This window comes from Impatiens glandulifera, chromosome 1, assembly GCF_907164915.1.
Source record: "Impatiens glandulifera chromosome 1, dImpGla2.1, whole genome shotgun sequence".
NCBI classification, from domain to species: Eukaryota; Viridiplantae; Streptophyta; class Magnoliopsida; order Ericales; family Balsaminaceae; genus Impatiens; species Impatiens glandulifera.
In genome coordinates, this window is record NC_061862.1 from 157,442,393 (window position 1) to 157,688,567 (window position 246,175).

At 28.8% G+C, this 246,175-nt stretch overlaps 22 protein-coding genes and 2 non-coding genes across 29 annotated transcripts; 12 read left to right on the forward strand and 12 right to left on the reverse strand.

Moving 5' to 3' along the window:
* Positions 1-2,491: 2,491 nt before the first annotated feature.
* Positions 2,492-4,308, reverse strand: LOC124918164 (probable inactive poly [ADP-ribose] polymerase SRO5). The gene is made up of 4 exons (XM_047458375.1): positions 3,507-4,308; positions 3,032-3,419; positions 2,851-2,946; positions 2,492-2,776 (listed from the first exon to the last, which is right to left on the reverse strand). The coding sequence occupies exons 1-4, from the start codon at positions 4,088-4,090 to the stop codon at positions 2,711-2,713; spliced, it is 1,134 nt and encodes a 377-aa protein (XP_047314331.1). The 5' UTR covers positions 4,091-4,308; the 3' UTR covers positions 2,492-2,710.
* Positions 4,309-10,230: 5,922 nt separating this feature from the next.
* On the reverse strand, positions 10,231-13,269 carry LOC124920394 (serine/threonine-protein kinase ATM-like). Of its 2 annotated transcripts, none has more exons than XM_047460877.1 (2): positions 13,116-13,269; positions 10,231-12,925 (listed from the first exon to the last, which is right to left on the reverse strand). In XM_047460877.1, the coding sequence occupies exon 2, from the start codon at positions 12,886-12,888 to the stop codon at positions 10,417-10,419; it is 2,472 nt and encodes an 823-aa protein (XP_047316833.1). In that variant the 5' UTR covers positions 12,889-12,925; positions 13,116-13,269; the 3' UTR covers positions 10,231-10,416. The 2 variants fall into 2 exon arrangements, with proteins under 2 accessions (XP_047316833.1, XP_047316834.1); XM_047460878.1 differs by having other exon boundaries at positions 10,231-12,516; positions 13,116-13,265.
* Positions 13,270-16,149: 2,880 nt separating this feature from the next.
* On the reverse strand, positions 16,150-21,003 carry LOC124920395 (pantothenate kinase 2). The gene is made up of 22 exons (XM_047460879.1): positions 20,615-21,003; positions 20,320-20,526; positions 20,186-20,244; positions 20,011-20,127; positions 19,805-19,924; positions 19,630-19,724; positions 19,442-19,535; positions 19,220-19,351; positions 19,024-19,136; positions 18,751-18,943; positions 18,458-18,666; positions 18,335-18,379; positions 18,189-18,237; positions 17,840-17,922; positions 17,641-17,757; positions 17,489-17,552; positions 17,264-17,410; positions 17,029-17,187; positions 16,850-16,933; positions 16,585-16,761; positions 16,425-16,496; positions 16,150-16,332 (listed from the first exon to the last, which is right to left on the reverse strand). Exons 1-22 carry the CDS (start codon positions 20,910-20,912, stop codon positions 16,243-16,245), a joined length of 2,724 nt encoding a protein of 907 aa, XP_047316835.1. The 5' UTR covers positions 20,913-21,003; the 3' UTR covers positions 16,150-16,242.
* A 38,050-nt stretch (positions 21,004-59,053) lies between these two features.
* Positions 59,054-63,035, forward strand: LOC124920396 (boron transporter 1-like). The gene is made up of 12 exons (XM_047460880.1): positions 59,054-59,950; positions 60,022-60,104; positions 60,192-60,384; positions 60,454-60,592; positions 60,671-60,836; positions 60,920-61,086; positions 61,162-61,335; positions 61,400-61,495; positions 61,588-61,722; positions 61,805-62,124; positions 62,250-62,759; positions 62,876-63,035. The coding sequence occupies exons 1-12, from the start codon at positions 59,847-59,849 to the stop codon at positions 62,925-62,927; spliced, it is 2,139 nt and encodes a 712-aa protein (XP_047316836.1). The 5' UTR covers positions 59,054-59,846; the 3' UTR covers positions 62,928-63,035.
* Positions 63,036-68,103: 5,068 nt separating this feature from the next.
* Positions 68,104-69,744, forward strand: LOC124912755 (transcription factor MYB98-like). The gene is made up of 3 exons (XM_047453406.1): positions 68,104-68,804; positions 68,990-69,116; positions 69,220-69,744. The coding sequence occupies exons 1-3, from the start codon at positions 68,104-68,106 to the stop codon at positions 69,742-69,744; spliced, it is 1,353 nt and encodes a 450-aa protein (XP_047309362.1).
* Positions 69,745-71,213: 1,469 nt separating this feature from the next.
* On the reverse strand, positions 71,214-74,641 carry LOC124918201 (phosphoenolpyruvate/phosphate translocator 1, chloroplastic-like). Its single transcript, XM_047458408.1, has 9 exons — positions 74,191-74,641; positions 73,469-73,591; positions 73,223-73,375; positions 72,929-73,014; positions 72,725-72,809; positions 71,986-72,105; positions 71,837-71,905; positions 71,601-71,730; positions 71,214-71,519 (listed from the first exon to the last, which is right to left on the reverse strand). The coding sequence occupies exons 1-9, from the start codon at positions 74,551-74,553 to the stop codon at positions 71,449-71,451; spliced, it is 1,200 nt and encodes a 399-aa protein (XP_047314364.1). The 5' UTR covers positions 74,554-74,641; the 3' UTR covers positions 71,214-71,448.
* Positions 74,642-81,752: 7,111 nt separating this feature from the next.
* On the reverse strand, positions 81,753-83,111 carry LOC124912766 (probable BOI-related E3 ubiquitin-protein ligase 3). The gene is made up of 4 exons (XM_047453417.1): positions 82,933-83,111; positions 82,751-82,857; positions 82,338-82,648; positions 81,753-82,247 (listed from the first exon to the last, which is right to left on the reverse strand). Exons 1-4 carry the CDS (start codon positions 83,109-83,111, stop codon positions 81,753-81,755), a joined length of 1,092 nt encoding a protein of 363 aa, XP_047309373.1.
* Positions 83,112-86,466: 3,355 nt separating this feature from the next.
* TRNAD-GUC lies at positions 86,467-86,538 on the reverse strand. Its single transcript has one exon. It is a non-coding gene; the product is annotated as a tRNA-Asp (tRNA).
* Positions 86,539-90,120: 3,582 nt separating this feature from the next.
* Positions 90,121-91,727, forward strand: LOC124918211. Its single transcript, XM_047458420.1, has 6 exons — positions 90,121-90,581; positions 90,668-90,781; positions 90,900-90,980; positions 91,047-91,219; positions 91,314-91,410; positions 91,494-91,727. The coding sequence occupies exons 1-6, from the start codon at positions 90,267-90,269 to the stop codon at positions 91,602-91,604; spliced, it is 891 nt and encodes a 296-aa protein (XP_047314376.1). The 5' UTR covers positions 90,121-90,266; the 3' UTR covers positions 91,605-91,727.
* Positions 91,728-97,501: 5,774 nt separating this feature from the next.
* Positions 97,502-97,574, reverse strand: TRNAF-GAA. The gene has a single exon. It is a non-coding gene; the product is annotated as a tRNA-Phe (tRNA).
* Positions 97,575-102,517: 4,943 nt separating this feature from the next.
* Positions 102,518-106,658, forward strand: LOC124920397. 3 transcript variants are annotated; one of them, XM_047460881.1, is made up of 10 exons: positions 102,518-102,817; positions 102,888-103,253; positions 103,335-103,539; positions 103,612-103,962; positions 104,034-104,175; positions 104,257-104,399; positions 104,444-104,634; positions 104,718-104,969; positions 105,040-105,310; positions 105,377-106,658. In XM_047460881.1, the coding sequence occupies exons 2-10, from the start codon at positions 103,143-103,145 to the stop codon at positions 106,549-106,551; spliced, it is 2,841 nt and encodes a 946-aa protein (XP_047316837.1). In that variant the 5' UTR covers positions 102,518-102,817; positions 102,888-103,142; the 3' UTR covers positions 106,552-106,658. The 3 variants fall into 3 exon arrangements, with proteins under 3 accessions (XP_047316837.1, XP_047316838.1, XP_047316839.1); XM_047460882.1 differs by having other exon boundaries at positions 102,520-102,817; positions 104,465-104,634; XM_047460883.1 differs by lacking the exons at positions 102,518-102,817; positions 102,888-103,253 and having other exon boundaries at positions 103,402-103,544.
* A 227-nt stretch (positions 106,659-106,885) lies between these two features.
* Positions 106,886-109,424, forward strand: LOC124912777 (cysteine-rich receptor-like protein kinase 1). Its single transcript, XM_047453427.1, has 7 exons — positions 106,886-107,280; positions 107,360-107,793; positions 107,872-107,967; positions 108,034-108,381; positions 108,453-108,687; positions 108,763-108,907; positions 108,986-109,424. Exons 1-7 carry the CDS (start codon positions 106,886-106,888, stop codon positions 109,358-109,360), a joined length of 2,028 nt encoding a protein of 675 aa, XP_047309383.1. The 3' UTR covers positions 109,361-109,424.
* Positions 109,425-114,409: 4,985 nt separating this feature from the next.
* Positions 114,410-115,683, forward strand: LOC124918219 (protein SAR DEFICIENT 4). The gene has a single exon (XM_047458425.1). The coding sequence runs from the start codon at positions 114,472-114,474 to the stop codon at positions 115,507-115,509; it is 1,038 nt and encodes a 345-aa protein (XP_047314381.1). The 5' UTR covers positions 114,410-114,471; the 3' UTR covers positions 115,510-115,683.
* A 1,185-nt stretch (positions 115,684-116,868) lies between these two features.
* LOC124920398 lies at positions 116,869-120,779 on the reverse strand. The gene is made up of 5 exons (XM_047460884.1): positions 120,491-120,779; positions 120,286-120,366; positions 119,457-119,590; positions 118,112-118,582; positions 116,869-117,409 (listed from the first exon to the last, which is right to left on the reverse strand). Exons 2-5 carry the CDS (start codon positions 120,307-120,309, stop codon positions 116,995-116,997), a joined length of 1,044 nt encoding a protein of 347 aa, XP_047316840.1. The 5' UTR covers positions 120,310-120,366; positions 120,491-120,779; the 3' UTR covers positions 116,869-116,994.
* Positions 120,780-133,828: 13,049 nt separating this feature from the next.
* Positions 133,829-136,129, reverse strand: LOC124918230 (CRAL-TRIO domain-containing protein C3H8.02). The gene is made up of 6 exons (XM_047458436.1): positions 135,910-136,129; positions 135,386-135,538; positions 135,098-135,244; positions 134,772-134,924; positions 134,086-134,208; positions 133,829-133,979 (listed from the first exon to the last, which is right to left on the reverse strand). The coding sequence occupies exons 1-6, from the start codon at positions 136,027-136,029 to the stop codon at positions 133,902-133,904; spliced, it is 774 nt and encodes a 257-aa protein (XP_047314392.1). The 5' UTR covers positions 136,030-136,129; the 3' UTR covers positions 133,829-133,901.
* Positions 136,130-137,099: 970 nt separating this feature from the next.
* On the reverse strand, positions 137,100-138,509 carry LOC124918239 (protein CWC15 homolog). Its single transcript, XM_047458446.1, has 7 exons — positions 138,330-138,509; positions 138,152-138,258; positions 138,019-138,060; positions 137,844-137,928; positions 137,671-137,773; positions 137,473-137,573; positions 137,100-137,388 (listed from the first exon to the last, which is right to left on the reverse strand). The coding sequence occupies exons 1-7, from the start codon at positions 138,458-138,460 to the stop codon at positions 137,265-137,267; spliced, it is 693 nt and encodes a 230-aa protein (XP_047314402.1). The 5' UTR covers positions 138,461-138,509; the 3' UTR covers positions 137,100-137,264.
* A 10,343-nt stretch (positions 138,510-148,852) lies between these two features.
* On the forward strand, positions 148,853-151,783 carry LOC124920400. The gene is made up of 6 exons (XM_047460885.1): positions 148,853-149,273; positions 149,370-149,681; positions 150,702-150,866; positions 150,956-151,009; positions 151,093-151,239; positions 151,335-151,783. The coding sequence occupies exons 1-6, from the start codon at positions 149,040-149,042 to the stop codon at positions 151,716-151,718; spliced, it is 1,296 nt and encodes a 431-aa protein (XP_047316841.1). The 5' UTR covers positions 148,853-149,039; the 3' UTR covers positions 151,719-151,783.
* Positions 151,784-159,307: 7,524 nt separating this feature from the next.
* On the forward strand, positions 159,308-161,215 carry LOC124918250 (vacuolar protein sorting-associated protein 24 homolog 1). Its single transcript, XM_047458455.1, has 6 exons — positions 159,308-159,560; positions 159,659-159,735; positions 160,073-160,175; positions 160,371-160,492; positions 160,694-160,888; positions 160,973-161,215. Exons 1-6 carry the CDS (start codon positions 159,449-159,451, stop codon positions 161,036-161,038), a joined length of 675 nt encoding a protein of 224 aa, XP_047314411.1. The 5' UTR covers positions 159,308-159,448; the 3' UTR covers positions 161,039-161,215.
* An 865-nt stretch (positions 161,216-162,080) lies between these two features.
* On the forward strand, positions 162,081-165,520 carry LOC124920401 (kinetochore protein SPC25 homolog). Of its 2 annotated transcripts, XR_007097637.1 has the most exons (9): positions 162,081-162,339; positions 163,638-163,703; positions 163,855-164,001; positions 164,103-164,216; positions 164,301-164,390; positions 164,477-164,599; positions 164,782-164,984; positions 165,134-165,236; positions 165,408-165,520. XR_007097637.1 is itself a non-coding variant. In XM_047460886.1 (8 exons), the coding sequence occupies exons 1-8, from the start codon at positions 162,174-162,176 to the stop codon at positions 165,143-165,145; spliced, it is 921 nt and encodes a 306-aa protein (XP_047316842.1). In that variant the 5' UTR covers positions 162,081-162,173; the 3' UTR covers positions 165,146-165,488. The 2 variants fall into 2 exon arrangements, 1 of the variants encoding a protein (XP_047316842.1); XM_047460886.1 differs by having other exon boundaries at positions 165,134-165,488.
* LOC124920402 (short-chain dehydrogenase TIC 32 B, chloroplastic) lies at positions 165,418-167,372 on the reverse strand. The gene is made up of 8 exons (XM_047460887.1): positions 167,176-167,372; positions 166,614-166,845; positions 166,463-166,542; positions 166,227-166,386; positions 166,077-166,161; positions 165,912-165,999; positions 165,800-165,846; positions 165,418-165,714 (listed from the first exon to the last, which is right to left on the reverse strand). The coding sequence occupies exons 1-8, from the start codon at positions 167,357-167,359 to the stop codon at positions 165,532-165,534; spliced, it is 1,059 nt and encodes a 352-aa protein (XP_047316843.1). The 5' UTR covers positions 167,360-167,372; the 3' UTR covers positions 165,418-165,531.
* Positions 167,373-190,713: 23,341 nt separating this feature from the next.
* Positions 190,714-195,167, forward strand: LOC124920403 (tryptophan aminotransferase-related protein 2). The gene is made up of 5 exons (XM_047460889.1): positions 190,714-191,049; positions 192,103-192,406; positions 193,481-193,761; positions 194,280-194,581; positions 194,671-195,167. The coding sequence occupies exons 1-5, from the start codon at positions 190,760-190,762 to the stop codon at positions 194,853-194,855; spliced, it is 1,362 nt and encodes a 453-aa protein (XP_047316845.1). The 5' UTR covers positions 190,714-190,759; the 3' UTR covers positions 194,856-195,167.
* Positions 195,168-201,263: 6,096 nt separating this feature from the next.
* LOC124912787 (protein LATERAL ORGAN BOUNDARIES) lies at positions 201,264-201,794 on the forward strand. Its single transcript, XM_047453437.1, has one exon. It carries the CDS (start codon positions 201,264-201,266, stop codon positions 201,792-201,794), a length of 531 nt encoding a protein of 176 aa, XP_047309393.1.
* A 9,653-nt stretch (positions 201,795-211,447) lies between these two features.
* LOC124912798 (copper methylamine oxidase-like) lies at positions 211,448-217,647 on the reverse strand. The gene is made up of 12 exons (XM_047453447.1): positions 217,566-217,647; positions 216,401-216,501; positions 216,019-216,309; positions 215,817-215,929; positions 215,410-215,740; positions 215,133-215,348; positions 214,828-215,064; positions 214,573-214,758; positions 214,352-214,492; positions 211,854-212,122; positions 211,689-211,770; positions 211,448-211,567 (listed from the first exon to the last, which is right to left on the reverse strand). The coding sequence occupies exons 1-12, from the start codon at positions 217,645-217,647 to the stop codon at positions 211,448-211,450; spliced, it is 2,169 nt and encodes a 722-aa protein (XP_047309403.1).
* Positions 217,648-239,615: 21,968 nt separating this feature from the next.
* Positions 239,616-240,989, forward strand: LOC124918258. Of its 2 annotated transcripts, XR_007097359.1 has the most exons (3): positions 239,616-239,828; positions 239,920-240,616; positions 240,745-240,989. XR_007097359.1 is itself a non-coding variant. In XM_047458463.1 (2 exons), the coding sequence occupies exons 1-2, from the start codon at positions 239,666-239,668 to the stop codon at positions 240,315-240,317; spliced, it is 561 nt and encodes a 186-aa protein (XP_047314419.1). In that variant the 5' UTR covers positions 239,616-239,665; the 3' UTR covers positions 240,318-240,989. The 2 variants fall into 2 exon arrangements, 1 of the variants encoding a protein (XP_047314419.1); XM_047458463.1 differs by having other exon boundaries at positions 239,920-240,989.
* Positions 240,990-246,175: the final 5,186 nt, after the last annotated feature.

Here is a 246,175-nt window from a genome sequence, read left to right on the forward strand (position 1 = left end):
TTAGTTCAAAGGTTGAATAATAGACTATTAAATCAAATGTCACATATTTGATTATTATTTAAAATGTCTTAAATTTTAAGTTATTAAATGTCTTTATATTTAAAGTGAAAGTTAGTTTTCAATTTAAAAAAAAAAAAACAATTTCATGCCTAAAAAAAATGTTAAAGTGATTTTTTTTTGTCTTTGTATAATAAAAATATTATTTAAAATTGTTATTATTTTGTATTTTTTGAATTAATTTTAAAATTGGTTAAAATTAATTTATAAAACTAAAGAATATGTATAGTCATATATTTAAAAAAGGTTTTGATTCAACTTAATGTGCCAAATTAATTATTACAAGAAACCGACCGACCTGATCCAATCCAATCCACAGTCACCTATAGTATTTATACATAATTTTCTTATATAATTATATTTTTTACATAATTAATTATCAAAAGAAACCACGAAAATTCTCGGCTATCCTAATATATAATATAATAAACTTTTTTTGAAAAGTATTTTTATTTATAATTAATTAAATACTATGTTTGTCATATTCCGTTACATATAAAAAAAAAATCATGTATACTTGTACAATTGTTCAGTACTAATAAAGATCATTTATATATATATATATATATATATATATATATATATATATATATATATATATATATATATATATATATATATTATAAAAAATAACTCATTTAGCCTATATTAAAATCATAATTATTTTTTATTTTTTAATTTATATATTTTTTAATTAAATATTAATATATTTTTTTATATTAATTAATCTATTAATTGATTTTGTCTTTTACATAAATTTCTTATTATTTTATATTTTATATATATATATATATATATATATATATATATATATATATATATATATAAAAGCATTTATCATTAAATATTTTAACTTTATATATTTTTTTTATATTAATATTAATTGTTAATTATTTTAAAATTATTTAATTTCAATGGTTGAAAATAATATTAACTTATCACTCCAACCACAAAAATCCTTAAACATAAAAATTAATTAATTAATAATAAAAAGTTGAATAATAATAACAACTAATTCATTAAATAACAAAATAGTAATAATCAAATTAGACAAAATAATATTCATTACTACAGACTATTATAAGTCATGAATTAAAAATTAAATGAAAAATTATTAATTTTAATTTTATTCATATTAAATTAAATAAGAAAGAAATTGTTCACAAAAATATTATTGTATAACAAAATTCATAAATAAGTGGTTAAAATCTTTTTAAAAATGAGAATTTGAGTATTAAAAGAAATAAAAACGGACAAAAAAAAGATAAAGATGAAATGAAAAAAAAAACTAATATAAAATTAATAAAAAAATTTAGGAATAAGATAAATTTAAATGGTTTAATTAATAAAAAAGAAAAAAAGAAAATAAATTAATATTTAATTAATAAATATATAAAGTAAAAAATAAAAATTAACTCTGTTTACTAACCGATACTAAATGATCTTATTTTTTTATAGTACTATCTTTAAACAATCTTTTATTAGTAAATGCGTTTGAATGAGCTAGTTATACAAGTACATACATCTATTTTTTTTTCTTAAAAAAAATTATCCTGAACTTAATAAATACAAACATATTATCAAACTAAAATAAATAACATTAAGTTCATGAATACATTTTATTTTAGTTGTAAAACTATTAAATGTTAAAACCATATCACCAAACTTTTAACCAAATTTTTAGGTACCGATAACAAATGATGTATATTTTAGAAGGTATTAACTGTTAGAATAAATATTGTGTAAAAAAATTGACTCAATTAAAATAGTTAAATATCCTAAGTTAAGTTATATATAACCAAAAAAAAATATGTTATATATATATATATATATATATATATATATATATATATATATATAACTACCAATTTCATAATATTAATTTATAAAAAATATTTAAAAAATTATTTGCAAACTTATTGCTCTCAACCTAAACTAATTTAAGATATCTGGTATTAACTAAAATACTAAAATATTTTATATTTTATTATTATATATTAATACTTTTATTTTTTTTTATTAAAAAATATTAACTTGCTTAATAATCATACTAAATAAACTACATGGAGATTATGTATTAAACCATCTCTTATATGAATATTTTTTTCCTTTCCCCCTCTTTCTTATCTCATTTGAATAATTTATCTGGTTTAAAGATAATAATTAATTTATAGTATTATTTTATTATTATTATTAAATACCAAATTTGACTCATAACCCATAACCGACTTACAACTATTTCGTATCTTCCCAATAAGAATTGTCAAATTTGAAATTCCACTTTTCCCATCAAACAACTTGTTCAAAATTCAATAAAGACTAGACTCATATAAAATCAATTTTACTTATTTATTTACTCAATTTTATTTTATTATAAAATTAATAATCTAATCAGCATTCAATATCACAAATTGGATTCAATCAAAAGAAACAATGATCAAATTTGAAACTTCAATTATCATATCCATCATCAAAAGTAGTAGTAATTTCCTAATTCATCAAACCCTAAAAATTTACTACAATTCCCAGATGAACAAACAAAACATTAGACAGAAAGAAAGCAAATTGCAGAGACTCTCAAGTTTATTTTGGTTCTTGGTTAGTCATCATCATCAATCATCAATCATCATCATGAATCATGATCCACCCTCTTCTAACTCATCCTATCTGTACAATTGGGGGAGTTCTTCAAAGAATCTGTTGCAGACATCTTGTTTTGCTGAACCAAGAAGATGAAGATCAATCACAAAGTTCTTCATTGAAAATGAATTAAAATGCTTCATATATATATACCTTGTCTCTAAAAGATTTGATGACCTCAGTTAATAGCTTATCTCCTGCAATTCTTCTCACTCTCTGTATCAACTCATGCCTAGATATCTTCCTTTCCTGAATTAAACAAAACCCAAATCAAATTTTGCATAATTTCAACACAAATTCCAAGTTTCTATAGAATTAGCAAGTTAGTACTTACCCTGTGTTCTTTGTAATGCTTGGAGATCAATTCAATGGTGTTAGTAGGTAAGAACTTGGAAAGAACCATTATTAGACTTGTAAATGGCATCCATGGTGAAGTTGGCATATGAACCCTCATACTTCTTTGATTCCCATTCGGAGAAGATGAAGGAGAAGGGATTTTGAAACTCAAGATGTATTCTGGGAATATATGAGTGTTCATATTACAACTCCAAACAATGTATTTCCTAGGATTCAAGAGATTATCAACTCCAGAATCAAATTCATCTGAACTCGGATAACACTGTTCAGAACCAGGATGAATCGGTTCTGTCTTCCCCAATATTACACGGCATAAAAGTACATGCCTTACTCCATCTTCTTCATCAGGTCTTGAAGAATTCAAACTGAACAAATCACAAAAACCCATAATTACAAACGAGTTAAAACAGAATTATGACATTATTATTATTAGATCTATGATATGAACTTACCAATCAATTGAAGAACAATCAGGTATAAGATTCACGCCACGGCCGAATCCTTTAAGATCTAATTCAGAGAAGCTGAATCCATTACTAAGGATCTTAGAGAGTTCATGTTTTGAACCGCCAAACCAAGCATACTTCACATTAGGATTTCCGCTACATTTCTTCTCAATTGCTCTTACAAATATTTGAAACGATTGAAGCTTAGCTTGTCCAATCAAGTTAGAACATATATTTCTATGAAGAGAAACAACAGAAGCTTGATTTCCCATAAAACCTAATCCAGATATAAATCTCTTGGAAATGATTTCGTAAAGCCTATCTTCTTCCTCCACTCTCTCCAAACCATTACCAAAAGCTCGCGGCGACGATGATGATTCCTCTTTGTTCGTACCGGAAATCACACTTTCGCAATCGGAAATTGCTTCGTCGAGTTCCCGATCTTGATCTTCACCGCCGTCGTTACCGGATGACGAATCAACAACGAAATTCTTACTGAACGTATTTACATATCCTCCTGGTTCCATGTTTCCCTCCATTTGAACGGAAAACAAGCGGAATTGGTTCTGTGCAGATGAGGCAGGTTTCATGATTGAAGAAAGTTAGCTTGAAAACTAATTGAAGAGAGAGTTAGGTTTAGATTATTATCTGCATCAAAATCGAAAAAGAAAAGATTGGATTCGAATCGATAAAAGGAGAGGCGGAGAGAATTTCTTTCAAATGAACGCGTAACAAGAATTGGATTCGATTCTTTGAATTAAAAGTAACCCACGAAAGAAAGTTGGATGAATCTGTATGAGAGAGAGAGCGGTTATGTTCATATATAGGTTAATGGAGTCGGTTTTCGCAAACTGATTACTTGGAGAAGAAGGAGAAAGAAAGAGGAGGCGGTTTTAACGTGTATAGTTTTCTTAACTGACACACCGCCTTACGTTTCAGTCGGCCTATTTCAATCGGCCAAACTTAATCGGCCTGAGTCAGCATACTGTTTTGAACGCCGACCATCGTTTGGTTTTAGAAAACTTGTGGGAGTGGTATTCGATTGGCGGCGAATTAATTATTGAGTACCGTTTTGGCCTTTCACATTATTGACCTTTGGAAGTGTAATAAAATTGAAATTTAAGGTAAAAAAATGAATGAATTAATTAAATATATAAGAATAAAATATTAAATTAATCAAATATTAAAATTGATTTGATAATATTTATCAGAAAAATAATAAGACTATTATAAGTAAAAATTATAGAGAAAAAGTTAGAGAGAAAAAATAATGTTCGGAATTATTTCGTTATGTACGTGACTATGTTCGGGACTATTAGGGAGAAATGAAAAGAAAAGAAAAGAAAAGAAAAGAAAAGAAAAGAGTGAAGAAATGATTAAGATTAAATAAAAATTACTTAATCTGAAAAAGTCAGTTGTTTAAATAAGACTATTATACTCTAAAATATTAATTATAAAATAAAGTTTAAAAAAATTGTACATGTAAAATATTATAGAGAAAATAATTTTTGGGATCATTCGTTCTATAGGTGACTATGTTTGGATTATTTGGGAGCACGGTGACTTATTTTTTTTAGGTGTGAGTTGACGAGAGTCGTGTCCCAACGTTACTCTTTATATCTTTACTCTTAATTATATTATTAATATTTTTATATATTAAATTATAGAATGACTATTATATAAGAGATAAATATATATATATATAGTTTAGATATAATTGTATTTTTATTTTGTATATAATATTTAAAAGTAAATTCTTAAACTTAAAATTTTGATAAATTATGAACAAAGAAAAGAGGAAGAAATGATTAAGATTAAATAAAAATTACTTAATCTAAAGAAGTCCATTCATTCGTTCTTTTAAAAAGGAAAAGAATAAATAGTGAGATGAATAATAATTAATTTAGAATTTCTTAACGACCAAGTTTAGGCTTTATTTTTTCTTGTGAAAGTGGATACCAACAATGGTTCGGACGTGGACACATTTAATTTATGGGTTTTCTTTCTACTAAAGTTTTATGATTCTTTCTTTGTTAAAGTGAACTATCACCGTTACATTTTGACTAAATATTCACTTAGAATAAGGTTTCATTTACTTTTTAAAAAACATTTTAAGAATTAGGTCGGGTTGGATTTGAATATCCAAAAATAAATAAATTATTTTACTCCCTCTAATGCGACAAACTCAAACCCAGAAACTCTGAAGAAGACTGAAGATATTCATCTTTTGTTACCGTTAGGCGGCGATAAATGAAGATTATCATATATTAATACTTATTAAGATTTTTTTATTAAAAATAAAAAATCTCTGCCTCTCAAAATTATCACAAATAATTATTCGAACAAACCTCACTTGAATTGTAAAAAAAAAAAAAGTTGGTTAAGAATAATGACCCATATTTTAAATTGGAAAGTTTTAATGAAAATTAAACTTTAAATATTTTAATCTTTTAGTATTGATTATTTCATAGTTACATCTTTCTTACTTAACATATAAGGTATTTGACATCATTAATTAACAGATAAATGAAAACTCTCTATATCACGTTATTCTTTTCCTTAATTATGGAGCAGCAGTCATAATGAGAGAGGAGAAAAAAATAATAATAAATAAAATAACAGGTAAAAAAAACAATTTCAGGAACCAAACTATGGGGAGCTACTAGTATTACTTACAGCTTACCCCTTGTCCAACATTTTATATTTACTTCATAAATGGATAATATTAAATATAATCCACTGTATAATATTTATTATTAATTTGTACATATTTTTATTTTGAAAATGATCTATTTAATTATTCTCTTATTCTTTATTAAAATATATCTATACTATTGTTCAAAGTTCAAATTAAAAAAAAAAACCTTGGAAATTGTTCCTGAACATCATGTGATTACCATTTTCTCATAATTTACTCAAAACTGTTTAAAGAAATTTGCATTACATGGTAATTATCTTCATTTTTTATTCATTCAAATTGTCTTTTTTTTACATATTAAAATAAATCTCTCTCTCTAACATACACATTAATTATAATATAAAAATAAATAAATTTAATCCAAATAACATAGAGTCAAACAAGACTAGATATGTGAAAAGTGATAATTTTGGATTATAATCTGATATAGTTTATGATAATTTTTAATTAAGATTTGTTTATATTTGTATTTTTTATTAGAAAAAAAATGTTAATTTATTAGTTTTATTAAATTTAAAATTTTAAATAATTATAATTAGCTAAAACAAAATTTAATTAAATTTATGATTATATTAAGTAATATATGTAGTGACAATAAAATGAATGAAGGTAAGGATTTCTTCAGCCCATGGTTTAATCATGGACCACAGTCACCAGACATATTTATATTAAAATATATCTTCTCAAGTTTTAAGATTTAGGATCATATTTCAAGATATATGATTAACTATTTTTAAATGATAAGATTGAGAATATATAAAAAAAAAATCATAAATATATTTATTATGTCTCTTTTTAACTCATGGTTTGCAATAACAAATTAATCAACATGTGTTAATTCATTACCCGATTTTCAACTTTATTCTAGGATGTTAAATAACCATTGTCATTTATAATTAGTGATTATATGTCCTTAGCAAAAACAATTAAATGTTGTATAGCTCAATTAAAACTCAAGTACCTTTTATTTGATTTTGATATACAATTTTTTCCCTCTAGACTTGATGTGATAGTCCATGATGGTTCAAGTTTTGTCGGTGTCGGACCCGAGAATTGGGCTGCCCCATCTGATATAGGTAAACGTGGAAAAATAAAATTTGAATGCTTAATTTTAGTTAAAATTGTTAAAAAAAAATGTTTTTTTGTGAGATTTGAACTCATAACTAATTAAAAGTAATTTTTTATTTTATCTTAAATCACTGTACTACGTATGTTAAAAAAATTAATAAATTAAACTAAAATTATATTACTTTTTATTAAATGGGGCCTTATCTTCACAAATTTAATTTTTTTTTCTTATAAAAAAATACATAATTAAATCAAGACACATAATCAGATAGGTACGGATTTATGTAGAATATGTATTAGGCTAAAGTTTATCAAAAAAAATATTATATATTAAATATTTATTTATCTAAATATTTTTAAAATTTATAATAACTAAAAATACATAATTTTTAAGATAAACAGTATATATTTTATTTTTTTAATGTTTTTTTAATGTTTTTTTTAAATATTATGCTATGTTTAAATCTAGCTAATTCAAAAGTAATAACCTCTAGTTGTGTGTTTTAAGGATAGACACTGAACAAGCTCCTTAAAGAAATAAATATTAAACAACTTATCTATGTCCTATTTTTTTTTTTTATAGAATTAAGAAGTTTGTGTAAAATATGATACATTTCAGATAATAATTTGATATAGTTTATGATAACAATTAGATTTACATTAAAAAAAAAGTTTTGTTACGATCACTTATCTTGTTTTTTTGGGTTTAGTTTTTGGAATTTAAAAAAATGATTATTTGAGTTTTTAATTAGTTTAATTATTAAAATGTATTTTAATATTTAAAATTTAAATTTAATAAAAATATTTTAATCGATAAAACGAGTGATTTGATAGATAAAATGATAAAAATAAAATTTTTAAAAAAATAATAAAATCTCATAAAACCTCTCCATTAAACTAGTTCTTATAATTAAGATTACTATATATTTGATTAAAAAAATGTTAATTTGTTATTATAAATTATTAGTTTTGTTTAAATTTTTTGAATAAAGGAGAGTTAACCTGACACCTCGCTTAAACTCAAAACACTTTCAGATATAATCGAATATGTGAGGACCTTTTGATCTCTTAAGCCGACTCTTACCACGTGACTATCTTGGTGGATAATTTTATTTTAATGTTTTTAAAAGTTATAAAAACATAAATTCATATGAGAAACTATGAACTTTATTCTTATTTAAAAAGTTTAATTAAATTTATAATTATATAAAGTAGTGTATATAATGACAATAAAATTAATGAAATAGTTTATTAGTACTTCTCGTTTTCCCATGGAGCATGTTGTTTCAAATAATCAAAGGCAGGGATTTCTTCAGCCCATGGTTTAATCAGAGTTGAGATCAGAGCCCGAAATTGGGCCATAATAAACGTAAATAAAAAATTCTAATTTTTTATTTAACTTTCTTATATTAAAATATATAATAATTTGTATTTAAATTAACAAAGGTAATACAGTCTAACTTAAAAAAATTATAAAAAAATTGTAAATATTTAATTATTGATTTATACTTCATGACACAAAATTAATGTTAAAATAAGATTTAAAATTAATTTATCAAAAAATATCTCATCATTTTAAAGAGATAATAATATTTATATGATAAATATAGTTTAATTTTATTTTTATTTTTTTTATAATCTTAATTTTTAAATTTAATCGTTTCAAATTTTTGGGGCGTCCAACGGTTTAACCTAACGAGTCGTTCGTTGTGGTGCGATGATATAGTGATTTGAGAAAATTGGTATATATATATTATAAAAAATTAACACAAAATTTTAAAATTATATAAATGTATTATAACAAGTTTATCAAATTTTATAGTGATTTTAAAATATAAGTCTTATTAATTTATTTGATTAAAATGTTAAACTTATATGATTATTTATATTGTTATGATACAATTCCAAGACTTATATATTTATTTTAATTTTATTTTGTAAATTTAACCGTTTGGTGGGAGTTAACTAGTGAGGTGAGAAAATTGTGTTTATATTTTGTGTTTATATTATATATACACGGTGTTGGCCCGGTGTCACAACCCCGGGTAGAAAAAGTGAAAAAAAATTGACTTCTTAAACTTAACAAATAAAAATAATTTTCGGTGAGATTGAAATCTATAACTAAATAAAAAAAATTATTTTCTTTCTTAAGCCATTGTATTACACACTTTTATATTAAAATAATTAATAAGTTTAACTAACTTAATTCTTTTTTATATGACCTTGACCCTATCTGTGGCCTTACTTTCCTTATCTAGGGCTGACCACATATATTTTTTTAAGTTAACTAACACTTTTATTTATTTTAAATAAGACACTATTTTAATTAATAAAATTATGTTTCTTATTTTTATATATATATAAATAAATAATAGAAACTAATTTAAATTTAGATAACGTCATTCATTTTAGTTATAAAAACAATGTATATTTAATTATAAGGAATTAATTCCCTTATCATAATACTAAAATATATTCTTTCTTGGATTTCTGTCTTCTCTATCATTCTACATTTAATTTCCGCGCTAACATTTAACAATATTATTATTAATAATTTTTTATTTTGAAAGGATAAGATTGAGAATATATCAAAAACAACCTAGATAAACATGTCTTTCTTTACTCATTCTCTTGGAATAATAAATTCATCAATATGTGTCATTTCATTAACCATTTTCAACCTAGATAAACATTGCCTTTGAATGTATTCCACTTAAAATATATATTATAAAGGTTAAACTTATTATAATTAGTGATTATGTTGTCATGACAAAATTTATAAATGTAGTACAGATAATTATAACAAGACACACCACAACAACATGAAAAACGACATTTTCAAAAACCGGTCATAGGGTTTGAACGGATTCAAAGTTCAAACCGGACTATCAATGACTCCTGGCCATCAACATTGTTGTAATGACAGTTGGTTTATTGAAAAAAAACATCTTTGTTTCAAATTCAGTCAAGTGAAATTGCAAAATTGCTTAAACATTTTTCTAAGGTTTTTTCATGCCTTCTTCTTGTCCCTTTGAAGTTGCAATTAAGTACAAAAACATGAACATAAATCAGCTCAAACTCTAACAGGGAAAGATTGAGACATAAAGACATAAAGGGTACATTACTTTACATTCTTCTTCTTCTTCTTCATTAGGCAGTACCATTCATGCTCCTAAGCCTTGTCATGAGACCTTTAATATCATTTTCCAACTTTCCTCTCAACTCCGGCGAAAGATTATTGTCAGTTTTTTCCAGCATTCTTGTCATCATCTCCAAACTGTTTTTCATCCTCTTAAAATTCGCATTATGTTGTCGTTGTTCTTGTTGTTGTTGAGGCCTCTTCATTAAAACCGCAGTTGGTCTTGACTGTAAAAGAAGACCGTTCACACCAGCAACAGCAGGTATCGGAAATGATGTTGACGGGGATGAATCAGTTCGACGGGCATTTTCCATTTCCGACGATTTGGGCGGCGGTTCTGAAAGATGGATGAGTCGGAAAGTGATCAGCGAAGTTCCAAATGGGCCTGTCTTCTCCAAACTACAAAAAGCGTTTCTTGCTTCAGAACCGTTCAAGAATATAACTTGGGCGGTATGAGTTTCGTTGAAGACTTCGGTTTCTGATTCGTTCAGGATTCCAAACCCCGAAAAGGCTGCGAGAAGAGCTTCTTTTGAAGGAAGGGGCGGTTGTTCTTGATCGAATTTGAGGACAAGAGCAGAGCCTATGGACTCTTCTTCTGCTTGTAGCTTTATGTAGGTTAGATTCATGTCGGATAAGTTTATGTTTGACTTCTTCTTTGTTTTCTTCTTCTTGGGCGGTTCTTCTGTCTGTACTATGTTTCCAGCGATCTCGGGCTGGTTCGACTCGAGTGTTTCGTCTTGGTTTATTGATAGAAAGTTTTGCAGAGTAGAAAAATCCATTGTTTGGAAGGTTTTGAAGACTGAACCGGGGCTGCTCTCGATCACTTGATTTTCGTTTATGTTTCCATTCAAATCTGGCAATCCAGTGTTGATATTGGCCTTCACAAACCCCGGTATGATTCTCGGGTTATTCCTCTTTCTTTTCTTTTGCTTGATTTTATCATCTGTTGTCGATATCCCTTCCTCAGTTTGAAAATCGATGCTCATTTCTGAAAAACCTGTAGCAAAACCTGGTATGACTCCGGGTTTTTCTTCCTCTTTTCCTATGTCGATCTCGTTGGCGCTAATATCGGGCAGAGGGCAACTCGTTTCTGGAATGGTGGCCTGCTTTTTCCTCTGTTTATTCATTTTTGAGCTAATATCGGGCAGAGGGCAGCTCGTTTCTGAAGAACCGGGAGCAATATCTCTCCGTTTTTTCTTCTTGGTGCTTCCCTCTTGTATGTCCTTTTCCACTGAGACAGCAAGATTGGAAATGGTGGTTGATATCTCTTCCTTTCTTCCCGGTTTTTTATTGTTAGACCTAATATTTGCCAAAGTGCAACTATAGGTATCTAGTTTTTCTACTTCAGCTCCTTCCGTTTCCATAACATGAAGATCGAAGATTGACTTTTCGCAGAATGCCCATGTTCTGAATCCTAACAAACATCGCTCCCCCGAAACAGAATGTCCTATAACCGCCGCTTTAAGGAGATTCGATAGCATTTCGAGGGGCGGTTCGTTTATAACATCATCTCTGGTGAAAACAGAAGAATTCTCATTCCCATCAATCTTTTTCTTGTTCAACTTCTTCTTTTCTGCACGCTTAGGTTCAGGCTGTAAATCTTTGTTCTTGTCCGTGTAAGGAAATGATAAGTACTTGCTTTTCCTTCTCTCCCTCGATTCATGGCCTTGTCGTGAAGAAACCGTGACAAGATTGTCTTCTGTCCTTTGATAATCTTCTTTCGAACGATAAAACGATCCCAATAGTTTTTGAACAGAAGCAACCTCAAGAATATAGGGCTTAAAACCATCTCGGGCAAGGCATTTGACCAATGAAAGGAAAAGACCCGGTTGAAATTTCGATATCATACCACCACGATCGATATTTCTTTTGCCTTGTTCTGATTTACAAGAGCAACCCAAATCGAGCTCCACACGCTCATTGAGCTCAATCACAGCTTTATCAACTGAACTACGAAACACCTTGGAATTGTTCATCTTTGATATCTCATCGAAGTTTTCAACAAACGGCTTCAATTGAGAAGGATCGCACCAAACCATCCGATTAGTTCCAAAGTATTTTACCAAAAGGGCTTTGCTAAATTCAGAATTTTCAGCAGGATCATCATCAGCCTGTATGTGAGAAGGATCGAAAATCAAACCAGGCCACCAATTATAAGACGTGTTCTTCACCCAAACAAGATCTCCTAAAGAAAACTGTACTTGAACAATACTAAAAGTAGGGTTTTCTTCTTTATTCAAAGTCCCATTTAGCATCATACCAATTAAAGAACTTTCATTCTCTGAAATCTTTGATTTAGGGTTTTCCAAATCACTTCCACTAACCAAATCCTCTTCTTCTACACACAATCGCTTTTGAGATTTTGATGGTCCAAATACATCAACAAACAAAGAAATCCCCTTTTCTACATCTTCATCCTTGCTGGTCAAAACATCAGACTTTTCTATTTCTAGGGTTTGATCTAGAAATCCCTTCTCGTCCATTTCAAGAAACCCACTTTAAACTGATCTTAAACCACCACTGATCAAAATCAAACCCAAATGAAAAAAAACAAAATGTAGATTAGCCATTTTCCTAAATCATCACTCTAATGCATGTAGATTATAGAGTATAGACAGATTTCCGAAAATAACAAATCGATCGATGAATCTTTAGCGCATTCTACAAACAGAAAAAGAAAACTGAAGGTGATTAGATTAGATTAGATTACCTGAAAACCTACAGCCAAAAACAACCCTTCATTTGATTTCCAAATGATGAAGAAAATCCAGTAAATTAAGCAACGGCTACTCTAGAGAGAGAGAGAGGGGGTAGATTAACATTTCTGTAACGTTCGGTAGGTCCGTCGTACTTTTGAAGATGAAAGAAGGAAGCTTTGGGCTTCTAACAGGAAAATACTGAAATAATATTTTTTTGGAAAACATAATAAAAACACAAATGTGGGCAAAAGCCAACACGAAGCATATTTTTAAGGTCTTGTTTGATATACTATATATTCATAAATCAAATAATAATAATAAAATATTCAATCACTCAAAAATATATTTTTGTGCCCACTCACTCTTTGATAACACAATCTTCTAAAAATTTCCTTTATTTATTTCTTAAATAAAATAATATTTTCTCAATAATATTTGATTTTCTCAATAATATTTGATTTTCTTTTAAAGATCAATGTATTTTATATATATTTTTTTATTTTAAAAAACTATAAACTTACATTTATGTTTGGTTGGGATTTGGGTTTTCCTAAAAACTTTATTATTTTATATATAATGATTAGTGATAATTTTTTTATAAAATTTTTTAAATATAAATTATTAGAAAGTTTCTTTTAATATATATATATATATATATATATATATATTTATAAATATATTAAAATAATAAAATTAAATTTAAGATGTATTAAAATTTTATTATAAAAAATATATATTTAGTATCACCCGATTAAACAAAAAAAAATTATAAATAAATAAAAATTTCTGTAATATATTTTATTTTATCTATATAACATTTGAAGATTATTGTGATCTCCCATTATTATTATTCACATATGAGTAAAAAAATAAAATCAATATTATATATATATATATATATTTATATATATATATATTTACAATATACAATATACAGTTTTTTTTTATTTAAATAATAAAAAAGTATCATTTTACACGTAGTCACTCAAATAATTAATCAAAATATATCATTTATTTGTTAAAATTTTAGGCCAATGTCATTAGCCCTCTCAAATTATCTTTCAATCATTTCTCTTATTTTAAATTATTATATTTATTTTATTATTATACATTAATATTCCTTAAATTTATTTACCAACAAAAATCTCAAACTCCTTAAAATTATCGCTAATCATTACAATATTTTTCTCTATCTAAATTTCTTAAAAAAAAAAATAAAATTGAACAACAAGGCCTAAAACCAAGCTTTTTATTTTCTATAATTAAATTTAAAATAAACCTACTTTTTCCTTTATTAAATTAAATTTCATAATAGATTTCAATAATATACTAATTATGTTTTTAAGAGTTATATGCATTTATTAGAAGATGATTACAATATTACAATCAATTATGTCACTCATTCACAATTACCGTGGCAATCCTTATTATAGATTTGCAAAGTAAATTTACAACATTAAAGGAAAAAATAAACATATTATTATTTAGGAAAGCAGATTCATATCTACAAACAAAATCATAAATATTAAATGGTATTAATGTATAATAATAAAATAAAAAATATTTAAAATAAAAATTATGGAAATTAAATATATTATATATATAAATTCGATCAAAATATTTAAAGTAATAAAATTTAATTAAAAATTAAAAATTTAATTTTAAAAAATATATATATAGTATAACCTGATTAAGCAAAAAAAAATTAAATAAATAAAATATTATAAACTAATAAAAGATTCTATAATACATTTGTTTTACTCATAAAAGTTTTTTTTTTCATTCACACTTTTCTTTCTCGTGTCACTAAAATAATTAATCAAAATATAATATTTATTTTAAAATTTTATTTTTATTTTATTATTATATATTAATATCCTTTAAATTTATTTATCAAAAAAATCTAAAACTTTTTAAAATTATCACTAATTATTACCATTTTTTTAATCTAAATTTTTATAAATAAAAAATTAAACAAAGCCTATAACCAAACTTCTACATTTTTAATAATTAAATTTAAAACAAACCCATTTTTTTTCTTTATTAAATTAAATTTCACAATAGATTTCAATAATATACTAATTTTGTTTTTTTAAAAAAAATAAACATATTATTATTTAGGAAGCAAGTTCAAGGAAACACAATTATAAATATTAAACGGTACTAATGTATAATAATAAAATAAAAATTATTTAAAATAGAAATCATGGGAAATAAATATATTATATATAAAAATTCGATCAAAATATTTAAAATAATAAAATTTAATTTAAAAATATTTATTTATTATGACCTGATTAAGAAAAAAAAAATTATAAACAAATAAAAAAATTCTAATACATTTTGTTTTACCCATAACATTTGAAGATTTTTTGATCTCCATTGTTATTGTTGACTTATGAGTCTTGAAAAAAAAATTAATAATTCTGATTTGTTGAAAAATGATTGGTAGAAGTTTTGATATAAGGATTTTAAGAGGGAATAAGCATGACAATCTGATTTATTAAAAAATTAATAAATTTTTTTTCTCTCCTCATTAATTCTTCTTTTCCAACCAGTGACATCATTCTCTCTCCTAAATATTTTTCTCGATCACTCCTCCCTATATATATTATACAAATTTTTTATTTAAATAATAAAAAAAATATAATTTCAGTCAATTAATTAATCAAAATATACCTTCTATTTTTTATTATTATTATATATATTATTATCCTTTAAATTTATTTATAAAAAAAACAAAATCACTAATCATTACCATTTTTATTTTTTATTATTATTATATATATTATTATCCTTTAAATTTATTTATAAAAAAAACAAAATCACTAATCATTACCATTTTTTTCAAATGAACAAAGCCTAAAACCAAACTTTACATTTTCTATAATTAAATTTAAAACAAAACCATTTTTTTTCTTTATTAAATTACACATTAATAATAATAGATTTCAATAATATACTAATTTTGTTTTTAACAGTTATATATGTATTTATTAGAAGATGTTTACAATATTACAATCAATTATGTCACCCTTCTCAATAACCGTGTCAATCCTTGTTATATTATTATAATGAATATTATAGATATGCAAAGTAAAAATTACAACATTAAAACAAAAAAAAACATATTATAATTTATGAAGCAGGTTCATATCTGCAAACACAATCATAAATATTTCCTTCAATTAACTTTTCTGCCAAACGCTGATTCTTCACCATTGCCAGCTGAAAATAATAAACATGTAATTAATCAAAATTTGTTTTAAGACTTAATAATATTGAACTTATAAAATCTTTATTAAAAAATATTGTATTACCTTCAATGCATCACATTTGAATAGTGCATTGAAGTTGGTATGCAAAGATCTACCCATTCCTTCCAATATGATCTATTATGAAACGAAACAAAATCATATTTAATCAGCATAAAAAAATTTGAATTATTTTAGAACAAGTTTATGGATGAAAATTGTATACCAGATCAGCATCTTTAGCAGCCGCAGCTAGTTCTGAGCTAACCTGTCTCAAATCTATACATGGGCTACCACAACCGTTTTCAACAACCATTAGTGGAACCGACGAAGAATTTTCCTTAGAGGTTGCATCCACAAGCAGACCTCCAGCTTCGGCTGCCCTTCGTAGAATATCACAGTGCTGTTTACACGTGAAAACCAGGTTCATCAACAAACAAAAAAATAACATCGAGTTAAGAACTTATGCATCAAATCTAATCCGAAACCACCTTCGCAGCCTCGGCCACTATATCAGGAATCTCCATCGCAGTAACATCGTTTAGTGCAGGAAGTGAGTTAGCCACAAGAACAACCTGCAAAAATAGAAAGGAAAAAAGGATTTTGTCTTAATAATACCTTAAAACAACAAATTAAAATTCTTCCTTATTTATTATTATTATTAACTTACTTCAGTACCCCTCCGAAGAAGTTCCCGAGCCAATGGAAGCATTCCTAAGACAATATCTGCACCCGAGTTATCCACAAACAGCAACGCTCTTTTATGCGGTTGGACAATTTTGTCCCCTTTACCCAACATTCTTTCCTCGAAAATATCAAAATCATCCACCTGAGAATCCAAATTTACATTATTATTATTGAAGATGCATATGTATTTGATGACAAGTCTAAAGAAGAAACCTAACCCGCCAAGGTCTCTGCATTTTGTTGCGGCTCATTCTATATATTTCAATAATTGTACCCTTGTGATAAAGTTCAACACAAGCTCGCGAACCCCAATCGAATATATTAGCAGCCAAAACACCCTCAATTAGCGTCAAAAGCCTAGTTTTCTGCAGTACAACGAGTCAATCACACGATTATCTCAAATGGTTATCTAATATTCAGATGAGAAAGATTAATAGACATACCTCGTTCATACTATCAAGTTCGAGGAGGAGATCGGGTAAAACAGCAAGAGATGCTTCGTTTTCCCTAACATAAATAATAATAATAATAATGATACAATTGCAATAACCGGGGTTATAAAAAGATTGTATATGGTTTGAATTCATATAAATACCTCTGTTTTATAGTTCTATATGCATCAACAAACTGGAACTCTCTTAGACACTCTTCCCTTAGTTCAAGAAGGTTAGCTAGTCCAAGTTTTCCGTAAGCAGCAGGTTCCTCATTCAACCTATAATATATATTCATTGATTATATCGGGAAAGGAAACAATATCAAACTATTAGAGGGGATAAATAAATAAATATATATACCTTCCCAAATGAGCAGAAAACGCTCGAGCAAATGCATCTCCTCTTCTTTTGGCGTCGTCAGTACCACCTTCACTTGCCACTGCCTGCAGTTTTTTAATCAAAGCAAAAATTTATGCAATCAGCTTTCTAAGGCCTTGTTCAATCTGGTTTATTTGAATTAATCCCCTAGTATACTTCTTTACAAAAGAAAAAATCTTCATTATAAATTATACCCTTAATTCTTTTTACCCAAATAAATCCTAGAAAACTCAATTTGAAATAACGGTTATCCAAATAATCCAAGAACAAGACCTAAGAGGACATTGTGAAATGATTTATGAAACTATGTGCAGTGAAATTACAGAATTACCTTGTCAACAAGGTCAGACAAATGTTCTGACAGAACTTTCAACCAATATCTGACAAGGACATAAATGGAATGTAAGAAAAAGAAGAAATGTATATCTATCTATCAACATGGATTTATCAATAGAAATTCAAAGTTTCTTGACTCACTCTAGCTCACCCGGGTCAGATAAATCTATTGTATTCGGCTCATACCTGAGAAAACGAATACAATCTTAGCGAATATAACTTGAACGATCATAAATTTGAAAAAAAAAAGAAAGAGTCACATACGCCTTTGGGGATGCCAACAATGGGAAGACTTCCAAAGTAGGTACAAGATGAAGAACACCGACATTTAGATTACTTGCGTCGGATCGTAAAATGTCACCTTTAGACGATGGAACTTCAAATCCTCCTAAGCCAGTTGTTCTTGGCGAAGCCAATGGAACAGGAGCAGTTATCTCTGTTCCCCTTTGCACAAACTTCTCCATCCATGATATCTGTAATTAATCTTTCAGGGAGACATAAATGAGAAACTTATCTTAAATAATTTGAAACTCAAATTTACAGTTACAAACACTTGCCTTTTCGTTCAAATCCCCTAGAGGAGGTCCGTGAATCTTTCCTCCTGTGTAAGGTGCACCCATTGGAAACCGCTCTACCAACTGATGGACCATGACATCATCCAAACCGTGCTTTTGATAGCTCATAAATGCACCCAATGCACCCAAAAACCCTTCATGCCTCAAAAACATGGCGTTTGCAGCTCCTTTCGACCTAATAATGAAAGATTTCGATCAAATGTAAAAGATAAAGAAAATACATCCCTTTCTTAGACGTCGGGAGTTCATGTTTACCAGAATTGAACCGCAAATGAGATTGTGTCCATTGTATAAGCATGACCCCTTATGAAAAATCCTCCAAAAAATATCCTTTTAAGCCCAAACCTCAATGCATTTAGATAAGATATCTACAAAAATAAATCAATCAAAGAATTCTCAATGAAACGAAAATTATACAAAAGACTGAATGATGAGTATATATGATCATCACCTGACCAATATTGTACGAGATCATTCTCAAGAGGGATAAAGAAATATCTTCAGGCCGATAGTCCTCAAGATCCTTCGTATCCGAAATTGCCTTCCCAAAACTCGACGCAATTGTTGATGCAGACAGCCCAATCTACAATAATTATTTTTCATAAACATTAAATACTCACACCCCAAGAAGAAACCGAAACAAAACTAGTGTCTATCATAGCATAATGCATACCTTTGAGTAATCCATACCACCGTAAATGTCACCTACAAGCATATCTATCGTTCGATTATCTCCTCGTTGACTCAACTCTAACAGTTCATCAAAGCTGAAAAACAACAAAACCATAAATAATTTTCTAATATGAATGGAACAGGGCATATGGAGAAAGAAGACTAAACCCTAAACCAAACCAAACTCACCTCTTACATTTTGTTAAAAGCTTTCCTAATCCCCAATAAGTACCGCCACCAACATTAGTCCCACTAACTCGCTCAAACTTTCCATCACCATCAACCTATAGAAGAAAATTCAAACCAGATTATTTGAAAACATAACAATTGAAGAAGAAGTGTATAATGAAACCAGTCAAAATACCTTGATTATACTAACTCCAGATCCTATGTTAACAAGAAGATAAGGAAACAGTTCATTCTGGTCAATTTGTACAAACTCTTTTCGTCCTTCCATATGCGTGAAGGCCTCATGGCGAATAGTCTGTCATCATCCACTTCCAGACTTAGTTAAATATGAAATCAGCATATCAAACAAGAAACTGAAAGAATACCCATATCTACTTATACCTTTAGCAGAAAATTAGCACCAGCCACAAGACAGTTCATTTCATCATCTTTTTCAATACTGATTCCTAGTCTCTCTTTGAAAAGATCTGCATATTTATATGCACCACCTCCAGTTGCCTATTCATAAATAGATTTTAATACAATGTTAATATAGCATTCTCTTTACACATATTACCTTGATTACAGCTTCATCCCTGTTAGACTGGTTAGAGCTCCAAAGATGGCCATCCAGTCCTGGAAAACTTAAAGATAGCAGTGATCAAATGAACTACTATGAATGAATGATGATTTGAGCAATTGAAGACATACCACCATAGTGAAGCTGCTTAGAAGATATAAAATCAATGCATTCATTGATCTTGTGTGTCTCAAACTTGACAAAATGAAGCCTTCCTCCAAGAATACGATAGCTTCTACGAATCCCATTTAGAACACCTGATTTCTCCTTCTTACTGTCGTTGATAGAAGACTGGTCTTCTTCATGTCTTGAAAAGTAAACCAGTTTTATCAGAGAGCCTAAGAAAGAAAAAACCCATAATTGAAGCATAATCGATCGATCAAGAACAAAAAAGAAGCAAAACCCATGATTGGGGATCTGATTTACCTCCAATATCTAAAGCCAAATGAGAGATATCATCAGATTGATTGGGCAAAAGAATAGTTGGGTCTTTCTCTTCAAAATTTCCCTGTATTGCGGCTTTGCTTAGGTCAAGCTGCGGTCTTGAACCAGATCGGTGAATCGAACTCGAACTTGAACTCGAGGTGGAAAGAGACATGTCTTTGATCTCTTCACCAATTTCTCTTTCTAACAAATCTTGATTAGAGTCTTGATTCTGGTTGGGTTGTCGTTTCTTATCGCTGGTTTCTTGAGTGAGCTTGACATCTGTTGGAACACCAGTCATTATTAACACTCAAATTTTGCTTCCCAACAACCTTAGTCCTCTAATCCCACAAAGTCTGTCTATTTGGGTGGCCAGAATTCATCAAATTTAGACCAATTTGGTTCATTCGCATCTCTGTGTCACAATTTGTACTGTTCAAAATCACTTTGAATCCATTGATGGATCCTTGAATATTCATAGTTAAATTAATTATCCTTTTAGTTTTTAGGTTGAGATGCTTTATACTTTATAATAATTATCTTAATATAAAATATTTTTATAAAAAAATGTTACTTTAAGCAATTTCAAAATTATATTTATTGCTCATTTGTTGAATTAAGTGAGTTATTGAAATATTTTTTCAAATCTTATAATTTTTAACTGTTTATTATTAAAGTTATACAAGACACACGTGTATTTGTGTGTTGAAGTTTAAAATTCTGTTAACTTATTATTTGTCTCACGTTTATAAATAAATAAATAAATAAATCAGGTTATTAATTTAAATATCAATTTTCAACAAAGTTGAGAGTTTTGACGATCGATTCTTTCACATTCAGTGAAAACTCTCGACTCAAAATTCAGTATTTAAATTAGTAATATTAATCTTTTATTTATTTATATATGTCACATATATACTAAATTAACTATTTTAAAACCGACAAAACTCGTTTTGGATAGCTTTAACAATAAAGTGACAGAAATTGTGAGGTCCGATTTTTTTTTAAATGATCCATTTAATAAACAATCGTTTAAGCACAACGATAAAAGCATGAATGAAAAATAAATTATGTACAAATTGATTACATTAGAATAACTAATTGACTCGAAGATCTTCAAGAAGGGCAATAAAATCTCCACACGAATCCACAGGTTTTCCGGATCTAATCTCCGACACTGATATGATAATAGCATTTAATAATTCTTAACGGTCTATTTTCGTTGTTAAAAGTTCTCTGATTTAATTCCAACGAGATAATTCACCAGAAAATTATAGGGATAGTGACTCATTTTTAAGTCTCGCATTTTTAGTCGACCCAATTCATGTCTCCCAATAGCTACTAACAGTTTCCGGCATAACGCATTGTATTCCAGCCAAATTCCACAAAAGACTCCATATACATGCAACAACGTGACAATATAAAAGTAGATGAAAAGTTGTCTCAACTTCTTTATAACACATACTACAACGACTCACAATAATCATACATTTTTCATACATCTATCGTCAGTGAAAATTCCACCATAAATATTACTCAAACCAAAAAAGAGATCTTGGTAGGTATCTTAGACTTCCATAAATTTCTCAACAAAGATCAGTTAGGCTAATTTTATTGAACAAAGTGTAACAATGCCCCACATGAAAATTATTTAGATTACCGATTTAACCCTTTATGTCTAACCATAAAAAAAATATATATATCATTAGAATGCTTTTCTCACTATTCAATCTTCTTCTAAATAAAGAGTCCACAATAAGGAAAATTCTAATTGTTCCACAATAAATGACAGCAATATGACAATTTAGTCTTTATAATTATGAAAAAATGTGCTTTTTTCAAACATGAATATATCATTTTTTAAAAATATTTTAATAATGTGATTTAAGAATATAAATCACATTAATATATAATTGTAGCTTTATGTTGAGAATGAAAAGTTGTTGTGGTCCATTGGATAAAAGGCCTATAAACATGTAGCACATGTTTTTCTTTCGATGGGCCTAACATTACAAATTTACATAAGATACACATGCATTATATGCATGATGCAAGTGAGTTGTTTCTTTAGTAATCAAATAATAAATACATACAGACGAATTTTAAAAAGGAAAACATATAAATTTACAATGATTCATACAGGTATTGCGACTAGAGGATAACGATACACTTAAGTTTTTATTCATACTCTACTAAAAATTTCAGAATAGAAAAACTATATTCTTATTGCACCATAATTATATAATATTATATATAAGAAAATTTAATAATTATATATATATAAATATAAAAAATAATTATTAAATATAATATATAAAAATAATATTTTAAACTTAAACCGTTATATTTAACTAAAAAGTTAACGAAAGGTAAATGGATCTTTTTAAAAGTTGAAAGGACGGTTTGTTTTAAAAATTAATTTGAGAACTAAAAATAAACGATTATATTAATTAAAGGGTCACTAAATTAATTTACTCTTAATTTTATTATATATATCTTTTAAATTTATTTTAAAAAATAATAATTTAAACGTTCACAAAATTATAAAAAAAAAACTTAAATCCAACCAATACAAAAACCAAACTTCTACAAATAAATTTATATGCAGAGTAAAAATTACAATATTAAAGAAAAAAAAAATTAAAAGAAAAACATTGTTTTTAAACTTTTTACAATAAAATTCCATTATTATTATTTATTAATTTTGAATTTTTTTAATTTTTGTTATAATGTTTAAATATTAAATATATCAATTTTTATATATTTTATAAAATAAGAAAATTCAATTATTTATTTTTGAAAATTTTAAAAAAATTTAATTTTTTTAAATAAAATTTGAATCTTAAATATATCCATTTTTTATATATTTTATTAAATATTTATCATTTTATATCTAACCTTATATCTCGGTAACAAATCTATCATTCCACTGAACTAATATCTTTAATTAGTAAGATCATCTATTATTATTATTTCAATAATCCTAATAAAACATTTTTATTATTATTTAAAATATTAAATATAAATTAAATTTTAATCATTTAATTCATATAATTCTTTCATAACTAATCCAAATATCTATTACTTGGTTTATTTTTTCAAATATCCCAATTATTTTATCTCATTAAAAAAATAAACATGAATAATAATTTTTTTGTTATTAATAATAATAATATTAATTTAATATTAAAAATAATAATAACAATTTAATATTAAAAATAATAATAATTAAATAATAATAATAATATAAGAAAAAAATTAAAATAAAACATTGTTTTTAAACTTTTTACAATAAAATTCAATTATTATTATTTTTTAATTTTGAAAATTTTTAAATATTTTTATAATGTTTAAATCTTAAATATATCAAATTTTATATATTTTATAAAATAAGAAAATTAATTATTTATTTTTGAAATTTTTTATTTTTTTTTATAAAATTTGAATCTTAAATATATCAATTTTTATATATTTTATTAAATATTTATCATTTTATATTCAACCTTATAACTAAATAGTAATTCATTTTAATTTTGTTCTAAACATGATTTTTACTATATTTTATTTTTATTTATTTTTATTTTATTTCGTATTATTATTATTATTATATATTAAAATCTTCTAAATTTATTTACATCAAAAAATAACTATAATCAATTATCCCCAAAATTTTAAATTAAAAAAATATATTTTATTAAATATTAATATATAATTTTATTTTATATTTTAATATTTTGAATAATGCATTCAAGAATATAAATAAATAAATGGTTGTTATTTAAAACTTATTTCATTAATCTAATAAAACTTATTATTATTATTTTATATTTTAAAATATTAAATATAAATTAAATTTTAATCATTTAATTCATATAATCCTTTCCTAACTAATCCAAATAACTTTTACTTTCATTTAAAGTTTATTTTTTCAAATATCTCAAATATTTTATCTTATTAAATTTTAGCTGAGAAACATTTATTATTACTTTTAATAAAATATACATTATAATTTTAAAAATTACACTTTTAACAATTTAGTTATAGTAAACCGTTATTATTATTTCCCAAATTTTCTTTATACTTTAAAAAAATTAAATCCAACTAAACCAAAAATTTAAAAACCAAACTTCTACAAATATATATATATATATATATTATATATATTTATTTATATAAATTACAACATTAAAAAAATATAAACATTAGTAATAATTTTTGTTAATAATAATAATATTAATTTAATATTAAAAATAATAACAACAATTTAATATTAAAAATAATAATAACAATTTAATATTAATAATAATAATAATATAGAAAAAATAAAAAAACAAAAAAACACTGTTTTTAAACTTTTTACAATAAAATTCAATTATTATTATTTTTTTAATATTAAAAAATTTAAATTATTTTTATAATGTTTAAATCTTAAATATATCAAATTTTATATATTTTATAAAATAAGAAAATTTAATTATTTATTTTTGAAAAAAAATATATTTTTTTTATAAAATTTAAATCTTAAATATATCAATTTTTAATCATTTTATTAAATATTTATTATTTTATATTAAATCTTATATCTGAGTCATTCATTTAATTTTTTTTCTATTATTATTATTATGTATATGGAATAGTTTATCAGTTCTATGTTTATTTTCATTGTTTATTTTTCTATTTTATTTTCGTATTATTATTTTTATTATATACTAATATCTTTTAAGTTTATTAACTGATTTTTTCTTATATTATTATTATTATTATTAATTATTAATAAAAAATCAGAAATTTTCAAAATTTCTACTAGAAAATTCAATTATTTTTTATTTTTTTATTAAATTTTAATTTTGTTTTTGAAATTTTTTTAATTTTTTTTATAAGATTTGAATCATAACTATATCAATTTTTATATATTTTTATTAAATAAGAAAATTCAATTATTTTATTTTTAATTTTAAAAATACTTATTTTTTTTTTATAAAGTTTGAATATTAAATATATCAATTGTAATATATTTTATTAAATATTTATCATTTTATATTCAACCTTATATCTAACTAATTCATTTTAATTTTGTTCTTAACATGATTTCTCATCTATTTTCATTTTTTATTTTTCTATTTTATTTAGTATTATTATTATTATATATTAATATCTTCTAAATTTATTTACATAAAAAATTTAAATATCAAAATTATAACTAATAATCCCTAATTTTTAAAATTAAAAAAAAATTGTGTTTTTCTAAATATTAATATATAATTTAATATATTTAATAATGTGATTCAAGAATATAAATAAATTGTTGTTATTTAAAACTTATTTCATTAATCCTAATAAAACTTATTATTATTATTTTATATTTTAAAATATTAAATATAAATTGAATTTTAATAATTTAATTCATATAATCCTTTCGTAACTAATCCAAATAACTATTACTTTCATCTAACTAAAGTTTATTTTTTCAAATATCCCAACTATTTGATCTTATTAAATTTTAGTTATATAGATAGAATCATTTTACCTTTCCATATTCCCTTTTTCGAAGTTGCAAAGATTTATTACAAAGAAAATAATTTTCTTAAATACTCAATACCCAAGTAGGCTTACAAAATTGATCAAGTGCTTTCTGGGTCGTCTCATACCTTGCGATTGATGTGTATCCCCCAAAAATTGAGAAACTTTTTATTTTATATACACATACACACACAAAGGATTTCCTTGTTACTAATATAGTCTAATCTCTGGAGAAACAATTATTATTATTTTTAATAAAATATACATTATAATTTTAAAAATTATACTTTTAACAATTTAGTTATAAGAAACCGTTATTATTATTTCATTAAGTATACATTTTCATTTGTTATAATTGTTTTTTTTCATAATTATATTTTAAGATAGTAAATCACATTAATATATAATTGTGGTTTTATGTTGATAATGAAAAGTTGTTGTGGTTAATTGGAAAAAGGGAAAATCTAGCCTAGCCTATTATAAACATGAGCCACATGTTTTTTTTTTTTTTTCAAATGGGCCTAACATTACAAATTTACATAAGATACACATATGCATGTTATACCTAGTTTATTTTAATGAGAGTGAGTTGTTTCTTTAGTATCAAATATAAAATACATACAAACGAATTTTAAAAAGGTAAACATATAAATTTTAAAGAATTCATCCAGTTATTGAGATTAGAGGATAACGATACACCATAAGTTTTTATTCATACTTTACTAAAAGCTTGAGAATAGAAAAACCATACTCTTATCCTAACGTACGTAATGTTATTTTGGTATACTGAAATTTTGGTACGAAACAAGTAATTTACCGAACATACTGATTTGATCATACTGAATACTGGTGATATATCGTGATTTCGGTACAATATTGATACTAATATTAAGTTAGTCTTTGATTTTAAACAAATTAACCTAAACAAAATAATATTTACAAATGACTAATGAAGTTAGTTACAAGTTAATTAACAAAAATTAACCTTGGCTGCCAAAAATAAAATAAAATGGTTATGTCATTTCAAAACAAAATAATAATTAAACTACTAGGTCAAATAAAGTTTTTTTTAAAAAAAAAATACTATTAGTTAATAGAAAAATTATAATACATATATTGCAATAAATAATATATTAGCTCTCAATTTGCTCATTTATTTATTTTGTTCCCTTTTTATTTCTCTTTGCCGTTTATATATTTTTTTTCCGTTTTCATGGTTTTACTGCCGTCTTGTTATTATAAAATTGTCGTTTGTTAAAAGGAGGTAGGCTTTCACAAAGATGCATGCACTTTTCTATATATAAGAAGAGTATTGATAAACCCAACGAATGAGTAGCGAAAGCAAGGCCACGAATCCTACGTGGCCTTGCCAGCTAGGAGAGAGAAAAATAAAGAAAAAAACAAATTTATCCTCTTTCACCCAATAGGGTTTCATATTTCTGTATTTCTTTCTCTCTCTGAAACGCATCATTTATTTCTCTTCTCCGGCTCCGACTGCATTTATTTCTCTTCTCCGGCTCCGACTGCATTTATTTCTCTTCTCCGGCTGCATTTATTTCTTTCTACGGCAGCATTTACTTCTCCATGGTATCCTTTTTAAGGATCTTTATTTTTTTTTGAATAGATCTAGGGTTTAGATTTTATAGATCTAGGGTTTTGATTTTACAGATCTAGGGTTTACATTTTACATAAGTATTTATGGATTTAAACTGTTTGAATTTTCAGGAAACCAAAGCACCGAACTTGAACAACCCAGTAGATGAAGAACTTAACCTGAACAGATCCACCCATGTTGAACCCGAAAGGTACCCTGAACAGATCTAGTGGTTTAGGGACAAGAAAGGGTCCTTTCTTGTCCCGAAATGGTTGGTTTCGGGACAAGAAATGGTCCTTCCTTGTCCCGAAATGGTTGGTTTCGGGACAAGAAAGGGTCCTTCCTTGTCCCGAAATGGTTGGTTTCGGGACAAGAAAGGGTCCTTCCTTGTCCCGAAATGGTTGGTTTCGGAACAAGAAAGGGTCCTTCCTTGTCCCGAAACGGTTGGTTTCGGGACAAGAAAGGGTCCTTCCTTGTCCCGAAATGGTCCCGAAACGGTTGGTTTCGGGACCCGGAAGGTGGTTTCGGGACCCGAAAGATGGTTTCGGGACCCAAAATGGTTGGTTTCGAGACCCGAAAGGTGGTTTCGGGACCCGAAATGGTTGGTTTCAGGACCCGAAAGGTGGTTTCGGGACCCGAAATGGTTGGTTTCGGGACCCGAAAAGGGTGGTTTCGGGACCCGAAAGGGTTGTTTCGGGACCCGAAAAGGGTGGTTTCGGGACCCGAAATGATTGGTTTATGGACTTTTTTCTTACGGTTTCACTTAATTTTTGCAGTCACATTCCTAGTGTTGGAATGACATTTTCCTCCGAAGAACAACTTCTTGAATTCTACACATCATATGCCCACTTAACGGGATTCGGCATTACCAAATTAGGGAGCAAAAATGTAGGTGGTAAGAGGAAATACTTCAGCGTTGGTTGTGCCAAGAGTTTTCTGAAAGAATCGAAGTCAAAAAACAAGTTTCATCAGCCTAGACCAATAACGAAGACAGATTGTAAAGCAAAGATTAATGTTGTTGTTCGAAATGAAGGGGAATATGTGATAACAAGTATTTTTCTTGAGCACAACCATTCTTTAAGCCCTAAGAGAATACGTCATGTTAGATCCTACAAAGTAATTGACGGAAATGTAAAGAGAAGATTGGATACAAACGATGAAGCTGGAATAACTGTGGCCAAAACATTTCAATCACTTGTAGTTGAAGCTGGAGGGTATGAAAACATGTCTTTCGATGAGAGGACATGTAGAAATTACGTTACAGAAGCACGACGGTTGAGGTTAGGGATTGGGGATGCTGAAGCACTCACTAATTATTTCTTAAGAATGCAAACCAGGAACTCAAACTTCTTCTACCTTATTGATTTGGACGAGGAATCCCGAATTAAAAACGTGTTTTGGGCAGATGGTAGGTGCAGGGCTGCCTTTGAAGATTTTCATGATGTTATCTCTTTCGATACAACCTATTTGACAAATCGCTATGACATGCCTTTCGCTCCGTTTGTTGGTGTTAATCATCATGGTCAATCCATTTTGCTTGGATGTGGATTATTGTCTAGTGAGGATTCAAATTCTTTCACTTGGTTGTTTAGAACTTGGTTGGAATGTATGCATGATAGACCTCCAAATGCCATAATCACAGACCAATGTCGATCCATGGCGATTGCAATTGAGACGGTATTTCCTAAAACTCATCATCGATTTTGTTTGTGGCATATAATGAAGAAACTTCCTATAAAACTTGGAAGCCATACTGAATATCATCTAATAAAGAAGAGGCTGAAAAACATAGTATACAATTCCATAAATATTCAACAATGTGAAGAAGATTGGAATAGATTAATTGAAGATTATCAGTTGGAAGATAATGTTTGGTTGAAATCTTTGTATTTGGAAAGATCTAAATGGATACCTGTTTATGTCAAAGGACAATTTTGGGCCGGCATGTCAACATCTCAACGGAGTGAAAGTATGAACGCATTCTTTGATGACTACGTGCAGTCCAAAACATCTCTCAAACAATTCGTCGAGCAATATGATAGGGCTCTGTTGCGAAATATCGAGAGAGAAAAGAAATTGGATTTCAAATCGTTTAATTCTTTGATACCAACTGTAAGTGGATTTGCCTTTGAAAGACAATACCAAACCTTCTACACTCCAGATATATTTAGATTGGTTCAAGAAGAAGTTAGAGGTTTGATGTTGTGCGACATCTCAGTCATTGAAGAGGAAGGGTCAGTTAGTATATTTAGAGTTGAGGAAATCATTCTTGGGGTTAATGGAGAACATGTAAGAGATGTTTCTTACAAAGTACATTACACAGAAAATGATTGCAATGTGAAATGTCAATGTCGATTGTTTGAGTTCAGAGGTGTTTTGTGTAGGCATATCATGGCTGTATTGAAAAAAATGAGGGTGAATGAGGTACCAATGCATTATATAATGGACCGGTGGCGTAAAGATATTAAGCGTGGGTATCAAAATATCACCAACATTTATGATTCAGATATGTCTGTTGAAGAAAAAAAACGTCACAATAGTCTAACTCGATTGATGCAAGAGGTTCAACAAGTTGGAGTAAAATCTGAAGTCAGCTGTTCTTTTTGGATGAACGGAATAAAAGGTTTGATGGAACAGTTTCTGTCACTTAATCATGGAAGCCATACTGAAGCATCTAAAGACCAAAGCACAGAGGCATCTCCATCTCCATCTCCATTTCAATCTCCCGCTACATCCATTTTGATACACTCTCCTAAGAAAGTTAGAAGTCGAGGACGACCACCAACAAAGAGGAAACAATCTTTAATTGAAAAAATTCCCAAGACTTCGAGATCAAAAAAGAAGGGAAATACGGCCACAACATCTACAGTTTTGGATTCAACACAACAACAACAACAATGGAATGATCCACTTTCAACTCAATTATCCTTCACATCACTTTTGTCCTCTCAAGTATATGTCGAAGATCATGCGTGTGGTGATAACATTCAACGAAGATAGTACTTATTTTGATCATGTTATAACTTTGAATATTTCATTTTTATCATTATTGTCCTTTCATTTCTAACGAAGATAGTCCAACCAAGTTAAAGCAAGTTAAAAACCAAGAGAAAACAAGTTAAAAACCTAATTTCGGGTCCCGAAACCACTTATTTCGGGTCCCGAAAACAACCATTTCGGGTCCCGAAAACAACCATTTCGGGTCCCGAAACCACCTTTCTGGTCCCGAAACCAACCATTTCGGGTCCCGAAACCACATTTCGGGTCCCGAAACCAACCATTTCGGGTCCCGAAACCACATATTTCGGGTCCCGAAACCACTTATTTTATACTTGGTTTTTAACATACTTTATTTATACTTGGTTTTTAACTTGTTTTAACTTAGTTTATACTTGGTTTTTAACATACTTTATACTTGGTTTTTAACTTGTTTTAACTTAGTTTATACATGATTATAATTGAAGACAAAAAATGTACTAAATTAATTAAGATGATTATAATTACTTGTTATCATACAACTTATATGTTTCAGGACATTCTACTTTTAAAATGTCTACAAACTTCTTTAAGATGTTCGGGATATTTTTGTTTAAGTTTGAACGGATGATCATTGCAGTGTATTTGACTCGCAATGCTTCAAGCATTCCCCTTGCCTGTAGGAAATTATAATTCAGCGGTTATTAAAGATTTGTAAAACAAATGAAATGTAAAAAATATGTAACTTACATTTTCTATGGTTATACCACAATTGAAATTTGTTGTATCGCCCTTGTACCAATGAATATGTCTCATACAGTATAATCCGCAATCGGTTTTATTTGAACTGTCTTGCCAAGGTAATTTCAAAACATTGAACGGGAATTGAGCAATTTTATCCGCGATCCCTTGGTCGATAGTTCGGAAGTAGTCCACAAAGTTCTGTACCTGTTTTACCAAAGAAGTTAATAAACACTTTCAAAGAAGTCAATACATTATGTGTAAAAAAGACTTCAACGTTACCAGTTGCCGAGTTGTGACATATTTATCATCCCATTCAATATCTGGGTCCAGTGGGAGGTTGTCGAGGATTTCAATTGCTTGGTTTTGCATATTGATGACAACCACATAATAGTGATTTTCATATAAAATTGGGAAAAATATCTGCAAGAATATCACCAAGATTCACATATAATCAAAAATCAGATAATATAAAAAAGGACTTACCAGCTTAGCAGTTTTCATGTGTTCGGGAGTTAATTCGAAAATTCTCATTTCTTCAACCAATCTTTCAATGAAAAGGTCTTTCATTCTCCAAAAGTCCTGCAAATGAAATCAACATCAGAATAAGAGATAATTGGTTTAAACAACAATGAAAGATATAGAGACTTACAGAAACGACTGTCGAAAAAGCTATTTTCGAGTCGGGAGTTGATTTGCAGTGAAGAGTGATCATGTTTGCCCACGCATCAATTATCCCACTTTCAACATGGCATTCATTTTTCATTGATTGAAATTGCTCTATGTTGATATTGGTAAGCTCGGATACATAGAATACTTCCTTGCTGAAACCAGATAAAGAAGAAAAGAAGTTAAAAATCAAACTTTCGGGTCCCGAAACCACCTTTTCTCGGGTCCAGAAAGCACTTCGGGTCCCGAAACCACCATTTTCGGGTCCCGAAACACATTATTTGGGGTCCCGAAACCACCATTTTCGGGTCCCGAAACCAACCATTTCGGGTCCCGAAACCAACCATTTCGGGTCCCGAAACCAGATTTCGGGTCCCGAAACCACCTTTCGGGTCCCGAAACCAACCATTTCGGGTCCCGAAACCACACTTTCGGGACCCGAAACCACCATTTTTGGGTCCCGAAACCACACTTTCGGGACCATTACTTCAGCCAAACAAACATGATTTAAAAAACTATGAAATATTGACTTACAAGGCATTCGAATCAGCTGCATAAATGAATCCCACAACGACTTCATCTCGGTATTCCATATTGACATAATGATAGAACTCTACATTTCTTTGCTTGTTCTGCTTCATATATTGAGATTGAAGGCTTTTTGGAAGTTCCATCATATGTATGGGATATTTCTTCTGTTTTTTGGAAGCAACCAATTCTTTTCCCGCATGAGTTTGAGGGGCAGGCTCGATGATCTTCGTCGGCTTGTTCTGCGTCATGTATGGAGATTTAAGGCGTGCTAGAATTTTCATATGTCGCACTGAATTTCTCCTTCTTTTTCTTGGAGATCCATCTTTTTCAGGTACTTCATCTTCATCTTCCTCTTCGAGATCACCCACCTGAGTGTGAGCTACCTCAGTTTGAGCCCCCTCACTGTGAGCTACCTCAGTTTGAGCCCCCTCACTGTGAGCACGCTCAGTTTGAGCCCCCTCAGTATGAGCCCCCTCAGTGTGAGCCCCCTCAGTGTGAGCCCCCTCAGTATGAGCCCCCTCAGTGTGAGCGTTTACCCCATCATCCTCTGTGGGTGTTCGATCTTTGAAGTATCTGTGCATGGCATCCCTAAAAGGTTTATTACTGTCCATTGCTCTATAAATTACGTGGATGGCGTTGTCATACATTGGCGAGGCATCCCAGCCTGAAGTTAAAGATTCCAGTCTTCTCGTGGCCTTTTCAATAAACAGCGTACATTTAGCAATCCACGCCAAATTCTCTGTAAAAGTCAGTTTATCAACGTCCGGACCTGCCGTGTTAAGAGGTGTTATATGCATAGGTGGTAGGCCTTGATTCGTAGGTGTTGATTGCGTTGGTTCTGACCTCATCCTAGGTGGCCTAGTCCTAGGTGGTGACCTAGTCCTAGGTGGTGACCTATTCCTAGGTTCTGCTGCTGCTGCTGCCGCCGCCGCCTTTGGGGTCTCAGACACCCCCTCATTCATATCCTCCTCATCATCATCCCCCACATCATTATCCTCCTCATCGTTCTCCCCCCACATCCCCGGTAGTGGAATTCGTCCCACAACGCTTCCTTGTCCGAATCCTCCATTTTCTAACTCCGTATCCAGTCTAAACTTCAAAGTCGTGTCATTCCAACATGACAGTATTGGAAATCGACGGTCATTAACTCCTCCCACTTGTGGGTTGCTCACCCTATACACGTAGCACAACTGAAAACGTACATATGTTAATTAAAACCAATTATTTTTGCAAACAGAGAAATTAATTAACGGATAACTTACAATAAGGAACGTCTGTGGTCCTTGGAAATGTCGTTTTTCATTCTCCTTCACTTTTGCGCATGATTGAACTAATCCTTGAAGTACAAATTTGCACCAATTGAACTTCTTGATATTTTGAACATCTGAAATAGATTTCAGAATTCTATACCTGCAAGGGGAAAAAACATATTTGAGTCATATTAACATGTCATATAAGTTGTGATGCAAATGAAATAACAAAAATGATAGTACCTTGATAGTTGACCTAGGTGATCACACCAGAGAAAGCAGCTGACAACAAATAATACGAAGTCTATCTTAAAATTGTTGTCAGCAGCTTTGTTCTCAATCATTTTCGTCGGCATAGCAGTCACTAAAGGAGCGCCATTAATAGGGTTACCCCATCGAGTCCTAAATGCCTTCAGCTTGTCATCAGTCTCGTTATTCTGATATTCTACAATGTCCAACTCCCCTCTGGGGAGACCCAATACTATTTCAACATCTTCTTCTTCGATTTTCACTTCCTCGCCATTCTCTAGAGTGAAAGAACATTTATCACAGTCAAACTGCCTCACTAGATAACGGGATATCTCCCCGGGGCATTTTGAAAGTGATAATGAAAGTAGATGGCCAAAGCCTATTGACTTCACAGCCTCCTTTTGATCATTAGACAGAAGTTGGAGAAGATTGAAAAGGCCAAAAGAAGATGTCCTAGTTAAAAAAAGGTTGTGTGGGGCTGCTTTGGGAGCTGCTGCTCTGGGGGATTTCGGAACTAATTTGGGAGCTTTTGGGGATTTGTGAACTGCTTTGGGAGATGCTGCTTCTTGGGCATTCTTTTTACGTTTATTTGCCCTACAAAAACAAAAGATAAACATTTAAAAAACATGAAACAGATAATCTAAGAGAAACAAAGTTAAAGCAAGTTAAAAACCAAGAGAAAACAAGTGAAAAATCTAAATTTCGGGTCCCGAAACCACCCATTTCGGGTCCCGAAACCAGATTTCGGGTCCCGAAACCACCATTTTCGGGTCCCGAAACCCCCATTTTCGGGTCCCGAAACCCCCATTTTTGGGTCCCGAAACCAGATTTCGGGTCCCGAAACCACACATTTCGGGTCCCGAAACCACCCATTTCGGGTCCCGAAACCACCCATTTCGGGTCCCGAAACCACACTTTCGGGACCCATAACAGCCAAACATTACAAAATCCGATTTATGGGTCCCGAAACCACCCATTTCGGGTCCCGAAACCACACTTTCGGGACCCATAACAGCCAAACATTACAAAATAGGATTTATGGGTCCCGAAACCACCCATTTCGGGTCCCGAAACCACACTTTCGGGACCCATAACAGCCAAACATTACAAAATACGATTTATGGGTCCCGAAACCACCCATTTCGGGTCCCGAAACCACACTTTCGGGACCCATAACAGCCAAACATTACAAAATACGATTTATGGGTCCCGAAACCACCCATTTCGAGTCCCGAAACCACACTTTCGGGACCCATAACAGACAAACATTACAAAATCAGATTTATGGGTCCCAAAACAACCCATTTCGGGTCCCGAAACTAACCATTTCGGGTCCCGAAACCAACCATTTCGGGTCCCGAAACAACACTTTCGGGACTCATAACAGCCACACATATCAAAATTCAATTTTGGGGTCCCGAAACAACACATTTCGGGTCCCGAAACAACACTTTCGGGTCCCGAAACCACACTTTCGGGACCGTTCATTCAAAACACATATCAAAATCAAATTTCTGGACTATGTAATCATACTTTCGGGTCCCCGAAACAACACTTTCGGGACCCATAACAGCCAAACATATAAAAAATCACATAAATCATCACATAGAAGCAAATAAACACAAAATAATCAACCATTTCTATCGTTAAAATCATTAGAATCAGCAGAATCATAAAAATCCATAACCCTAACCCTAACCGCAAAAACCTAAACGGTCTTCAAATCATCAAAATGTTTTAGAATTCTAAAGGAGATGTTATTTACCTTGTCCTTGGAGATTTTGGAGTCTTGCTTGGAGATGTACCTGGACCACCAGCCTGAAAAAGAGAAAAGATATTCACGAATGCAGACAGTGAAGTGAACGGAAATACCCGAAGGAAAAGACCTACCATTTTCGATCGAAAGAAATAAGATGAATAAAGTTGAAGAAGTCGGGGATGCCGCCGCCGGAGAGAAAAATCGCCAGAGAAGAGAAAAATCGCCGCCGGAAAGAATAAATGAAAAGAAGAAAGAGAGAGGAAAGAAGAAGGGGAAACTGAAACGTTTTTCTTTTTTTTTAATTTTTTTTTTTTTTTTTTTTCTCTCTCCTAGCTGGCAAGGCCACGTAGGATTCGTGGCCTTGCTTTCGCTACTCATTCGTTGAAAATATCATTTCTCATATAAGAAAACCTACAAATCCACATATAATTCAACAGTAAACTAGAATGATGATAAGTGTGAGTTTGGTAATTATAAATTCTATTGAAGGAATTATATACGTGATATGTTGTTAATTAATACCTCTCTCTATATAAATAACATGTTAATATATAGGGAGGGCCTAACACATCATAGGAATTGATATGCATGTTCTAAATATATGAAAAATTTTAGTCTTTTTGGTTTTTTTTTTTGATTTTTTTTTATTAATACTCGGGAAAATTTAACGAAATAACCCTAAAGATTTATGTATTTGCATCCGTGGTAACCCACTAATTTATATTGCTTTGGTGGTCACTTTATTTTTTTGGAACGAAAATACCCTCTTCGCGTAACGCGAAGGGGTTTCGCGTTTCTCGAAGTGTATTAGGGTTTGTATAAATACTCAAATTTTTTCATTTCTTTCATTTTCTTTCTCTCTCTTCTCTCTCTACTCTTGTTCTCTCTTTGACGACGGCGACGACGACGACGACGACTGCGGCGGCGGAGGAACACAATACAGATGATAAGAACTCTAACCCTAAATCGATTTATGTTCATCATATAGATTTATGTTCTTATTTTTATTATCTTCATTTTAAACCCTAACCCTAAATCGATTTAACCTGTTCTTATTGTTCTTATTGGTTAATATTTTGTTCATCTTATGATTCATATTGGTTTTACCATTCGTTGTTCATATTGTCGATGATGATATTTACAGATAATCTCATCGATGATCATATGGGTTCCTTTTCAGGGAAGATTCACTTTTCGCGTAACGTTCGTCGCGTTACGCGAAGGCCCGTTGCGTTACGCGAAGGCCCATCGCTTTACGCGAAGCGGTTGTCACGCGAAGGCACATCGCGTTACGCGAAACGACACAGAGTTGTATTTAGATTTGTGTAAAACATCAAATTCGATTCCTATTTTTTTTCAACTGAATGAAGAATGTATAAAAAGATGATCTAATGGGTCTCTTTCATGTTTCTTATTGCATCATCAGGTATAAAAGAAATATGCCCCTTCTTTGGGATGATGATGACAATTTGAAGGTTTCTTCATGGAAGGGCAATTATTGAGAAACACATGGAGTAAAACAAGTGAAAGAAATCAAAAAAATTATTCATAAGAGGAAGGATTGTATGTCTCCTGTTATGCTATTCAGCCCTAACCATTCTTGTCACATTAACCGGGTTTAGTGTTTTTAGGTTCGGCAAGTTTTTTTTGTTCTTTCTATTTGCGCTTGTAATGTTTTTAAATTTATAGTAGTTGTGAACTAAACCACATTCGAAGCAGAGATGAATCATTTTGGATTTGACATAGTGGGATTTGAATGTTTTCCTTTTCAATTCATGTCATTTTTGTTCTTTTAAAAATGGTCAGAAGACTTCAACTCATAACTTCTTGATCGTGAAACTCTTGACTTTCTATTCATGTAACCTTTGACATAACTTCTTATTTGTAACTTGTAATAATAATTCCATGACATTATGTTCTGTTTAACTAATGACAAATTTGTATTTATTTGGTTAAATTTTCAAAGAAGATTCAGTTTTGTTGCTGACTATTATTGTAATATTGAATTTTTTGTTGTATTTTTTTAGTTATGGTTTTAAAATAAAATCAATTTCAACGTTAATTATCTTTATTTATCTTTTGGCTTCTTCTTTCAAGATAAAAGAAATTCTTTAACAATGTTAAGATCAGGTAAGAGACAAATATGACTGAATATGAGCAGATGACAAATTTTTTAATCAAACAAAGCAAAGGAAATCATTATTCATTCAGCTGAAAAATAATAAGAACCGAATTTGATGTTTTATACAAATCTAAGTACAACTTTGTGTCGCTTCGCGTCGCGTGACGACTGTGCCGCTTCGCGTGCCGACCGTGCCGCTTCGCATAACCCAATGGGCCTTCGCGTAACGCGAAAACTGAATATTCCCTGAAACGGAACTCATATGATCATCGACGGGATTATCTGCAAATATCATCATCGACAATATGAACAACGAATAGTAAAACCAATATGAACAATAAGATGAACAAAATATTAACTAATATGAATCAATAAGAACATGTTAGAGTTAGAGTTTGAAATGAAAATCATGAAAATAAGAACATAAATCTATATGATGAACATAAATCGATTTAGGGTTAGAGTTTTATCATCGACCTGTATTGTGTTCCTTCGCCGCCGCAGTCGCCGTCGCCGCCGTCAAAGAGAAAACAAGAATAGAGAGGGAAGAGAGAGAAAAGAAATGAAGAAAATGTTTTTTTTTTAGTATTTATACAAACTCTAATACACTTCGCGAAACGCGAGTCGTTCAAATATAATAAAATGACCACTAAAACAATATAAATTAGTGAGTTATCACGGATGCAAATAGATCAATCTATAGGGTCATTTCGTCAAATTTCCCCCACAGTGCTCAACTTGTTAATTTCTTCTTAATTTACTTCTTGGTTAGGGAAGAGATAAGTACTACTTACCATTAATTATTAATTATTTTAATTTTAACAACCTTTGATATATATATTAATATTTTATATTTATCCATTAAAATAAACCATTTAAATGATAAAAACCTAACATGAAAAAGAGTTTGAAAAAATAAGATAAAAAAAACATAAGTACAATTAATTGGTTCGAAGGTCTTTAAATAAAACAATAAGTAATCCGTATTTATATCTCACCGGGATTTAATATTTCGAATTAATTAGAACTAATCTACCTAATGATAATATAATATATATGAACGAGATATCGATTCAAACTAAACAAAACTTGTATGGATTGAAAACCGTTTAAATGATTCATCATTTTTATTATAAATTGATCATCTAAAAGAAAACAAAAACATTTGAAAGAAGCAATAATCCATCAATCCTAATATAAAGATAAGAATAATAAAAATTCCAATCTAATTCATTTTAGTTGGAAAAGAGTGACGTTGACATTATAGAGAACTTAATTATAATTTGGTTGAATTTGAAATATAAAACTTTATTAGTTTAGTTGGTTTTAAACTTATACAACGAAGTGTTAAGACAGCTCACGAGTTAACAAAATGACATGTTTAGTCTAACCCCGGGTGAAGTTAAGCATTATTAAGATTGATGCAAAAATAGTCATTTAGTTAAACTCAGTAAAAAAACACACATTAAGGAACAAAAATGAAGAAAGGGATGCAAGCTAAAGAAATAAAAAATCATAGTGCAACTAAGTAGCTTCATCTTGTAAAACCTGTTTATTTGATTTGGTGGTAAGTAAATCATTTATGACAGTATTTGTAAAATCATTAATAAAATGTTTGAAGTAACAAAAAAAGAGAAAATAAAAGTTGTATTAATTTATTATAAAACTTATCCCATTTGGGTTGAGTAGCTAGATGCATAAGCATCTCCTTTTTCCATTTGAGATAAGCATTCAACCAAACCCATGTGTGTCTAATAAGATTCATCACCAATCATTTCAAAACAACATACTCATTTTAAAGATTGCCAAATTTATTTATTGCACATAATATTAACATGGTATATTAGGTAAGTGTCATCATATATAGGGAATTAATAAGTGATCATATTAGGTATGTGTTAGATCATCATAGGAAATTTACCCAACTCAATAAGATAATAATAATAAAAAAAGAAGATTAAAATTTTCTTTGATAAAAAGAACTTTTATATATATATATTAAGAAACAAAACTAAAATAGTTGAAATAAAAAAAGTCTCAAGTATTCTCAATTAAAAAAAACCAATTCACTATTCTTGTGTAATGATAATAAACTCTAATTTTAATTTATTTATTTTTATATACAATTATGCTTAGTTTATCAAATATTATTATATTTGAAGATAGTTTGAGTCTTTTGTGTTTAGGTACATAATATCTCAATCATTGGAATTTGATATATTAAATTTTTTTTCTTTTCATATATATTTTATTTATTTTTGTATCTTTCAATATTATATTTAAAACGTTTAAAATTGATATACTATAACTTAAAACATTTAAAATTGATATACTATAACTTAAAACGTTTAAACTTGATATATATTAATTTTATTTTATTTAATAGATAGGGTGAAGCTCAATTTATTTATTAATTTGATAAAATATGCAATTAGTTTCATAAAGTATTATATATACATATTTATTGTTCTCCATAAGATAATATCAGGTGACCTTTTAACTAATCATCATATTTGTAAAAAAAATAGATTATCAACGGGTTGTAAAAAATAAAATAATACCTTCTTCTTCTTCTTATTATTATTTTACATATTAAAGTTTTCAAGATCATTTTTATTATATTATAGTTCATGAATGTTTCATTATTGTGTTAGATTTTCACAACTAAATATATATGAAAAATTAAAATAATTTCGTAATGTGTTTCTGAACTTCAAACTTATCATAAAAATCTGTTTTAAACTTATATTGAGTTTCTTTTGGTAAAAAATAAAAACTTCTAATGAAATTTAGGTATTTATAGATTTTAATGAGACGTAAGATGTATAAATAAGTTCCTTTGATTATATTTGAATATTAATATTTTCCATAAACTTTAGTTCCAAATGTGACTAAAATATATAACCATACTTTGTTAAGTTTATGTTTAGACTAATATATGTGAGCGGATATAATTCAATATATTTTACTGTAGTTTTTGATGTGTTACTTGCTTAGACTACTTATATCAACATTAATTTTTTTAGTTATAAAAAAATAAAGTGGGTTTAATTAAAGAATATAAGAGCATATCCTAACAACATACTATGTGGTTTAAAGCATGCACAATTGCACATAAGATAGTTTTTGTTTTTTTTTTTCCAATTTTCAACTTATTTTATTAGTCCACTAAGATGATGTGTTAGAAATATCTCTACAAGAAGATAATGATTTATTTTTGCAATTAGTTTAATAAAGTAACTTGCCAGGCTATGTTAATTTAAAAGAAATTAAGAAATTATATTATATATGTAGAGAACAATACATTTATATTAAATAATATAAAAAAGTATTTAAGTATAATCAAAGAATATGAAATGAGAAAAAAAATAAAAAATAAAAAATAAATACAAACACACACTATGTCCACAAATTAATTATCGAGTTCATATATACTCAATCATAATTATTAATTTTCCGACTGACTCCATCATTTTTTCAGAATGAATCTCTAAAATCGTTATAATAATAATATTATAAATATACGTATCGAACAATTACGATCATTAAATATTTAACGGTTTTTTTTAATTCCATGTATATTAAAAATAAAATAAAAATTGCTTAAGCACAATAACAAAGCATAACATGAAAAGAAAAAGAAAATAAGAAAAAATGATACTAAATAAATTATCGAGCTTGTAAATTCTCAAAAAGAACGATTAACTACTCGACAGACTCTATTAGCTTCCCTGAACAAATCTTAGAAAGTATCATTATAGTATTATTATGAATAATACGCATCAGACGACTACGTACGACATTGAAAGTTCGACGATTTCTCTCTAATCAGATAGTTCACAAAAAAAAAATTGGGATGATAATCCAAATATGTAGGTCTGTCATATCAGCCGCATCAATCTAAACTTTTTAGCAACTACCCAAAAACTCAGACATCACCTAATGAATCATAATAATACTCTACAAAAGATTTCAAATACTAGTCACCCATCGACAATGCAAAAGTAAATGAGTTGCTGATTCAACCTTTTCGTAACACATACGACAAGACTAGCCATAATACAACCATTTTCATGCACATATCATCCGTTAAAAATCCACCATGAATAACGTTCCATCCAAAGAACGAGATCTTGGATGAAAATTTTGACTTCCAAAGTTTTTTCCAACAAAAACTATATTAAATAATTTTAGTGAGCAACTTTTAGTAATGTCTCACATAAAAATTATTCATATATTGTTAACGCATAATGTCTTGTTTAGATGGTGACAATTGCATGTGTCCTACCAAAAGTAAATTCTATTATGAGACAAAATCTCCATAATGTTTAATCTCATTCTATATCTAATTTAGCTAGCGAAACCATTAGACTGAGGATCAAACACATCCTTAATTGTGGTATTTCTACATATACTAATGGAAGCAAACTCATGATACGTCATAACTAGACTTTTAACACTCACTAAATGTTGTCCCAAAATCTAATCAAAGAATCATCCCCCATAATGAATTTAGACTACTTACGAAATTTTAATACATGATAATACACTCTTAATGAGGATTAACCGACCCCTTTTGAGATTATTTTACTTTTCTATCTAGACAGTTTATATTTCATTTTAGTAATAATTGGGTCGGATCCTAAGAAACCTTGAATCGAAATTTAGCACGTAATGACATACCAAGATATGTTGACGAAAAATCACAAATTCTGAATCTTAACACATTTGTCAACCTCATCATTATTTTAATCTAAACAAAATTGGAAAGAAATATGCCTCACTTGTTATCCAAATATCTAAAAAAACAAAACATCATAACAATTCAACTTAAATCAAAAGTAATATAAGTGATTTTTTTTTTACTTATGAAATAATCTGAGAAGAAAAAAGAAAAATGGAGTCTTTGATTGAGTCAAAACTCAAAAGCCATGAAGGGGGAAAGAAAGAAAACAAAGATGGTAGACTAGGAGAATAGAGCTGTCAAAATAATCACTGTTATTTGTCACCAATCAAAAAAAAAGGCATATTTTTCGATTTTGTATCTGTTTGCTGCAGAGGAGATCAGAATAAATAACTCACCACCTCATACATTATATTCACTTCACGCAGAAAACCCCTCTTTACTCCAGTCCAGACACTCCAGAGTTTGTTTTTCAGCTAAAAACTCTCTATTTCTCTTTCAATTTCTCTACCTTTCCGTCTTAAGCTTCTTCTTCATCAGGGCACATATCACACCCCTTACTGTACATGTCGTCTGCCTAATGTGACTCCAACAATTTTTAATATTTTGTGATGAGTAGTAGTTGAACAGTCTATTTCTCTCAAGTTGGTTCTTTCTTAAATAATCTAAAGTTGAACGTTTTGTTTCTTATTATTGCCACTTTCACTTGCATTTCTTATCAATCAGTCATGGGTTTTTGCTAATCGGTTGTTTACAGCATTCTCTTCATGCCCCATTTCATGTCTGGTTCGATTCAATGAATTCTCTTGTTTCTAGGATGATGGGTCTTCCTAAAAATCTCTGTGTGGGTTCCTGAGATTTCCATTTCTAAAACTCGGACCATGTAAAGTCCATCTTTGCCTTCTTTCTTGTTTTGGTTAATGTTGTTTGTCAAGCCAGTTGTTTCATCTCATGTAAGGAAATAAGTGAAATTGTGGGTATGAGTCTTGTTCAAATCAAACGTTAGTTTGAGATCTTGTATGATGATGATGGAATCACTTCGTTAGCTCTACTCACCCTGTTCCATTAATCATTAATGGGATATTATAAGTAATCATACAACTTTTACCCAATTCTTATTCGTCTTTCCTAATTCTATTCTAATCTAATCATTTCATTCATTCTTTTCAAATGTAAGAGTCTCTTCTTTTCATATATCTCGGTTTTAAATATTTGGAGGCGTAATTGCGAAGGTTTTACAATAAACTTTCGCAATTACCCCTTTTGAATTAATTTTGATTTTTTGGGGATGGTTCAAAACCGAAGGATATTACAAAACCTTCGCATTACCCTTCCCAAGACTTTGAATTAATTTTGTTTTTTTGGGAAGGGTCAAAACCGAAGGTTTATTAGAAAACCTTCACAATTACCCTTCCCAACACTTTTATTTTTTTTGAAGGGTCAAAACTGAAGGTTTATTAGAAAACCTTCGGAATTACCAATTTGGGGAAAGTTAAAATCGATGGTTTATTGAATAAACTTTGTAATTACCCCCAATTACCAACACTTAGAATTATTTTATGTTTTTGGGAGAGTCAAAACCGAAGGGTTAATGGAAAACTTTCGGTAAAAACTTATATCACCGAAGATTTTACACACCTCTCGGAATCTATTTTTATTAACGAAATATATTTTCCTCTCGGGACCAATACCAAGAGTTTTATAAACCTCTCGGTAAAATATGTCGATAAAGCCCTTTTTTACCAGTGATAGACACACAAAACATTCGGTTAGTACTAGGGGTGGCCAAAAAATCCGATCCGAACGATCCAATCCGTTGATCCGACCAATCCGATCCGATCCGTATCCGATGGATCGGATTCGGATATCGATCCTATCCTATATTTTTACCGGATTTCCGGATTAAATACGGATCGAGCAAAAAAAAATTCGGATACCCGAAACCGATCCGATGATATTTAAAATTTATTAAATAAATAAATTTAAAAACAATATATTATTAAATAAATCTCTCTCTACATTTCTTTTCCTTCTCGTTCTCTTTACAAACCAAATATCAAACAAAAATCCTTCACATTTGTTCTTCTTTACATTTTCCAGATTTGTTTCTTCTATTTGTTCTTCTTCACATTTTCTAGATCTGTTTCTTTCATTTGTTCTTCGTCGTTAGTCATGGAGGTTGGAGCTGGAGTTGCTGTAAGTTGTAAGTATCTCCATCTTTCTGTTTATATAAAAATTACAAACACTAAGTTCTAAATCTTCATTCTCTTACCTCTCTACTATTACATTTAGCTGCCATAAGCTTGTTTAGGAATTCCTCTTTTATTTCATCAGTGTGACATACTTTCAGAGTTTTAGTTCCTAATGTTCATTTACTGTTAAGGTCTCAATGTAACAACTAATCTTTCTATCTCCTTTCCATATTTATCTAAATATAGCTAGTCATATTAACTGCTAGTTGGTGTTGATTATGTTAAATTCTAGATAGAAACTAATACATTTAAAAATGGTCTCTTGGAGCAAGGGGTATGTATTAGTGTATTATCATATTAGTGTTGTGTTATTAGTTATTTTCTTCCCATGTATAAATCAGAACAATATACCAGTTCCAGCTTATATTGGAGAAAATAGTTTCCCAAATTTTATTTGTCTAGTTTTGGATGGTTTAAGTTAAAATTGGAGTTAGAAATTACAGTTCTATAAGAATCAGAATTGAATTAAAATTCAATTTTCAATTAATTTCAGTTTTAATCCTTATTTTAAATTACCAAACAAACAATCAGAATCTAGAATTGGTTCTTCAATTCCAATTTCAAATCAGTAAACATATTCTCCATTAGGCTATGTATTGTATTATATAAATAGGCCATCTCTCATAAAGATGTATAAAGATTAAGAATTGATGCAGTTTGTTTTTTTATAAAAATACAGGCCATTTATTTTTTATTCTAAGTTTGATGTTGTCTTGATGCAGAATGCTCACAAACAGAGGCATATATGACATATCAACTCTTTGTAAATATGAAGAGAGGTGTTAACTGTTAAGGTCTGTGTCTCTAACTTTTAAATATACCTTTCATAACAAACTTAGAGAATATATATTCAAGATCTACCAACATGAGTGAGAAATCTGTGTCTGAGAGAAATGAAACATCTATTTCTACAAGTCAAAAACCACTAAGGCATCCTGCGTCTAATGATGTTTCTTCTTCTAGTTCTATCTTTGATAATAAGAGAAAAAGTTCTATATGGTGGTCTCATTTTGATAGAACGGATGATATAAAATATGCAAAGTGCAAATATTGTGCTACAAAATTTGGTTATGCGGCAAAAAAGGGAACAACTTCTTTAGCTAATCATATCAAGAGATGTAAGCAACTCCTGCTAATATGGATAAGAAACAAAAATTATTGTCCGTGATGATGGTGTGTTTGAAACAATTTCTCTTCCATCTTGTTGGCAATTTTATCAAACAACTTGTAGAAAGGCCCTTACTAGGATGATTATCGTTGATGAGTTGCCTTTTGCTTTTGTAGAACATGAGGGATTTATATACTTCTGTAAGTGTTTGAATCATGCATTTTCAATTCCATCACGTCAGACCATTACTAGAGATTGTTATAGCTTTTTTATCGAAGAAAAATGAAAGTTGAAAGCTATTTTCTAAACACTCTCTTCTCAATTTAGTTTGACAACTGATACATGGACTTCTGGGCAAAATTTGATCTATATGTGTCTTACCGCTCATTTTATTGATGACAGTTGAGTTTTGCATAAAATGATCATTAATTTTTGTCCTTTTGCTGGCCATTTTGGGCATTTGATAGGTCGAGGTGTTGAAAAATGTTTGATTGATTGGGGAGTTAAGAATATTATGACTGTAGATAATGCTAGTTCTAATGATTTAACAGTTGATTATTTGAGAAAAAGACTTAATCATAGGGAATCTAGTATTTTGGATGGAAAATTTCTACATATTCGTTGTGTTGCTCATATCTTCAATTTGGTTGTAAAGGATGGTTTGAAATATATGGATTTATCTATTATGAAAATTCGTTCTATGGTGAGATATGTTAGATCTTCTCCTACAAGACTTCAAAAGTTTAAAACTTGTGTAGAAGAAGAGAAGATAGAAAGTAAAAGTCTTGTTTGTTTGTATGTTAAAACAACATGGAATCCAACATATTTGATGCTTGAGTGTGTTGTGAAATTTAAGAAGGCATTTGATAACTTGATATTTAAAGACTCCTCTTGCCATAAAGAGATGATGAAGGTGAGTGGAGGTCCTAATGATGAGGATTGGAGAAGGGTTAGTCATATTTTGCCAATTTTAAAGGTTTTTTATGATGTTATTTTGATGTTATCCGGTTCTCGTTATGTCATTTGTAATAGTTATGCACAAAGTGTGTTTTCCATTGGTTTAGAGATCTCTAATTTATGCAAAAATGATGATGAAGGATGTAAGAAAATGGCACAACAAATGAAAGTGAAATATGATAAGTATTGGAGTGACATTCTTAACATCAATTATTTGATATTTATCTCTATGTTACTTGATCCAAGACATAAGATGCATCTAGTTGATTGGGTTATGCGTAATTTTTTTGATGATACCAAAAGTACAATCTTGAATTTGAATGTGAAGCTTCTTATTGATGAAATGTTAAAGCTCTAAACTTCTTCAATGCCTCTAGAAGACAAGCAAACAAGTTCATCTTCAAATAGTGCATTAAAAAATAGGAATGAGAATCGTCAAGGGGAAATTATGGATTTTGCAAAGTTGTTGACTTCAAGGTTTCATATGAAAGTTGGTTTTGATCATGCTCAAATGAACAAATTTGAGTTGGATAAGTATCTAGAAGAGCCGTTGGAGATTGATTATGAAAATTTTAATATTTTGTCTTGGTGGAAGGATAATCAAAGGAGATTTCCTATTCTTGCAAAGATGGCCCGTGATGTACTTGTTATACCTGTGACAACTATTGCTTCTGAGTCGGCTTTCAATATCGGGGGTCGTATCCTTGACTCATTTCGTACTTCTTTAACCCCGAGAATAGTTGAGGCTCTTATTTGTACCCAAGATTGGGAACGAACAATAAAGGCCGTGATAATTGAAGAAAGTTTAGCATCATTGGAGCAACTTGAAAAAGAAGGTAAGTTTTCTGTTTGTAATTGATCATTAGTATGTATATGTTTAGTGTCGGATCTGTAGTTTGTTCATGCAATGTGACTGTTTAGTGTCGGATTTGTAGTTTGTTCATGCAATGTGACGACGATCAATTTAGGCGTTGTTTATGTTTATATATGTTGCTGACTCAGAAATTGATATGGAACTGGTCGATGTTCTTTGTTTGTTTATTTATGATTTGGTATGGGGATCCGCTTTGTTGTTTGTGTTTTTGTTCTTTGTTTAGTCGGTAATTTATGATTTGTTTGTATATATAAATCTGTTATAATAGATATTCTTTTGTTAGATCGATGGAAAATGTCCAAGGCGAAATGATCGACGGGAGGGTCGAGGCTCTCATCACTTTTCGTGAAGAAGCCATGGTGGCTTCTGCCGCGGTGGTGTCGCCTCCTCCAGCCGCGTTGGTGCTGCCTCCTGCAGCCCCGGTGGTGTCGCCTCCTGAAGCCGCGGTGGTGTCGAGTGTCCCTGCCACCATCCCTCCTGCAGTCCCTGTCACCACCCTCGTCGTCCCTCTTGTTGCTGTCACCACCACCACTCCCACATCATCCCCAACTAATGAAGATTAAGTTGGTTGTTGCATTATCGTTTAATTAAGTTCATAATTTATGTTTTTGGTATGTTCTTGGTATGTTCTATTATAGAAAACATTATTACTTACTACTGTAATGTTCCATACCACTGAACTTTTTGTTCGATCTTTTGCTATAAACATCTTCTGAACAGATCTTCGAGCGGTTTGGCGGCGTCTTAGAGGATGCAGATCTTCGCGCAGCTGGTCGTTGTCTTCAATATCCAGCATCGTCTTCAGAGCAGTTGTGCGTCGTCTTCAAACTCGGGCGGCACAGGCGGAAGGAAGCGGGGAGAGATAGAGAAAGAGAAAAAAAGCGGGCGGAAAGAAGAAGAGAAAACTAAGGTTTTTTCTTTTTATAAAGGTCATTACCTAAAGTTATATGAAAACTTTCGGTTTTGACTAATTACGAGAGTTTTCATATAACTCTCGGTTTTAAATATGTGGAGACGTAATTGCGAAGGTTTTACAATAAATCTTCGCAATTACTCCTTTTGAATTAAATTTTGGTTTTTTTTGGGATGGTTCAAAACCGAAGGTTATTATAAAATATTTGCATTACTCTTCCCAACACTTTTAATTAATTTTTTTTTGGAAGGGTCAAAACTGAAAGTTTATTAGAAAACCTTCACAATTATCCTTCCCAACACTTTTGTTTTTTTTGAGAAGGGTTAAAATCAAAAATTTATTAGAAAACCTTCTGAATTATCAATTTGGGGAAAGTTAAAACCGATGGTTCATTGAATAACCTTCGCAATTATCCCAATTATCAACACTTAGAATTATTTTATGTTTTTGGTAGAGTCAAAACCGAAGGGATAATGGAAAACTTTCGGTAAAAACTTATATTACCGAAGATTTTACACACCTCTCGGAATCTATTTTTATTAACGAAATATATCTTCCTCTCGGGACCAATACCGAGAGTTTTATAAAACTCTCGATAAAATATGTCGGTAAAGGCCCCTTTTTTAACATTCGGCTATTACTATAGTAGAGGTATATAGAAAGAGAGAGCAGCGAAAGCTTGAAGAACATTGAAGAAGAAGAAGGTAAGTTTTCTGTTTGTAATTGATCATCAATATGTATATGTTTAGTGTCGGATCTGTAATTTGTTCATGCAATATGACTGTTTAGTGTCGGATCTTTAGTTTGTTCATGCAACGTGACGACGATTAATTTAGGCGTTGTTTGTGTTTATATATGTTGCCGATTCAGAAATTGATATGGATCTGGCCGATGTTCTTTGTTTGTTTATATATGATTTGGTACGGGGATCTGCCTTGTTGTTTGTGTTTTTGTTCTTTGTTTAGTCGGTAATTTATGATTTATTTGTATATATAGATCTGGTATAATGAATATTCATTTATTATATCGATGGAAAACGTCCAGGGCGAAATGATCGACGGGAGGGTCGAGGCTTTCATCACTTTTCATGAAGAAGTCATGGTGGTTGTTGCCGCGGTGGTGCCGCCTACTGCTGCCCCAGTGGTGCCGCCTCCTAAAGCCGCCCCGGTGGTGTTGAGCGTCCCTGCCACCATCCCTCCTGCAGTCCCTGTCACCACCCTCGTCGTCCCTCTTACTGCTGCAACCACTACTCCCACAACATCCCAGCTGATGAAGATTAAGTCGGTTGTTGCATTATCATTTAATTAAGTTCATATTTTATGTTTTTGGTTTTTTCTGCTATAGTAAACAATATTACTTCCTACTGTAATATTCCATTCTATATTCCATTCTACTGAAATTTTAGTTTCATCTTTTGCTATAAACTATAAACATATATGATTAATTAGTACAACTAAATCGTTTTCATCTATTATTATTATTTCAATCCTAATAGAACTTTATTATTATTATTTTAAAATATAAAAAAAAAATGAATTTTAATAATTTAATTCATATAATCCTTTTCTAACTAATCCAAATAACTATTATTTTAATATAAAATTTATTAAACAATTATTATTATTTTTAATAAAATATACATTATAATTTTAAAATTTATACTTTTAATAACAATTTAGTTATAGTAAAGTGTAAGTATACATTTTTATTTAATATAATTTTTTTGATACTTAGGATTTTAAGATAATAAATCATATTAATTGTTTATATATATAATAATATAGTCGTGGCTTTTATGATGAGAATGGAAAATTGTTGTGGTCCATTGGATAAAGGAGACAAGGGAAAATCCAGCCAAGCCTATAAATATGGGTCACATGTTTTTCCTCAGACGGGCCTAACATTATTGTAGTTTTTATTTTAACTAATAAATCAAATTATTAAAAAAATTATAACTAATAATTATGATATTTTTATAAAGTGAAAATATAATACTAAAATCAAAATGTTACCACAATACTGTTAGTTTGGTATACGGAAATTTTAGTACAATAATAAAGGTAACCTACCGAGAATATTGACGGTAAAATATTAAAGTTTAATTCTATTTTAATTTAATTTTTTAAAAAATATATTTTTATAATTAAATTAACATCAAATTTATTTAAAAAATAAAATAAATCTAATAATATAATAATAAAATATATATTTTTAGAGTTGAATTTCAAATATGTTCGTAGAAGGTAAATTTATTAAAATTGCCTTGATTTGATTTAACTTAAAAATTCATAAATAATGGCTGTGTGAAATTAATTCTTCAAATAAAAATTAAAACTTAATTAAAAATTAAAAATGATTAAAACTTAATTATTTATAAATATTATATATATCTATACTTAATTTATAAATACGATTTGATATTTCAGTATAACTATAAATTTACCGTATCGATAATTTTGGTGTCAATATTATATATTACCATTGTTTTTAATATCAAAAAAATTAATATTTTAATATTGTGTGATATGATATTTTCGAATACGCCTCTAATTAGATCAGTATTTCTTCGTGTTATGAACATCACAATTCAAATAAAATGAATATAATAATAGAACATATAAATAAAACTAATATAAGTAACACAATAAATTAAAGTTTTTAAATTTAATTCTACTTGAAAATGTTATAATTTAAAGTCAAATATATATTAAAAATATATTAGCGCACAAAAAACAAAATCAGTCGTGTCACCCAAAAAAATAATAATAAAGGAGTATTTTTTTTCTAATAGATTATATAACTAAGTTCAGTATTTTATAAAAAAAAGTGAGTTAACACATCATGACCTAACATAAAGAACTAATAATTTAAGCCCAAAATCAAATTACTTAAGTCCCACAACCATGAAAAATGAACTGATCCATATCATAAATTAATCAAAATTGAAAATTGCTACAAATACAAAACAATTTGGATGAATTTTATTTATTTTTTGTGCTAAAAGGCAAACCACTTACTCCTTAAAATTCATATCCATTGATTATTAAAACTTTTTATTAACTCCTAATTTTTATTGCATTTTTAATTAAGTTTGACTAATTAACAACTTGTTTGATGCATGTTTATATCTAACAAAGAAAATTAAATGCTCTCTAAATTATTACAAACCCTTAATATGGATTTGGTATACGTGCAACTCATATAGTTGACCTAATTTTACTATAGTCAGTTACAACTTACATCCGGTTTCTTAAATTAACAATTTTATAATTTGAATTTAAGAACTCAAAAATGATTATCATCTACAATTAACTTTCTCTAAGAAAACTATTAAATAACCTGGTTTGACCTAATTAAATAATATTAATATATATGAATATAGATAGATTATAATATAAGAAGTGATTTTATCCAAACAAGCTTTAAAAATGGAGTTTGCTAGGGTTCATAAGTTTAATCTGACCTTTTCCTAAAGTTAAGAGCTGGACAATCTTTCAAACCCCTCAAAAGTGATTGATGGTTTTGTTTTCTAGTGGTTTCTGATCATACAAGCTAAAACAAAACAAATGAACTGATTTTAATGATATATTTATTCATAATTAGTCGTAAAAATATGAATTTTTTAACCCACTAAAATAATTTAAGTGAATTTTTTTAATTAAGTTAATCGTGTTATATTGTTATAGAGAATCAATCATATTTTTTAATTAAGGAGAACTAATATAAGATCCCTAACAAACAAACGAGAAAATAAAGTATATATAAAGACTTTTGATATTTTTTAATTAAGGAGAACTAATATAACACCCCTAACAAACAAATGAGAGAATAAAGTATATAAAGACTTTTGATTATTTTAATATTTGTTAAAAGTTTGTAGGTTTGTTTATGCCATCCACTGAAGTCCAAGGACTTTTTAATTTTTGCTATTTCATTAGAAAAAATAAAATAGTAAGGGATTATGGACCCATGGTGATGTTGGAATAATTTATTCATTAGGGGGTCAGAATCTTGTTATTTACCTAACAGATCCATTAGCCTCAATTGAATAATTTATTTTAATTTCCCCATAACTGCTTGGTTGGAGTTGTGATGAAAATAGAAAGTTGCAAGTAGATGAGCATCTCTTTATCTTATGGCAGACCAAAAAGTTAAAAAAATCCTTCATTAAACCCTAACATTTAAAAAAAAGTAAATATTTAATATTCGACGCAAGATAAGATAAAATTATATATTGACGAGGTGTAAAATTCAACATTTTACGTAACGAAAGTGTTGGATTTTCATTGGGTTAACGTCTGGTGACAAACTTCTATATGCAAGTAATCGGCTTAAGTTGTTTTTAAGTTATACAAACTGTGTAGTAAATATTACGTTTAATCCAAGATAATAAAGCAATATATAAATTAAGTTTTCATATAAATTAATTGTTTTGAAAACTGTTTTAAAAATAATTTTTTCTTTGAGAAACAGTTTCTACTCTAAAATATGTTAATGATAAGGACAATATTAAGTTAGTCTTTGATTTCAAACAAATTAACCTAAACAAAAAATATTTACAAATGATTAATGAAGTCGTTACAAGTTAATTAACAAAAATTAACCCTGTCTGCAAAAAAAATAAAATAAAATGATTATATCCTTTCAAAACAAAATAATAATTAAACTACTAGGTCAAATTGAGTTTTTGGAAGAAAAAATTACTATTAGTTAATAGAAACAATAAAAATACATTCATATTACAATAAATAATATATTTTGATGTTTAGCTCTTAATTAATTTGTTCCTTAATTTATTTTATTCGCTTTCTATTTCTTTTGTCGTTTACATATTTTTATCCAATTTCATGGTTTTAATGCCGTCTTGTTATAAAATTGTCATTTATTAAAAGGAGGTAGGCATTCACAAAGTACATATTCAAATGCATGCACTTTGCTATATAGAAAACCTACAAATCCACATATAATTCACTAGTATAGCTAGAATGATGATAAATATGAGTTTGGTAATTATAAATTCTATTGAAGGAATTATATATGTGATATGTTGTTAATTAATACTAATAGGGAGGGCCTAAACACATCATAGGATTGATATGCATGTTCTAAATATATGAAAAAAATTAGTCATTTTGGTTTCCCTTTCTAATAAAAAATTACTAATACTCCCATAGTGCTCAACTTGTTAATTTCTTGGGTTGAGATAACTATTACAATTAATTAATTATTTTAATTTTAACTAATATATATATATATATTAAATGATTCATTTTAAATTAAGTAAAACGAAAACAACATAACATGAGTTCGAAAAAGCAAGAAAAATAAAAATTTCATAAATACAATTAATTGATTTAAAAATTAAGTTGAATATCTTCAAGAAAGATAAGATTCACCCGAATCCACCTTTAATATCTTAATCAGGTTTAATATTTTAAATTAACTAGAAATCTATCTAATAATAATATATAAACAAGATATCAATCCAAATTAAACAAAACTTGTATGGATTGAAAACCATTTAAATGATTTATCTAAAAGAAACTAATAAAAACATTTGGAAGAAGCCATAATCCATCAATCCTAATATAAAGATAAGAATAATAAAAATCCAATCTAATTAATTTTAGTTGGAAAAGAGTGATGTGGACATTATAGAGGGCTTAATTATAATTTTGCTGAATTTGAATATAAAACCTTATAGTTTAGTTGGTTTTAAACTTTTACTCAATATGTTTTAAGTTCAAAACTTGTATATAACATTTTAGTTTAATTTTTTAAATTTAAGCGTTTCAAATTTTGTGGACAAGACAACTCACGAGTTAACAAAATGATATGTTTACTCTAAAAAAATGAGATTCCCGATGAAGTTAAGCATTATTAGGATTGATGCAAAAATAGTCATTTAAATTAAACTCAGTAAAAAAACACACAATAAAGAATAAAAATGAAGAAAATCATAGTGCAACTAAGTAGCTTCATCTTGTAAAACCTTAGTTTATTTGATTTGGAGGTAAGTAAATCATTTATGAGTATTTGTAAGATCATTAATAAAATGTTTTAAGTAACAATAAAGAGAAAATAAAAGTTGTATTATTTTATTATAAAACTTATCCCATTTGGGTTGAGTAGATGCATAAGCATCTCCTTTTTCCTTTTGAGATAAGCATTCAACCAAACCCATGTGTGTCTAATAAGATTCATCACCAATCACTTCAAAACAACATACTCATTTTAAAGATTGCCAAATTTATTTATTGCACATAATATTAACATGGTATATTAGGTAAGTGTCATCACATATAGTTTATATTATATTTAATTACCTCCTAGGGAATTAATAAGTGATCATATTAGGTATGTGTTAGATCATCATACTAGAAATTTACCCAACTCTATAAGATAAGAATAAAAAATAAAAATAATCATGATAAAATATATATATATATATATATATATATATATATATATATATTAAGAAACAAAACTAAAATAATAATAATAAAAAAATTATAGTCTCAAATCATTTTTCACTAAAAAAAAATAAATTTAAATTGAAGTTGAAATAGAGGATCATAATTTATTATTGTTATGTAATGATAATAAACTCTAATTTTAATTTTTTTTTATATACATTTATGCTTAGTTTATCAAATATTCTTATATTTTAAGATAGTTTGATGTCTTTTGTGTTTAGGTGCATAATATCTAAATAATTGGAATTTGATATATTAATTTTTTTTCTCTAACATATATATTTTATTTATTTTTGTATCTTTCTAATATATTTAAAACATTTAAAATTGATATACTATAACTTAAAACATTTAAAATTGATATATATTATTTTAATTTTATTTAATATACAGGATGAAGCTCAATTTATTTATAAATTTGATAAAATATAAAATTAGTTTCATAAAGTATTATACATAAGAAAAATAGATTATGGATGAGGGTTGTAAAAATAAAATAATACCTTATATATATATATATATATATTTTTTTTCATATTAAAGTTTTTAAGATTATTTTTATTTTTTACTTTTATGGAAAAACAACTAAAACTATTTCATTAAAATCCCAAAACTGGAAGAGTTAAAAATTAAAGTTAGATAAACATTAGCTATGATTAAAGGATAACAATTAAATAATCATAAAAAAAATTGATTTTAACAATCAAACATAGAAGATCATTTTTATTATATTATAGTTCATGAAGGTTTCATTATTGTGTTAGATTTTCACAACTAAATATATATGAAAAATGTTTTACATTTTTAAAATAATTTGTAATGTGTTTCTCAACTTCAAACTTATCATAAAACATCTTTTTTAAATTTATATAAGTTTCTTTTGATAAAAAATAAAAACTTCTAATGAAATTTAGGTATTTATAGATTTGAAAGAGGTGTTAAAATGTATAAATAAGTCCTTGAATTATATTTTAATATTAATATTTTTCATAAACTTTAGTTCCAAATGTGACTAAAATATATAACCATGTAATTAATAAGATGAATATACTATAGGAAATTTTGAAGATACTTTGTAAGGCTTATGTTTAGACTAATTGCAATACTTTGTTAGCGGGCATAATTCAATATATTTTATAGTTTTTGGTGTGTTACTTGCTTAGACGACTTATATCAACATTACATTTTTTTTAGTTATAAAAAAATAAAGTGGGTTTAAAGAATATAAGAGCATATACTAACAACATACTATGTGGTTTAAAGCATGCACATAAGATGTTTTTTTTTCAATTTTAAACTTATTTTATTATTCCACTAAGATGATGTGTTAGAAATATCTATACAAAAAGATAATGATTTATTTTTGCAATTACTTTACTAAAGTAACTTGCCAGGCTTTGTTAATATATATATATATATATATATATAAAAGAAATTTCTGAAATTAAGAAATTATATATATGATATAGGTAGAGATCAATACATTTATATTAAAAAATAAAAAGTATTTAAAAAAAAAAGCTCGAGAATGATTATTAACTTTTCGATCGAATCTACCAATTTTCGAACAAATCTCTAAAAACGTCATATTAATAACATTATAAATATATATGTATATATAGGACAACTACGATTATTAAATCTTCAACGATTTCTTTTTAACCAAATAAAAAATAATCAGAATATTTATCTAAATATATATATTTTTTAAAATGTACATGTATATTAAAAATAAAAAGTATTTAAGTATAATAAGAAGAATATGACATTAGAAAAAAAAAACAAAACTCGAGAATGATTATTAACTTTTAGATCGAATCTATCAATTTTCGAACAAATCTTTAAAAACGTCATAATAATAACATTATAAATATATATGTATACATAGGACAACTACCGATTATTAATAATAACATTATAAATATATATGTATACATAAGACAACTACCGATTATTATTTTTTCAACGATTTCTTTTTAACAAAATAAAAAATAATCAGAATATTTATCTAAATATTTTTTTAAAAAAAAATGTACATGTATATTAAAAATAAAAATAAAAATAAAAATCGTTTAAGCACAATAACAAAGCATGACATGAAAAAAAATGGTACTCAATAAGTTATCGAGCTCGTAAATCCTCGAGAAGAATAATGAATTCCCCTATAGACTCTACTAGTTTCCTAAACAAATCTCAGAAAACATCATGATAGTATTATTATGAACGATACGAATCAGACAACTACGACATTGAAAGTTCAACAATTTCTCTCTAACCAGATAGTTCACAAAAAATAATTGGAATGATAACCCAAATATGTATGTCTGTCATATCAACCAACATCAATCCAATTTTTTTAGCAACTACCCAAAGACTCATGCATCACCCAATTAACCCCAATAATACTCTACAAAAGATTTCAAATACTGGCCACCTCTCGACAATACAAAAGTAAGTGAGTTGTCGATTCAATCTTTTCGTAACACATACGACAATACTAGCCTTAATACAACCATTTTCATGCACATATCATCCGTTAGAAATCCACCATGAATAACGCTACATCCAAAGATTGAGATCTTGGATGAAATTTTTGACTCTAAAAGTTTTTTCCAACAAAAATTATATGGAATCATCTTAGTGAACAACTTGTAACAATGTCCCATATGAAATCTATTCATATTTTGTCAATGCATAATGTCTTGTTTAGACGATGACACTTGCTTGTGTCCTACCAAAAGTAAACTTTATTATGAGACGAAATTTCCATAATGTTTAATCTCATTCTATATCTAATTTGGCTAGCGAAACCACTAGACCGAGGATCAAACACGTCATTACCTGTGGTATTTCTACATATAGTAATGGAAGAAAACTCGTGATACGTCGTATCTAGACTTTTAACACTACACCAAATATTGTCCCAAAATCTAATCGAATAACCATCCCTCACAATGAATCTAGACTGCTAATGAAAACTTTTCCACATATAATAAATTCCTCTCCAAATGCTATACCCCATTGGATAATTAGACATTTTGGTAACTAACCAGACCAATAGTTACCATATTTATATCTGATTATCGATGCACAAAGACTATTCGGCTCCATTGCAAATCTAATACATCATTTTGATATAAGAGTCTTATTAAAAGAAAAAAAAAATAAAATTTCGAATATCTAGATCTCCTTCATTTTTAAAACATTTAATCTTATCCCAACTAACTAAATAATAAAACGACGAGTTAAAAGATCCCATAAAAAAATTATACATTATTCTTTCTATTTTCACCATCACATCCTTGGGGGAGACATCTATATAATAAACTCTAAAAGAAAATCTAAAAAACAAAACAGCATAACAATTCAACTTAAATCAAAAGTAATATAAGTGGAAAATAGAGCCTTTGATGGAGTCAAAACTCAAAAGCCATGGAAGGGGGAAAGAAAACAAAGATGGTATAATAGGAGAACAGAGCTGTCAAATTAATCACTGTTATTTGTCACCAACTAAAAAAAAGCCATATTTTTCGATTTTGTATCTGTTTGCTGCAGAGGAGATCAGAATAAATAACTCACCACCTCATACATTATATTCACTTCACGCAGAAAACCCCTCTTTACTCCAGTCCAGACACTCCAGAGTTTGTTTTCCAGCTAAAAACTCTCTCTTTCTCTTTCAATTTCTCTACCTTTCCGTCTTAAGCTTCTTCTTCTTCTTCATCAGGGCACATATCACACCCTCACTGTACATGTCGTCTGTCTGCGAAATGTGACTCCAACAATTTTTAATATTTTGTGATGAGTAGTAGTTGAACAGTCTATTTCTCTCAAGTGGGTTCTTTCTTAAATAATCTAAAGTTGAACGTTTTGTTTCTTATTATTGCCACTTTCACTTGCATTTCTTCTCAATCAGTCATGGGTTTTCGCTAATCGGTTGTTTACAGCATTCTCTTCATGCTCCATTTCATGTCTGGTTCGATTCAATGAACTCTCTTGTTTCTAGGATGATGGGTCTTCGCTAAAAATCTCTGTGTGGGTTTTTGAGATTTCCATTTCTTCATGTTATTTTCATTTCTGAAACTCGGACCATGTAAAGTCCATCTTTGCGTTCTTTCTTCTTTCTTGTTTTGGTTAATGTTGTTTGTCAAACCAGCTGTTTCATCTTATGTAAGGAAATAGGTGAAATGGTGGGTATCAGGCTTGTTCAAATCAAACGTTAGTTTGAGATCTTGGATGATGATGATGATGGAATTACTTCGTTAGCTCTACTCACCCAGTTCCATTAAACATTAATGGGATATTATAAGTAATCATACAAGTTTTACCCAATTCTTATTAGTCTTTCCTAACTCTATTCTATTCTAATCTAATCATTTCATTCATTCTTTTTAAATGTAAAAGTCTCTTAAAGATCATCAAACCATGATGAACCCCTTTTGGGTTCAATACACAATTGATAGTCAATTGTTCATTACTGTCTTTCTTTAAATCTTCCATGTGTATCTAGAAAATCCTATCGTGTTCATTGAATTCAAAAAGGAAAAGACATTAGTTAGTATGGAAGAAACTTTTGTTCCTTTTCGTGGTATTAAAAACGATCTGAAAGGAAGGTTATTATGCTACAAACAAGACTGGACTGGTGGATTACGTGCTGGGATCAGGTTTAATTGTCGCTTCCATTTTGTTTTCAGTTGTTGTTGAATTTGTTTGTAAGTTTTTTTTTGAATTTTAGGATTCTAGCTCCAACAACATACATATTCTTTGCTTCTGCAATTCCAGTTATATCCTTTGGGGAGCAACTTGAAAGAACAACAGGTAAAGAACAAACACAAAACATGTTCTTTCTTTAATTTGAGATTTTCTTAAGACAGTTTTGTAATTTTTTTGTTGTTGTTGTTTTAGATGGAAGTATTACTGCAGTCCAGACACTTGCATCAACTTCAATTTGTGGAATTATTCATTCCATTGTTGGAGGACAGCCACTTCTTATACTCGGGGTTGCTGAGCCGACTGTTTTGATGTATACATTCATGTTCAACTTTGCTAAGGATCGAAAAGATTTGGGACAGAAATTTTTCCTAGCATGGACAGGATGGTAACTAATTAAACATCTCTTTACTTTCATAAATAGCTTTTTCATGTTTAATATGTTGTTTGTTTGCAGGGTTTGTGTCTGGACAGCGCTCTTGCTTTTCCTTTTCGCGGTTTTGGGTGCATGCTCTATAATCAATAGATTTACGCGTTTGGCTGGCGAATTATTTGGCCTTTTGATTGCCATGCTTTTTATGCAGCAGGCCATTCGGGTTGGTATAATTATTTGTTTTAGTACAAAGATATTTCGTAGTGTCAGATTATTGTTTTTCAAAACTTGTCAATAATAGGGAATAGTCGAGGAGTTTGGAATCCCACAAAGAGAAAATCCTAATCAGACTGCACTCGAGCCTTCATGGCGTTTTGGAAATGGAATGTTCGCAATGGTTCTTTCTTTTGGTCTTCTTTTCACAGCCTTAAGAAGCCGTAAGGCCAGGTCCTGGCGATATGGGACAGGTTCTATATGCAAATAAAATCGTGTTCTCTTAGTTAATTTGAATTTTTTGCTTACAAACTCGATTAATGTATATTCAAATTAGGTTGGCTTCGAGGATTTATTGCTGATTATGGTGTTCCACTTATGGTTCTTGTTTGGACTGCTATATCTTATGTACCGGTTAATAGTGTTCCAAAAGGAATTCCTAGGCGGCTTTTTAGTCCAAATCCATGGTCTCCTGGTGCATACTCGAATTGGACAGTCGTAAAGGTTTTTATTTTCATTAGTAACAAAAGGGGATTGATTTAAAAGAAGTTGTGACAGATTTTTAAAATTTTTTGACAGGAAATGCTTAGTGTACCTCCAATGTACATTTTAGGAGCATTTATTCCAGCTACTATGATTGCGGTTCTTTACTATTTTGATCATAGTGTCGCGTCTCAACTTGCTCAACAAAAAGAGTTCAATCTGAAGAAACCACCTTCTTATCATTATGATCTCCTTCTATTGGGATTCCTGGTAATATCAAACTTCAGTCTCTGTTTTTTGTTTGTGATTGTAAATTTGAATCTATTCCAATCAGGTTATATTATGTGGATTAATTGGAATTCCTCCTTCTAATGGAGTTATTCCTCAATCTCCAATGCACACCAAGAGTTTAGCCACTCTGAAACATCAGGTTTTTATGTAATGTTTGAAATGACATATTTTTTTCATTCGAAAAGTTTCCTGACATATGTTTTATTCATTAATCTTTGTTTTTTTATATAGCTTTTACGTAACAAGCTTGTATCGACGGCTAAGAAAAGTATGAGAAGAAATGCAAACCTCGGACAGCTTTATCAGAACATGCAAGACGCCTATAATGAATTGCAGACTCCACTTGTTTATCAAGTCCCTGCTTTAGTAAGTTTTTTTTTTTTTGTTTTTTTTAACAAATGGTCTGGTATTGGGGTGATAAAAGAAATGATGTGGTTTTGTATATCAGGGTTTGAGAGAGCTGAAAGAAACAACCCTTCTACGAGCGTCGAGTTCTGGCTACATCGATGCCCCGGTTGATGAGACTGTGTTTGATATTCATAAGGATGTTGATGATCTTTTACCTGTTGAAGTAAAAGAACAAAGATTAAGTAATCTTCTTCAAGCTTTGATGATTGCTGCGTGTCTTCCCGCCATGCCTATTTTAAAAAAGATCCCCACTTCGGTTCTATGGGGATATTTCGCTTTCATGGCAATCGAAAGCTTGCCCGGAAATCAATTTTGGGAAAGAATCTTGTTACTTTTCACTGCTCCAACTCGAAGATACAAGTAAATAAAATGCCCATTATTTCATTTATATGCTATTATTAGTTTTAAAAGTCTCTTATTCAATTTCCAATGAAAACAGGAAGTTTTCATACTAAAGTTTTAAGAAAATTACTTTTGTTTGTTAGGGTGCTACGGGAGTATCATGCAACATTCGTCGAAACAGTTCCATTCACAGCCATTGCGCTATTCACGGTGTTTCAAACCGTTTACTTATTGGGTTGTTTTGGCATAACTTGGATTCCATTAGCGGGAGTGCTCTTCCCGTTGTTGATCATGCTTCTCGTACCCGTTCGTCAATATTTGCTACCGAAATTCTTCAAAGGGGCACACCTTCAAGATTTGGACGCTGCAGAATACGAAGAAGCGCCAACTGCCATGTCATCATCGTACAACATGTCAGCCCATGTTGTTGATGGTGCGGAGATTCTCGACGAGATCATAACTAGAAGTCGAGGTGAGATTCGACATCCTCAAAGTCCGAGATTGGTTACAAGTTCAACCGAAGAAAATGTGAAGAGGCCTCGGTTTGAAGGACATGATGGGGCGGAATGTAGCTCGAAGCTAAAGATGGAGAGAAGCCCAACAATGCCCGAGAAATTAGGAGTTGGCGTGATAAAGAAAACTCCAAGTCCAAGGTTGTCTCCACTTTGTGAAAACTATCGCGGTTTCACTTCAACTTAACAACTCAATCGGTTTGTTTTAATTCTCGAGAGGTCTTCTTATGTTGAGTTCTTTCTTTTATGTTTGCTAGGACGAGGCAAATAGAATTAGAGGCAAAGACCGATATGCTACCAATAACGTAAACTCCTTTTCAATTCAATGTTTTTTTCTTCTTATTAGAACTTTTAGTATCGCATCTCATTTTGTTCGAGCTAGAAGTAAAATGAGTAAATGAATGAGATTGTCATCAATTTAAATTGTTATGTGATTCTTCCTACCTAATTTAAGATTGTCATTTTATTAAACTCTCATAATAAAATATTTGACAAGGAAAAAAAGGAATTAAATAATTTGGGACTTTTATCCTAAAATCACAATGCTAGTGGATTACTTAGCTCATGTTTTATTCTTTCTAATTTAAGGTACAATCAGCACTAGGAATGTACATTCATTTGTCACTTCTTGTCTTCAACCTTTTTCTCTAGAAATCACAACATGGAGGTATTAGGTATAAGAATCCCTCCAAATTGTTTAAAAAAAAACTAACTCTATGTCTAGAGTCTTTGATTAGTTCTCAAGAGACTTTTATTACACGATTCTTCAATATTTACATTCTTTACCTAACTCACTTTAAAGCATCTATGTTATCACGTTTCGAACTGTGATATGATATGAGAAACGACAAAAAAGAACACATTTTTATGTAGACAATTAAGAGTTAGGACAACCAATAATTTGATCTCAATGTAGCAAGCGATTATAAATTATGTAGAGTTCTTTAATGACAAGACATGACTACATTTGAAATTACTATTTCAACTAAATTTCTCATTCATAGTTGAATTCCTAGTGAACATCGATTCAAATTCGAATATATTTATAAATCCTATGTGATATTCAATTGGACTTCTTGAAAAACCAAGACATGTCATAAAGGGCAATAATTTAATAAGTAAAGTGAAATGGTCATGGGTTAGGACTTAGATATAGTAGTATAGGCACATTTATACTTTCTTAGGGTACAAAGGGTAGTGGAATGGCTACAAGTAATTCCACCATCTTTGAATCAAATCAATCATTTAGATGATGTTGGTAAAAGCTCATATACAATTGTCCAATTGTTGTTGGTGACTCAGTCATGTCTTTTTCTACTTATAGATCTCATCTTCATTTTCTTTAACAAACGAAAAAAGTTACAATAAAAATTACAAAATTTGTAAAATAGGTCTTAAATACTTCCAAGCGAAGTAACCCAATAACTCAAATCAAATGTAACTTGGTTAATAAGGTAAAAATATAGCTCTTAAGAATCAATAGGAAAATTGATTAATTTGTCAAAATAACTCTTTTTTTAAGGTCAAATATTTTATACATCTTTTTTCTCGAACTTCATAATTTGAGGTTATTTATTGATAAAGTTATACAAAAATCTCAACAAATTTTTCGTTACCGCTCAAATCAAAGGTGCTTAAATCAAAGATCAAAGAAGGACTAATATGTGTGGATGACATAATAAAGTTTTATTTTAATGGTTTCAAATGTCTTTAATTTATTAATTCTTTAAAGTATTATAATTTAATCTTAAGTTAATTAAAGATAATGATTATGAAATCTTTATATATATATATATATGGACATTTGATCTATAGTTATATTGGATTATTTGAGTTTTATTTTATTCATGGGTTATACTCAAACAAAATTGGGTTGAATTATTTAAGTTCAACAAACATACTAAAAAATAGCATTAAGTTTTGTAAACTAAATTTGAGAATTTTAAATTAATTTCAATTTTTGTTTTCATGTATAAAAACAAGGAACACATTTTTTTTTTTAAACAATCTCCCTTTCTTACATATTTTGATTTAGTTGGGCCGTTCCAATATACTATTGTGGCCCAAAACGCACAAAAGTCTGGATTGAATTAAAAGATGGAAAATGAGATCCTATTAACTTCTTAAAATTGAATATACATTTTTATAAATAAATGTTCTGAAAATTAATCTTGTATAATTAATGAACTTGAACTAAAGAGTCCGTAAAAATTAATCTTTTATAATTTATTTATTTAAATAACTAAACAAAAATCCTAGTCATTTTTATAATTTATTTATTTAAATAATTTCAATATATATATTTCTCCAAAATTTTCTTAGTAACTAATAATTATTTGGAAAATAATATATATGCAATGGCTTGCTCCCTTAAATGAATCCCATTCTTGACGTTAAAGAGACAGCTAATAAATAATTAAAATGTTCTTAATTATGTTCATTTACTTACCAAAGGATTAAATGTTGCATTTAAGGTAATTTTTAATTAATGCCTTTTAAACTTGGAACTAATTAATGAGAAAATTAATGTGAGATATGTTGTTTTAATTTTCTTATCGGTTACAAACTTATAATAACACGATTAATTTCAAGTTTTCTCCTTAAATATATTTTTACTACATTTATTATTTATTTCATTTTTAACAGGGCTTTAATTCTTATAATAGATTAACCCAACACAAATTCAAATTTTATCACTTGAACAATAATTTTTTTAAGTAACATAGTTCATAGTTTTCATATTCTCTTAAAATATTTTATTATTACATGGATCATTTAAAATAAAATTATTTATATAAAATAAAATTATGATTATATCATAAAATGGATTTTAATATATTTTAATTAAATATTATCAATAGATTGAAACTAAAAAGTGTTATATATTTATATTATATATCTATCAAGTTTATTGGTAAGAGTCGGTGTAAGAGACAAAAATGTCACGGTGGTTCAATTTTTTTTTAAAACGCTTTGAGTTGAAGTTGGGTATTTATTTAAAATTATTTTTTATTTATAAATTTTGTAAAGAAAATTGGTTGGTCGGCGAAAAAGGGAGAATTGTATATGAGAAAGTATATGGTTGGTTCATTTATTTTCTACCAAAGCTTATTCTATATGAATCTTGAACTCTTTTAATTATACCATTTTTTAATTTTTATTTTTTAACATTATTTAGTTTTCTAAAAAAAAATTAAATAAAAAATTTGTCTATAAACTCATACACATAATATTAATAAACCACTCAAAAATTATATAAATAATTAAATGAAAATAAAGAAAAGTTGTTGTTTTCAATGTGAACATACACAGAATTAAAGTGAGGTAATCATAAAATATAGCAATTAATAAATAAGAAAAAATGGAGATTCTTCATTAATCTCTAGATTTTCTCAAACTATTTTAAACAAATGAATGCTACTAATTCTTAAACTATATATATATATTAAAAAAATCTTGCTAAATGAATATTTAACATTAATGCCTATTTGAACTATATGTGAACTAAATATAGAATAATTACTCACTTTCAAATAGAGAAACTCCTAAAATTAGTTTATTAAATAGTCTTAATGTTTATTTAATTGATAGAAAAGTTGGATATAACTTCGATTAATTCACAAATTATTCGAGGTTCTTTGCAAAAGTTGTTGATCCTTTTCAAAAAAACTTTTTTACTTAAAATAATAAAAGCTTATATAAATAATAATTAAGGGTACAAATTTAAAGAGAAAAAATCGGGAAAATTCGATACCAAAATAAGTTAAATGACTAGAAATAAAAGTTAATTTAAACTATTTTTTGTTATTTTAAATAATATTTTTTTTGTCTCATTAGTTTAGTGTGATTGAGTGATTCTAACCATTTTAAATTTTGATCTAACTAAAAAACATTAATGAATTTGTTTGTTACATTTAATAAAATTTATGTAAATGAGTATGCTCAAAAAATTATTTCACTTTAGAACAACTTTCATTGAATATTAAATCTTCTCATTGTCATAAAATTTGAATATTTTGTAAATTTATTAATGACATATATATATATATATATATATATATATATATATATATATATATATATATATATATATATATATTTTTATCAATTATAGAGTTTAATCGAACACGTTTGAAACTTATAGAGTAAGTATATTATTTGTGCACATTTCTTTTAGATGTACATGGATTTTGATTTTAAACTATAGTTTTGAAATGAGTTTAAATAATGTATAATTTAAAAATTGGTCATAATGAGTTTCACACTTGAGCTAAATATTGTTCTTAATCAAATTCAATCGTCCAATTGATTAAATTTGTTCTTTTTAATATATAATAGACTTTATTTAATTAATTAGGATATATTTGTAGTTGTTGATACTTGATATATCTATATTCACTTAAATGATTCATAAAAGGAATTACCATATCATGAATGGTTATATATGAACTAAGCCAAATATGAAAATTGAAGGAAAATATCTTCAAAATCTTAATTTTCCATTTATATACTAAATTATTAATTTTAGGTATTAAATGATTGATCTGTTGTCAATTATGTAACAAAAGAAATAAGAATTTTTAACAAATGTATACTAAATGTTTTCTTACATGATATTTAAATTTTTTCGAGAAAAAAAAAACTTTGATTTTTTAAAATTTTGTATTGGTAATTTTGAATTTTGATGTATACACTCATTTAGTACATACTATAACATGTAAAAATAATAAAACTATAAGAAAAAAAACTGAATTTGTTTGTAAATTTTAATCTTGTGTTATTAAGGCTGTGGTGCTTGCTTTTTACAACTTGGGGGAAATATTTTAAAACTGGTAAAATTAAGGACATATATCAAAGTTTTGAAAAAGTTAATGGACATATTTATTTGTTAGTTATGTATTTTTTTATTTTACCTTCAAGCCAAAAACAAATTATAATGAAATCAAATAAAAAACTAATAATTAAGCCTCTGAACTATTTATAACTTTAATATAAACTCCATAACTTTTTATATAAAAAAAGTCCAATATACTACTAAACTCGTATCACTTTGTAAAAGTTGGTCATATTTATGACAATTACAAATAAACATTTATTCTAATTCAGATTTGACGCATATCACGTAACTCTAGTAGTACGGGTCGTACATAAACTTATAGTTATAACTTTTTATTTAATTTAATACGAATTTAAAACATTAAAATAGTAAAAGATGCTTTCATATTTTGCTATCCCTGGTAGACGCGTATATATAATTGTTTTTCATATTTATCATAATTTTCAATATGTTTGCACATTTTAAAACATTGCCCAAAAAAAGAAAAATAATCAATAAAAGGAAAATGTTATTCTCACCATAAATGGCCTTCATTAATCCTACCTCATTAAGTAACAAAACCCATATAAGAGAAAGAATAAAAATAAAGAATAAGAAGATAGAGTCATTGTTAAATATTTGATCAATCTTTCAAAATCTTTATCTTGAATGGAGATTGAAGTAAAATCAAGAGATGAAGATCAAGAACATGATCAATATCTCTTTTCCACCTTCCAACAAAATCCATCTCCTCTTCTACTCCTTCCAAACATATATCCAAAGCTTGAAACTATGGAATTAGACCACTTCTCCTCCCCCATCACTAAGCCTCCATTTATCTTCCAAGACTTCCACCACTCCTCATTTGCTTATGGATCTTCATCTTCATCATCCTCCTCGTCGTCATCATCTCTACCCGCGTTGCAAACCTCGTGTTTTGATCCTTTCGATCCGTTTCCAAATATACCCTTATCTCTCGATGATCATGATATCTTTTATAGCGAGTTCAAGCCATTTAACAACAATAACAACATAATGGGAGGCCATTTTCAAACCCTACAACGAGGTATCCATGAAGATCATGTGATGGAATCCGACCATACCTTTATGGATCCATACGACGATCAAGATCCAATGGACATGATCACTAAGCCAAGGATGATGATGAACTTTGTGATACCCGACGAGGGATCATGTGTAACTGCAACAGATCAGAACAATAACCGGTTATACTTGGAAGATGGTGGTAGAGACAAGGGAGATGGCAGTCGAGGTTCCATGTTAGCTATTATGCCGCCACCTAGGAGGGCAATGAAGGCTCGGAAGAAGTCTAATTCGATCAAAGGCCAATGGACTATTGAAGAAGACAGGTGCTCGATCATATGCCTTTCTTTTATTTTCTTTGAAAGATTTAAACCATTTCATTAATCCATATTTTCAAAAGATCGCAAAAATGGGCATAACATGCTCATGTCATCGTATTTTTCATTGTTTATATGAATTATCGATTAAGATGATGCAACTATTTCATATACTAATATATAATTTTTGGAAGGCTTTTGATACAAATGGTGGAGAAATTTGGAGTTAGAAAATGGTCTCATATTGCTCAAAAGCTTAAAGGAAGGATTGGTAAGCAATGTAGAGAAAGATGGCACAACCATCTTAGGCCTGATATCAAGGTAATTAATTAATTAATTAATTAGAAGAAATGAATTATATTATATTAATTCTTAATCTTATACATATTAATACTATTTTTGGAATCAATTAATTATAATGTAGAAGGATATATGGAGTGAAGAGGAAGATAGGATTCTAATCACGGCCCATTTAGAAGTGGGCAACAAATGGGCCGAGATAGCGAAACGACTATCGGGCCGGACAGAAAACTCGATAAAGAATCATTGGAATGCAACAAAGCGTCGCCAATACTCACGTAGGAAATGTCGGTCCAAACATCCTAAGCCGAGTTCTCTTCTTCAAAACTATATCAAAAGCCTTAACCCGCCGGTTTGCATGATCAACCCGACAGCTGATAACAACAACACGATGAGACACGATTATGAGTTACCTACTGTGGAACTGACACCGACTGATCCGTGCCATGCGGTGATGAATAATTACTTTGATGAATTTGACACATTCGATGCAAAGATGGAGATGATGATGATGGACGAGATTGTGCTACCCGAGTTGGATCATGAACAGATTGACTTAGCTGCGATGTTGCAGCCCTTGGATCAGGTGGTGATACAGAAGGAAATGGATTTGATTGAGATGATTTCTCTTGTCAACAATAATAATTGATATCATATGCATGGTTTTCTTAATTTCATGTTATAATATATGTTATAAAACACACACATACTAAATATTATTATCTTTCTCTTTAATACACACATTACAAGGATTATTGATTATAATATATAACATATTCAGTTTGCACTATATTTTCCAAATTATCTTATTTATAATTTTATTTTTTATTTTTCTAATCTGATTTAAAAAAAAAAAATAGTGAAGTCATTGTTCATTTACTTTCTTATTTATACAAACTTATATGTCACATCTATCTTAATTTTGGTTTGTTATTTAATCAAACAGTTGCTTGTGATACAACTTAAAATTCAACTATTTACAAAGTTTTAAATTTAATTGTCAAATGAATATGTAATTTCAATCCTTTGAAATAGTTTGATGTTGGGTTATTTGGGATTTTTAGTTTTTATTTGGAAAAAATATTGAAAAATATATGATTTAAAATTTTAATTAGTTAAATTATTATAATATTTTTTTTATATTTATAATTTAAATTTTATAAAATTAAAGTAGTTTAGTAAAGATAAAAAAAAAATATGATAGACAAAAATCTGGATATAAAAAAACAAAAACCAACATCAAACAAGCTTTTTATTTATTTTTACCAAAAACCCTACTTATTACATCTAATTTATTTTTAATTATCCATTTCATTTGGATATGAAGAATTGAATTTGGATTTTATAATTGACATTAAATTTTAATTTGTGTTTAAAAAAATTATAAAATTACAATTTAATTTAATTTATATATTTGAAAAAAAATATAAAATTAATTTAAATATATATATTATTAAAATATTAATTTGACATATTATATAACTTAAGTGTCAAAATTGTTTAGAATTCAATATATATATATATATATTCAAATATTAACTTCTAAATTAAAAAAAATATATATATTCCTCATTTAACTTCCAAAAATTCAAATATTAAGTTGAATATAGTATTAAAATTTTAATTTTTGTCAAAAATTATTTAAAATTCGATTCTCATTAAATATATATATATATATTCAAATATAAACCTTCTAAATTCATACAAAGAATATTCCGTATTTAACTTCCTAAATTCACAATTTTAAAATATCGAGGAAATTAAAAAAAAAAAAAAAAGTTCAACACATTAAGAATGTGGTATGATATTAAGATATTTTATTTAAAAAATATAAAAAAATAAATATAAAAATTATAATTCTAAACTAAAAATAACATAATTATAAAATTATATTAATTTTGAATTATATTAAAATTCTAATTTTAATTTCAATTCCAAATCTTATTATTAAGAATAAAATAGTTTTCAAATGGAATCGGTTTAATTTGGGAAGTGTATGAATGAATGACCTATTAATTAAATGTTCCAAAGGTATTTTCAATTTGAAATTGAAATCATTGTCATTGGTCACTAAAACCTAACAACCGAAATTTGCAATTGAGATAAATGAGATTCAGATAAAGCTTAAAAGAAAGGAACTAACTCACTTTGATTGTTTGTTTCATCACTCTTGTAAGCTGCAAACAATATGGATGGGGAACTGATCCAATCCAAAGAATGAGCCAATTAGGTCAAAACAGTAAAACAAATTTGAACAATTACAACAACAAACAAAAGTCCTTAAAACACTTTCCTCGATCAAAATCAACCTGCAATGAAGTCCGCTACCAAAAAACTAATCTGATCTTCCCATTCATGCTTTCTTGGGCTTGGCCTTCTTCACTCTCGAGTAAAGGAACACTCCAGCCAACGCAATTCCAGTCCCTAAAACCACAATCACAATTAACTACTATTTCTAGTTCAAAGGGGAAGGAAATGAAAGAAATACACATTATTATTAATTACCCAAAGAGTTTATGGGTGAGACTGGTGTCCTGAAGAAGAACACTGATGAAACAATCACTACAACCCGCTTTACACAATTACCCACCGAGTGTGTTATAGGGGATACCCTCTGCAAAATCATGTAGGATACCTGCCCAATACCAAAATTAAAAAAAAGGATATTTTAGAATATATTTGGTTAATGATAATGAGTAAATTGTTGATTGGGTAAATGATTAAGTAGAGATTTTTCAAACCTGCTGATAGGCATGGAAGCAAAGTGCAGCGATAATAGACCTAATGTAAACCTGTTTGACATTCAATCCCTAGGAACAAGGCAAAATTATGATTAAAAAGAACAAATGTCAAAAATGATTAGTAACTAGTAATATCGAAATTGACTTACAGCGGATTGTAGGTACACCGGTGTAACTTTGATCCCTTCCATAAAAATGGTAACTGGAGCCAACAAGATGAAAGACATGATTGTGATGAAAGAGAAAAGATTAATGTTGTCCAAGGATTCCTGTGACACATAACTTATTACTACCACTTTCACCACTTTAGTGTTCTAGATATGTCAATATCAGTGTTCTAAACGGCGGTAGGCGGTGGCGGAGCGGTAAGTGACTGCCTACTGCCTCGGGTGCCTAGGCGGTGCTTAGGCGGTGCCTAGGCGGTTGAATATAAATATAATAAAGATGTTCATAATTATCATTTTACTAAAAGTCAAATTAATATTCTCTAATATAGTAACATTTAACAAAAAATAAGTATGTAGACGAGTTAGAGAAGAGATAGATGATTAGATAATCTAAGAAAATGTAGATGATCAAGGAGGTGAGATGAGGTGAATGAGATAAGAAACAAAAAAGAAGAAGATAAATGAATTGGAATGTAAAGAGTCGTTTCAAAATTTAAATAGTGGGTGATAAAGAGTTTTTTTTTTATTAAATATATGTATACATATATTAATATTAGTAATTAATTAATTAAAAATAATAAATAATTAAATAATATGACCGCCTCATTTATAGGCGGAGCGGTGTTGGACCGCCTACCGCCTGGGCGCCGCCTAGGCGGCCGCCTCGACCGCCATTTAGAACACTGGTCAATATATAAAGGTTGAATGGTTTATTCACTACCTCTTTCTTGACCATGAACTTTTTGCTAAGGACATTGCGGGATTGGTTGGTCAAGTTTGACGCCATAGCACTCCAGAAACCTGCCCTGTTACAAAAATATATATAAAAGTAAAAAAAGAGAATGTGAGATGTTTGCTTCTATCTTTATAAAAACAAAAAGTTACATCCCTAGATTAGAGCAAATAAAGTCTTCTTATTTGTTACCAATTAAAAGAGGCCTCTGTCATAGATGCCAATGCAACTCCACCCACAATAGGAAGAAGTGAAGAAACTACCCCAAGACTAGGAGTCTGCATGAACAATTCATATATAATGAAAGTTTTAGACATACAAGAGGACCTAGTATTTGCAACACCAGAAATCATGATAGGAAAAGTATACAATGCTTCCACAAAGGATCTAAATACTATAAACCCTAGATCAACTTATCCACTCTGATAGTTTACAGGTAGTAGTTTAGGAATGTACTAAAGCATCAATCATTTACATGATGCATACCTCCCCCAAGAACATGGCAGAAAGGACAACTGAGAAAAATGGCTCCATGGCTTTAATGGTATGAGTGAAAGAAACGGCAACTTTTCCAAGACTCATGTTTGTAAAAACATTACCCAAAGTGTGAACCAAAGCCAGTGGCAAAATTGCAGCAAGCTGTCGTGTCACAGATTTAAGAAACGGGATCAGCATAATATCATTAAACTAAATCAAGGAAACCTTTCAGTTACTTCGAGTCTAACTAACTACCTGTGCCCCATTAAACTTTGGCCTCTTATAGAGATTCAAGGTCCACATTGTGACTACAAGCAAACTCCCAACAGCAAACTGGACAGTAGTGACTGTTATTGGAAATGGAAACACTTTGAGCACCTGTAAATCAAATTAGTATAAGTATATCAATCTCTTTCCATAAATTACTTCGAATCAAGTCAACTTGGTTAATAAGCATACACTTCCTATCCATTGCTAAGACTATAAATGCCATGACACCAGTCCTAGAACAAATATTCAGATTACATAGGTGGTGTTTAACCTGTCAATTCTTGAGAACCGGAGAACTACAGTCACATCTATTACAAACGTGATTAATTGTTTTTACAACCGAGATAATAACTTATAGTAATTACTAATGAGTATGAGCTGGAGTCACAACTTGTTATCAACAAGGGAGAAGATAACTAATATAAATTACTAGAGTTTGAGCTAGAAATACTGATTGCAGCACTATGATGTTTCTATAAAAGCAATTAGTATCTAATAGCAATATGATTACTACAGTTTGAGCTAGAAATACTGATTGCAGCACTATGATGTTTATATAAAAGCAAATAGCATCTAAAAGCGATATGATTACTACAGTTTAAGCTAGAAATACTGATTTTAGCACTACGATGTTTCTATAAAAGCAATTGGTATCTAAAGGCGATAAGATTACTACAATTTGAGCTAGAAATGCTGATTAGAATTACCTGTTTGTTATAGATGTTAAAATATATGTTGAAAAGGTACCACAGACCGAAAAGAGAACCAAGCTGTAAGGTGCTGGCTAAGCTGTTTGAACTCTCAGTCTCTCCGGCGCTTTCTGCTGCTTGAACGACAATGCTGTCCGATTCTGGCTCTGGAATCGGAGATGGAGTCGATATCCATCCGTTTAATGATGAAAAAGAACGAATCGACGGAAATCGAGTAGAGGAGGAGTGTTTTGAGGTGAAACGTAGCGATCTGGAAGGAGATGGTACAGAAATAGGATCGAATCTGTTGAAAGGAGTGGAAAGATTCCTAGATTTGGGGATGAAGATTGAGGGAGAGAAAGTGAACGCGGTGCTCTGCATTTTTTTCAGATCGGGAATGGAATGAGAGTGAGTTTTTGGAGAGTCCGCCGGAGAGAAGAAAAAGAAGAAGAAGGAGGTGAGAAGTTAGGTAAGGAATCGCTAGAGAGTGGCGATTAGATTTTGTTTTTTCAAATAAACCTATTAGAAAAGAGACAACGGTTGGGACAATTTGGATATTTACTCCTATCAATTGAAAAAAAAAATGAAATATATATCTATATAAAATTTTATATTTTAAATCTAGTTTATAAGTTGAAAGTTTTGAATATGAATTTTTTTAAATTCGGTGACAAACCTTCAATTTGCTGGAGTTAAATTACATTAATTAATTATTTATTTATAAATAATTAATAAATAATAAGGGAAATTTGATTAAATAACCTCAAAGACGAGGTTATTTGATCTAGTGGTGGCTTGCTAATTTTTTTGCGCTCGTGGTCTTTTTATTTTTTTTGGACGATATTGCCCTTATAGCGAAACACTAAGTGAATTAGGGTTAGTATAAATACTCTAATATTTTTATTTCCTTAGTTTCCTTTCTCTCTCTTCTCCTGTTCTCTTTTTCACGGCGGCCGGCGGCGACGACGGAGGTTGCAGGCGGCGGTTCAGTTCATACAGATTTACAAGATCTAACATAATCCATTTATGTTTTTATCTATACATATTTACAAGATCTATATAGAACTAACCCTAAATCTATTTTGCATGCAGGTCTCCGTATCTAAGGTTTAGTGTATGCAGGTCTCCGATTCTAAGGATTTGAAGGTCGAGGAAGATGTTCATTTCAAAATCTAATTCGAGTTATTTTCATGTTTACATTTTTTTCATTTCAAAAATCTTTTCATATTTCGTTCTGGTTCATATTTGGTCATATTTGTGGATTCTTATTTGTTATTTGGTTCATGTTTGAGCATTTCGTTAGGTTATTATTTGTTATTGAAATGGGTGACTTTATAACCCTTTGCAAGGAACTGAGGCGAATTAAATGTTGGTCGATTTCTTGTCTTTCCTTTACTCTCTTCCAAAACTATAATCTTATTAGCTTTAGTTTGTTGATAATAAAAAAATGAACTTTTTTTCAGTGGCTTGTTTGAAAGGAGAACAAAGAGTACGAAGGCCATGGTGGGCACCTCCTTGTTTGGCGGTTGTTTTCGTCAAGTCTGCGAAGAGTAATCGGCAAGCCAGAGTTGTGTCGTTGAAGCTTGAACCTTAATAGATTTTGCTCTTCTCTATGTATGTAATAATATGTATGTATGTGTGTAATTCTCACTTGTTTCATGGCTTTAATCATCTAAAATTCATCTTTTGGTTCTTCAATAGAGAACTTATGTGAATTTCTTTCCTATTTTTATTAGTTTTTTGGGTTTTATGTTTGATTTTATCAGTGTTTTCCTGTTTTAAATGCATGTATACAACTTTGTAATGAAAGAAGTGCATTATGATCATGATATATCTAACCAATAATAGTCTACTTTCTTTATATGAATCTTTATTGGACTCTTTCTTATGGATTATTATTTTCATCTTGATTATGATAAATAGGTAAATTTTAAAAAAAAATTATGTTTGTCAAAAATTAAAGTATAAATTAAATTACACTTTAAAAAAAATTTGCACCAAATTATTTAAAATATATTTTAAATTAGCACAATATTCATCCTTCAAACATCATTAGCAAAATAAATAAGCATTACATTACTTATTTATTAATCAAAATAAATAAGCACTTAGCGAAATACACTTAGCGAAATGCACTTATCAAAATGCACTTAGCGAAATGCATTTAGCGAAACGCTAAGCAGATCTGAAACGGAAACACATACGATCTAATCAGAGATTTTCTGTAAATATCAACCAATAACAAATAATAACCTAACGAAATGCTCAAACATGAACCAATATGAACCAAATAACAAATAAGAATTCACAAATATGACCAAATATGAACCAGAACGAAATATGAAAAGATTTTTGAAATGAAGAAAATGTAAACATGAACATAACTCGAATTAGATTATTAAATGAACATCTTCCTCGACCTTCAAATCCTTAGAATCAGAGACCTGCATACACTAAACCCTAGAATCGGAGACCTGCATTCAAAATAGATTTAGGGTTAGTTCTATATAGATCTTGTAAATATGTATAGATAAAAACATAAATGGATTAGGTTAGATCTTGTAATCTGTATAGATCTGTATGAACTGAACCGCCGCCTGCAACCTCCGTCACCGTCGTCGTCGCCGTCGGTCGCCGTGAAAGAGAGAACATGAGAAGAGAGAGAAAGAAAACTAAAGAAATGAAAATATTAGAGTATTTATACTAACCCTAATCCACTTAGCGAAACGCTAAGGGACTTAGCGTTTCGCTACAAGGGCAATATCGTCCAAAAAAAAAAAAAAGACCACGAGCTCAAAAAAATTAGCAAGCCACCACCAGATCAAATAACCTCATCTTTGAGGTTATTTAATCAAATTTCCCAATAATAAGTTAAAATAAAACTTTATTTTTTAAAAATTTAAAAAGAGTTTTTAATATGTTTATCGCCGCAGATATGTTTTTTTTGTCCGTATTTTATATAATGTTATATTATTAATAATATTGCTTTTTAATTATTCAGATTGTCCCGCCGGCGGTATGAGTTTCTTTATGTGTTGTGTTCATCGAAACTGCGTTTCTATTTCTGAATCAGTTTATGTTTTTTGTTTTAGTTTTCTTTGTTCTTCAGGTTTATATAATGTAGTTTGTTTGTTTGTTGGGATCTTATAGATGGAAAACCAAGGAGGGAATGTCGCTGCTGCTGCGGTAGAAGAAGGCCCGATTGTGTCGGCTGCTGTCGCGCCGTCGACGGTAATCCCCGGAAATGTAGCTGCTGTCGTCGCTGTTATTGAAGAAGGGTGGTCATTTTCGTGTCGGCTGCTGCCGTGCCGCCGGTATGTTTTTTTGTCCGTATTTTCTTAATATGTTTTTATATAATGTTATATTAGTAATAATATTGCTTTTTAATTATTCAGATTGTCGTTTGAATGCCTCCGGGTAGGGTAGCTAACCTGGTCAATCTTCGTGACGCCGTCTCCGGTAGTGGTTCTCGTGGTGCCGCCGCCTCCTGTAGTCGCCATCACTGACGTCGGCACTCCCCCTCTTGCTGCTGCTGCCACCACCGCAGACGAGGACTCTTCTTGCTGCCCCTCTTGATGAGTAATTGTTTATCCTACTATTTGATGTTTTGAATGTTTATGTTCTAAGTACTATCTACTTCATTGGTATGTTCGCTACATATAAGCATATAATTAGTAAGATTATCTCTTATATCTTTATTATTATTATTATTATTATTTCTACGTATATATTTTCATTTAATATAATTCTTTTATTTTTTTTATAGGAAATTACATTAAAGTTTTTAAATTTAATTCTACTTAAAAAAATGTTATAATTTAAAGACAAGATATATTAAACTATATTATTAACATGGGTATTTTTTTTCTAATAGATTATATAACTAACTAAGTTCAATATTTTATAATAAAAAATAAAAAGAAAAAAGAAAAAAAAAAGAAAAAAAAAAAAGAGTGAGTTAGCACATCATCACCTAACATAAAGAACTAATAATTTAAGCCCAAAACCACATTACTAAATAGCCCCGCAACCATGAAAAATGAACTGATCCATATCATAAATTATCTAATTTTTTTAAAAAAAATTTCACCCAAATCATGGTTAACCTACCACCCTTCATACCCAATTTCCACTTAATAATTATTATTATTATTATTATTATTATTATTATTATTACCTACTTACTTACAAATGATATAATGTATTTAATTTTATGATAGGTAATTGAATAGAACAAAGAAATCAAACTAAATTAATTATTTATATAGTAACCTTTTCTCAAACTTAAATTATACACAAATTTATTCATTATCAATTGTTTTCAATTCTAGTTTTGATTGTATGAATATGTTATGTGATTCTATAAGTTTCATTATATGGTTATTAATTCTTGGATTTACATAATACTACCTACCTACTAATTATTCACATTTTTTCATTGTGTTTTCTTTGGATTGGATTACAAATATTGATATATAATATTATGAGGTTATATTAATTTTTTTTAAGAACAAATTCTGATTTAAAAAATAAAATATTTTATTTTTGACAAGTTGACAATTTGAGCATTTCTATCAAATTCTATGTGCAATTTGGGTTTTATCTTAATTTTTTAACTAATTTTTAAAATGACTTTCTATCAATTGATTTTAATGGTTTGATTGTGAAAACACTAAACCTCACAAATTCTAAATTTTCACATAAATCAATCAGTAATCATCATCTTTACATGCATGTGGTTTCATGGACTATTAGAAAAGGGTCTCAATGAAAAAAAAAAAAAAAAAAGAAGATTAATAATATATTCTACTACAAATCTAATTAGAATTTTTTTAAAAATTCTAACATAATACAAATTCAAATACCCACTTGAAATCTCCTCCTCAATCTCATCAACAAAACACAAAACAAGAATCACTATATGAGATTTCATATTTTAAAAATCACAATTTTTTGATTTATTAGAATTAAAATTATACTAAAATGAGATTTTTGTAAATTAACTTATTATTTAAATTATTTATAAATAAATAAATAAATAAAAGATTAATGTTACTAATTATTTTTTATTTTTTCTATGGAGAGTTTTGAATATGAATTCTTTTAAATTTGATGGTAAACCCTTAATTTAAACCCACAATTTATGAGAGTTAAATTACATTAATTAATTAATTAATTATTTATAAATAATTAATAGATAATAAATTAAAATAAAATTTTATTTTTTAAAAATTTAATAATAAAGAATTTTAAATTTAAAAATTTTAAAAGATAAATTTGAAATCTCAATTGTTTCAAAATAACGATTCCCAATAAATATATATATATATATATATATATATATATATATATATATATATATATATATATATATATATATATATATATATATTAAATCCAATTTATAAAATTTAAGATTTTTTTATCGTTTAAATCCAATTTAAAATATTAATATATTTTTTTTATTCAGAATTGTTAATATATCAACCAATTAAATGTGATTTTACTCTCTTTTATACATAATCACTTGATTAAAATATTAAAATAATTTTTATTTTAAATTATTAATTTTTATTTTATTATTATATATTAATAAATTTAATTTTTTTACTGAAAAAATATTCTCAAAACTTAAAACTATTATAAATCATTTCTTTTTAAATAATTCAAGTTATTTAAAAAAGCTAATTAAAAAATTAGCAAAAGCAAGCAAGTCCACGAAACAAAAAAAACGCTCATTCAGAAATAATTTTTTTTTCTTTTTTTTTTTCAAAATTACCGAGACATTTTTAAGATTTTTTCTCTCTTAACACAACACATGGCATCAGTTGATTCGTTTTCGCTAATTTTTTAGTTGAATTTATATTTTTCTTAGTAAAAATAGTAATTATATTTTAACACCTATTTAATTTAGGGGCAAACCGGATGGGCACGCCAATTTCAAATGCATGATGCATCACACATTTGCACTTCCAATGATTTTTTTACACTTATGCTTTTTGAGTTTTGATATTAAAAATCAACATGCCCCATTTGAGACATCTATGAATCATGAAGAGTGGGTGACTTAATAGTTCTTTTTAAGAATATTATTCATTCTGAATTATATATAAAAAATTGAATTAAAAAACAAACTCAATAAAATCAAAATAATTAAATAAAAATTTAGTAGGGGCTTGGTTCAAATAAAGGAATAAAAATAAGATTGAGATTGATAAATATGTGCAATGATAATAGGTACGATGGATAGAAGTGTAGTATTTGGTTGAGAGTTTTAATCATTCTCAATTCTCATTCTCATTGATAACGTTTGAATTTATAAAAGAAAAGTTATAAATATAATTTTGTTATTAAAATTATGATTAATTTTAATTTTATTTTATTAAATTAAAAATATAAAATATTATTATTTTTATAACATAATTATTTAAAATCTATAAAATATTTAAGTGACATAATTTAATAAAATATAAACATCTAATATGTTTTCATATTAATTATATGTTTTTAAAATAAAAATAAAAATACTTATAACAAAAAAAATGTTGAATGTTTTAATTTTTTAATAATTATAAATAAATAATTATTTATTAAATATAAATAATATAAGACAAAAATTTTCAAATATTATATATTTTAAATTAAATATAATATTTTATTTAATAATATATTATAACATGATATAATTTTTTTAATAATAATTTTTATTAAAATATTTCATATTTAATTTTTTAATATTTTTTTTATATAAAATTGTTATTTTATTTTTAGTTTTATATTTTTATATTTTAATTAATTTATTTTAAATTTATTATTAATATATAATATTCAAAATTAATTATATAAAATTAATTATATTATTATTAGTTAATGTAATTATTATTAAAATTTTAATTTAAATAATTCTTAATATTATTTAAATAATTGAAATTATTTATTTATAAATAAATAAAAATTTATTATTATGTTAATTATAAAATAAGGTGGAATTCATTCCTCCCAATTTAGAGAGGATTGGATGATTGAGTATTCGGCATTTCATTCTCTTACTCATTCCTGAGTAAAAAAATCACCATGTCCTTAGATATTAAATAATATGATAAATTTATAATAATTAAAATTCTAATGAAAAAATCTAATAATTTTTTAATAAACGTAACTCTAAAAACCTTAACAATAAGGGAAGCATTTCAACTGAAAGATCAGTTATTGAAAGAATTTTATTTTTAATTTCATATCTTATTGACTCTCAAAATGATCACCAAAATAATCGAGGTATAGACATCAAATGACCCACCAACAACTCAAAATATTACAATAAATTTTAAAAAAAAATCTGATCCAACTTTTAAACTTGTCTCCATATTGTTTTTAATGAAACTATACTAACATAACTATAACAATTCCATCTAGAAGAATTGAATAAAAACCAGCAAAAAATAGTTCAATTCTAATTGAGATAAAAGCAAAACATATAGCAAAATGGGATTAGTTCAATATTTCTTGTGAATGGAATTTGTAAAAAAAAAAATCTAATATACAATTAAGCCTATAGTTATAGTAGTATGAAAACCATCTTCTCAAGGCGCCAACACTTTCAAACTTGTGTTTTTCGTTACCAGACAAACAGGGCAAACGTCAACGATCACATCACATTTTTCGCAAAGACATAAATGCCTACAAGGCAATAGCAAGACAGAGATATCTCCAAATCCACAACTTCTACAATAATTCGAATGATGATGATAGTTCGAAGAGGATGCATCATCCACTTTGTTGTTATCCCCATTACCTTCTTTTCCTTGCAAATGATCATTATATATGAAACACTGTTCTAATTGACTTTTCATCGCGTAGAAGAGTGACTCGTTATGTTTAGCTCTAGTCTGCCAAGACTCAGTTTCATTTGTTAATTGCTTAATTCTCTCTTCTAACACCTTGTTCTTCTGATTCATGTTCATCATTTCAACTTCTTTCGCTTGTAACCTCTGCAAAACTCCTATCTTCATACTACTGAGAACCGAAACTTTTTGTTTCTGTAATAACTGGTTTATATTATTCTTCAAATCTGCTGCCTGCCCATATTGTATCATCATGGAAAAAACACTTTGTTACATTGCATGAATCAAAATAAGAAGAATAGTGAATGAGTGAATGTTCATTACCTGAGTTCTGATATAGTTGTCTACTTCTTCACTATGTCTATCAAACACCCTTTTCATTGCATCATTGATAAAGAATAAATGAGGTTGAGGAGCTTTTATGGTTCCACAGTCATTCCCAATAGAATTATTATTACTACTACGAGTGTTGAGTCCCGATCCCATTGACATATGATCTGTATTCATAATCATAGATGTTGGAAGATTTTGCTGCTGCTGCTGCTGCTGCCATGAGTTAAATTCTGGTATTTGTATTGTAGAATTATTCACATTGAAGTTGTAACCATCAGTGTTGTAATTAACAGGAGCTACTGCTAAAACAATACATATTGCAAGATTTAATAGACAAATCAAGAACAAAATCATGAAGATCAGGAAGAACTGATTATGAAAAGGGAAAAGAGAGCGGTTACTACCTTGGAACGGTTGCAACTGAGTCGATCCATCGGTATTATAGGGCAAACCGTTTTCATCAAGTAGGAAGGGAAATATCGGATTGATTCCATTTCCTTGATGCATGTTTCTGGAGGTAATCAAGCAAGATTAGGTCAATCTATAGTGTAACAATGAAGATATCGTAAAATGAAAAGAATGAAACCTTGAAGGGATGAAGAAGGAGAGATTTAGGTTTAAGTAAGTAGAGAGGTGATGAAGAAGAAGAAGTATCTGATTTCGATGATTAAACTGTTGCTGATTTTGAGGCGAGTTTCGTTCGTTCGTCGGTCGTCGGATGAAGAAGAAGAAGAAATCGTTCAAAGTTGAAAATGCAATAAACATCGCGGTTTGATTGATTTTCAGTCCGTCGTATACGGAGAGATCAGCAACTGATAATTTTGAATTTCAACCGCCCTTTCTCTCTCATCTCATCTCCTTGCTCTTCGTCGACCATTAATGTAATGGCATGACGTTTTCTTTTCGGAAAATGGGGAACCAACTAATTATAATTAATTATTTGTTTTTAAATATTTTATAAACTTTATTTTTAGTTTACTCCCTCAACTCCTTTTGTGTTGTGGTTAATTTTTCCGTTATTTAATCTCTATCATTAGCTATTTTTTTCAATAATATCAATTTCTCTCTTTTGAAATCCATTTTTTTATTAGATAAAAAGTTTTTTTTTATTTTGTAAAAATTTAATGTAAAATAACTATTGATATATGGTTTAATTTTATATATTAATTTATATATATATATATATATTTAATTTTGTGTTTTTATTTTAGATTTTTTATTGATATTTTCTTACCTGTCATAAATTTATTAAAATAAAACACAAAGATAGGAAAAATAAAAAAATAATTTTATTAAAATAAAATACAAAAGTTGGAACAACAAAAATATTATTGTTCTATAATTAATTTAATAAAAAAATTATTTTAAAAAATTTTAGTCTAAGAATTATGTTAATATAATTGGTCAACAAAGAGTCAAGAAGTTATTCCCTCAAGATTAATATTCTCCTTTTTATTTGGTCAAATCAAAATATATTATTTATTAATTATCATTTACTTTTTTTTTATGTTTTTATTAAAATAACAGAAGTCATAATAAAAAGAACTTATCATTACCTATGAAAAATGAAAGTTGTAACAAAGGAAAGGTGTAACAAGAGAAGAAAGTACAATTATTTTATTTTATTTTAGTCAATAAAATTATATTACATCATAGGTAGGTTTTGTAAATCTTGTCAGACCTTCACTTGTAAATTCCAGTAGTTATTCTGTATTTCTTCTCGATAGTAAATCGAGTGCCATAGGCTCTTCAAAACCTGATAATCATTGTCTCCACCTAAATCCTCAAACTGTATATCCACTTTCCGTCTCGACTCAAACGAGCGAGGTTAGATAAAAGCTTCAAATGTCGGTTATTCGCATTTGGCAACTACCTTATCTCCATCTTACCGTTCCTTCAAAAAGAATTCCATTCATACTCTAGAGCTTTCATTGAAACCAGCTCCCAAATCATTCTTATTCTCTCTATATCATCTCTCTATCATTAGAATAGTTTGAAAACTTTCCCTATTAAAATCTTAGGTTTAGGGTTATGAATGATTGGTTTCAAACTAACTTACATGGTTTAGTTATTCTTGAACTAATCTAATTTATTATTAAACACAGTCTTCCACTTGTATTTTATTTTTTATTTTTTATAATTATAACATTTTATTAAATACATTCAGAAATTTAATTATTTATATTTAAATTATCATTTTTATAAATTTAATTATTTATATTTTAAAATATATATTCAAATTTAATTATTTATATTTTAAAATATATATTCAAATTTAATTATTTGTATTTTAATATATATTTATACATTTAAATTGTTATTTTATATAATATAATAAGTATTTACTTAATCAGGTTAAATATTTTTACCTTACTAATTTTTATAATAATTTTTTATGATTATCTCATTCTTTAATTTATTTTTGATTTTTATCACGTATTGATATAAATATATACATAATTTAAAATATAACTTTATCTATATATACTCAAAAAAATATTTTCAAAATCAACATATATATATATTGTTTATTTTAAAATTAAATTAATATTTATTATATTATATAAAATAAAATTTTAATGTATAAATAATATATTAGATTTTTAAATGCGTAAATAATAATTTATTTCCTATTTTTTGAACGCTCTCATACAAATAAATTTAATTATTTATATTTTAATATATATATATATATAAAATAAATAACAATATAATAAAGAATATATATTGTACATTATGTATTTAATACCTGATTAAATAAATATTTATTATATTATATAAAATTATAATTTAAATGTATAAATATAAAAAGCCGAACCAAGATCAAATTTCAACGTGACTCAAAAATACTTAAATCTTATCATATATATATATAATTATTTTCTTACACTTAAACTATTATCATCGGTACTAAGTTGGGGACATACAAACAAAAGGAGACAATTATGTCCTACAAGTGTTCATCTACTCGACAAGTCCACGAAAAGGCAAATCTTACATCAAAAGAAAATGTGCAACATCTAAAGTTGTCGTTAATCGATTACGATATGCATTCTCCATTACGTGCCCCTATGCTTGTACCAAATCTGAAACACTTTGTTGTTGATTTTGAAAAAGCTCAAGTTGTGTTCTTGTGTCATTATGAACACTACCTACACCGCCAACATGTGTATTAAATATTTCTCTCAAATTTCTTATTCCTGAATTAGTAAATGCATCATCTCTAACTCGACATCCTCTATGAGAGTTTGTAAAGAGATAGCACCAAAAACAAAAATCAGCATCTTTTGATATGCTATACTCTAACCATGAAAACTTTTTAAACCAAATATCTTGAAAACTCCTACACACTTTACCAAATTATTTTCGAGGATAGTTTGACCAAATGATTGACAACTGATAATCTTATCACTCGGCAACTTGAAAACTCCTACAAGTGTTCATCTACTCGACATGTCCACGAAAAGGCAAATCTTACATCAAAAGAAAGTGTGTAACATCTAAAACTATCATTAATCGATTACGATACGCATTCTCCATTACGTGCCCCTATGCTTGTACTAAATCTGAAAAACTTTGTCGTTGATTTTGAAAAACCTCAAGTTGTGTTCTTGTGTCATTATGAACATTAGCTACACCGCCAACATGTGTATTAAATATTTCAATCGCTTTTCTCCAATTTCTTATTTCTGAATTGGTAAATGCCTCATCTCTAATTCGACATCCTCTATGAGAGTTTGTAAAGAGATAGCACCAAAAACAAAAATTATCATCTTTTGATATGCTATACTCTAACCATGAAAACTTTTTAAACCAAACATCTTGAAAACTCCTACACACTTTACCAAATTGTTTTCGAGGATAGTTAAAAAATTATCATCTTTTGATATGCTATACTCTAACCATGAAAACTTTTTAAACCAAACATCTTGAAAACTCCTACACACTTTACCAAATTGTTTTCGAGGATAGTTATGACTAAATGATAATGAATCAACTAGGTTATAGTTTATGTGTTTATTATATTATGCAATTGAAAAAGAAATGTAAGTGTTTATTATATTATGCAATTGAAAAAGAAATGTAACATGATTCAACTAGTATGAAAAAAGAAGATATGCGCCGTTGCCGGGGATCGAACCCGGGTCACCCGCGTGACAGGCGGGAATACTTACCACTATACTACAACGACTTGATACTAAATAATCCACCTATTATATATTCTTTCTATTTTATTACTATTTATTTAAAACATATCATATTCTTTCTATCTTACTACAATCTAGTCCGGTAGTCAGTGGGTGCACATGCTCGTGCTGACCCCGATTTGGTTCTGTCACTATAAATATATATTACAACATTAATATATAGATGAAGATTAAATATTATGGAGAGCTCGTTCTATAATAAAGTTTTATTTTTGATATGACGCAAACAAATGTCACCGTCTGAACAAGACATTATGAGTTGGCAAGATATGAATAGTTTCCATTTGGGCATTGCTACAAGTTGTTCTCTAAAATGATTCCATATAATTTTATTGGGAAAAACTTAGGGAGTCAAATATTTCATTCAAGATATCGTTCTTTGAATGAAGCGTTATTCATGGTGGAATTCTAACAGATGATATGTGCATGAAAAAAAGTTGTATTATGGCTAATCGTTGTCGTATGTGTCAAAAAGAGGTTGAATCGACAACTCGCTTACTTTTGTATTATCGAATGGTGACTAGTATTTAAAATATTTTGTGGAGTATTATTAGGATTCATTGGGTGATGCCTGAGTCCTTAGGTAGTTTTAGAAAGTTTGGATTGATACAGCTAATATGACAGACCTACATATTTGGGTTACCATCATAATTATTTTTTGGTGAACTATCTGGTTGGAGATAAATTTTCGAACTTTCAATGATCGTAGTCGTCTGATGCATATCATTCATAATACTATTATTACGATGTTTTCTGAGATTCGTTCAGAAAAGACAATAAAGAGAGTTAATCGTTCTTCTCGAGAATTTACGAACTCGATAACTTTTTAATTATTTTTTTTATTTTTTATTTTCATGTAATGCTTTGTCGTTTTACTTAAACGGTTTTATTTTTATATTTAATATACATGGACATTTTTGAAAAAATAAAATAAAATATATTACAACATGAATAATTAAATTTATAAAAAAATATAATTTAAATATAAATAACTAAATGTATTAAAAAATTAATTTTTTAAATAAATAAATTTAGGGTGTATTTAATAAAATTTTATAAATATTTTTTTTTTTAAATCTGAATTTAAATAGTTAAAAAGTTAGTTTAGAAATGAAAAAATAAAATAAGTTAGTTTGAGAAAATAAACATAAAATAATGTTAGTTTAACTTCACTTGTGATCTGGGTTATTTGGGAATAAAATTGTGTTTAATAAAAAACATGTTTGATATGATTAAAAAAATCTGGGTTATCTGGGAATAAAATTGTGTTTAATAAAAAACATGTTGGATATGATTAAAAAAACTTGGTTTCTTATGTATATATTACATATATACACATTTCTTTAATAAATAAATAATGAATTTATACAATATTTAAATAAAAATAATTTAGTATTTTATTTAATAAATTAAACTATTTGATTAATGAGATTTGATGTTTAGTGTAAGGATAATATTCTCAATTAACTTAATATCAACCAAGTATATGCACATCTTTAATTTAGTATATTTATATTTTAATTATATATATTTATAATTCTGAAAACCCTTTAATTTTTTTTTAGAAGAATGTCGTTTTGTGTGTTAGATTTTTTTTTTTTAATAAAACATTATTTTTAATAATTTTAAATTATTTCTGATAACTTTTAAAATTAATTACAAATAATTAATTTAAGTTCAAATTTAAATAATATGGGAATTTGAAATAATTAAATTATAATATGATTTTTCAGAAATTCGTGGTTTAAATTAATTAAAAATAAAAAATTTAAAAGATTATTAATTTGAAAATATAGTCGTCAATTAATTTTTGAAAATTAATAAATCTATATAAACATAATTTAACCATAGTTTTTTTTATGTTCGTAGTTTGGTGATACTTAGGAAAAACTTTCACGCTTCCTCCTTCGTACCTATTTTAAACAAATTTCTATTATAAATTTGTCTTTTGAAAATCGGTTGTATAATATTTTAGTTTAATCGATTATTTTTCAGGTCATAGACATGCATATGTTTTGCATATTTAAAAATTATAACTACAATTATTTAAATGCTGGTAGATGTTGCTCATGATGACTCAAGAGAAAAATACTTAAAAAACATTAGTTTAAAAAATATTAGAGTTTAAAAATAAACCATAAATGAGCCTTTATCAAAATATTTTTTGTGTGAAAATATCACAAAAATATTTCGAAATCATTTTTTAATTTTTCTGAATTTTAAAAAAATAATTTAGAGTTTCAAAATAAAAAAAATAATTTAAAATTTTGAAAATTGAAACCAAATATACCTTAGTTCTCGGTCCGTTTTATCGCCAGTCAGAGGCTAAAAAGTTATATGTGCCTGGTGAAAATTATATTATAAAATTTTGACATTTTTGTCATATATCATTTAATAAATTTTCATATTTTAATAACAAATTACTATAAATATGTTTATATCATTAATTTATGATGGTCTCAATGGCAAATTTTCGCTTAATTAGAATTTAAGGTATCTCTTATAATTTGGGTCTCATTATTGTTAAAGTTTTATGAAATTTTGTCATTTAACAGTTTAAAAAGTCATTACATTATTATTTTTAAAAAAAGGTCCATTTATTTTAAAAATGAAATAAATTGTTTAAACACACAACGACATAGCATGGCACGAAAAAAAAAAAAAATTGGTACTCAATAAGTTATCGAGCTCGTAAATACTCAAAAAATCAATTAACTTCTCAAAAGACTCTACTGACTTTTCTGAACGAATCTTAGAAAACTTCATACTAATAGTATTGTGAATAATACGTATTGAACGACTACGATCATTAAATATTCGACGATTTTTCTTCAACCAGATAGTCCATAAAAAAAATAATTGGAATGGTAACCCAAATATGTAAGTTTGTCATATCAGCCGTAGCAATCTAAATTTTTCAGCAGCTACCCAAAGACTCGAACATCACCCAATGAATTCCAATAATACTCTACAAAAGATTCAAAATACTAGTCATCTTCGACGATGCATAAGTAAGTGAATTACTGATTCAACTTATTTGTGACACATGCGACTAACAATAATACAACATTTTTTTAATGTATATATCATTTGTTATAATTTCACAATTACATTATTATCTATTTAAAATTTATAAATAAATAAAAATTAATGTCACTAATTTAAGTGAATAAAGAGTTTGTTTTAATTAACTATTATTTGACTTTTATTAGTATGAAATCGTTAAGACAAAATTTCGTTTTGTTATAATTTTAACCATATAAAATTAAAAATAGTAAAATTTAAAAGAACCAAAATCAATGCAAAATAAGGATCTCAATTTGATTAAAAAGAAAATATAAAATAAGGATAATGAACATAGTTTTACCACGTGCACCATTTTCTTCCATATATCTAGGTTTTGGATTCTTTAGACACAGAAAGAAGAAGATAATGAATATAGTTACCAAAATACCCTCACTAATTTCAAATGAAACGAATCAATCATAACTTTCCCGGATGTCTAAAACTGTAATCTTCCGAAAATAGTATAGAGAGAGAGTATAGAAAGGGCTAAATTGAAGCCATCAAATTATCCCGTCCTCTAGTCGGGTTAGATTTTCCGCTCTATCGTTTAACGATTCTCATGAATCCCATCGAATGATCTTCAGATTAGATTAGATTCCGAAAATTTTACAGGATTTGGGGGCGTTGTCGTTCGTTGCCGAAGAAAATGCATTCTCTGAATATGAAACTGATTGCAGATCTCAATGGCGGGAAATCAAGATCCTGGCCTTGTAAATTCAGCAGAGAAAGTGTGGATCTTGGTGTAACGCGGCGGCATCGATTGAGATACGGTTATCATATGAGGAATTGCAAGATCGTCGTCACATGTTCTTCAGAAAGAAGCGGCGGTTCTGGCGGTGTTGGCGGTGGTAACGGCGGCGTCGATAGCGAAAGCACGAGTGAAAGCCGAAGTTCGTTTCTTGCCAGGAGTCAGAGTTATGCTCTACTAAAGCAGCAAATGGAGGTCGCGGCGAAATCTGAGGTAATTGGAAATGGTTTTTTTTTTTCTTGATGTGTAGATAGATTTGTGTTTTGCTTATAGATTAGATTGATTTTTTTGAGGCTTAGGATTATAAAGAGGCTGCTAGGATAAGAGATTCATTGAAAGCATTTGAGGATGAAGAACCTGTTTTGCGTCTTCGAAATTTGTTGAATGATGCCATTGCTGAAGAAAGATTTGCGGTAAACAAATATGTTTAAATGGTTTTCAGCATCATTGTTGAATTGATGTTCATTTGGGAATTTGATCCTCATAATCTGCAATCTTCTTGTTTCTGTCATGTTTTTGCCTTGTTTGAAGGATGCAGCTAGATACCGCGATGAATTGAAAGACATTTCTCCCCATTTTCTCCTGAGATGCTCAAGCGACGCCACAACCTTGGTACGAAAATCATCTTAACGCGATGGATTGAAATCTTCCATAGAATTTGATTAGAATTTCTTTCAGGGAATACGAGTCCAAGTAAGAAGTGTTTATATAGAAGGGAGGAGTCAACCTTCAAAAGGGCAGTATTTCTATGCATATAGAATAAGGATCACTAATAACTCGGACCGCCCTGTTCAACTTCTCAGACGGCATTGGATCATAACAGATGCAAATGGAAGAACCGAAAATGTCTGGTGAGATCATTTTAGGCCAATCAATGTGCTGCTTTAATTCGGGTTTAGACTGTGTTTGTTTAGTGGTGGTTAGAATGATTCAAACCTAATGCAGGGGTGTTGGTGTTATTGGGGAACAGCCGGTTATACTTCCCAATACCGGTTTTGAGTATTCATCAGCATGCCCATTATGCACATCATCTGGCAGAATGGTAAAAATAAGCCAATGATATGATTAGGTTAAGAAATTGGGTCTATTGTATTTGATTGATGCGAGTTAATGTAATGATTTCAGGAGGGTGATTTTGAGATGAAGCATATTGACAGGGTGGGATCAAAGACATTCAATGTGGCTATCGCTCCGTTTTCACTTTCCACATTTGGCGATGATACCCAAACATTTTAGACACGGCATTGGATAGTTCGGATGAAAGTAAAAGGAAAAAACTTGTAGTAAAAATCAGATTGTAATTAGAAAAGCAAATATGGCTTCTTTTTTGTGTGTAAAAATGGTGTTTTCAGCTTGCTATTATTTGTCTTTTTTATTGCAATCATTGCCTTGTTATGAACAATGAAGTGAAAGAACATATATGTTTGTAACATGTGTATAAAAAATCAGAAGAAAAGCAGGTTTTGAGAGAATATTAAACACAATAAGGCAAATAAGTTCTTTAAGTTGATTCATTAAAAAATCAACTTATTTTTAAACGATTTAGCCCAAAAATAGAAAGGGTTAAAAATCGAAACTAAAAAAATTCTAGTTTTGATTATAACAAACAACCTTAGATTTAAATTTTCTGAATGATAACAATCAAACATCAATATTGTTATTTTCATATTTAAAATTAACTTTTATAGATATTTTGATAATAAAATAGATCATACATGGGTAATAACATAACTTTCCCAAAAATCATAGATCAATAAACATGTAATAACATAACTAAAAAAAGTACTAAAATTGTGTGAGATCTCAAACTTAAAACATATTTTTTAAATTTAATTAATTTTATTTGAATAATTATTTATATATTTTAAAACATATTTTAAATAATTGACATTCAAATTATTATTTATAAAACTATATGTTAAAATTTATATTTACACATTTTACATATTAAATAAATTTAATGCACTTAATTTATTAAATTAATTTAAAATTTCTAAATTAAAATAAATTAATAATCTTATTTTATAGTTTTTACTAACAATATAATTTAATATATATAAATAATAATTAATTAATATGAGTGTGTCAAGACACGATTATGTTGACAACACACGATAACACAATTTAGTCGGAATAACACGAAACACGAATTTAAACACGAATTAGCATGACACGAATAATATGATACAAAAGAGTTCGCGAATCATAATATTTTGAGGGGGTCAAGACACGATACGACACGGATAAGACTGAGACACAACACGAAACAATTAAGAGTCTAACATGATTTACCCGAATCGAATACGAACGTTTATGCACGATGCCCAACTTTAGAATGTGTAGCTATTATAAAACATATTTTTTTAAATTTAACTAATTTTATTTGGATAATTATTTGTATATTTTAAAACATATTTTAAATAATTGACATTCAAATTATTATTTATATTGAATATGGAAGAGACGATGAAGGCCAAGAGGGTCGAGATGGAAAACATGTTGAGGGTTGATATGGAAGAGAGGATGACGGTGGAGAGAGCCGAGATGATGCGTCTTATGACATAGTTTATGTCTGGCGGTGCATCAATAGATCCTACCTTGTTTGTACAATTTACTAATATTGGCGGTCAATCATCGAGTCAAGGGTCATCCACAACAATTCCACCCGTGTAGCCCCTACAACAAGACGACGATGATTCTGGAGAAGACACAAATTAAATAAGAATTTTTGTTATGATTTTGGTTCAATTTTAAATGTTGGTGTAGTATTTTGATTATGTGTTTGTTTAAAAACTTTTGTTAAGAATTTGGTTCAATTTCAAATGTTGGTGTAATACTTTGATTATATGTTTGTTTAAGATCATTTGTTATGATTTTGGTTCAATTTAGGGTTTGGTTTATGGTTTAATTTTGGTTATGATTTAATTTTCGGTTTTATATTAGGTATTGTAATATTATTTAAATTTTATATTTTTAATTATATAAGTGTTATCGATTGGTCAATCAACCAATCGGTGCTTCTCTATAAGCCTGTACCGATTGGTGGAAGAACCAATCAGTATAGCCTTATGTAGAAGCACTAATTGGTTGATTGATTAATTAGTAAGTATAGGCTTATAGAGAAATTGGTCAATCAATCAATCAGTGCTTCTCCATAAGGCTATACCGATTGGTCACTCCACCAATTGGTACAGGTTTATAGAAAATCACCGATTGATTGCCTAATAAAGTAACAACGAGAGAGGTTCTGTCGATTTAGACCAATTGAAACACTAGTAAAAAATGTACATTTACCGAGAATCATCGCCGAAAGTGAAAAAATATTTTCGGTGATATTAATATCACCGAGGGTAATGGGTGCTTTCGGTAAAAAAATGATTATAACTGAGAACAAAGGCTTGCTCTCGGTAAAAAAAAGTTATATTTTGCCTCTAGTTGGTCTCATTTTTTCTCTCTTATTCTCTCTTTAATTTTTTCGTTTCATTTCTTCCTCTTTACTCTCTCTCTTTCTCTTCATTCTCCCAAACGCAACCAGATTTAATCAAAACTACTAAACCAGATGTTCATTTAGCATTACGGCAACGAGCATCAAAATTGCGTAGATCCCAAACTGTTTTCTTTGGCGGCTCTTTGATCTCGCCAGATCCAGATATGAAGGAGTAGAAGATCCAGATTTCATGTCTCCAAAACTAGTCGCGAAGTGGTAAGAAGTTGTTGATTTATGGCGTAATTTTTCTCTAATTTATTTGTAGCTTTTCCATGAAATCGTAAATCAGTCCACCACGATCGATCTGACCGAGACACTAAGAATACAATCATCTTCAGCCGCTCTTTCTCTCTCCCCCATCAAAGTATAAAGCTCCAAGGTTAAATTGTTTGTGCACTTATTCATCTGTGTCTATTCTATAATTGAGACCAGGTTAGTCTTGTAAATGCTATGATTGTTGTTGTGCGCTTAATTCTTCAACTTGATTGTTCAATCCCTGTTAATGTGAATCTACAGATTTGATGCTCAACAAGGTTGAATTCCGATAAATAATGTTCTCTATCCGTGTATCTGTTTGCTTTGCTTGATTTAATACTTTTCTTGTTAGATTCTATTGGATTTACTTTGAAATTGAAATTAAAGCGGAAGGTTGTGGATAGGAAAGAGGGATGGTGATTCGTGTAAAGGAGGATGAGAAAAACGAGAGAAAACCCTAATGTAAACCCTAATGGAGATTGGCGGAAGAATGATCTGAGGGAAGGAGCGTGAAACCGGATGGAGATTTTAGAATATTTTTTTTAAAAAAAAATTATTATCTCCAAGAGTATTTGCCCTGCCTTTGATAAAAAAAAGAAAAAAAGCTCATTTAGACGTATGTACTTGTACAACTAGCTCACTTAGACGTACGTACTAATAAAAGATCATTTAAACATATATACTATCAAAAATTGGCTCATTTAGCATATTTTAGTAAACATGGTTAACTTTTATTTTTAAATTTATATATTTATTAATTAAATATTAATATATTTTATCTCTCTTCCTTTTTCATTAATTAAACTAGGTAATTTATTTTATTCTTAAATTTTTTATTATTTTAATATTAATTTCTCTTTTATATTTCATCTTTTTTTTATTAGTTTTTATTTCTCATATTTCTTAAATTCTCATTTTTTTTTAAATTAACAACTTATTTATGAATTTTATGTTTTACTGTAATATTTTTTTTGAAAGGTTTTTTTTTATTTAATTTAATATAATAAAAATAAAAAAGTTTTTTTTTATTTATTTAGTTTAATATAAATAAAAATGAAATTAATAATTTTTTATTTAATTTTTATTCACGAACTTATATAAGTAGTAAATGAATTGTTTTGTCTAATATTTGATTATTACTCTTTTGGTATTTGATGAATGAGTTTTTATTATTATCTAATTCTTAATTATTAATTAATTTATTTTTGTGTTGAATGATTTTTATTATTGAAAGAATTTTCATTGTTATATTCAATTATTGGGATAAACAAATTTAAAATAATTAATAATTAATGTAAATATAAAAAAATATATATATAAAAAAGAAGAAGAAATATAGAGTTAAAATAATTAATTATGAATGTTCATGTATATAAAATAAAATAAAATAATCAATCATAAATATTCATATATAAATAATAAAAAATTATAAAAAAGAAAAAAAAAACAAAGAATTCATTTATTATTAAAAGAGGCTAAATGAGCCAATTTTGGATAGTACGTACGTTTAAATGACCTTTTATTAGTACATATGTTTAAGTGAGCTAGTTGTACAAGTATATACGTCTAAGTGAGATTTTTTCCTAAAAAAAATTATAATTATATCCAAGGGCCACAACTATTCTCGGTGAAATCTATTTTTTCTTCACCGACAACACTATCACCGACACTGTCCGAAAGCATTTATCGCCCTCGGCAAAAACAATCATCGAAAACATTTTGGCTTTCTTTGAGGATTTATGCTCTCGTTAAAAATCATTTTTTCTACTAGTGGAATAAACCAATCTGTATGACTTATACCAATTGATAATCAGGTTAGTACCTATCAGTATAAAGCCTTTTTTACTAGTGTGTTATTTTCATATGCAAATGGACAAAAATAATTTAAAGATCTTGTGAGATTGATAGGCATAATTTGTTTGATTTATTTGAAAGAAACAGAACAATTGAGTGTTTGATAACAAGTACTTGTGTGCTTTTAGAGTTGTAAATAAAAGCAAGGAATTATCTCCGGCATGTAGTCAACTTTATTAAAAATATTAAGAAGAAAATTCCAATTTCGAAGAGATTTTGTTTTATGGGAGCCTCCTCATAATTCCATCAAAATTAATACCGTATTGTACTATGATAAAATGCAGCTCGTCCGCGGCAATAACATTTATAGACAGAAACGAGAGACGAGGATAAACTATTGTCTTATAAATGGAAGTACCGTCTGAGTTTGAACCATATGTGGGTACTTTTTTTAATTAAATAGGCAATATTTGAAGAGGAAAAAATGAAATTTTTAACTAATATTATAAATGAATAGATTGTGAAAATATGGTGCAATATCTATTGAGAAAGAAAAAATGTCAGATTATTAAGCAATCATGTGTGAAAGTTAACCGATTATTTACAACTTGTGTAACAACTAACATTCAATTTGTGTTGTGTGAAGTAAATAAAATGACAGATTTAATATTAAAAATGACTTGTTAGTACTTAACTACAAATCACCATGTCCTGGTGCGTTATTCGTTATGTGAGTGTAAACAAGACGAATGGTTGGTTGATTTGCGAGTTGACCTGTTCTCGAAACTTGGAGCGATTTTTCATTAAAAAATAAAAATAACATATATTAAATTTGAATTTGTAACATATACATTATAAGTGTAAGACTCTAGCTAACTAAGATACACAATTTTTATATTTAAATTCAACAAAATATTTTGATATAGAAAGTTAAAACAATACTATGATTTGTAATGAGTAGAGGGGAATATGAGATATGAATAATAAGAAATCTTAACAGTAGATTATGACCTCCATTTGAAGGAGAAAAGTTAGAATAAGAGATTGAGTAGTTAGAAATGAGAAAAAGAAATAAATATAATAATCTTGAATATCTTTTTCTACACTTACTAGCATATACCAAATTCCTTTTATATGTCTATCCCGTTCCTTTTGAATAAATTTTTTTTAAGTTGGATCCAGTATTAGTTCGCACTCGACTTCTGAAGACTAATTTCCCCAAGGTTAAAACAAATTTTTGAAAATTTTCTTCAAGAACATCTTCATTTTCCTAACTAGCATCCTCATCATTTGAATAATTTTTTTTTTTAAATTGATCCATTACAAAATTAGATGATAAAAAAGATTATAGATCGAGAAACATACATAGGAACAGGAATGTAACAAAAAGAATACTAAAATTGTGTGAAATTTTAAAAAATATATGCGGTGAAGGTTTCATTTTCCTAACTAGCATCCTCATCATTTGAATAATTTTTTTTTAAATTGATCCATTACAAAATTAGATGATAAAAAAGATTATAGATTGAGAAACATACATAGGAACAGGAATGTAACAAAAAGAATACTAAAATTGTGTGAAATTTTAAAAAATATATGCGGTGAAGGTGGATCGAACACCTGACCTTCAGATCTTCAGTCTGACGCTCTCCCAACTGAGCTATCCCCGCTTTTGTTTAATGTTTAATATAATTAGAGATTATTTGAATTAATTTCAAAATAAAGAACAAATCCTTTCTTACTTGAATTGTTCAAAAATGTAATAATTTGACTTAATTATTAAGTTTCTCTAAATGTAATTCATTTTTTTTTTTTAAAAAAGGTTTAGATGGTGTGTATGTTGGATGAGAAAATTAGGGTGTTAATTGATTTAGTTTTCGAGTTAATCAAGTTTCTTGATTCAGTTTTTTCGAATTTTTATTTATTTAGCCAATTTAAAAATCGAACCAAATTCTAATAAAACTAAACCGAATTCAAATTTTATATTCGGTTTGAATTTCGAATAATTTGAATTCGAACCAAGTTTGATTTCTTTTTTTATTGTCAAATCACGAATTTAAATTATTTTTAATTCAAAACAAAATTTAAAGTAAGATGTTAAAAGACAAAAATAGATGTTGAACGATGATATAAATCTTAAACTCGAAATAGGTGTTAAACATCGGAGATAGATCAAGACTTAAAGGTCTTGTCAAAGAAGAAACTCTACATATAGCAAGATTAGATAGATCGAAGCTCTCTAGAGGAAAAATATAGCGAGATTAGATTAATAGTTTCATTTTTTAGGTGGACGGTTGATGGTTTATGAAGGCTCTTTTATATGATAATATAAATGAGAGAGGGAGGTGAACATTAAAGAATTAGGTTAACAGATAAGGGAGGGGAGTGATGTTGTAAGATTAGGTTAAGAAAATAGAGACGAGAGAGGTTAGAGAGATTATTTAATTATGTTAGAGATTAGTGAAAGATTAGATTAAGATAATGTATATATGAGGTGGGTAAGGAATTATTATATATTATATATAATAAATAATATATAATAAAATAAAATAAATAATAAAAAATGAATTCGGTTTTCGATTTGATTTTCGAGTTGAAGCTACAACACGAAAACCAATTCAAAAACCATATTTAAATTCGAATTGGTTTAAAATTCGTTTCGAAAACCGAAATAAAATTCGAGTTCGATTTATTCGAATTTTGTGAATTCAAATTATGTCGAATATTCAGTTTTAGACCAAATATTGAACACCCTTAACGGTTTTAAATATTAAAGATGTTAAATAATAATATACACAATTAAAATTGTTAAAATTAATTATTAAGTTATCAATATTTATCAATAAATTTATCAACATTCTAATTTCTCTCTATAAAATAAACACTGTACACATAAGAAAGTCAATTCTTACCCTTTTTAATATGTTTTAGCATTGGAGGGTGACTCGTTTTGAGTTTATTTTGCGTTTTATTCGGCCCGGTATCCATTTTAGCTGGATCAACTTTTTCATCTCGAATTTTTTATAATCCGAATAATACTCTTAAGTCTCAATCGTTGTTGGGTTATTTGTTACTCATACATTCTAATTGTGTTAGTGATCATTTTTCGAGTATGTATTCGTCCCCTCTTAGTAGTAAAGAAGATGAAATAATCGAATTTAAAATATTTTTTCATTTTTTCAACAAAATGTTATTGGATTTGATATTTAATGACCTTTCAACGACAAAAAATTAGGATAGTACTAAATTTAATAAAGTTCCTCGAGAATAGTCTTAAATTTGTCCTTTATCACACTCAATATTTGGTTACCATTCTTAGCCATCTGAGATATCTTCATTTGAATCGATATAAGCTCATAAAAAATGAACTAGATGACACACGTAAAGTGCTAGAGACATTTAAGGTCACATTATAGAAAATTTTCAAAAACCGTATAAAGATTCTAGCACTTTCTCAATCATTTTTTTGTCGGTGGACCGATAATAATCATTAAAACCAAAGCCTTCATCACCGTTTTTTGTTTCAAAACACAAAACACCTCTATCAAGTTTTTTCTTAGAAATTTTAGTGGTGATTTTTTACATGGATTCCTTAAATGACCCCACATATTATTTGTTACATCTTTTTAGTGACACAACCATAATTTTTTCCACAATAATTACATATTGCCTTAGGAAAGTTTGGAATATAACCAACATTAGTTAATAAAAAAAAAAGCACAATTACCGAGAATAACGGTCGAGAGCGAAATAATACTCTTGGGAATATAAATATTACCGAGAGTAAACAGTTGCCCTCGGTGAAAGTATTAATATTACCGAGAACATAAGGTTTCCCTCAATGATAAATATTATTGCCGAAGTATTTGAATACAGCTCTCCGCGATAATATTATATTTTTCCTTAAGCTTGTAACCTCTCTTTTTTTCTTCTTCCTCCTGGTCGCTCTTCCTCCACGTGCTGGTTATCAGCATTCATCAATTGGAGCGCTCGATCGGGAAATTGCTTAATCGAAGCGTTATTATTATCTTTCGGGAACCCTCGCTATTCTCTCTCAATCTATCGAGACATTCTCGCTATCAATCGGGAACTCTCGGGAGACTTTGTTCAATCGGAGCGTAAATTGCTCAAAGGAAGCGACAATCGGACTTTTGCGGAGGCTTTTTAATCTTCCTCGCTCTCGGTGGCTGCGTGGATTGCTTGGCTGCTAGTGTAATATCTCAAACCCTGCGTGATACACTTCTATTTTTCTCTATTGATTTCCAATTTGGCAGATTTGGTTGTGAATCAATTTAATAATCATTTTTAAATCTGAAAGATGTATTTATAATGATCGCAGTTTTATATTAAATTTTTGAGTCTAGGAATTTTGTCAAGTGGAAGAAGGCTTACAATGAATGAATGCTTGAGCAGTTGAAACTAAGTAGATTTCATCTACTTGATTAGATCCTACACATACACCTCCCTCCGAATCAAACTGGAATATGATATATTATTTAGAACTAGTTTTTATGTTTTAGAACTTTGACTGATGTATGATGAATTTACAAAATAATAATTTATTTAATACTCAAATAAATACTAACAAATTATAATATATCACTAAACAATTATTAAGCTAATAAAAATCTGTAAACAAATAAAAAATTATTAAGCTAACATAATAATATGTAAACTATGTAATGAGGCTAAAAATATGCAGGTTATTTGAAGTAGAAATTTGTTAAGAGTATATATACTAAATTTATTTTAATGTAGGTATATTTTGTGATATTTGATTTTAGATTACATTATATAGAAAATAGAAATAACTGTTTAATATTTATTGATGCTTAAAAAATATGGCTTCTAAAAAAGATTTAAAACACTTTCAAATTTCATATTTTTACACCATGAAAATATAATAAAAAAAGAAGAAGATCCCAAATTCCCAATAGGTATTGTGTTTATTTCAATTGCTATGTAAATATATTAATGATAATATGTAATTATTACTGAAAAATTGTAAAGAACATATTCATGAATCAAGTCAGATATAGATAAAGTATAAACTAACCTAATATGAAAATGAACTAATATAATCTATAAATAAACTAACATAATCTGTAAATAAAATATTCAGAAAACACAATGTAATAAACTAACATATTTACTGATAAACTGTAAATAACATGAATCAAGATACATATATATATATAATAAACTAACCTAATCAGTAAATAATAAACTAACAATTTTGAAGCGAATACTAATCTATAAATAAAATAACAATGACTAAACATAATCGGTAAATTTAACAGACTAACGGTAAAATAACAATTACTTACTAACTAGTCTAGACTCTTTGTTACACACTCAGATTAATCATAATGAAAATACATATTTAAAAGTATAGTAACCTTTAAGATGAATTACATATATTTTTGCCTTAAGTTCAATTCTCTCTAAATGCGTTTCTATTTTATTTATTTATTTACATTAAGTTGTCATAATTACATTCTACCAAATAGAATTTATATCACATGAAATAACACAATCTCCACTATATCCTTTAAACAATATTTGAACATGTTATGTGGAGACAGAAACAGTTAGGAGATCTGGTGAGATTGATATAGCATAATTTGTTTAGATCATAATTACCTTTCAAAGATTAGATTTAGACTCATAATTATCAAATCTTGTGCGGTATTATAGCTACTTGATTTATTTGGAAGAAACAAAACAATTGGGTGTTTAATAACAAACATAGTTTTTAAAGTTGTAAATAAAAGTAAAAAATTAACTCGGCATCTAATCAAAGTTTATAAAATCATCAAGAAGAAAATTCCAATATTCAAAGAGATTTATTTCGTGGAAGATTCCTCAAAATTTTATCAAAATTAATACCAATGTGATATTTGATGTAACAAGTGGACAAACAACAATAACATTTTTAGGCGGAAATGGCGAGGATAAACTATTGTTTTATAAATTGAAGTATTACTGGGGAATCAAAACCCATATGTTAGTAACTACTTAAATTAAATAGGCAATTGAGGAGGTAAATAGGTAAAATTTAACTAATTTCATATTTAAAACAGATTGTTAAAGTGTGGTGCACTATCTATTGGAATAGAAAAGGTGTGAAAATTTTAAACAATTTTATATCTGATTATTTGAAACTTGTGTAATAATTAACATTCAACTTGTGTTGCGTGAAACAAATTAAGCCTTTGATAGTAAAAATGGTTTGTCAAAAATATTTAGATAGTGTAAATTCGAAGTGAGCCTCAAACAAACAGACTAAAACAAGGAAATACAATTAGGAAACAATCCTATTTTATACCTAACATTTTCTAATTCTTAATCTCAACCACGTCATTAAAAAAATGTTATCCATTAGATTCTAATTCATAATGAACTAACATGGGTTGGTAAAAAAACACAAATAATAAAGTAAAGTTTGAATTATAGGGTGTCAATTTTGGACGACAATCCAAGATTTTATTTAGAAGGATAAAGTTTGTGAATTGTGAGGTTGAGGTTTTATTCTAGTTAAGAAAGGCTAACGATTCAACAATCGATGATGATAAGACATAGAAGGATGATGTTCAACACATCATTGTCATCTCATCCTCTCTATTATTAATCAATTAATCATCCCACTCTCTCTTTACCAAGAAAATCCCCTGTTTTTGTTCTTAGTTTGCATCATGTAAAAATGGGTAATCAAGGAATTCAATGGCAGCTCTTACTCTGTTGTTTCTTGTTCATGGGTTTATGCCCAAAAACCCATTCTCAAGCTACCAACGATTATTCAGTCAAGTTCTTGAAAACCCCAAAACTTATAACCAAACTCAACTCAGCCACTTTCATTCTCCAAGCTTTTCTCAATGGAAAAGTCTGCACTAATTGTACAATCCATTGTAGAGTGAGTTTATTTGAAATTATTAAGCTTAATTTCAAATATATATATATCCTGAAATGCAAATTTATTGCAGGTTGATGATGATAAGCTTACAAATTGTGACAATGGTGAAGTTTCACGTACAATGTTGAAGGATGGGAATCATACACTTGAGGTCTGCATCAACGGAGGAGTTTTCTGTTCCACATATAACTGGACTGTTGGTTAAGAATCCTATCCTTTCTTTCTTTCTTTCATTCATTATTATCTATTTATGATCATCATCTTCTGATATATATATTCAAATGGTTTCATTCTTGAAGACACCGTCCCTCCCACGGCATATCTCATGATGACTGAAACAACATCATTTAGTACAAACATTTCCGTCATCATCTCCTTCACCGAGCCCTGTAATGGCGGAACTGGTTTCACTTGTTCATCCATAACCGACTGCAGCGTAAAATTACTAAATTTAATTCATCTTTTCCGACGATCTCCGCTGCCGATAATAACTTTTGTTGTTGCATCCTGCATGCAGCTAATTGTGTACGGCGCCGGCCAAGTTCTGCCGTCGACGTTGAAGATTGTAGAGCCGGATTTGAAGTATTCAATCGTTGTTAGTTTGGATACAACAATTGATTATGGCCGTTTGGTTTTGACTATGGATAAGAAGAATGTGTGTAATGATAACGCTGGGAATGCGTTTACAAGAACCGATAGATCGAGTTTTATTCATCAGTTTGGTGAGGTGAAATCTTTTTTCTTCAAGATCTATATTAATAAACACATTTTGATCGGTTTTTATTGTGTTTCAGATAGAAGAGAGGTGTTTGTAAATGTGAAGACTCATATTCCTGAGAAACTACTTCAAATTGATGACCAAACAAGATCAGTTCAAGCAACTGATAATCACAAGAATCTTAAAGTGTATTTATACTTCTCAAAACCAGTTATCAATTCATCCATGGAAGTTTTGAACTCTCTGACTATAAACGAAGGCTCTCTATCTCCCATTGATGGAGACACTCATGGAAATCGAAGATTCGGTTTCATTGTTGAGGATCTTGCAGATGTGTCTATAGTTACTGTGAATGTTAATTCAACGACGATATTTAGCCAGCAGGGAATTCCGGTTTCACCTGTTGCTCCGGTTACTTTCCTTTACGGTTAGCCTTGATTACCTTACCGGCAGACTTTAATTTCTCAGATTAATCACTTGATTGTATCTGTCTCGCAGATTCTGAAAGGCCTTCTGTGAAATTGAGCGCGTATAGTTCGAGAACCAGAGAACGGAGTATTCAGATCTTTATAAAGTTCATCAAGCCTGTTTTTGAATTTAATTCTTCTCACGTATCAATCACAGGAGGAACTATTCAAAGGTTTGCTGGTTATATTGAATTGACTTTGATAATTGGATTTAACTTTCTCAAATTGATCCTGTTTTGAATTCGTTTTTTCAGCTTTCATTTAGTTAGTAGGCGAAACTACATTGTAGAGATTAGGGCGGAAGATCGCGTGATATCAATCTGGATTCCGGAGAATGCTACTTCTGATGTTGCCGGAAACAAAAACCTTCCGTCTAATGTTCTTCAATTAAGGCATTGTAAGTGATTATTGATAGATTCTTTTCAGTTGATGAGTTCTTAGCTTCATCGTTTTCAATTGTAGATTCCGTACCATTAATATCTCGCATAGTTTCCACCATCGTAACTGCTTTGTTCGCGATAACATCGCTGGTGGCTGGAATCTTAACTGTCTCAACTGCAAGCCTTCAGTTAGCTGGAATATTCGGGAGATCATCTTCTTCATTGACCTCTGAACCTACTAGGAGTCTTTTCGTAATGCCTGTCCTAATTCATCAACATCTTCCTTTTGAAATATTTTCATATATATGATCAAGATAAATGCATATTGATTTCAGAGAACTGCGTGCCACATTCAAGTATTTGCACTATCGAGATGGCTACCGGTTACATTGCCGATAGAATATTACGAATTCACCAGAGGGTTACAATGGAGTATACCTTACTTTCCTGTTCCATGGAAATCGTCTCCTTCAGTCTCTCCGACGACGAATAATCCTTACTCTTTCATGATACAGAAGACTTTACACTTACCATCTCCAGTATTCGGCTCACCTTTAACTTCAAAGGAATACAGGGCATTTTTTGAGGTCTATACTTTCCTTCAAAGTGTTTACAAATCATTTCCTCTCATCTTAATTTTTTTTCATTTTACAACAGAGCCAAGATATCATTCCAGAAGCTGAAGATACTCTAAACCGGAATAACTTAACTGGATGGAGTAATTTTGAAGGAAGTATGTTCTGGTTGGCGGCCATCGCAGGCGGATTGATCATCTTCCATGGCTTCCTCCTCCTTATAATGAAACTCAGGAGAAAAGAACCAGAGAAACAGAAAACCTATGGAGCTCTTACGTTGCCAAGATTCGAAATATTCCTCGTGATCCTCTCACTTCCTTGCATATCTGAAGCGGCTGCAGCTATTATCAAAGGTAAATTGAACAAAACCCTTTTATTTTCATGAATCATTTGAAGTAAAAGTTTGAAGCTTTGTGAAGGAGGAACATCGTCCGGCGTCTTGGTTGGAGTTCTTCTTCTGGTGATTGTATCTTTCCTGTTGTTGGCTCTCTTCCTTTTCCTATCCGTAGGAATCACATTAGGAAAGTTACTTCAATACAAAGAAGTTCATCAAGTTGGGCAAGAATTCCATTGGTATCAAGAACTGATTAGGGTTACTTTAGGCCCGGGTAAACGAGGTCAATGGACATGGAAGAATCAAGAGAAATCGGCTTACTTAACAATGTTCGGTCCTCTTTTCGAAGACCTTAGAGGTCCTCCGAAGTACATGTTGTCTCAAATCTCCGGTGGAAATCCGACTAAACGCGGCGATCGGATTATAGACTCAGACGACGAAACCGAAGACGCGGAGGCTCCTTTCATACAGAAGCTATTCGGAATCCTAAGGATCTATTACACGTTAATAGAGTCGGTGAAACGCGTTTGTCTTGGGATTCTCGCGGGTACTTATTCGAACAGTTGGTCTTCAAGAACGCCTGCAACTGCTCTTCTTTGCATATCGGCGTTTCAGTTGTTCTTCCTTTTATTGAAGAAGCCTTTCATAAAGAAAAAGGTTCAGTTGGTGGAGATCGTCTCTATTTTCAGTCAGTTGGGAATTTTCTTAACGTGTTACATTGTGTCCGAGAAGGAACTGTCGATTAGTCGGGAGAGAAACGTCGGGATTTTCATGATTTCTCTGTTCTTGTTTGCGTTCTTGGCCCAAATTTCGAACGAGTGGTATGCTCTTTATAGACAGACCATAAAGTTGGATCAGAGTAAGGATAAGGAATTGTTTGTCACCGGGTTGAAAATGGTTTTTCTTGGTCTTCTACTTTTGTTCATACCGAAGAGAATGGCGAAGGATGTTTCCGAAAAGTTGTTGTCGTCGAGGAATTCTAGCCAAGATAGTGAGCCTGTGGAAGTGGGTAGTCTAGGAGAAAGGCAGAAGAGTTCGGGCAGTACGGAGAAGCCATGGCTGAAGCAACTAAGGGAAATGGCTAAGTCGAGCTTTAGTAAGGATTCGTTTGGATCTCCAACTGATCCTTCTACGAGTAGATGGAGCGGGTTTTGGAAGGGGAAAGGGAGTGGAAGCTCGTCGACAACTTCTTCGGCGGATTTCAAGTCGAAGCCTGTAAAGTTGTATAAAGATCTTGAAGCTATTTTTGCATCCAAATGAAACCTTTTTTATGTAATAAGATGTGTTGTTGTGCATGACAATTGACATCCATTCTTGGCCACTCTTTCTAATTTTAGAAAAGAACCATGACATCCATTCAGCTCGTACATTTGCATTGTTATTAACTTTTCTTATCATCTCTCTAATAATCAAAACTCGTCGAAACCATGCATGAAGAAACCAAACACCACCGACTGGTCATTAAACGCCTCATTCTCATAAGGGCAGACGATCATGTGTTGACGTCCTTCTCATCTCCTCTTAAATTCAAGATCAAACCATAGGGGAGGAGAGGAGATTGAGAAAGAGAATGAACCCTTTTGGAGGTCCAATCATGGATCATGATTGGGTTCCCTTAGTCTTCTTAATCTACATGATTCTCTTCCTCTCTTTCTCCGTCGCTGACCCACCACAACAAGATGACCCCATGCAACCCGATTTAACGTGCGACTATAATGATCACAAGGAGACCTCTTCCTCCTCCCAAGTCCAAAATCAACCCAATTTCGATGTGGCCATGGATAATCTCACGAATCTAGTCGAGAAACAACAATGGGGATTATTTTCACTTGAAACCGACCAGGGTTTGCCAATCTTTTCCTTGGCCCAATGTTTTAAGGATCTCTCTGCAGGCGATTGTAACGTCTGCTTTGCAGATGCTCGCCAGCAACTCTCTAAATGCATTCCTTCCGCCCGTGGCCGAATCTACTCGGATGGTTGCTTTATAAGGTATATATATATAATTAGTTACCAACCATAAAAAAAACTAGTCAAAATCATGTATAGACTGAAGTTTGTCAACCTTTAGGTACGACACATATAAATTCTACGAGGAGATCATCCACACGGTATTCGATCACCATATATGCGACGAGGTTCCCACAGCTGTGGTGGGACAGAAAGATGTTGCCTTACAGTTTGAGGACAGGGCTGACATGTTGGTAGAAAGTGTTATAGACGCAGCTAAGGTGATGCCATCTGGCGGTTTTGGAAACGCGAGGCAGAGAGATACCGTGCCTGCTGTTTACGCGATGGGGCAGTGCTGGAACACTCTCAATGGAACAGGCTGTCAGAGTTGTTTGGAGAGCGCTTGGAAGGATGTAATGGGATGCCTCCCTAGTTGTGGAAGAGCATTCAATGCTGGCTGCTATTTGAGATATTCCAGTAAGAAATTCTTCGTTTCTTACAATGATGATGATGATGAGGGTGGAGTTTATAACGATCAAAACTATGCCAAATATGGTCTGCATTTATCATCGCCTTACTTATATAGACTATATCTAGCATTTGAGTTTAACTTTGGCTTGAACTAAGTTGCAGGATTATCAGAGACATGGTTAGTTACAGGGTGCGCAATCGGAATGTTCATAGTCGTTGGCGTGTGGGTTGGTTATGCAAACCGGAGAAGACAAACTGGTAGGGATGATTTTTAGAGAATTCAGTTTCAAAATGGAGAATGAAATCATATTTTTCTCTTTGCAGCTAACAAGACACTAGTCCGCATTCCTTCTGCAACAGAAAAGTCCGGCTTGAACTTCAAGTATGAAGAGCTGGAAAAAGCCACTGATTCCTTCAGTGCATCGATGAAACTGGGAAAAGGAGCTTCAGGCGCCGTATACAAGGCAACTCTTCCAAATGGGAGAACAGTTGCAGTCAAAAGGTTATTGTACAATACAAGGCAATGGGCAGACGATTTCTTCAATGAAGTCCATTTGATTCACGGATTTCAGCATAAGAACCTAGTTAAGCTTCTAGGTTGTAGTATCGAAGGAGCAGATTCAATGCTAGTTTATGAATACATGCCTAACAGTTTAGATCATCTCTTCTTTGGTAAGAAATCTATAGCTAGCTAGGGTTTCTAGGAACTGTTAACATCTAATTTCATACTTACAATGATTCAGATAAAAATGATGCGCAAGAATTAAGCTGGAAGCAAAGATTTAATATCGTATTAGGGATTGCTGAAGGACTAGAACACTTACATGAAGGTACTGATGTGAAGATCGTCCATAGAGATATCAAAAGCAGTAATATTCTCCTCGATGAGAATTTAGTTCCGAAGATAGCCGATTTTGGTCTTGCTAGATCTACTAACAATGAACGATCTCACATTAGCACAGGAATTGCAGGCACATTGTAAGTAAGAAAAACTGTTCATCAATACAATTTAGGTTTTGCAGGAAGAATTTGATAATTACCTTATCGATTCAGGGGATACATGGCTCCTGAATATCTTCTTCGTGGACAGTTATCGGAGAAAGCAGATGTGTATGCTTTTGGTGTTCTCGCTCTTGAGATCGGTTGCGGCAAGAAGAACAACGCCTTCGCCAATGATTCAGACTCCGTTCTGCTAAATGTAAACATCATCTTACTCTTCTCTCTCTGTTTCAATGCTTCTAACAGCAGATCTAATAATACTAATCGCCATCATCAGGTATGGAAGATGTATAAATCGAATAGAATCACGGAATCCATTGATTGTTGCAACTTAGAAGACGAGTATCAACAGGATCAAGCAATAAAGGTGCTTAAAGTTGGACTTCTCTGTTGTCAATCTTCTCCTCCATTAAGGCCATCAATGGGGGAAGTAGTTAGGATTCTGATCGGCTTGTCAACTGTGATTCCTACTCCTAAACAGCGACCATTCCTCAATGCTAGCTTTATAGCAGGAACAGGAACTCAGTCAGATGATACAACCACTACTTTCACTATGAAGAATCCATTATCGTCTTCTTCAACAGTTGGAAATCATCCAGAATCTGCCGCAATACCTAAATTAGATGAATCATCATCTGATGACATTGTTTAGTTGTTTAAATATATTTCGTTTACTTTAAATATTTCTGTTATTTCTTCAACGCTGAAATTTAATTAACAAAACTAACGATCGCGAATTCGTATATACTATATAGAAATTAAAAAACAAAATCCGTTATTTTGGACTGAATGAGTATATTATACAAGCAGAAGTTCTATTTTGTATATTATAAAAGTCAAAGGGTCATGATGAATATCATTTTAAAAGTTTAGGTTTAATTTGATTTTCAACCAAAATTTAAAGGGAAATTTGACGATTAAACTTAGCATAGGAAAATTAATTTTATCAAATATAACCTTTTGCCTATGGCAAAATACTCCTTTACCCTCAAATAAAAAAAATTAAAAAAAGTGATATTTTGCCTCTTTTTCCCCTTCCCTCTCTCCTCTTTTCATATTTCCTTCAGTCTCTTCTTCTTCCCCAAAACCCCCGACGATCCATCCAAGGCAAGAACCCCAGTTTCTTCCTCTTCCAAACACCCGACGACGACGACCACGATCCTCCCCCAAACACCACCTCTCCTCCGACCACGATGCGCATCTTAGTGTTTAGGTTTATGTTTAGGTTTAGGTTTTGGGCTGACTGAATCGTTTTGTGTTTGAAATGGATCTGTCGAAGGCGGTTGCAGGTTGTCGAAGGCTGTCGCAGGCGAATGCGCATCTGTCGCAGACGAATGCGGCATTTGTCGCCTGCGACAGATGCGTATTCGCCTGCGACAGATGCGCATTCGCCTGCGACAGATGCGCATTCGCCTGCGACAGATGCGCATTCGCCTGCGACAGATGCGCATTCGCCTGCGACAGATGCGCATTCGCCTGCGACACAATAACAAATAGTGTTATTTATTGAACACAATAACATACTATAGCTCAAATAGTGAGATTTTACTATTTACCCATTAACATTCTTTTGTTTCTATTCGTAAAAAAAATTTGTACTTGGGATTTTTTTTGAACCTTATTCTTTTTCTTCTTCTGTTTTTGTTTCTCTTCTACCTCTATTTCTCATTTGTAATTCACTAAACGCATCTTACGTTTTATTTTCAATGAGAAGTTGACCTTTTTAAAAAAAAAACTATTTACACATCAACATCAGTGCAATTGTTTCAGAAATATATAAATAAAAGAGATGATCCATGACATATATAGAAAAGAGTGAACTGTTTATTACATAGAATCTTGAAAAATCTATCTTGGGGACATTGTATAACACATATATAATGCGATACTAGTATATTATCACAATTCCTGGAATTCCCAACCAGTTCATCATCAAGAACCGATCATCTAGACATCTGTCATCAGCTCAATTAATATGCAGTGCAAAGTGAAACATCAGCAACACTGCTAAGTTCACCAATAAGAAGAGTTCTCTGGTCCTTGGAACAAAACAACAAGAGATTGATGAAATTCAGAACATTGCATAAGTTTATTATTATGAAACACACACAATAGTAAGCAACAATCCTTATATATCCTGCATGATTAAGAACAAAACAAAACAAAAAAAGAAAAAGTCACTAACCAAGGTCTACAAACCAAAGTATGTGCATGGATAGGCCGATTTGATGTGGACTATGCATGAAGCTATCATCATCTAGTTGAATAGGCTGCAGCATTCATGGAATTTCCAACCAGTTCATCATCAAAAACCGATCATCTAGCCATCTGTCATCAGCTCAATTCATATACAGTGCAAAGTGCACTGCTAGGTCTTCCCTTTTGAAATTCACCAATAAGAAGAGTTCTCTGGTCCCTGAAACAAAACAGCAAGAGATTGACGAAATTCAGAACATTGTATAAGTTCATTATTATGAAACACAAACAATAGTAAGCAATGATCCTTATTTATCCTGCATGATCAAGAACAAACCAAAACAGAAAATAAAAAAGAAAAAAAGTCCCAGCTCCTAGCCCTGCAAAACCAACATTAATCATGTTTAGGACCTAGCTTTTCACAAACAAGAGAATTTAGTTGGAATATAAGAACATAATATGATTATTTTAACTGCACACAAACCAACTATGCCCTCTATTTGTACTGGGGACACCTGTACTGCAGGAAACAAAATTCCAACAAGTGAAAACAGATAAAAAAATAATCCGAAACATCACCATATGCATCTCTGCTTCATTATTTGCAGAGAATGCAAGAAAACCAAAAGAAAGGAATTCACAGTTCAAATATGAAGCAGATATAGAGAGATCATATAATAAGACAAAGTGCAGGTAATTACGAGTTAAACAAATAACAGTAAGTGGAATAGTTATAGATGAGAATGAAGATACCCTCATAGAAGAGGTATTTAAGTAAGTCCAAAGTAGTACTGACATTCAAGTTTATCTCTAAGGATACTACTACTACTATTACTATAGTGTACTAGACTCAGCAAAATGGGAAAGGGTGAAACAGAATATAAAAGCAGAGCAATTGGGGGGAGAAAAGGCTAATAATACGCATCTGTCGCAGGCGAATACGCATCTGTCGCAGGCGAATACGCATCTGTCGCAGACGACAGATGCGCATTCGTCTGCGACAGATGCCGCATTCGCCTGCGACAGATGCGCATTCGCCTGCGACAGATGCGCATTCGCCTGCGACAGATGCGCATTCGCATGCGACAGATGCGCATTCGCCTGCGACAGATGCGCATTCGCCTGCGACAGATGCGCATTCGCCTGCGACAGATGCGCATTCGCCTGCGACAGATGCGCATTCGCCTGCGACAGATGCGCATTCGCCTGCGACAGATGCGCATTCGCCTGCGACAGATGCGCATTCGCCTGCGACAGATGCGCATTCGCCTGCGACAAATGCGCATTCGCCTACGACAACCTGCAACAGCTTTCGACAGATACATTTTAAACCCAAAACGATTCAGTCAGCCAATAAACCTAAACCTAAACAATAAACTCTAAACCTAAACTCACCTTCAATGGATATCAATGGATAATCGTTCTGCTTCTCGTCGGGGGCTCGTCGGGGGTCGGGCGAGAGGAAGGGTTACGTGGGTTTGGATCGTCGTCGATGTTTCTGGAGCTTTTCGTCGTCGGAGAGAGGGAGGGCTGGATCGGTCGTCTTCGAGGGAGGGGGAGAGTTGGGGAAGTTGAAAAGAGGGAGAGTGAGGGAGAACGGGAGAAAGAAGGAAAAGAAAAGTGAATTTTTTTATTTTTTTTTTAATGAAAGGGCAAAAGAGATAAGGAAAATGTTATAAATGAAAAAATTAAAAAGGCTATGCTAAGTTTAAAAATAACTCTCTTATGACGATGGTTTCATCAAATTTCCCCAATTTAAACTATCCAAGTTATTGGCACATAAATTTAATTGCAAATTACTGCTTCAAAATGTTCGGACGAAATTACCCTATTTAATGCGAAGAGTAAGATTACCACGGGATAAGAAAGACTGATAAATTATTCCGTCAAGTGTCACGATTATTATGAATTTTTCACAAAAATTTTTTTCATTCACGTCATGCTATTGAGGATAATTTTGTCAAAATATTTTAAAGAGTAAATCTGCGAAATGAGAAACGTATCTGTAATGGGTTCTTAGGTTCATTTCGTCAAATTTTCCTCTAATGACCTATATATTCCGTCAACCCAGAAGTCGTCGACGAAAGAGAATAGAGAACTTTAATTCTTCCATTTCCAGCCATAGAGGAGAGAGAGAGAGAGCGAGTCGAGGCGAAAATTTCTCAAACACCGCCTATTTCAGAAAGATTCAGGTATCTCTCTTCCCGCTCAAATTCTGAATAATTTTGTAATCGGATGATGATTATTATCAGTCGAGAGAACTGAGCGCATTTCCGAATCAGTTCATCTGCTGATTATTATTATTTGTTTAGAGAACTGAGCGCTTTTCTGAATCAGTTCATCTGCTGATGATTATTATCCGTTTAGAGGTGAGCATTTTTTGAATCAGTTCATCTGCTGATGAATATTATCTACTTAGCGCTTTTCTGAATCAGTTCATCTGCTCATGATTATTATCCGCTTAGAGAACTGAGCGTTTTTAAGAATCAGTTCATCTGCTCATGATTATTATCCGCTTAGAGAACTGAGCGTTTTTATGAATCAGTTCATCTTTCTGATTATTATTATCCGCTTAGAGAACCGAAGAACTGACCGCATTTCTGATTCATCTGCTGATCATTCATCTGTTCTGAATCAGTTCATCTGCTCACGATTATTATCCGCTTAGAGAACTGAGAGTTTTTCTGAATCAGTTCATCTTTCTGATGATTATTATCTATTTAGAGAACCAAAAGCATTTCTGAATAGTTTATCTGCTGATTATTATTGTCCGATTAGAGATCGGAGCGTTTTTTTAATGAGTTTATATGTTAATGATTATCCGCTAGTACTTTTCTGAATCAGTTTATCTGCTTATTAATATATTATATTATCCTCTAAGATCTTTGTTGAATAAATATTGATGGAATTGTTTTTTGCTGATGATTATTACCCGCTTACAGAATTGTGCATTTTCTTGAATCAGTTCATCAATCCGTTTACAGAATTGTGCATGTGCATTTTCCTGAATCAGTTCATCAATCATTTACAGAATTGTGCATGTGCATTTTCATGAATCAGTTCATCAATCCGTTTAAAGAATTGTGCATTTTCCTGAATCAGTTCATTAATCCATTTACAGAATTGTGCATTTTCCTGAATCAGTTCATCAATCCATTTATAGAATTGTGCATGTGCATTTTCCTGAATCAGTTCATCGATCCATTTACAGAATTGTGCATTTTCCTGAATCAGTTCATCAATCCATTTACAGAATTGTGCATGTGCATTTTCCTGAACCAGTTCATCAATCCATTTACAGAATTGTGCATGTGCATTTTCATGAATCAGTTCATCAATCCGTTTACAGAATTGTGCATTTTCGTGAATCAGTTCATCTTCTCCTCATTATTATTATTATCCGTTTAGAGAAAGCATTTCTGAATAGTTTATCGGCGGATGATTACTGTCTGTTTAGAGATCGAACTTCTTTTCTGAAATCAGTTTATATGCTGATTAATCTTTCATTTCTATAGATTTTTGTCCTAAATCTGATATCAGTATTCATTACATTATTATTACTCAGAAATGGCAACAAACAACAACAACAATGTCAATACAACAAGTTCCAGTATTCTAGCACAACCAATGTTCATAAACACCACAGATCTCAACTCAATCTTAACTCACAAATCTCTAATCCTCCATCTCCAAACCAACCTTCCTGCAATTCAATCATCAATCGAATCTCCAATACGCCAATCTCACCAAACAAGCCCAAATTCATCCCTCCTCCTCATGCCCTCCTGGTCCACCTCCCCAAATCTCCTCCCCTACATCGGCGTCAAGCTAGTAACCTATCACCCTCAAAATTCATCCCTCAACTTACCCGGTGTTCAAGCTAGTTACACCCTCTTCAGCTCCATCACCGGACAATCCCTAGCCACAATGGACGGTACTGAACTAACTCTCTATCGCACCGCATGTATATCCGCCCTAGCTTCAATTTACTTATCGAGACAAGACTCGAAAACACTAGTCATGATCGGTGCAGGCTCATTAGCTCCACATTTAATCAAAGCCCATATTTCAGCCAGACCTAGTATCAAAAGAGTGATAATCTGGAACAGAACAGCCGAAAAGGCTGCATTGTTAGCCAATAAGCTAAGTTTAGAACATGATGTGATTCTCGAAAGTTGCTGGAATTTGGAAGAGGCGATTGCGATAGCTGATATAATCAGCTGCGCCACGAATTCAAACGAGGCTATTGTGAAAGGTGCGTTGTTGAAGGAAGGGACACATGTTGATCTGGTGGGATCGTTTACGCACTCGATGAAGGAGTGCGATGATGAAACGATTCGAAAAGGGAGGGTTTATATTGATAATAAGGCGGCGGCAGTTGAGGCGGGAGAATTGGTTGGGGCGGTTGAGAGAGGGGTGATTTCGTTGGATGAGATTGTTGGAAATTTGGTTGAGCTTGTTGGAGGAAAAGTTAATGGGAGGTGTAGTAAGGAGGAGATAACTGTTTTTAAAGCAGTTGGTTCGGCAGAGGTGGATATTCTTAGTGCACAATTTGTGTACGAGTCTGCAGTGAAAAAAAACGAGGCAGATTTAAGGTTGGTTTGATGAGTTTTGGGAAGAATAATAAGTAACTGTTTATATGATATAATAATGCTAAATGCAATACATTATTCTATAATAAATCATTTACTCAAGATCTTAGACAGCCAAGAGCATACTTTGATCTTGGTAGATTTTTCTAAGTTTTTTTTTTTTTTAACTTTAATATATATTAAAATCCTCAACTAAAATATCATAATATTCTTATTTTTATTAAATTTTAATTGTAATAATTTATTTTAAATAAATTTCAAATAACCAACTTTATTGTTTGTTTATGTATTTATGTAACAATAATTTTTTTTTATATATATAAATCCTAAAATACTAGAGATCAAATAAGGGCTATTGAGATTTTGGCTTGTTTTTGCAACAAAATGAGTAGCTTGATTAGCTTACTTTTTATTATTATACTTTTAAAGAATTAAGGATGAATATTTTATTAATAAAGAAAATTATGATTAATTAATAAAAAATCATTATCATTTATAATGTTTTATGAGATCCGTTTCAAAAGTTCGGTAGAGTGAATCGGGGAGTTAATCATTTTTCTCGTGAACTTACGAACTCGATAATCTATTGTGTAACTTTTTTTTTTATTACATTATTTGTTGTTGTGTTTAAATTGTTTTTATTTTTTTTAATATATATAAACTCATTTTTAAAGTGTTCATAATTTAAAAGGTTTTGTTAGGTAGTTAATAGGTTATTTAAAATATTATGATCGATGGAAATTTTGAAGAGTTAACATATTTTTATCAAAAAAAAAAAAATTTAAAAAATGTATTAATATATATTACATTTTAATGATAATAATTTGTATGAATGGATGATTGGATAAATATAGAGTTGCAATGTTTAATTAAAATATTTAAATAATTGAATAGGCTTTATATATATAATAATATTATTTTATATTTAATTTATCTCTCATTTCATTTCAAAACTATTCTGAGTGTATTTTTTTATTTCTAAATTTTATAAAAATTAAAAAAAAATTAATTTATCTCTCATTTTATTTCAAAACTATTAATCTGTAAACACACTTAATCAGATAAAAAAAATATGATTAAATAATTCAACACATAATCTGCACACATTAAAGAAGCAGCTAGAGATATCCATCTCTTATTTCCTTAGGCTAAAAGAATGATTAAATTTTATAATAAATAAACACTGAAAAAGGGAGATTTGTGCTTAAAATGAAAACATATCCTCATTACAGACTAGTTTATTGAGGACTAAAAGTTAGCAAATAATAAGCAAAACTGAATAGAGAATGTTGAGATAAATTGTCAATGATAGACAATTAAATAAGGTTTGATACACCCCTAGAATCTTTTATGATAAAAAAAAAAAAATACATAATTGCAAGAAGACAGCTCTTGAGACTTTGAGAGAAACAGAATACAAAATGGCCATAGGTACAACAAATAAACTCCCACCAATTCATCTTTTTTTTCTGCAGTAAACAAATAGAAAGAAAAAAACCTATATGAGATTAGCTCTCTTTAGGAATCTGATAGTTCTACAATAATAGGGCCATATAGATTCCACAAAATCCATGTACTTATCCATTGCCCATATCTCAAAATCTTTCCATTTTCCTTTACTATATTCCTTATAGTCTCTGTTCTTTATGTCTTCCAAAGGCTTCCATAGACGATTGTACATCTCTTCTTTTAGTTTCCCACCGAAAATATATTTGAATGCCACCAAGGAATAGGATGGCAAGTTCTTTATAACTTTAATAGTCTGCTTGAATGCGAAAACATAGAGCGCAAATATGCCTCTCATCATTTTCACATAGAGTGCCACAATCAAAGGTCCACTTACCCACAAAGGTGTCAATTCTCTCGTAACCACACTTCCATAAACAACTTTAACTGCCAAGAACCCCGGGATACTGTAAAACACAAAACAAAAACAAAGACATCAATAAGTAGATATAGAGACAAAAGGGAATTGCAATAAGTAGGGGTTATCATAAATATGCCTCTTCTGCATTAAGGTTTATACTCTATCAAAACCCTATTTTCCAAATATGTTTGAACATTGTTACACAAAAATCAGGTCAGTCGGTACTAACAAATATTAAATAACACAGACAGATAAAGTGTTTCAATTAAACAAACAAAGACAATTGAAGTAGCCGGCATTAAGAAGGAACAATATCAAGCCTAAATTGTTTATTTATGGACATGCTTATTTTTATATCGGAAAAAAAGGAATAAAAAAACAACTTTTAATTAATATTAGTTAAAAACATAAATAGACAAATGTTATATGTTTCAAATTTTCAATAGTCTGCAAAAGTTTCTTCATCCATCTCAATATGATTATGTTTCGAAAACAACAAATTTTGAGTATAAACTAGGGGTGATCGCGGATCAGGTTGCTTAATTCGGTTTATACTCTTTCAAGACCCTATAGATAAGATTTTTTGGTATGGGTTAGGGTGGTTGGGCAGTTCGCCCCTATGCATGAGTGATATTTTATGGAGAGAACACATCAGCCAAGTAACAATAAAATAACTCTAACGGATCAAGAAGAAAAAAGAACATTAAAGAATACAAGAATACAAGAATAAGGGAGGAAAAATACTCACAATATGAGAAGTGGTATCTTTATTGTTGCATCGAGACTCCAGAAATAGAACCAAACTGACTTCAGAATAGATCGCCTTTCCTTCTGCTGTATCATGTTCTCTGTTGTTTCCAATAATGTTTTAGGGGTTTGATTGTCTGATGACGACACATCTTCCACTAACTGACTTGACGGCGGTTGACTGCGCAACAACATCAGCCAATATTTAAATAAATTTTGTATGGCTGCCGATCCAGCTGCTCTCTCAGTGTCTTCAGAAGGAAAAGAAAGCGGAGGAATATCCTGTGTCTTTGGATCTGATGAAGTTTCGTTACTTTCTCTCGACACATAAGAAAGTTTGACAGAATCTTTGCACGACTTTGATCCAGTCTTTCTGCTTTCTGATGCATCATTATGAGCACTTCCTTTGAATGATGAAACCCTTAAGCATTTTGCCTTTGGGATGACTTGGGAAAAAGGAGCTCTTCCTACACTGGAAACCCACAAAAACTGATTCAAACATTTATTCAACTTCCAGAAATAACGCCGTCATCATTCGAATCATCAACTAAAATATTTATTTTACTTTTTTAAGTAAAAAATACAAAGAATACTTTTGGTCATTTACCCCCAAATAATTCACTTTCTCATCCCCACAAGATATTTTCCAAAAAATGAATATTTCAGGGAAAAGAGAAAAAATCTACATCCTAATTTCGCCAATACATTTGAATCGGGTTTAACTTCATGATAATTTTGAACAATGTTAAAATACATAACTAGCATAACTATAATAGTTTCATTTTTGAACGTGACAAATTGAGAGAAAGGCTCAAAAGCAGACCTCAAGTTTATTTGTAAAGTTTAGTTTCGTTCAACATAGACTCAATATTTAACAAAAGCGTTTAAATCAAGTAATTATTAATGACAAACCTAAATGCATATGCTTCAACATATTTAAACTCTGTATACTGTTCTTGATAGTTTTATCTCAATGACAACACTGCACATAACTTAAAAGTAATTGTTTAAAACATGTGAGGTAATAACTGAAATATCTTCAAACTTTGAAATCCCTACTTTTATTTTGCTCCGAACTTCAAATCCTTATTTGAGTTACTTTAGTATTGATAGACAATCTATTACAGTTAAAATAGAAAACTAGAAAAGAAAAATAGGAGTCCTGATATTTATAGGGACTATATTTTTCATATTTCTGTTCCTTTGCTAACAAACCCAAGAATCATATTATATGATCAGATTAAGAATATTTTTTTCTAATAAGTCTACTAGTAAAGAGCACATGACCACAACTACAGAGCTCCAAAAGAAATGAGTATGCGAAAAGAATAAGATCAAACTCTCACCTTAAGCAAGATTTGCATGTTAATGACGGAACAGTGATTGTGTTCGCAACTATATTAATTCTGGTCACAAGTTGCCTCAACTTTATCGCTCTGTTACATGCTAAAGGCCTTGATGGAAAAGTGGCACAAGAACCCTGAAAAGTATTATAAATAAATTCAGGACAGCTTTTAGTTAAATTGTAAAGTATGGAAGTTTAAGTATTTGTTCCCGAAACCTTATGAGACACATAATTCCTAATTGAAACATTTCCAAACCACATTAGAATTGTATTATTTATTCTGCAAGACATTACATAGGATACTTTGATGCCAACTTCATAGATGCCTTAATTGTAAAGTACCTCTATGTTAACCATTAGAAAATAAAAGTCTGAGTATTTAGAAGAAGCTCAAGAACATAACACATGACAAACAAGCAATAATGGGCAGGGAATAAAAAATGAGTAAGATGGTGAAGTATTCGGATCTTTCTTCTATGTCTTTTTGGATGAGTGAAGGTTGTCATCTATAAAAATAAATAAATCGCCACAAAGACCTCCAAAAAGATAAGAACTATAACGCTAGTAGTGGATCCATCACAAAAGAAAACCTCAGGACCTACAATAAGATTGTTTGTGGAATCATATGAATGAATATAAGTAAGAAGATGAGAGTAACTAAGATATGACATTAAATACTCAATCTTAATCCTCTAACTTTATGTTGTGTATATCATTTCAATTCTTGGAATTCAGTATCTACTTACAATTGGCTGTTTATAATCAATTTTTTTGTGAATTGCATGAACAAATATAAGAAAAGTTATCAAATCACCATTATTTTCTATTACCTGCACTGGATTTACCAAAGCCATTATCTTCACCAGAAGGAAACAATCATTTATCCCACAAACTCAGAATCCACAATAAAACTGCAAGAAAACAGACAATCTAAGCAAAGAGCCTAAACCAAAACCCTTAGAGCCACAATGCGAGACCCTTCAAAACAAAATCTTGCGGATACAACAAAGAATGATAAATCGAACGAAAACTTACGCCGGTAAGTATATTCCTTCTGATGCTTGAAACAGGAAGAGAGACGAAAAGCGAGGAAGATATGTGAGCTTATCAAAGGGATACATAAACCTCTGTTGTTGAAACGTATAAAGTAGATAAATGATTCCGAATCCTCTGTTGTTGACAACGAATCGATGGAGAGGAACTTCGTTTCTGGAAATTTCTAGAAATTTAGGGTTTTGGAGCAAGAGAGAAGAGATGGTTTCAATTGTAGATAAGAGGGAGATTCAATCTCTCTCTATCTATCTATCCATTTCTCTCATTAGGTTAATAAAAGTCAGCAGGCAAATAAATTCTTATTTTTATATTTTTTTAAAATATAAAAATATTAATTTTATTCCAAATTAATATTATATATATAAATATAAAAATTAATAATGAAAGATAATATATAAATGTAAGAGATTTAATAATTATATATATATATATATATAATATTTAATTAAGAATTTATATATATATATAATGCTTAATTTTTAAAGTATGCGGATTGCCGATGATTAATTTAGATATATTTGAGAGTAAATGGATACTTGGTCGTGGGTTGATCCGCCATAAAATTTTTACCATAATATTTTTTTCACAATTTTTTATATTATTACTCATGCAAATACACGGGATACATGCTAGTTGATATAAGGACATCATTAATTTATTCTAAAAATATGAGAAATAAAAGGAATTAGAGGACGTAAGTAATTTTTCTTTAATTATAATATAAGGAAAAAATTAATTTTATAATTAGGATTTATTCCGTATTAATAGAGAAATTTAAGCAAATGACACTAAAAACAGGGTGAATTACTTTAGGTGAGGGTGAATAAATTAAATAGTGTTGGTGACCTTTTTTTCTGACGAAAATGTCCCTATTGCGTCACGCATCCTCAATTTTTTTTTCAAAAAGTTTTAATTATGAAATTTTTTGGACGAAAATGCCCCAGTTGCGTCACGCAACCGCGAGACGAAAAAAAAGTTGAAAAATAAAAATAAATTGGTTGCGTCACGCAACTGGAGTTGCGTTACGCAAGGGTATAATTGTCATAAAAAAAAAGAGGGTCACCAGCGCTATTTAAATTATACACCCGCACTTTTGGTTATTCACCCTATCTGTACGGTTATTTGCTCCGATTCCCCGTATTAGTAAGACTCTACAATGTACCTAAAGTTTAATGGATAATTTAGAAATACTTTAAACTAAATTTGAATCTTATTAAAATTTTTAAAATATAAATAATAAAATTATATTTTAGAGTATTATTTTATTTACACCAATACCCAAATAAAATATTTAAAAATTAATGTTTAAGTAAATTAAAAAATATTTTTGCCCAAATGCAGCTTGGAAGTTGGGCATTTTGAAAGAGAGCCATGTTTCTATATATTTAAATTAGTTTGAAATTTATTCATATACATGATATTGTTTTGAATGGTTATTTATACATTTATTTATTTTTTAAATTGAATTTGTATATTTATTTATTTTTTGAATAAATAAAAATATTTTAATAATAATTTGAATGATATAGTTAATAAGAAAAGTGAATAAAATTATGTTAAAATATATTGGAATTTTAGAAGAAAAAAAATGAACAAGGTCTTAATAATAAAAAAAAACACAGTGACTTCCATTGTTCAAACTTTCACTCCTTGTTGAGTTGATGAGAGATTAACATTTTTCTTTAAAAGTGAAAAAAAAAATAGGCAAAATAATCTTAATAACTTGCATGAGCAATGAATGAATTTAAAGAAAACCTTAAATAGTTCAACAACCATCAATAGACTTATTATAACCCATGGCATTAATATCATTTATAAAATCAAAGAGAAATTATACATAATCATTTAGTTTATAAGATATTATAATATTCTTGTAAACTCCAATTATATATAAGTTTCTAATCATATAATAACTAATCAATATTATGAGACGTTGTAATATTCTATATCTAATATTTCAACATAAAAACTTGATGGGAGAAAGTTTGATACTTGAAAAAAAATCATTTAAACATATGTAGTTATATCACTAGCTCAAAAATTGAGACTTATTATTTACTAATAAAAGGTTATTTAAACGTACATACTATCAAAAATTGGCTCATTTAGACTCTTTTAACAAACTATTAATTTTTATTTTTTAATTTATATATTTAATAATTAAATATTAAATATATTTTCTCTCCTTCTTTTTTATTTATTACTAATAAATTAACTTTTTATTTTTATTTTTTTTATTATTTTTATTATTAAAACAATTAAAATAATTAAGTTTTGAAAAAAATTAATATTTTATATTAAGAATAAAAACAAATTAATATTAATTATTAAATCGTTATTAAATTAAAATTAAAAAAATAATAATTCAAAATTATTAATATACCTTAATTTTTTTTAAAGAATTAATATTATATTTTTTAAAATATTAGAAATATAAAATAATAATATTATATAAAAAATAAATATATATAAATTAATCATTTTTATATTAATAATTTTAAATAATAATGGTTTATTTTAAAATAATTAATATACAATTTTTTTATTCTAAAATTTATTAAAGATTGGAAAATTTTCACCTATTATTATGATTAACATATTTTAAAAAAGATTTCTAACCATTTCTTAAACATATATTCACATATACTTAAGTCTATATATAAATATATATTTATATATATATATATATATTATTAAATAATAAATTAATTGTGTAGTTTTTTTAATATAAATATTATTTTCAGTTTAATCTTCATATTAATTAAAATATTTTTATATTAACTCATTAACAATAATAAAAAAATAAAACTTTATAAAAAATAAAACTTTATTCTTTTTATTTATTATTATTATCTTATTAATACTATTCAAAAATCAGTTAAAAATATTTGTTTAATTTGAATAATAACTTTTGTTTTAAAATTATTATTTAATTAGAAATTATTTTTACAAAAATTAATAATAATTTATTTAAATTAAATTATTTATTAATTTTTTTTATTAATTACAAAATTTCTAAAATATATTTAAATTATAAAATAATATTATCTTTTAATACATATTTAAACTTAAAATTGTTTAATTTTAAATAAATAAAATATTAAATTTACATATATTCAAAAATAAATATTAATTAAATAAAATATATTTATTTTTAATTTAAATATTAATATTTAATAGTACATAAACTGTTTTAAAAAAATTAAAATTAAAAAGAATTAAAATATAATATATATGAAATAATTAAGTTGTGAAAACTTTTAAAAAATAATAAAACAAAATTAAATTTTATCCACACAAATAAAAAGAAATATAATATTATTAATTAAAGAAATAAAAAATAACTTAATTTATAAATTTATTTATAACTAATAGTTTGTATAGTTTGTGCAATTTATATTTTATTTTTTTTAGAATAAATTTAAATTATTTGAAAACTATATATACACAAAAAAATAAAAATTAATCAAAGAGAGGAGAACGTAAATAATATACAAGAATGAATGTAAAACGGATAATAAAATATATATATATATATAATAGGATTTCAATTAAAAACTTATAACAAATAAAAAATTTTATAATTTTTTTGTTTGATAACCATTTATTTTTTTAGAATAAATTGATAAACATAACAAATTTAAAAATTATCAAAATTATAAACTTATTTTTTAGTTTTATATATAATAAATTTAAATTATTCGAAAACTTACACACACAAAAAAAAATAAAAATAAAAATAATGAAGAGAGGCGGAAAGAATATGTAAGAATGAATGAAAAACGGATAAGAAAAAAAATATATAATTTGGTTTCAATTAAAAACTTAGAACAAATAAAAAAATTTATAATTTTTGTTTTTTTAGAATAAATCGATAAACATAATTAATTAAAAATAATCTAAAGAATAAGAATAATATATGGGTTACGGGAGAAATCAAGAAAAAAATGAAAATAAAATACAGAATGATTTGATTCTTTCTAAAATAAATAATATTATATAATATTTAATTTTAAAAATATAAAAAATATAAATAAATTGAAATAACAATACTATATAATTAGTTAATAAATATTATGTTTAAAAAAATAAAATAAATAAATATTATATCATAATTATTATTTAGCTAACTTTTTAAAAATTTGTATACATAAAATTAATATTAAATAATATATATTATTAAATTTTAGAAATAAAAAATAACTTAATTTATAAATTTATATTAATTAATAATTTTTTATTTATAAATAAAATAAAATATAAAATTATTTTTATTATAAAATTATTTTATATTTAATTTATAAACTTAAATTTAAAATTAGTAAGATTATTTAATATATCCTAACTTTTTTTTTTTTTGTTAAATAATGTTATTTCATTATTAAAAAATGTACAAATTATAATTAATAATTAATAAAAAAAATTCTAATATTTATTTAAAGTTAATATAATAATTAATTATTATTAAAATAATTTTATTATTATAAATATAATTAAATAATTTCTAATATATTGTAAAATTAATTTTGAATAAAAAATTTAATTATCAATTTAATTAAATATTCTTAAAATAATAAATTAAAATATATAATTTTATTTTTATAAAACAATTAATTTATGAAAATAAAATAAAAAATGATAGTATAATATAAAAAACATTCAATAATATAATATAACAAATGTTTTACATTTATTTAATTTTTATATTAATAATTAAAAATAAATGTGATATATTTATATTATTTAAAACAATTTATACAATATAATATAAAAATAATATTTAATATAATATGAAAATGAAAATGCTAAACAAAAATAAATATATATATATATATATATATATATATATATAATAAGAGTTAAAATACTTTAATAAACATCAATATATTACTAAGTTTCTCTAAAATAAAAATATGATATTGTGATCTTAAAAATAGATAAATTTTTAAAAGATTTTACTAAGGATTAACACTTTAATCGATATCCATTTAATATTGTTTATTTATATTTATAATTTTATGTATAAATATATTTATTGACCAACAATTTAAAATAAAACTACTTCAAATAAGGATAACAACTTTTTATTTTTATCTTATATCTTAAAAAAATAAAAATTATTAATATCATAATTTTATTTGTTTTTAAATATTTTTTCTTAGTTATTTTGTGAGATTCAATAAAAGAAGAGGAATGAGGATAAATTAAGAAAAAAATACATAATCACTCAAATAGTTGAGAGAGAAGACCATATAAGAATAAATATTAGAGTCCGGAAAAGAATATATAAGAATAAATGAATTTCTGTTTTTCATAAAATAAAATAAAAAAGTATAATTTGGTATAAATAAAAAACTTAGAAAAAATCATTTTTTTTTTATTTCTCACTAATAGTTTATATAGTCATTTATAGTTTATTTTTTTTAAAATAAATTTAAATTCTCCAAAGATCAGTAATTTGGATTGTTATATTAATTTTTGAAACTAGCAAATTTAAGATCACTCCTTTTTCAAAGAATTACAAAAGATTTTTATTATTATAATACAATAGCGAAACAACAAAGATTGGAAAAAATTTATTCAAATATCAGTTGTAAGCATAAATGGAGGACATTAATACAAAAATTCCAACAAATTTGTACGGAACTATAAGATATAAAAATAAATAGGATATAATTTAAAATTTTAGAACGATTTTTATAATCATAATATATTTTAATTTATAATATTTTTAATAAAAATCAGTAACTAATATTATAACTCTACTCTTAAAATTTGAACTATTATAAATAATTTAGTTAAATATTTTTTTTTTTTTTTGAAAAACAGTTTAGTGTCATTTAATTAAAAAAATACAAAAAAGGAAAAAAAAATACAAAAATTTAAGATCAGATCTCGACAATTTCTAGATTTGACAATGAAACAATAATTGAATTACAGACAATAACAATAATCAATTAGAGCCTACATCGTTTTTACTTTTATTCTACTTGTGACATTCTCAAACGAAATATCACATATCTGGCAAAGCTTTCTATTCTCTTCATTACTTTCGATTCCTCTCCAAGATTGAATGAGTGCATTTCCATCTGAAGTTATATCTCTCCAAATATTTTCAGCGGTTCTACTTCTTCCACTGTGAGTTCTTAAATTTATTTCTTTCCAGATATTGTAGATTACTACTTTAAAATAGCATTTCAACATACTTACAAAAAAGGATCTTCCTTTTGCTTTATTCTTCATCCACTCTTGGATTTCTTCCATATTCCTGGAAAGTTGATGATGTTCATGTTTGCAGCATACATCCTCCAGATTTGTATTACAAAAGAGCATTCCCCAAATAAATGGTTTATGATTTCCTTAACTCTCGAACATAGAACACAGTTGATATCAGGAATGTTTATGTATTTTCGAATTATGTCTTTTGTTGTCAACCTTATTTGTATACCAGCCAGAGAATAAATTGGTGACGAGGAATAATCTTTGAAGATCATACCACATTATGCCAATCTACCTCCTGTCCTTTTTCTAACCAATTCTAATGTGTTTCCTGTAATAAATTTCTCATTACTTTCTGTTTTCCAGCATATTTCATCATTACTTTCATTGAGTTGCTTCTGCCTCATTAGGTTTAGGATTCAATCACCTTCTAGAATACGCCTCAAAAGTGAATCACATTTACCTTCATAGACTTCTCTAAATGAGTACTTGATGTATTCTCTTCTAACTCTGTTTCCTTGCATTTCTTCTTTGAATATAATAGGAATATTATCCAACTAAGAATTATGCCAGAATAGTACCCCTTTTCCATTTTCAATTGTGGTTTCACCATTTGAAAAACATCTTTTCTTGTTTTAGGATTTTCTTCAATGACCATGTCATTCTTTCATTGATGCTTCGTGTCCAGATACTCTGCTCTTCTTTCATAAATCTTGTATGCACCCATTTAACCCATAGGGAGTTCGCCTTTTGCTCCAACTCCCATAAGCTCTTGATGATGAGGACTTTGTTCCATTCAACACAACTTTTTATTCCTAGTCCGCCTTCTTCAATGGGAGTGTAAACATCCACCCATTTGACTTTTTTTCCTTCTCTGCCTTGTGTTCCCCAAATGTAGTCTCTCATGATTCTATCAAGTTCAACCATTACTTTCTTTGGGATAATTATCTGTTGGGCCCAATAGCCAATACTTTCAAAGATGACTCTTTTAACGAGCTCGATTCTACTTGCATTAGACAGTTTTTTCGTAGCCCAACCCAAGACAAAATTTCTAACATTTTCTACCAGTTGTCTGAAGTGATTGTATTGGAGTTGTTTTGATGACAGGGGTATTCCAAGGTATTTTACTGGTAGTTCACCTTCCTTGATTCCCATAATATTGAATATGTTTTCTTTTCTTTCTTCGTTAAAGTTAAATATTTTTATATAAAATTAAAATAACATATTTTTAAATATAAAAGTAATCTTTATTTATTCAATAGATTTATAATTAATATAATTAAAATATTTTTTTATTCTTAAAATTTATTAATTTTTGTATGATTAAAATTAAATATAACTTTTTATATTATTAATTATTTAAATATATGAATTTATATTTTTTAAATATATAATAAATATCTATGAAAATTGTATTTATAAAAATTATTAATTCTTACCTTGTACGAGTAAAAAAGTTAATATATATATATATATATATATATATATATATATATATATATATATATATATATAAAAGGAGAGATAAAAAATTATAATAAATTAAAAAAAACTTATATAATGATGTGGATAATTGTGGAGAAAGTACCTCCACCATTTTAAATTAAGAGTTATTATATATATATATATATATATATATATATATATATATATATATATATATATATATATATATATATATATATATATATATATATATATATTATATTATAAGTTAATATAATTAAAATCATTTTTTATTCTTAAAATTTATTAATTTTTGTATGGTTAAGGTTGAAATAACTCTTAATTTAAAAGGTGGAGGTGTATAACACTCTCTCCACCATCATCCACATAATTATGTAATTTTTCTATCTTAATTTATATCTCTTAATTATTATTTCTTTTTCCTAATATATATTTCTCTCTCTTAATTTTTCTTTATTAATAAACTTTTTCTCTCACACTAAAACGTAATAAAATATTTATATTATTATATATTTTAAATATATGTATTTATATTTTTGAAATATATAATAAATATTTATTATTTTAATATAATATAATTAAAATTGTATATTAAAATTTATTAATTATTACGTTTTAGTGTGAGGGAAAAAGTTTATTAATAAAGAAAAATTAAGAAAGAGAAATATATATTAGGAAAAAGAAATAATAATTAAGACAAATAAATTAAGATAGAAAAATTACATAATTATGTGGATGATGGTGGATTGAGTGTTATACACCTCCACCTTTTAAATTAAGAGTTATTATATATATATATATATATATATAGATGAGTGATAGAGAAAGAGAATTTTGTGAGGGAATTTAGTGAGGGAATGACTTGGCATCACCCTTCATTGTGGGAAGAAAGAGAGAAAAGATAAAAAAAAAGTGAAATTTTCTTTTTGTCACTCCAATTTAATATTGAAGAATGTCTTGTTTTTTTACTTAAATTTGAGTTGGTGTCGTATTTTTGTTTGATGCGACATAATGTTTAGCTTAATCAAAATTTTCATTCTAGATTTTTTTATAATCTGAATAATGTTTTAAACTGTTGGTGAGTCGTTTGTTATTTATACCTCTGCTGATTGTCTTGCTGTACATTTATTGAGTCCGTATTTGACTCATTCTTAACCGCAAAGGAGATGAAGTAACGAAATTATGAGTTATTTTTTATCTTTTGAATAAAGAGTCAATTATTGCAACTTTTAGCTTATGAAGTAAACTAATCAAACCGGTCAAACACAAAAACCCCAAGATTCGGACGTTGAAGAAACAACAACCAGCTAGAATGAAGATGAAGTCCAGTATACAAGTCAACTCCAAACTAAATCCGAATCAACTTAAAATACGAACTCATCACACGGGATTTAAAATAAATAATTATTTTGAAAACGATATTTGTTTTCTTAAGGATTGAAAGAAAAAAATTGATAAAAAATATGTTGGCGCTGTCGTGTAAAGTTGTCGGACCACTGCTGTAGCCGCACACTGACATAACCCATCGGGAGTGCCCAGCGGGCTAGTAAATGTGCCCAAGCGTGAAGTCAATGCAATGCAAGTAGGACCAAACTTAGGCTCTAGGCCCGACCCAAGGTGAACGTAGGCCCCATGCATGGTGTCACGGGCTCAGTCTTTTCACTGACGATCCGTGCGGCACTAATTACTATCTTCGCAAGAACGAGTAATTAGTCAGCCTTACTCGACGCAACACTCGGCGTTTAATAGAATTGACACAAGAATTCTAGAGAGAGAGAGTAACTCTTAAAAAGAATAGTATATTACTCGAATACTTGGTGATTTACAATGTAATACCTCACAGGTATTTATAGGACTAATTCTAGCTGTTACATTGATTGTGCACTAATTTAGGGATTCCTTAAAATTATCAATCAAGGACATTCCTAATTAAGGACATTCCTTTTATATATCAATTAGTGATCCACTAATCAAGGAATTCCTTTTAACTCTCCATTATGTGCGCTAATCAAGGACCTTCCTTCCAGCTTCCTTCCAATCTAGAATCTTCCTTGGGTTGGGCTTAAAAGGGCTCAAGCCTCCTCCTCTTCTTGGGCCAGGAGGATTGGGCCGTGACATTCTCCTTAAGCCTCCTCTTCCTGGGCCAAGAAGATTGGGCTGTGACATTCTCCCCCACTCAATCTGGCGACGTCCTCGTCGCTTCCTCCTTGTAGGCCCTGATGATATTTCCACATGAGATAAAAGTTTTGAGCGACGTGCTGACTTTCTAACCCGTTTTTTCTCTAAGAAAGGGCCTTCGTATTGCCTCACAAGCCCTTTATGAATTTTCGAAAATTGTCTCTCTTGATGGAGGAGAAGTTTTACTATCACTCGGTTTCCTCCGAACTCCAAGTGTCTTCTCTTCTTTTCCTCCCATTTCTTCATTCTTTTGGCGGTCTTGGCTATTTCGCACTTCCCTTTCGTGAATGGAAACTCCTCTGGTTGCCTCTTCAATTCCTCCAATTTGGAAGGTTTAATGCGATAAAGAACTGTCGCCGATGGTTTAGTACATTTGACTAACTCTTCTCTGATATTCACCTCTCTCTTATGGTGGAGTTTCTCTGATACTCCAGCGGGCATTACATCGTGACCTTTCTCTAGTACAATTGTAATTTCTGGATGTATCTTCTCTTTAGACGCAATTTTCTCATCTTCTTTCCTAGCGACAAAAGATGATGAGTAGGTGTCCTCCGCACCTTTTGAGAGTTGCATGGCAGATAGGTGCCTAGTTTCTCTCTTGCCCTCTCTTGTTAAAGGTATTGTGCGAGTATTACCCTGCTCTAGAATGTACATCATATTGGCAGAAGGGAGTAGGATGGCATTTACCTTGTCAAGGAATTCTATGCCGAGAACCATTTTGTAGTCATCCATGTCGATAATGGAGAAATCTAGAAGGCCGGTCCACTCCCCCAAGTTGATCTTCACATTACGAGCAACTCCATAAGTCGCACTTGGTGCCGAGTTGACTGCTTTAAGCCACCCTTTCTCTTTAGTGTACTTAATCCCCAGTCTTCCCGCCTCCTTTACCTCTAGAAAATTGTTGTTGGCTCCCGTATCCAACAAAGCTTTAACCATGTGGTTTCTTACTCTAGTTTCCACAAATAGTCGTCCTTTCTTCACGAACTTTGACTTATCAAATTTTGCTGTAACGGCACTGATTAGGTTTAACGACCCCAAGCGAGCTTCATCGTGAAGGCGTTCTTGCTCCTCCATCAATGCTGATAGTTTATTCTTCATAGGGCACTCTCTTGCTTTGTGCGGCCCTTCGCAAAAGAAACACTTTATCCGGGGTTTCTCTCCATGTTTCTCGTCACGATCTCCTTTACCATTGGATTTGGTAAACTTAACTGGGTCTTCATTGTTATAGATATGGTCTCCACCATTTTCCCCATTGTCATTCCTCTCATAGGTCGACTTTGGTTTCTCGTGCCTTCTCATCTCGACAAGAGATTCAGCCACGGCAATTGCGGAGCTTAGATCTTGGACACTACGTCGTTCCAATTCCAACTTCGCCCACATTTGTAGACCATCAGTGAAGGCAAACAAGGCTTCGTCGTCTGAGTAGTTAGGGATCTCAAGGAGAGTAACGATAAACTCCTTGACATACTCCTTGATACTCCCTCTTTGTGAGAGTCGCCGCAACTTGGCCCTTGCTTCTCGAATAGCGTTTTCAGGATAGAACTGTCTCTTGAGTTCCTCCTTGAATTCACCCCAGGTATTGATAGAACACGTACCTTTTTCAATGTCGCTACTCCTTCGCCTCCACCACAGCATTGCGGTGTCTTCCAGGTATGTCGTGGCAGTATCAATCTTCCTCGCCTCTTCTACTAGGCCGAGTGCTTTGAAGTACTGGTCCAGACTCCATAAGAAGTTGTCGATCTCCTTCGCATTCCTCTCGCCTAAATACGCTTTAGGCCTTGGAATGTCTATCCTTATCGGATTGGGGACTCCTACAGGTGCGCGTCTGCACTCTTGCGCAACCGCCTTCTTGAGTAACGCCACATCCTCTTCGGTATCTTGTAACTTAGAAGTCATTACCTCGAGTTTCTCAGTCAAGGTCCTGATTTCACCAAGGAGGGTCTTCTCCACGATCTGAGCTTGCTCTTGACATTTGGACAAGCCTTCGTTCAGGGCACCTTGCATTCCTCCTCGGAGCTCGTCTCTCTCCTTCTCAAGCTCGGCAATGCGTTCCTCTAGGTCCCCGTCATTATCTTGTCCGTACGCCACGGTGAGTTCTACCTTATCCAACCTAGCGATGATGTCAACGATAGCGTCTCTTGATCTATCTCTTTCTTTGGTAGCTTTGATTCCTCCCGCCTGAACTTTGCGAGAGTTCCTACCATCTTCTCCGGTCCCGTGGGGAAGATTCTCTACTTCGTCCACGACCTTTGAATTTTCTTCTGATCTTTTCGTCATTTCAGCTCTGATACCAATTGTCACGGGCTCAGTCTTTTCACTGACGATCCGTGCGGCACTAATTACTATCTTCGCAAGAACGAGTAATTAGTCAGCCTTACTCGACGCAACACTCGGCGTTTAATAGAATTGACACAAGAATTCTAGAGAGAGAGAGTAACTCTTAAAAAGAATAGTATATTACTCGAATACTTGGTGATTTACAATGTAATACCTCACAGGTATTTATAGGACTAATTCTAGCTGTTACATTGATTGTGCACTAATTTAGGGATTCCTTAAAATTATCAATCAAGGACATTCCTAATTAAGGACATTCCTTTTATATATCAATTAGTGATCCACTAATCAAGGAATTCCTTTTAACTCTCCATTATGTGCGCTAATCAAGGACCTTCCTTCCAGCTTCCTTCCAATCTAGAATCTTCCTTGGGTTGGGCTTAAAAGGGCTCAAGCCTCCTCCTCTTCTTGGGCCAGGAGGATTGGGCCGTGACATTCTCCTTAAGCCTCCTCTTCCTGGGCCAAGAAGATTGGGCTGTGACAATGGACGTTCAACGCCATGTAGACGCTGGCCCATCACCGCGACCTAGGCAGTCTTCTCCATCTTCTTCGCGCAGCAAGCAAAAACTAGTTGAAAAAGTCAAATTTCATAATTTTTAATTTAAAAGCTTGGTTTGTTTCTTGTAATTGAGTTTGTAAAAGATGTGTGCATACTTTTTAGAGCTTAAAATAAAAAATTTAAATAATTTGTGTTCTTCATTTTCCAAAATTTAAACTCTGTTTTCTGTTTAGTCGGTCGAATTGGTATTGAAGTTCATGATTTGGATGATGTACATGTGTTAATGGTGAATCAAAAATCGTTTTTGGTTGCTGTTGTTGTTTGGTTTTGTTGAGCTACAGGCTAACCTTCATGGCCTTATTTTTGTTGTCAGTTGCGGTTACAATCATAAAAACAATTCAAACAACACCTATTAATATTGGCTCTATATTGATGATTTATAAGGTTTGAGATTTTGGACTTGAGAAAGATATAAAGAAATGAAGTATTGTGTTTGAAAAAATCTTACTTAATTGCTAGTGTTTGGGGTTTCTGTGACGCCTGTGATTTAAGAATCGAGAAATATATTAAATTTGAAATGATAAAAATACAATATTTCTGCAAAATATTTGAAATATTCAAGAACCTAAAATGTTAAATATTTGAAATCTTAATTACAAAGAAGAAAATATGAGTAGGAGATTCATTGCACCTTCATTTTGTAAAAACATGAGGGAGTGTAGATTCTGTAAAATACTCCTTTCTAACATCCTCCACCGAGCAAAACCTTACCTTCAAGTATAGAACAGTCAATGAACATCAGATGATACAATAAACCAAGCAAGAACGAAACAAAATCTACAAGCGATTGATTAGATGTTATATTAAGCTTTCTTACCAGGGAAGCATACGACTTCAGCAAGGGCTTTACTAAAGCCCAGACTGGCTTGAATACAAACGGAGCTTCCACAAAAAGTACTTCACTCAGCCTTCTTGGGTAATAATAGTAAAATACATCAAACTGCGAGAAATATGAGTAAGTTGTGTGTCATATTTAGAACAACATTCATTGTAAGTATTCAGATGGTCAACAAGCGAAGCAGAAGGAAACCCAATTAAGACATGATCAGATTCATGTTGAAAACACGATAAACTGAAGCTTTTGAAAATAATGACCAAAATAGCTGTCATTGGCAAGTAATGCAGGGAGCTAGATAGTTATATGGTCATCATTTAGTTGGATCAAATTAGCAACAAACTATTCAATTCAGCTTGGACATGTTTCATAAAGTAGAATGAATAATTGAAAATGCAATCTCAGATCAGATGCAAAGAATGGACATTAGATCCTGATCAAATATTATCCAGGCTAGTTTGACGGATGAAACTTATTATTGTATAATTTTGCTTTTGAAAATGAGAACTGGGCATGTTAAGCATCTCAAATTATGAGGTTTAATTTCCTTTTCGCAAAAAAGAAGGGAAGAATATGCAATCTCTGCAAGGTAAACATGGTGGTAGTCATTACTAACGAAAAGAGAGCATCTAAGTGAAAATTAATTTGATTTTTCCAATGAAAATTACCAAAAATGTCAGGAACTTGAGATCTGTGTTCTCTGTGCTAAAACCTCGGAGATCAAGTATTACAAGTATTTCTTGCTTGTCAGCCGGGAGTTGTTTCAGTGCCTTCTCAATCAGGAAAACGCATAGCTTCTCACTATCTGATGATTGTTGCTTCTGAAACCATAAACAATCAATCATCACAAGTGTGAACTAAAAAAGACGCAAACTGAATAAGAATTTCTGATGCCATAATTTGTTCTTAATCTAGTGAAGACTAGATTCACAATTTATAAAGAACAAAAATGTTCAAACATCTTCAGAATGGCTAGTCTAAGCTTTATACTTACAGCAGGAAGATGTTTGGATGCCACTACTATTAGAACCGGTCTACCATGTGTATCGTGAAACTCATGCAAGTAAGATTTTCCAGTTTCAGCTATACTTCTGATTGACTCTTCCGACAACTCCGAGACACCAAACTCGTGATACCATTTCTAAAAAATGTTACAGAAAAAACAAACTCCATTGACATGCATTCCCTTTTGCATACTATTTTCTTTTTCCTGTTAAAAGAACCAGACATGAAGGCAAAAACATTTCAAGCTTTAACTATTCTAGGAAGAAGAGTAGGATACAATAGCTTTAGCCAATTTGGAAACAGCTTCTTCAACAGAAAATTTACGATCTTTCAGAAACCATAAAATCATATCTTCATCATCCCTCCCATATCTCCCAATCGGCAACTTATAATGATCATTCTGAAGTTTCTCTTTAACCTCCACCACTAACTGCAAATGATAAGTATAAACATGGTAACTATAGAAATAAGTTTTCAGTGTGAAATTTTCACCATTGCTGATTAATCCAACCACCCTCTAAAATATCAAGCAGTATGGTGATTTTGTAGTTTCTAACAAGAACTTCCTTAGAGGATTGTTTCATCAAAAACCCTAACTCATGTAGGTCAACAATTCTTGGCACAATTAAGGTAATCTGAACATCCCCAAGTTAGTATTCAATTAGGAGCCAAGAATAACTACCCTATTCCAGAAAAAATAGGTTTAGTAAGAATCCATACATAAGGATTATTTATATCCATAGATTAGATATGAAATACAGTAAAAAAATCTGAATTTATCTGAAAAGAGGAATGGGCAACCTTACTGGACTCGATTGAAGATACGATTGGATTTTGTACAGAGAATGTTCTTATAAGTCTACTGGAACGGGGAGAAGGAACAGTTAGGTAGCCAAATGAAGAACACAACCGTAGCGCCATTTTTTTGTGATTCGCCGCCTCTTTCTTTACAGTTTTCAAGATGATGGGTACTGATTTGAATTGCGAATCCTCTCTTTACAATGAGATTACATGAAGATTCTAATGACAGATTTTGATTAGGTGAGCGGTGGTGAACGTCATTGAATGATATATAAATTTTGATTTGATGCTGTAGGAAATGGCTGTAAATGTAATAGTTAGAGATAGAAAAAAAATGTTGATGTAAATGAGTCAAAATCTTTTATTTAGTTTTCAACTCAAAGTAAAACCCTATTTAATTTCGACGAAATTCAATTTGAATCACAAATTCACAAGTAAAATACTTACAAAGAAGGGTTGAGGGAATAAGAAACAGGAAATTATAAACGAGAAACATGTAGACGGATTTATTTTAGGAGATTAGTTTTGACCCTAGTTTATTAATCATGTTAAACGGGTCGACTTAATCAATTCTACTCAAATTTAGGGCAGACAATTTTGGACCCACACGAAAACACGATCCGAATACGAAAAAATTAGGTTAGTGTCATGTATTTTTTATTCGGGTCAAAATCAGGTCGACCTGTTTAACCTAATTAATAAACAGGTCAAAATCGAGTCGACGTGAAATTACTCAAAGTAGACCCGATAACTCGTTTACAAGTTTTTATTTTTTTGAGTTTTGTGTTATTCTTTTCTACTCGCTCACTAATTAAAATTTATTATAAATGTATTTATAATTTAGCTTTAACAAATCATGTTCATATTAGAAATTAAATTTTGACAAAAATTATTAAACTGGTCAGATTAAAAACTACTCAAATTGTCACCTCTAATAAAACCCATAAATTGAGTTAGTTTCTTAAATTAAATTTATTTATAAAAAATATAGCAAATAGAAGTAAAAGAAAAAACTATGAGCATATTTAAGTATATATTTTTTTTGTCCTACTCTTGTAAATAGTTAAAAATGCAGTTATATTTAAACATTGGCATATAACAATAAATTATATCACAATTCAGACTAAGTAACACCAAAATATGAAGTTAAATGAACAGTCATCCTAAAACCACTAAAAGTAGACATTTAATTGCAACACAACACACAAAAATACATTTTTATATAACAGTCTCAAACAAAAAGCATCGTTTCAAAGAAGTGCAGCATTCAACAATGAACAAACAATAAGCACAAGTACAGGCCAAGTTCATAAAACTGAAATGTCAGAGTTTAGAATTCGAATAATAAGAACAAATCACTTCATATACTTATGGAGAAATTTCCTGTGAAAATCACTTCTAATGGTGTCATTTATAAACCTTTTAGGTGCTTTCACCTCACCACGAGCCTGGTTCTTGAACACAACATCATCATCCCACCTATTAAAAAAATGTCCAACATTTTTAAATTTGAGGAAAACCCTGAAATAAAAACAAGAAAATTCTAGTCATTCATCGACTGACCTCCTTTTCACATTAAATGAAGTTGGATTATTAAGAAGAGGGTTTCCTTTTAGCAACTCTGCTTCTTTAACCTTCAGCTCTTCTTCTTGCTCCTGTCGTTCCTATAAAAATGCACACATGGGAATTTGAAAATTTGATTATTACTCTCGTAGCTTTGTTTTTGAGTATACGATTTGCAAGAGAATGTTAACTTCTTACATTGCGGAGCTTTTCCTCAGCTCTTTCCTTCTTTATTTGTTCAAGCTCGGCTAGAAGTGCTTCTGTATCATCCTCATCTTCATCATCGTCGTCATCATCATCACTAGTCATAAGTAAATTCAGTTTAGAAACCCAAAAACAAAAATGATTAGCAAAAAGTTCATCATGCCCACCTTTCATCACTTCTAACTTCAACATCAGCATCATCTGCATCTACATTTCTTGAAACAAGACGATCATCTATATCCCTACGAGACCCTGCAAAATAATCATGAAACCATTTAAACCATTCAGAAAGAAAGAGGTACTCTTCAAATTTTGAAGCAGAAGTAGGGTCTCAATGTTAACCTTCCAGTAAAAGATGACTTCCTTTCCTACGATCTCTATCCTCTGGAATCATAAGAAAATAGAATCATCAATGTCTCAATTTTGCACCGGAGAAAAACAAGTGTGAAGAGAAACGAGAAATCCTTGCGCATACCAACGTAGGACTTATCCTTAGATGAGAAATGCCTTCTCTCCCGATCTTCCAATTCATCGCGGAGGTTCCTCTTGTGCACTTCATCTTGAGTGTCTTGTCCCTCTTTTCTGCACCAAACCCATATGAATCAGACTAATCCGAAACAGTTAGGAGAAACTCGAAAGTACGAAATTCTAACCTGGGCTTCAGAGTCGTGTGAGCAGCAATGTCTCTTGAAGAATACTTCTGAGAAGGGCCGAAAATTCGAGTGCCACCTTGTTCATTTCCACCTTTGGCAGGAGCCCAGGTTGGACGAGCAGCAGTTGTCATGTTATCTTACTCTATTTAATCAAACAAGTAAACATCATATCATGCCAGTAACAAAAACCAATCAATTATCAGTAAAGGTATAGAATTTGAAATCATTTGATTCGGTTCCCTATATATATAATCAAAGTAGGTTCAATTGCAGCCATAAATATGAAATACAGATCGATTAAGAAGTGATGAAAGAAAAAGTAAGCGTATAATGGTAATACAAAACTATTGAGCTGAAACTTTGTACCTTTACACCAAAGAATCAAAAAACTATACTCAAAATTGAAGATTGTAGGGACATGAATCAACAACAGCATATAGGAAACATAGAAAAATACCTTGTTTGCCGGTACTCGCGTCTTATCGCTACGATCACTAAGAACTTATTGAATTTGATCGGTGGATCTTGATTTTTCCAGCCGATTTAAACGAAGAGGATGGGAAGAAGACGAAGATGCGAGAGAAAGACGCGATTTAGGGCTACAATTCGATTTGGGAAAAACTAGTTTTATTTCTTTGATTGTATATACATATATATAATTAAAATACAATAAATATTATTTGAAAAATAATTATAATTTTTAACTTTATTTAACAAATTTATTTAAATTTTCTTGTAAATAATAAGTTGGTTTAACTTAGACCTCCCATTTATTTATTTATTTATTATTTTTTTAGTTTCATTACTTATCTTGGTTAATCGGATTAGATTTTTTATCGAAGTTTTATAATCCGAATAATATTCACAATTATTGGTAGGTCGTTTTTTCTTATACTCTCAGTAATTATTTTTTGAATCCATATCTGTTGTGAAGAAGATAAAGTTATCACATTTAAAATTGTTTTTTTTTTCAAATAAAAATAGTCACTGAAACGAATTTTTAATTAGAGACCCTTTAACCGATATCTTCTTATTATTTATATAAGTTTTTCATTTATTTTACTCAATTATCATTTGACGTAATAATTTTCGACATTACTTAGTAATTATCAGTAAAAAAGACATTTTTCATTATCTTTTATAATATTTAGTAAAGACCTACTAAACATTGGTTTATTTGACTTACTCTATATCATCACTTATTATTATAAATTTTTGAAGTCACCAAAAAGAATTATAAAATTATTTAAGTTTGTTCATCAACATTTTAATTATTATAAATTTGTCATATTATTTAACATTTTTGTTGATTTTATATATATATATATAACTCCTTATTTAAATTAAGAATAGTTAATTATTTTTCAAAATCAAATCTAAGTCTAACCCAATATATTTTAAAAAAAAAATTATTTTTTATTAATTCAAATAACGTGTTACTATTAGCAAATAAATTACAAAATAATGTAAAAAACAAATTAAACTGTGTTGAAAAAATCTCTAACAAATATTATGAGCTGTAATTAAAATTGTTTTTAATCGAGAATTGATAAACAACGTAAAAAAAATTTGTCAAACGATAACTATCATACATATATATATAGTGTCGGACCCAGAAATATTTTCTCGGGGGGCCAAATACATAGTAACGTAGCATTTTTTTGACGATCAAATAAATGTATTTTTTAATTAAAATTTTACTCGGTAATTACATAAAAATACTAACAAACACAATTACAAAATACTAATAAGCACACAATTACTAAATTACTTTTGTCCATGAGTCGATACAAAAGAAGAGAAATTTATTCTACAAGATTACATTTGTTGAAAATATTGGCTCATTTTCAATTGTTGAGAAAATATCTTTCTCAAGATATACAACTAAATTATTATTCATTCATTCATCTCTCATTCGATTACACAAATCAGTCTTCACGGTCTTCATTGTAGAAAAACACACTTTCAACGAATGCAATTGCAATTGGTAAAATTAAAGCCAACTATATCAATCGATAAAACAATGGAAAGACTATATGTTTTTCTGTTGCAACCAATTTTTGAACAAGAATTCTCAAGGCTTTAATTGAAGAAAATTGAGGATCATCCCGCAAATTAAATAAGTAAGCCCGAAGTTGTTGTTCCAAAAATAAATAATCACTGCTTGTGAAATCTTCGGGATAAAGTTTGGTAAGACGAATGAGTTTACGAATATCAAATTGGGAGAATGAATTTCTGAGATGAAGACATGATATGCAACCAAGTAATTCTGTATTAACTTCTGAAAAACGATTATTCATTTCTTGCATAATCAAGTCAACAACCTAGCATTAAATAATAAATAATAAATATTAATAGCTAAGAAATAATAACTATTAATAGATAAGAAATAATTTTTATTATACTTGACAAAAGATTTTCACACAATAATGATGAAGATTAGTGATGAGTTCCCCTTTTCTTCTCCGTCTACCATTGCTATCAATTATCATATATGCTCATTCATATCAAGTATTGAGATCAAGTGTAATTGATAAAAACTGTTAACTTGGTCCAAAATATCATGACATACACATCTTCTCTAAATATTTGTAATTGATTTTTCGAACTCGCAATCAATGACATGGCTTGAACTATATTTTGATCTCCTCTTTGTAGGCAAAGTGACAACTCACTTGTAGTTCCCAATAAATTTTTCATCAAAATGCAACACAAAAATAAATTCATAAAAAACTAACTATATAAAAAAATATGAAAATCTAATTTAATAAATTTCAACCTAATTTTATGACAATATAAAAAATAATAAAAAATATAAATAAAAATAAAAATACAAAAACGTGATAAACACATATTATCAAGTGAATAGACACTCGAGATTACGATTATAGAATATTAATGCATATAAAAATAATATATCAAATTCTTTATTTAAATACCGAACCAAACCAATGTAACTATTTTAACTTGTTTATTAATAATAATTTATATTTTCTTATAAATTTTTAAAATAGTTTAAAATTAAGAAATATAAAACACTTTATTATTTTAATTTTTATATTTTAACATATAAATAATTTTTATTATTAATTATATTGAAATAAATAAAAAATAATGTATAATTATTATATAAATATAATTTTAAAATATATAATATTATTATATGATTTACATTATTTTATATATAATTTTATATATTTTATTTATACAAATAAATCTTATTTATATATTAATTAAAATTTATGTATTATTATAAATATTTGTATATTAGAAAATATTATTAGTATAAAATAAAATATTAATAATAATTATTTTAATAAAATTATATTTAAAATTAAAATAATATAGTTATGAATTAGTTTATAGATAAATTATATAGATATAAATTATAATAAATAAATTTAAATTAAAGGTGAGGCTAAGGTTACACGACGTCAGTGAAACTGATATATAAATTTATTTTAAGGTTGGGGGAGGTCGGGCCCCAAGGTCCCTTAGTAGGTTTGTCACTATATATATATATAATAAAAAAGTGAGAAATATGTATAAATAATGGAAGAATAACTATAAAAAGGCCTCAAACAAAAAGATTTATAATTTGGTGACTCTTTATTGAAAAAATAAGAAAACAATTTCATATCCATTAACTTTATCTTTTGTTTTTAAAAAGTAGACCGACACAAACTTAAAAAATATCACAAGACAATCAAAGGGTCAAACAATTCATCAATCGTTGAAAATATTATTCGTATTTCTCACTTCTTCTTTTTTTATTTTATATATATACACATATAATAAAAAAAGTGAGAAATATGTATAAATAATGAGAGAATAACTATAAAGGGGTCTCAAACAAAAAGATCTATAAATTGGTGACTCTTTATTGGAAAAATAAGAAAACAATTTCATATCCATTAACTTTATCTCTTTTGTTGTTAAGAAATAGACGGACACAGACTTGAAAAAATATCACAACACAATCAAAGGGATTGAACAACAAACAATTCAATGATCGCTAAAAATATTATTCGGATTATAAAAATCCGATATTAAAATTTTGATTAAACTAAACAAAATATTGAATCGAACAAAACACAACACTCACTCAAATTTGAGTGATGAAAATTAACCTAACTAAAAATCATCAAAAGAAAAAAATGAGCTTGTTACAAATATAAAAAATAATAAAAAAATGAGACAGAGAAATCTCATGCTTGTAAGTTGTAACCCAAAATTTCATAGATGGTTATTTCTTATTAGTTTTATGGATACTAAAGAAACTCTTAATTCCTTTATAAAGCCTCCTTCAATATAGGCTCTAGATCCATCTATTAATGGGCCTTAGCTACTTCTTTAAATTTTATGGACTAAACTTCAACCCATCGAGTAATGGGCCTATACTGAGTAAATTTGTAATTCAACTATATATATTCTTTAATAAAAAATGTTACTAAATAATATATATTAGTATTCTTAGAATGTTTTAAAAAAGAATCATACAAATATTATGAGACCTTAACGGTCAAAATCGATATTCAAATTTCAGGTCCAGGAATCTTTTAGAATTCTCAATTTGTCACTTTTTTTTTACAACCTTATAATTTGTGTTCATTATTTTTAAAATTATATAAAACGAGGTTTTATATTAACGATTTCAAACGATATTAACTTATTAATTATATGACATTTATAATAAAATATAAATGTTAATAATTTAACTACCGAATTTTAACAAATTTAGGGTTTTGACTATTGATTCTCTAAAATTTGATAGTCAAAATTTTTAATTTACTGAAATTCGATAGTTAAATTAGTGACATTATTTTTTTTTTAAGTATAAATGTCACATATATAATAAGTTAACTACGTTTAAAATCGTTAAGACAAATCTTATTTTTTATAACTTTAACAATAAAAAAAACTCAAATTATAAGGTTTGAAAAATAAGTCTGAAATCCTAATTGACGATAAAAAAAAATCTCTCAAATTGTAAGATTTTAAAAAATATATCCGAAAATTCAATTTGTCCCAATAAAGAGCCGACCATATTTTTATAATGCCTCAATCCAAATAGCAATATTTCACTAAGAAATAATACCCTCTAATAACTAGTGATTAAAGCACTTATTTAAAAGGTTAGATAATGAAAAAGTTTACATCACTCTTGATCCCACCACAAATCCTAGAGAAAAGAGCACTCATAATAATGATGTTTATTTATTATTGTGCTCTTACAGGCTGGAATGCATTCATTCATATATATATCTAGTTGTTGGTAATGGAGTAAAGGCAAAGTTTCACAAAGTAATGGCTCATTGAGGTTCTTTGGTTATTGTTGCAGAGAAAAAGTGGCTATAGTTTTATACCAAAAAAGTTAGTATTACTGATCACCCATCACATGGTTTCCAATATTATTTATAATTTCACATAGCCAATGCTAATGTAGGGAAGCCCACTCAGACAAATAAACGACAAAATAACAAAAGGATAGTTTTTTCTACATTGATTCACCGCGTGCCTGTTTGTTTAGTTCATTCGGCTGGTCCCCAATTTGTGTTGTGTTTGTGTTTCGTGTTCTTCAAGTTGAAGATTTAGTATAGATGATTAATCTTGATTTATAAGGAGACAAGGATATGGAATTCCATGACTTGCCTTTATTTTTCTATATATATATATATATATTTTTAAATGATTCATTTATTTTCTTATTTGTAGTACAATAATGAAGATTACCACATTCACATGTCAGTTTCACTCATCAGATATAAACATTTTTATATATTACAACAAAGAGTTATATTAATTTAATTTATTTTTTTTTTGTTTTCTTTCAGTATAATTTTTTAAAATAATTTATGAATTATCAATAAATCATGTTTTGCTGGTAATTTTGAGAAATATGAGTTTATGAGTAAAAAAATTAAAAAATATTTCTTTAAAAAAAATATAAAATATTTTAATACTTTGATTAATGAATTGAATGATATGATTAATGATAGATGAAGTTAAATAAAGTTATAAAGTTTGAATTATTTAAAAAAATCTTAACCAAACAAGATTAATTATACCACTTATTTATTTTCACCAATCAAATAATTTCATTCACTAATTAAAAAATCAAAATACTCCTATTTTATAATATTTAAATTTTAAATATAAAAATATATAATTCAACCAATTAATATTCTATTGTTTCATCAAATGTTTTTTTATAAAAGAAAATCAATAAAAATCTCAAATAATGTTAAATTAAAGAAAGAAAATTAAAAGTGCCTAAACCTTTGAACATTGCTACTAATAATGCTGGACTTTGTGTTAACTATTAGATACCAAACAAGAATATATATATATATATATATATATATATATATATATATATATATATATATATATATATATATATATATATATATATATTCTTTTCTTTTATTCTTGTTATTAGTAATTTAATTTATTTTTATTTGGTTATATAATTTTATATCCTATAGCTTAAATTGTCATTATAAGATGCCTAATTAAATATTTAATATAATAATTAACTTCATGAAACATAGTTATAATCATGGTATACAAAAAGAACATGATTAATAAAGTGTAATTCAGACAACAAAAAAATAGAAAAAAGCCACTTTCTTAATTAATTGATATTCCATGAATATGATTCCCCACTCACGATTCAACAACAGCTGCAGGCCAGACTGCTTTGTCTGCACAAAAAAGACCTATCAATACTGAGTTATTTGAAAAAGAATTTATTTTATATTTTCTAAATACTAATCTTAATAAGATTATTAGTTAAAATTAAAATAATTATGTGTTAGATAGTTAAGTGGTTTAAAAATATATATTATTTAAAATACATTATATTATAAATAAATAAAAAACAATGAAAAAAAATGGTTTGTAATACTCAGTGCATCACCATTCACCACTAACACAATATTCGATAAAAGTGGAACATCAGACAATTTTTAATAATACCTAGCTAGCCATTGTCATTTATTATTATAATGATTAATTCATTTATAAAAAAATTCACTAAATAACTTAAATGATAAAATTGTACCTAAATGTATTAAAAATGTTACAAATTAAAATTTTATTTTAAATATTTTAAATAAAGTACAATTATAAAAAAAAAAATTAAAAACCTAGTTTAGTTTGTAGTATTCACAATGTTAATAAAAATATACATCAATTTTAATTGTATTGAATGTTTAAGTTATATCCAATCAAATGACACAAATGATAGAGCATTTAAAATGAATATTTTAAACAATTATTATTATTATTATTATTATTATTATTATTATTATTATTATTAATTCATACTTTTTTTCTTGGGTCTTCATAGGGGAGCATCTTTTGTGAAAAGAAGAAAAAAAATACTGGTGAAGACTGAAGAGAATCAAGCATCTTAAACAATTTTAAAATGGTCACTAAACTTTTTAAAAGTTACAACTTTATCCTAAAATTTGAATTATTTTGATATTTTTTAAATTAATGTTAGATGCATGAATACAATCTTATACTTGAAGTTGAAGTATTCAAATCAAATGTAAGAAAATCTCCCATCTTTTTTTTAGTATTTTCTTATATCAAGTTAGACAATAAAAAAATAGGTAATTTTATATTATATTATTATTATAATTATGATGGGTAAAAATTTAAATAAAAATATTATTAAATGAGAAAGTGGTAAGCATCATTGATACAATTCACACGAACCTAGAAAGTGAAATAAAAAGTTGCATTAGGGCCCATAACTTTTTTCATTCCCACAAATAATTACACCAATTTGTTATTGAAACAATGAAAGAAATGTTTTTCAAACGGATTCGAGAGTACGTGATGTCCACATCTTACCTTACCTTATCTCTTCTTTTTTCTATACCAAACTATATTTTATTTATACATAATTGTTCAGCTAAAATTAATTTAATCAGATAACTTAAGTGGAAAAAAAAATTGATTTATAAACTAACATTAAAATTAATCACGCCTTGAATTGATGTGCATGAGTTTGATTGTTATTTTTTATATAATAAACTATTATTTTAGAAAAAAGTAAAAATAAAATGTATATTTAAAAGTACCCATTAGAGATGGGCATATTTTTATTTTTATGAAACTAGATAGTCACTAGTTAGTCAGCAGACTTTCTTGCTTCAATATTTTGATTCATTAGGTTTAGAGATATATAGAAATTAAATTTTGTTTGTATTATATTAATATTATCTTATAAGTGGGAAAGAGACAAAGTAGCTGTTTTGATCATATGCGAAACAAACAAGAAACCTTGCAAAACGAGCACATAAATATGCATGGGGCACTGCACTTGGTGCTGCTTTCTACAATTTTTTTTGGGTTTCACTTACATTTCAACGGTTACTCATTAACCAATTATCATTATTATTCATCTATAAAAATATTAAGTAAGAAAATAGAGTAAATGAACAAATAAATAAAACTTTGCATTGATTGAACATACAAAGTTTGGAAGTTTTTAATTTAATATTAGATTCATACAAATGTTTGATTTAGAGAAAAAAATAGGAGTTTGTGTTCAAACTATATATTCTTATCGGATCAATGTGAAAAAAATAGATCGTTGCACTAGTAACCTTTTGAAAGGCCATTAGAAATCGATGGACTCAATCAAATCAAAAATGTTGTTTTTAAGAGTAGGTGTTATTCATGGCTAGATCTTAACCATTGAATTAATCATTAGGGAAAAAGGTATCACCATTGTAATTGTAATTAGCAGGATGTTACTTTTATATTATGAATATTTAGTATGCTTTACATGTTCTTCTTCATTATCGATTTCTTGATAATATTTGGGTTATCTTGTAATCATGCATTCTTAGCCTCAATTTAATGATGTCAACTACTTGATTTTGTATGAAAATCTGAATCGAATGGTGAAAATCATTTTCATTAGATATTAGTCGTCCCAAAATAAATGAGTTTTTCCGCTGATCTTGTTATATTTTGATGGCCCATTTGTAAACAACAAACTAGAAGCTTCATTTATAAAGTCATATTTCATATGAATAGAAAAGTGGGTATGGTTTTAAATTTTGTAAAATGAGTGTTTGATACATAATTATCTATTAATGACAAGTTGAGTAGTCATTGTCGAAAGTTAATGATTGATGGCAATGACTTGTTGGCCAACATCCTTTTCAAATTAAGTTAATAAATAATGGTCTTATTATTAACATGGATCCTTGATTAATGATTTAATCACAAGTTTATGACTTTAAATACATTTCTTGTGGTGTACCAAAAAGTTAGTAACATTTCTTGTATTTTGGACAATGCACCATGTGCTATTAAATAGCCCAAATTATAAGTTACAAATAAATATAATCTTTATTTATTGATTCTATTGGAAGGAAGACAATATTTTTAATATTTTGAAGTTTGGAATCTAATACAACAAAGATTTTGTTCCTCCATTATGAATATATCAATTAAGAAGTCTTTATTTGTAATATTAATGAATCAAATAATCCACTTTATTTTAAAATACTTAAGTGTCGTTTGAGTTATTTAAATAAAAAAAACATCACTTTATACTTATTTTTTTTTATCAAATCACTTAATTTATTAACCAAAATATTAAAATACATTATATATTAAATTATTATTTATTATTTTATCATTATATATTAATATCTTATAAGACTTTAAATAAAAAAAAATACATAAACTCTTAAAATTATCACAAATAATTATTATTTTTAAATAAACATATTATTAATGGAAAAACCCTAAAGGCTCGTTTGATTAAGTGGTTTTTTCGATTTTATGTTTTTTATCTCAAAAATCTAACCATCATTTCATTCATCTTTCTACAATCTAATTACTAATTTTATTTATTTAAATACCAAAAATCCTATTTATTCAATTATATAAAATTAATTTATCTTTAAAAAGTAAAATATATTTTTACTTTTAACCATAAAACACTATTTTTTTTTTTTAATTTCATCATATATATAGTTTTTTAGAAAAAAAAAACTTAAATAACCAAAGAACAAACAAGCCATAACTTTCATCATGTCTCTATCTGAGTTGAGTTTGAATAATATATATATATTACTAAATTTAATAACTTTTTTCCTTTATTAAATCAAGTTATAAGGTTTCAAATAAAATAATTATTTGAAAATTTTATCAAAATAAGTCATTGTCTTGTTTTAAATTAACTTTGGTTTGAATGTGGGAGGAAGAATAGACCAATGTTTTGTTGACTACAACCAATGTTCAGATTGGGACCCACTATTAAGGGAGGCGTATTTTAGCACTAACCCTAAAAAGGTCCTTCTCCTTCAGTCAAGAGTCAGATCTCAGGCCACGCCAGACCATACACCCTTTATTTATTTTTAATTAATAATTATTAATTGGTTTTATTTTTTTAAAATAAAATAATTATAAAAATAAAAAAAATAAAAAATGGGTTGTGAAGTTTTGGGGAAACGTGAATGAGACAGTCAGTCACCACCATTTGAAGAGCTCTATAGAGAGAGAAAGAGTTGTGTTTTTTTAGAGAGAGAAGAAGGTGTTTTTTTTTTTCTTTCTTTGTTTTCCTTCTTCCATTGTTTGTTTGACAAAACCTTGGAATAAACCATCTTGTTTTCTTCTTGTAGCTGACAAATAAAAACACCCAAAATCTCATCAGATGAATCCAAACATCATGATATGAAAAAACACCACAAACAGACATTTCTCTCTCTAAAAATAATGGCATCTCCTTCCAAAATCTCTTCTTCTGTCATTTTCTCTCTTCTTTCTTTCATCCTTCTCTTCTCTCCTCATTTCCCCGTCGCCGCCAATTCCTCTCCGGCGAATCAAACTTTCCGGCCAGACAAACAACTGAAACAAATCAAAGGTTATCTCAAGAAAATCAACAAGCCTTCCCTCAAAACCATCCAGGCAATTTAATCATTTCAATCTTCATTACTAACCAATTATTCATCACATTTTTTCATAAAGATATAATCTTTCTAACTATCTATGATCTATTTACAGAGCCCAGATGGGGATTTGATTGATTGTGTTCCTTATCATCTTCAACCAGCATTTGATCATCCTCTACTCAAAGGACAGAAACCATTTGTAAATCGGTTGCAGGAGGAAGTAAAAAGACCAGGAGCAAGTTCAAATTCAACCATGGAGGTTTTTCATCAGCTGTGGACACATTCCGGCGAGTCTTGCCCGGAGGGAACTGTTCCGATCAGAAGAACAAGTGAAGGTGATGTTTTGAGAGCAAGTTCGGTAAGAAGATTTGGAAAGAAATTGCCAAGAACTGTTAGAAGGGACACAATGAGTACTGGCCATGAGGTCAGTATTATTAAAAATCTGTTCTTGAATTGTTTAATCATTTATATTTTTTTTCAAAGTTAATTATTTGATTTTAAATTAATATAAACTTATGGAAGCCATGCATATTGGTAATGAGAAAATAGTAATTAATTCAATGAGGGTAAAAATGGAAAAAGAAAAAAATGAAATATTGGTAGAGTGTCACATCTATTAGTGAGGACTTTTTTTTATTTTATTTTTTCTAGGCATATAAATGGTATAACTTTTACTTTTTTCAGTCCTTTATTTTACTTGTATAATTATTTTTTTACTATAAATTTAAACTATTTTGTTTTGGGTTCAACAATTTTCCATTTTTGTGATATTTTTTTAAAAAAAATTGTTTTTTAAATTTGTCCTTGTTGAAAAATAATATGTGGGGGAGTAATGAAATTAATAGGTCCCATGAGCAATTTTCTCTTGTCAACTCTACCCACCTCACCGCCATTTAATTTACTATTGAGCTCTTAAAATAGTAAATTTTTTAAAAAAAATTGATGTCGTTTTACTGCTTAGAAATGACTCTTTCTAGTAAAATTGTATTTATTACTGTTTATAATACTTTATATAAATATTTTGAAAATTATAAACAACAGTAATTAATTTAGCTGTTGCTTTCAAATAAATAACAATTTAATAGTTGACATGAATGATGGAGACCCAAATTGGGACATTAATGTTTCTTCTTTGCTTTTTACCCTTTTTTTTTCTAAGATAAGTGGAAAATGGTTATATGTCTGGTTCATCTTAATAATTATTTTTATTAAATTATTATATTTTTAATTCGAAATTAGCTCCACCATTACTGATCTACCACTTAATGCAAGTCTTGGTACAAAAATGTGTTTTTTTTACCAAAGTACATTTCACTCAATATTTTTACATACCCATGTATTTTTATGGTGATTCTTATAATGGGTCATTTGAAAATTTTAATTTTAATAATTTTACATTCAATTAAAATACAAATTAACTTTGATTTTTTCTACATTAATGCAGCATGCGGTTGCATTTGTGAATGGTGATCAATATTATGGTGCAAAAGCTAGTATAAATGTTTGGTCTCCCAAAGTTACTGATGAGTTTGAATTCAGCCTTTCACAATTATGGGTAATTTCCGGTTCCTTTGGCGAGGATCTCAACACTATCGAAGCTGGCTGGCAGGCAAGTTATCGATCTCATTCTCCGCGTTTCGCTAAGGGCATTATCGTATTTTTATCACACTCATCATTTATGTTTTCATCTTCATTCAGGTTAGTCCAGAATTATATGGTGACAATTACCCTAGGTTCTTTACTTATTGGACGGTAAGCAATTTTTCCTTTTCTTTTTATATCGCATTTTTTTGTAGCTTCTGATGATTTATTTATATTAATTATTATTAATACAGACAGATGCATATCAAGCCACTGGTTGCTATAATTTACTATGTTCAGGATTTATTCAAACTAATAATAAAATAGCTATTGGAGCTGCAATATCTCCAAGATCATCATTCAATGGCAAGCAATTTGATATTGGAGTAATGGTTTGGAAGGTACAAAAAGACTCTTTTACCCTTACATGCTTATATTCCAATTTTCAATAGTACTTCATTCAATGTTTTTTGTTTTGTTTAATGAATTTAAATAGGATCCAAAACATGGACATTGGTGGTTGGAATTTGGGTCGGGTTTATTAGTTGGTTACTGGCCCGATGTTTTGTTTAGTCACCTTAGAAGCCATGCAAGTATGGTTCAATTTGGCGGAGAGATTGTGAACAGAAGATCATCGAATGGCGGTTCTCATACTTCGACAGAAATGGGAAGTGGGCATTTTGGAGACGAAGGGTTTGGAAAGGCGTCTTATTTCAGAAATTTGCAGGTTGTGGATTGGGATAATAATCTTCTTCCATTATCTAATATTCATCTTTTGGCTGATCATCCTAATTGCTATGATATCAAAGCTGGAAAGAATAATGTATGGGGAAATTATTTCTATTATGGAGGACCAGGAAAAAATGTTAATTGCCCTTAGCTAGAGACATATATATATTTTTTTTTATTTTTTTTAAACCCTAAAAAAATTAAATGACTTCTAGCTCGAGCGGTTGTGCGATGAGTATAGTTCTGATTTTTATTTTTTTTACATATGTATTGTTTTTTGCCGGTGAAAATGTATTTGTTTTGGCACGACGGTTTTGGTGGATTTGTAGTTTTGATTAACGCTTACTAAAACTCTCGATTTCTTATGGGAAGTAAATATATTTTCATTTGGTATGAATTCTTGTTGATAATTAATTAAAGAGCTTGTATTGTGTTTTATTTGATGGTTTTTAAGTGGGGTTTTATCAAAAATAAATAAATAAATGAATAAAATTTGTTTAATCATGAAAATAATATGTTATTTGGATTTTTAATTGGTTGACTTATAATAATTTTATTATTTAAATTTTATAAATATAAAATAAGGCTAATTTTGTAATTTAATTAATTAATTAAATCATTTTATGGTTGAAAATATATATAATAGAATAATTGAGTTTTGGGTAAAAATTCCAAAAAAAAATAAATCACATCCAACTATAGTGCCTAATTGATGTGTGCATTGAAATTTTTTTTCTTTGAAATTTAAATTTATTTTCACAAAGATATTTTAAGACTTTTACCGATTGGTTGTTACACCAATCAGTATAATATTATCGATTAACCCCTTTTTTTCCTAGAGTACAATGTACCATTTAAACGTACCCTTTTTTAAGTATGATTTTTTTTGTATTTGAATGAATTTATATGAAAAATATTTGGCATTTTGAGAATATATATATGACAAATAAGACATAATTAAACTAGCTTATAATATTGCATGTGTCTACATTGAAATGAGTTTATAATAATATATATGATTAGGTTTTTAGGTGACTAAATTTGGCAATTATTGAATCAAAAAAATGAAGAAGATGTCCAATAAACAATTAGTTATGGGTCTAGTTTGATTTATCATGAATATAATAATATAATAGAAGATGAGTTATAGTCAAAGTCAACCCATGCATGCATGTTATAATTATAAATTAGCTAGAAAATAGATGAAAACCAAATTATGAGTTTACAAAATAATATATAAATAAAAGATGATCTCAACCCCAAGAATCAAGATTCTTCCCAACTGGGATTACCTTAATTTGAACAATATCGAATACAACAAAACAAACAAATTAAAATAAATCTTTTCTAGAGAGATATTTCTTTCTTAATAATTTGTTCATTGTTGTTGTTTAAGTGTCTTTTTCTTGTTGGTTTTAGTTAGCTTCTTTTAGGTATGTATGTATAAAAGTCAAATATTAGCTTAACAATCCCCAGTAAGAATCCGTATATATATATTGTTTTTATGTTTTAATTGGTTGTCTAATTAAATTATATATATATTGTTCTACAAAAATAAAAATTTAATATATGTAATAAATGACCATACATCAATTTCATGTATACATTGTTGTCCCGTACATACAAAACTGATGCAACCATTCAATGATAAAGTGTACTTTTTAATATATATATATATATATATATATTTTTTTTTTTAAATTAACTATTTTCTTCTCATTAATAGCAATCAAACGGTAAAAACACATTAAAAATAAACCTTATTAAATTAATTGTTTCAACTTTAAATATCACTAAAAAAAATATTAAGGCCTCGTTTGATCTTTGGGTTATTGGGATAAAACCCAGGTTTTATCCTAAAACCCAACTATCACATCCCAAATCAAATCAATAATTTTATAAATTAAAATACCAAAATTATCCTTTAATTAAATATTTTATTTTATATTATTAAAAAATAATATTAATATATATATATATATATATATATATATTTATATTTATTTTATTACATTATAAAATTTATTTTTATATAATTTAAATTAATAAATTATTTCATTTAAAACAATTATATTAAATAAAAATAAATTCAAAATATAAATAAAATTCTAACCAACTATATTATCTAATATACCATTTAAAATTTAAATTTATTTAAAATAAATTTTTATACTAAAAAATAAAATTAAATATATTTAAATAAAAAAATATTAATTAATTTATAAATATATCTCATTTAAATTAAATATTTGTAAAGAAATTTATTATTTTTTTTGGGTATAAACTAACTTTAAATTATCTTTCTAAATAAATAATATAATAGATTTGTTTGATTTTTGGTTATTATATTATAAAAAAAAAATTATTTAAATTTTTTTATTATTATATTAAATAAAAATAAATACACAATATAAATAAAATTATTATCTTATATAATATTTAAATTATAATTATAAAATTAGTATTCATTTAAATTTTAAATGATGTATTAATAAAAATTAATATTAATATATCTATAATTTTTAATATTTATTTTATTATATTATATTTTAAATTTTATTTAAATATAAATTAAATTAATATATTTTAAAAATGTATTGAGAGAGGAGAGAAGAGAAGAGAGGTAAGGGTATTTCTGGTAATAAAAATTAAAAACTGGTTTTTTCCTAATTTCATCAAACAAGGTTATTTGGGATAAAACCCGGATAAAACCCAAATAACCCAAAGATCAAACAAGGCCTAAGAACGCTTGTGATCATAAAAAAAACTCACAAATAGTACAATTTTTTATTTTCATACAATCAATTCAAATGTTTTTGGTGAGTCCGAAAATCAATAACGACATATTAACTACAATATATAATTTTTTACATTCCTTTCCTTGCAATGTTTTACTATTTTTCATAAGACGAATCTTTTAAAATATTGAGACAATATTGAGTAATCAGTGTTATTATTGATGATTGATCCGATTTAGCTTCAGAACATACCGTCTTATTATATCATATAAGGTCTTTTTGAAAACACCTGATGAAATTAAATTAAATTTGAACAAAACATATATTATTAAATTTGTTAAAATATATATATTTCAAAAACATTATTTAATCTAAATCAATATTATATTCAGATATAAAAAAATAACTTTTAAACAAATAAATAAATATTTTTTTTTCCAAACCTTCTTATTCCTGAATCTAGGTGATTCCAAATTGGGCACAATTATATATTTCATTAAAACATATATGGTATTTTAATGTTTGAAATAATAATATTGTAACAAAGACTTAACTTCTTATGTTCATTATATGAAAATAGGAAGATTAATGAATATGAGTTAAAAAGCATAAGTCAAAACATAACCTTTTGCAATTGAAAGACAAAACCCCCAGCTCGATCTTCAACAAGACAAAAAATTAAATAAAAAATAATACTAGAGTCATAACAAGGCTGATCGATCGAGGAAGGCATAGACCCAGAAACCCCGGCGTTAGAAGTGCTATAAACAATTCAGAATTCGTTCATAAAATAAATAATTAATTTCTTGCCCACATGCAACCACATAATATAATATTTATTAATTAATTATTTAACAGTTTCATTAATACTAACTCTTTCCCAATATTTGACTTGATTATTGAATCATGATGTGAAACAGGAGGAAATTAGAGAAAATATATAAAAGTCATCTCAAGTAGGTTAAATTTATTAATGACAATTATAAATTGAGGATAATTATTAATTAATAATAACAAAATATTTGTAATTCACTGTGATAATTTATATTATAAAGTTGTAACTAAAAGATTAAAAAGTAAATGGAATTGAATTTTACAAGAAAATAAAATAAAATTTAAGGGCTTTGTTTCCCGAAAAATCTTTGGGTTTACTTGAAAAATACAAAATTCAAGAATTTTAACATTAATTTATGTGTCACAAATTTTCTTTTAAAATAAAATATTATTTTAATTTTTTTAATAATTTTTTACCATTTATAAAATTGATTAGAAATAATTAATTACGAGTTAATTTTAAATAATTCGGAGATTTGTAATAATCAAATCACAATTTGATTTTTAAGAAATCATTTAGTTTAAATTAGTTAAATATAATTAATTTAAAAGATTATTTATTTTGAAATATAGTCGCCAATTGATTTTTTTGAAAATCAATAAAAATTGTCATATTGACCAAAGTTTTATTTTAGTTCGTAGTTTGATGATACTCAGAAAAAGACTTTCGTGTATCATCCTCCATACATGTTTTAAAAATGGTCTCTACTTATAAAGTTAGTTTTTAAAAATCGGTTGTATAACGTTTGAGTTTGAACTTATTATTTTTTCGGTCCTAGTCATGCTTATAGTTTTAGCGTTATTTAAAATATTGAAACAATAATATTTAAAATATTGTTACTTGTTGTTGATGATAACTAGGGAGAATTATACCTGAAAAATCAGTCATTTTAAGGATTATACCTCGTCCTAGGTCAAACATCCTAGTCCTGAGTTGGAACTCTCGATCATAAATTAAAATCATCGGTCGGACCTCTATGTCCTAGCTCAAGAACATCGATCGAAACTCTTAGTCCTGTTGAAATTCTCGGTCCTAGGTTTCGGTCCAGACCGAGGATCCTTGGCACTAGGCTAAAAAGCCTCGGTCTTCAAGAACACCAAAGTTCATTTTTTTAGCTTGGATTTTTTAATCCAATTGGGTTTGGGTAACTTCACAAAGCCCCTAGGAACATGTTGATTATCATCTCAATGTATTAGTCAATCTAGATGATGATCAAATCATTCAAAACAATTTGTGATCAAATTTTGAGTTTTTGATTCTAAAGTTGTTTTTAGGAGAAAGAAGTTAGTCAATAACTTCCTTATATCTCATATACTTGATTGATGTCAAAATAAGAACACTAGTTGTTCGTTTTGACCAAATCAAGAACTCAAAAATTTCAATTATTTTAAATTTTTTAATTTTGATCAAACATTACGAGGATGGATCAAACATTGTTCCAAACAGTTGTCATGCTTTTTGAACTGTGATTCAAGAGAATTAGCCCCAAAACAACAAATACATTTTTTTGATTTTTGAAATTTAAATTTGGCGGGTTTTTCTATTTTAGGTTGATTGATTGTCTTAACCTATCTAGAAAGTTCATAAATGATCCTAAGATCAATATCCAACCATAAAAATTTCAAATTTAAATCGTGAATATGAATTAGAGGGTGATTGGAACTTTACCAATGATTGAAGAATACTACTTGATCCTTAGTGAAGCATTTGGGATGCTCCGATCCAAGTTTTAAGGCTTCAACAAAAAATTTGAAAAATCATAAAGTTTATAACTTTAATGGCAAATTTTTGATTTTCTTAAATATGAAGGTGGATAGTGTATTTTTTGGCTTCAGAACTACTTAGAGGGACTATTTATAGCTGCCCAAGGTCGGTTGTGAACTTCAAGTGGATCGAATCAGCCAATCAACCGAAAGCGATTAATGGCGTTTTGACTGTTCTTGATCCCATTTGAAGATATAGGCAATGATTTTGCCTATATTTATAGGGGAAATGATCATCGAAGTAGGGTGATTATTTCACCTTTTGAATCAACCGTTTTGGTTGACTATGGAAATAACTTCATTTTTTTTAAATCAAAATGGTATGTTATTATCCAATCTGGGGTCGTGACGAAGAAGACGGTGGCATATGAAACAACGTCGTTTCATGCGATTTAACGCGTTCCGTCAACATTCCGTTGACGACCAAGCGTTCCATCAGCGTCTCAGCTAACGGGCGTTAGCGATCGTCTACTTTTCGGTCGCACGCGTCTTCTACTACAGCGGGGTACGAGGCCTGCTTCTGGCGTTGGATACTTGGATGAGAATTTGATGCTCATCTAGCGAACGTTGTTTCGATTGTAGCCATCTTATAGGATTTCGGCTACACCCGATTACATATTTTATCTTTTATTTAAAATCTTAAGAGATTGTTTGAAGTTAGTTTTTCTTTCACACTTTTGACTTTATTTTGATCTTTATTTTATCAATATTTATTTTATATTCTTAGGATTAAATAAATAATTTTGGGAGATCATTTCATCTTAAATTATTTAATTTACTCCTTGAATTTTTTCCTAAAATTATTTTATGATAACTGAGTACAACATTTATTCCAAATATATATATTTTTTTTATTTTGACCATTTTCTTTAATTAATTAGGTTTTAATTATCACAATAATTAGTCTAATTAATTATTTTAATTAGGTTTTTGAAAATGGGTCAATTATTTTGATTTTATTTATTCAAAAATAAATTAAAATAATTATTTTAATTTTATAAATTGATGAGTAGATTTTTAATGCTTATTAGGTTTGATTTATTTGAATAATTCAAATTAAAAAAAAAATTATTTAACTTTTCATATCTTGCATTATATAATCCAATTCAATAACCATAATATTAGAATATGTTATATTTTAATTTATTATTTAATATTATATTAATATCAATTCAGTCATTTTATAAAAAAAAATCTACATTTGTTTTTTAAATAATTGAATTCAAAGAAGACATAAGTTGAAGCATAAAACCAAACATACAAAATATAAAATTGCAATACATTACTAAATTTTTGTATATTATTATTTAATCCAATATGACATGAATAAGAAAAAACTAGTTAAACGGATAAAAGTCGGCTTAAGAGAACAAAATATCACGAGCTCAATTTTATCTAGAAGCGTTTTTAGTTTAAGCGAGAACCATGATTTTGAGGTGTCGGACTAATTTTCTTTAATTCTAATCCAAAAAAAATAGTTAAAAAATTACAAAAGAATCAACAAAAAAAAATCATCAAAATATACAATTGGTTAACATAATATTTAATGAATTACATTATTTTTTCACTCAATATAAAATAAAACATACATAGGTCTTGTTCGGATTAGAATTTTTTTAAAACTTTGAGGGAGAAAAAATTAATGATTCTTGATAATTTTGAGCAGGTGATAATTATTTTTGGTAAAAAGATTTAAAAGGTATTGATATATATATAAATAAAATAAAATAAAATAATAATTTGAAATAAAGAATATTTTAATATATTGATTAATGAAATAAGTGATGTGATTGTTAAAAAATAATTGATTGAAAAAATAATTTTATTTTGAGTTTTTGTAAAACCGAACAATGTAATAATAATAATAATAATAATAAATATAACAAATTCTGCTAAGTGATAAAGACGATGAATAATGTCTAACACTGTCCATTGCTGCATTATGATCTGGTCTAAAATCGAGATCAAATGCGTTATCTCCATTGTTGCCAGTGGAGACAAGAAAGACCCGGAAACTTTCGGGATGGCTGAGTTAATATTTTACATTCCAAACTTCAAGATGAATTGCTTGTCTCACACAATCATATATTTATTAATCTAATTATAAATTAGAAGGTTAATACACACTATTTTTATTTTTTTTCTATGATACATTTTTGTTATCACTCGTGACTTTTTTTATCAAAAAAATCATTTTTTAAGTATTTTATACAAATTTATTTAGAAATAATCTATTAATTATATATATATATATATATATATTTTTTTTTTTCAAAAATGTATTAATTATCCAAATAACCCAAAACAATCCAGGCCTAATATTAAATGGATAGAGTATGAAGTAGGAAAAAGTCATAAAGCCCAATTAAAAGCCCAATCTGACATTTCCTTTCAGGGAAGAAGGAAGAGGGAAAGAGACGGTCGAAGATCATCGGAAGAAACACGAAAAGAGAGAAAATTCATAGATTCCATCTCCATTAACTGATCACTTGATCATAAACGGCGCTAATTTGATCTTGTTCAAGGATTTTCTGAAACAGAATCCATGGAGAAAGTGATGAACATTATAAAGCCTAAGCCTAATCCTCAGCAGCAATTGAGAGACTGGCAACGACGTCTTCGCCAGGAATGCCGCAACATCGAACGTCAAATCCGAGGTCAAATGAAAATTTATCATTCTTTGTTCCGATCTGTGTTCAGTTGTTCATAATCATATCCTTTTCATTTCTCATCCGTTTCTTTGATTATCTTATAGATATACAGCGTGAAGAGAAAAGTGTACAAAAAGCAATCAAAGATGCTGCCAAGAGAAACGATATGGGATCTGCCAAGGTTATTCATCCTTTTCCCCCTCATAGATCCATGTTTATCTTACTTGTATGAAATCTCATTAATAATATGATATCTCTAGTAGTTTGAGATGATTATTCCTTAATTTTGCATATCCTGTTGATTAGATTACTGAAATTACTATGTACAACAACTATGTTGATGAACACATCTCTGTTTTGTGCATTGAGGATGTATTAATGATGAAGGCATAAGCTAATTCAGATCATTCTAGGTCAATTTCAATTTGTTATCAGTTACTAAAAGATAGTGAGCAATTGTATCATTCATTTTTCATCTACTTGTTTATCGAAGAAAAATCTTGTGACGTTTGTTTCAGTCACTTGCAAAAGAGATTGTGAGGTCCAGAAGAACTGTTAACCGTCTCTATGAAAACAAGGCACAGCTGAATTCTATATCTATGCATCTTGGTGAAAGCGTTGGTATGTGTTCCAATTAGTTAAGCTATTTACTGTTTTCGTATAATTGAATGAATGATCCAAACTGTCTAGGGTTTATCTTTTAGCTTTGTTGTTATACAAAACTTGAAACCATTGTCAATGGGTGTGCTAAGTCGGGTTCCTGCAATCTGTTCCACATAATTGCTTCAAGTTTATAATACGATTGGCATTTGACAGCAATTGCTAGGACAGTTGGGCATTTGGCTAAAAGTGCCGAGGTTATGAAGCTTGTCAATAATCTCATGAAGGCTCCTGAAGTTGCCATTACAATGCAAGAGTTCAGCAAAGAAATGATGAAGGTAACTTCATTTTTCATGTATTTGGAAAATTGAAATATTCTACTTGTATCAAAAATGATATTGTTAAGCCTCTATTTCTTGTTCATTATACATTTATACCCATAATGTCGTTTTACCCAAATAACTTACACGAAACAAGGTTATTTTGAAAAAACCCAAGATTGAAATTACGGTTGTGATTCTTTACTAAACTCTTTATAGGCGGGAGTAATTGAGGAGACTGTCAGTGATGCAATTGACTCAGCATTGGATACTGAGGATATAGAAGACGAGATTGAAGAGGAAGTTGAAAAGGTTTTAACTGCTCTTGCTGGTGAGACAGCTGCTCAACTTCCCGAAGCAACCAGGAAGGAAAAATTGAAGCAACCAGTTCAAGCTGCTTCTGCAGAAGAAGAGGTCTCAGTTTCGGTTTCTCATTCATTTTCCCCCAACCATGTTTTTTGAGTTTGAAAATTTACCATTTTTTGTTTGTTCATTCAGGAGGGAGCCGACGATGAGGAGGAGCTGGAGGAAATAAGGGCTCGTCTGGCTAGGGTGAGATCGTAGGGGAAGTGGTTTTACTGCGATTGTACATTGTTGCTTCGATTCTTACTTGTAAAACATATTTATACTATTATCGAGAGATGGAGATGGAGATGGAAAAGGCAAAGAAATTCCACATGTATGATGATGGGAAACCATTTATTTTTAACTTTCTGTTATTGTGAAATGTGTTTTCGCCCTTATAGAACTCTCAATAATATAACTAACAATTAATCGTTTCCATATCAAGTTTTTGTTGATATTTATGTAATTAACTGGAAAAGAATACAAATAAAATTACTATTTTGGATAATTGTGTAAAATAGTCTAATATTGAACAAGTTACTATTGCAATTTTAATCCAAATTTTTTAGAGTTATTCATCTCAACTAACTTTGAAGAATGATATATGAGTTCATAATTATTTGGGTGACAGTATTTTCTGTACCAAAATATTAATTTACAAATAATATAAAATAACCTAATAAAACAACTAAATAAGAATTTAGATATTAAATTGTGATAAATTTAGAAAAACTAAAATTTAAATAGAGAAGATCCAATAATATTAACATTTGTTCAAGAGTAACTCCAAATATGAATTCGGGGAGAAGTAGAGCTCGAGTAAAATATTGAGGAGTAGAGCAGGTCGATTAAAATATTCTGCTGTGACAAAATTTTATTTTTTTTACGTGAAATGTTTAATATACATAAGATTTATCTATTTATTTTACATTATTTTTATTACAAATAGAATTGGTAGTGATATTTTTTTTTTATAAATAAATTTGGTAGTGATTCTTGAACTAGTCTTATTAATTTTTTCAATTTAGTTTGGATATTTAAAGTTATTCCAAAGAAATTGCAATATTCTTATATCTTATTTAATAAGATTTTAGTTATTATAAATTTATCTTCATTTAGCTGTTTTGATTGATGATATTATTCTGTAATTTATTTTTTAAAATAATGATATATATATATATATTTAATTAATTTATTATTTTATTTTATTTTATTTTATTTTGAAGTAAGAAGATATATAGTTTTGTTGATAATTGGCGGGCGGAGGGCTTCTTTTCGAATCACACTTCAGCACTACTCTTTCCCTCTTTCCGTTCTTTGTGTGGATCGATTGATCTCAAAAACCAGAATTGACATGAAAGGATCGGAGGAAAGCTCTTATTTGATGAAAATCAAGGAACTGCGAACGGTATGTGACGTAGAGATTCCCATCCGCCAGCAAAGATTGGACTCCATCGCCGTTTTCCTCACTTCTCTCGACTCATTGAAGGAAAAATCAAAGGAAACTCTTCAAAATCAAGGTAAAACATATCTTACTGTCTTAAACTATTGACATTATTTGTTTTTGATCTTGAAATTTAATCATAAGTCTAGCGAAGAAGACTAGGGTTTATGAATTTTGAATCGTAGGTAGAAAGAACATTCTAATTTAAAAGAAAATTTGATTTTGCCTTCTATCTACAATGGGAGTCACTTCTCGATCTTCTTCAAGAACGGTTACCAGGGGTTGGGCCATCGCTGTTCTCTCTTCCGGTTCAATTGGACAAATCGTAGTGTGGCTGAAGTTTATTATCATTTGATTGTAGAAATTGATCAGATGAAGGAAGTTATAAAGTTAATCTGTTGCGGTTAATGGGTCTTTCTACTAATGTTTAGGTTCACTCAAAGTTCTATTTTGAAGATGATGTTATGCAATCTGAGAATTTTAAGTAACTGTATTATTGTCTGGCCACGATCCACCGACAACTGGAGTGGCTATTGAACATATAATATTCAGATGCAACTGGATGAAATACTTATGGATGCATTATAGAGGGTTCAATCCCGATCTGTAAGGATCTGACTTGTTTTTACATAAGTGGTTGGGATATAGTTTCGATGGAAAGGGTCGAGAGAGAATGCTCACATTTATTTGTTTTGCTTGTTGGGTTATCTAGAGGAAAAGTAACATGATGATTTTTTACAATAAGGGTCCATGTAAAAAACCGGTTATGATTATGCACTTTGTGGAGAATTGGTATGCAGCTCAGGTGCATATTGAAGGAAGTTCTCAATTCCAGTAAGGCAAGATGAAGAATGGTGTTGCCCAGCTATTGGTTTTTTGAAGATTAATGTAGATGCTGCAATTAATAATGATCATGATTTTTCGACTGCTGGCTTGGTGGTTCGAGATCATAAAACATTTCCTATACAATAACCTGTAGTGTGTGGAACCAGAGCTGTTTTGTGGGCAATGATTTAGGCAATGTATTTTGGGGTGAAAAAAATTAATATTGAATCAGATTGTGAGATAACAGTCTTGTGCCGCAAACTGTAAAGAGATCATGGAAAATTCGGAATCTTTGTCAAGATATCATATCTATTCTTCATCAAAATAAAGCAGCAAATCTTATTGCAAGACAAAAGCTGTCTAGGTTTATTGTCTAATAATTCATCAGGATATGTACCTGATGTTCTTATTCATGTAATCTGCAATGACTGATATTCACTAAATCAAAATATTATTTTGACTGTTCAAAAAGAAAGGAAAATCTAACATTGTCTTAAATTAGTTTTCTTGTATCAGAAACTTGATTTCATTATATTTCCCTCCTTTTAGGAAATACTGGAAAGTTAAAAGCTACTCTTAGAGATGCAGACGATGAACTGGTGGAGGCTCTTGGAGGTAATTTCCTAGCATTACGTACTCCTCTATATTCATCATCATCTGCCTCATGTAGAATCGAGCTTGATTCTTTTCCTATTATTACATTCAGACAGTTTTCTTTCCCTGACTGTTAATTAAGATTATATGCCATCATTTTGTTATATTCTAGTCAAGACTCGCAAAGAGGCGGCATGGATGGCTATATTGGACACTTTATCTGCTAGACGGAAAAAGGTAAGAGAGCTCAAACAATTTGTGGAGGAGGCAGCAGCAAGGAAGTATGAGTATGCCGATATAATTGCCACGCAAGCTAAGGGTAGTTTCTCTGTTTTAACTTACTATGCCTTTTAAGAATCACACTTCTTTTAACTTGACCTGTGTTCTCTTCCTTGCGTTTATCAATTTATGTCAATAAAGCTCTTTTAGCATGTGAAGAGAAACACAAGAAACAAATTGAACAAGAAGGGGGAACAGACGATGTCATTTCATGGTATAATGGGGCACTTGGCTTCCGAATTGAATGCGGACATGGTATGATTACTTTTTTTAGCTGTGTTGAATTATTTACCATGGTTGTTGAATTGAGGAGATAAGTTTAGTTTACTACATTTGTAGGAGTAAAATTCATCTTTACAAACATAGATGAGAAGAATCCAAAGGAAGAGTACTCCTTCACCGTTCGATATGACAACGATTCATACAGCTGTGAGAAAAATTTACCCCCTTTTTTCATGATTTGTATTCTTGAAGGATTCTTGTGTAATGATATTTTCTTCCCCTCTTATTTCCAGTGCTTGAGTGTGATCCATTATTGAAGGATACCAAAGAATTGGTTGCTGAATTAAACAAAAGCAATGGATTGTTCAAGTTTGTCAGGATAATGAGAGAAAAATTTGTAGAAGCTGCAGGACATGGTATGATATTTAGCATTCGGCTTAATCTGATTATTTTTCTAGAACTCTGTTTCAATAAAGTAATGGTCAAAGATACAAATATTAATTTTTGGAGTTCTTGCTTCTATCTTTCATATACGCCATAAACACTCTGAATTTTGAGTTGTAAGTTGCTGCTTAAGAAATTTGGGTTTTTTTTACAGGAATTGTTTGTCAAGGGGAGAAATCTGTTGAACAATATAGTTCTACAATTGCTGCATCTGCTCCTGTTTCATCTGCTTCAACAGACAGTAACAGTGAAATTCAACCTATAGAATCAAAAAGAAAATTCATGGGAAGAGGTTCTAAGCCAACAATTCTATCCCCTGAATCTGCATTATCTCTTCGGAGATCTCCTCGATTCAAGGTTGGTGTAATATTTTTGGGAACGATGATAGATATACAAAAGAAGGGGGATATAAAGAGGAAGATGTTTGTGATATTTTATCTTTGTTTTTATTTATTTATAATTCTATAGATAAATTGAATCTAACAAATTTCAATTGATTCCACTAGGGCAAGAGGTGAAACCCCTATATTCTCTTCTGGAAACAGCCTATTTAATAACATTATTGTTAACCTGACAACACCTCGTTTTGGGATCTGATTCGCGAAGAAGGTAGGGTTCTAAGTTTGAAATCATTTTTATGTTAGGGGTCATGTCTTGAGAAACAAATGTTGTCAAGTTTATTATTTGTGTAACCTGTTACAAGTTTCTACTTCAACAACCATCTGTGTAGTATATTGTGCGTGATATCTGCTAGCTTCTGAAGATGTTTTTTATGTGCAGTTTCTCATCCTGAATCGAAAGGGTTTCAATTGAAGATTATTATATGATTTTTCTTTTACGGAAACTGTGTTTGTGAACTTATTAACTACATGTATGAGTTCTTTTACAAATTATAATGAAAATATTAGAGGGGTGGGTGGCGTAATCGTCTGTGGAGAAGTGCTTGAGTGTTGTCGAAGAGCAGTTTGGCTAAAGCTTCATCATTTGCTAGGGTTGAACAATTACTTTCATTGCAGTCTGCAAAGTATTTTCCACTCATCCCTTCTGTGTTCTTGCTTACTGCTACATAGCAGGTAGTTGATGCACCCTGGAAGATCGAAAAAAGGTTAGTTTGATTCTGTTTATTCGCTAATTGCTTTGGTATGTTTGCTAAAGACGATAGATAGGCCGACCTGTGGAATTGATTTGAGAAGCTTTGAGGCGAGAAAATATAAAGAATCTGCCAAGAACAAACAAACCCAAATCAAATTAAAATAATTTCATTGAAACTTGAAAAAAGAATACCTGTAATGAAGCCTTTGTGGTCCCTTATAATGGCAGTCTTTACAATCCCTGGATGAACTGCATTTATTGTTACTCTAGCATTCCTTTCCTACCATATATTTATATAACCCAAACTTTATTATACATGTTATGTAACAATAAATCGACATTTTCTCTTTCAAATACCTTAAGCTGTCGGGATAATTCCTTGGCGTGCAATATGTTAGCCAACTTAGATTGGGCGTAAGCGCGAGTGCCATTGTAGTTATGTCTGAATAGTTTGTAATTTGTAAACCCTAAACCATATTGAATTAATATTATTAACAGAAAAAATACCTTAGTGTAGGGGGATTGAGCATATTGGAGATGGAGAAATGAAGTGGATTGACCCATGTATGAATTACAGAAGAAACATTTATAATTCTTCCTTCAATACCACTCTTTTCTGCTGTTTCCACCATTTTTTCTAATAATAATTCTGTTAAAACAAAATGACCTGTAAACAAACAAATTAATTAATTAAATTTATATATATATATATATAGTTAGTTAATTAATTAAATTAAAATTACCCAAATAATTAGTAGCAATTGTCATCTCAATCTTGTCCTCTGATAGCTCCAATTTCTGTGAGAATTTCCCAGCATTGTTTCTGCAACATTAATTTAATTAATTTTATATATGTATGAGAAAAAAGAAAGAAAGATCAATTAAATAACTTACATGAGTATATTAAGAGGTAAATTTAAAGAGAGGAAATGAGAAGAAAATGTATGAACAGAAGCCAAAGAGCTTAGATCAATTTTCAATAGTAGAATTTGAGCTTGAGGATTTTCATTGAGAATTCTGTCTCTAACTTGAACTGCTTTCTTCATATTTCTAGCTGGAATTACAACTCTTACTCCTCTTTTAGCCAAAACTCTCGCTGTCTCGGCTCCAATCCCCGATGTACCACCTAAGACATTTAACACGTTTTTTTACCCGTTATCAACTTTTTTTAAATAAATAACCGAACCATCTATGAGTATCGATAAGAAATGATGCATGAATTAAAAAAATAAATTATTGTTTAGAAAAGACAAAAACATATCCACTCACAATAGATACTGACCACCAAAATCAAGAATATATCCCCTCAGCCACTTACAACATTCACAATTATTAATTATTTAAGTTAACATCAGTATATAATTAGGAGAAACGTGAATTAATGTATATGATGATGATGATTATGAGATGAAATATGAAAAACCAATGAATGCATAAGGAACTAATAAACCAATACCAGTGACAATGGCGGTGATAGGGTGGTGGTGGTGGTGATGAGAAGGTGATAGTGGCGGCGGTGGCGACAATAACGGAGAATATGAGAAAGAAGAGAAGTCGGCGGTGACTTGTTCTGCGGTGGATTTGGAGCCATAACCACTTGGACCTGCAATTCCGGCAAGATACTTCATTGTTCCTTTCATCACCTTATTACAATTTATTTACTAATACAAAAACTTCACACTTTCTCTACTTTCTTATATATTATATATATACAAATCTCACAAATAAATCCTTCAACTATTTTTCTATTTTTAATATCACTCTCTATTTTTATTCTCTTATTTTAGCCCCTTAAATTTCCAAACCTAAACCTTTCTTTTATATATTAATGGGCCACACTTTTTTATTATTCTAGTAAATAAAAATAGTTTTGGTGTGTTTTAAATTTTTAATAGAAACATTAAGTTAGAAAAGAGAGTTATTTAAAAAAAAAAGTATAACCTCCTAGTTGATGTTTAATTACAACCAATCATTTATATATGGTGTATGCATGAGATCATTTGTGTGTCATTATGAAATTAAAAATATATATATATAGACCAATTAACCTTGATTTTACTATTAAGGGTTAGTTAGGTTAATTATAGTAATTATTTTGTAAAATAGTTGTGTTATTAATTATGGTGTTCCATTAAACACTAGGCCCATGATCCCATCACATCTTTGTTTTTTTGTTGAGTGACAAAGAATAAATTGACACTAATTCTATTGGCAAATCACATCTAAGTAAACATTTTATTATTATTATTATAAAAATTTTACTATTTGTAATATAAAATGAAGAAATGTTGCATAAATGGCAAATTAATAGATGTTTAGACATAAAATGATTTATTTGACATTTTATATCATAGTTATAGCCTTTCGAATTTGTGGTCTAATAATAAAAACAAGTTTCTTATGGAAAACAACCTAAGAAGACACAAATTAAGGATGTAAATAAATTGTTAGTTTCTTCTTGCATATTCTTTTATAATTTATGAACATTTTTTTGTTTATTTTTGTTGGAATTTACTTTATGAACTTATATTGTCTCTTCAATTATGTTCTTCTGAGGCAGACCAGAGAAAGAGGCAAGCGTGCAAGCCTACACCATGTATATATAGAATGAAAGCTGTGTTCACACGTGTACATGCATATATATAGTCATAAATAAATAATTAGAAGAAATGATTAGTTTCAAGACAAAATTAAGGAAAGATCATATCAATTATGTTCTAATATTTACACTTTTCAATCTTCTCAATAACTTATAATCTTATAAATGTTGTATTAATCGCCGAATTCGGAGTAAGACCAGTTAACCTTAGGGCTATGACAGATTGTCTCGCCTCTCGACAGCCAATTAGAAGTTACAAAACTACAAAAGTCCAAGTTTTACAAGGAATTATTATTCATGTACAATTAAGATAGGGTAATTAAGCGATGTGAGAAATATACGGGACTAGGGCAGCTCAAAGGATAGGACCGGTTGTCGGCTCTGATTAACCATTAAAGATGTCATCTTTTCGATTGTCAATTTAAGATTAAAGCTTACAAAAATCTACACAAATAAAGCAAACAATGAAACATAAAGATAGAAAGATAAGTACTAAGAACCTAATTAAACCATGTTTGAAATATTTAGCTATTTCATAATGTCAAGTTGAGGAATGATGATGATGGGCAATGTTGGGTGTATAAGGGGGTGCTAGCTAGCTAAAAGGATTACATTGAAGTTGACTCATCGATCAATCCTTCATCAATAGAATTTGGAATTGTGAAATGGGATGGCCCAATTGTCACCCTATAAGGACACATAAATACCCAACACCTCATCACTTTGTCCCCAATTCCTAATTCCTTTTGTAACTTCAACTTTTCATCCTTCTTCCCTTTCACTCATTACATGTTAAGAATTAGGCAAATGAAAGATGATGCCAAAATCTAAAGTCTAAATCATAATTCCTTATTTCATTTGTTGGTTTCAACCATATCTGCCTAACCTAAATTCCTACTTTAAGTTTAGAGTGAAATCTCAATGACATGGTAAATTGTTTTTACTCTTATATTGATTTATTTTTTCATTGATAATCAATTAATGGATTTTTGCAATTTTTTTCTTTTAATTATATCATTCATTTGTCTCCCCTCCTTTCTTTGGAGTGTATTTAAAGGTATCAAAGTTTTCAACCCTCCATTATTATGCTTTTTTAAGTTCTTTTTTCATTACCCTTTTGACAAATTATTTCCCTCTAAAAAAACTTAAATATTCAAATAATTACATGTGAATAAACAACCCATCAACATGGACTAGAAGAGTATTATTTCTATTAATGAAATTAATTGACTTAAGAATTTTTAGAATGAATGAATTATGTTTTTTTTGTGTGGTTAATGAATAATGATGATGATTAATCCACCTAAACAATGAAGATGATATCTTGATCTCTAACTTATAACTAATTAAACCATTAGCCTAAAGATAAATAATGATGGTAATTAAGTACCCAATCTAGCCCTAACATATCACATGGCCCATATGGCAAACCATGTCTCCTTAGATCAATGAAATCTCCTACCTGGATTGATGGGTTAAATCTCCATTGCCGACCAAATTTAAAGATAGAGTAATCATATACAATCTCTCTCCATTAAAATATATAATATACTCTATTTCAAAACACTTTGAAGTGTTTTTCATTTCTTATAAATGAATATTTTTCATTATTAAATATTTGATGCGTAAGTGACGAAACTATACCGAAACATTCCAATAAAAGCATTGAAACGGTTTGTGTTTAGTTTTTTTTTCAAGAATAAATGAATTTCGTTGATCCATTTAATCACAAATGCCTCAATCATCCCGAAAGATATGAATAGAAGGGTGAAACATCACGCCAAACAATATATGTTCACACTTAACCTCGAACCCCCGATGGCAATCAAAAACTTGAGAAGCCGGATAATTATCGGTTATCGTTTTTGTATGGTCGTCTTTGAGACCTTTTATAAACTTCTCTATCACCAAACGTACGCTCAATTTGATCATCAACATGCCATTACAACACAAAATTGAAAACAAAATTGTGTTAATAATAAGTACTCAACTAAATTCCAAATACCATGATTAAGGATAGTCCTCACGTGCCATAAACCAATCATGAGCTTCCACATGGTTCTTATGAGTTTGAGGGACCCTCAAAAGCTGCAATCACGGTGCATTAATCTATATCTCAATTCTCACCCACCACTAATACATGATTAAGTGCCTCATAATTTTCTTAATCCTTCATTTAGTTTGGACCCTCACCATTTAATTACATCTCTCTCTAATTGTTTCTCATTAACCATAGTCTAGTTATGAGATCATGAAAAAAAACTCACATTTTGTAGTTTAAATCTAGACTCATATACAACCTTAAAAAAATATTTCTAATGGTTTCTTTTATAATTAATGCAAACACTAATTTTTTTACCATAATTTTTAATTTTTAAATAATTTCGAGCTAACAATTTTATTTTTTTTAATAGAGGAGAATTAGCATGACACCCACAACCATGTCCCCGCTTCAACACAAAACGCTTCCAGATGAAATCGAACCCGTGACATTTTGGTCTCTTAAGCCGACTCTTACCACTGGGCTATCTTGGTAGGTTTAGAGCTAACAAATTATTTAAACAATATTTTTAAACGGATTCATTGTACGAGATTAAAAAGAATAATTGTTTGGAAATCGACGTCGTGTCAATCGGTTCCGAAACAATTAAATTTCTCACACTTAAAAAAAAAAAAAAAAAAAAAAAAAAAAAAAAAAAAAAAAACTTAGTGGTACAAATGTTATTAAATAGATAAACTAGTCTAAAAATACACATTTTCTAGTTCAAATCTAGACTCATATACATCCCTAAAAAAATATTGCTAATTTAATAAAAATACTTCAAATACACATAATATTATTTTCTTGTATGCTTAATAATAAATGGGCTTTGGGCTAAGATATAATATTTTCCAACCGGGGTTCGAAATTCGGGCTTCATGATATGACCCAATTTGGTCTTAAGTTCATTTTAATCTATCTCTTTTTAAAATTAAAATAATTTACCAATTCATCTATATTTTTTATTTGTCCTCTACTTTTCTTTTTCTTTGATTAATTAAGGCCATCTTTACCCCCCAACCACTACAATCTGAGAGGGGATACTAACACAATAAATAGACTATTTCCACTTAATTCATATGCTTTACTGACTCATTAATCGAATTATCTTGTATCTCCATACAACAATAATCGTTATTGTTAACACGATTTGTGAATCGTTTGAATATACTTTGACTTAGTATAGTTTAAACATTTTATCTAATCACATGCATCGTAAAAATCTTGTATATTAGAGTAGAAGATAACGATAATAATACAAAAGATGTGAATATCTACTGCCTTCCTGATATCTTGAGATCAAGCCTGTTAGATGACAAGTTTTCGCTTGTCTAGTTAATTCATTAAGTGTATAGACGAGCCATTTACTTAACTCATTGAATATTTACTTAACAAGCGAAGATTAATCGCACCTTTCCGAAAACCATTAAAAAATAAAAAAATTATCTTTCAAAACATATAGTTCATTTTGATGGTAATATTGTTTGACCTTACAAAATATCTAGTCACAAGATAAGAATATTCTAATTTAGAAGGTCAATTAACCATCCAAAGTCCAACACACTTACAGTCCACTCAGGGTCGCGCCGCCCAAAGTCGGATAGCCAATATTTTGTGGGTAATTATCAACTTTATTGAGTACAAATTAAAAATATTTAACAATATTAATCAGTATAAAAAACATTTCATAATAGAAAATAAAAAGGCAACAAGTACATGTTAGTATGAATGGACTGGATGGATGAATGTTATATACGTCTTAAATTTTATACTTTATATTTTACTAAATTAGTATAAGAAAATTTATACATTATTTTATCTTAATTTCAATATATCTTAATTTTAATACGATATTATACTTTTCATACCTAAAAAACATATTAACTTAATTTTTCTTAATACATAAATGTTACACAAAACTAAAAATTAAAAATATTTATCATAAAATAATTTTTTTTTTAATTTAGAAGAAATAGCATGACACCACAGGTCCACAACAATGACCTCCGTTTTAACACAAAACACTTCTAAACACTCTTACCACTAGACTACCTAGTTGAGTTAAAATTAAATATTCTTTTTATAAATTAATAATATAATTCTAGTTATATAATAATAATAAATATTAGTTAATTTAAACATAAGTAAAAAAAAATTCGCTCTCTTTAATTTATTAATCATTTAATCATTGGACTTGTGTGATGGTTGAGTTTAATTTATAATTATATATATATATATATATATATATATATATATATATATATATATAATCATTTTATTATTGAATAAAAATAAAAAAATATTAAAAAAAATAATTATATAAATAAGAGATAGATAGATAAAATATATAAAAGTTAGTAATTTTTAATAATTTAGTAAAATTTTAAATTAAAATAAATTTTAAATTATATATTATAAATTAATTAATATAAATAAAATTATTGATATATAATATATATATATATATATAATTAATTTAAAAATAATTAAATCAGTTTAATTTATTTTTATTTAAATATATTACAAATTCATTTTTAATTATATATATATATATATTGATATGTATATATATATATATAAATTATTTATTTATTAGAAAAAAATATATAATTAGAGAGAGAAATAAAACTTTTGATATTTTATTAATGAAATTTTATAATTAATTATTTATTTATTATATTCATATCCATTAATTAGGATCGAATTTGAATTTAAATTTAAATAACCCAACTTATGCCTCACTAATCATTGCAAATCTATTAGATATATATAGTCATGAAGAGAACAAAAAATGAATTTATTACCCAAAAACTAAATAAGATTTATAGTAAGAAAAAAGTAAAAATAATGATAATAATAATAAAATAAAAAGCATAGGTTCACTTGGGCCAGCCGGCAGTCCACTATGCAAAGGCACTTTAGGGCAACAGAATAAAAAATAAGTAAAGGCCATGCATTATTAGAGCATCATCAAGCAATGATGCCTCAATATGGAGTTGGTGACATTAAAACAATATACATCTTTTAATAAATTATTTATAATATAAAGTATTTCTATTTAATCACATGCATTAATAATCCGCTTGTATTTATAGTAAAAGATAAGAATAATAATATAAAAGTATCAAATAAAAAGTTGATCAATTTGAAGGGTCATTTCCAAGGGTCATCATCTATTCCATTAAAGTATGAACATATTTTTTTCTTCTTTTTAATAGTTTCCTCTCATTTTATTTCATTTATTTGCTTTTCAAAATATGTGTTTACTTTTATATATTTTTTCTTCTTTCGTAAAGGTTTGTAAATTAAAAATTTTCTTTTATTAAAGTATGATTTTGCACATGAAATCAATCAAACATAAATTATGGGCTCACTCTACTTTTTTCATATTTCACATGCCAACGACTTTTGCTTTGAAGTCATGGGTCCATCAACATGTATGATTAAGATTTTTTTTTTTTTTTTCAAAAAGTTTGAATTTGTTATAAAAATTTAACCACAATTCCACATAATTTCATACCTTCTAATTAATCTTTTCATTTAATTTATTAATCAAAATATTAAATTATTTATTATTTTAAAATTATTATTATTTTATCATTATATATTAATAATTAAAAAAATTATTATCTTCTTCAAAATCACCGTCCACAAACATTTTTTAAAATAAATCAAGATTTATTTAAAAACACAAATTTCTATCGAACAAGCTCCAAATCCCTTTTTAAGAAAAAAACTAAACATAATAGTTTAGAGATTAAATATTTCAAGTTAAACTTTAATTAAAAATAGCATACGGGATCGTCTGCCCCCACTTAACTCGTGTTCCTCTTGTTCCCTCTCACAGGAAGGGAGCAAAAAAGTCTTTTTATAATTTTTTTTTTTCTAAATTTATCTCTCCCCTGTGAGAAGAGGAAATAGGGGAAAGACGAGTTAGGAGGGAACAAAAGATCTTATAGGTAAAAATACCTTAAATTAAAATGAGAAGGATAATTATAATCATGCTAGCTTCATATCTATGTATATACCCCTCAAGAACATACTTTAAAATGATAAAGCAAAACCCTTATTTCCAAATTCTAGGGTGAAATCTAATATTCAATTTGAATTTATGTATGTTATGAGGAAATTAAATATATTATTATAAACTACAAAATGTATGTTTTATTATAATATAAAAAAATAAATAACTTGAAAACTTAGTAAAAGTTGACATGTCATTAGGCTACAAATAGGATTATATCCTTGAAACTGGTACAGTCCCACTTCATTGGGATAGTGATGGCATTGCTCCCCACAATCTCCACAATTCAGAATATGCAAGTTGGAATACTAATAGAGTGAGAAACCTTTTATATATATATATATATATATATATATATATATATATATATATATATATATATATATATATATTTTTCTTCTAAAAAAACACACTAATTTAAATTATATTTAAAAAACTAATTTTATAAACAAAAGAAGGAAACTAGTTTTAAATTTAATTGTATCATTATTTTAATATAATAAAAAAATAGAATGGTTAGTGTAGCTTATAAATGATGGTCTTTCACGTCGACTTAAAAACTTGTAACATTTGGTCTATTACGAATTATTTTTGTCGCCTCTTTAACTAGTCAGTGATAAAATAGAACGGTTAATATACTTATTACTTAAAATAATGAGTTATATATCCCAAGTCTCAAATTCGATTATTATTGGAAAAAAACAATATATATATAAAAAATTGGTATAGACATGTTGATTAAAAATTTGAATTATATAAATTTACATTCCCCAAAGTGGGAAAAACAAGCTTATGGGTTGAAGGACCACCTTATTAATTGATATAGGTGGAAGGGATGGAAAAAGAGTAGAGCAGTAGATTTGGCGTGCCCACCATTAAATCAATCTTGGGAAGTCATCAAATCGTGTGGTGATAAGGAGAGGGTACAAAACCCTATATTCCTTGAAAAAAGATTTATTACTTAGAAGTTGTGATTGAGATCATCTCTTCATACTTCAATCATACATCAAAATTAAATTAGCTTTGGTCCCCCATATTAGACTTCTTATTCTTCATTCATTCATATTTCATACTAACTAACTATTATTATTGAAATTTTGTTAGGACCCTAAGAAAAATAAATAAAAATTTGGAGGGTGAAAACAAATTGATCAAGTGGAGGATGAGAATGTATTTGTGATGTCCAACAACATTGAAAAAACATAAACAAATAGATTAACTCCCTATATAAGTGTGATATGATGTTAATTAGTCACAATCTATATCATTAATTTATTGGGTCTAATCCTTGTCCGGGCATTACAAGTAAACACAAAATATGTGTATAGGGATAACCTATTTAATCCCATGAGAACAAAATATCAAGTTTTTTCATTTATTAAGTCTTAAACCAAGAATGAAAATGTGATTAATAATTGAAATGACAATAAAAAATTATGACATTTCTAATTTGGAATATTGTGATATCTCATGTTAAAAAAATTAAAATTGTGAGGTCCCATTTCAATAAATTATATAAATATCCTATATATAAGTGTAATGCTAATATGCTAGTCACTTAAATAGTATTTTTAATGTTTGTCAAATATAGTCAATATTTAATTGATGTATGTGTGTTAGGTTTATTGCATAACCAGTTTAATTAAGATACTGGCTTTTGAGATTATTAGTGTAGATTGTGATATTTTAAAAATATTGTAGCTAATTTTATGTTAGAAATATATATATATGAGAAATGATTGGGAGAGAGAATTTGAGGAAGGAAATGGGGGAGAGAATGATGTGGCACAATTTGATTAGTCAAATAAATAACAAAATTTCTCTCTTCTCTCTCTTTCCTCACATTTTTATCTTTTTTCCAATTAGTGATGTAGTGACACATCATTACCTCGTTCATTTTCTCCCTGTCACTCGTCTCTCTATATGAAACTCAATTTTCTCAAATCACTGGGTGTTCGTATCACATCGCACGACCCGTTTAATTAGGAAAAATATAAGTCTGGTTAATTTACGGGGTTGACCCACCTATAAAATTTGAAACGATTAAATTTAAAAAATAGAATTAAAAATAATATATATATAAGTCTTAAATTAAGACTTAACAATATATAAAAAAAAAATGGATCCACGAATAAGATTAAACATTTAACCAGCAGCAGACTTTTTTTTTACAATATAATTAACAAAGTTGGATAAAGTGTGAAATTGAATTTATATATATTTTATTATTATTAATTTCTTGTAATATATATATATATATATATATATATATATATATATATATATATAAACTCAAATAATTGATTTCACATAATGCACTACTCGTTTTTATTAGATTAAATAAGTTGGAGTGTTTTAAAAAATATTATTAAAAATAAAATAAAATTTTGAACTATATTAATCATATTAATATTATTATCACTTTAAATGACGAAATACATTTTTTAAAATTAAATTTAAATATTTTTTTCACAATAATTGTGTGGTATGAAATATAAATCAATAATTAAATCGGGATAATTGACTAATAATATATTTTGTTTTATAATTTTTTTAATTAGTTAGTAATTTTTTTTTATCTATTTTAAAAATATAATTGTATAAACATTAATTATATTGATTATTTTTTTCTAATATTAATATACTGATTAGAACAATTATTTATACATTTTCATATATTAACACAATTATATAATATATAAGATTATTTTGTAAGTAATATATATATATATATATATATATATATATATATATATATATATATATATATATATAAAATAAAAATAGGATAAACATAGTTTCAAAATGTTGTTTCTAAATAAGAGTCATGTTATTGTAATTATTATTATTTTTTAATAACATAGCTAATATTATATAAAAAAAATAAAAAAATGGGATAACGAATTAAATATGTAACTCGCAAACACACGTAATCATTTAGTTAGACGCAAAACTTGTCGCCTGACCGGTTTAAACCCAAGAACTTAGAATTAGTATCCACCAGACTAATATTAGACAAGTTACTGTGGTGATTGTGATTGATTGTTGGGGTCATTTTCAAAGATACACTAAATCATTATGCAGCAAAATAATTGTAATAATAAAAAAAATCCACTTAATAGTTGAATAAAAAGATTAAATTCAATTTTTCCAAACAATATTATGAAAGTAATGCGAGTAAAACTAACCCATAGATGAGTATTCCTTTAGTTTCTTAAATAATAATAATTAAATCTCACCTTGTTTTGGTTTGAAGATAGGAACCATAATTAACAAGGACACATCATCAACAAATAGATTCATTACCAGTACCACCCAATACCACATGTAGATTGAAAAAGGGTTATTTTATTATATCATTAAACCTACACTAACTATATATTGAATCATGAGTAATAATTACTTTTATTTTAACCTAAATAAGAATTAAATATATAATTAAGTCTTTTATAAAGTTAAATCTTAAATTATATAATAGAAAAATAAATGATTTAAATTAAATTAGTTAAAAAAATTGTTTTTTAATACTTTCATTAAAATATTTAATTTTATCCTCCAATTTGGAGAGACCCAACTTGGTGTGTGTTTTATTTAAACTATATAATGTGAAAAAACATTATTTTTTATTTATGTTAACTGAGTTTTGAAAACAACAAGAGAGAGAACATAACAAAAATATATTCAAGGGTTTGAGATAGCAGCTGAAGAAGATTTATGTTTACTGTAGTTTGTAGTGTTTGATCGACTTCAAACGTTGACAGTTTGTTGGTTATTTATAGGGTTACGTTCTGAACGGTGAAAATTCGTTTTTTGAGGCTTCCAAGTTAGTGTAAGAGAAACCAGAATTGATAAAGTTGGTTGATCTTATTATTTCCGCTCTTTGTTGTTATTTGCCAAAATTATTGTGTGATCTTGATGCAATTGATTATACTCTAGTTTGGTTATATCTAGAGTGAACTCTTAATTGAACTTTGCTGATGATAGTTGATTGTTTAGTGCCATATTCAGGTCTCGTGGTTTTTTGCTCTCGATTTGTAGAGAGGTTTTCCACGCTAAAGTTATATTGCATTGTCGTTTCAATTTCCTCCTGTTTTGCTCATCTCTTATACTCAATTAGTTAGGAAAGTATTCCGTTTTAAAGAATACATTTTTTCATCAAAGTGGTATTAGAGCTTGATTTTATTTGAGCATAAGGATGTAGACTACCACATCCAGAATGATGAGATTAAATGGTTCTAATTATAATATCCGGAAGACTAAAATTGAAGATTTACTATATGTGAAAAGTTTTTATTTGCCAGTGTTCTCTTCAGCTAAGTCTGTAGAAAAAAGTGTGGATGATTGAATTTTTTTTGCACTGACCACTAGTAAAAAAAGGGTCTATACCGATCGGTAAATCGATCGATACTACCTTAATTACCAATTGGTATTACCAAATGTTCTTACTACCTTAATTACCACAATTGGTATAGGGTAATACCAATTGGTTGTAATCCAATCGATCACAATCGGTAGAAGCTCTATCAGTTTTACCCTCTAAAGTAACACCGATTGGTTAATAATCAATTGGTGATTCTCAGTTAACCTATACTGATTGGTTACTCAATCAATCAATGCTTATCTTAGTTAGCCTATGCCGATTCTCAATTAGCCTATACCAATTGGTTGAGGCTAATTGAGAAGTACCGATTGGTTGAGTAACTAATCAACATAGGCTAACTGAGAGAAACACCGATTGATTAGTAACCAATCGGTAACACCAATGTAATATATATATATATTTAAATAATATTGCAAAACCTAAAATAGAACCAAAATTAAACTATAAACAAAACCCTAAATGAAATTGAACCAAAATCATAACAAATGTTCTTAAACAAACACAAAATAATAATCAAAGTACTACACCAACATTTGAATTCTAATTATACATAACAAATGTTCTTATTTAATCTGCGTCTTCCCCAGAAACATCGTCGTCTTGTTGTTGGGCTACACGAGTGGAATTATCGTGGATGACCCTTGGCCCGATGATTGACCAACAATATTAGTAAATTGTGCAAATATTGTAGGATCGATTGCACTGCTAGACATAAACTGTGATATAAAATGCATCATTTCGACTCTCTCCTCCCTCATCCTCTCTTCTATTAATGCATTCAACCTGTTTTCTATCTCGACCCTCTCCAACCTCATATTCCCTTCTATATCATCGAGTCTTCCTTGCATTTTCACATTGTTTCGACAGAGTTGTTTTTAAACTGCGTTGACCCTCAAACTTGGGAAGCTAAAACTGATCACATCCCAATATTTTTTCTCTTGTCTAGAGGGCTAAAAACTCATTTAACTAAATCAACATTAGAAATTCCGGGACATTCAGCTCGCATATGTCTTAGCTAATCCTACAAACAAAGTATGTTATTGCCAATAATAGATACAATGTAAAGTAACATATTTTATACTTACCACTTTTTTCAATACGTGCGGATCAACATATTTATCCTTTTTGGTCATAGCCGCCAAAAAGAAATCTTCACAGCTTGGAGTTGATCATTCTTGCACTTTCTAATATTGGAAAGATCAATTTTAATTCATTTGAAAACATAGTTAAAAAATAAGTCTTATCATTTTTCGATGTAACTGTGTGAATGCTTTGCTACTAGACCGATGTGCAATTTTGTTTTGTTTTTTATGCTGGTAGCGCTTCGTTTCTACAATTAATATATAAAATGTTTGATTAAAAAAATTATATTAAATACAAAATTTGAAAGAAAAAAAACCCTGAAATTTATCGATAAAATAGTGGTTTTCAAGCAGGCACTCCCAATTTTGTTGGGTCATTTCATTAGGCTTATCCGCCTTAATTGCGTCCACATTTCCATCGTGTTTCCTTATCTTAGTGACATTTATTTCGTACCTCCAATTCTCTCACTCCGTCTTCATGTGTTTCAAAACGTTGTTTCAATAACTCTCAGTATCATCCGAATCAAATTTATCCTAAAATATAAACCATTTATAAGAAACAAATGATTAATTTCAAACGAAAATGTATATTAAAAACGATTAACTCAAAGTTCTTATTGTTTCCTTGCCTTCTTTGGGAGCTGGAAGACTTTGTATTTGTGCCTTCATCATTAAATGGTGCGGGCTCAACAAGATTTTTCACATCCTTAAGTGTGGACAAGTAATCCTCAGGGAAATCCTTCCTAGAGTATGTGATGAAAATTCATTTGTGTTTCTTTTTTTTCTTCTTAAGGAAATTGAGTTGTAACTGCAAAAATCCTAGCTGAAAATTCTTCGGAGGTGCCATTTATACCTGAAAGAAATATTTAAACATCAACATCAAAACCTAAATTAATTTACAAAAATCATATCTAAACCTAAATTCATATCAAAAAGTCATATCATAACCTAAATCAATATCATAACCTAAATCAATATCAAACCATAATCCATATCAACAATCAATATCAAATATACAGGTATTTGCATACTATCAAATATCAATCAATCTAACATCATTAAACCCTAAATATCAATCAATCTAACATCATTAAACCCTAAATATCAATCAATCTAACATTATTAAGCCATAAATCAAATCTAAGATCGGTTGCAGGCTATAAATGAATCTAAATATCAAAGCACCCAATCCTTTTTAGCACTTTCAACTATGACCAAAGAATTTCAGTTTAAATATCTGGATTCGAGGAAAAAATTCCTGTCCTAAATAAAGAAGAACTCCAGTCCCAGTATCATAACCCAATAAATTCTTTTCACAAATCAAGAAACTGATTTTCCTAATAATACACAAAGACGTTTTTTTCTTAATAATTAACACTAAGCAATATACTAACAAATCAACACCTTCATCCTTATATTATCACATAAATCACGAATGCATTAGGATCACATAAATCAAAATACACATATCATGGATTGAGTATTACATTTCACATTGATTTCAAGTTAGGTTTTCTGGATTATTGACTCTATAAGATGCGATTTGAACAAAAACTAACACTATATAGGATGAATTTCAGAAAATACTAAACTAACATGCTGGTGTAGGCCTTGAAATCAATTGGTGGAAAGAAGAGACAATAGAAGTAGGGGAGGATCTTCGGATCAGTGACAATAATAAGATCTTCTTCGGTCGCTTCTCAAACGGCATAAACAAGGGTTTCAGATTGGCGACAAGAAAAGGAAAGACCAATTAAATTCAATTACAACTATTTAGTTGAATCTTGGAAACCTAAACCTAGATGAAGAAGATCTTACCAGTCAGAATCTTTGGATGAATGACGGAGAGAAAATTGGACAGCGCGTAGGCAGGGCAACAATCGATAACAAGGGACTAGACGGCGAAAAGGGTAGGGCAAAAATAAGAAAGAAATGAAATCTAGAATAGGGGAAGCTCTCGGGTTTTTTTTGATAATTTTATAGGCATTACCGATTGATTTATTTACCAATCGATTTTATGACTTAAGCTTTATCGATTGGTTTATCTACCAATCAGTATTAGGTTAGGGTTTTCACCAATTGATTTAAAAACCAATTGTATTACTACTTAATAAACGCGCCAAAGTTGTCGCCCTTTTTCGTTGAGATTTTTAGGGGCTATACTGATTTATTTATAAACCAATTAGTGGAAATGGTCGCCATAGACCCCTTTTTACTAGTGAAAAAGTATGTGGTTATATTCGTCAATGGGTTGATGACAATGTTCTGAACCATGTGATTTCTATTACTGATGCTCGCACCTTTTGGACTAAACTTGAAGAATTGTATGAGATAAAGACATGTAATAATAAGTTATTTTTGATAAAGCAATTGATGTCCTTAAAGTATCAAGTTAGTTATCCGATGTCCAATTGATTTTAAAACCAATCGGTATTATGTTCATAATACCGATTGGTGTTTCAGCCAATCGATGGAAATGGTTGGCATATACCCCTTTTTATTAGTGGAAAGTATGTGGTTATATTCGTCAATGGGTTGATGACAATGTTCTGAACCATGTGATTTCTATTACTAATGCTCGTACCTTTTGGACTAAACGTGAAGAATTGTATAAAAGAAAGACATGTAATAATAAGTTGTTTTTAATAAAGCAATTGATGTCCTTAAGGTATCAAGTTAGTTATCTGATGAATGACCACTTGAATATTTTTGTGGGAATTATTAATCAATTAAAAGCAATGAAACTCAGTTTTGATGACGAGATGCAGGGCTTATGTTTACTTGGTACTCTGCTTAATTCATGAGAGACTTTAGAACAACTCTATCTAATTCTGCCAAAGATAGTGTTCTCTCAATGAATTTAGTAAAAAGTAGTGTGTTTACTAAAGAGATGATACGAAAGACACATGACTGTTCTTTACAATTCAAGGTATTGGTTATAGAATCCAGGGGAGAAGTAAATTGCGACATGTATGTAATCGTAGTAAACCTTGTGGGATTCTAATAAGTGAAAAAATGTTGAGTTTCATAATTGTGGCATGAAGAGCCATATCAAGAAAAAATGTTTTAAATTGAAGGAGGAGAACAAGAAGAAAACTCAGAACACACTTAGTACTTCCAACCACAAAGAAGGTAAAAATCATGATGATGATGTATTGTTGATGATTTCCTTATACTTTGTTATAATGATGTTGAGAATGTTAATGTGTCTTGTGATGAGATGGATTAGATTATGGACAGTGGTACTTTTACTCATGCTACATCACGAGGAAATTTTTTCTCAACATACGAGGCTGGTGATTTTTGTATTGCTCGTATGGACAATACTGCTCAAGCTCAAGTGGTTGGAATTGGTAATGTTTGTGTTGAAATGACTAATGACACTACTTTTGTTCTAAAGGGGTTAAGCATATTCCTGATATTCACTTCAATCTTTTATCGGTTGAAAGATTAGATATTGAAGACTTCTGTAATTTTTTTTCTGGCGATAAATGGAAGCTTAAAAGAGGATCAATGGTTGTTGCTAAAGGTAAGAGACTTTCGAATTTGTATATTGTTCAATCTGGAATATCTAAATGTTAAATCAACACTTGTGAAGCTGATTCTTCATCTGAGTTGTGGCACAAACGTTTGGCTCATATTAACAAGAAAGGGTTAACTATGTTGGCTAAGAAAAATGTGTTATGTGGATTTTCAATGTGCACTTGAAGAGATGTTAGATTGTTTGGCTGGAAAACAAAGATGAGTGTCATTTAGATCATCTTAATTAAAAAGAAAGTTAGAATTACTAGACTTGGTGCATTCTGATGTATGTGGTCCAATGAAGTCAAGATCACTTGGTGGTGCATACTACTTTGTAACATTCATTGATGACTATTCCCAAAAGGATTGAGTCTATACATTGAGGATGAAAGATCAAGTTCTAGACACATTAAAAGTGTTTTAAGCCTTAGTTGAGAGGAAAACTAGAAAAAAGTGAAGTGTATTCGAACGAATAACGGGGGAGAGTATATTGGGCCTTTTGATGAGTATTGTTGACAACAAAATATTCGTCACAAAAATTCGACTCCAAAAACACCACAGTTAAATGGGTTGGCTGAAAGAATGAATTGGACACTAGTGAAAAAATGAGATGTGTGTTTTCACAAGCAAAGTTGTCAAAATATTTTGGGGGTTAAACATTATGTACAGTGATACATGTGTTAAATCTCACACCATGTGTTCCTTTGAACTTTGATGTGCCAAACCATGTTTGGAGTGGTAAAATGTCTCTTATGATCATCTTAGAGTATTTGGGTGTATGGTTTATGTGTATATTCCCAAAGATGAGAGGTCAAAGTTGGAAGACAAGACCAAGAAGTGTGTGTTTATTAGTTATGGACTAAATGAGTTTGGATATAAGTTTTTTTTATCTAATTAATAAAAAGTTTATTCGTAGTTGCGATGTTGTATTCATGGAGTATTATACCATTGAAGATATCGACAAAGTAGTCGAGGTTGTTCCCACTCAAGTAAACAAGAAGATGGTTGAAATGAATTCAATTCTGTTGCTTCTAACTTGAAAAGCACCAACAACGATCAAATTGGAAATCAAGGTATGGGTTTACATTCTGGTAATCCTTTAAATATTAATGATTTTGTTGATGTTGACTCTAGCAATGAATCTAATGTTGGAAATAAAAATGAGAAAGTGAATGAAAATGTTGAGGTGTCCATACCTTCTAATGAACTAAGACGGTCTACTCGACAAAGATGTCCTTATGTTAGATACTCAGTAAATGAGTATACATTTTTCAATGATGTTGGAAAACCCGAGAGTTTTCAAGAAGCATTGAAGTGTGAATAAAAAGGAATGGATAGATACCATGGAGAATGAGATGCAATCTCTTCGTGTGAATAACACTTTTGAGCTAGCAAAACTGCCTAAGGAAAATAGACTTTGAAACATCGATGGTTTTATCGGTTTAAGCAAGATGAACATAATTCATAACCTAGATATAAGGCTCAGTTGGTTGTAAAAGTCTTATTGCAAAGAAAATATGATAATGGATCACATATGATGACAAATGTGCTGTCACAAAACAAGGTCAAGTTCTGTCGTTTGGTTGTCGGGTTGTCATTGCCCTCCAACTAGTCGGTTAAGGGAGTTTGTTGGATTTTGTCCTTCTAGTTGGAGAGACCCAACTTGGTGTGGGCTTTATTAAGGCCCATGGTATATAATGTGAATGGACATTATTTTTCATTTAGGTTAATTGGGTTTTGAGAACAAAAAGAGAGAGAACATATCAAAAACAGATTCAAGGGTTTGATGTAGTAGCTGGAGAAGATTTTCGTTTGCTAGAGTTTGCAATGTTTGATCAATTTCAAACGTTGAGATCTTGTTGGTTATATCTGGGATACGTTCTGAATGGTAATGATCTGTTTTCCGAGGCTTCTAAGTCAGTCTAAGAGAAACCAGAATTGCAGAATTGATAAGGTTTATTGATCTTACTCTTTGTTGTTATTTGTCAAGATTATTGTGTGTTATTGATGCAATTCATTAGACTCTAGTTTGGTTATATCTAGAGTGAACCCTTAATTGTAACATTACTCATGATAGTGGATTGTTAAGTGACTTGTTCAAGTCCCGTGAGTTTTTACTCTCGATTTATAGAGAGGTTTTTCTATGCTAAAATTGTCTTGCATTGTTATTTCAATTTCTTTCTATTTTGTTCATCTCTCATACTTATTTAGTTAGAAAAATGTTCTATTTTAAAAAATACATTTTCCCATTATAAAATTGTCCCAAATGAAAAAAAAACATTCATTAACATATTCCAAATTTTCAATAATTAAACAATTACATCCAAATATTAATAAACATAAAACTAACTTATCCAATGTTATATTTTTGTGATTTTGCATATTATAAATATTACTTTTTATTTTTTATTTAATATTTAAAAAATAAATTATTTGAAATTTTGATTGATTATTTAATAAATTAATTAATTAATAAAAAAATGTGATTGCTTGATGATAGTTTAGTCTGAGTTATTTGAATTTACTCTCTAAATAATTAAATATTTTCATAATCATATTATTCAAATATTAATTAAAATATTTATTTATAATAATATATTATTTTTATTTTTATATTTATAATATTATTTTTATATACTGTAACTTAATAATATTTAATATATATTAAACCAAATACAAAATTTCCAGTAAGACTCCAAATAACCCTAGAATAAAATTACTGAAATGGGAAGAAATCTAAGAGTGGATGACTGAAATGGGAAGAAATCTAAGAGTGGATGAAGAATAAACTTTTTAATTATTGTTTCATTGTCAAATCTAAAAATATTCTAGATCTAATTTTAAATTTTTGTATTTTTTTTCTTTCTTTTAGTTTTTTTTTAATAAAATGGCAATAAGCTATTTTCCAAAAAAAAAACTTAGAAGAAAAATTTCATATATTATTTGGATAAATCCTTACAAAAAATAAATTTAATTTTAAAATGTCATAATTTTTTAATAATTTAAGATTATCGTAAATATTTTGGCAATAGATTGCAGAAGGTGTTAGAGATAGTCATATATAATAATCAAAGACGTCAAATCTATAATGTCGGTATTAATAGCCAATGAGTGTATTGACTCAGCTAATTTAAGAGGTGATAAATGTGTTTTTTTTGTAAGTTAGACATCGAAACATATCACGACATTTGAGAGTTTTTGTTTGATGTAATGGACATAATGAGAATGAGTGCGAAATGGATTGAATTAAATTTTGTCTATCAACGGTTAAGTTTTTTGTCACTGTTATTGGGAGTTCTTAGAGTTTTTTTAAGAGTTCCCAAAATTTTAAATATGGTGATTCACTCTCTCATTTCTTTTTCGTCATTGTTATGAAAACCTCTAAAAAATGATGTTTTTCACATAAAACTCGTGACTCGTCCGTATAATTTTAAGGGGGATTTATTATATGTGAAAAAGTTTTCGTGAGTAGTCTAGATTCATTGGAGGATAATTTTTCGATTAGTTTTGGGACAACATTTAATGTTGAGTCAAAAGATATATATATATATATATATATAAATATCACAATTAAGAACACTATTGATAATTAGTTTAGTGCTTTTATTAGCCAAGCTAAATATAAAAAGATATTAAACATTAGAGATAATTTGTCTCATAAAAGTGTTTTACTTTTAATAGAATACAAACAAGTGTCCCTGTCTAAACAAGACGTTATACGTTGGTAAGTCATTGATGGTTTCCATGTAGGGTATTGCTAAAAGTTGTCCGCTAAGATGATTCCATATAATTTTTGTTGGAAATTTTTGGAGTCAAATATTTAATCCAAAATCTTGTTCTTTGGGTGAAGAGTTATTCATAGTAGAATTTTACGGATGATATTTGAATAAAAAAATGTTGTAATATAGTTAGTCGTATTTGTCACGAGTAGGTTGTATCGACAACTTACTTACTTTTGTATTGTCGAGGATATTTAACATCTAGAGTCTTTTGAAGAGTATTACTGAGATTCATTGAGTGATTTTAGAGTCTTTAGGTAGTTGTTGGAAATTGAATTGATGAGCTAATATGATAGACCTACAAATTTTGGTTATCATCTAAATTATTTTTTGATGGACTATTTGGTTGAAGATAAATCGTCAAACTTTTAATGATCGTAGTCGTTCGATGCGTATTATTCATAATACTATCTATTATTATGACGCTTTCTAAGATTCATTTCAGAAAATCAGTAGAGTCCGTCGGAGAGTTAATCATTTTTTTTAGAACTTACGAGATTAATAACTTATTAAGTAACTTTTTTTCATGTCATTCTCAGGTGGTGTGTTTAAATGATTTTTAAATTTTTTAATATATATAGACATTTTAAAAAATAAATAATAATAATTTAAAAATAATATTAAATAATTAACATCAATATGCCTTTAATTATTATTTAGACACTTTTAATAAAAGAACAAACATACAATTTTATAGTGGGTGTTACAATTTTTCTCAAGTGTTACCATATCCTTATTATTATATAATTCAAAAAGAATTTTAGAATACTTTAATCTAAATAATATGAAGAAGGATTATTTGAATAATTTGTTGGGTTATTTAAATAATTTTTCATCTTTTCATCTTTATCAATCAAATCAACTAAAAATATTAAAATTTAATCTTTTAACAAATACATTTTTTTATTAAATATTAATATTTTAAAAATATTTTCATCAATAATCTAACTTTTTTTAATTTAATACCAAACAAAATTATTTAAATTAATACCAAATAATACAGTATAGCTTGTTTGCTGTTGGATTATTTGAATATAATTTGAGTTTAAAAAATCTCATCATTTAATATAAAAAGTGAATTATTTGGATAGAAGAATTGTTTAATAAAAATAAAATAATTAATATGTTTTTTTAATCATTTAATATTTATAGAATATAAAGTAATTTTAAAAAAATAATAATTTAAGTGATGAATAATAAGGTAGAGTTAATTTTAAATTGGTAAGATAAGATTTGTTTCCCTTGAACTCAATTGGACTTGCGGTTAGTTCGGTTAAAATGATTGTAAACATTATTTATTTATAAAATGCTGAGTAGTGTTAATTTTAAAAAAGAGATATTTTATTTTATTTTTAAAAAACTTAATATATAAGGTTAAAATTATCTCATCTAGCCTAAGTTATTGAGTTTGAGTCTCTCAAACAGTAAATTGTGTTTGCAAGCTACATACTTAATTTATTGTCCCATTTTTGTATCTCCTTTTATAGCCTATCGGTAATTAGAGGTGGATACTAAACCTTAAGTTCTTGGGTTCGAGCTCGTCAGACGGCAAATTCTGCGCTTAGTTAAATGTGTTTGCATGATACATACTTAATCTGTTATCTAATTTTTATTTTTTATAATGTTAAAATAAATTTTATATGAATGATGTTTGATTATGGTTTAATTTTTCAAAAAAAATTAATTGAACAAATTTTTAAAATAATTTATTTATTTATTTTTATAACTAAAGGAGTACAAGAATTTCTGAGCATCCCCATCCTTGTACCCATACATAGGTACAAATATGTGCCACATCAGCAGCCACATCACAAATAAATTATACCTCTCAATTTATACATCTATTCCCCAACCATCTCAAGTACAATTGTGGTCCCACCATCCACATCATCTAATTCATACAATATTTTTTAATTCAATAATTCAAGTAATCTTGTTTTATTTTTTATTATATTAATTTGTTTAAATCAATAAAACTAATATTTATAAATTATATTAAAAAATTAAAAAAATCAATAATTTTTAAAAATAATTTAGGAAATTATCATCACAATAATACTTGAAAAAAATAGACTACTAAATCATATTTTGTTAAATAAAAAATTAAATAAAACGGTTTATTTTTTAAAATTTTTAAATGTTTATTTTTTTTTTTTATAAAAAAGTGGGGGTGGGGACCACTTTTTTTGACTTTTTCTCATTTGTACCCAGTATCAAAACTTTGCTACTCAATTTTCTCTCTCCTGATTTGTACCCATCTCTCCATTAGTGTACCCAGGTACAAATTTTGTCCACATCAGATTTGTACCTACCGATAGGGATGCTCTAAGGTGAGTTTGATGATCATAGAATTTAAATTAGGGGATAATTTCCATTATTAAATTTTATAGACCATCATTTCGAACTATTATTTTATATTTTAAATTTAATAAGTTAACCTGCTAAATTAATATATTTTCTTTTACTCTAAAGTTAACTGGTCAAATTAATATTTTTTCTTAACTAAAATGAAATTGAAGACAAAAAGAAAAAAAAAAATTCTAGATTGTGTCAAATAAATATCCATATAATTTATATTATATATATATATATATTTTGAGTTATACTTCAATGTCTATTCCAATTTTACTATACAAATACACTGTATTTTTTTTTTATTAAATTTTAGTCTGAGTTGAGTTGCTTTTTATCTTTTTATTTTTGTATGAGGTAATGTATATATATATATATATATTTCAACTACTATTAATTGTTTTTAGTAACTATTTTAAGAGAAAAACAAAATGATTCAAATAAAAAAAAAAAGAAAATGAAACAAGGAATGATATAAAAGGTTGTGTCAAGTAAACTGACTCTCTGCAAGAACAGAGTGGTGCAGAGAGAATCAAAAGAACAAGGCCATTCGACCCATAGCTTTCTCGCAGTTCTAAACATTTGCAGACGCACACACGCATATTCATATTATACATACATACAGAGAGAGAGAGAAAGAGAAAGAGACTGTACTCTGAGGTTGTTGTACGTGTATAAGTGTGGAGGGAGGAAGGGAGGGAGTTTATGACGGACCGAAACATTGAATCTTTCCACTAAATAAATCAAAATTTTCCCGGGAAGATCGTCAGAGGGAAATATCTCCAATACCCACCTTACCTTCTGTAAGATTTATTTGATTACCTTCTTCTTCTTCTCAATACCTATTCAATCCGGTGAATCATCCTTTACATCCCTCGACAACCACCGCTAATGTGTATGAAATCTTCCATCCAGACCTCCTCCATTTGAACTGGTTCGTACTTTCTATTCATTTAACATACATATACTTATTCTGTATTTAGTTTTGGACTCTTTGTACGCGAGGTTCTAATTATCAAGCGAATATGCTTTCCCAGAAATGGGTTTTCAATAAATGAAATGCCTTGTTTAATTTACACTATCATTCGAGTATTTCCTAAATAGAAACCCTAGCAAGCTAACCCATTTCCCCCCTTTTGGTATTTCTTCTTATTCATGCATTATATGTCTGCATTTTCTGAAAATCGCTTAATACAATCTGTATCTCAGAGTCTAGAGCCCAGAGGAATATTGTTTTTCAATACCTTTCCCCTGTTTCTGATGGCGGATAAGAAGAAACCATTGTCAAGGCACGTTTTGATTCTATCTCTGTCACTGAATATTGGATTGATTCTGAGGCTTCTATATGTTGACGAGAACTGGGAAGCAGAAAGGGGTATTCATGCTGCTTTCTGCATGGAGGACAATCATCAGCAAACAGGGGGAGCTTCAAAGCTAGAAATCTACAGTCAGGTGATCGGAAAGATGAAGTCAGTGTCTTCTTCCATATCCCCTAGCTATGATACTCGCATGCAAGTGGAAAATCGAGATAGAATTGTCAACTTAGACCAGTAAGTTCAAATTATTTTATGGTTTCAATTGCAATCTATGACAAACAATCTGTTTTATTAACATGTGTATTGTCTTTAAGATTAGAGATAAGTTTATTGTAAATTTCTTGTGTGGTGTATGTTGGATTGGGGAAAGTGTTACGTGATCTTCTTTTCTCTTCCCAATGTTATTGTAGTGGTTTGCACTAACATGCACCCAAGAGAAAGATAGATAGACCCCAGCTTATAGAAAAAAATATCCTTAAGTAGTTCATTGATAGTGATGATTATAGATTCCAAGATTAACTTGTCGGTACATTTACTTTAATATTATAGGTTTGCTTTTTAAGATGCATGTTTGTGGGTTTGAGTATCTTTTTTTCATGTGAAATGTTTCTTCTACCATCATGCAGACCCCCTTTTCTCTTCTTTTTTGTTTTAAATCATTTGGAAATTTAGGTACATCATTTTTAAATGCTACTAGTTGAAAAGGTTGCCTTATATTAGATTAGGTTTATAACTTTATTATGGTATTGCTTAATTTAGATTCATTTGTTAAATAAAAAGGGTTAATTATGTGCTGCTGTGAATATTTCCAATGGAAGCTTATAATGGTGGTGATTAAGAGCACTTAATTGGAGTTGAGAGCAAAGTTTTGACTTCTATACTAGTGGACAGAGGTTGTCCAATGTCCACTCATATGTACAAACAAAATATTTAAGATTTTATATTTCTAACCTCAGCATTTTGTTCTAGTTGACTTCATCGTTCTTTAATTATAGTAATATTGAATTTTATTTGCATGGTATCAGACACTAAATTTGAATCTCTTATTGTCTGCACAAGACAAAGAATTTATTAGCATCATTTACTAGTATTGGACCATGTTTTGCTTAGGCAACTATGTAACATGTTCAAATGGAAACCTGACATGTTTATATTAAAATAGGATTAAGATTGTGGAATCTTATAGTTATTTTTTTTTTTATCTTAATTTTCACATGGTTCTCACATGGTTTGTGGAGGCCTATCATATTGATATTTGTTTGATAACATGTTTGTTATATTATTTAGTGGTGATCCAACAATGTATCAGAGTTTCTGGGAACAAATGGGGGACAAGACTACAGTAGTCATTAATGGATGGAACTTCATAAGTTATTTCTCTGATGCAAAAAACCTTTGCTGGTTTGTGGAGCCGGATTTTGTAAGGGCAGTTGTTAGATTGCACAAATTGGTTGGAAATGCTATAACCCAAGGTCGACATATTGTCGTGGGAACAGGATCTTCACAACTTTATCAGGCTGCTATTTATGCTTTGAGTCCAAATGAATCGCCAGATCCCATGAGCGTTGTTTCTGCTGCACCGTATTACTCTGTGAGTTTGGTTTTATTCTCTTAATTGTGTTTATCAGTTATATATTATCTGTGATTACAATGGCCTTTGAACTTAAGTAATCTGTTATTTGGGAGAAAAATCTTGTTTTATGAAAAAAATGGATTATTTGGGTAAAATGACTAAAGTATTTTAAATGTTATAAAAATTAATATAACAATTAAACCAATTATGTCATGTTTAGTTAGCCCACATTTGGTTACTTCTTCTAGACTTTAAAAATCATCCTGCACCACATCTTGCAAATATACAATATTTATGGCTTCTCTTTTATTTATTGTCCTTTGTTCTCATTTTGGGGTGCATGTCATGTGTGGTTGGTTGTCATGTTTTAGAGCCAAATATTGTTAAGAAATCTAAGGGTTGGGTACATTCAATGTAGATAAAATATCTTTGCCATGAATAGAAAATCTAATTAATTTGATGCATTATTTGATCATGGAATACTTTTATGTGACCCTCCTTTAATTTGGTAAATCTGGATTAGTAAATGTTTTCACATTTTCCTAGACAGGAAGGTCAATGTCTTGCAACCTAAACCCCTGACAAGCTGGCCATCAGACCTAGTCTCTTTTGTGACCTACATGATGTTTCAGTCAAATACTACTTCATATTATTTTCAGACATCTCAAATTAAATGGCCTGCAATTTTATTTTTTGGTCTTTTTTTCAGGGTGCTAGATATTTAACAGTAGTATGTATAGCTGTAGATCTCACATGGATGAAATTAGTCATTCTCCAAACTTTTCATTCAAAGAATTAAATATACTAAAACAAATCAATAAAATATTTGATTGTCTTCCTTATGCCATACCAATTGTACATCAAATCTTGTGGAGTAAATAGATCTAGCATATATTATTAAATAAGTATGGCAATTCAATATGTTCTCCTGTGCCCTGTTCCTACCAATGCTTAGTCATTTGAAATAATTTACTTGGAATATCTTTCCAAACTTGAAGTGCTTTTTGATTTTTTGAAAAAAAAGAATGTTAAATTGTTAGTCCACACTCCACATGATATTCGGGTTAATTTATATTTCTACTGTAATTGCAGTCTTACCCACTAATGACAGACTTCCTAAAGTCTGGGCTTCACAAATGGGCTGGTGATGCACAAAACTTTAGCAAAAGCGGTCCTTACATTGAACTTGTAACAACGCCAAATAATCCGGATGGTTCTACAAGGGGAGCTGTGGTCAACAGGAATGAAGGACTTCTAGTTCATGACTATGCTTACTTCTGGCCACAATATACCCCAATTTCTTTTGTGGCAGATGAAGAACTCATGCTTTTTACTGTCTCGAAAAGCACAGGCCATGCAGGGACACGAATTGGGTAAACTTTTACGTGTCAAACTTTTCTAACTCATTAACAACTTACATAACTTTCAGCTATACTTTTACTACTTTGAAGATTTTATTTGATCAAAATGTCTAGACAAGGTAGATTGTAAGTAAGACCAAACACCCACAAGAATCTTGCCTAAGAGACCAAATGTATCAAGTTCAATTGGCTAGTTTCCTCTAGGAAATAAACTCTGTTTTATTTTAAACATAAAAAGCAGATTGTAAATAAGATCAAGCACCCACTCAAGATAACACAAGTGATAAGAGTCAGATTGAGGTCTCTGGTTCGATTACGACTGAAAGCACTTTGATTAAAGTGAGAGGTTGTGCTAGTGAGATGCAGTGCTAGCGAGATGCAGTGCTAGCTTACTCCACAAAAATGAAAAAAAGTGATCATTGGTTGTCTGTGAATTTACTGTCCTAATCTATTTTTTTTTATAAAATGGTTCCCCATATTCCCAAAACAAAAAACAACAAAAGCTTAATTCTCTTTTGTCGATGTTTCAGCTGGGCTGTGGTTAAGGATGAGGAAGTTGCAAGAAAAATGACCAAGTATATAGAGCTGAACACCATAGGAGTATCCAAAGAATCTCAGATTCGAGCAGCCAAGATTTTGAATGTTGTGGCCGATACCTATGACGAACTTGGCAACCCTAAAGAGGATGCATTCTTTGAGCATGGCTACAGAATAATGACAAAAAGATGGAACCAGTTAAGAGAAGCAGTCAAAAGGAATAACTTGTTCAGTTTGCCCAAATTCTCTTCAAGCTTTTGCAACTTCAGTCATCGTAAATATGAAGCAAATCCTGGTAACATTTTTTTTGTCTTGATGCCAAAATAGTGCATGATTACATTAATCCTAATGAAATAGCTTAATTATTTCTCTTGTATTTTGTAGCCTTTGCTTGGTTGAAATGCGAAGGGGATATCGAAGACTGTGAAAAGTTTATGCGTGAACACAAGATATTGACAAGAGGAGGTAAGCATTTTGGTTTCAGCACAAAGTATGTGAGGATTAGCATGTTGGATCTCGATGCAAATTTTGATCTCTTTACCGAGAGATTATCTAGAATTCGACAATGATATTAAGAATCTGGTGTTTTTTAAGTTATCTGTTTATGCGAGCAAATTACTGGTTGGGGAACACTCAGTGGGAAGAAGTTTTGGGCTTAATTTCATTGGGATTTCAAATTTAGACAAAAAGATGGAAACCCGACGAAAAATGATCCATTTTTTTTGTGTGAATTTTATGTCTTAGTGATTCTGCTGGCTCTTCTTTCTCAACCACATGTGTTTTTTCTTCTTGTTGGTTGTTAATGAATTGTTCTAAGAAACTATTCTACCTAGTTTGTTAGGATGTTTATCTTTAACCTTAATATATATACTATCTTTGCATTGTTGATTGTAAACAAAAAAAATAAAAAATGGTTGGACTTCATTTGACATCAAAATTTGTATTGCAATTTTGTTTTTGAAAAGGCTTAGATCTGATCATACTTCACTCATATTTGATTTTCACTATTGATGTTTAAGTGTTGTAAATGTTTGTTTTCATTTCCTCTTAATAAACAGTTTCTTAAATTAAAAATGGAACAAAAATATTCACATACAATTTGAATTTGATGAACCAAAGATCATGGCATGGAAAAATAAACACAATTTGGATTTTGTGAAGAATTGGTTTTGGAGAGCCTCTCATTCATCAACAAATGAGGTCCAAAGGCCTATCAGTGTCTCATTACTTTTTTTTTCTTTAAGATCTCGTATTGGGTGATTTTATATTTTTGTTTTTCTTGTTTTGTTTTTTAATTTTCTCTGCATTTTTCATTTAATATTTTGGTCGTAATAGATATTTTAACGTTTATGAATCATTTAAAAAAAAAATATTTGATGTTATTTTCTTCAATTATTATTTGTCAATTTTAATTGATGTCTTTCTTTAAATGGTTACTTGTGAAACTCATTTATAATTTTATTTTACTATTATTTAAGTTATCTCATATATATTTTAAAATAAGTTAAATTGTCGATGCTCTTTATTAGGGGACAATTTTCAGATATTTTCTTTCAAACTTTACACTCTAGAGTTATTTATTGTTAAAGTTATACAAAGACAGATTTATTATCTAAGTGTGGTTCATAAAAAATAAATAAAAAAATTAATAATTTAATTATAGAAACCTAGCGAATTAAGAGTTTTGACTATCGATTCTTTGAAATTGACATAAATATTTTATTTATTTATAAATATAACGTAAATAATAATTAACTATGTTTGAATTTATCGTTAAAACAAAAGCTCATTTGGTATAATTTTAATAATAACGAATTCCAAATTGTAAAATCCAAAATTTCAATTGTCCCGATAAGAACAACAATTTCACAATTTTAACTTTTTAAAATAATGATATTTTCGTTCTCATGAAAGTTACATTAATTACAATAAAAAACCAAACAATTACCGTACAAGTCTCATTAATTTGTTAACAAGATAAGATTAAATCAAATACTAAAAACACAAATCATCATTATTATATATATATATATATATATATATATATATATATATATATATATATATATATTATAAACAAAGTACTAAAAATTTAATATGAAATTAAATTACGAGTTTCCATATGGGATCTTCAACCCCCTTCATCTAGCTAGGGCCACTATGATTTATGTTGATCATGGCCTACTGAATTTCTAATTAAGTGATTTGATCTCCGTCCACATTTTTCTTTGAGTTTGTTGGTCTTATTTAGGGTTTGTTTGGATTTTTTTTTTTTTAAACTTGGATTATTTAAAAAATAATAATTTGTGATGAATTTATAGAACTAGAGAATTTGTTTTTGATAAAAAAAATTAAAAGTATTAATATATAATGATAAAATAATAAATAATAATTTAAAATAAAAATAATTTTAATATTTTAATTAATAAATTGATTAAAATTTTATAAATACGAATTAACATATTTTGATTAGTGAATTGATTGATGTGATTGATAAAAAATAAAATAAAATAATGATTGATTAATGTGACTGAAAAAGACTGGCTCAGTTGAACGATGAATTTTTGAGTCTTTGGTGTTATTTGAATTAATAATTTGTGATCACTCTTCTCTAGTGACAATTTTATTTAGTTATTTTAACCATGATTTTGTTAGGCTTACACAAAATTGTAAATCAATGAAAAAAAATGATTTACCTTACAAAAGTGCTAAAAAAAAAATCTTTAAAACGCAATCAAGTTCCCAAACCAAAGTTCCCGTAAAAATAAGATCAACTTCGAGCTGGATTTCATTGACAACAATTGTCACAAATCACAATTATGAAAAGCATATCCCTTTACTTCTAGTCAGACGGCGCGGATCGGGTGAGCTTGACATTTATTTTGGTGGGTTTAAGACCATCTTCAACCCACAAATTTATTCTTAAACCCAAAATACAGTAAAAGTCACATCAAACAACCGTAATTCATCTTCAACCTAAAAACTTATTTCCAAACTCAAAAAAATATTTATAATAAGCTTTTAACCCTATTAATATAATTTATATATTTATTAACTTTAAATATTTAACCCAATCTTTTCTCATTCATTTAATAAAATTAAGATAAATTAATTATATATCAATAATTCATAAACAACAAAATAATTCAATAATACGTTTAAATAAACAAACATTATTAATAAATATAATATTTATTTGTGAGCAATTTTAACTATACTTGTTTTTTGTATGTATTTTCTATGTTTATTTGTACCGTTTATATTTAGAAATTTATAATTTATAAAATTTAAGTTATAAAATATAACGTAAAAATATAAAATAAATTAGATAAAATTTCAAGTATAATAAATTTAATGATTTAATTATACATTAAAAAATCCTAATTTTTTATCTTAAAAGTAAAAAAATATAAGATGAAGGATTAGTTTACATGTAAAAAATTTAAAAGTAATTATTAAAAAAATAGTCTAATGGCCATTTTTGAAAATAATGGAGATGAACTATTACTACGGTCGGAGGAGAGACAACCGAAACCCACACCCTAAACCGTTGTAGGAAAAAATGGCACGCATAATAAATTTTGTGTGCCTGTTATGCCCTAAAAGATTTATGGTGAGCTTGAATAAAATAAAGGAAAAATGATAGATGATATAGTGTGTTTTGACATTTATTTTTGGGTTAGAGAAACAAATGATTAAATAATTAAAAAAAAAGTAAAAAAACTAAAGGAATGTCACTTTTAAAATACATTATAGATAAATATTATATTTTACTGAATAGGTTGAAACCAATAATTAGATCCGCCCTGATTTTAGTTATAATTGATGTTACTATATAGTATAAGTACTTGCTGTATTTATCAAACTTTTTGATTAGATAAAATTTTCATTCAATCTTTGAAAAATAACAAAATTATACTTTGCATTGAAAAAACAAATAAGTGAGAACCCAAATCATGATAAGTTGTCAAAAGTTTAAAAAGAAACATTAAAGATATTCAAGAGAATATCAAAAAGTAAAGTAGCCAAAAATTAATTAGATCAAATTAACCAAACATCATATATAAAGGACATTACTCCACAAGGTTTAGGTTCTCAAACAAACCAAATTCTAATATGAATACCCTTATTTTGATCTTACTTTAAGCAATCAATTTGGCTATCCATATTCTTTCATTTCTCTTTTTAACAATCTTAACTTGTGTCTTTGTTTGTGTTTCGCGAGCTCTCGGAGATAGTTTTCTCATGCTTCTTGACAATTAAAATACTCGTCCTCTATACCTCAAAAAGGTGAATTACAATAAAATTACATTTTCTTCTTTTAGATCGTCCTTATGAGTCTCCTCGATCATCTATCATCAGCCTCAAAAGACTAAATGGAAAGTGGTTCACGATCAAGACCTTGTGATTCAATTTATTCTCATCAAAGAAGGGATGTTGAGTGATATTCTTGAAGACCTGTCGACAATTCTCGGTTTGGAGAAGGGTCGGTGGCAACAACTAGGTTTGCCTCTCTCGTAGTGTTGAGCATGCCTTTACAATATTACAATTATGATATATGTTTATGATACACAATTTTATACAAGGAAAACATATAATAAAAATAAAAAAATTATATAGTTTGGTATATAATCTTAATATTAATATAACTAAAAAAATATGGTGAAAATATTTTGAAAGTTTTTGAAGAGTTTTGGATAATATATTGATCTAGTTGGTTGAAGCTTATTTAAATGTGCAGATGGACACTTTAGAAAGTCAAATATTGCCTTGAGAGCATCACTTCTTTTTGAGTTGTGTGTGATTTTTAATTGTGAGAGAATCATTGCAATACTTCTATAACATTTTTTATAGTAAAAATTAAAAGTCTTTTGTGTTTCGAGAATGAATGTAGACTTATTTTGTCCGAACCACTATAAATTTTGTGTATGGTTGTATTATTTCGTTTTGTAATTATCTGTTGTTGGTTTATGGATAATTAATCTCCTATTATCATAACCAATATAACTTTCCTCACTCTCTATTCAGCATTATATTACAATCTTCTCAACCTAATTTTATCAGAATCTAATCATGATCAATAAAAAGTAATTTTTTTATAAGAAAAAAATAGGTTCATATAATATTTTTGTAGATATTAGTTATAGCTTCAACAAGGTAGAGTGAAACATCTAGAAGAGAGATGAAATTATTATTGGATGGGTGGAGTGTCATCATAGAATATATAGTCACCTTTATTTTATTTTAGTGTACCTTCTTCCATTGTTCATTGCCCTTTGTCTTTTGCCTTCATTCTTTTCCATCACAAAAATGCTCTTTGTCCTTCCTTCCATACATTCATTCATTCATATTACCCCCTCATTCTCTCTCTCCTCTAATTAGGTTTCCTATGGCTTTTATAAGCTCATAGCTTTCTTTAGCTTATCCATCAATCAAGAACCCTAAACCAAACTGCTTCAAAGATCAGACTATTCTATTTCTAGCTCACTCAAAGTCAAAAGAATTAAGGTTATTTCTCTCTCTCTCTCTCTCTCTTAATTAACTCTCTCTTAATAACCCTTGCATAGATCTTTGCTTTCACAACTTTTAATCCACCGTTTCTGTGGATCAATGAATAGTTTCACCCTTTCAAAAAAAAAAACTTTAAATGCATAGATCACATATATACATGTTTTTTTAATTATGATGCATGGGTAGTTTTTACAGTTGCTCTGATCTAGGGTTTTCAAATAGTTTTTTTATTCTTTGATAAAGTAAGTACGTGTTAGATCCACAATATTAATTACTGTCATATGTTACAGATCCCAAGCTTGACAGAAATGAACGATTTTCACACATCCAAACAAACTTAATCTTCTGCAAATTGTGAGTTGTGAGAGAGAGAAAGATAAAGAACAAACAAAAACTAGAGTAAAAAAAGTTTTTAATTTTAGAACAAAATAAATAAATGGAATCTGATCTGCAGAACTAAACAGAAACGAGGGACAGAGAGCTAGAGTGTGAAGAAAAGATTAGATAGGGTATAGAACAAATTAATGATCAAGAGAGAGGGAGAAAGAAAAATTAAAAATATTTCCTAATATGTATTTCTTAAAAAAACAAAATTTCCTATTCTGGAACATAATTAAATGCATATGTATGACAATTATACTTCTGGGTTTCTCTGATAAGGCGTACGTGAGTATGAGAGTTTGAGTAAGTGACAAATTAGAGAGGGAGAGAGTTAGGGTTTCTTCCTTTTCTTTTGTCAAGATCCATCTCATAGATCTCTCAGTCACCATTATAGAAACCTTCTTACATATTTTTTCTTTCATTTAGTGTTTTTTAGTTAAAAAAGTTAGCATCGTAGCTAATCGTAATCATAACTTAATGCGTTTTAAGTGGATTTTATTTTTATGTTTTTTACATTTCTCAATATTATGAATCATCAACAACAAAAGATGTCACTTGAAAAAAACAATTTGTTGGTTCATTGTTAAGGGTTCTTTAAATAATCTTAAAAATATTAATAACTCTTTCACTAATTAATTTAATTAATTTATAAACCAACATGCTAATTACTAAAATACCATATAATTTTTTAATATATATTTTTACTAAATATTAATACCATTTAAATCTTTACCTAATAACCTAATTTTTTATAATTTCAAACCCAAACAAGGTTATTCCTAATATGTCACAATTTAGTTTGTTTTTCCATGAAAACATGGCTTTCACATGTTTCTGTGTTACTACTAATTTTAATTTTAGTAGTCATAAACTTGTACCAATCAAGTAATGACTAATGAACAATTTTTGTTGGAATTTTAATAATAATTTTGCGAGTTTCGCAAAAAGATGGATTAATAAAAGGGCTTAATTCTTAATATGGTGTAAAAAAATTGTTTTCACTTAAAATGAGTAAAAGAGTACTTTACTTGGTCATGATGTTTCAATGTCTTATGGCAGTGATAAAGAATTATCATCATCAATCAATGGCATCTTCTTCATCATCATCAATCTCTTCATACAACTCTCCCTGTGCTGCTTGCAAATTCTTAAGAAGAAAATGCATGCCAGGATGTGTATTTGCACCTTATTTTCCACCTGAAGAACCTCAAAAATTCGCAAACGTCCACAAAATCTTCGGAGCCAGCAATGTAACCAAACTTCTCAATGAGATCCTCCCTCACCAAAGAGAAGACGCCGTCAATTCCCTCGCCTACGAAGCCGAGGCTCGGGTTCGCGACCCTGTCTTCGGGTGCGTAACCGCCATTTCATTCCTTCAAAGACAAGTCGAGAGGCTTCAAAAGGAACTCGACGCCGCAAACGCAGATCTAGTAAGGTTTGCGGCGAACGAGTATCAAATCAACTCAATTCATCCACAACATCCGATGATCCCTAGACAACCACAATTCATGGGAAGTGCTTATAATAATAGAGGTTATGAATTTTATCAAATGCCTTCTTTTCCATGGAATGGAAATGTTAATAACCCATTTGGAAGTGGTGGAAATGGATATTGAGTATTTAAAGAGAGGATTTGTATTTTTTTTAAGAACCCTAATCTAGGTAGCTGGATATAGGGTTCGGTGAAGACATGTTTATGGTCATTTATTTTATTTGGTATTGGGTGAATTAAGTGTTTGTTTAAGGTTTGTAGCTATGGTAGACCACATGGGGCTACTTCTACTTTTTCAGGAATTTGTTTTATTTTTGAATATTTATTTTAATGTAATTGATGTTATCAACAAGTACCTAAGTTTTGTTATTAGGGTATGGTACATAAGTTAGTATATGTCATGTCAAGTCACCACTTTCTCCATTTAAATAGTAATGATGTGAATATTATTATTCTGTATGTACCTATGGGAGATACAATGAATCCATAATAAAAATACAAATGATAATTATAGCTAAGCTCTTGTTTGTTAATTTGCTAGAAGAATTTGTAACCAACTTTTTCTTTTTAAAAATTTAAAGTAAGTTCTTAATTATCAGTTTCACGGAGAAAGCCATTGATCCAAAGTAAAATATTTAGCTTAAGTAATTTATCTCTTAGATCACTATTTCTTGTGAGTAATTTTAAGTTATTTATTAGTTGACCCTCTTAATCCCTTTTATTTAATAACTTAAATCTCCCTTTCTAATTGAGGTTTCATTGTTTTTCTTTTCATTAGCGTTTCATCAAACATTTTCGAAGTCTTTATAATCTCTCAAGTAGAGATTGCAACAGCGCGAATCGAGGCGAGAAATGCGTTTATTCATGTCCTTTTTGGTTTAAAAAATTTCCCCGAAACATTGTTTATATTATATTTTTTTTTTAAAAATAAAAATAAAATTGGTAAAATTTTATAAATACTTTTTTTTAATATATATATATATATATATATTAGGAATATATTAAAAATTTATACTATTATAAAAAAATAAACTTAAAACTCTTATAAAATATGAAAAATAAATAAATATATTGATGATGTTTTATATTTAATTATGTTTATTAGTGTTTGAGACAAAATAAGAGAGTGAGATCAGAACGAGAGATTAGGGTTGTAAATGAATCAAATACTTTTGATTCGATTCGGTATTCGTATTCGAATTTTGATATTCGTATTTGTAATTTTGCGATTCGAATTTGAATAAAAATATTCGATTCGATTCGACTAATAAACGAATACGAATACAAAATCAAGATATTCGATTCGGTATTCGCTAATATTCTATTAAATATTCGATTATATATATACCGTTTTATTAATTTTAATTTTATAAATATTATTTATTCTAAAACCCTAGTACATATATATATTTCTTCGGTTGAAAACTTGAAATCCACGTTAAAAAATTCGAATCGAATACTCGAATCGAATAATACGAATATCAATTTCGAATCGAATACGAATCACAATAATTATTCGAAAAAAATTCGAATACGAATACGAATATTCGAATAGTTTCACGAATACGAATCGAATACAGTAATATTCGCTTCGATTCGATTCGTTTACAACCCTACGAGAGATACAAATATTATCCTAGCCTCATCCACGGTCAATTAGCGGTCAAACAAGACAATTCGAATAGAAAACAATGGCTAGATTATAATCATCCCGCCTAATCTCAAGCATGACTATATGTGTACTTTGTAATGATCTTCTCATCCCTATATATTCTTTCTTCATAATTATTCTCCAATCTTTGGCCAAATTTATTAAACATTTACAATAATTGTGTTAACGTTATAAGTTGATTTTTGGGACAAGTTGACTAACATTGTTAAATCTGTTTAAAACTACCCATAAACTTTTATAGCAGTGTCATTTATCTTCATGTTTATCTAAATTCTTTCGAAAAACTTGATTTGCTGAGCTTTTTTTTTTTTTTTTTTTTTAGTTTTTGAATTAGTTTTTATTTTTGAAATGTGAATCTTCTCACTAAGCCAAAAAAATATTTAGGACACGATTTCCATTGGAAAAGATCATTTTGATAAATATTTTATTTTTAAAACCATATGACATGATTAGCTCGAGTAGAAATAACTTTGAATAAGATATAAAAAAGAATAGGTTTTAATTATTGTTAGAACAATTGTATGGTGATGGGGAAGGTGTTGACTAGCATTTTGAGGGAATAAAATAAAATCTAAAAAAATAAAACACTTTATTTTTCTGATTTAATGACTTTTGTATGTTCCTTTTTTTTATATATAAAATAATTAAGGAACTTTTGTATATTCTTGATTTAACTCTTGCATGATAATAAAATTGTATATGTTATTCCTCTATAAAAAATACAACTTTTGTGTTAATTACAAGTTCATGAATGAAAAAAAAGTAATTTCAAAAATATAATAATATTGTTTACTTTTGAAAAAACAACGTGTTAACTTTTGCCTATTTATGGGTTATATATTTATGTTTAAAAAGTTATTCACACTTACAATGATAATTATGTTTTAGACAAATGTTTATTTATTTGGATTAATAGCTTAGACTAGGATAACATTTCAATACAAATATACAATAATACCCTTGATCACTTAAGAATCAAAACTAATAATTCAATCTCTCAAAGTGATATATATATATATATATATATATATATATGATATTTTTTTTTAAATAATAATAATTTACAGGAAACTTCCACCCGTTATTGCAAAAGCCATGATCAATGATTAATCATTGATCCTTTCATTTACTTTACTTAATTTTTCAGTACAAGCAGTAAATTTCTAAAGGAGATAGATTTTCTGTATTATATGTTTTAAGTCTTTCAAAATTGAGAAAAAAAATAAATAATAATACTCTTTAATTACCCAGAAAAAATATTATTATTTATAATTCAGTAATTATATTTTATGGTTTTATTAATAAATATAATAAAATTTTATTATTTTTAATAAAAATAACATAATTTAATTGGCTAAATAATATGTTATTACATCTAGGGATTTAGGACTAGTCCGTTTTAAAAATGTTTTAACTGAGGTGTTGTTTGGATTCGGGTTATTTTAAAAATTCAAAGTAATTATTACTAACATGGTCGTACGTACTATTTAATACTGAAATAATATTTTTCTCTTTTTCCTTATTTACCCTCCTTACTAATTACAGTTTTTTTTTTTTTTTTTTTTCAGATTTTCATCTTCTTCCTTCGTATCAATCGTCTTCTCTCTCAATCGTCTCTCAATATCATTTGAATTTATTTTTAGGAATTTATTAAATATAATATAATAAACAAAAACAAGATACATTTATAATAATATAGTAAAATATAGTAAAATATAGTAAAATAAATGAAACTAGGCATAAGTAAAGAATATAATAAAAACAAAATATATTTATTAAATTAATATAGTAAAAAATAAATGAAATGAAAAGAATATTTTTTTTATTATAATTTAATATTAAAATATGTAGTATTTAAAATATAATTTTAAAATGAAAAGGGTATTTTAGTATTTTAAAAATTGTTTTAAGTGATATGATGGATAAAAAGGGATTGATTTGAAAAGTAATTTGGTGGAGATTTAAAAAAAAAATCTTAGAAGAACAAAGCCTAAGATTAATATCCTTGAGACGGCCTTAGTTTAAAATATTTTTAGTAAGAATTTTATTAAGAATTTTTTTTAGTATGCAAAATTATTAACACAAATCTAATTTTTAACTTCAGTCATTCCAACTTATATCAATACTTTTAAGAGTGTTGCATCATTTGAAAGATTTTGTTAGGTAAATTTATTTTTAAAAAATTGATTGATGGTAATTTTTGTTAATTTTTTAAAAAAATGTTTAATATATAATAAAAAAATTTATTAAAAAAAATATTTTAATATTTTATAAATATATCGAGTAATGTGATTGATAAAAAAGAAAATATATATAAAATATTATTTGTTTACATTGAATTATGAAAAAAACTCAAATCTTATCCATGAAAAAATTATTACTGGAGTTTATTTGATGATGAATTATTTAGAATTATATAAAAAAAATAAAACATCAAATCGCATGCTCATGTAGAGAACAGTTGGGAATTCAGAATCCATCAATCTTTGTTTCTGAGGAGACGTGGAAAACAAGCAAAACCAAAACAGTACTGTACCCTGTTTGGAATAAACTTTCTATTGTATAATAATATATATAATACAAACCCCACAACCTAACAGTACCACTCCTCTAGTGAAAGTAAACTTAAAACAGTGTTATTACCATTTGTCCTTTTGTAGGTCTAAATTCTTCAATTATATAAGGGTTATTAAATCATTTTTAAAATAGTTACTAATAAAAACATGTCTATGAATTACAGTCAGTGTTATAGTAAAAATTTAAATAAATTGAGCACAAAACTATTAAGGCATTTTCCAGCTTATACTGCGAGATCGAGTTTCAGTCGTCCTGATTGACCTTGAAATTGGTATATCATCACCTAAATCCTATAAATCCGAATTTGATTTGCGTGTGACGTCTGAAGAGTCTCCTCTAGATAATATTTCGATTAATATGTTCCAAGTAGTTTTGTATCAAGCCCCGGTTGAATTTTCCGTCTATCCTATCTCATGTTTGATGGCTGATTATGAACCCATTGATGCGGCGGAAGGTGAAATATGGTCACCCATAGAAAATGTGGTTCATGTAAATCAATCAGATCTTTGTATCCTGAGAATGTGAGTGATTCGCTTATTAGGATACATGAGGTATTAAATGAAGAGTCAATTGAGTCAGATGAATAATATGACGCTAATGAGGAGGTACGTATGTGAGGCATTTTTGACTCATAACATAAAATTGAACGAAAATAAATCTCTTGTCAAAGAGATTCTTGTTGGAAGAGTCAAAAGTGTGGCTCAAAATTTGCGAAATTTCCACATTGACATATAATAAGAGGTGTCAGCTCAAGAAGATTGGTGATCTACCTTCTAGGTTCCTGTCAACAGGAAAATGTGTACCGAAGTCGAATCGGATATACTCTGTGTAAGTCTATTTTGATGATTAATAAAATATTAGCTTGGAATATTTGTGGAATTAATGATAGCGAGACGCCTTGTATTCTTAAACCTCTTGCGAGATTTAATGGAAGTGGAATATATTGTTTTTGTTTTTGGATTTAATGGATTGTTATAAAGCTATGTAATTGGCGATTGTGTAGATATGTAACACTTGACTCTATTAGGGCATCAACCGAGATTCTAATTTCTTGGAATAATGACATATTCGAGAAGATTGATGTTGATGTTGAAATATTTTCAGTTAGTGTACTTCTTAGGAACATAGAAGATAACTTTCGTTGGTGATGTTGGCAATTTATGGACCAGTTATCCATAACCTTAAAGCGGAGTTCTTTAACAAGTGGATGAGAATGGCTAATCTTTGTTGGTGATATGAACGAGGTGAGGGATCCGTTGGAAAGAAATGGTGTTAGAAGATTGACTAGTCAAATGAGAGAGTTCTTTAATACTATCAAGAATCTTGATCTTGTGGATCCGCCACTTGAAGGAGGACGATACACATTTAGAAGAGGCAATGGTAATGCTGAGTTCTCTTAGTCTTGCCTTGACAGGTTTTGGTTAGTGAGTCGATATTTTCGGGGGTAACTAATATTTTTCAAAAGGTCCTTCTGTGGAGTTGTTTGGATCATAGATATATTGTACTAGAGCGTAGGGTAGTAGATAAGTTGTGTCACCCTTTTAGGTTTGAGAATAAGTGGCTGATTAGGGACAAATTTGTCTTGCGATTGCAAGAATGGTGGAGATCTCAAGTCCTTCGGGTTCGGCATCATCGAAACTTTTTATGAATTTGAAGAACTTACACGAGCTATTAAAAAGTTGGTATGTGGGTGAACGTGCAATTTTTTGTGCAAAGGTCGATGATTTATATAATAAGATCAATGTTATTAATGAGATGGAAGAGGTCCGTGATCTTTTGGCATAAGAGGTTAGCTCTCGTATTTTGTTAGTTAGTAATATTCTTGAGCTATGTAAGGAAGAAAAGATTGGGACTAGACAACGTAGCATGAATACTTGGTTGAGAGTTGAGGATAAATACCCAAATAAAAATTCACGGGGTCTTGAAAGTATGGGCTATGAAAAATGCGATTAACTCAATTTCGATGCATGGTGTTGTCTATGATAGTGAGTCTGCGATTTCAAATAATATTGTACAATTCTATAAATATTTATTCGAGGAACCACATATGGTCAGACCGAAGTTGGATGTGTGAATTTTGTTGTTATTAGTGTGGAGCAAAAGAGTGCATTATAAACTTGCTTCACAGAAAAAGAAGTGGAGGCAACGGTAATGGGTTGTGGGAGTGATAAAGCCCCGGAAAGTGATGAATTCACTTTAGCATTCTTAAAAAAATGTGGCTTGTGCTAAAAATGATATCATGGGAGCGATCAATTATTTTTACCAATTCTCATAATTTGACAAGAGTTGGAACTCTTTAATAATCTGCCTAATTCGCAAAGCTCCCAGGACTATTGATGTGAAAGTTTTTAGACATATTAGTCTTGTTTCATCTTTTTACAAGATTGAGTCTAAATGTTTAGGGATTAGGCAATGTAGAGTTCTTGAGTTAGTGATCTCGATAAATCAAATGCCTTTTATTAAAGGTCATCAAATTTTTGATGCGTATCTTATTGCAAATGAATGCACTGATTCTACAAATTTCAGTAGAGATAAGTGTGTCGACTTCGTAAAATTAGATATTCAAAAAGCCTATGATCATGTGAATAGTGATTTTTATTCGATGTAATGGGTATAATTGGTATGTGAAAGAAGTGGATAGATTGGATCAAATTCTGCTTATCGACAACCAAATTCATTGTAATTGTAAACGTTTTTCCAAAAGTTCTAGAGGAATCAGGCATGGTGATCATTTGTTCGCATTCCTATTCGTCATTATCATGGAAACGTTTTCAAGAATGTTGGATTTCATCGAGCATGCTAGCCTTATTAGAGGAGTGTATTATGGGGTGAAGAAGTCTCAATTTGTCATTTTCTTTTACGGAAATACTTTTTGCATGATTCAGGTCACTCACATAAACTTTAAGCATCTTTGAGATATTCGATTGGTTGTTTGGAGCTTGTTTTCAAGATTGTGGGTTAACCTTAATAAGTCTAAGATTTTTTTTTCTCAAATTTCGTATCCAACAAAGAGAGATCACAATTGCGAGCATCTTGGGCTTTGGTGTTGAATCATTTCTGTCTATTTATCTTGGGATACCTTTAGGTGCTAAAGTCTGTTCTAAAACTTCTTGGGATCCGATCATCACCAAAATGGAAAGAAAAATATCGATCTGGAAGAGCAAGATGATTTCGAAAGGTGGATTTTTAGTTCTCATAAAAATTGTTTTGGCATATATGCCCACTTACATGGTGTCTATATTTCTTATACCTAAAAGTGTGGCTGTGAAGATGGAAAAAATTATTTGTAGGTTTCTTAGAGGGTCCTTTGAGTCATTCTTCCGTCATTTGGTTAGATGGGATAAAGTGAAAAATTTTAAGGACCAAGGAGGCTTGAATATACGAGATTTGACTTCGTTTAAAAAAGTCATTTTATCAAAATAGTGAAGAAGATATTCCTCTAAGCCTACCTCCTTATGGGCTACTATGACCAGATATAAGTATGTGCATAATTGGTATGGCTGATTCACTAGACCTATTAATCGGGTAGGGGTATTTGGAGTGACATCTCGATATTGAAGAAGTCTTTTCGTGGAAAATACATATTTTCGGTTGGCAATGACTCTTCGATCAATTTTCGGGATAATGTATGGTGTAGTGTCAGAAGTCTTTACGCATTGTTCCTGATTCTTGCCTCAATCTCTATATGTAGAGATGCTACAGTCAATGACATGTTTAACGTGAGTTTTAATGGTTTTGCAATGAGAGTCAGGTATATGAGAAGACTAAATGTTGTAAAGTTAACTTTACGTGATAGAGTGTTGAACCTTGTGGGGGCGTAAAGAGGTGAATCCTTCTTCGTATGATATTTTGCGTTGGCAATATATTGATAATTGTAAGGTTAGACATTGCTATTCTTTAATTGCGTAGAATGCTCCTTACGATCTCATATGAGATAACTTGTGGGACTCTAAGTTCCCATCGAATATCTCATTCTTTTGGTGAAGTGTAATGCATGGAGGAATTTTGATGAATAATAGATGCATGAAAAAATGATGTATTATACCGAGTCGTTGTAGAATGTGTCATAAAGAGACAAAGTTAGTACCTCATTTGCTCTTACACTGTGACAGAGTTACTGCAATTTGGAGTTTATTATGGAACATGACTAGTAATTCAGTGAGTTATACCAGAATCAATTGTTAGCTATTGGAAAGTGTGGATAGAGACAGTGAACTTGGTTGGTCTGAGCCACTAGGCCTTATCCCGCTTATCATATAGTGGACCATTTGACTTGAAATAAACGGTAGAACGTTTAATGATCGTTGTACTCCGATGTATTTAATACATAATTCTATTATTATAACAATTATAGAAGTTTTATTGGGTAAACCGGTTGAGGCGGTCGAGAAACTCATTGATCTTCTCGAGGATTTTCGTACTCGTTAAATTTGTTATTAGTGAATTTTTTTGTGTTGTGCCTCTTTTAAAAATGTTTTTTTATTCAATTTTTAGTAATATTTTTGTTGTGTAGCTTAGACGGCTCATTTATATCATTTTATATATATAGATCATTGTAAAAAAGATTAAACTCATATTATTAGAATAATGTTAAGTTGAGTTAATTTGAGAATATATATATATATATATATATAATTAGATATATTTTATTTAATTTAAAATAAATATATGATATTTTAATTAATAAATTAAGTAATATAATTAATTAAAGAAATAAATGAATAATATTTAACTATGGTTAATTTTTATATATAATGAGAGAACAAATCTTAGAATTCAAGATTAATACCAAAATTTCCATAAAATCGTTATTTTTCATAAATTATAATTATAAATGTAAATCCATCGCATCATATAAAGACAACTCAAATGATTCTCCACACAAAGCCAAATAAATCAAAATCTAACATCAAGATTTCTTATATTTTTTTTGTGACTTGTACAAGATTGCATTATTTATACAACTTGTATTACCTTTATTTCGTCAATATTTTATTATTTATAATACTAAATTATTCTCTCTTTTTTACATTTTGAAATATTAAACAATTTATTCAAATAATTAATTTAAAATTGAGTTTTTTTTAACAAAGTTATATAAGCTTGAGAAATGATATGTGGAATGGAGCCCATTTCCTTTAAAGTGTTAATTTACTTTTTTGAATGCAATAAAGTCTTCGAATTCTTTTAAATCATAAATAAATGATGAACATCATGATTTCCTCCACTAATAATATTCCTAAATCTTTGCACCGATTAGGATCTAATCTTCTTATAATCATTCAATGTTTAATTAATTAAATTCCCCATGCTAATATTTAAAATAATAATAATAATACATCATGCAATGAAAAATCTTCTTAAAAAGTCTAGTATATATTTTATTTAACAGCTTCAAGTCGGTGATGATTTATGGGCTCAAAATAAATGAAATTGTATGAAAACAACAACAATCAATAATTTTAAATTATAAAAATGCATGAAATTAACCGCTCTTAACTTCCAAAGATATATCATATCGAACAATTTCAAAGCTTTGAAACTATGACACCATTTGAGTCGGACTTCGCAACGATATCTTTGGAGTTAGTTTCAGACCGATTAGGAGGGACATCAATGCATGGCGAGCAATTAAAGAATCCATGTGGCTAATCAAATAATCAATTACAAATTATTTAGAAAATAGGTTAAAAGGAATAGAAAACAAAAAAAAAATCAATAATATGACCAATTTGTTTCAAGAACATATTTATGTTCTTGAAAACATACCTGAAGCGTAAATCCGATGCGTTCTACTGGCATAACGGGCCAATCTTCAAGTCGTGGAACATGACTAATCCCAAAGACATACCTTTGTTAAACAAATATAGATCATATAAGAAAAATGAGATATAACTAAACACCAAATTGTATATCTCAATGCACAAAACATACCATAGAACAATATCTGCTTCTTCTAAGGATCGATCTTTTTTAACCCACGATGTCAAGCCTTCACCAACACGAGGATTTTGATTAGGAAATTCACCTCCTGGGAAATTCTCGTCACGGGAATGAGATGTTACCCAGATGTTATGCTTTAGAAAACCGGCTCTTCTCAAAAACTTGGCCTCAGGACGTGCTAATGGAAAACAATTTGAGCCTGGTACTAGCTTGTAACCAGTTGGATGTCCAGTTCTATTAACAGTTTTTGTATTCTTAACCTGAAATATACCAAATGACACAAACATTGTGAATAATGAAGGAAAAAAGATACACAAAAATCTTTGAGTTTATTTATTGATCACTTAATTTGTTTACTATATTTACTCTAGTTATTTTCATTCATTTATGACAAATGGTGTTATGATTTGTATTATAATTATTCGACCTTTTCATAGTAAATACGATTTTCACGTTTATAAAACATCAATTAAAATAATCTTACTTTTTAAATTTATGAGTTATGAAGAATCAGCATCAAAGTAAGGCAATTAGACATACTCATTAGACTAAGAGCTTGTTTGATTTTTCTTTTAATTTATATAATTCGATATTTTGGAGATTTTTTTTTTATGAAAAAGTGTATTAGTTAAAATAAATGACTAAAATATATGTTGAAAATGTATTCGAGAAGGTTTATTAATGTGATGTTGTGGCATGATACATTAACTCTTCATAGACAAACTTGGGATTTGCGATCCGGTAAGATCGGTTCAGGATTATGGGATCTTTTTCTATCAGATTGGAAAGATTGTTGCACAAAATGTACTTCTAAACCATTGCCCCATAGATCCTACATCTATATGAAGAAAAAAACATATAACGAAGGGAACTCTTACTCATACAACTGGTACTTCGAACTTGGAACGAGCACAAAGATATTAACGATACTTCTTTATCTTTTGAGTCGTTCTGCCGGATCGGTTTTTGGTCTCTACTCGAACCCGATGAAAAAAATGGGATCACTACTTATGGACTCGTTAAAAATGATTCTAGCACAATAAGAGTGAGTTTTTAAGGCGGAGACTAAACTCAGGGGTAATAACACATGAACTCATATATTTAAAATTACGAGTTGAAGTCAATGTTCTTCGCCCGCTCACAAAGAAAAGAAAATAAATTTAAAGAAATAAAAGAGATTTGAGTAGATTTGTTTTGTAGAAAAGTATGAGTAAACTCATTAGGTTAGTTGAGATAAAAATAATTTCTATTTAGGGCGAGAACATCATCAATTTCAGTATATCACAAATATTGTATCGCAAAATACTGAAAATATATATATTTTTAGAATAATAACAATAACGAAATTATTAATACGTTAAATATATGCGATTTATAATATTTCAGTGTATACCGAAATAAAGTAATAATATTTATAAATTAATATATATATATATATATATATATAATATTTATAAGTAAATAAATAATAACTAATTAAATTTTCATTTTCATTTCAGAAATTAGATTAAGGTAACTCTTAATATCAGATTATCATTAACTAATAATGAATCAATTTTAATAAATTAATTTCTTTCTTTGAACGTATTTGTATATATTATCTTTGTAATCTCAATAGTTTTACTTTTTTTTTCAAATAAATTTGATGTTAATTCAATTATAAAACTAAATCAAAATATAATTAAACTTGTCCTCCCTAAGTATTTTATTTTATGATAAATTAAACTAATTCGATTTTCCTTTTCTTACCGAATTGACCCAGTGAAGTCTAAAGTTTTTTTCTATATAAACGGTATAATACCGATATCATACTGAAATCTTGGTATATCGTCCATATTTGATATGAACGGTATGTTATTTGTATAATACTGAAATTTCGGTATACTGAAATATCTGTAGTATCAGTATGAATTTTTTTATACCAAAATTTTTGGTATGGTATGAATAAAAACATTAAAATATATTGTACCAATTCACCCTATTTACACTACAAAACCTCATTACTTGTGGGTGTATGTTTATATGGTGGCTTAAACACACCTTGAAAAAAAATTAATTATTATTTTTGTCTAAATAGGAAGTTGACATAACCTTTTAACTTTTTATTTTCTTATAATTTATTTGCTTCTTTAATTCTAAAAAATAAGCAAAACTCACTTTCATTCAACCGCTTTATCTATAATTTCTCCTTTATATTTTCCATGATCATAGTGAAGACTTTGCTTGGTAATGAATGTAGGTTTTAACTCCAATCTACAAGACAAATCTTGTATTTATTATTTCCTCAAATTTTCTTGTACTTTGGTTGTTCTAAGGCTGAAGAACTTTGAGGTGTTTGTTTGTGCCTTTATTATTTGTAAGTATTTGGTTGTCTTAGGCATAGTTGTTTGTTTAGTTCTGAATGGTGATTGTTTCACAATTTCATATCTCACAATTTCTACAATATCATTTGTATTTAATACTTTAAAATGTTATAAAAATAATCTTACAATCCAATGGCGAGCTGACAAAGGATTACAATCTCGCATTGCTTGCAATTCGGACTTGAGCAATGTCTCTTCAGCGTAGAATGCATTATTATGAACATTATTCATCCCAGGTTCTTCAACTTTAAGATTAAGTTCAACAACCTAAATATTATTCATGTCCATGATCAATAAAAAAAAATAGACATTTAAACAACATAACCATGTCTTAAGAGACACCATACCTGATTGCATGGTTCACCAGTCTTAGAATCAACAGACATATTCATTCGAGCAACAAAGAAATGTTGATGTACAGGAGCATATAGTCCCGGAGCAATAGTTGTTCCATATTTTCGATATTCTCCAGCTTGAAGAGTTCCAACACTTAAAATTCCTGTTAATTTAACTTCGGCTTCAATTTTCCCATCCTATAAGAAAAAAATGCACTTAATTGAAGAACACTAGGCAAAAAGAGATTTTACTAATAGATTTTGTACCTGATAAAAGTGCCAAAAGAAACCATATTCATAATTTGCAACAGTACACATAAATGAAACTGTAAGTCTTCTAGATCTTCTAACTTCAGATAAACCAGTTCTCCAATCTTGATGTTTCCATAAGATGCCATGATCTTCTTCATGCAAACAAATACAATTTTCAATTGTTTCAACTCCTCCAATAAAGTTTGTAAAATGAGCATCAAAATACTTGACATGTCCCAAACAATCGCATCCCTGCATTAGATTTAAAGGAAAACTTGATATCTTGTGTTAAAGAATATGGAAGAGAAAAAGAAACTGACTTTCTTAAGGGAATGTGCGTTTTTTCCAAGACCATCTTCCCCTGCATCAAATGCATTCTTTCTGTAATGTGGCTCATTAGGATCACCATATGGCACAACCATTTCAACAAAGCTCAATCTATCAGCTATAGATCTTCGACCATTACTACCATCAATGTATGCAACAGTATGGATGACCAATCCCTCCCTTGGAGTAAATCCAATTCGGAAATTCCACTGTCAAAAAAACAGAGACAATTCATCTTTTTAAGTATAGATCCAAATATAAAGCTAATACCTTTTGCCACTCCACAAAATGACCCTGAATATTAAAACTAGGTCCATTTGGTTGAATGATTTGTAGAGGCTTAATATCATTTCTATCAACTTCTCCCCTAGATGCACCAGCAGTATAGTTTCTCAATGGATCAGATGGAGGTATGGGTACAAGTTTACGATCTTCGAATTCAATCACAACCATTTTTTGTAAATCAACAAGAATATGAATGCCTTCTACAGGTCGTGCATAGCCATTTTCAAGTGCACAATCACTTTTTGTTCTACAAAATATAAGTGGTTTCGCAAGTCTTCGACTGGGATCTTCTTTATCAGAATAATATCCCACACACCTATTGAAATTTCATGATTTAAATTAGTCACAAGTCAAATTTTAATCCAAAAAATGATACATTTTGTTTAACTAACCATGGATCAACCATCACTAGCTTCATATCATCAATTCCTCTTCTTTTCATTGCCTTTTGAAATGGTGGATGGTCCTTAACAACTGCTTCACATTCATTATATTCAACACCATCCTAACATAAAAAGAGAAAACTAAGGAGCCCTTTTAAATATATCAAGTTTCTAATGACAAATAATAAGTTACAAATTAAGATGAATGTACCATGGGTGGCTGAACATCTTTAACAAGATTTGATGAGATGATTTCTCCTTTTTTAATACCATCTACTTGAGTTATTTCAACAATCCAAATGTACGTCTCATTTGACTTTTTGTTATACGAAATAAGTTTAGCTTTTCTTGGAGGAAGTTTGTTCGGAATTAGCGAACCAAATTGTGTTAAAGGAAACAACGATGAATAAAACGGTGGAAAGAAATATGAATCTGCTAATGCCACAATATTCTTCTCTGGTTCGAACAGAACAACTTCAATTAATCGAATGTTATCAATTTCCTGTAAATGATTATAATGGATTAATTAATCACATTCAAGTTTATTAAATTTAAAAATATATATACAAAACAAAACATAATAGTTAGATTACCTCAACCGTTTTCTTTATAGTTGCAACCGCCACAATAATTTCGTCTCGATACAATGGGTCCAAAGGATGATAGATTTGAGACCTTGATGGTATCGGGTTCCCTTCATAAAAATATAACAATCATCAAAATTTTTTTTGTCTAAATGTAAAGAATTTTACAAAATTTAAACTTCTAAACTTATAACCATTATAAAACCGACTAAAGAAGTTGGCTGATACATATTTTCCTGTATTGAGTTCACTTGCCTTTTTAGATAATAAAAATTTGATAGTTTAATTAATATGTATTTTTAATATGTATTTTTGATATGTATTTTTGACACGTTCTTTATCTTCTTTTACATTATCATATTGCGAAGAATATATAGAGTTTTTTTTTTAACTTTGTTTGACTGGAATTTAATGGATTAGTGGTTATTTAGAGACATTAATAAATATGATTAAAAGAGCTGAATTTATAAAATAAGTATTTGTTCATATATGGGATTATTTTATTGAAAAAAAATTAAGAACATTCAACAATTAAATTAGGCCGATAAAAACATTCACAATGTAATTATAACGAAAATTTTGAAGATTAGATCCCAAAAAATTATTAATTTGGAACTTATTGATAAATGATTCACAATTTTTTTTATTATGTAAGTTGATATTTATTAAATTGTATATAAAATTTTGAAAAAAGACACTAACAATTCTGATGATTTTTTTAAGTGGAAAAACTAACCGAACCATTGTAATTTATTAGTGTTCACATTTAAACTAAAAAATTATGTAAAACTATAATGGATATTAATATGTTATTATATATATTCATTTATTTATTGTTTTTTAAATTTACACCTAATTTTTTGGTTTTTTTTTTAATTCTAAAAAAAGAAAAAATTTAAGGATCCATACTTTTTTTAAAAGTCACCAACAAATTTTCAAACTCAATAAAACTCTAAATTCTATTTGTTTTTTAATATTTTGATATTTTATTATTAATTATTTCTATAAAAATAAACAAGTATTATTTTTAAATTTTAAAAAGATATTAATAAATAAATAAATTTATTGTAATAAACAAATAAATGACAAAATTAGATGTAAAATTCGTAATTTCTTGTTTATATATATTAAAAACAAAATTAAATTAAAATACTTATAACTAAATAATTAGTACCTTTCTTCTCATTTCCAGTCTTCTTTGTTTCCACATTTTCATCTACTATCATCTTATGTTGGACATCAACACTAATGGACATGGGAATATTACATAATGACATTTAGGAAATGATGCAAGTCAAGAACTCTTTTATACTTCATTTCTAAAGCTGATTTTAAGGGATAACTATCAATATATTATTTATTTTTATTTATGTATGGAGCTTAATCTTTTCTTTGACTAAGTAAATTTCAAATAAAAAAATAATTTAAAACAGTCAATTCTACCTAAAAACTTGCTACAAAATAATATACACATAATTTTTCTTTTATAAATATATATTTTAAATGTTAATATATTATCCTTGGAATCAACTTAATAGGGTCGAATTAAATAAAATATAAATAAAATAAATATAATTATTTTATCTTATTAAAGTTTTATTTATTTAATTAGACATATAAATCAATTAAATAAAATTTAGCTCTTACACTATAATACTGGTTTACTAAAATTTTGCTAATAAAAAATTAAATTTAATAAATTATCTTAAAATAAATAAATTATTATAATAAATAATTACACAAATATTAAAAATACATAAAACTAATATATATAAATAATTAAATAAAAAATATATGGTAATCAATATTTTTCTTTTTAAATTTTGCTCATCAATTCTAAAATTGTTCTTTAAATTATAATATATCTTAATTTATTTTTTTATAATAATAAATAAAACACAAATATATTTTTCAATTACTTCAAATTAAATTTTTAAATATATTTTCTTAATTATCTTAAAGTTTCTTTTATTTATTTTTAATTTGTTTTGTGAAATATTTTTGTTCTTTTATTTTAGTCTTTTTATTTAATAATATATTAAAAACTATTGTAACCTAAAAAAATCCTTTAGTTCCGTGAAACTTTAAAGTTCCAGAATTGTGTTAAGATTTTTTTTTTTTTTTAAATAAAACATTATTGATTTTAAATAATTATTGACAGATTTTTAAATTAATTAAAAATAATTAATTTAAATTTAAATAATATGGGAATTTGCAGTAATATACCAATTTAATATTTTTAGAAATTATTTGTTTAAATTAATTAATTTAAAAGATTATTTAATTAATACAAAATAATTAATGGATTCTTTTTTAAAATCAATAAAAATGGCATACGTGTACAAACGTATTTTTAGCTAGAGTTTCTTTATGTTCGTAATTTGGTGATACTCGAGAAAGGGCTATTGCGCTTCATCCTTCGTATCCGTTTTGAAAACGGTCTCAACTTATAAATTTGGTATAAATTTGGCTTTTAAAAATCGATTGTATGACGTTTTATTTTAATCAATTATTTTTCCGGTTCTAGACATGCGTAGGTTTTAACGTTATTTAAAGAATTGTAACAACAATTATTTAAATGCTAGTACTTGTTGTTGATGACGACTAGAGAGGAAAATACCCGAAGAACATCAGTTTATATGGCATTAGGGTTTAAAAATAAATCTTAAACAAGCATTTGTCAAAATAGTTTTTGTGGAAATATCCCAAAAATATTTCGAAATCATTTTCTAATTTTTTGGGATTTTTAAAAAATAGTTTGAGGTTCCAAAATTATAAAAATAATTTTAGAATTTGAAAGTGAGAACCGAACAGGCCTTAGGACCGGTGTCCTAGGTCATGGGTTTATTTTATCGGTTAAGAGCTAAGAACCCTTAGTCCTAGGTCGGGAACCTAGGTTGGGAACCCCTTAGTCTAGGTTTAGGATCCTCAGTCGGCGTGTGGGAGTCCCTCGATCGGTGTGCTAAGGCCTCTCGGTCCTTGGCTAGAATTCTTGGTCGGGTGCCAGAATTCTTGGTCGGACGCGACGCCTCAATCCTGGGTGGAAGTCATCGGTCCTAGGTTCAGGAGTTCTCGGTCGAGTGTGAGACTCCTTAACCATATGTCTGACTTCTCGATCAGACATATCGGTCCTAGGTGGAAGTCATCGGTCATGGATTCGGGAATTCTCGATCGGGTGCGAGACTCCTCGGTCTTAAGTTTGACTTTTCGTTCGGATGTAAAAAATTATCGGACGAACCTCTTGGTCCTAGATGAAGAACATCGATCGGATTTATCGATCATCGATGAAGAACATTGGTCGGACTTCTTGATCCTGGCTGAAAAGCCTCGGTCGGACCTATCGGTCATAGGTTAAATTTCTCGATCCTCAAGAACATTAGAATTGCAGGTTTTGCAATTTTGATAAAAGTTTGGATTATTTGATCCAAGGGCCTGGGTAGCTTCACAAAGCTCCCAAAAACATTTAGAACATCATTTCAAAAATCGTCATTGGGTGATGATTAATTCATTAAAAAACAGTTTATGGCCAAAAATCGTATTTTTGGTTTTAAAGTTGTTTTGAAGTGTATGGAGTTTGTCAATAGTTTCCTTACATATCATATACATGATTGATACTAAAACATGAACACTGATTGTTCGTTTGGATCAAATCAAAAACTCAAAATTTCTAATTATTTTAAATTTTTTTATTTTGATCAAACATTATTTAAATATTTGTCCAACATCATTAGAAACATGTTGAGAAGCTTTCTGCGCAACTGTTCTCGAGGATTAATCCAAGAACTGTAAACCCAATTTTTGGATTTTCAAAATCCAAATTTGGGTTTTCTGTTTAAGGTTGATTGATTGATTTTAACATAAACAGAAAGCGTGGAAATGATCTTAAGATCGATTTCCAATCATAAAATTCAACAACTAAAAAATATACAAACTTGTGAATATTGAAATATAAAAATTTCAAATTCAAACTGGAAGTATGAATTAAAAGGTGATGGAAAGCATATCAAAGATTGGAGAACACTACTTAGACCTTAAGGAAGCTTTGGAGATGCTCAGATCCAAGATTTAAGACCTTATGCAAAGATTTCGAAAATCCCGAAAACTTGAAGCTTTAATGGAAGATTTCTGATTTTCTTTTATTTAAAGTTGGAGAATGGATTTCTTGGCTTCGGAATTGTTGAGGGAGGATATTTATAGCCTTTCGAAGTCGTTTGATGGTTTCAAGTAGACTAAATCAGCCAAAATCCATTTAGATATTTTGGTTGTTCTTCATCCAACTTGTCGAAATAGTCATGATCAATACCTATAGATGTAGGAGAAATGATCACCAAAGTAGGGTGATCATTTCACCTTTCGAATCAGTCAAAAAGGTTGAAAAATGACCGAGTATCATTTTTGAAAAATCAAAGATGGCGACTATTCTTTTCCTTTCGGCGATCGCGATGAAGAAGATGATCAGAGCATGAAACAGTGTTGTTTCGGGAGAGAATGAGGACACAGAGCGGTTCGTTAGCGTTTCGTCGTGGTTTCGTTGCGTTTTGTGAGCTCCTTTGTGTTTCAGCTAACGGGTGTTAGTTGGTCGCTTGCTTTGCAAGCGCGCTTTCTTTCGACTGCAGCGGGCTACACATGCGCTCCCCTTAGGCATATAATGAAAATCCAGCGTCCATCCAATGGTTGCGGTTCCGACTGTAACAATAAATGTGTATTTCGGCTACACCCGATTATAGATTTATTTTTATTTTAAAACTTTAAGGGTTAATTTAAAATTTAATTTTCTTTCACCCTTTTGGTTTAATTTTAATCTTTTTAAAATACACAAAATATTAAAAATAAATATGACAAATATTTTGTCAATTTATTTTTTATTTTTATATTTTTGGTTAAATAAATAATTTTTGAGATAAAATGGATACCACATTTCATCAAAAATTATTTATTTTAATCTCTTGATTTTTTTCTTCTAAAATTATTTTGAGATAAAATGAGTACAACATTTATCCTAAATAACTTTATTTATTTTGTTTGGTCATTTTTTTAATTAATTAGATTTTAATTATCATAATAATTAATTTAATTAATTATTTTAATCAGATTTTAATTTTAGAGTTAATTATTTTAATTTTATTTATTTAAAAATAAATCAAAATAATTATTTTAATTTTATAATATGAGTAGGTATATTTTTTTTTAAGTATTACAACTGTATAATAATTATTTTTTATTAAACAATAATATTAATTATCATTTTTATTTATTAATAATAATTTAATTATAATATATAAGTTTCAAATATATTTCTGAATAAATAACTTAATATATGAGTTAAATATATTTTTATTTTATTTTTTAATTTAAATATTTTCATTAATTAATTTTAATGTTTTTTATTTTTTTTCTGTCATTTTATTTAATAATATATTTAAAAAAATCTAATTATTATCTTTTATTAAACAATAACTTTATTTGTTATTTTTATTAATTAATAATAATTTAATGTTATAATATTTTGTGTAAAATATATACATATATAAATAAGAACATTATAAATTAAAATAAAAAATATTTATAAACTATTTAAAACATGTTAAAATATTATACTAAATATATTTTTTTTATTATTAATTGAATATATATTATATATTTTTAATATTTTAAAATTATTAGTTATAATATATATATATATATATTATAAATAATAATTTTAAAATATTAATATTTTTTTGTGTATGTATATATGTATTTTTTTTATTATTGATGTTCAAACAAACTCCTGTATGACAATTTGTTGTATTGTCCGTTTTAAAGTATGGGAGATGGAGTGAAACAGCTAATGAGACTATTTTTTAATAAAAAAAAAAAGTTTAATATATATATATATAGGGAGCTGCTTTTCCCACCCCTCTCATATTCTCACCCCTCCCTCACTTCTCAATCAACTCTAAAATTATTTATTTATCCCTGCCACCTTTATATATTTACATTTCTTATTTTATTTATTTTACTTATTTTATTTTATTTACTTATTAAGTTTTTTATTAAATATAATTAATTAATTAATTTTTAATATTTTTATTAATATTATGTTTGATTAATTATTAATATATAATATTATTAATTAAAATTAAAAATAATTATTAATATATAATATTATTATTTAAAATTAAAAATATTATGTTTGACTAATTATTAATATATAATATTATTAATTAAAATATTATGATTAGACTAATTATTAATTATTATTTAATAAATAATTTTTGTAAGTATTTTAATATATATATATATATATATATAATTAATATAATAAAATATTAAATATTAATATTTTATTAAATTATTATATATTTCAATATTTAATATATTTTAAATAATTATAATATAAAAATAATAATATTTTGTATTTTTAATTAAATAAATAAAGTTAAAAAAATATTAAAAATTAATTAATTATATTTAATAAAAACACTCAATAATAAAATAAAATAAAATAAATAAAATAAATAAAATAAGAAATGTGTAAATATATAAAGGTGGTAGGAATAAATAAGTTATTTTTGAAATTAATTAAGGAGTTAAGCGGGGGTGGGAATATGGGAGGGGGTGAGAAAAACAATTTGTATATATATATATATATGCAATCCACCATTAACGAATTTCTATTTCTTAAATAATTTTACATTTTTTTATAAATTATTAAATTTCTCTCTTAGGATTATAACTAATTTCTCTTTTTCTAATTTATTTTCTTAATTATATTCTCTTTTTATCATTCATTTTATATAAATAATTTTTCTACTATTTTCTAATTTTTCTGTGAATCTAATGTCTCACCCTAGAGTCGGATTTGCTGTTCCACTTTCGAAATATTTTACTATTTGAGTCTGAATCTATTGTCCCACTCTACTAGACTAGGATCTCCAATTTTTTAGTTTGTCTACTATTTGAGTCCAAATTTACTGTCCCATTTAGGCACATTCGTTGTCCCATTATATTCCTACACTTCTAAACGGACAATAAAAAATGCTATTTATTGCATTTATCTTTCTCTTACAACCCATACTCTTTCAATTATCAAATAAATTCGCAAACATTTTAGAAAATCCATTACAAGCTAGTCCAATTGTTCATTGTCGAATTCATATATTAAAATAAATAAATAAAAAACATTAATTATATTATACATGGGAGGATTCAAACTGATTTGATAAGCAATCAAATCTTTCAAAAATTGAGAGAAGATGAGTAGGAAGAAAAAGAGAAATGCAATAAATTTATTTCGCTTTGAAGTATGGTTACATGAGTGGACATTTGTTGAAACAAATAACTAATTATTTTATTATTATTATTATTATTAACTTTTTTATTATGTCGACCGATTTAGGAGGAAATTTTGAAATTAAGTTAGTAGAACAAATAATTAATTATATATCATTTGTTTTGAAGCTTTTAAAAAAAATAATGTTTTGAAGTGAAGTCGAATGAAAAAACCTTTAAAAAATATCTTGGAGGCCGGTTTAAAATTTAAAAAGTGTTCTGTTTTCTCTTTCTAGTTTCAAGGGAAATTTGATTAAATGACCTTAAAGATTGTCTTATTTGCATCCGTGGTCAGCACATAAATTTTAATGCGCTGATGACACTTTTTATTTTTTTTTTGACGAAAATGCCCTCGTTGCGAGACGCAACTGGATGCCATGTGAAAAATACACAAATGCCATGTGAAAAGTCCATAATCGCGAGACGCAAAAAAAAAAATTTCGTCTCGCTAATGACGGTTGCGTCTCACGATTGTGGATTTTTTACAATGCACTCAGTTGCGAGTGGCATTTTCGTCCAAAAAAATACAAGGTGTCATCAACGCATTTAATTTTATGCGTCAGTAAAAAAAAAAAAGGTCAAATAAGGTATCTTTAGGGTCATTCTGTCGATTTTTCTGTTTCAATAGACCGTAACAAAATGAAAATCCTGAATTCAGTACAAAACTCTTCTAATTGTAATATTAGTCTAAGTGTGTGATTGATTCTGCTAAGAACACGTTTATTCAAGTACAAACATCAGCCTAATTTCAGTTTTCTGAGATGGGTGTTGAAAATTACATAGTGATTGAGCTAGTTGGTGAAGGATCATTTGGCAAGGTCTATAAAGGGAGGAGGAAGTTCACCGGACAGGTAATTCTTTTCTATTAATTTTTTATCATATTTTCTTCAGACAGTTGCTATGAAGTTTATTCTCAAGCATGGGAAAACTGAGAAAGACATTCAAAATTTAAGACAGGAAATTGAGGTAATGGAATGAATCACTTGCTTATCCAATCATAAATGTAACTTAACTAGACTTTTGATTCTAAAAGTTCTCCTTAAAATGATTGATTATGCATTTTCTGCACAAATGTGGATTTGTAAAATAAAAATTAATAAGTCCAACGGTAAGAGTCAATTTAATAGACCAACAGGTCACGGGTTCGATTTCATCTAAAAACGTTTTGAATTTAGTTGGGGAGTCATGATACTGTAACGAAATCACAATCAGGACTTCGATGATAGAACCGTGAAGAAATATATATGAAAGTGAATAGAAAATTTGAGAATGAAAAACAAACTGAAATGATAATCTGTCTATTGAAAATTGATATAAATAAGAACACGATTACAATCCTTAAATAAAATAAAGCATAACTAAGACATTAAACAAAAGACATGAAGAGTCTCATTACTAGATAAGATCAAGAGTCTTGGACAATCCAAGAGACTCTCTTTAACAACTAAAGACTCCTTAATTATTATTATTATTACTTTAATTTCTAACACTCCCCCTTAAAGTGATGCCCGATGAACTAGTCCCAACTTAGATCGTAGATTTTCGAACGGACCTTTAGGAAGTGCTTTTGTGAAGATATCAGCAACCTTTCCATACCAAGCACGCGGGGCTTGCTTTAATCCATATAGTGTCTTCTTAAGTCTACAGACCAATTGGGAACTATCAGTCTTCTCGAATCCAGGTGGTTGTTCCATATATACTGGACGATCAAGTTCTCCGTAGAGAAATGCATTCTTGACATCCAATTGCCGCAACTTCCATCGAGAACTAGCTGCTAAGGCCAACACAGTGCGAATTGACGTCATCTTCGCAACTGGGTTAAATGTCTCCTCGTAATCTTCTCCATACTTCTGTGAGAATCCTCGAGCAACCAATCTAGCTTTGTATCGATCTATGCTTCCATCAGTCTTTCGCTTGATTCGATACACCCACTTACATGTGACTGCTTGAGTATCAGGAGGCTTCGGAACACCGTCTCATGTCTCATTCTTCTTGAGAGCATGCATTTCCTCCTCCATTGCTGCCACCCATTCCTTGACATTTTTTGCTTCATTATAAGAAGTGGGTTCATCGTCGTCTATTGCGTTTGCCAAGAAACAAGAAAATGTTGTTACAAAATTATCATCCCTGAATCGACAGGGCCTTACAATGTTTCTTTTTGGTCGAGATTCCCTATTCTGTTGTTGACTTGATTCTTCCTGATGTGGATTTCCTGGTAACCTTTCACCTTTGGCTCCTTCATCGACTGAAGTATCTTGAGCTAAGTCAGGGCTCCCCCTGTCACTATTATTACTCTAAGAGCTTCCCGTAGACATGGGAATGGGAAGATTAGTCTGAACAGTTTCTTCAACATCCTTCATATAGTACGAAGAAATTTCGTCGAAAACAACATCTCTCGACATAGTGCATTTGTGAGTTGATGGATCCATACACCGCCACCCTTTCCTTTTTTGGTCATAGCCGACAAACACGCATTTGACTGCCTTCGCATCCAATTTAATCTTTCTCGAGTCTGGAATATGGACATAACAAGTAGATCCAAAAACTCGAAAATGTTTAACATTTGGCTTAAAACCAAAAAGCATCTCGAATGGAGATTTGAACTCATTTAGGCTAAACGGAACTCGATTGATGACATGAGCAGAACAACTCATGCCTTCTGCCCATAACTGCCTTGGTATATTCTTCATATGCAGCCAAGACTTACAAGACTCTATAAGGTGTCGAATCTTCCTTTCGGCTATCCCATTTTGTTGTGGGGTCTCAGGGCAGGAGAGTTATTTTTTTATACCATTTTGCCTACAAAACAATTCAAACTCTTTTGAGCAAAATTCCCCACCATTGTCTGTCCGCAATACTCAAATTTTCCTTTCCTGTTCTCCTTCTACCGTCTCCTTGAACTCGAGAAATTTAGAGAACACTTCAAACTTCTCTTTCACAAAGTACACCCAAGTGAACCTGGAGAAATCATCCACAAACAGCAACATATATTTACTTCCCGAGTATGAGGCAGTTCGAGTTGGTCCCATCAAGTCACTATGAACTTGATCCAAAGGACCCTTACTTCTCGATACAGAGTTGTCGAAAGGAAGTCGATGAGCCTTCCCATATTGACATCCTTCACACACACTGCCCTCCTCAATTCTCAGATCTTCAGGTAGACCTTCGACAAGTTTCTTTTGAGACATAACACTGAGCTTAGTCATATTGACATGCCCAAGTCTTGAATGCCATAGAAAGTATGTGATTTTGTCGTTCACCCTTTCTATGTACGAATTTGAAGCTGAAAGGACAAAGAGATCATTTATCCGAGTTCCAGTGTGGACCACATCCGCCTTGATTTCTTTCACGTTCCTTAAGAACTTCACATCATTTGGACCGAACAACACCAAATTTCCAACGTCTACAGTATTTGCAACCGAGAAAAGATTTTTCTGAATTCCTGGAACGTGGTAGACATTCTTTAGAGTAATAGATTCTCCTTTATTGCTTTCAATGACAACTGATCATTCCTTTTTAACTTCGTGAACCGAGTTATCTGCCGTGACAATGCCACCGCCCCCATTATGAACTCGACTCGACGAGAACACAGAATCATCTTTAGTAACATGATGTACGCACCCTAAATCGACGATCCACCTTTGATCGATCTCCTGTTTACCATGAGAAGCCTATGTTTTCTTTTCCTTCGAAGTCTTCACATCGACATGAAAAGCCTTGTCCCAGTCCTCCTCAACATGCTAGTTAGACTTTTCTCCGAAATTTGAACCAGCAAAATTTCCATTCAAATTTACTCGACAGTCTCTCTTGAAATGTCCAGTCTTGCCGCACCTGAAACACTTAAGGGATTTTTTAGGAATATTTGAAGAATCCTGAACTGTTTCTTCTTTCTTCAACTTTCCCTTTTTCCAGCTCGATTTCTTCACGAACAACGCGCTATTCGACTCCTTCTTTATACTCGTTCCAGCCATTTGTGCGGCCAACGACTCTTGAGATGACAAGAGATTTTCAAACTCCTCGAGTGAAGGTTGTTGAGCCCAACCTTGAATCGAGGTGATGAATGGTGTATATTCGGGTCGAAGTCCTCGAACAATATGCCTCTTTGTTCGAGCCTTTGAGATTTTCTCATCTGGGTTCAATAAAGAAATTTCTTAGCAAATATTCTTTACCTTAAGAAAGAACTCCGAGACAGATCTGATTTGCTTTGCGGCTGCCAACTCATTTTCAAGCATCTAAAGACGAGCCTCGTTCTTCTTATTGAAAAGACGATCAAGCGTTTCCCAGATCTCACGAGCAGATCCACAACCGATGATGTGCTCAAACAGATTGTGGGAGATTGACCTCTTCAACACAAATTATGCCTTCGCGTTGAGTCTCTTCCGCTTCTTCGATGCTTCCGCATTTTCAGCAACATCCTCAGGAGCTACATCATCATCGTCTACGACGATGTCCCACAAATCTTCCCCAACCAGGTACGATTCCATACAGGTTTTCCATATCCGGTAGTTTGACTGGTTTAATAACTCCAAACTGAGTCCAGTTACACGACCACCACTTTCCATATCGAATAACAACGATATCTTCTTCAACAATATTACCAAAGCTCTGATACCATGTAACGAAGTCACAATCAGGACTTCGATGATCGAACCGTGAAGAAATATATATGAAAGTGAATAGAAAATTTAGAGAATGAAAAACAAAACTGGAATGAGATTTTGTCTATTGAACTTTTTTTTTTGAAAGAAAATAACACGATTATAATCCTTAAATAAAGTAAACATAACTAAGACTCTTAAACTAAGAGACATGAAAAGTCTCATTTATTATATAAGATCAAGAGTCTTGGACAATCCAAGAGGCTCTTTAACAACCAAAGACTCCTTAATTATTATTATTATTATTTTAATTTCTAACATGCATTTCCTTTGACATAGAACTTATAATTTTTTTGTGGTCATTCACTTACTGTAGTGGTGACAATCGTATTACTTTTTTGTATTTATTATTTATTTTTATTAAAAGACTGGTTTCTTGGTGTTCTAATAAATGTTTACCTCTTTCCTTTTTGCAATGCCAGTCTATACTGATTAGCATGCATATGATTTGTTATATTAAATCTTTGTACCTTGAGAAGTTTGACCTATGACACTGTCTTGCCTACTGTAGAAAATTACAGGAATTTCTATTTAATGTTCCTACATTAGTGGTTAAATGTGATTTGGAAATAATTTATAAGTGTGAGAAGTTATAGTCATCTTTTGAGTTAAAAGTTAAATAATTGATCATGGTGGGCTAGTTGCTTTGCCCAATATGATTATAGTTAAAGGTTATTAGACTTGGATTCTAGTGGTCTATTGTGTAAAGGGAATGAAGAAACCGTTGATCATCTCTTCGGGAATTGTTCATCTGCCTCGAAATTTTTGATTAAATTTGCAAAAAATATGGAGATGACTAGATTCCCGGGAGACTATAAAGAAATTAAGGAGGTGGCTGTGAAGAAAACAAAGGGCACAAAATTTAAGTCAAAGATTTTCAAATGCGGATTCGGTTCAACAGTTTACAACATCAGGCGGGAGAGAAACGCGAGGGCATTCTCGAGGAATCGAAGAAGTCTAGAGTAGACCTGAGATGATATTGTAATTGACTAGAACGTGAACATCCAGACGTAGAGAAGATCCCCGAAAAACGAACAGAAATGAAACTTTAGCAGGAACTGGAGGTATCATATCAGGAAGTTACCAAAGACGCTATTTTTTTAACGAGATAAACGCAATTTAAATTTGTTTGTAATTTCGATGATTGTTTGTAATTCATTTATTTTTAGACCATAACGAACTTAATTTTTCTTAGGCTTGTCTAAGAAAATACAAAAACTCATTTGATTTTTTTCTCGATTTTAGGAATTTTTAATAAAAAAAACGACTTAACGTTATTTTATTTATAATTGTGTATTATATATAATGAGAAAGAAGCTCACAAATAAATTTAAAAGTTTTATGGGGAAGAATGTTAATTTTATCACTGAACTATAATGGAATATTCACGTATATCACTTAACTAATTTTTGTTCGCTCATACCACTGAAGTTGAGATTAATATTCATCTATATCACTACTCCACCAAACCTCTAACCCCGTTAAGTTTCTGTTAAATGAAACGATATATAGAATTGACATGTCATCTTTTTCAATTAATATATTGACATTTCATCTTTTTTAATTAATATGTATTATATATATTTTTATTTATTTAAAATTCTAAATAATAAAACATTTACAAAGTAATTACTAATTTCTCTCTCCTGCTCTAATTAACTAAACCCACCATTGTTCTTCTCCAATTTACTTAATCAATCAGATAGTTTTACCTTTCTAAAACATAGGTAAGTAAATGTTATCCTGATAATGCATTTTTATTGATAATCTAAACCCTAATCAATCAGATAAATTCATCTTTCTAAAATAGAATAATAATCCAGAAATATAGGAAAGAGAAACGAGAACAAATTCTGAAAAGATAAGGAAGCATATAGGAAGAGAACAAGAACAATAATCCAGAAATAAGTCTTCAACAGAAATAAGAAGATTTGTAAACTTCATTACTTGTCATCATTGTTCATTGTGAACTTTGTTTGAGACTAGTCGATGTAAGAAGAAAAAGTTGAGGTATAAGACTCGGTTAAATGTCAAAGTTCGTCGTGGTAGGGTTCTGAAGTCAAAATCTCATCTCACATTGCCCTCAATTCTCTCGCTAACTCGTCAGTCTTCCTTCCGTTCCGTTCCTTTATCTGATAATCAAATCCTTTGAAGAACAAGAATCAGATAAGAAGGTGGATTTGGTTAATTATGGTAGGAGAGGAAAAATATTAATAACTTTGTAAATGTTTTATTATTTAGAATTTTAAATAAATAAAAATATATATAATACATATTAATTAAAAAAGATGACATGTCAATATATTAATTAATAAATATGACATGTCAATTCCACATGTCGTCTCATTTAACGGAAACTTAACGGGGTTAGAGGTTTGGTGGAGTAGTCGTCTCATTTAACGGAAACTTAATGGGGTTAGAGGTTTTGTGGAGTAGTGACATAGATGAATATTAATCTCAACTTCAGTAGTATGAATGAACAAAAATTAGTTTAGTGATATACGTGAATATTCTATTATAGTACAGTGATAAAATTGACATTCTTCCCCAATTTTATGACATAGCCGACTTATATTTCTCTAGTATTATTTCTTAAGGAATTGGTGAGTGATCCTTGTTAACATAGGAACTGCTCGTAATTATTGTTTGGTATTTAATCAATAGTTATTTATAATATTATTTATTGTAAAATTACTTATATCTAATATGTTAATTTATAATATGGAAATGATCGTCTTCCATCTGGCCCGTTGGTTCTTCAAGATCTGATGATTGTGGTACTTTCCTTTCTGCTGCAGTCACACCCGATTCTAGCCATTTTCCAGCTTAAGGCTTGTTTGTTTCTTGTTTTTTCCTTTGCCAATTTTGGCTTTTTTATTTTTTATTATTTTTTTTTTCTACAAGATTACAAAGACGAAATCAACAAAACAAAATATATTTATTTATTTAACCTTTATATTTATTTCTTTAGAGTTTTTTATTTATTTATTTTGCGTCTGATATTTAATTAATTTGAGATCTAATTCAGCATTATTTCTTTGAACTAATTATTTTATTGGTAAATCACGTACAATTAGCCTGTTAAAATTGGCTTGAAATTTTTTCAAAACTATAAATTCAAATTATGTAAAATATAGTTGTCCACAAGTTTGTAATTTGTAATTTATTATAGTCATGTAAAGTGAACATTTTTTTTTGTCAGTCATGTTGGTGAGATCCTAAATAAATTATATATATTAAAATTATTTTTATTATATATATTTTTTTCAAACAAATATAATAATTGAAATTTAATTACAATTATATAATTTTTTCAAACATAAAAATTGAATTATAATTTAATGTCATTTCTAATAGAATTGAAATTTGAATTCCAATTATACCCTTATTGTTTTAATTTGTTTTAAACTGTTTTAAAACATAAATAAAATTTTGAAGATGCACATAAACATAAACATGAACCCAACAACAACAACAAAGGATGATAATGTTAATTTTTTACTATTTCTATTGTTGCATGCAGTACAAATGAAACTATTAGATAGCAGTCAACTTGCCTTGCAGTTGGAAAAATAAGATAGTAAATTCATCTCATATATGTGTCTCGTTCTTCTATTGATCTCATTCATATTGTGAGAGTTTGGAAGAGGGATACCACAACCGAGAGTTAAAAATGATAAAACATACATTTAAAAATGAAAGAGATAGAATAGACTTTCGAAAAAGCAAAGAACAAAGTATTTAAGATTTTAAGATATTTTATGGTCTCATTTGAAAATATTAATGTTTCTGTTGTAGTTAAACAAATATTTTTGTCAAACTAAATTTAGTTTTCAAGCGATTATGTATGAAAATGGATAATAGCAACAAAAAAATAATAAGTGTTTCCCGTATGACTTTGACTAACATTTATGTAATGTTGGGTTTTGTTTTTCTAATAATCTATGAAATATTCAATGATAGATTCTTCCATCTTCACCAATGTGTATTCACGTGTATGTGAATGTCTTGAAAATTAAGGTAATTTTTTCTAATCTTATTGGAAAGGACACCAAGAAGCTTATATTTATTATAGTCCTTAACTTCTTCTTTTTTGCATCTTTTACATTGTATATTAATCTTTTTTTCTTTCTATTGTTGTTTGAAGTGTAAAAGAAACCATTGAAAAACAGTCAACTTCCCTTGTAGTTGAAAAAATAAGAAAGTACAAGTTCATATTGAATTTTTAATTGATGTAGTATCAAACACTCTATGCTTATAAACTTAAATTGGTATTATCCTAGCTATCCTTTTTTTTTAAATGTTCTCTAATTACACTTTGTCATTCATTATAAATGAATTGAGGTTTCATTTTATAATAACCATGAATGATATTTTGGTTGATCAAAATGTACCTCAAAAAATATTTAAGTTTGAATTTATTGTGTATACATAATTGACCTCTAGTTTATATATTGATTTTTTTAAAGTTTCTCTTCCTGAAATGATTTTAACAATTTTATTTATTATTCTATTGTCATAATAAAATACGTCTTAATATTTAGGTCTTATTATTTCGCAAACTATTGACATTGTTATTGGACTAATTACATTTGACTTCTCTCATTATTGTATACATTATTTTAAAAATAATTCAACAATCTTAAATGAAACTAAGAAATAGTGTATGCATAATCCATTTTCTAAAAACTCTAATAATAAGAAATTATAAACATGACACCACACGACGTTTTTAGATTAAATCGAACCGTGACATTTTGGTCTCTTAAGCCGACTTTTACACTCAGCTACCTTGGTGTGGTATAGTTCGTAGTTACACTAATAGGCATTGAAATTAAGAAACACACTAATTTCTCTTAAGAAATTTTAATTAATTTATTCTCACATTTTCTTCATATAAACTTGTTGTTCAATATAGGTGGAACATGGGACCATTAGTCTCATAGTCAATATATAGCCTAGACACAAAACAATATACATCTACAATCATCATATTCATTGTTTTTATGTTTATTCAAACTATGTGGAGTTTGAATAATGTAAGAACATATAAGAGAACTTTTACGTACTTTTTGGATAAATTTTTCGAAAGACTGAAGTGGGGTTTGTATTTGTTTAACTATTTGGACCATGGCAGGCTGGCTAGGACCACATTTAGGATGGTGGGTGCCAAACATCAGCTTCAATCTCTTTATCTTTATTAATTGCAAAAATAATGTTGAATCTTCTTAAAATTTCATTGATAGATGAATGGAGCTTGGAGGAATTAATCTTTTGAATTTAGATACTAGAAATGGTAATGTCCACAATATTGTTATCCTTTAATTCATGTCTCCATCTTACCCATTTCAAAAGATCACTCAATCTCAATTTTATTCTTTTTTTTATCGACACAAATTTCAGTTTTCAGTTGAAAACGCTTTGATTTAAACCGGGAGCATGTTGGTAAGGTGTCATGCTAGTTCGTTTTAATTCAAAAAATAATAATTAAAAAAAAGTTGTGCACTGAATTTGTATCACCCGAGTTTTGTACAAATTACAAAACAAAATATTTAAGTATTTCTAGTTGTTTCTAAGATCAATTGTTGTTGATTGAAAGTAATTATAATTTATATTATTATGTATCTATACAACTCTGCATTCAGAAAAAAAAATATTGAATATGTATTTGATTAATTAATTTTCAAACATAAATAACATTGAAATGATCTATTTCAAATAAGTTAGGTTATTTCCTAAGAATATTCTGCATATTCCTTTTCAGCTTTTATTGACTAAAAATCCTGACCACATTTTTATATTGGTTTGAAAACACTTTTTAAAATTTATCTAATAAAAAAATATTTATTATATAATTCTAAGTTTTTCTTTAAATTAAAGTTCTGGACAATATTTTGAGATTTTATAAATTAGTACTTAATTCGATTTTATTTAAAATGTTTTTTTTAAAGTAAGAGTTAGATAATTTAATATTTAAAGAACAGAAATATAATTTAAAATATTAAAGAAAATAGATTATAATGTAAATTATAATAATATAAAATTATATTCTCTTTAAAAAGTAAAATATCTTTTTAAATTAAAAAATAATAAAAATAGTATAAAGAACTAAATTAACTTAAATATATTAGATGTTAGGGGTTGTATTTGACTAATAAAAAATCAAACTAATTGATCAATAAAAACTTGGTCTCAGCTTATTTTCAAGACCATATTTTTCTTTAGTGTGGATTGTGACCATTTCATTTAGTTATTTATTTTCTTTTTTTCAAATTACAGAAATAACTAACAGGTATATTAGAAAAATTATAAATATAATATAAGTTTAATTAATCAATAATCAATCGTTGTAATCAATATTATTTTTATTTAATCAATTTATAATAAATAATCTATAATCAGATTTACTTAATTTCATATTTTATTTAATAACACTAAAGTATATTACAAAATAATAATAATATCATATTAAATAATTAAAGTTTGAATTACAATAATCAGTTGTTCATATTTTATTTGCATTCAAAACTCTTAGGCCTAGTTTGATGAAGGGATTTTTGGGATAAAACCCAGTTTTTATTACAAAACTCAAACATCTTATCAACCATCAAATCAAATGATCAATCGTTGTAATCAATATTATTTTTATTTAATCAATTTATAATAAATAATCTATAATCAGATTTACTTAATTTCATATTTTATTTAATAACACTAAAGTATATTACAAAATTATAATATCATATTAAATAATTAAAGTTTGAATTACAATAATTTCATATTTTATTTGCATTCAAAACTCTTTGGCCTCGTTTGATGAAGGGATTTTTGGGATAAAACCCAGTTTTTATCTCAAAACTCAAACATCTTATCAACCATCAAATCAAATAATTTTATCATTTAAATACCAAAACTATCCTCTAATTTTATCTTATTTCTCTAAACTATCATTCTCTCATCTACACCATATCTTCTAAAGTAAAAAGACAAATTAGTCTTTAAATTTTAAAAATCAATTTTTTTCTACTTTTTATCTAACAAGGGTTTTTTTTGGATAAAATCCAGACAGAATCCAAAAAACCACCTCCACAACCAAGGCCTTAGTTATCAGTTTTTAGGTTAAATAATTATCTTTCTCAATATATATTAAAATTTGGTTGATTATCTAATGTCAAAATTTAGTTAGATAACTTATTCTAAATTTTGGTTGTGTTTATGTATTAGATTGGGTTTTGGAAGATGAGGATTTTTTTGATTTTTTGTTTGTAATTTTATACATATATTTTTATACTACCAAGTCATTATAGTGTAACCTCTTGAGCTCAAATTAAAATATAATTGATGTCATATTTGTAATTAAATTATATTGATTGAATGGTCACTTTATTTTTATAAATATACATACTACTTTTTCTTAAAATATATATATATAGATGCACATATTATCAAATTAAAATTCCTTATTAGGAAACAATGGAGATTTATGAAATCTTTTTTTAAACTTTACAATTTTGAGTTATTTATTGTTAAAATTTAAAATGTTTTATCTTCTAAAATGAGGTTTATTTTAACGATTTCAAATATAATTAACTTATTATATGTGTTATTAATAAATAAATAAAATATCAATGCAACTAATCTAATTTAACTATTGTAATTGTATTTTAGATAATAGAGAGTTTTGACTACCTAATTTAATAGTTAAATTAGTGAAATCTTATTTATTTATAAATGAATGACAAATAGATAAGATACATTTGAAACGACAAAAACCTCATTTCTTATCATTTTAAACCTAAATTGTGATGATTGATAGGAGACATCACAAAAATGTTATACCCAATAATAAATCCAATTTAATAATCATTTTTACTATTTTAATTAGTGTAGAAAATCAACTTAAAGACTTAAACCTCTTAAATTTAGTATTTGTATTAGAGAAATGATTAGGTGAGAGAATTTGGTGAGGGAATTTGGTGAGGGAATGACGTGGCATAATCTTATTCGCTGAAAAATCAAATAATTTCTCTCTTTTCTCTCTTTCCTCCCACTTTTACATTTTCCAACCAATGAATGTGATGACATGTCATTCCCTCACCAAATTCCCTTACTCTATCACTCCTCTTTGTATTATTAACTAAAATTATTTTGAGTGAGTAAATATCTTAATTATGGTGTATAAAAAAATTGATATTGACCTATATAATATTTATTTATTAAATTTAAATTATATGCATATGTTGCTTTCAAACTCACTAAATATCTTTTAGTATTACATTAATATCTTGAAAATTTCCAACATAATAAATGACACCAAAGTTGTTAGAATTTGTGCTCCTCAAATAAAGTTGGAAGCCAACAAAAAAAATCCATATATTTAATTATAAATAAATAGTTAATAAACGTAATACCAATTAACTAAAACACTTGTACATGTTAAATACTTAATATACATATTGTTTTTATAATTAAATACATTTATTTTATTGCTAGTTGTTGTAGCTTTAAAAAAAACTAGAGCAAATAATAAGTACATAACAACTATACCAAAACTTCACCATAGGTGTAGATATTTGTTTAATTTTTAATGAAAAATAGATATTGTTAAACTTAACTATATACAATTAAGAGTTTTGAAATACTTGTAAATTTATAACAAATAATAATTTTAATTTTAATATGGTATATGATAAATTAAATTGAAAGTTTAGCATAATTATAACAGGATTAAAAGCTTAATTGGCATGATAGTTGCACAAATAATTCTTAGAGATATGATTAAGTGATATATTAACATATTATTTAAATAAATATATTAGTAATTTTAATATTAAGCTAAAATAATGCTTCACTTTTTTCAATTTATGTATTATATTTTATTTTTAATAATATATAATTAACTTACAAATTAATCATTTAAAATTCAAAATTTCCTAATAAGTTTAAATATAAAATATTTCAGGACATTCAATCATGCTTGTTTAAATAAAGTAAAAATATTGACATATACTTTTTAATTTTATAGTAAAATTATTAATATTCCATTTAAATCTCTTTTCACACATTAATCTAATATTAATTCATAGTTATTAAACTCCTAGATTATTTGAAATATATAATTACAGTATTACTCCTTTATATATATATATATATATATATATATATATATATATATATATATATATATATATATATATATATATATATATTATTATGAATATTTTATCTATTATATTCTTTAAGATTTTTAATTTATATTTATAAATTTTTAAATACAAATATACAGTATATATAATTTGACTTCTAATTCTATTTAGATAAAATTACTTATACTCATTTAGCTTTCTATTTATTTACTAGAATTTTGATAATAAATTATTTATTATTATTTTTTTAATATAAAAAACTAGTGTAACCTATGGAATTTAGACTTGTATTTTAATAAGTTCATTTAGACGTCACTTAATATTAAAAATTAGTTCATTTATTCTTTTATATAATTAGAGTTATTTACTGTATTCTCTTTTCTATGTCATTTATATTTTTATTAAAATGGATTTATAACATATTTATATATTTTAATATTAATAAAATCTTATCTTTAATTAAAAACATTTAATTTTATATTTATAATTTATTTAATATTTTAAACAATTATTAACAACTTTTTTTATTCAAATCACAATCAAAATAAAATTAAAAAATTGATACATTTATTATTAATTTTAAATTTATTTTATTATATTATCTTATTAGTTAGTTTTTTAATTACTTTCTTATTAATTAATTTTTCAACTACTCAATTTTTGAGTTATATAAATCATTTATAATTATTAATATATGTATATACACATAATTTATATAATTTTAAAATATATTTATTAATTTATATATATATATATATATATTATTACAAATAAATATATATATGTCTTAATTTTTATTTGAATCAATTTCTAAATATATAATATAATTTTTAATATTATTCAAAAGTATGATGTATCTCATTATTTTTTAAAATATTTTATAATATAAATAAATAAATAATATATATATATATATAAAAGATATATATATATATATATAAAAGATAACTTAGTCTAAATGAGTTAATTTTTAATAATATATATGTCTATATATTATTTTCATAATTAATATATTTAAATGAGTCATAAATACAAATGATATGTCTAAACAAAATTGATTCATCTTATGTTTCATCTTTTCTTTTTTAACTTAAGCACCAAAATTTTATTTAAATAGAAAATAGCTTGTTATTTCAGCTTAAAAATCATTTAAATTTAAAATAAAATTCAATTTTGAGATATTTAAATAAAATTAAAAATTAAAATAAATATTTAATATATATATATATATATATTATTCATTTGGTAGCAAACAAATACGGGTTTTAAGCGGTTACGGAAAATTAGGGCGCCGAATTGGGCCGGTTTTCAGTTAATATATACCCAATCCCTTCCCTTTTGTCACGTGGCAGGTGGGCCCCCACCCAAAGAACCGACCCATTCTAACCCGCCACTAATCCTCTCTTCATTGGGCCACTCCTTTCTCTTTCATTTTTTATTTTATTTTTTTATATATAAAAAGAGATACAAGTATAATAAAATAATTATTTTAATGAAATAACTTACCAAACAAAAATTAAATTACTAAATCTATATAATTAAGAAAATTATATGTTCAAAAATAAATAAAAGTGAGTGATTTCATACATATTATTTTATAATTTATATATATATATATTTTAATTTGTAAGATTTTATTTCAAAAGTTCACAAAATCTAGGATTATGTATCATATATGGACACATATAAGCAAAATAAATCTCTTTAAAATTTTATAAGTCTCATATTATAGTAATAAAATCTATAATTTATAGAAAATAATATTGTAAATATCTTAGGTTATTTATTATTATTTTAAATAAAAAAATGAAAAGAATTGAAATGAAGTTTCCTTTAAATATGTATAAAAAAAATTATAAATATCTTTAAATTTTATGAACATTAATTTTTATTTTCTTTTTCAAACAAAGCTTAGAAAAGAAAAGGAAATTCATTATTATGTTAAAAGAAGAAAGGAATATCCAAAATTCCGAATAACTGCCAGAACAAATAACCCTCTATTTCCATATTATTACCAAAATACCATACTCCTTTAGCGCGTTACACTCATCCCCATCCCCTATATATACGAAACGTGTAACGCTCAATTGTTCTTGAAGGTGCCAATCTCTTCGTTGAAGCATCTTCTTCCTCTAGATTCAATCTGCAGAGCCGCCATGACAGAAAGCTTGAATTCAAACAGTACTGGAGAAGCCGATAAGATTAAGTTTCTCTACAGTTATGGCGGTAAAATCTATCCTCGTCATTCCGACGGTAAACTCCGATACTTCGGTGGCCATACCAGAATCCTCGCCGTCGATTGCTTAACTTCATTTACAGGTTCGTTACATTATTCATTAGATTTCATCATTTTCATAAGCGGTTATATTGAATACTGTATTGATTTCGATATCGATTACGATTATTACAGAGTTAATGATGAAGTTCGGTGAATCCTGTGGATTTTCCGTGAGTTTGAAGTGTAAACTACCAAACGAAGATCTAGATGTACTCGTTTCCGTCACATCAGACGATGATCTAGCTAACATCATCGATGAATATAACCGTCATCCGCATCAGGATTTGAAGATTAGAGCGATTCTATTTCCTCTCAAATCTATTAAACAAGTTTCTCCATCTGTTTCTGCTGGTTCCAGTATCGATTCATCAGGAACAACAACATCGCGCGGACGATTTTCTCCGTTGGCGCCTAGATTTCCGATGTATTTTCAGAAAGTAACCGGTGATGTTCGTCGTCATCCTTGCTGTGGAGAGGGAAGCTTCTCTCAATCCTACACCTCCAATACTCCTCGATGGAATCATACATAATAGAATCAGATCCAGTTCTTTCTTAGCTCTGAATCTATAGAAATACTCTTAAATCATCTCCTTTGATTTCTGCGGGAACGTTGAACAGTCATAATAAAAGTTTGGAATGAGAAATTTTTGGTTCTTTTATACAAAATTTTGTTTTATGAATATCATCTTGGATAATTTTTTTCATCATCCAAGAACAATCAATCAATCATCTTCATCGCCGTCTTCTTCTTCTTCTCTGTGTTCGTGTTCTAGGGTTTCGTCCCATCGTCATCGTCGTAGCCGTCCGTTTACGTGTTCTGTAAATAAATGTTAGCCGTCGGATAAGATTACTTCTAAATCATCTCACCGTTTATTTATTTAATGTATTTTATTTTATTTTATTTTATTTTTAACATATTCTAATTATTTTATTCTCTTTTTATATTGAATTTTGCAGGTCAGCAAATACGGCGAATTTTTGAAATTGCTTGGAAGGGAATGGATGACTAATATATAAATTAATTAATTAAAAATATTTATAAAAATTAAATAAATATATATTATTTCTTAATTGATAAGTTTGTTTATAAACGTAGACCACACCCATATCAATCTGTTACTATTTTATTCTATTTGGATGGGGCCTATTAACAGTTTTATTTATTTATAAAATATATCATATAAAAATTATAACTTTTAATTTGTTTTTTTATTAGATATTTGATGTTTTCCAAGTTTTTAGTAAAATAATGATTTTGAACTAATATTTTTTATATATAAAACCCACTAAATGTATAATATTATTTAATGTATCAAAAGTTTAAAGTGTGATTTTTATTAAAAACATTAAAGTGTTTTAAGAGGTTATTGCTGTAATATATTAAAAAAATATATATTTTATATATGTAAGTTATTTTTGTGGCATTCAAAGTATTAATGATAGATTTAAGAAATATGTAATTTGAAACAAGATTGTGTGTTAGAAAATAATATATATTTTGCATGTAAAGAAGATACTAGCATTATTATAAGATATCTTTATTAAGAAAAAATTTAGTCTTGTTATTTTGAAATTTGCTTTAAAATACTGTAATAAATGATATATTTTTTAAAATTTCACATGAGTTTGAGTTTATTGTAAAAATATATAAAAAAAAAAAAATTCAGAACTAGAGATTTCAAATCTTATGAGATTTTTTAATGAGAAATAATTTGGTTAAATTCTATATAGTTATAATTGTTTTTTAAACAGTCATCAATGCAAGTAAATGTCATATAACTAGTAAATACATTGTCATATATTCTCATTTTATGTAGTCAATATTAAAAAAATATATAAAAAAAAAAGAAAAGAAGAAAACTAGTGTAACTAGGAAATTTATAATGTAGACGGATAAAAATACAAATAAAATAAATTTAAAAAAATTATATAGTATTTAATGTTTAAAATTCTTAATAATTCATAAATAATACATTAAAATAAAAAATAAAATACTCTCATTTCATATTTTATTCACTTAGGTAAAACAACTAATTTTCTCACACATCTCATCACATATTTTTTTTTTAATGAATCTCTCATCTCGTATCAAATATCTTACTCATAATTTTTAATATTTAACATCGTGACTTCACACTTTGATTAATTAAATATTTGATTTATATTTTTTAACCACTTTTAATTGTTACCGACCTATTATCCATCGGAAAACCTAATCTCAATCACACTTGGTTAAAGGGTTATACTTGTTTTTTGTTATGTTGAAAGTTGTAAACATAAATAACCGTTTTAAGTTTATGGGCGGATTAACCCACAATCCGACCCAAATATTAATTTTCTCTCACATGTATATCCAAGTGAACAACATCTCTCGATTCGACAATTCGAATACTTTAAAAATTTTAAACATCATATTATATTATATTATATTATATTATATTATATTATATTATATTATATTATATATATATATATATATATATATATATATATATATATATATATATATATATATATATATATATATATATATATATATTCCCACCATTAAATTACAAATAATATAATTACTTGTTACAATAAATAATAAAATATAGTTATGAATTATAGAAATTATCACCACCTCAATTTGTTTATAAAAAGAATGAAATGTAGTGACAATAAAAATCATAACTAAAAAAAACAATAGGTATAATTATTCCTTATACATTTAATTATGTTTTAAATATTTTCATATGTATATAATTTTGTTTAAAATTACTCATTTGAAAATGTTCATTGAAATTTATTTTTATTTAAAATAGTTAAATTTTCAAGGGAGACAAAATTAAGAACCCAACTCCAAGTCTGATCAATTCTTATTATATTTTATAATCAAAATTTAAACTTTCTTACTAACTAATTTAAAGTAATTGATTGTTTAATATTCCAACTATACTCTGTCTCTCATATTTTGATTAAAGCATATTGACTTTTGCTTTCCTATTCTTTTTGCCTAGCCCGAGTTTTAGTGGTGTATTATTCGATTTGGTACGCGTGCATTCGTTAACGTCTACTGCCTTACTCCTCGTCTCCTTGTAACATAGCTGCTTCGTCTTCTGCTGGAACTGTTTTCTCTAAAGGTAGTGAAGTGAGCTGAGGAGAGGAAGCATCCTGTTCACCAATCCGATATTCTTTCAGAAGCTGGTAGAGAATAAGTTGTGATGCTAGAGGAGAGAGAATTTCTTTTGTTGAAGAATCTTGAACTCCTTGCCTTGCATCTGCTAAGTGAATTGTCGACACTTGTAGCAACTGCTTGAAATGGCTCTCTCATATTGAGAAATTTTGTCTAATGGCATTCGATCACAGAATCCATTGACAACTGCATAAATGATTAGAATTTGATCGGATTGGTGAACAGGATGCTTCCTCTCCTCGGCTCACTTCACTACCTTTAGAGAAAACAGTTCCAGCAGAAGACGAAGAAGACTCTCGGATGGCACTTGCTTTCCCAACTGTAACGGGATCTGATTCTTTATAAAAGTTACTGAGCTCGAACGAAGTGAGAGGATCGAAAAGACGCTCGACCAGAGGGTTTAGGTCGAATGGATTTGTATGTATAGCCACTTCAGTCGTACTCATCCTTTCTCGAAAGTATCTTTTTATCCCCTCTTTCCATAGAGGAAAGAAAAAGAAAAGAACAATGGGTTCGATTCGTTATCAACTTGGAGTAAAGGAAGCTTAAAGCGGTCGGTTCGGCCTGAATTTCTTGTTTTATTTGCTTACCTTTATGCTGTCACTTTTTACAGGGACGGTGTGAGTGAGTCTCAGTTCAACCAAGTCCAACATGTTGAGCTCGAACAAATTATTGAGGTTTGAGTTTCATTTTGTGTTGAAACGCAACTAGTGCCCAATGAAGACCCAAGCAATGCATTGAGAAGGCGAAAGAGAGAAGCCAAGAAAGCCTTATCTCTATCTCTTCTAGGAGTCCAGTCCGTTCATGGTATACCGTTTGAGTTAACTACTACTCCTATTTCGATGTTCTAAGGATATGAGAGAAGCTAGCGTCCGATTCCATGCTTCCCTATGCTATCGAATCGCGGACGATTCTACAGCTTATCGGAATCAGGGAGCGTCCTAGCTTTGGAAGAGAAGAGGAGCCTTGAATAGATTGTTGAAAGAGTTTCGCCCCCCTAGACAAAGGCAAACGTTTCGGTCCTTCTAGCACACGGGGATCGGCCCTACGCACCGAGGATGAAGCGTATAGGTCACTGACGCTTCTCAGAGTGGTTCATCGTCAAAAAGAGGCGGGGTCCCTTGGGTACTTGGACCATTGCTTGTTGTTTACTAACCAACCTGTCTACTTTTGCCTGACTCTACTCGTCGGGATACAGAGGGATTTTTCCGATTTAATTCCACCATGTAACCTATGAATTTGCCTCTTGGGCGCTTTAACCAGATGCAAAAAGACTTAGCGAGTGAACTGGGTTGTTTTTTCCTTCTCGAGTTTCTATTTCTTACTACCCACACGTAAGACTCTTCCTTCTCTTCTTCACAGACTAGGAGATTCATCTCCGTAAAAGCCCAACTCCGCTCCTGTTACAAAACGAACTCTACCTCGAGGAAGCCTTAGACGAGAATTCTCAATCGTTCATTTTCAATTCCGATGTGACTCATCTATCATCTTTGGGCGATCATCCATTCACATTCCTGCCCATTCAAATACTTTTTTTTTTGTAAGTTTGGGTTATCAATAGAGGGAGGTTGTAAACTTAGTCTTAGTGTTTTCCAATGGTAACCTTGGCAGGATCGACATGGAAAGGATTAGAGCAAGCAAGTCGGGAGGTTACACTGGCCGGATCAAATGCGTAGTCTCTTTCGTCTTTCGATGCATTGCTTGGGTCTTCATTGGGAACTAGTTGCGTTATCAGCAAGAGAACCCAACCATACTGGAGTCTGAAACTCAAAATAATACAGGTTATGCGTGTTAAACAATGTGTTACACTTTAAATACCGCATCCGTGTAGTTTGATAGCGGAGTTATGTGGAGAAGTAACTAGGAGAATCAAGACAAGCAATCCAATTAGGAACAAGGTAGTTAGGGTCTAATGCCATCAGGAAAGCCCATTTTTTTGATAACTCTATCTGTTTGACACCAGATATTTTGGTCTTTACCAAGACTAGAATGTCAGGTTTATTAGTAGACACATCTCATTCCCGTTACGAGAATTAAATGATGCCCCACCCCAGCTCGAAGACAGAGCAACTTCGAGACTGAAAGTCTTTCATGTTCGTTCACCTCTTTCAAGCTTTCAATCACATTGGGTACTTATTACTTCTTGAGTTGTAATTGCTATCTTATTAGGTTCAGCCAGACCCTAATAAATTTATTTTATTTAAATTCTCACAAATGAGATAACTGTTATTTTGGTGTAAGTCATATTTAGTCGACCAATTGAAATATATTATGACATTTATATTACGATATCATATTTTATATTTTATATTTTATATTTCGTAATGTATATCATATTATTTATACTTTATTTATATGACTATTGTACATCTTAATTTTCCTCAACATCAATATTTTTTTTAGAAATGATTTTAGTTTTACAACACACAATATCTAAATATGAATGAGACAAATGAATAAAAGTTATTATTATATGAAAATAAAAAAAAGATCTTATGCGTCGTCTCGTCGTCGTTTGAGAATGAAGTTAATGAAGTAATATCATGATTAAGGGAAAGTTTTGGTCGCAATAAGAATTAGAAAAAAAAAAATGAATTTGTGCATTTTCAATTCAAATTAACAGTTTTATAATATTTTAAATTATTTTAAATATTTAGGATATAAATTTAAATAAAAATTAATATATAAGAAATAATTTAAGAAAAATATGTATAATAAGCAATTTCAAATAAAAATAAATATAAACATTGACAGAAAATAAAATGTAATAATTGTTAGTAGTTGAAACAAATAGTCTAAATTGGTATTAAGTGAGATTTGTAAGCTTCACATGATTTTCTCACTTATCTTTCATGTTCATTGTTTTCATCCTTATTAATCTGAATTATTAATGTTTTCTACAAATTGAAGATCAATATTTTTTTAGTTTACTTTTATTTTTCATCTACAACAACCAGCTGCAAACTTTACTATATTTTTTTAATAATTTATATTTTAGTACAATTATTTTTATTTTTCATAATTTTATAAAATCATTCTACTACTACTCAAATCTTACATAATTGTATTTTTTTTTTAATTATCTCTTATTGAATATAAGAAATCGACACGAACGACACAATATCGATTCTAATTGCTAGGTCGATCATTCATCTACAAAACTTGGTTGGAAGGTTAGGGTTTCTGGTTTATCCTGTTCTGTATAATTAGGTT

Bases quoted from the DNA above. Each gene is read 5' to 3' on its own strand.
- LOC124920398 (XM_047460884.1), bottom strand. From the start codon at position 120,309: ATGGCTTTGGTAAATCCAGTGCAG. The intron at 119,591-120,285 runs GTAATAGAAAAT...AATACTTTTCAG, and splicing joins CTTTGGTAAATCCAGTGCAG to GGTTCTTGTGCCACTTTTCC. The intron at 118,583-119,456 runs GTGAGAGTTTGA...GTGGGTTTCCAG, and splicing joins ACATGCAAATCTTGCTTAAG to TGTAGGAAGAGCTCCTTTTT.
- LOC124912787 (XM_047453437.1), top strand. From the start codon at position 201,264: ATGGCATCTTCTTCATCATCATCAATCTCTTCATACAACTCTCCCTGT.
- LOC124912798 (XM_047453447.1), bottom strand. From the start codon at position 217,647: ATGTCCATTAGTGTTGATGTCCAACATAAGATGATAGTAGATGAAAAT. The intron at 212,123-214,351 runs GTAAGATTATTT...GGTATATTTCAG, and splicing joins TGTCAGCTCGCCATTGGATT to GTTAAGAATACAAAAACTGT. The intron at 211,771-211,853 runs GTATGTTTTGTG...TGTTTAACAAAG, and splicing joins GAAGCAGATATTGTTCTATG to GTATGTCTTTGGGATTAGTC.
- LOC124920397 (XM_047460881.1), top strand. From the start codon at position 103,143: ATGATGACTGAAACAACATCATTTAGTACAAACATTTCCGTCATCATC. The intron at 103,254-103,334 runs GTAAAATTACTA...TCCTGCATGCAG, and splicing joins CATCCATAACCGACTGCAGC to CTAATTGTGTACGGCGCCGG. The intron at 103,540-103,611 runs GTGAGGTGAAAT...ATTGTGTTTCAG, and splicing joins GAGTTTTATTCATCAGTTTG to ATAGAAGAGAGGTGTTTGTA.
- LOC124912777 (XM_047453427.1), top strand. From the start codon at position 106,886: ATGGATCATGATTGGGTTCCCTTAGTCTTCTTAATCTACATGATTCTC. The intron at 107,968-108,033 runs GTAGGGATGATT...TTCTCTTTGCAG, and splicing joins AAACCGGAGAAGACAAACTG to CTAACAAGACACTAGTCCGC. The intron at 108,908-108,985 runs GTAAACATCATC...CGCCATCATCAG, and splicing joins CAGACTCCGTTCTGCTAAAT to GTATGGAAGATGTATAAATC.
- LOC124918258 (XM_047458463.1), top strand. From the start codon at position 239,666: ATGACAGAAAGCTTGAATTCAAACAGTACTGGAGAAGCCGATAAGATT. The intron at 239,829-239,919 runs GTTCGTTACATT...CGATTATTACAG, and splicing joins TTGCTTAACTTCATTTACAG to AGTTAATGATGAAGTTCGGT.
- LOC124920402 (XM_047460887.1), bottom strand. From the start codon at position 167,359: ATGAAAGGAACAATGAAGTATCTTGCCGGAATTGCAGGTCCAAGTGGT. The intron at 166,543-166,613 runs GTAAGTTATTTA...TTAATGTTGCAG, and splicing joins TTACCTCTTAATATACTCAT to AAACAATGCTGGGAAATTCT. The intron at 165,715-165,799 runs GTCGGCCTATCT...TCGATCTTCCAG, and splicing joins TTCTCAAATCAATTCCACAG to GGTGCATCAACTACCTGCTA.
- LOC124912766 (XM_047453417.1), bottom strand. From the start codon at position 83,111: ATGTTTATTGCATTTTCAACTTTGAACGATTTCTTCTTCTTCTTCATC. The intron at 82,858-82,932 runs GTTTCATTCTTT...GATTACCTCCAG, and splicing joins TCCTTCTTCATCCCTTCAAG to AAACATGCATCAAGGAAATG. The intron at 82,649-82,750 runs GTAGTAACCGCT...GTATTGTTTTAG, and splicing joins TCAGTTGCAACCGTTCCAAG to CAGTAGCTCCTGTTAATTAC.
- LOC124920395 (XM_047460879.1), bottom strand. From the start codon at position 20,912: ATGACTGGTGTTCCAACAGATGTCAAGCTCACTCAAGAAACCAGCGAT. The intron at 18,667-18,750 runs GCAAGTGTTTGT...GATTAATTACAG, and splicing joins TAGGGGATTTGAACGAAAAG to ATATCATGGATGGAGAAGTT. The intron at 18,380-18,457 runs GTATGTGACTCT...TCGTTTTCTCAG, and splicing joins TTGTTGGCATCCCCAAAGGC to GTATGAGCCGAATACAATAG.
- LOC124918164 (XM_047458375.1), bottom strand. From the start codon at position 4,090: ATGAAACCTGCCTCATCTGCACAGAACCAATTCCGCTTGTTTTCCGTT. The intron at 2,947-3,031 runs GTAAGTACTAAC...TGTTTAATTCAG, and splicing joins AGCATTACAAAGAACACAGG to GAAAGGAAGATATCTAGGCA. The intron at 2,777-2,850 runs GTATATATATAT...TTCTTGGTTCAG, and splicing joins TCAAATCTTTTAGAGACAAG to CAAAACAAGATGTCTGCAAC.
- LOC124918201 (XM_047458408.1), bottom strand. From the start codon at position 74,553: ATGCAGAGCACCGCGTTCACTTTCTCTCCCTCAATCTTCATCCCCAAA. The intron at 72,810-72,928 runs GTAACAAATAAG...TTTTTGTAACAG, and splicing joins ACAGAGGCCTCTTTTAATTG to GGCAGGTTTCTGGAGTGCTA. The intron at 72,106-72,724 runs GTAGTGAATAAA...TATGTGTCACAG, and splicing joins AGTTCATGGTCAAGAAAGAG to GAATCCTTGGACAACATTAA.
- LOC124918211 (XM_047458420.1), top strand. From the start codon at position 90,267: ATGCATTCTCTGAATATGAAACTGATTGCAGATCTCAATGGCGGGAAA. The intron at 90,582-90,667 runs GTAATTGGAAAT...TTTGAGGCTTAG, and splicing joins AGGTCGCGGCGAAATCTGAG to GATTATAAAGAGGCTGCTAG. The intron at 90,981-91,046 runs GTACGAAAATCA...AATTTCTTTCAG, and splicing joins CAAGCGACGCCACAACCTTG to GGAATACGAGTCCAAGTAAG.
- LOC124918219 (XM_047458425.1), top strand. From the start codon at position 114,472: ATGGCAACAAACAACAACAACAATGTCAATACAACAAGTTCCAGTATT.
- LOC124920400 (XM_047460885.1), top strand. From the start codon at position 149,040: ATGAAAAAACACCACAAACAGACATTTCTCTCTCTAAAAATAATGGCA. The intron at 149,682-150,701 runs GTCAGTATTATT...ACATTAATGCAG, and splicing joins CAATGAGTACTGGCCATGAG to CATGCGGTTGCATTTGTGAA. The intron at 150,867-150,955 runs GCAAGTTATCGA...ATCTTCATTCAG, and splicing joins CTATCGAAGCTGGCTGGCAG to GTTAGTCCAGAATTATATGG.
- LOC124912755 (XM_047453406.1), top strand. From the start codon at position 68,104: ATGGAGATTGAAGTAAAATCAAGAGATGAAGATCAAGAACATGATCAA. The intron at 68,805-68,989 runs GTGCTCGATCAT...AATTTTTGGAAG, and splicing joins TGGACTATTGAAGAAGACAG to GCTTTTGATACAAATGGTGG. The intron at 69,117-69,219 runs GTAATTAATTAA...ATTATAATGTAG, and splicing joins ATCTTAGGCCTGATATCAAG to AAGGATATATGGAGTGAAGA.
- LOC124920396 (XM_047460880.1), top strand. From the start codon at position 59,847: ATGGAAGAAACTTTTGTTCCTTTTCGTGGTATTAAAAACGATCTGAAA. The intron at 60,593-60,670 runs GTTGGTATAATT...TGTCAATAATAG, and splicing joins TTATGCAGCAGGCCATTCGG to GGAATAGTCGAGGAGTTTGG. The intron at 62,125-62,249 runs GTAAATAAAATG...TTTGTTTGTTAG, and splicing joins GCTCCAACTCGAAGATACAA to GGTGCTACGGGAGTATCATG.
- LOC124920403 (XM_047460889.1), top strand. From the start codon at position 190,760: ATGGCGGATAAGAAGAAACCATTGTCAAGGCACGTTTTGATTCTATCT. The intron at 191,050-192,102 runs GTAAGTTCAAAT...TATATTATTTAG, and splicing joins AGAATTGTCAACTTAGACCA to TGGTGATCCAACAATGTATC. The intron at 192,407-193,480 runs GTGAGTTTGGTT...CTGTAATTGCAG, and splicing joins CTGCTGCACCGTATTACTCT to TCTTACCCACTAATGACAGA.
- LOC124918239 (XM_047458446.1), bottom strand. From the start codon at position 138,460: ATGACAACTGCTGCTCGTCCAACCTGGGCTCCTGCCAAAGGTGGAAAT. The intron at 137,574-137,670 runs GTAAGAAGTTAA...GCATTTTTATAG, and splicing joins CTGAGGAAAAGCTCCGCAAT to GAACGACAGGAGCAAGAAGA. The intron at 137,389-137,472 runs GTCAGTCGATGA...TTTTTTTAATAG, and splicing joins TCATTTAATGTGAAAAGGAG to GTGGGATGATGATGTTGTGT.
- LOC124920394 (XM_047460877.1), bottom strand. From the start codon at position 12,888: ATGGACGAGAAGGGATTTCTAGATCAAACCCTAGAAATAGAAAAGTCT.
- LOC124918250 (XM_047458455.1), top strand. From the start codon at position 159,449: ATGGAGAAAGTGATGAACATTATAAAGCCTAAGCCTAATCCTCAGCAG. The intron at 159,736-160,072 runs GTTATTCATCCT...CGTTTGTTTCAG, and splicing joins ACGATATGGGATCTGCCAAG to TCACTTGCAAAAGAGATTGT. The intron at 160,493-160,693 runs GTAACTTCATTT...AACTCTTTATAG, and splicing joins TCAGCAAAGAAATGATGAAG to GCGGGAGTAATTGAGGAGAC.
- LOC124918230 (XM_047458436.1), bottom strand. From the start codon at position 136,029: ATGGCGCTACGGTTGTGTTCTTCATTTGGCTACCTAACTGTTCCTTCT. The intron at 135,539-135,909 runs GTTGCCCATTCC...TATCATTTGCAG, and splicing joins CTTCAATCGAGTCCAGTAAG to TTAGTGGTGGAGGTTAAAGA. The intron at 134,209-134,771 runs GTAATTTTCATT...TATTTCTCGCAG, and splicing joins TCAAGTTCCTGACATTTTTG to TTTGATGTATTTTACTATTA.
- LOC124920401 (XM_047460886.1), top strand. From the start codon at position 162,174: ATGAAAGGATCGGAGGAAAGCTCTTATTTGATGAAAATCAAGGAACTG. The intron at 162,340-163,637 runs GTAAAACATATC...CCCTCCTTTTAG, and splicing joins GGAAACTCTTCAAAATCAAG to GAAATACTGGAAAGTTAAAA. The intron at 164,217-164,300 runs GTATGATTACTT...CTACATTTGTAG, and splicing joins CCGAATTGAATGCGGACATG to GAGTAAAATTCATCTTTACA.